The 288,358-nt window shown below is 42.0% G+C and overlaps 3 protein-coding genes across 3 annotated transcripts; 1 reads left to right on the top strand and 2 right to left on the bottom strand.

The window, feature by feature from the left end:
- Nucleotides 1-106,378: 106,378 nt before the first annotated feature.
- Nucleotides 106,379-108,830, bottom strand: CEBPA (CCAAT enhancer binding protein alpha). Its single transcript, XM_084294656.1, has one exon. It carries the CDS (start codon nt 108,584-108,586, stop codon nt 107,609-107,611), a length of 978 nt encoding a protein of 325 aa, XP_084150782.1. The 5' UTR covers nt 108,587-108,830; the 3' UTR covers nt 106,379-107,608.
- A 16,283-nt stretch (nt 108,831-125,113) lies between these two features.
- CEBPG (CCAAT enhancer binding protein gamma) lies at nt 125,114-131,759 on the top strand. Its single transcript, XM_084294760.1, has 2 exons — nt 125,114-125,174; nt 129,609-131,759. Exon 2 carries the CDS (start codon nt 129,715-129,717, stop codon nt 130,165-130,167), a length of 453 nt encoding a protein of 150 aa, XP_084150886.1. The 5' UTR covers nt 125,114-125,174; nt 129,609-129,714; the 3' UTR covers nt 130,168-131,759.
- A 3,639-nt stretch (nt 131,760-135,398) lies between these two features.
- On the bottom strand, nt 135,399-268,606 carry PEPD (peptidase D). Its single transcript, XM_084294651.1, has 15 exons — nt 268,576-268,606; nt 263,348-263,531; nt 262,023-262,150; nt 247,375-247,438; nt 245,658-245,705; nt 243,951-244,012; nt 238,105-238,149; nt 232,128-232,203; nt 230,648-230,694; nt 195,100-195,168; nt 188,117-188,194; nt 171,203-171,351; nt 155,094-155,278; nt 144,316-144,507; nt 135,399-136,081 (listed from the first exon to the last, which is right to left on the bottom strand). The coding sequence occupies exons 1-15, from the start codon at nt 268,587-268,589 to the stop codon at nt 135,932-135,934; spliced, it is 1,491 nt and encodes a 496-aa protein (XP_084150777.1). The 5' UTR covers nt 268,590-268,606; the 3' UTR covers nt 135,399-135,931.
- Nucleotides 268,607-288,358: the final 19,752 nt, after the last annotated feature.

Genomic DNA, 288,358 nt, shown 5'->3' with positions numbered 1-288,358 from the left:
GTAAGGCCTGCTGCTTTGTGTACAGCATAATATGCATAATATGTCTTGTATAGTAATTGCAGTCTGTTGTCATCTTTTTGCTTTTTGTCCAGTGCGAGGGCTGTAAGAAATAGCTGTCTCACTTGCTAGGTGACAGTTTTCCTTACTTCTCAGTAGGAGAGATGAGTTACCAGAAGTGCCCTACAGAGAGAACAGGACTTGTTGCTGGGAAGTTACACATTCAAGTGTCCAAGCCCAAAACCACAATGTACTATTTGCTCTAGACAGTCATGCGATAACGCATTTCTTTCTGTTGTAAGCTGTTAAAAATAAAACAAGGATGCAGAAAATAAATGTTAGAACAGAAGGAGCACCCTGACTTTCCACATAGCTAAGGCAGCAGGGTGGCAGCCCTTGAAGCAGAACAAAATTATGTTCCAGAGAGTTATTTCTTTTTGCTCAGAGTTAATGCAAACTGCACACAATTTCCCTACCTGTTTTTTTAAATTATTTTTAAAATCAGCCTCACTCTGAACATTGTTTTGGATGCTGACATCTGACTAAGAAGCAGCTATACAAAACTACATCTGCTTGGCTTCTGTGTCTTGTTTACCACCTGACTTTTGAAATACCCTGCCCTAGCATTAAGCTCTCCAGGGTATTCGTTTACACATCTACTTGTTTCACACATTAAAAGAAGAAGAACAAAGAAGTCTCATATCTTACCCACTTTGCAGTGTAACTCAGTGTACCCCCAGCCTTCCCCACTTTGCTCTGGTCATGCTCAAGTCGGTCAGGCTGTGGGCAGAGCTCCCAGTGGGTGCTGTGTCACCGGGCATCATCTGTCGCAGGGCAGGGGTACCAAGCTCACCGTGATTAAAGGGGAGCAGAGTGGTTAAGAGCAACTGGTGATGAGGCATGTCTTTATCTGTATGATGGCGTGCTTTATGTGACAAATGCCATCCTGGACAATTGCATCCTCAAAGCACAGATCTCATCAGCTAGAGTTAGGTGGTCCAAGCAGCTGCTATGAAAGACTTCTGCCAGCCGTGTGCTGGAAGTAGGGGAAGGAGAAATGGGCAGTGGGGAGGGACATAAAAGGTACATTTTTCCCAGGACTAAACCAGCTCCTCTTTGGGTGCTATGAAATAAATCATGTTTCTCGTGCTGTAATTAGAAAGTAGCACAGCGCATGGTTGTCACTAATCTGAAATAGGAATGATTGTCACTAATTAGCTCCTGGCCCCACCACAGAACCTGTCTCCACAGGATGATATCTTACACTGCGGGCACTTACTTTTTCCTGTTGAAAGTACACTTCCAGAAACGGGCAGGTTATCTCCGCCTTGTGGGGTTTATAAGAACACAGTTCCAAGGCAAGGGACTGAAAAGCACCTAGCTCCAAAGCAGGCTTTTAGAGACTTTTCACATTGTTTGAGCAGATGGAAACCGCCACTGCCACCACTTCTGCTCTGTGGGATGGAGCGTGTTGATCTGCACAGGGACAGAAATGACTATCTGTTATCACCATGACTTACACGTGACCAAGAGGGCGGATGCTGCCACCCAGCAGGTGCAGAAGATTCCACGATGTGTTATCTCTAGCCACGGACTGTCCTGTTTCCAGGAACACTCTTCTGATGGAGGAGATAAGAGCCTGCCAGTAACTTCTCTTGTTTGAAGGAGTCAGCAAAAGTGTCTCCATCAAAATGGCTTTGTAATTGCATTAGTTCCTCAGAAGCACAGGAGGAAATGTAGATGCAGTTGCATGTCATATCCTACTTTTCTACATGTTTTGTTAGGTAGTTGTATCATATTTGCGGTGTAGGAGATAAATTAAGTGGACTGTGAAATGGCAAACAAATAAATCAAAGTCCTGCAAACATGTATGAGCAAACGTAGTGAATACAGTGAGCTACTGCAGGTGTGAAGATAGTCACTTTTTTCTCAGGGCTGAAAGGATCAGCTGCCAGCTTTTCTGTGTGTGCATGATTTGAATCTTTTTTCAGAACAGGGTGGATGGAAAGTGCCTCACAGTGTCTAGTGACTCGTATGCATCAGGAATTCCCCCATAATCCATCCCAAATGAGCACGGATATACAGTAAGGTCCATTTATACATCATTCTTTACAATAATTGGAAATGAAGAAGTTTGTCAAAATTTCTGTCCTGAATTCCATGCCCTACTCCTTTATGGTTGGCTCTAGGTCTCTGGCATCTTTCCAGTCTGGAGATGAATTAATATTTTGGAGTTTTGCAAGCAGGCAAATGTGGCAACTTCAGGGATAAGGGCTTGATCCAAAGGCCATTTTCTCCAGTTGGCCTGGGCTTTAGCTCATTAGTCCAAACTAATTAAGGACATTGTACCACCCTTCAACGTCCAGGCAATGCTGAGATCTTACACTGTGCAACTAAGCATAAGCAGCAGTTCCCAGCAGCACATTTTGCCCTGTGTTAGCCACCTGGCGAACACTTCCATTGCTTTTGTCATTACCTAAAGCATCCTTTAGATGCTTTAGGTAACAACAGAGGAGGCAGGAGTAAAATGATAAAAAGAGAAGAAATTTGATTTGCTGGGATCTATACAGGTGGGATGAAGGTCTGTTGTTTCTGAACCACATCCCTGAGTTCCTTTTAAGCAGACTGTGTTTGGGGTTGATGGGATTCAGTGGTGAATGAGGCAGGTGATGTCCTAGTGTGTGAGGACAGGCAGCTGCAGGCAGTATAGCTCTCACACAAAAATGCTAACAAGCGATTACTGTTGCAAATTGGTGTTTGGGCTGCCTCAACTCTTCTGTTCATTCTCCTGCTTTATCTCCCTCTTCCTCTCCCAGATTTAGCTTCTGGTATTCCCTCTGGAGCACATCTCTTAGGGACAGGGACTGCCCATCAGTTTGGTTCCTGGCTGGAGAGGGAATTTGCTATCCCCATCTGCATTCAACTCTAACACTGTGCATTGGGTTATACACTGCTTCTGCTGCTCTTGTAAACAGAAATTTGTCTTGATCCTGGCAACATTGCACTTGTGGGCTAGCTCTTACAGAGGGTTCTTGCTGTCATGTGCAGTAATGGGAAGGGTTGGACGAACAGCCAAAGGTCTGAAATACACAGCTGTGAGACTTGCCCAAAAGCCCGACTGCTCTGGAGGGGCAGTCTGGTCCTGGCTTTCAATGGCTGACAGATCCCGAGTGCCCAGACTTTCACCCCATCCCAGAGTCACTGGAGGAGACCCTACGGTTGCTGCAGCCTTGACAATCAGCTGGTTCTGTGGAGAACAGCCACAACTCCCAGATCCTTTTCAGGCCACATACAAAAGCTCTGTGTGTTGCAAGAGGACTACAGACCACCCTTGGGAACCCTTGATGGACAGCTTCCCAGCCTCCTGGCCCCACAGCGTCACCCTGAACTCATCATTTCTGCTGGGCCAGAGGCCTTCTATGAGTTAGCCTGAAGTGCGTATGCTTGTTTTCCTCTTGCACTGAATAAGAGACTGACAATATCTAATTGTCAATACCCCTCCCTTGAGAGACATGCAACAGAGTTGCTCCTCAGGGCATATTCCCCACTGCTGTATTTAGAACAGTTTGAAAAGACCAAATTTTAAAAATAATAGTCTTTCCAAAAACTCCCCACCCACTAGCACTCCTCTGCCAAATTTCAGTTTGAAGGAAACGAAAAAGGACAAGTTTATACACTCTGATGAACAGGAGTTCAAAATGGAACCTGAACATCGTAATTCTTCTTAATGTACACTGATAATGGAAAGCAGGGGTGATGATGGCATAGTGCCCAGAGGGGCCCTTTGTTGTAGATGCTTGTGTTGTTGCTTCTTTTCTCGGTTTATATTTAAGGTGAAAACCTCTCTTTTCTTCAGTGTTTAAGACTCCTTTCCCCCTTTTAAATAAAGCTACACATTGTTACTTCTGCAGTGTTGTTAACTGCAAATCACTTGCAAAGTAAGTTTAGTTGTTTTCCTGTTCATGACTCTCTGTTTCTGCAGATATTGCGTGTTTAGGTTATTTGTGAACATTTGCCACAAAACACCCAGTGGACAGTTGTCAGACTTTCGCTTCTTCTGGTAAGTATTTGTAAAGGAAGGGTCACCTAAGTGGATGGCATCGTTTCTGTTCCCTGTTTTGATAAACAGTATTTGTCCTGTCTGTGCATACTAAGTCTAAAGTGAATGGCAGCATCAAGTAATTTTATTGGCCTGCAGACCCTGCTTTAGAAAACTAAGGGAGGCAAAAATGTCATGGTTAGGTGGTTCTCCAAAACTCAGGTGAACAGAACTCTTGTGCAAGCTGTGTCAAACTCCATGCAGGAGTCTTGAAACTGGATGGAAGAAGAATGACTTTGAATTAGTAAATACAGCTGTGGATGCTGGGTTCCACAGTACTTGCACTGATCAAAGTTAGTGATGTGAATTCTGCAACTTGGTTGTCTTTGTGCAAACTCTGCCGAGGTGCTCTCATACTTACCCAGCTCAGATGCAGGCAATCATTCCTAAAGGCTGTAGAACACGTTTGTGCCACTGTGAATCCACAAATAATACGTATTTTGCCAGTCTCATGGCTAACCCGTCACTGTAGATGAATTCTGACCTCACTAAACCCTCTGCGGCACCAGTGAAATGTATGCAGTTAAACGCAGAATTTAATCTTTAGATTTTTTAAGGGTATAACAATTACCTTTTACCCATGCACATGAAATACTGCATCAGGCAAATCTATAATTAGTTAAAACTAAAACAAAGTGCATTTCTATTATTAACAATATTGCATAAAAGTCTCAGTGCCATAGCTGAAAAATCAAAGCCAAGTAACAGTTCAGAGACAGTTGCTGCTATAAAACTTTTGACCTTAGTTACCGAATGTACACACAAACAAATAAACTAACCAGACAGAGATATCCCCCTAGGAACAATCATGATTTGCAAAATTCTGGGGGCTTTCAGCCAACCTGTAAAGTTGATGGAATGAAAAGTGTGCCTGTGTATGCCAGCTCATTAATCAGTGCCCTTTTTCACGAACTGAAAGGATGGTTTGTAGATTTGCTTCTACCCAAGGCATCTGTTTTTGCATCCTTTCCAATAAATACTGCTGACTCGAAGGCTTCAGGAGTCAGAAAGTGTTTTGCTGAACCATCATGGACAGCACTGTGTATCTTGTAGTGGGAGCTCGGTGGAAGGTTGTATCTTCAGTCTTGCCAGTTGTATTCTTCAGATGCAGCTATCCTCCTGGATGCCTATTGCTTCATGTTGGCTTAAAATACTGCTGTGTTATATTGCTATATCTGGGACCCCTTCGACAACTGGTTCCAAATACATTTCTTCAGTAATATTTGAGGTCTCTGATGGTCAGCATTGCTTGTTCAATGGGTCTCAAATATGGCAAGTTAGTTCTCAATATTCCTGTGTCCGTTCTGCTTATTGTTAGCCTCTGGCCTTGGCACATCTCACCCAGAGTGCTGAGGATTATCTCACTGAGGAATTGTGCTGGTCTCCATCACTCAAGTCTTCTTGCAGTCAGCTGCAATCCTTTTCCAGTGAGCAGAAGTGGTCGTTATTGAACCTTATGTATTTTTTTCTTTTTCAGTGTAAATTCTGTGTTGATGGTGTGCTCATCCCCAAAGCCCCTTAAAGTCCACTTTAAATCACATATTAGAGGCTTAAATGTATCATTCACATATCCATGAAGTTGTACATACTGGGTATGGTTCAGGGTAGCATTTTAGAAAGTGATAACTCCTTTTTAGCATCTGTGAGTACTCCTGGAACATGCTGAGCTTGTTTTCCAAAGCTCTGCTCGTGGCTGGCATTGCCTACCAACTCTGAAAACAGGGCTTTGTATCTCTTACCCTGTGTCCCCTAAGGTAGGGGAGAATCATAAATATGAGCCTCAGGTATCTGCCATGCAGCAACTGTGTGATGCAGTTGGGAGCAGAGCTGCTGTGACTCTGACATCCCTCTTCAGGATGTCTCACAGAGTGTGTGTTCAAGTAGCTATATAACACACTGATCTTACCCTGTTACAACATACTCCTACTCAAAGAATATTGCAGTTGGCTTACATAAGAACTAGACAAAACATTGCCATTTGAAGCTTATGCCCACTGTTAAAGCATGAAGAGAAGGGTCCCTTCATTCGCGTGTTGTTTCCCTTGCTGTGCCACATTGAGGCACCAGAATAAAAGAGACAAGTGGATGTTAGGAAACCAGCTCAGTAAAACCTCTTTAAAAGTTTACAGAAGACCTTGACTTGTTCTTGGGTGCATGGAGGATGGAGTAAGGATGCACAGAGAGAAGCTACGTCTGGTCACTGGGAGTGGAGAGAGGAAATGTAGTGATGTCGTGTGAAGTGGGGGTACTGTGGGAACCTGCTGTGAGCCACAGGCGTGCTGGGATATGTGTGTGCCGCCAGCACACAGGTAACATAATATACCTTTTTTTTTTTTTTTTTTTTTTGTCTTTTCTTTCAGTAAAAGGGCAGTATTTCTCTGTATTTAGGGGCAAATCCCATCATGCTCTTTGCCCAGCCCCTGGGCCTACTCTTGGGCAACTAAAGGGCTCAGAAGGCTTGGGAAAGTAGTCTCATGTCCTTGCAGCTGGTTCCTTATTCCTGTAGGCAAAGCTGAAGAAACATTGTCCGTGTTCTGGAGCAAGAGCAAAGGGCCATCTTCTGCCCTTTACCCAATAATATTTATTTCCTGAGTGCTAATCTGAATTAAGCTTTTCCATAAACTATTTTTGAAGCAAATCAGCTCGCCAGGCTTGGATATGGGAGTCCAGTGAGCCAGGCCTTGAAACATCAGGTTCCTATAACAAAAGGTTAAAGTGTCATGCATAGAAATGACCCTTTCCCTTAGAAGAACAGCCGCACAAAGCAACCTACAATTTGTCCAGCTAACAAGATACACATGGAGCTTACATTTATAAGCCTTTAATCGTATGTGTGTCTTCACTAGCTGTGCTGCGACATGTTTGGGCTGTATAAACTCTTCAGAGCCCTGTCCTTGTATATTTGTGTGAAATGTCTTACACACCTACAGAGCTGTATATAAAAAATAAATCCTAATCCTCATCAATAATCAAAGAAGGGAGCAGCTGCAGGCTGTACTTTGGCTGACCCTGGCCCAAGTGAGCTAAAGAGAAGGAAATAAAAACCTAGCATATGGCACTGAGAAGCAATAGACAGTGTCTCAGCTCCTGTCTGAAATGATCTGTGTTCCTGTAGTGCTGGAAAAACATGGAGGATTTTTCTTCCCATCAATAAGAGGGTTGCACCAAGGGGCTCCCTGGTTTTGCAGATCCCTGTGGCCCACACACCCTGCTGAGGTCTGAGGGGAGAGGGCAAATGCCAGGAGGAGAGGCACCGGGACTGTCCCTGACCTGGAGGGAATGAGGCATTGTGACTCTGGGAGCACACCCACAGCCTGACCCAGCTCCAGGGATGAGTGATACTTTTTTCATACGGGCATCACTCTGCTGAAGCCAAACTTCCTCTGTGGCCTTTTCCACAGGCTGCTCTGTGCAATGCTGGGGTCCTCGGGATGACACAAGGTGTGAATTTGCTCTACTTTGTCTTCACTGCCTGCCAATCTTCAGCTGCTTTCGGTCCTCACAGGGATAGTAGACATGCACAATTTCACATGTTCCTCCACAGCTGAATTTTCCATACAAATCCCCACTTTACAGCTCTCCTGTGCTCTCAAAGATGAGAAATTATGTTCTTGCCAGTTTAATCCATGTAAACTTCATCGTAATCTGAGTTTGGGAGAGAATTAATAAATCCCAGTGCAAGTTTCCTGGGAAGGAATTCTGGTCTGTTTTCAAGATGATGATGCAATCTCACTGATGGAGTGAGAATAGCTTTTCCTTCAGTCCACACCTTGGGATACACATTAGTTACGTAGAGTAAGTGAAGTATTCCCAGGAACACCAACAGAATGGCAGTAATTTTCTTTCTTTCCTTTTCCCACCATTCTGTAGTCTTCACTGTTCTCCCTTCAGCTTTTCAAACAGCATGGATTGCTTTATTTTAAAATCAAAATCCTTCCATCAGATCTCTTCTGCTGGCTACACGCCTGTCCTCCTTCCGCATGCTGCTCTGAAATAATACTGTGCTCATGGCAGCAGCAGCTGGTGGAAGACCAGCTTACATTCGTGGTATGGGGAGCACCGAGGTAGCATCGTTACACTGCTACCTGGGAAGTGATGCAAATGTCTCGCTCTGTTCTTTTAAAAACTTTAAACTTTGCTTTATCTCTTAACAAGTGTGCAGTTAACTTCTGTCCTGCAGAGTAGCCTTTCTAGCAAGGAGTAGTTACACCTGTAGCGAGTTTCAGAGTTTACCAAATTTTCTCTTCCCCACTCTTTACTGTATCTTTCCAAGTGCCCTTGGTTTCCGTTTTCCCTAGGTAGGAAGTAATTCACCATTGATCTTTTAAGGTTGCATCCAAAATGTCAGAGGTCTCTCAGGATGCATGGACACATTTTCAGTCAAACTGGTTGGTTTTGATGGAAATATTTATTCTCCTGCAGCTGTTTCTTAAAGGCTTAAGGCAGTGGTTATATGAGAAAGTAGGTAATTTTAAGTCACTTTGGGGAAAGAAGCAGTTCACCAGTAGCATTCTGCACTTCTTTGGAGATCATCGTATGCTCGTTAAAGTCTATATTGACTGTATCATCTCTGTAATTCACTAGTCAAGCTGGAAAACCATTTCATTCCATAAATACTACACAACATTCCTTCCAATATGCTGTGGCTTGTTATCAGTCCCTTTGTTGGTTGCTTTTGTTCTCTTTTCTTTCTTGGTCTGATCTGTGTTCTCACTTCGAGATAAATCTGAACTGTAGTTTTAAAATACAGAAGCGAATTCTGTGTTTTATTTGTTTGGCTTATTTCTTTGTTGTGAGGCAATTGGTACCTCACCCATGCTGTAAACATTATATGTTATTACAATCTATACTGACTTAACTGCTCGGAGCTCAGTGTTCACCCAGTGCTCTGTCCCTGCTTCCTGGTGGTGTTCAGTCTCTGTTCACTGACTAAAACCCATTAGGTCTGTCTTGCTCATTTGCTTTTCTTATGTCATGTCCTGGGGATGCAGGTGGTCAGTGAAGGACAGCATAAAGCCAAGTCTAGCAGAAGACTGCTTTGGCCCCAAGACAATCTTCAAATCTTTGCTGTCATTTTTCTAGAGTGGCAAAGGCTATATGGCACATTTATGATTTAGGTTTTGTGGAGGCATGGAAACAGGCTCCTGTCCTGTGGAACTTACTTTATCTAGAAAATTATAAAATTTGTGAAACTAAGTGGAAAATAAAGACTATACAGTTGAAACTGAATTGGAAATGAAATGTAACTTTATTGTTAACCTTGTATAAAAGGCTGCCTGCAGCATCTTTTGAAGCAGACTCTTTTGGGGCTAGTCTAAGTCAGTTTGGAATGAGCCTTAGCTAAAGCACAAATTCCACTTTTAAATAAAAGTTTTCACTTCTTTAACTGACCTGGTGCAAGTTTGTGTGTAGCTGAATACAATGTTAAAGTACAAGACATCTACTCCTGCCACACATGCTGTCACTGGGAGTTTAGATTACATGAGAGTAGATGTAAAAAAAAGTCTGAATTTTACTTCCAGTTCTCATGTATATTGCTTTTTCCCTTTACATGCTCATCCAAGCTAATAACCTTATGAGAAAGAGTAGAAGGCCTTTGCATGAAGTAACAAAGCTGGACAGCCAGCATGCCTTGGAGAAGCCACTGAGTTGCACTCAATAACTCATTAGAGTTCAAATAAGAAGAAATGAATTGAAATGGGAAATACGTTCCAAAATGCTGAGAAAGGAGCAGTAATTTAGACTGAGTTATGGGGACAGCTTCATCTGGTGGGCGAGCACTGCTGATAAAAATGTTCACAGCATATAGTTCTACTTGGAAGAAATTCATTTTGTTGATGGTGCCCTTTCTGTCACTGCACGTATGATTAGGCTAGCGAATAAGTGTATTTTCTTGGCATCGGAGCTTGTGAAAACTGTAACTGAATGTTGGTGATTTCTAGAAGTAGCCCCTTCAAAGAGAGCAAAATTAAACTTTGGATGACAATGGGACTTTGAATTTAACATTGTGTGTCACTTTGGATAGGGCCCTGGGAATGTATGGTGCAAAATGCATCAGTGACAGATCAGCACTACATAATCAAATTAATTTGCCCAACCTCTAAAAGTTGAAATCTGCAAATCTAATTTCCTGTAGGGGCTCTCACTATTGTTTACAGCTGTACTGTAAAGCATATATGGATGTACAACTGGAGAGTCATCTGGCCTTAAATGCAGTTGATTGTTTGGCTCAGGAGTATAATAAAACTGTCAGCCAAACTCTGCCATTGAACGCTGAGTTATCTATACTTGTGACAGGAGCTTGTCAGTGATTTCCAGTAAAAACTCCTGGAGGCCTAATAATTGTAAAAATGCTGAAAGAGATTTTTCACCCTCATTAAGAGTCAGAAATGGGTTGTATTTTTGTGGGCTACAGTCAAACTACACATATTTTGGCTGTGAAAAGCTGCCCCTCCAGCTGTGCATACTCCTTGCCTTGCTTTTCTATCGCATCCCATCCCATCCCATCCCATCCCATCCCATCCCATCCCATCCATCTCTCAGTGTGAGTGATCCACACATGCCACTACCGTCTTCCTGCTGTTTCAGCCAGGGTGTGTACCAGGAGCTGTAAGTATCCTTATTTTAGCTAGCAGAGGTGAGAGCGATAAGCAGGCCCCCACTGCAGCCATCTCATCTGGCACAGGCACGCTGACACAAAGCTTATGAAACTCTCAGCTGAAAGGGCACCCCAGAAGAAAGATGGAGAGTGAGCTGTCTGTGCTGGCTCCCCTCTGGTCTTGAACTACCTCTGGCAGCATCTCTTCTGGGGCACATGCACCCTCCTGCACCCCGAGACCACCCTGCTTTGCTCCTAAGCTTCCAGCAGGCTCTCCTGGGCTCCTTCACCTACCTGAGAGGTGGGTGATGGGAGCACCCACAGGCGCAAGTCCCAAAGGGCAGAGGAAGGAAGTGCCTCCATCTCCCACATCTCAGACATTGAGCGAGTGAAGGGACGAACAAATGCTGCCCCTGCCAGGTTTGGGGGAAAGGGCTGGTGTCGGTACAGCAGCAGCATGCAGGCTAGGATGTGGGTAGTGGGCAAAGCATCTCTGCAGTCCAGAGGAAAGCATGTAGCATGATGAGGGTCTAAGATATGTCCTTCTTCTTGGCATTTACTATAGGCAAATTTAGATGGTTGTTTTCCCTGCACACGTATCCTTCCTTGGTGTCTTTGTCTTTGGGAGCATTGTACAGGGAGCTGTACTCAGGGTCACAATTCCTGTTACATCGTTGGGCTCTTAAAAGGCAGCCTTACAATGGTCCTTTGTGGATCTAATCCTTGGGAGTGTGAGTCTTGCTTGCAATAGGGATTTAAATGACCATGTGTCACAGAATGCTCCAGACCACCAGAAGAAATTTTCCTTGCCCTGAGCCCTGTGAGTACCTGTAGCAAATTTTCATCAGGAAAGAGTGTTCTGTATTCATAGAGCTTAGTCCCATCAAAGCAGACAAGAGGTACTCAGGAGGTCGGAGAGGGAATCTGAATTTATTTTATTTATTTGTTTGTATTTTGTTTACATCAGCAATCACTGGAGCATCAGAGTGCCTCTCAAAAACATGATGGCATTATTTAGAAAGGTAACGGGGTAGTAGAAGTAGCAGTGCCATTGCAGCTGTTGCTGGTTTCATGTGTTTCCTAATTAACTCTCAAAACTCCTTTCAGACAACTATTTCAGCCTAAGAAAATACGGTTTTAAACTTGACCAAAGAGCTTATGAGGGAAGCAAAAGCCTTCAGAAGAGGCTGAGCCCCGGAAGTGTCAGCTGTGATTCATTAGTGTCGTAGAGACGCATAATTGAGCTGATGAGGACAGGGAAAGTTTCCATAACAGCAACAGTACTAAAATGAGATTGGAAGAGTCGTCATCATTGTTTGAAACAGACACAACCCTTAAGCAGATCACTATTATTTTCTAGACTCTTTGCAGTGCTTGAGGCATTGTGCGACTCACAAAGCCCTTCAGCCACCTCTTTCCCTTCAATTTCTCCATCATTGTAGAATTTAAATAGCTTGTTCTTCTCAGACAATAGATTTGTCTTTCTTCCACCAATACTGTGTTTATTATAAATGACATTTCTGCTTAAACAGAAGGGTCTTGATTCAAAAAAGGCAGTGGTTAGGTTTTCTTTACCAAAGGACAATTCCTTTTTGAAGAATTCGAGTGAGTTGATTTCAGGTATTTGCATAACAGCCAGACTTGTGTTCAGAGGAAATTCAGTAGTTTCAGGAACAAGTGGGTTTAGATTTAATTGCTGCTCATCTATCTATCTATCTATCTGTCTATCCATCTATCTGTCTGTCTGTCTGTCTTCCTACCTACCTACCTACCTATGTGACTTAATTAATTTTGAAGGGTTTTCTAAACAGCAGGGTAGCCACAGTCTTTATGATTAGTTTGGCTGCAGGAACAAGCCATGAAGTTTAGTGGCAGACTAATGAGGACCCTGTTTCTCTATATGGAAGTGTTAATCTTACTTGAGATATACTAGTGAGTCTGCTGGTTGCTACTCAGAGTTCTTTTTTATTGTGCTAATTGCATATATTCTCTTGGTGATGTTTCCAGCACGGAAACAGTTGGGAATCTTTTGTTGAGTTGGACATTGTGTTGAACTGAGTTGAAGTCAAGATCATGTTTCGATACCTCTGTTCTTACGTGTGTTGGCTGCTGCACAGTGATGGAGAAATGGGAGTATGTGCTTTACAGCCAGCAGTCTGTGGTTTACGCCCCATAAGCTCTAGATCACCCACGTTTCTGTTTGAGGCAAGCCTCAGCAAATTCAGGCTTGCAGGATTTCTTTGTGTGGTTTGCAGCTCCAACCTGCTGAGTCCTGTTTGGGTGTTCAGGCTCATGTGAACTAGGAAGTGTCCAACTGATGTCAAAAGGAAACAAAAATAATTCATTTGGAATCCGATCCAAAGTTTACCAAAGCCAGTGCTAAATCCTCCTGACTTCAAACTGCCTTTTGGTTAGACGTGTCTTCTGTAAGGAAACCAGTGACATTCACCTCCCCTGTGTGCTTGGCTGAGTGAAATCCCCTCACCTAAGACAAGCAGGAAAGCTCTTCCCCAGGCAGCCTCCTGAGTTGTGCAGAACTGCAGCAGAGTTTCCCTTTTATACTAATTTTATGGTGACCAGCATCCTAGAGGAACATGCCAGAAACAACCTGTTAAAGCACAGGTGGAGAAGAGCCTATGAAGGCCCTTGGGCACAGCTGTGAGCAAGACCTCAGCTTCTCCAGGGCTGATAGCAAAATGCTACCTAGAAATAGGACAGCATAATGAGAACTGGCATTATCACTTACAAGCACCCAGTGGAGGTTCTGGCTGAAGCTATTCCTTGTCAACCAGAGCAACTGCTGTGCATGACAGTGCGGAGGGGTGTTAGAAGAGGGGCTTAACGCTGCTCCAAGGTAGCAGGAGCAAGGACTTTGGTACTTGTGGCTAATCCCTCATTTCTTACCCACACGTGCTTGTGACTGCTCTGAATCTCCCCAGTAGGTGAGTTGCAGAGGCTGGGTTACTCTCACAGAGGTCAGTGGCCGTCCCACCTCCCCCTCCCACTGTGTAGCTCCGTACAGGCGCACTGCGGGCCTGTGGTTAAATGCTGCAATCTGGTCCTGCATGAAATACTCTGTTCTTTAGGGCTGTGGTACAGTAACTTGAGCAATCCTAGCTATGTGTGTTTTGTCATATGGCACTATAAAATAGGAACACGCTTTCCTACAGTTACTAATTTTCTCCTGCAAAATAACAAATATGCTAAATCTGCCACTAGAGTTCAGTGTTTTCAGACTCCCTGGTGCTGAGGGGCAACTGCTGAGGGGCAAATGTGATTCAGAAAAAGCTTTTGTTGCCAGGAATATTTCAAAAAGAAATTTCATGTATGTAACATACTGCCAGGATACATAGGAACATCTGCACTAAATATCAAAATGGAGGAGTCTTCTCTAGAAGTTCGATTTTTCTCTACTGTCTTCTTTAGTTTGTATCTAAGCAAAATTGTTCTTTTTGTACCTGCATAACTACTTTTGAGAGACAGTTATAATGGATTGTAGGAGAGATCCGAATGAAGCTGAGTATATTGGTTAGCTCCCTGCTGTTTAAAATTACAGAGGAATTCAACCAAATATGAAGAAGAGCAGATATTTCTGTACAATCTTTGTCGGTTGAATACAAAGTGTTAATGTTTGTTGGTTTGCTTCTCTCTGATCTGCAAAGAAGAAGGTTAGGAAATATCTTTGGTCTCATCTTTCCTGTTATGATAAATAACTGATCTGTGGTCAGAGCCGTAAAGTTCATAACCTACCCAGAAAAAACTTAGGAACAAACCACTGCTGCTGCAACATTATGTAAAGTGGAAAACCTATTTTCCTGGGGAGGGGTGCTGCTTAAAGATGATTTCACAAAAGAGGAAGCCCTTGCTGTTTATCCTGCTTGATCCAAATGTGCAACATTTCCTGTGGCCAGATCTGCAGTAAAATCAAAGGGGGTAGCCATTTTCTGTGGTCTATTGCTTCCTATAGCATGCCCATATGAGAGAGGAAGAAATTACCATTTGTTATAAAACTACCCCCTAACCTTCCTTATCTGATTAATCAATTAAAAACAATGATTCATTGGTAATAACCCCACAATGTCCAACTGATAATCTGTTTTTCACATCTGTCTGGGAGAACCACTGTCTATTTTAAGGTGACAGAAAGCCATTTTACATGTTCTGAGAGATGGAATGTATCCTTAAGACTTTGCAAACACAGAGTGTAGACGGATGATAAAATCTTTGCTTGCAGGAGGTCATTAAGTGATTGTGCAAAATAGCTAAATCTTGGGTTTTAGAAAATCAACATAAGTATTTAGAGCAATCTAGAAATGAAGACATTCATTAATAATCTACATGTATGACCCTATCTTGCAATCCTGACATGGGTAAAGTCGCTGTATGAACTTGGGGATTTTGCATGTTCAGGTAGCATCATTACATTTCTGTGTATTTCAGTTATCACAGAAGGTGCTTTGAGTCTCTATGGTAGGCAGCTTTTTAAAAACAGAACATGGACAGAATGACAGCCAGCCAGACTTCAGGCCTTCCGGCAAATGCAGACAGACACAAGTGCCAGCAAGCCACTGGTAGAAGTTGTGTCATTTGAGGCCAAAGGTTAGTGCATTGACTAACACCACGCACACTCGCAGGCCTGAGAGTCTGCTCATTCCTCATCCAGACTACAGGAAGGAGTTCATTCAGCTCTACCCGGGTATTTACAGTTACTTACAGCAAGCCTGTGGCAAATGAAGAAGGCTACACAGTCTTTCAGTGGTGCATATAGAGCTACCACACACAGAAGAATTATATTAAGAGAAAATTATTTAGGTTATATAAAGTCAAACAGAGAACAGATAGGAAATGCCATAATTTAGATTACCTGCATAATCTTGCCTCAAGTAATTGCACCCTGGGCGTTTTATCTGTGATGGCTCCTACCTGGGCTAAGCATTAATCTTCAAGTCCAGAAAATGCAGAGCTCTCTCTAAATGGGCTTAGTGGAATATCTCTTTTTTACCAAGGAAACAAGCCATGCCCAGCGTAGCACAGAGCAGACTTTCTCCTTTGCTTAGGACTGATGCTGTATTCTGGTGAGGAGGAGTTTCTTTAAAAAGTCTGTGTCTGCACAGGGTTACTGACGGCCATGTGCGGGGAATGCAGTTCTTCCCGTTTTCTTGAGCACTGAGGTAACTGTGCCTCCTGGATCCTGCAGCCTGGTGACTGGCACCCCCTAAATACTGAAATGATTGATGAAATCAGTTGCCAGCTTGAGTCCTGGGTGGGTAATGGAAGAGACAGAGGCAGGATTCCTGGATTCCACTTGTGTCTGACTCAGTGTGTGTGATCTTAAGCAGTAAATGTAAGTCATATCAGGGCATGCTCTGATCTGTCATGGAAGGCAGTTATGGGATTAATGAATGTTTGTCAAAGCTAGTTTAGTCAATACTGCAAAACACAGGCACAACTAACTCTTGGGTGTTGGATCCCATTTTATCAGGTACAGGCTGACAGACTCAGATTTAATGAGGATGCTGCAGTGCAAGGCAATGCAAGGCACTGCTCATGTTAGTCTGTTGAGAATACATCTTCTCAGTGCACGGCTTGCAACAGTGTTTTCTGCCCTCCCTTTCACTCAATCGGACACCAAGATCTGTGACCTGAATTCATTCAGTGAACCCATTTACTATTTCAGCTGCATTTGCAAGAGTTCCCCTACCTTTGCACTGGGTCTGCATTTCTGATCCATGCCTCGCACAGCAAAGGAGGGACCAGATAGTCTATGGACAGAATACATGTATATACCCACATGCACCAGCTACTTTGCACTAAGTCCAATTCTTTTGGATTGGGTCAGATTTACTTTCCATGCTCGGAATGGCTTACGGGACTCGCACCACATTTCTAACGTTTCCCTGAGGCATCAGACTAACTGCCGCTGTGCAGAACAATGGGGTAATCAATGCAGGCACAGTGGGGCTGTCTAATTCTCCTGGAATTGAGACAAAATCCATGGGAAGAATTGGACCAAAACGCACATTCCCAGAACGAGTGCCTACAGCACGCAGTCGCTCTGATTCTCCGGGAGAGCAGCAGACTCGCAGAGCAGCCCAGCACAGGGAGCTGCCCCAGCTCCTCCATCAGCTGCCCGCAACAGCTGGGGGGCAGGTGGTGGAGCTGTTAGGGCTCCCAGACTGCCAGAACTCCAGACAGGTCCCTGAGGTCCTCAGCACTTCCAGGGAGGAAAAATAGAAGAGAATGCCCTTTGCTGGACACCTCCTGCTCGATGGTACTGGGGAGAATCTGAAAGCTAAAATTCAGTAATGAAATGAGTGTGCAGAGCATCCCACATTTGACTTGTGTGCATCATTGGCTCCTAAAGTCCAGGTGCCAACTTCCTGGCCAGAAACCAATATTCTCATTTTGAAAATATCAAAATGCTGGAAGTAAGTGTCCCAATTCTGAGACAATCAAAATGTGGACATGTCTTGCAAATCATTAAAGGAAAAGGCATTTGGAGCTTCATTTAGATATGGATCCTTTATATTTTAAAATATTTCTTGTATCATATTTTTTTTTTCTTCAGTAAAATATTATCAAAAGAAAGTTAAACATTTAATTGCAAAAATGTTAGGCTGGAACTTTTAAGGCTTGAAAAATGTTAGGAATCATAGAAAATGATGCAAAGTATTCCTATAATCAAAACTAGTCCAGAACTTAGTCCTGTATCTATATGAATCACAGTACAGCATAATTATTTCTGCATGCTCCCTCTCTCTCTTTCTCACTCACTGCTTTGCTGAAAAAGAAGTTCATCAGGTTGGTTTTGTGTTACCTATTTTACTGTAGTTAACTCATCAGTTGGAAGTTAGTCAGAGATTAGGAAACATTATGAAGTTATCAAAAAACTGGCATGTTAGTATGAAATCAGTTAATCTTTAGCCTCACAGGATAGAAAGAGGAAATGTAATTGCAACACTGAACTGTGTTTTACAGTCATTATCACTTAGAAAGCCCTTCAGATAATTCTATAATTAGCATGGGACATGTAACGGAGGAAAAATACCTGACACGAGAGGAACTTAGTGAATGTTTTCATTCTCAAGTGGGATTTAGCTGCCACGCCAGTGCAATCTGCTGAAACAAAGCTCCTTTGAGTAACAAGTCATAGTTTACGGTATCTTAGGGCAGCAGACACCTGGACCTTGACTGAGTGGCATGGCTCAAACAGCTGCTTGTGCTCATCACTAAATAGCACATGCAGTCAGGAGCGAACTGCACTCACCAAATGGTGAGTGAGGCTTACTCCAGTCAGGCAACTCGTTGCATTTATCTGATTCTCAAATACCTTTCAGCACAATCATTGCTTCAGTCAGATCATTGAATTAAAACCAGCTCCGTTTATCACACATTTTGATGTTTATACAGTACCTGTCATCACTCACTTAAATGGATAAGAATATGGATAGAGATTAATTTCTGCTCTGTATTTGGTCTTGAAATATAAACTGTGTTTTTAACTACTAATTCCTGAAGTGTGACATTTTGTGAAAGATCTACCTAAATCTTAACAATAGTTACTGGCACTTAGTTCAGGAATGATTTGCAACAGTGTTATTTATATACTGAACAGAGTGTTTGAGTGATTTCATTTCTGCTGAGGAAACTCTAATAAGTTTTCAGGTAATCAGAATCCAGGTTCTAATGTTGAATTGTTAGATAAAAGGTGACAAAAGAAAAGATTGCTTTGTGGTTCTGTTAGGGAGGTAAGAGAACCACCTTAACTTTCTTCTGTCATTACAAATGAGGTCTTCAGAAATTGCCTACCTACAATTCTTGAATGGAAAACTGCTGTGTGGTTCCACTGTTGTGGAAAAAAAATCTGTAGAAAAATGTAGCTTTTATTGAAAAAAGGAAAATCTATAAATGGTATTTTGTCTAATGTATGATAACATTAATTTTCACTACTACTACTGCAATATGAACCTGGGCTAAAGGACATGCAAACAGACGTGGGCTGAAGACTGAGCAGCTCTGGGAAGGAGAGTCAGGTGTTTCCAGGGTCAGATACCTGAATAAAGCCTTCTGATCCTTTGACTGTGAGGAAGTTGTGCAAGTGCTCAGTTCAGACTCCAGATTGTCACAAAAATAAGTCACAGAGCAGGGATTCAGAGCTGCAGTTGTAATCAGGCAGCTGGAGAGCTAGAACCATCCTTCTGAGCCATGTCTAGGAAGTGTCTCTGTTTTCCATCAATTATAGGACATACGTAGGGGTGGGGAAACTTTTCAAGTCTAGTTTCCTGCTTCTGCAGGTAACTGTATTTTCTAACTCCATTACATCTGAATTGAGCTGCTTCTTCCCATTTTTCTTACTATATTCCTGTTCTGGCACTTTCCTTCTGTTTCTAGCCCAAATATACCCATGGCTATTTTATACCTCTTTTTCTCTAGTTTCATTAGCTCTTGCATTGTCTCTTGAGTACCTAAGGGTAGCAATAGTTTTAATTTAGCTGAAAAAAGTGAGCCAACGCTGCTCAGAGAAAAGATCATTGAAAACCAGGCCATTTTCTGCTTCTCTCCACCACACCCCAGCCATTTTGCAAAGTGCAGCCATTTCTGCCAGCTGCACCATCTTCTGCGCTGTGGCAGTGCTGGGGATCCACGTTGGCCGAGGAGGTGATACTTCCTGCTTGTGAAACATTTCCGGGTAAGGAGGGGGCACTCTCACACAGTCTGCTCTTTAGTGAGTTGTATCGGTAAATACCAACCAAAAAATACCAACTGCATACCATTATGACCACAATTGCTCCAGCTAAAATGCTTCACATGCTGCCAGAGCTATCAGTGGAAAGCCGATGCTCTCAGCTGCTGCGTGAGGAGCCCTTCCAGAGCAGTTCACCAGCACATCCTCTCATTCAACCACTGATGAGGCGTGTTTCAAGCGTAACAAAAACCAGATGTTCTGTGTTCATTGTATAATCACACAGCTGAAAAGAGGTTACAAAGTGGCCAGATAGCACTAAGCAGTAACCACGGGAAAGGATTCTGTGAGATCCCTGCGGACCAGGTTGAACGTGACCATTCAGTGCCGTGGATTCAGACGACTGGGAGAGGTTAACCCTCATTTTGAGTCACCTGTTACTCTCCTGAGTAATCTGTAGAATATGCCTCTACCAGACGTGACATGCCCAAGATCCAACTTTCCCGGCTGGCTGCATAGGCTCCACACCTACTTACTCAACTGGCCATGGGTGGCATAGCGCCAGCTCAGCACACGAGCATCCGCAGTGCACTGAGCACATGTTGTATGGCACGCAAAGGTGCGAGCTTTGGGCATTACTAGTTTGCAGAACAAACCTCTCCAAGTGTTTTGTTCGCATCTAACCTTTATATTTGTATTTTGGAGTCATGCATTTGTGTACATATTCAGTGGGCCAAATTTGGAAAACGTGCAAATGGTTGCAGCATTTTTATCAGATTTGCGTTTGGATGTGTATGACTACCATGCCAAAATAATAGTTTGTCACCAGTAACAATTGCTGACAGTATCATTAGTAATCTAGCATTATTGGGTAAACAGGATTTTTGATTACAAGATATTTTTTTCCCAAAGATTAGAATTTCAAGAATAGAAATAGTTATTCAGCATTTGATATTCAGCCAGACCAGTTGAATTTTCACTACAAGAAATAAATCCAGCTAACACTAAGCAGGGGTACTTTGTAAACTTAGCCAGATAACTCAAAACCTTGACCAGTCCCAAAGTGCAGATAATTTATGATTTGAAACCTCATGCTATCACCACAAGACCCAGGGAAGAAGTTCAAGGGATACAACATATTTCTTGTTAGAAGCAGTATAAAATTACTCTCTCAGCTGATGACGTTCTGATGTTTGTTACCCATCCAGATAATTCCATGAAATCTTTGCTCGAACTTGTTGACAAAGTTGCTTCAATATTTTACTGTAATACCAATTGGACAAAGTCAGGGCTTATGCTAGTGAATGGTCTTTGTTCACTGCTAGCAATTAACTCTTTAACTCTTAACTGGAAGCATTAGGGTTTCACACCCTCAAGGTATACACTCAGTGCAACTGCTAAGTTTTAAGGTGGGAATCACCAAAATTATCAGGGAAGTGTCAGCAGATTGATTTCCTTCAAATTTATCTTGGTGGGGGAGATTGGCAAATAATAGGATTATGATTGTTCCAAAAAAACAATTATGTATTGAACATGCTGCCAGTTGCTATAAATCCTGGAGCTTTTCAAGAGATGGCTCCATTATTAGCAATGTTTTTGTGGAAAAATGAGAACCACAACATTGGCATTAGGAAAATCCTGGAAATTGATAAAAGCGAGCTTTTGTTTGGAGGCAGAGTGTAGTTTTGGTTCTCACCTCCTGAAACTGAAAGAGGCCCTGTGTGGTTTTACCCAGAGGAAGCTCAAGCCCAGCCTTGTTTATTAAAAATTCAAGCTACAATGTTATCTCCCCTAAAGAATCAGGTTCCACGCTGGCATGATTCACCCCAGCTGGAGCCAAAGGGCTTGCTGCTGGCCTGACTGGGTGTAGCTCCTTTTTTGATGACATAGGCAGGGAGTAAATCTGCCCCAGTCTTCCAGAGTTTCACATCCATAAGGACATAAAGTGTGTAAAACATGCCCTGATCGCAGTGCAGTCTTGGCTGCCGGTGGCAGCTCTGGGAGGAGACTTGAATGGCAGAGGACTCCTGTGGGCACAGGGAGGCTGAGCAAAGGGCAGAGACAGGCTCTGGGTGCTGCATCTCCCACCGCCTGCTCCTCTGTTGTTGAGAAACCCCTCTTCATGTCTGCAATAGCTGCAAAAATGCTTTCTAGTAAAGTATTCTGGGGGACGTTCAGTAGTAGTAATGAGAGAAAAATGAACTGCATTCCCAGTCCCTGAAAGTGCCCTTGATACAACAGTCTTTGAAACCGGCAATCTACGGGAAGGTGCTGCAATATATTGCATTTTCCTGTTTTATCGTGAGCACAATACTTACTCTGAGCATGTCCTCCCTCAGGTGAAAATTGTCATTTACTTCAACATGTATAAAAATGTTCAGAACACAGGAAAACAGTATGCAATACATCTAACAAACCTGTTAGAACCACACAAAAAATATCTGAAATAGCAGTAGTTATACTGTACAATTCCTGGCATCTTGGGGATGACTTCATGCTTTTGCTGTGTTGGAGCGGCTTGCATAACTCACTTCTGCTCGTGTCTCTTAGGATAACCTGGTTTCATCGAAAAAAACAGCTTCAGATCACAGAATAATCTTGGCTTCATTGAAGTGAGTGGGAATTTTGCTACACACAGAATCCTATCCCCAGATTTTCAAACATGAGGAGATGAAATTTTGGCTCTTAACTCACCCTTGGGATTCTTGAATTAGTGGTTCAACTTCCAAAAGCTCTGACACCCACTGATTTCAATAGGAGCTGCTGGAGCTCTTTGAAAAAAAGGTTGCTCATTTCCAACACTAAATATGGATGGTGGAATCTTAAAATTAGGCTCCTATTTTTGAAAATCTTGGCCCAAACCTTTATTAATACCACACTACCATGTGTCCTGCATCTATTAGCAAGCATAACAGCATTCAGATTCACATCTGCTGTATTCTCTAAACGTGGGAAACAAAAATGGTCTTTTAATCAAATTTAGATTAAACGCTCTCTCTGAAATAATGATAGCCAGTTATGGATGTTCCATAATTTGCTATTAGTTAAAATATTCCCAAACAGCACAGAAGACAAGTGGTATGTGTGTATACTGTTCCCAGAGAGCTCTGGTAATTGGAGTAATTTCAGCAATTTCCAATTTTAGAGGAAGTAACTGATCCCAAGTTGTTACCTAAAGTAATTCTTACTGACAGTATTATAGGCTTGAAACATTTTCTGCTATGCCAATACCACAAACTAGCTGTGCAATTACAAATGTATTTGTCACTTCTGTATTTATGTTATTAACACTGGTAGTTTAAAAAAATGTATTACTTAGAACGGTCTCTGCCTCTGTCCAAAAAAGAGAGGCTTTGATATGTTATTAAAATCAGCATTAAGTCAGATCTCCTCTGATATAATCTCACCAGAATTAACCAGCTAAATAGGGCTGGCTCTGATCTGAATTTGAACGGGAAACCTCTTGGTGTGGTGTAAACGCTGAAGGAAGCAGTATTACTAGTTCTGTAGGTGGCTTGAGTCACTAGCCCCACACTGCTTTTATTTTGCATCGGGCTGCTGAGGGCACTGACTGTGTGCTTGATAAAAATTGTATGGGCATTTTGCAGAAGAATTAGTCCAGATGTTTTAGCTGGATTTCAATTTGGCTATCCTCTGCTTATCTCTCTAGAAACAGCAAGAGTTAGGCTTGCAAAATATTTTCCATTGCCATCCTTGCTTTTCACAGGCTCCTAATTTCCTGAACTGTGTACTTCTGTTTGCTGAAACTTTATGAGTTCAGCTTCTGTTTTGCAGTCGGTAGAGCACTCTCTCTGCTACAGTTGAGCAAGATCTCTTCAGCCACTTCTGGGTAGGGGGGGAGAGGTATTTTTTTACACATTCCCGAGTGTAAATTGGGCTACCTTGTCATGAACAGAGCTCTGATATAAATCTCCCTTCCCCCAGAATGGCTGAAGTGTGATGCTTAAAACCTGGCACAGTAAGTAGCGTCTAAGACAGTTGTGGCTAAGTGATGATTAGAGCCAGATCTTTGTGCCTCTCATTTTATATGTGCATGAACAGCAACCCCATGGACATCACGGGACCCTTTGGTAGTGCTGGGAACTGCTGAATGTGACAGGACTGATAGGATCTGTGTCTCGCCAAAGGAGGCAGGCGCTGCCTTTGGTTTCTGCTGCCTTGAAAATAGGTCCTCTTATTGCTAATATTGCAAAGCAGTACCAGGACTCTGTCTCCTACATCCCCTAGGAAGCAAGAGACAGGGGCAGCGAGAAGGAAACCACACAAAAGCTTTGTTGCATTGCTACATCAGCTTTCTGCATTTTATGACTGGAGGCAGGGTCTGGCTCCCCATCTGTTTTCCATCAAGGCTGAACCCTGTGGTACCCTTGTTTGCTTGGGCCATTTGAGGCTACCGTAATAAAAACAATAATAAATAACAAATAAGCGACTGGAGGCTAAAGCCATAGGATGAACTCGTTCTAGGTTCTACAGGGCTGAGTCGTGAAGTCCTGGTGGACCAGGAGGGCCTGGGTTAGCAGCCCAAAAGGCTGGAGGTGTCTGCAGGAACCTCTTTGCCATGGGATACATTGAAGCACACTGCACTTCTGTGTGGTTTGTGCTCAGCAACAGTGGCTTGAAGCAGGTTCAGGCCATTGCTCAACACCAGCTGCCCCACAACATCATGTGCCCATAGCTACGTGCACCCATAGCTTGGGCCCACACATTTCGGGAGATATTATCTCCTTGAGCTTTCTTTCATAAGATTCTGTTCTCTTTTGTTTTCTGCCTTGTCTCTGGCTTTGCAGGGTACTCCCAGAGTTGCTGAGGGCATCCTTTCGTATAAATAATGTATATACCTCAGTGGCTCTTAAATAGTTCTGACATTTTATTGCTGTGGTGTGATGCAGAGGGGAAACATTTGCAGCTCAGCCTATACTTCATTTCAGGGCACTGAATTTTCCTGCTGTTTTGTAGTGAAATGCATTTCATAGCGCAGTGTGGCATTTTGAAGATGAAAGTGGCAGCAGTTCTGCATTGAGCTGTTGGGTTTGTGTTTCTTCCAGCACCAAAGATCACTTCAGCTCAAAGGCTATTTTCACCAGCACTGTGGCAGGGAGCACACGAGTGCAGTCCAGCTCTTGCTGTGGTGCTGTGTTAGCATGCCCAGCTCTGCTAGCTGGAGCTGCGAGGAACCCAAATGAAAACCAAACTTAACACTTGAAAACTTATCTTTTCCCTTGCTGCTCAATAGTGGTCAACAGTGCGTAGCCTCCAAAATCCTGAAGGTACGTGGCAGGTTGAAAAACTGAAAACCAGAGGCCACACCTTTAATGCCAGTTTAGAAACATGTATAAAGCATCTGGTTACCCCCGTCTGGGAAGCTAATCCACAGAGAGCTGAAAGAATCTGGCAAAGAAACACTTTTTGCCTCAGGCTTGATTTGGGGAGAAGAAAAAAAAGTAATATTTCCAGTTTTTAAATTGGTCTTTGGCAGCCATGGGGCACTGCCTTACAGGATTACTATGATTATAGGCTACAGTATGCACTATAAATGAGGACTTTTGAATACCTACTCAATTCCTGGTTGATGTGGGGCTTATCTCAGCCCCACCACGCCTCACGGCTGCCATGGCTGCCCCTGTGCTGAGCCTGGGCAGACGTAAGGGTCTCATACGTCTCCCAGTTTTTTCATCTATGTAGCATAGACGTGTTCATATGACATTACTATGTTCCATATGGCATGCTATCCATAACAGAACATCGTATTTTAGATTGCCAAATTCCTCATTGTAATTGCAGGAGTGAATGAAGATTACAGGTTTTTAATATATCCAGGAGATAAATAGGTATGGCCTGTGTGAAATATGGCTTTTCAATTTCTTCCTCCTTTACCAAGGCTGATTCCCTCTCTTAGCTTTCTCCATGTTAGAAGTCCATTACTGCCAAGGTTTTGCTTGCAGAGTAGCAATGTATTAGAAGGTAATTCTATTATGATTCATTTGCTTATGATAAGTTTCACACAAACACTTTTAAGATTAAGTATTTAGTACGGTAAAAAGATTATCTTATTTTTAAGGTTCCTGGAAAGCCAAAGGCAGGACCTTAACACTCAGCTACTGGCTTTTAGAAGGAGCCTGCTCTTGATGCAACCCGAGCTGGTTTGTATGTTGTGCCTGTAAATCCCTATAAAGAAATCTGGGAGGCTGGACAGGCATTCTCACCAGGCTTTGAACTGATTCCCTGTTGAAAAGAGGTTGGGCACCCAGCTCCCATCAGTGCCTGAACACTGTCCCCTTCTCATGTGCTCGATGAGCAGTCAATATTAATGAAGGGCCCATTTTTCTGCAGCCCACATCAGCATCTCCCAGGAAGTCCCAAGGGGAACTTGTGCAGGGAAAGATGCAAGTGAGTAAGATGAGTCTGACATGTAAAACCAGAAAATGTTATGAAACATGGTTTAGGGCCTCTGAAAGGTTTCCTCACAGAGGAATGCAAAAGCAGCTCAGCGCGGTAGCGTAATCGTAACAGTTGATTGGCCGTAAGCCACAGCTCCGTGCTGTTGCAATGTGCATTTTCTGCTGTTGAGACACGCCATGATAGGAAGCTCTGACATAGCCACCAAGTAACAGCAGCGGACCTCTATCAGGGTCCTTCCTATTTTTGAATGGGGGGTAAAAATGACTGGAGTCAGAATTGGGAAAGAGAATTGCCATAAAATACAGAAGATCAGGGGCCTGGGTTGAGAAGGACCATGGATTAGCACAAGAGGTCTTGCAGTGCAAAGAATAATAATGGACTATGTGCAAGATTCGCCTCAGAGATCCACAGAGTATCCACAAGGCACTTGCCGATGAAGCGCACATTCGTGTGCCACATGCACAATCCATCATTATTTCAAAGCCATTTCACCATTGTTTTTATTATAGCCTATTGTAATAGGCTTAGCTGAGAATTATATACGGCATATTCATTCTTAAAATGATCTGGGTAAAGGAGGGCACCAGCATATTACAGTGAGAGTATAACGAGTGCTATGAACTCCAGGTGAGGCGGGGGTAGTATGGATTCCTATGGCAATTGCTAAGACCAACAAAGGGAGAAGCAGTGCCAAAACTTAGTTTCAGTTAATTTTTAAAGGTTCGATGATTGCTAAAAGCTAAAGTTAGTATCTCATTGAGGAAGCCAGTATTTGACCTTTAGATCGGCCCATTCTGCCTGCATGCTTTAGCACTCAGGAATTATTACTTTCTGCTGTTTGTAGGCTGTACTACCATGCACTGATGGTTGCACCTAGCCTTTGAAAAATATGTCAAAATTTTCTGTAAAATACAGTCAACTTCTTGCTTGCCCACACTCTCATTCAACTTTGTGGAAAAGCCAAATTAAATACAATTAGCTTGTATCAGAAAAGGTATGAGGGCTCCAATTTTCAACCTAGACTAAGCCAGACTTCCATTTTGTAGTCATCCTAAATTTTGGGTCCAAAAGCTTTGCAGCTAAAATGGAGATAGTGTCAGTAAAATTGCTATAAAGATGCAGAAATTAATAATCTCATCTCTAGAAATAAGGACTGAAGCATATTTAGGAACAATGTCTCTGTATGCCTTCTACATATTTGGTGAATGCTGGGCTACTAGACTGTTAATCAGGGATGGTTCTGGAGCAATTCCTTTACTTAAAGCATCATGACACTTGCTAATGCATTGCAGATCTCTTTTAAGACATGTGATGTTTTCCAGAGCTGTTGAGCTGCTGTAATTTCTCAATGAAATCAGAGAGATGCAGGGACCTACTATTAATTTTCAGCAGTATATAGAAGTATCATACTACAGGGTTTAATTAATGCTCAAATTAATCACCAAGCACTTCTTTTTTCATTAACCCATATGTATTACATTTTGATACTCCAATGGGAAGTGTTCTACTTTGTTTCTCTGCAATACTGTGTATTCAATTTTTATTGTCTGTGATAAAAGCAGCTCAGCCTCATTATTATCCCAGGATTTGGGTGACAGTACGGAATGCATCACAGCAAAGCTAAAGCCTAGCTGAGAGCAATTTTACTATTACAGGAACAATTACTGTCCATTACAAATTCCAGAAATGAGCACAACTATAACTTTTAATAGGTGACTACGTTGCAGGAGCATAAAAATTAAAATGGCATCCTTCCCTCAGTTCAGAAGAACAAAGAAATAAATAAAGACTCTTGGTTGCATTCTCTGTATTAAACCCAGGCAGTCCCGAAGGCATTTGGCTCTTCAGTGGAGAGCAGCCCTGGCTTCTCCATCTATTGCAGTTTCACTTGATTTTGAAGACTATTTAAGGCCCTTGCCCTGCCTGTTTAGAAGGAGACACCTGCACAGAAAGCTGTCAGCTGAAGTAAATCTGCTTGGGACCTCTGGGACCTGTTCCCAACAGAAGTGTTCATGTGCTGGGCTAGGGTAGGGTCTGAAGGACTTTGCTTTACGTCTTCTCTTCTTGTCCCAGAGACAGGATGGGTGCTTTTGTGAGGGCTTAGAAAGTGTTAGGCTCAGAATGGAACTGAAGTTGAATGGGATTTTCTTTTGTTGCTGTTTAAAAAGCAACACTGAAGCTTAACTAAAGTTGTTTGCATTTACTTTCTTTGCACAGTTCAATTATTAGTGCTTTAAAAGCTTTTTTTTTTTTTTTTAGTTTTAAAAATGTTTTAAAAGCATTTTTTTTTTTCACTAGAAGTGAAACTCGGACCAAGACCCTATTTCAGGAAAGCAATTCTGTATCCAGGTAGCAGTAGAAGTAAATTCCTGATGTAAGCAGTTGCCCAAGTGCCATAGACTTTCAATTTCTTAAGAGAGTTGTTTCAGCAAGTGGATGAAACAGGTCAGAAACAAATACAAAGCTGATAACAAAAACAAAAACAAAACAGTTTACATAGCCTATAACCAGAGGACAGCACAAATGCTAAGAAAGAGAATAAATGCTCAAAACTGGACTGATTTAAAAACTCTTTAATTCTGATAATCCCAAAGTTAGAATTAGTGTGAGAAGTATGGACACGATAGTGGTCACGTTCATTTGTGAGGATCTTTTCACAATACACTCGTGCATGTGAAGAGCACTGAGAGCAAGTTACTCAGAGGAGACTCTTGATGTCTCTAATACCTTACTTGATGAGGGTTCTCATTTTCTTGCAACTTGAGTAATTAATCCAGCTATTGTATGAAAAGGGAAACTGTCTATACAGGTTCTAGACAATGTGAATTTCCATGCCTACATTTTGTAACTTTTTAATTAATTTGTGTTCTTGAGGTAGCAATATTAACATAATTTGTGCCGAGAGTTAATCACATATGACACCTTAGCTACCCAGACATTTGTATTTGAATAACTGTATAGGGTTGCTCATTAGAGCAGGATCTCCAAATATAACAGACTGGTTTGCCTTCCCAGACGTCTGTCCTCCTGTCCTTAACTAGCCTTTTGTGATTGTTCAGCAGTGGGCTGAATTTATGGAATTATGACTCTATGAAATACAACAGCATTTCTGAAGGAATAATGGAGAAATTGCCTTCTGTGCCTGATTTTCCAATAGGGGACTGGGAGCTCAAACATGTCTTTTTTTCCCTACGGCATTGTGGCTGTGAGTGACCCTGGGCAGGGGTTGAGTGTGCAGCCCGGATGGGCTCAAACAAGCAGCCGTGCCAGGGCATGGCATGGGCATCAGCGCTTCGTGCTTCACACAGGGCTGTGCCCCGGCTGGGTGTTCCTGCAGACCTCCGGCCTCAGGAGCCAGCTCTGTGGCCACCCAGTACCCTTCCTGAACAAGAAGAGAGCAGGGAGCTGGTGGTCTAGATCCATATCACTGCCCCTGGCAGGCAGGGCTCTGGCCAAGTTACCTAGTCCTTCTCCAGCCCCGTTTGTAAAGCAGGGGTAACCGCAGCCCGTAGTGTTTTACTGAGCTTGGCTGGAGGACAATGATGTGCTAACGTTAGAGAATGTGGTGGATAACGCAATGAATAAAAACTGTGCAAGTGCCTGGGATCATTACGATAAGCTTTCTCTGAGTAAATTGCACAGAGACATATGTGGTGATTTTTTATTTGTTTTTAATTTAAAATACTCCTACTAAATGCATTTTATACAAATGCATTTGCAGACACTGGCTGTTGTCAGCATTTACATGCACAAATGTGAAAGTCCAGGGCATAATTCAGTGGTGTTAATTCTTATTTCATTTCATGGGAAAAAGAAACAGAACAAGGAGTTAAGTGCCTTTTTTTCTTCTTTTTTTTTTCTTTTTTTTTTTTTTTTCCTGTGTCAATGATCCAACCAGTTTAAATGTATATTTATTCTATGTTTGAAATAATGCAAACTATTCAGAATGCTATGAGAGCTATGAAAAACACAGGGCTTGGAAAACTGGCAGTTTTTGTGGTTTTGGGGTTTTGAGTAAAGTTTCACAACCAATCAGCCCAGAATAATGTCCGGTAAAGGCATTTCTGCTTGTTGGTCTATTTATTTATTTACTTTGGCATGGTAAGCAAGGCAAGGCATATTTGGAGGAAGGTCAGTGAAAATGCTCCAGATCTGTCAAAGGGTCTGATCCTGCGAAGTGCTGAGGACCTGCTGTCATCAGGGAGGTGCTCAGCGCCCTCGGGGGCAGCGGTGCTTGCTCGGGGGCAGCCTGAAGAACAACCTGGCTGCTCAGACAGCGTGGGCACTCGCAGCCTTCCCAAGGAATGTGCACAGAAAGTAAAACCAATATTGGATCCATTTGACGCTTTACTTTGGCGCCCACTGGTTTGTGTGTGTCTCCTTCTCTGCTGGTGGCCCTGATCTCATCTGCCTCGCTGGAGATCTACCCTTTGCTTGATATTGTGTGTCTTCCAGCAGCCTTCCCACCCCAGCGCCCAGCCTGCCCCAGTGGCGACGCCTGAACTATTAACCTAACGCTGGCAGAGATGTCGATGCAGTCTGTTGTTCATTGTTCCCCCTCCCCAAAATGTGCTAACATGTTTCATACAATATTTTTCTCTTGGGTTTAGGTCCCCAGGATATTAGGAAGACTTGAGGACTTGAGTTCAGGAAGGGAGATCTGCCCCTTGCCTGCTTGTAGGTTTACTCAGTCTGTTCAGGGCATTACCACGGGTGTGGGCTCCCCTTGCTCAGCCCGTGCTGGGGGCTGCCCAGGGGCTGGTTGGTGAGTGGCTCCCAAAGGACTGAGCTGCTCCCTGAGGAGCACGGGCAGGGGGCCTTGCACCCAAGGTCTGAATCAGGTATGTTGCATACCACAGCTTTTGTTTGTGTCTCTGTGAAATGGACATTTTGCAAATATCCACCACCAGGAGAGGAACAAAGTGCTGGAAAGCGAAGGCTGCTGCCCCATCCTGTGCAGCCCTTAGCCCACTTGGTCAGGTCCATGCAGGCATCCCCGCAGGCTCGGGGCCCAGGCATGGTCACACCCAGTGAAGGTCCATCTCTTTCTGGCGACAGTCACCAGCCCTTGCAGCTGCCTTGCAGGGCAGATGTGCAGCAAGAGGGACACGTGGGCATAGTGGCTGGCCGTGCTGTGGCCATGTATGGCTGTGCCATGGTGGTGGCAAGGTGACAACCATTGGCAGCCAGCCTGACTCTGGGAGATCCCAGAGGAGAAGTCAAGGCAATTTTCTGAGGGTACTGCCACCTTGTGTCAGACCGTCCCTGCACCGTGATAGTGCCACGTCCTGGCACAGACCGGCGGCTGTGCTGAGAGATCAAGAGATCATTTTATGGCCCGAGGTAGCTGTTTGACACCACTGACTGTCCTCCTCAGTCGCACCGCGCTTGCAGCTGCAGCAGCAGAGCCTGTCCGTGCAGCTGTGCCCTGCGCTCCCACGCAGCAGCCAGGGGCAACTAGGAGAAGCAACAGCTTCCCTCTGGATCCTGGATGTCCATAGCACAGACTGGATGTCCAGGCGAAAAAGGAGCCTGGAATCCCAACAGCAGTCACATCTAACTGCTGATCTTTCTGTGTGAGGTATGAAGAGAGGCCAGAGGAATTTTTTGTTGGTTTGTTTTTCTTTTTTAACCTGAAAGGTCAATTCCAGTTCTTCCCATCCTTTCCTCTGTGCCCAAACAGATTGTTCAGAGCTGCATGCCTCCATCGCGCACATTCTGTACTACATTAGTTTAATGGCACTGTCACTATGAATTGCAAACTTTCTCAGCTCCCCCCTGTGCTGGTGAAACATGGCAACATAAGGAACATCTGTTCTCTTACCCTTTGCTGGAAATGGGAAACATCATATTGCATTTTTGTTATTAGCCTTATTTGGATGCCAGTGGTTTTGTTTCTAAACACATCAAGGCAGCTGAATAACCTTAATTGAGTACTACAGAAAAAGCATGGTTTCATGCAAATACAGCTGCCAGCGTAATTATTAGGACAATACTGAACTTCTATTCCTGAGATCGGTTCCAGTTCCTTGGTTTTTATATTGCTCCCTTGCTGCTGAATTTCATTATAAACATCTCCACACAATCCGATCTATAGTTAGGCAGTAAACAAGTTAGGTCCTTAATTTTTGACATTAAAAAGCCAAACAAACCTAATGATTACAATGTGCATGTGAGCCTTTATTCATGCACAAAATTAATTACCTAATCTTCACTAGGAATATTGGCACACTGCAAGCAATGCTGGAAACTACCTACCGCAGGTAAATTTCTGTTTTATATGACTTCAGACGGTCCCCAAGATTTCTAGCTCAAGTTCATTAAAGACAGATTCCTGCAGCTCCTATGGAAGATGACAATATGTGTAAATGGAATCAATTAATAATCCCCAGATTTAATTATAATGGATTCATTGTTGTTGCATGAGGGACCACAGCATACAACGGGCAATTAAGCAAAGCACATATATGCAGCTCTCTAGTCCACCCATTATATGGAGTCGCTTCATTACTAGCTTGAAGGCAAGTCAAAGGCCAAGAATACAGCAAGGGCACAACATGGCAGCATCTATTCCAGCAAGTTTGTCGGTGTTTTTTAGGACTGCGAGATACATACGTTCTTCATGAAAGGCATACTTTTAATGAGCCTTAATGAAAATATTTCACTTTTATAATATCTCTGAGACTCTTTCGCTAGCTTACTGGAGCATTCCAGAAAACTGTTAGCAAGGTGAGGCTTGCTCAGTTTTCCATGAGTTTGCCTTGATTTGCTGAGGTCTTTGGTGAAGACTGAAAATCTTGCTTCTGGTGGGAATGATGAGGGGACTTTTCCCCCTGCAGATTTGATTAAGTTTTATTTTCTTTTAGACCCACAACAGAATTAAAGGCTGCTTTGGATCGCCCATGAAGTATGTTTGGTCGAATTCCTAGGAGAGATGTGCTCATTGTCACAGAACAATTGGATCTAGTGTCACATTAGTAACAGTTTCTCTTTAAGAAATCCAGACTGTAAGAACAGCAGAGGTTTTGCAGGTCAGGATTGTGTTGTATCAGCAGAACTTTTGTGGGGAAGCTTGCACAGCACGTGCCTGCCCTGTCTGGCTCAGTCCATCGTCTTCACAACTATTAACATTTACTCCAAATTTAAAGAGGCACAAAGGTCAGCAAGCCAAATTTAGTCTGGGGGTATCTCTACTGAAGTCAGTAGAGCTGATAAACTTGGCCTGGTATTTGCTGTTGGAAGGGTGAATATGAGAACAATTCTTAAAGTGTTTATTTTCATTTTTACAATCACAGAACAAGCAATTTGCGGCAAAACGTTGCATGCTACTTTGCTCTCAGAGCATAAGTCACAAAAGATGCCAGACCCTGGTTTTGATCTAATTGATACTGGAAGTTTCTACCAGGTTTGTGTTCGTTTCTGTCTCTGCCAGTGCTTCCTTTCAAAAATAGACTTCCTGGATAACGTAATTAGTCTGCTTGTTTGCAGTGGGAAATCTGAACTGGTGGTGGTGGTGGTGGCAGTAGTGTTATATACCTAGTTCTTGCTTCGTAGAACTCATACCCACCCAAATCTTCCTCATATCCCCTTGTTTTGCAGAGGTCTCCCACTTAGTGTGGTGTAATTCCCAACTAATCAATTAAACACATGCGTGCACCCCAGTGTGGTCTTGCATATGCCTCTAGCAACTAAAACAAAGGCAAAACTGCATGTGAATTTTTGGATGAGTTGATATAATCCAAAAGAACAGTGCAGGCAAATGAAAAGAGCCAAAGGCTGGCAAAATGAAGAATGAGCACCATCCTGCTGAGGAATGATTGGTATGGCAGAGTTTGTTTACTGCTTTGCTCAATGTCTTTTATTCTATTTTAAAAAATTTGCATGAGTAATGTTGCAGTGGTTTGTAGTTTGAGTACAGTATGTGATATGCTACATTTGTGATGTGCTATTAGTAAACAGTCCTGAATGCACAGTTTGTGGACCCTGAGTCGAGTGTTTTCCATGCAGTTCAGTTCAGTAAGTTGCTCATCACCACAGCTGGAGCTCTGATGAAGAGCACAAGGCCCCAAGTCCTGTTGACATTAAAGTCTGTGGCCTTCTGTTTTACAAATCAAAGAGGGAAACTTCAATGTGAGCAAAGCACCCATGTCCTGAGACATAAATTGTTGTAGAATCCCCATTTTTAATATCTTTCCAAGCAGATTCATGTCCTGGGGGTGGATCCAACACCCTTCTCCTCTGACCAAGGCAAGTGCTGGGAGTTTGCCTTGGCTGTGACTCATGTGCTTCCAGACCAGCGTCACCACTTTCTGTACGTGACACCCGGAGTGCCCCTGACTTCCCCATGCCGAGCAGGGGTGACGAGTGTCTCATGGAGCAGCTCCCCCACACTGTGCCAGGGCAGTACCCCGGCATCACGCAGTCCCCTTCCACCGTCACAGCCTGGAGCAGGGGTGCCCAGGCGAGCAGCTGAGTGCCCCGGCGAGGGGAGCTGGCACGGCCAACACGAGTTGCTCCATCATGGAGCGGGGAGAGAACAGGAAACGAGTGGTGACTCACAGTCAGCGCTCTCCCCACTCTGCTTTTGAGGCAACCCAGCCATGCACAGCCCCTCGGTCGGGGCAGGCTGTTCAGAGACAGTCTAGTCCTCGGTGAAATTCATTACATCTGGCGCTGTTCGTTTCCTTTCAGTTTTTATCTAGTCTTTCTGGGCTTCCTGTTAGCACCTAACGCCAGTCAGGACAGCGCAGTGCCCGCTGCATGCTGTGAGTTTGCTGTGCAGAAACCAGTAAGAGCCAGTGCTTACAACAAGGGGCTGTAATTCGGCTAGCAGAAGTTTTGGGGCATCCTCCCTGCACTTTTCTATGTCTCTGCACTCCTGTGCTTGCTATTCCATGAAGTGTGATGCTCGGAGGGAGAAGAGCTGGGGTACTGAGGGGCCTCGGCAAAGCCTTTGCAAAATCCTGTATTTCTGCCAGAAAGGGCTGTGGGAAGCAAACAGTGAAGACAAGAAAGTTACCTTTAAAATGTGGATTCTGGTTTTTCTTCTCACATATCTCCCCCTTTGATTATCTTTTACTCACTGATTTTATGACTTTCCCCATTCTCAATTTACTCACTTGAGTATTTTCAGCTTTTCTCTGGCCTCTGAACTTCTGTTTTTATAGGGTGAGCTTGTTTGCCGGGCAGGTTTTCCTCAAACTCTCCCAGTGCCAGTAATTAAGGGATTATCATAATTACCTCACTGGTGGAGATACTGGGTATTACTGCTTAGGCTGAATGTGCCCACTTTGAGTTCCCTACAGTGACGCTCGGTAGGCTGTGGCTGAACTCTGCTCCAAATGAGTGCAGTGTCATTAATGACAGCACTCCTACAATGGGCACTTTTGTGTTTAAAAAGCTTTCTGTACCTTAATCCAATCTGATGCAAGCTACACATACAAATATATTACGGGTACAATTTACTTCGTGGCATTAACAAAACTTAAAGAAAAGATTCAGACTGCACTGTGAAGTGTTTAATGAGCTGTGGGTCGGATACTTGGAGCTGGCCAAACTCCATTGGCTGCAAGTCAGGGTGCAGCGCTTTCCTCTTGCTGCCCTGTGCCTGGCACTAGCCTGAGTGCTCTGCTTCTCCCCGGCTTGAGAGCTCTCCTTGCATACGTTGGCCTCAAGGGTCCACAGAGAGGTGAAACATATTGTGGACTCTTTGTGGTCCCTTTTCTTCATGCAGCTGCAGCAGGGATGGCTTTGGCTTGCTGGTGCCACCACTGCACCATAGTCTTTGTGCAGGGGAGGCCACAGGCAAATCCTGCCAACCTGCTGCCCAGAGCAGACACAACGCACCAGCAAATGCACTCCTGTGGATCCTGAACAGAGCCCTCACCTTGGGCTGAGTGCTGGGAGGGAGCAAAGCATCTCTGCCCAAACTGCTGCTCTTGTGGTTCGGAGTACCCAGCACGCCCTCCTTTCCAGGCTGGCTCTCAGGGACTGCTGTGCCTTCCCACATCTGGCTCTTTCATGGTTGGCCTGAAACGGCCTTTCTCCTAATGGCAGCTTTTCCATTGCACGCAGGATCCTGAGGTGATGATAACGTTGTTTTCCCTGCAAGCTATGTATGAGCAGCCTTGTCTTGTTTTGTATTTCATCTGCTGTAATTAAACTGGTGATGAAAACATTCAGGACCTGAATGCCCTTCCACCATGGTCCATACAAAGCTCTGACACTCATGAAAATTAGTCCAATCCTCAGTTTCCCTTGCAGTTTGTTACACTCCATTTCACACTGTGCCCTTCTCCCTTTATAAACTGGCTATGAAAGCATTTGTGCTGTCAGCTAAACTGTGTCTGGGCTGCACCAGGAAGAGGCCATGCTCTAAGTGTGTGCTTCTCATTCACAGATGACCAGCCCAGAGCAGTAGTTACTCAGAAACAACTTCTACCATTTCTACAGCTTTTAATTTTTGTTTGTCTTTCTGCCATAGAGGCTGTATGTTATGTATGCCATCTCCGCTTGCTTCCTGTTCCCGGCCAGCTGTGGATTGATGATAGCATCTTCAAGTTGTTGGACTTCCTCTTCTTGTCTTTAATCTCTTTTGGTTTCAAAATGGCCCCCCACATTTACGGTTACCAACCACAGCAGTCAGATAGCAGCAGCTGGTAGCCAAGCAGACACACAGTAAATGTTAAAAACAAAAAGAGATCTGTTCTTTAGATGATATAAGAGGATTTAGTGCTAAGATTTAGTGAAACGGAGTCGTTTCTGAAATGCTTGGCAGTTAGTATCTTAAGTGTTTTAATTCTTGACATTTTCAGGTTCACAGAAGTTACAGTATTATTCAGCTGTAGGAATAGTGATGGCCAATAACACGTTTATGCTGCACAACAGTGTATAAATTCAAAATGTAATAACTAAAAGGGAATTGCATACTGTATGGACTTACTTGACTTGCTTGTAATAGACTGCTTCCTATCAGGCCACGCATTCCTTGCTCTAACTCTCCAGGCTACAGCTCAGAAAAGCAATACATTTTCTTTAGTTAACACCTGTGTTCAAAGCCAGGCTGAACCAAGCCTAATGCAACCATCCAGTTCTTCAGAAGCAAAGCCACAGGTGATTTTACTTCCTCTTCCTTTCCTTCTTCATTAAAGTCTGGTTTCACAGGGCACAGAGCCTGACTGAGCTGCAGAGCAGATGTTTTGAGGAAAGTCCTGGCCAGAAGCCACTTTGTGTCTGCTTCTGGTTGGTTTTGTTTTAAGATAGAGTGAGAAATGCACCTTATTACATAGAGGTGTTTTTCCAAGATGTATGGAAAGAACAAGTCAGGAAGTGCAGAATTTCTCCAGCCAGGTGCTACAGGCCTCCCCAGCCGGGAGCACAGCCAACGCCTTGCATCGCTGGAGCGTTCGCATGTGAAGATAAGAGGAATCGATCAGGGACTCGCTGCAGAAGTCATTCACTGAAACAGGCTGCTCAGAAACAGCATGGCTTTACCTGAGAAAGGCAATTAAGGGCTTGAAATATTAAAGATACAGCCAAGCGAGGAAAGCAAGGAGATGCTTATGTAGTTTGAGATGATTGGGAGGCCTATGGAAATGGTGGAGAATGTCTTCCCTGGGAAGTAGGTAAGAGTACAGGGGTCAGAGGTTATAAGGAGAGCCTCCAATTTTAAACTGACGAGATGCTTTGTCATTTGTAGATGTGATTGGTAGAGAACATAGATGGGATTCAGAGGGACATGAAAAGGGAGAAAAGGCAGGTTGTAGCAGCGAAGGTCAGGTCTCCACTTCCCTCAGCTGCGATAGCTGTTTCTGCACTGCAGACTGCTGAGGCAGGTGGCTCAGCCTGCTGTGCCCTTGCTATCATTACCGTTAAGGGCTAATGTGCTAGAGAGGTGTACTCAAATTGTCATCCTGGGTGCCTGAGCCCAGCTGAAGGTCCCCAGGAAGTTGTACTCCTTGCTTCCCCAGAGCATACTGAGGGAAATAGCTATGTCTGGATGATAGGAGAGGAGCAGATCATGAACTTCTAGTGTCTGGAACTCCTGCTTATCTCCCAACTGCACTGTAAACATGAGAAAATCTTGTTTACTGAAGTCCTGAGCACCACAGACCTTGATCACAGATTGCAGCAATGACATGTGCTCTCCTACCACTGCCTGAGCCCTGCTGTCAGCCCATTGCAGGGGGAGTCACGCAGCAATTCTGCACTTGAGGGGAAAGACTCATTTCCAAGTTGCTAGCACATGCAGGGAATGCAGTTATAATGTTACATCATTGGCATCAGAGTCTAAGCAGGGGGTGGTGGTAGCAATTTTTGCTTTTTAGTTTGCATGTGAGATTCCTTCAGCCATTACCTATTGGTGTGCCTTCAAGATGCTGCGAGTTGTTGCTTTTCTTTCTCCAGTCACAATCCCAGATTGCAAGCTGTTTTATTTAACAGCGTTTTATTGTAACAGTTTTATTTAAAGCTGTTATTATCTGCTTAGTGTTTCATTGGGAGGGAAGTTGTGTTTATCGTTCAGGAATTGTGGCCACAACCAGGAGATCTATATTCAGTTCATGATGTTTCCCCACACACTTTATCTTAGGCTTCAACCCTGCAGTGTCTGAGTGCCTTGAGCTAAAGCCTTGAGCTTGGTATGATCAGTATCATGGACTGATGGAGAACAGCAGAAGGCTTATCTTCTTTAATCTGCTATCTCCTCGTATCTCTTGCTTCATTTGTAAAATGGGGACTGTGTTGTAAAAGTTTCTTTATCAGCTTAGCTTTAGGGTTGTTCAAGAAACTCTGGTCCCAACCATCTTCTGCTGAAACCTTCATACCTTCTGGGTTTGGTCCAAAACCCAATCAAGATAAATCAGGCCAAACCCTCTCAGACTCCGGGGAAAGGCTGGGAAAGATTATTCCATGCAAGTCTGATGGCTAAGCTGTCCTTAGGCTGCCTCAGAGTGACACAGGAGCTGTAGCTGCATGTCCAGTCCCAGTGTGCTTCCAGCATAGCCAGGCTCCCGGGCTGATGATGTGAGATTCATCCTTTGCAGCTCTTACCTGTCTTCTCTTTTTGACTTTATGGGCCAGGATGCAGATTTCACATCCTACACCACATTTTGCACCTAGTCTGACACTGACTTCTGGCAAAATAGCTCCTGCATCCATTTCAGCTGGCTTTGCGGAGCCGCCCGCCTGGCAGAGAGGTCTTTCACCCAGGCCAGCATGCGAGGTGAGCCCACACCACTCCCCCAAAGCAAGGCTGACCGCTCCTCTGCAGGGCACCACAGTGGCACACACCTCTCCAGCGACTGCTGAGCGGCCTTTACTGCAGTGCCATCCGTGCTTAGACCCCTGTGCATCAGGACTGCGATCCAGGAGGCAAGAAGCCAGATCCTGCGCTGCTGTGCCTCGCAGTGGCAGCAAGGAGATCAATGCTGTATTGTTAGCACAGGTATCACAGACACTATCTCATCAGTCTAGCCTTTAGTAAACAACCTGTGTGTTACACAGTCTTTTTGTCTCCTGGCTTTACAGAACCACCCAACTGTCCAGGAAGCATCACGGCTGCCAGCCAGGAGTGGCCAGCAGCTGCCTTTGAGTGTATCTGAGTTTTGTTTTTCAAAGGGTAACTTCCCTCCCACCCCCAAACTTGGAACAGGGCGACGCCAACCAAAGGGGAAGGAGACAGTGGGCAGAGCTCAGCCTTGTCTCATTGGGCTGATACAAGCACTCCCTCTGCCCCTACCTGATCTCTGTGACCTGCTGATGCAGAAATCAAATTGTCATTGGCAACAAACCATGTTGGCCTGAAAGCCACAGATTAGCTTCTGAGAAAGACTGATGTAACTTCTCATTCTCATTGCTGAGTCTAGAGGGAAGACACCCCCCGTACGCCTCCTCCCTCCCCTTGTTTCAAGGATTTCAGTTTTCACGTAGTAGGTGGTGGCAGTGGACATGACACACGTGCTTGAACAGACACGTTTAGACTTCAGCCAGGTCTCATCTCCAGGATGCCTCTTCTTTATGGCCCCATTGAGAATGTGCGTATGACTTTTCAGAGATGCTGAACCGATGGGAGCTGTAAAACCTCAGTTTGGTTTTCAGCCCACATGTAGTTCGGTTGCCACTGAATATTGCATCAGAAAAATATTTAATGGCAGGGAAAGAATACCCCTTCTCTGATATGAGCAATGTATTCTCGAGAGCCCAAATCTGCTACCTTTGCTTACGCTAAGCAATACTGTCTTATGTTATCAAAGGCTGAATACCGATTTTTGCCAAACTGGTTTAAGTCCAACCTTTCCCTGTTGGCTTCAGGAAAGGCAATCTGGATTTGTCCCATTGGTTGAGAGTTTCAAAGCAGTCATGACTTCACACTTCCAAAGTCATTACATTTAATCTCATCAATATGGACTGAGCACGCAAGCAATGCAGGAACAGTAACGAATGGGGAAAGTCTGCCCTGAAAGCCCAGCAAGACCTGCCCCTATCAGCCCAGGACATATAAATCACTTTCTTTTCCAGCTCATTTAACCTTGGCCAGTGGCTTTATGCCTCAGTTTGCTCCATTTCCAAAAATGTGTCCAGTTCCTCTCTTGATGCATGGCTAAGGCTCTCTTCTATCGCTGACTCTGTCAACTGGGTAGTATCCCAGCTCCTCCTAATTGTGTAATTCTGCCTCAGTTTAAACATACTATTCCCCTTTTGCTTTCAAATGAGTTATCTCAGAAACTGCACTGGCACAGTGAGGTCCCTTTGGTTTTCTGGTTTCTGTGTACTTCCTAGAGGAACTCTAACTTTTTACTACTTTACAACTCCCTTACCCTCCCCACCATCACATCTGGGGCTGCCATTTAGGTCCACAAGACACATATGCAAGAAGGAAGGGGACACCCTGTTGCTCCTTAATGTGAAAAGCTCAGAGCTCAGTTCAGTGTGAGTGGTGCCAATGCAGAGCGAGGCTGTGGAGGTGCCCCTTAAATAGCCCTGTGGGGTGGCACGTGCTGTGAGAGCAGGGCACCCATGGGCTCCTTTAGCTCACGCTGGGCTGTGCTCAAGCTTTGCAATCAAAATGTGTCAGAGGCACTTCCATTGCTGTCACATTTGTTCTTCAGTGGCAGCTGAGAGCTCCAAGGTGGAGCTCAGGAGTGTCCAAAGTACATTTTATTGGAACAGCAGCAGGGTGAGCAACTGTAAAAAAGGGTCTGTGAGCAAAGGAGATTTTGAGACAGGTTGCTGGCATAAGCACACCGAAACAACAGCTCATCTGAGCTAGGCTGGTCCAGGGGTGGGAATGTTTCGATATAAAGTTCTTACGTGGACCCATTACCATTAAACCATCCGCATTGTTGATAATGAAACCCAGGCACTGTGTATAGTGACGTTACCCCATAAGGACATAACCTCTGTCACGCTGAGTCGCAGGTCTGCTGTGAGCAGGACGCGTGTGCATGGGGGGATGGCAGAGCACTTGTACATTCCTCCTGGTGCTTAATCCTGCATCCAAGTGGGAGAAGATGCAGCGATTAGTACTAATGTGTTTTAAATGGAGCCCAGCATACTGGAGGTGATTGGTGCACATATTCTGGCGCAGTGGGCTGTACCAAGTAGATGGCATCATGTAGAGTGCAATTATGCAGATGTGCAGTGTTTCTATAATGTATTGTTGTTCCTGAAGATTTTGCATAAATCTCTGGGTTTGCTGCAGAAACGTCCATTGCCGCTGTCACTGCCAGCTTGCCAGGCTGTTTTGTCGTCTGCTCAAAGCTTGTTAGGGCTTTGGAGTGCTGTGCAGGAAAATCTCTTGGTGAGATGTGTGTTGTGAATTACAGCCCTGACAACTATCAGAGGGTGCATGCTGAGGTATAGCATTAATATTTATATGGGAACAGATGTCTTGGCTATTAGCCAGGACACAACCTTGTTGTGTTAGATGTTGTAGAAAAAATATGGGCCCTGCCCCTAAGAACTTCCAGTCTTTACATAGCAAGCATTAAAAATCCTGCATTTCATTTTGAACACATGAATGATTTAAAGGAATAGGTAGAAAAAAAAAAAGTTTTTGTGAAAGTAAATACAGTAATAACATTTTGAACTCAGTGAAACTTTTTCAACCAAAGGCTGGTTTGCATGCTCATTAGCTGGACTTCAAGTATTCTTTTTTTTTCATCCAGTCTTTACACAGGTAAACCTTAGCTATAAAATCATCTCCTTTTGTTTATACACTGATAGTGATGTTAAATAAGCATCTCAAAACACTGTCCTGTTCTGTAGATACATGGGGATGTAGCAATGTGATATTTTAAAATATTCTTTTCTCTTCCTGGCAACACTTCTAATTCCAGTGGAGCATGACAACATCTCCTTCTGCTTTGATAATGTCATGCATGCAATGTGCCTGCTGTTAGTTGCAGGACAATGACTTCACAGCAGACACAAATGGGCAACAATGGGCAAAGCCAAAAATACAACACTTGTTTATGTTGATAATAGCTTTCCTCTGTGCTTTGTGTGCTCCTTCTGGTGGAGGAGCTCATTCCAGCTTTGGATGAGTTTTCAGCTGGTCATCTGCTTGGGATAGCTTTTGAAATCTTGGTGAGCTATGTCATTAGAGTATGTGCAGATTCTCCCAGTGCCATTTGCAGAGGTGAGCAGAGGTTTGATACTGCAAAAGGGCCATGATGGATGCTGTGCCAAGTCCTCATGATGAGCATCAAGCTACACTCTTTTCTGCATCCTTTCTTTTCTTTGCATGTGAAGCAAGATGAAGCTTGCCTCCCTGTTTGCTTTCCTAAATGAAAATATCTTCTGACAGGGCAACACTCAGGAGCTCATGAGAACGCCACTTGAAACACACACACTTACTGGCTGTGAGAAGCCAGCGGTTGATGGGCATTGAAACACACTCCCCACAGATGTGTAGACATGATCTCTGGTCCTTAGGATCAGCACAGGGATATATAGAGGTGCTTACAAGAACCCTGCCCAGAGTGTACCATTTCTACAAGAAAAGGACTTTAATCTTTAGAATTAGTAGCCAGACAAGGAATTAACTTTTTATGAGTATCTGTGCAGAATGTAGAGAAGGAAAATCTTTGCCCAGAGTATATGAGGCTCTGTCCTTGACTCTGGTTACTGGTAAGGAGAAAATAAGAAAAGCAATAGGACCTTCCCTGACCTCCTTGCTTTCTACCATGAATGAGATGTGAGAGGAATAGCTTTCCTTTGATTTGGTAGGGAAGCTCCACTGGTTTTGTTCCCCTGTCAGAGCAGCACTGGGGTCTGCTTGTCCATGTTGAGGATGATCCAACAGAAAGCATAGAGAGCAGAGACTTGACTCATTGCCATGGGTGCAAGAGCTGTTCTTTGAACCCACTGCACTCATGGGAACAGCTTTCTTGGAGACGTGATTCATCACTGGGGAAGTCCAGGATGAAGTATGGACACCGCCTTCCCAAAAGGGACAGCTGTGATCTCTTACGCGGACTCCTCCCCTGACTGTCGTAGCACTGAGCATGACTTGCTGCTTCTGGGAATGAGCTACGTGGTGCAGATCTCGGGGACTTGTCTCTGCACCATCAGTGCTGAATTACTAAAACTGGGCCTCTCCTTGCAGCGTCCTCTCAGATCAAGGTCTTTGCCAATGAGGGCTCACAGACAGTTTAATGAGTCCTTCTCAGGAGCCAAAAAGGATTGCACGGGGATTTCCAGAAAGACCTAATGTTTTTGTCTTTTGCATACTTTCCAGAAATCAGATGTGCATTTGATCCACGTAGTTCAGGAGTGTCACACACTTCATGGCCTAACCTTGATTACACAAGGTGACAGCACCAAAAAATTAGTTTATCACTTCTCATATAAAATTCTGAGAGATTTTGGAGGGACCACTGGTAAACCTCAAAGAGGAGCACCAGTCCTGGACAGAGAACTGCAAAAACAAAGCGTCAGAAAGAACTGGTGCAGGTGAGGAGACCCAGGACGATAGCTGTAGTGTGGGACTGAAAGGTTCCACAAAAGTTTGTAGCATGGAAGAGGCAACTTTCTAGTGATGGGCAGGCCCAGTAGGTGGCTTGAGCTTTAGGCAGGTGCAGTGAAGTTTGAGGGATGGGGAAGAGAGGAGCAGATAAAACCAAGAGTGGAAAATTCAGATGAATGGTGTGGACAATCATACGTCAAGCTATCGGGAGGGTAAAATAAATAAGCTACCAGAAAGAATAAGTCTAGTGAGAGCATGACAACTTGGGGAAACACAAGGACTGTTGAAGGATGCAACTCAGAGCAGTTTACAGGGCTCTAAGTACAGCAAAACCATACTTGGTTCCAGAAATTCCTAAGCTGGAGATGGCTGGGGGCTGGAGAGCACTCATGGGAAATGCTGTATGTGCTTACCCTGTGCTCATACTTTTCCCCAGGCATTTTGCTTTTGCCACTATTGGAGACAGGAGCTAGCTGGACCTTTGGCCTGGCCCAGTGTGGCTGCTGTCATGTTCTTGTGCCTCTCGTGTTGTGAAAGAGTTGGAGTCCTTGTGGTAAATCCCGCGGTCTTTAGCACGAGCTGCAGGACAAACCGCGCTTATCGTGGCGCCATTGCTGAGTCAGGCACAGAAGGGACCTCGCTGACATTCCTCAATGCTTTGCACACTGCATACTGAACATATTGTGAGGAGAAGACTCTGTGTTTCCCAAAAACAGCTGGGCTCTTCACCAAGATGCGTGTTCCCGTCTCCTGCCCCAGGCTCCAGAAGGGTGGCAGCGGCAACTTGCTGCCCAACAGCTTTCGTTGCTGTCTCGGTTTGACAATGGGGCTGTCGGTCTGCTGGGCTGCCTGGAGAGCCTCTCCTGGGGCAATCCCCTCACCTCCGGCCCACTGCAGCCTGGTAGCCTCCACGCTTTGGGCTGTCAACCGCAATGTACTTGTGAGGCTGCCTTTATTCTCAGGGGCGAGGAGGGGTCGGTGGATCTGGTCGTTCCTCTCTGCCGCATCTTGGCGGCTGGTGACAGGAGAGCTTGCCGAGCCCTGGCTCTGGATGTTCTGGCTGCCTCACTCTTCCCCAGCTTCTTTGGGTTTGGTCTTCATGACTCTCTTGAGGCTGTAATTATCTCCCAAAAGCAGTGCCAGAGCTATGCTGTTTTGTCTATCAGGGCTGCCATTACCCCAGGAGGGGTCTCATTTGTCCAAGAATACAGTGGCACATTTAAAAATAAATATCTCCTGAGGAGGTGATGGCACTGCTAGATCTCCCATTTTTTTCCTGGTAGCTGCACTCACCTTCTTTCTGCTTTTTTCCCAGAGAAGGGCTCTGTGTCCACCAATTAACAGGTAGGAAGAAGGGGAATCTGCTTCCAGAGTAAGTGGGAGGACAAAGAGGCCCTGAGCAATATTTATACACATATACAGTAATTTCTTGCCTGGTGTGCGCACGTGAACTACATATATCAACAGTACATTTTTTCTAAGGTCAATATTTTTCTCTGCTTGGGAGAAACAAACCGTGCCAATAACTGGATTCAATTTATAAGAAACTAGGTGGAAATAATGATGAGGAAATGAGAAAAATAAGCTTTTGATGAAATAATTAATGACTAGTTGTGACACAATCTCACAGCAGCAATCCAAGGCTCAGGGAGATCAGAGGAGCCCATCCGCTGCCAGACAATGCTTACCATGCAAAGCCAAGTAGCCTCCTGTTTGCAATTTAAAATCATAACCATATACATGAACTGCAGTTGGTGGCGGCTTGTTTGTTTTAAGTTCTCTCCTAACAAAGCAACGGGACTCCCTTTGCCTTGTACCTGAAGGAGGAACAGACTGCTGGGTTCCAAGCAGCTAAGTGCCGTGTAAGACAGGTCCAGCTCCAAAGCAGCTAAAGGCAGGAAATGAATGTTTCAACATGTGCGAATTATTCTAGTGCCACCAAACCGAACAGAGCTCTGCCACTCACAGATCTGGTCCAAAAGACTGAAAGCAGTGATCCTCGGCTGCAGATTTCTGGGGAAAGGAAGGACTTCTGGAGAGCCTGCAAAAGGTGCAAAGGAAAAGCAAACCCTGTGTCAGCAGGCTTGCGTTTGCTTTAAAGGAGTTCTCACCCCCTTAGCAATATTGTTTGGACCCGCAAATGGATGCAGTTGAAAAACACTTGGCCTAAAATATATTTTTCAGAAGGCTCAGTTCCGCCCTCAGACCCAGCGTTCCCTACAGCTGTCACACGGAGCGGTGGGTGAGCCTGTGGCAGTGTCTTAGTTCAGCTCAGGAGTCACTTTTGAAGTAAATCTCCCCATTTCTCCCCCTCTCCTGATTTTGCTGCACAGCAAGATGGCCTCAGCTGTGCCAACTGGATTGCTCTGCCTGAAACCAGGCGGGCAGAGGCACTGCAGAAGCACATCAGGCGGGCTCCAACTGCTGGTACTATTTCAGTCCACACCGCCAGGCTAGAACTGGTCGGAACCCCCTGAAATCGCTGTGATGTAGACACAGGGACATCTACACTACAGCACGATACGCTTCTTTGTGTGGCGTTACCTGCCAGAGCCAGCAGAGCCGTGCCACCACCCTTTGCCCTGCTCTGGGGTCGCAGGCAGGCAGCGGGGCGCAGAGCCGCCGTCTCCCTGCTCAGCTCTGGGCTCGCTCCTCTCCCTAGGCTGCTGCGTCCATCTACCAGCCTGAGCAGAAGATGAGATGGGGAGGCGTGATGGGAGACAGTCCACTCCTAATCACTTCCAGAGGTCCTGTTTTCAGCTTGGTCAAGGCACTGCTGAGTCATTTTCATGCAGAATGAGTTATGGTTGTGTTTAAAACCTCTTTATTACCCTTCAGTAATCCGGAGCTCAATCTTGCATTTTTAATGTTGCCCTTCTAAAGGGCAGATTTATATGTAAAACACTTTACACTTTGGTTTCCTCCTAAATAATAACTAACGTTTTTCTTCTGAGTGCTTTATAACATTAGCTAACTAGTCCTGACAACACCCTGGTTTTCCATATGCACAGCAGAAATCTTGGATGAGCTTCTTAAGTCTGGTGTTTTCAATTCTCATGATTTTATTGTGAGTCTGGGGTGGGCTTTTTCTTCAAGTCTCGGCTCCTGGAAGCACACGATCACATGACTCTCTCACTTTTCTTTCTTTTCTTTTTTTTTAACAATAAATTTCTAATTCTTCCAGTTGCAGGGAAAAGCCTGAAAATGTTATCCAAATGCACTGCAAGGCTCAGAAACCAGATGCCAAACAACAAGAAGCCAAACTGTGTTGCCATTTTTAAATCTCTGAAGTTTTAAGGCAATCTAAGCCTTCTCTGCATCTTCACCCATGTTTTCTGAGTGCAGCAGGGCTTGACATTAAATAAAATTTCACAGTACAAAGAGGCAAAGGAAAATAAAGTCTTCAGGGATGCTAATATTCTCCTTCTCCCCTCTCTTTCTTGCTTGTTTCTGATTCTCATCCTGCATGTGCTTTGCTTTCCACATTGTGACTAGTCACGTTCCTCACAGTAGTAAAGAAAGCACACAAATAAATCTTTGCTGGAAAAGAACAAATTTTAAATCAAATCAAAATTTTACAAACAGATAAGATCAAGGTTTTAAACTCTTCCATCTGTTACTGTGTGCTTGTAGGATGCAGAGTGCAGTGGGCACGGGCATACAGTTTGTGACTCTCAATGCTACTGTAACACAACAACCATTGCTGCTGCTGCTGCTACGACTAATAAAATAGACTTGTTAATGTTTCTAATTGTCTTCATCTGCTTAGAAAGGTGCAAAAAAGTTTGCAGTAGGCTTTTCTTTTACTGTGTCATTGCAAACCAGCTATCACACTGTAAAAGGAACTGGACAACAGAAAACGATGAACTTTCTGCCTCTGTGTTTCTTTCACTTCCTTATTGTTTTTACACTGACCCACTTAACTTCTCCCATTATTTCCCACTGACGGGGGATGGATCAGAGACTGACTGTCTATGGGACAGCAGTTTAGATTTTTCTCACTGGAGTTTTAGTCCTGTATAACTCTTGCTGCTGTAGAAGTGCTGTTGCTATTTCATTTATACCTTCTGCATGGGAATCTAATACTATTTTCATTACTCTATGCATGTATTTATTCCTTAGCTTTTAGAAAATCTCTGCTAGATTTTAAAGTCTAGAGCTTCCCTGAAGGAAATACTTCCCAGCTAGATCTTAGTGATACAAGATTGTCTTGATATTAATTATAGAGCATACTTTTCTTCATTTTCTTTTGTGGCTTCTAGACAAATATTTCTGTGGCTCCCTGAACAAATCCCTTGTCCCTCCAAGTTGGATAGCTGCCTCTCTCTCACTTCTGCTCAGCTGAACAATATCTTCTTCTCCTTTAAGCATTTGAATCATGCTTGCTGCTTTTTAAACCATTCTGCCCATTTGCTCGCATGTTTACATACTGAGTTGAAAAAAAGTATTTGAGGTAAAATCCAAAGCAGCAGTGGTTTCTATCTCGTGGTGCGCAGTTAATGCATTACCGCACCTTCACAGGTCAGGCTGCCAGCAGAAGCCGCGGAGGAGCTTTCCGTGCCAGCCACATGGAGCTCTGCCATAATCGGTCTGTTGTAAGAGCTGATGGGAGGGCCAATTGCTTGTTTCAAGTGTTGACCACAAACTCATTTAGACAGGTTTTGTCTAGGAATCTAGGGATTCCTGTATTGCAGTCTGTCTGGGACCAATTCTCTGCCCACTTCCCTTAGAATAAATCTACATGATTACGTTCATTTTGCAAATCTTTATTTTTGTTTCAGTTTGCTGTGTTCAAAGGTAGATGGCCCTGGTTTATGTTTGCTCTTGTCAAAGGCAGTACATGCTACAGACAGAGCAGACTGAGACCACAGCACGCTGCTGACAGCCCCCTCAGAAATACTGATGGAGAGCAAAACTATAAAGGGAATTGATAGCATCTAAAGGGAAATTTTCCAAACACAGGAGCAGAGGCATACTGGAAAGAGAAGAGCCTTAAAAAGTGTGTAAAAATTTAAAGACTGATTCTAAATTGGCTGTACTGAAATTTTTCACCGAGGAAAGTGACCAAGACTCTAGTTAATGAATTTGCTGATATAAAACAAGTGAATTACTATAAATTACATGAGAACCACATTAGGTTCCTTCCCATCAGGGAGCTTACTTCTTGAGAGACTCTTGCCTCTCCATGTCCAACAGTAACAGTGCTTTCTCCTTTCTGAAGTGGAAGAGTTGGACCAAGCCGAGGCATCGGCACATCTACCCGGTGGCAGTGTGATGGGGCACCGTGACAGTGGCATCACAAAGTCAGCCTCAGAGCAGGAAGCACGCTAACATATTTCTTGGACAATACAAGTCAAAGAGGGAATATATTTATATTGGGATTGTTTAAAATTAAAATTAGATTTCTAATCAGATGGGCAGGTTTTTTACATGCTTTCTAGCACAGAAGGAAAGAGGGGGGTATTATGTCAAAAGGCTGTGGTTACATCATAGGGGCTGATAACAAATTTATGAACTTCTGTGCATCATAATGAATTTATGTGCATCAGATGACTGATTGCTCTTGTTGATATGCGTATGTTCAGCAAGGGATATGCAGGATTTTGAAAGACAAGTGGCTGGAAATGTTCTCTGGATCCAGACAAGCATTCAGTCTTTCAAGAAGAAAATTCAAAGGGAAGTCTCAGCTAGAGACAGGGCTGCTTGCATTTTAGCAGTCAGTTAGCCCTTCTAACTTTGGGCGCCAGTTGCCTTTATAAAATGGGGAATGGCACTTCTGCACCTCACAGGGTTTCTAAAGAGAACTGGTTTAAGGGTATGAGAGGCATGGGCAGTTCAGCAAAGGAGAGGGTTTGTGTATACAAGATAAACAGCCAACACACTAGGGTGAAACACCAGAAAATGCCTTGTTGAACAGAGGCATGGGAAAGGGACAGCCATGGTACCGATCTAACCAGTTGGGCTCCTCTGTGTCATTCCTTGATAGATTTACCATGCAATTTTGGTTTGTTTTCCCCTCTCTGAGGATGAACCCTGTTGTGATTTAACACACACCTTACAATATAGCAACTCGAGACAGTGGAATGAAAGATTTATGTTGCCGATTCTGCAACAAATGCATCAAGTGCCAAATGTGCTCTCAAAAACTTCCTGCGTTATGCTGAGACAGTTGGTCAAAGGCATCGTAGTGAAAGGCAAGGCCAGCCCAGAGTCATACCTGGGCATGAGTTTGATCTACCACCTTTCGTGCACTTTTGTTTATCACAGAGGTGATGTGTTTCACTTACAACTTTACTCCTCTGACAACTATTCATGCAATTTAAATGAGCTGCCCTCCAGTATTTGGACATTGACCTGCTTTCTACTTGTTTGTTTAGTGAAACTGCCGCATAACTGACCCAGCAGAGTCAGGAGTTATAAACAAACTTTGACTGCAGAGTGTGTGTTTAGTTCAGCTTTCACCTTGACACTAAGCCTTTGCTTTCTGGAGGAGCAGAGACTCTCCAGAATACAGCAGGACGGTGTGCCATGCACACACCGAGAGCAGTGCATACAAACTCCCCAGCAGTAAAACACAACTAGAAAAAGGCAGCAAACAAAAAGATCATATGCAGGGGGTTGTTTGTTTGTTTGTTTAATAGAGCGCATGATTAACTTGTTATTTTAATTCATTTGTTTGGTTTCTTCATACCTTCGTGATACATAAAGTTGTTGTGAACAGGATGGCCAAAAATCTTTTATGTCACTGTAAATCCAAAATAATTCCCATGACAATAGCACTTGCAGTAGATATCCGTCAGCGTCCCTAATAATTAATTTGTCCTACAGTGGATTTTTGGTCTTTGCGCATCCAGCTGCAAGTCTGATTGTTTGTAATGTTTGATTTTTTATTTTATTTTGGGGCAGAAGTATTTGCTAAGACTGTAAATATTTAAATCCATCTAGATATCCCAGAGGAAAAACTCTGTTCTATTGAATATTTTAATCTGAGCAGATAGCACCTACCTTGAAAGCGTAATATAAAGCTATTCAAAGCAGTCCAGCCTTTGTTGGACAAGAAAATAGTTGTGAGATTAGTTCTGTGGTCTATGGGAAATAAGTGACAACTATAACTGAATGACTAATATCACTACCAGGAAATGGCCACCATCAACAGGGCAAAGTTAGCAATGCGTTTCAGAAATAAGTTTTTCAGGAACTTGTGGAGGCTTCTTCTGTAGTGACTTGGAGAAGTTTTCAGAGTGCCATTGTGTACTTGGAAAAATAGATAAATCCTAAAAACTATATGTTTGCACCAGTAAATTCATTCAGAGACTTTTTTCCCCTAAGGGGGTTCCCTGCAGGGGACCTATTATACATGTTCTAGCCCGAAACTTGAGCTGGCCAGAGAATGGAAATTGTGTTTCACAGACGATTTTGAGATTTTGAAATTTGTTTTCATTCCAATTCAGAACAAAACCTCAAAATGTTGAAATTCTCCACAAAGGAAAATTCCACAAAAATAAATAGTTTTGGCTTATTTAAATCATTATAACATTTAAAAATGCAAATATTATATAAAATCAAAAATCTATTTTTTCCTCAAAATTGCTGGGATTTTTTCCTCCAAAACTCTTGGTAAAAGTAATGTTTCACAAAGCATTTTGATTCTGACAGAAAGACATTTTTGAAGGAAAGCTACTCCATTAAATAATTTTCCATCTGAACTTCATTAGAGTTTCTACTGCCACGTTATCCAGATGTTTTGCTCTACAGCAGCTGTAATGCAAAAACTCTACAAATAGTTTAGCACCAGCACCATGGTCTGTAGTGCTTCTTATTACGTGCTTATGCTATGGCGAGGACTAGGGAGTCCCCACAGACATCTTTCTCCTTGTCAACGTGTGAGCAGGGAGAGGAGAAAACACTTTCTAAGGAGGGCTTTCCGGGTCTGGGACAACTGATGTGAAGTTGCTCGTGCTGCCACCAAGCCCCCTGACACAAGAAATCTTCTCCCTGGCAGCGGAGCAAGCAAACGAGCTACTAATCAGCATCAACACTGGCTCCTTCCATTGAAAGGAAATGACCCACATGAGGAACCGGGCTCCTCCTCAGTCACTAGTGGGGCAAAGTCCATGGTGAACAGATTCTAGGATCCTTTGACAAACAGCAGTGTCAATAGTTTGTATTCCAGGGCTCAAAAGAGATGTTAGTGATGTGCTTTCAATGCCTGTGCTGAATTTTGGAAGACCTGTGCTGTTTCAGGGTTATCTGAACAGAACCAAGTTTCATTTTTCATTCGTTTCCAAGTATGAACTGCTTCCTGAATTTTCATTCCATGCTGTCTTTCTTTGTGATTTATTTTTGTGCTTTAATGGTAAGTGCAGGCTTGGTGCTGCGAGGTGCTGGGCACTCACAGCATAAGAAGGATGTGCTTCTTGATGGGGGTGATCTCAGGGACTGCAGTCTCTTGTCCTACCCAGGGAAACCAGATTGCAAGTACATTCCTGTGAATAACAACTGTGATATTTGTCATGCCACCTCAATTATCCAGTATCTTTCCTCATCTTGCTGCCTTTAATTTGGTCAGGGAACCCCACAACCCATGCATTAACTCATATCTGGGCCAGGTATCCAGCCTGCACACAAGAGCCTATGCCAAACAATGTTTTATGGTTACTCCTGTGAAGTATTATGTCCATTACAGCAAACGTGCAATACACGTTTGGAAAGGATCAGGATGAGACCCCATTTATCTTTGTCTGGGTCAGTAGTGCAGATCAGCAGAAGATTCGCACCACGAACAGACAGAAGATGTGTCTCTAACTGAAGATTTCCCAGGGAGCAGCTTCAGATAATACGATAAGCATTGGCCAGAGTGTGATGCATCAGTACAGCAAGCAAGGAAGAGAGGAGCAATGAGGACCAAACTGTATTCAGTGCAAAGGCAGCAAAGGCAGGTACCCACCCATGCTGACTGCATTCCCATCCCTCACTGGGGGCCCAGGCAAAACGAATGGAGCTAAAAGACTTTACGGGTGCTGCTGCCTCTTTGCTTCTGATAAGCGAAACATATTTGGTGTGTGTCACAGGCAATGACAGTGGCAGGTGATGAAGTTATTGGATGACAAACCTGGTCACACAGGTCTAGTGAGATTCTTGCCCTGTGTGCTGCGAGCGCTGAGGAGGAACAGTGTTTGGGTTGCTATTGTATGTACACAAAGCCAGAATGTTGTCTACAAGTGGGACATTTGGGCTCGGAGTATAATTCTGGAATATGTTTTTCTCCTTGGGATATTTCTGAACTGCAGTCAGCGTGCTCCCCACTAGAAAGTGACATGTAGGAGCCACCCTCTCTTGTTGAAAACTTGGTAGAATGTCTGTACAATATTATGGTCACCAAACTATGTCTAAACCTAATTGGTTGCATGTGGGATTGATTGCTCTAATATAAAGAACTGAATGCACTGAAGACCTGCCAGAGGTTGTGGAAAAGATCAAAGGAGGTCAGATAAAAGGCCAAATGTAGCTTCAGTAGAGTAGTTGCAATCGTAGCACTTCAGTGGGAGGGCTCCTGCCAATGCAGAGCTGGGATCTTCTGTCGGGAGCACGGTGATAAGCCTTGACAGGGTCCACACGTGGCAGCCGTGTCCATCCTCGCATAGAAGCATTCTGGTCCAGGCAGCTGCAGGGTTTTATCTTCAGCCAGAGCCAATAACTCCTTGTAAGATCTCAAAATGTTTCAGTCCTCTAGAAAGTAAAAGTCTCTCTTGAGACACGTATACATTTAATGTCTTAAGCAACTGTCAGAAACTCTATAAAAGCATCCAGAAAGAGGCACCAACCCTGCTGGTGACACTGCCAGCCTCCCATTTCCCCAAAGACTAACTGCTCACAGAGCTGGGACCATCGCTTTGTGCCCTCACACAACATTTCCACTTCAAGACCAGAAATTCACTGTATTGCAAAAAGGATCCATTACAGTGCTTGCTGAAATACAAGCCCCCTGGGTGCTGAGCCCCTGGGGCCTTGCACAGGCTCTTGGTTACCCCCAGAGCCTGCTAACTTGTAATTGCACAGTGCACAGTCCTGCTCCATCAGGTGCAGGTCTGTCCGGAGAACAGGATCACAGCAGTTCTACGAGAATGTTTCATTACTGTGAGATACATTTCTAGGCCAAAAAAATGCCACGCACTGCTTTTTCCATCAGTGAATTGTGTCAGCTGTTCTTTGTTGGTTTGCTGGCATCTCAAAACATGTAAACCAGCTCTGATGATCAGTGTTTAAAAGCAGAGCAGTGCTGAGTCTGGAGCAAGGACAGTTTCAGTGCAGAACTGCAGCAGATGTCATTCAGGGAGAGCAAAGATCCTGGAGAAGCTGCCCACTCTGCATTACCTGGCTAGGGGTTTGTATGACACCCAAGAAGCATTTCCAAGGCTCAACCTGTGCGCTGAGAGATGCAAGATAGAGCTTATTAGACAACACAAGATGTTGCCATTGGGCACGCACAAGGCAAAGGATCAACTCCCACACCTGGGCTTGGTCTCTATTTAGATTTTTGCGGACATAGTTACCCTGATCAGGAAAAAGAAAGGTAGTGCACCTCTAAGCAACGTAGTTATGCTGGCAAAAAGCCTTGAGTAAGCAGCTGGGTCTCCTTCCTTGCATCCTGCACCCATGGGCAGACTGATGACTGTCTCCCCAGGGCACCCTCTGGCCTGGCAGCTGAGCCCATCTGTTCCAGGCTGGGGCCTTCAAGCTTGCCAAGGTGTCCCTAGATGGGGCAAGCAAGTAACAGGGGGGCAGGAGTGGCATTGGGCACCTTTGTGAAGGAGCTTGCCTCTGTCCCTGCCTCCAACTTGTCAGCAGGCACCCACAAGGGGTGCCGGGAAGCAAGTGTAAGGTGCAAAAGCAGAACCCTGCCAGACATCAATTTTGATCTGCAACAGATCTCCCATGGCTTTCAAGGTTCTTCCCACCTGTGCGATGGCCTCTATATGGGTTGGCCCTGGATGGTGTAGGGCTTTTATTCCCTGATGGGCTCCAGATGAATTAGCCTCTCCTATTACATGTACGAGGAACTCTTGAGATATGCCTAAACACAAGCCCTGTAATTATGGTGTGTGTGTTAGCAAATTAGACCAAACTGAGCCAAAGGGCCTTACCGAGGCATTAGGTGATGCCGTGCTACATGCTTGCTTGCTGAAGCTGCCTCGTTGGAGAGGACACTGCCATGAAGTGGAAAGCCTGGCAGTGTGCAGGGAGGGCAGCTGGCTGCCCACACCGTCCTCAGCCCTGCCCAAAGCCACTTGATGTCCAAGGGGATAAAGTGTTGATGGACTGAGGGCCCTTAGGCACAGGCACCCCTGACTGAATTCACGAGCACATTTTAAAGCCTTTTTTTTTTCCCACCTCAGACTGCAGTGTGTGTTTAGACACCTGCAAAAAGGCTTTGCCCACTTGGCACTCACCAGCCTGCAGCAGCTCATTAAGGACAGCCTGGGCTCCTGGCACAGGCCAGGCCCAGTGCTGAGCACTCCAGAAATTCCTCTCTAGCTCCAGTTCTGTTTGCTTTATCGCCTTTGCCGAGCAAGCCACCTAAAAGCCACCTTCTGAAGGGCCCCGTGCAGCTGAGGCGGTGTGGATGGAGCATCCCAGTGGCTTGTGCCCTTGTCTTTGATTTGCTCCGACCTCCTCAGTGCGAGGCAGAGACACCAGTGCCTCCTGAGTGCTGAGAGAGGAGTCCATGATGAGCAGCAGCCATGAATTACAGTCAGCCCTTTTTTTAATTAGTGTTTCATTAATTAGTACTAATTTAGCAAAGGAGTGCCCTGATTAGCTCGATTAGGCCTAGGATAGAGGGGAAGGTGTGGGATACCTGGGGTCTGGCACTGGTTTAAGTGGGGCTGGGGAGCTGCTGCCCTGCAGGGAGGGGATTTGCAGCTTGGTGGCTCCTGTGGGGCCAGGACAGGCTGCTGTTGTCCCTATGGAAAACAGCCACTCTCACCAAATCCCCAAAGGCAGTGTGTTTCAGGCTGCCAGCCCTTCCCTTCAAGCCAGGTCACCATCCTTGAGTGCTCATGTAATGCACATGGAAGAGGCTGACAGGAGCCGGGGAGCCTGTGCCACTCTCACGAAGCAGCCCCTTGCAAACGAGCAGTGCATGAGAGACAACTTCAGAGGCAATCGTGGCAGCTGCCAAGTATCCCAGTGCCATTCCTCTTTCCCCAGCTTCTCCCTGCTGCCATCACATTCCTGCACCCAGCCTGCCTGCACCCTTGGCACAAATACCAGGATCCCCCCTGCTCCCATGGAAGAAACTTAATTACAAGAAGTGATTTTCCAATGGCCTTTTCCCTCTGCAGCACTTCCTTGCTTATCATTGAGAGGGTGAAATCTGTGCACGGGCACTGGGCCACCTGCCCTCCTCGGAGACCTGCCCCGGGTGCTCTGGGCACCGAGCACAGGAGCTGAGCGCTGAGCCGGCCGCTGGTGCTGCTGCCCCTTGTGTGGGCCGGGCCCCTCCAACACGTACAGCTCCCCCAGTGCCCCTGGACCATGGCACTGCCCCTTGGGCCCTTCAGCTCTCACCTGGCCCCTTCTCCCCCTTTCATCAGTCAGCAGGATCGCGACTAAGAGCTGTTGAGCTGGCGCTATGTCTATCTTGAGGACTGCTCCCAAGTATGGTTGAACCAAGAAATTTCTAGCTGAACTAGTGGTCCCAAGGAAGCAGCAATTATGTATCTATTGTCTGCCTGCTGCTTTTTTGCAGCAGGGATGACTCCTTGACATTAGGCCTATGGAGTCTGCCCGTTAATAGTAGTTTAAAATGGTCAAGAGGTTACAGCAGTAAGGAATGTTAGTAAAAAATGTCTCTGTGGAGTTTAAACAACCAGTATTTTAGGCAGGGCTTGGTGGGTTACTGTCCCTGCACAAACAACTAGAATGTGAGAGTCTGGGCTGGGAAATACTTAAACTGTTTGGAAAAACTTGTTTTGTGCAGCTTGAGAGTGTCCCTGGAGGCTGTGGCCCAATGCCATGACTCCTGGTAAAGGCTGGGCTGCAGTAACAATGAAGCTTTTATGGGGAAGCTGGAGTACAATCAGAAACTTTTCGGTCCCGAGGGATTATGGGGAGGGGAGTTCCTGGGTTCAAGATGTCTGGCACATTATGCACATTTCCACCAGGATTTGGGGGTGTTCTATGGCATGCAAGGTATGCAAATTGCTAAATGTGTTTTCAATTTTGCTGTGTTGTGCTGTCTTTGTTGGGTGATCATTTTTTCACCAGTGTAGCCAGAAGACAGGATGGGTTCATAGCACAAGAGGAAAAGTGTAGTTGTCTCACAAGCAGTATTGACCTATGAAAAGCCAACTATATTTCCAGTTCTCCAGCAGGCTCCTAACTGGGTGGCTCCAGATTATTCACTGATTAAACTTCCTCTAGAAAGAAGTGGCCTGAACTGAAAGGCATCTTTGATCGACCACTCCTTACCGAAGTGATCAGAAGTGTGTGTACAGAAACATCTCATTCCTTGTTGCTCTTACCGAACCTTAATCATCTGCATCCTCGATAGAGCAGATGTCAGCAAGAGGTCTAGCAACCTCCTGAACTGAAGTATCCACTCAGCATTACAGCATTGGTTCAGATTTTCTTCAAAGGCATTGCACTGCTGCTATTTCATTTGGGGGTATTGTTACAGGAAGGAAGGCGTTTCCTACTAGAGAGGGGCTTCCTTTACTCGTGGTGTTAACTGCTGGAAGAAACAAGTCAGGATCAGCCCAGCAAACCAAAGGAGGAGATCAGATAACACTACCACTCTGCATCTGTTCAGGTGTCTTGTCTGGGAGTATTAAACCTTACCCAATGCCTGTTGAAATCAATGAAAAGATTCCTACAGACTCTGGAAGGGACCATCCAGAGGCTGAGGAGTAGCTAGCCCAGCACTGCATGAGCAGTTTGTTCTTCATCAGCTTGTGGTATCCTGAGCCACACACGTGCCACACACACTGGGGTAGCTCTGGGCTGGCCAGACCCTGAACTCTGTTTGTCTGGCTAAGGGAAATGGGCCTCACACGAACAGGGCCTGGGGATTGAGAGGCTGGAGGTAAATCTATTTTATTTTTTTTAGATGACAAGAGTGTAGTTACCAAGCCGAGACTGCCCGAAGATGCTCAGACTTGATGGTTGTTATTGCTGTTGTATTCATTTTCTGGACCCTCAAGGAAGTGATCCAGTGACAAGGGGGATGGCTTCCTGATGGGGTCCCCCTGCCAGGGGCTCCTTTATCCCTCATTTTGCGTGTCTTCCCCCTTTGCTTGACGGGATTTTACCTCGGGCCTGCCTTCAGTTTGGAAACACTGAATAGCCCTTAATGACAGCAGCACAAACAAAACCCTATAAAGGCAGGATTTGTGATTTACATGGGGTTAATTACCACAACAAGTATGTTTATTCACTTCTCTAATAAATCCTTAAGACAAGAACAAGTACTAGCTTGACCAGATTCATCCTGTGCATACATTTCTCTTGTAACCATTTTTGCAAATCTGTGAACGAAGGATAGAGAAAAAGAGACAAAATTTTATCTCCCATCACTTAGGCAGTAACTCATAGCTCATGATCTGTGTGCTCCCCAGCCTGCTAATGGCATCAACATTTACTTCAGATCTTCTGGAATAAAAGACCTTACCATGAATTTTCTGTATTTTTTAAAAAAGGAAGTGAGTGGATCATACATGAATATTAACTATAGCAGTGTGATCTATTGCTCTGACACCTACTTGCCACGGGAGAAATGTGAAGTCTCCATGTGTCTCTGCTAAACTAATCAGATCTGATGGTTATATTCACGAGGGTAAAAACCCGCAGTGGCAGGTGCTGGTCCTGTTCAGGCCCTGTGGTGTGAAGTTGTGCTTCTACGAGGGTACTCTGAAGTCCATCACTTGCTCAGATATTATAGATGACAGCAAATTAAAAATTCACACCATCTAATACAATAACTTGGTTTCATCAGTCTAATTTACAGGACAGGGAACTGATGTAGAGAAGTGGTCAGTGACTTTGGGATCTTCTGTTTTTTTTTTTTTTGTTTTTTTTGTGTCTGAGAGACCACTGGGTGACGTTATGGGTACCAATACTATTAAACACTGTCCCCTATTCAGTTACATCCTGATACGTGCAGGTTGCAAAAAGGTTTTCTTCAGCTGTTGATTCAGCTTTGCCTCAGCCATCTTGTAGGTTTCCAGTGGCCACGTATACATAGGGTTGGCTGCAGTGTCCCTGATATGCTAGGAAGGTGTTTGCAATGGCTCAGCACTGCACCAGGCGGGCCCCCCCGCCACTCCTGAGGAATTTGTGTCAGATAGAACATTTCGTTCAATGCAGAAGATTTTGTCGCCTTGATTTGAAGGAAGCTGTTTGTGTTAATGCTTAAAGGTAATGTGAGACAAGGCAAGCTCTTTACTTTAGAACATGCACCATGCCATTGATGTATGCAGTACATTAAATATAACAAACAAAGAGTCCACTGTGGTATTTACACCCACCGCAAATACATTTGCAAAATAGGATTATTTGCAATCCAATAAAATAGTACTGCTTTTAATGCAGAAACCCTGTGTGTTCAGTGAAGTGTGCTCCTCGACTTTTCTTACCATTTATCGACCCGACACATTCCTCCCCATTTTTTTAATGCCTTCCATTAATAGTTAAGAAAAACCTAGGGAAAACAAACACTCTTTTCCTGATTGTTTATTCACCAGTCTCTTAGGAACCATAATTACGTCTCCCAGGAATTGTGTGTTTTATCATACTGTATATCTTAAAGAGCCACTTTAGGTAAAATAACAAGGAGTGCCTTATGAAGGAAAATTGGATTCATTTTAAGACTTTTTTAACCCTCCAAAGAATGGCTCTTTGTTTACTTCTTTAGTGCATGTGGCAACTTGCCCAAGTAAATACTATGCTGCATAAATACCAGAGATTGGTATTTATGATATTACATAAACATACTCTGAATAATGACTCATTGTTGCAGTGAAGAAGAACACAAGCAATATACATTGCAGTCGATGCGTTATTTCTCGTCACAGTATGAAGTGGCACTAGAGTGCTGTAGTACAAAATGGCACCAAGACTGGAGAGGAAAAGTCCTATAGCACTGTTTAGCAGGTCTGAGCTTACAAAACAAGAGAGAAAACAGAGAAAACAGGAACACGATGAGGATAAGAAGCACGACAGATTAGTCATCAATATGCAGGGGTAAGGAGTCAGTGGTTAGGTATATTTTGGGGTTGACTGGCAAAAGGTTTATTGCTCTTTAAATTGAAAACTCATCCAGTACATTTATACTGCCGTTACAACAGGGAGCTGAGCCCTCAGGTTCATAATCCTGGCCTGTGGTGATGCTCAGGTTCTCTTCGGCAATGGTATTTCACTCATGGAGCCACACTTTCCAGTGGCTTTATTTCTCAGAGTCTTAGTCCATCCAGCTACAGTTTTGTTAAACCTTTACCTGCGCTTCAGAAAAAATGTGCATTTGCAAGGATTTGCTTGAACAGAAAATGTCACGGTACCACACTTTGTCTTACTGCCAAATGATGGCTCCCCTGCTACTTGGGTTTCAGATCTTAGAAGTCAAAATCCCAAAGGGAAGATGCATATGCCAAAATTTCTTTTTTAAAGCCAGCAGGGTATTAACAAGTTATTTATTTTTCAAATCCATGGTTGCAGTCTGTCTAGTCCAAACAGCAAAAACAAGATATACTCAAATTCTCAAAGGGCCACTGAACCATCCCTTCAAAAAGAATGATGGAAATTATCACCTATATAATTCACTAGCCTAAAAGATGATTTTTTGAAATTCTACTCTTTCCCAGAAGCAGCTACAGATCTTCAGGAACAGCAGAGATACCCTGAACGCAGAGCTTGTCTACAAAGTGGGTGGTTGATCCTCCTGAAATACAGAGGTCTGAGGGTGTCCTATTATGGGAGCACCCTACTTCATGTCTGTAGGCTTGCATGTTCTGGCAGAGAGGAGGCTTCTTGTGTGTGCTGGGGTTATTGTCAACAGTAGATATTTTCTCCCTAGGTGTGAGTAAAGGAGTGAATAAAGGAGTACTTCTATTTTCCTACTGAAGCGAACATCCCTCCCACTTGCCTACCTTAGAAAATAGCACTGGATGTGTCCTGCATGTTTTTTTGCCAGCCACTTTGCCAGCTTCTGCAAAGTTTCTGGGTTTATGTAAACCTCTGCACTACTGCATGGTCAGAAGCTGTCTATTGTGGTTATTAAACTCTACCTTATTCCTCTAATTTTAACTAGTTCCTGATTTTACTTCTTCAGTCAAAACCCACCATGTTTAAGCAGAGCTATGTTTTGATGTACTCCTGGGTGGGTGCCACGTGTTATTCCATCTCATGTGCAAGCCCTTACTGAGTAAATGGAGCATTCATTGACTTTTTCTCTCTTGTGCTTTACATATTTTGTACAGGCTAGGAGGGAACATGGGTGACAGAACAGAAGGTTATTGGTCCACAAAGAGCACTGGTTAAAGGATGTGTCCTGAGCCAGGACATGAACACATGGCATTAGTTTTTAGACGTTCTGCTAGCAAGCCTGGGAATGATAGCGATGCTCTCTGTGCCATTCTGGATGACAGAAGATTTATGCCTGAGTCATTTGTAGACGGCTGCTCAAACGGCTGCAGGTCCTAGCAGAAAGCTACAGCTTCCAGGTATGTCCCTATTTTCCTAGAAAAAAATGGAACAGTAATGTATGTTGGCAAAATTGAGAGGACAAGAACTGTAGGCAAGCATCAAATTCAGTCACAATTCTATTTTTTATTATTAGTAAATCATTGAAACTGCCCAAAGCCTTCAGTTTTTATTCCTTCTACAATGCAGAGGTTTGGGGGTGCCCTATAATGGGAGCACCCTGTAGTGAGCTTGTTGCTCTCCAGTGAGCTTGGTGCTCTTCAGACACATGGGCTATCATGCTGAGACATAACTCCTTCATTTGGATTTTGAAGCCATGCCTCGCCATCAGTTATATCTCAAGGCAATTACTGAAACCTGTGCCAGGCAGACTTTACCCAACGTCTTCCCTCACATTGTTTGGGGTCTGCTCTTCTGTCTTCCTGGGAGCCTGGGAGATGAGATGACAAGCTAAGGTCAGCACCAAAGCCAGATAGCACTCAGGCCCCTTCCAAGCCCCACAGAAATCAGTGGGAAAGCTTGGGTGGACAGCTGTGGTTTTGACTCAGGCCCAGAGATACTAGAAAATAACAAAGGGGACAGAAGGAAATAGCTTGGTCAGCTTTGGGGGTTATTCCTCATGTCTTTTAAAAGGAATAAATACATGGTTTTTGTTATGGATTTCTGTGAGAATAAGTTTGTGCTTCCAGTCAGCCATGTCTCAGTAATGTGCTTGTGTGATGATGGCACAGCAATTCTGAGCTTACAGGCTTAAACATTCTTTTTCAGTATAGTTCATTGCAAGGAAATGTGAGTTACCTATCTCCTCTCTGAAATGCTTGTCTGCTGTCATACATTCGTACACTTTGCATAATCCAGAGGATCACACTGACAAAGAATCATAGCACCGCTTATGTAGTTAATTTGGTTATTTATTCATGTAAATGTATGTGGATTGAGACATTTTCCTGTGATCTAAAGCGACTGCCAAACCTCTGTTTTGTTAGTTTGTAACTCATATTTTGTCGTCTCATTCTTTTGTTTCATACCAAAGGATGCAGACTAATTTCACTAACAATTGCTTTGAAAACAGGAGCCATCTGCAGCACCTCCCAAAGAAGAAAAGACAAGAGACCACACGTCATTACTTTAGTTCTGCATAAGTAAACTGCATGCCCATATCAGCGCTCACTGTGCCCATAGAAATGCATAAGAACAACACAATTCTAGGCAAAAATGCAATGCACGTATGTGAGCCTAGTCCACATGCAGCACTTACAAGACCAGTTAGGGTTTATGCATTTCAGAGGTTCAACTATCTAAATAAAGCAATTAGGTTTTAGCTCATTTCCCTAACCGTATTGCTGCACAAGGGGATATCCACATGATTGCAGAAGGCGGATAAAGATAGGACAAACTCAGAATATAACTTTTCTTGTAATGGCTTAGAAAGGGGTCTTACAACTTGAAGATGATATTGCAGCCATCCAGTGGTACAGCTTCCTTCTGCCACATATGCAGACATTGCAAATCCTATCTCACAATTTCACCCGTTATTGTTTGTATAATGATTGGCATTTTGCACACAGCTTTTTATGATTTTTTTTTTAATATTTTTTTCTATTATTTTGTTGATCAGAAAGCAAAAGGATAAATAAATCTGCAAACCAGACATGATCAAGTGTTATTTTAACTTGTCTGACAAACAAGGAGTTGACATTCAGTTACCAAAGCAAGAGACCCATCTCTTTCCTTGGCCAGTTCAATGTCAGAATTTTTGGGGTCCCTACCCAATATACCTTCTGTGCAGAAGACGGTATGTCTTCCCTGCATGTTAGCTCTCCTGAGGATTAAGAACGGTTCAGAATAAAGTTTCTATATTCCATAGTTAATATTTGAGAAGGGTTTTAAGATTCTCAAATTAAGGCAATGTATGGGCCACATCCACAAATGCATTATTAGACAAGATACACATAGCTATAGATGTATATAGACAGAAAAAAATGCAAATTGACTTAACTGAACTTTGTACAGTTCTGAACAATGCTAAACCTCATTAAAATTCAAAATCACATTTTAATTCTGTAGTTCAGTAAATCACCAGCACTAGAGTATCCCCAGAAGAGCTGGGAATTACCTGAGTCAGAAAGTGGTGACTGCAAAGGAAATGTTGGTAAGGGAGATAGCACTGAGACTGGAAAGCATGCACATATGACAACAAGCCCAAATATTCTCCTTACCCGAACACCCAGGAACTACGTATGTCCTTCTTGCCTCCTGCCTCAAGAGGCAGAGGACAGGAGTGTCACCTTCCTGCCACTCACTGCCTGAGAGCAAGGGGGGGCAGGTAGCACCAGAAAACATTCAGGTTTTGTATGGGCTTCATCTGGTTGTCACCTGTCCTACTCCAGCTGGGACAGGAGCCACTGAACCACACTTCTGTGCTCCTCACAACCCTGTTCTAACTGGTCCTCTCCGTCCAGCAGTGCAGGGTGCCCCATCCAACTCATTCCCACAGTTCGATGAATACATTTAGCATCTCTGTGGTCTCTTTTCTCTTTGCCACATCAGTTTCAGATGTGACTTCTTTTTATTTCAGCCAGAGACCTACTTGGATATAGGGCTCAAAGTGTCTTTGAGTGACTGCATGAAAGAAAATGCGCAAGAGAAGCTCCCTGAGAAAGGGCAGACTCATGACCATCTTGTCTGTGGTATGTAAATATATAACTTTTCCTGACATTGCTTCTAACTGCTGTGTTGTGGTAGGATTGTGCTTTTGAATTTCTAAACAGAAATAGGCTGAAAAATACTGCTTTTTCACCTGATGCTGTACACCTGATACAGATGTCTGTGAAATGACTTAAGTGTGTATTAATGTAAGACCAGATAAAGGTATGTGATTATATAACTTCACACTCCACAGAAGCTTCTGCTCTCTGCACCATTCAGGACTTGGCCAGTCTCTGTGTTGCAGTTCACCTGTCCAACTTAAATCCTCAAGAAATAATTTAGTAAAGAGTATCTGAAGAAAAGCTTAGTACACCTGGAAAAGGTGCTCAGTACCTTCATGAGAGATTTTGTGTCAGAAATGTCTGAGCGCAGTCACAGCTGGATAATAAAGTACAAAAGTGGCTTGGATTCCCCTGTAGTAAAGTACAGTTGCTACTGGTGAAAATAGCAGAACCTACAGCCTTTCAACAGCTGTACTCAGTAGTTAGATGCCATATCATGCAATATCAGAAGTATCAGTGGATCTAGAGATAATGTATTTAACATACTTACATATTACCCAGAGCATTTTCTGTAAAATCTATATTATAGAACTGTGTCTTAGGAAAAAAAATAAAAAAAGATCCCAATGATCTTGTCGGATATCTCTGAGTGAATCACCAATTGTTCCTGCTCACTGATTTTTTTGTTCTCTGCAAATACACTAAATTCAACCTGTGAAGAAAACATGCAGTGTTTTTTCATTCATTTGCATCAGTGTGTTAATACAGATTCTGCAATCGGATTTTATCAGACAGGATGATTTATGGCACTGCTGCATGATGGCAAGTGGAATTCAGGTTCATTTCTCATCCCTCTTTCAATCTTCATCTAGTAAAAAGTTTGTTTGTTTTTTAAAAAATAAGGTTGGCTTTTGTCAAGCTGCATTTCTGTCTTGAAAGTGGGTCTATTGATTGAGTTCCATTTATCAACCACTTTATTCTTGTAACCTTAACTATCTTTTTATAAGAAAACTGAGATCAGCCTCATTGATTGTATTATATGAGTCAGAGACGTGTAAGAAACTAGAAGTGTGATAGCTGTTCTCCTACAACCACAAGCATCCAGCTGGTATTATTTATGTACCATCGACAATGGGGCATGCTCAGACTTGAAGGACTAGTGCTGACCTTCCCTTGCTAATCATTTATACACTCCTTGTTTTGAGTGCTCCACCTTAAGGTTTCTCATGACTCACTTTCTCTCTGGAGTGAACAAATAAATCCTGAAGGACTCTGTACGCTTCCAAGTGTGTAACCTGTCCCCTTGTACTGGCCTTGTTCTCAGCAACAGAAGCTCTCCAAGTAGTAGTGCTATTTATTAAGGTGTGACTTCAGAGCCATAGGAGTTTAAGAGCTGAGAGGATGGTGGTGTTCAGATTGATTTACGCTTCTCCTAAGTGAATGCCAATCCAGTGCTCCCGGTCATGGGTGCTCTGAGAGTGGGTTAAGTTCCTCTGCAGTCTCTGGAGACAGGGAAGTTGGACATTTGTAGTTCCCTCACCAAAAAAGAAACCTCAGATGTTCTAACAGATACTTCAACAAGATTCAAAGGCTTATTGAAGCAAAATCAAACCTGATTGTCTCACATGGAGATGTATATGTATATAATATATATTATTGCATATAGATATATATACATTACATATCTACATTTATGTGTGGGGCTTTGAGCAACCTGGTCTGGTGTCCCTGCCCATGGCAGGGGGGTTGGACAAGATGAGCTTTGAAAGTCCCTTCCAGCCCAAACCATTCTAAGGTGACTCAGTGCTGGGCACTTTCAGACATTTGTTAATTGAAGGGAATGGTAAATTGAGGAGACCTATTTCTGTTCTGTTGCTTGGAACAGAAGACCTCATACTGGACAGCAAATGCTGAGGGTGCTACTGGTAATCCGTATCCCTCTGTACTGACTGGTCCACCTGCTAGGGGGGGCTGCTAGTGCTGACAACCCCACTTATCTTGCACTGCCTTGCGGAAAAATAAGCACTAAATGGTTGCAAATGCTTTGAATCTTCAAAGAGTGCAGAAGGGTGAATATTATGAATGGTATGAGTACATTATGGAATATTGGAATAATGGAAAAAGATATCGATATTGGCATTAATTAGCCATCCATAAGTGGGGAGTTGAGCTGAGAGGAGAGGACAATAGGCACAAGAAGGTGCAAGGAAATTCTGTCCTGCGTTTTTCCCTTCCTCACAGACCTTTTCCCCAGGAGGAGTTGCAGGGAAGTGGGGTGGGTGGGTTGTAAAGATGTCCTGACTGGAAGCTCTGCAGAGAGCTTTGGAGGGAGCTGGGCTCAGGGTTGGCTTGGTCAGAGATGGAGGGGAGGAAGGAACGTGTTTTGGCTTATGTTCCAAATTGTGGCACTTGAGCTTAGGTGCAGGGACTTGGGATAGGCTAGAGAGAGTAGTGGGACATGTCAAAATGTCATCATAAAGGAGGGAAGTTTTATCTGCCATGCTAAGAGCATTGCTGGCCTCATGGTGCCTGGTCAAGACACATCTGTTGGGACAGAGCTTCACCACAGCAGTCACAGGGGAGCAATGTTAGGCGCTACGGGTTGGTCCAGCATGAGGGAGTAACTTAAACTGCAGGGGTGTGATGCAGAGAAGGATGTGGTTCTTTTAATTCCTTCCCCTTGTCCCATTGTTTCCTTCCCAGGCGCACACAAAATCTTCCTCTGCCCCTCCCTCCCAGCTCAGCTTTTCTCCTCTCTTTGGCTGTCCCTTTGTCCTTTTCCCTCTTGTAGAGTCAAGCTCACCAGTATATACCCACACCCAGTGCAGTAGGGACTTCCCCATATTGAGTTAAACCGGCCTTCTTTTAGCTCTTTCTCACTATCTGGGACCCATATGTCAAGCAAAACAATTGTAAATGAGGTTAGTTCATTACTTTGGCACGGGGTGGCAGAAAGCATGGGCAGGAGTGGGTTCTTCAGAAAAGGTTGTATTTCACAGCCGTGCCCATTAGCTGTGCTGGAGGACTCATTGCCATGGCCTCACAGAGCCCGGTCACACCACAAAGCTGCTTGTGGGAGCCCAGGTTATGACTCCTCCATCGCAGCAGACAGAATGAGGCTGGGAAGGTCTGGGACTGTGGGCATGCAGGCAGATCTCCTGTGCCCGGGACATAAAGGACATGACCTGTCCCGCCATTAGCTTGGAGAGCCAAATTCTCCCTGGCTCCAGAGGATTCTTTACGTGTGTGTGAAGAACCACAGTAGGTCAGTGCTAGATCACATCCCCAAAATACAAATTCATACATTCATGCCATAGCAAGGCTGGTGCAACAGGACACAATGCAATAATAAAAGCTGCGAGCCAGAGCGTGCTGCATTGTCAAGGGAGAAAATACCTCGGTGTCCCATGGGAAAGCACTGGTGAACTCTGCTGTCAGATCCATCAGGGTGTTTTCTCTTTACCACAGGCATGGTCTTAAAGCTTTTCTTTGCATGCTGAAGATGCCACTTATGACACTGAGAGGTGCAGTGCAGTAGAGCTACATCTTTTAATGGAAGTTCCCAGGCTACATGCCAGTACTCTGCAAACAGATCAATTTATGGTCCTTCAGGTACAAACAAACGTGATTTGTGATCTAGAGGAGGATGTGGTTCTTTCTCCTCCTTCTCCCTGTCCCCTTCTGAGCCGTCCAAAGCGCAGAAGAACATGGCCCAGCAGGGGCCATGTTACGTCTTCCCAGGGCTGGTAAACAATATTCCTATTCTATATTGCTTGAGTATCTTTACCAAAAACTAGTAAAAGCCCAGCAAGCACAGACTATTAATCATCCCATAAAATACTAGTCTAGCTTCACTGGTGTAACTCAAAAAGTCCAGCGACTGTAAGTCTTATCTCAAAACTCTCCTGCTGAACCTGCACTCCTGTGTCACTGACTTCAATTTATAACTTTGTTAACATCAAACCTTTTGTAAATTGTGAAAAATTCCTCTCTCAAAATATGAAAAATTTTTTTTCCTTACTGATCTTGTGCCAAGATCACTGCCTTGTGATGGACTTCACACTGGAAAAGGACCTGGTTCTAAGTCCACATACTGTGCTGAAAAAATACATCTCTCCAGACAGGTGCAGACAGCCCTGAACTTGCTTTGCCCACGCTCTGCGATGTTTGGACGGGTGCCGGCTGCACAGCCGTGTTACGCAGCGCCTGAGCCTTGCCATGTGTGCTCAGTCAGACCAGGCAACTGCAGAACCACATTTTTCAGAAACCTCCTTGGGTTTGACAGTGAAGAGTATGACTGCTCTGTGGTCTTGTGGTGCATGTGACAATATGACCATGCTCACATGTACAAAGCCAGCTGCCATCTGTGTTGCAACATTAAAATAAATAAATAAATAAAGGCACGTTATGTCCAGCAACAGCCCCAAGGTGTGCTGGAACAGGTGTGCCAAATGCAGTGATTTATAATGAAGCAGCAATTTATAGCTCTGTACTTCTGACTGTTTTCTGTCAGCCAGCTCAGAGAGAAATATTTATGGCATTCTCGTTGGTCCCATAGTTCGTGGCATTATTTCTCTGGGACTGTAAACAGCAGAGCCCTTGTCGTGTGAGTGTGGGCACTGTCTTTTCTCCCTCTAATAATAAAGCCTATATGGATTACTGAAGGGGGAGCGGGAGATGCAGAAACTGCTCAGCATGCAATATTATTTAAGAAGTCTTGTGGTCAGCTATTTCTCTACCCACCTGATATACTGTTTTGTTCATCTCCTCCATCCAAGGATCTTAAAAATGCCTTGTAGACCAAACATGTGGGGACCAGTAATATTTTTATTAGGCCAACTGATTGTTTATTTGGAGGGTGAGAGGACTGTCCCTCCAGGAGGTCCTTTTCCATTCTAAAAAATGATCTTCAAGAGAATCAGCAGTCCTCAGTGGTAAATACAGCCCCAAAAGTGCCATGAGTCTGGGTAACCAGTGCGATGTCCTCTTGTTCTCCCAGGCCACCAGGGAGGCAGACAGTGCCACATCGCTGCTGCAGCAAGGCAGACTGCAGCGCCGAGAGCTGGGCTGGCTTTCTCAAGGCTATGCACCAGTTTTGTGGGATCAGGACAGCCCTGGTCCAGGACTCCCAGACTTTACCAAAAGCCTGTAAAAACACATTTTCTCCTGTTGTGGCCAGTATTGTCTCAGCAATATTTTTGATTGCTCTCATGCAAAAGATTTTTTTTTTTTTTTTTTTCTCTGGGCTGTTAATGTTGGCACATAGATGTTTTCTATCAACCTTCTCCAGAAAATGTAAGTTACTCTGAAGAGGGAATTAAGTAAGGAAGATTTACTACAGTTTATAAAAGCCAGCACTTGCAATACACATCCCCAAAGGAATGCTTTGTGATCCAAAGTATCATTTCATATCATTCCATTGGCAATAATTCCTTAGTCAAAGCCTTTCCATGTTTCTTCCTGGGATATTAACATGTATTTATTCATCAGTTAAAACATCTAGCAAGATAAAACTTGTTTCTAAAAGTGGGCTGACTGGAAGTAACATCAATTTATTTTCTATTTTTAGTGGTATTTTTGAAGCATCGATTATTATGCAGGCTATTGGTTTTGCCACCCTTCCAATAACAAAGGCTAAATTTGGAAGTGTTTCACACTTATCTTGGTAGACCAATACCAGGATGGTTTATTCCTCATGTAGGATTTCTTCTAAATTCATTGTTATTGACAGGTAATTTCAACTGTTTGTCCTGCTGCCTCCCTGGCTGTGTGTTGTTAACGCTTGCTCTGATTCTCTCAACAGGAGTGCTGTTTGCCTTTACATTGGTTGGCTGTGTCCTTGAACCACGAACCAAACCATTTCCAGAGGCTGGCATTCTTCTCTGAGATCTCCAGACAGAGCAGTGGCTGTGATGACCAGGGCTGTTGCTTGGTGGTGCCAAGATGAAAGAAAGCTACCAGCTGTTGTTGTGCTGTACAGATGCAGCATGAGTCGGCTGTGAACACAGGTGAGACCTGGCCTGTCTCCAGGAGCCCAGCAAGAAACCTGCCTGAGCCTTGTGCAGGTGTGTGCCTTGGAGACAGCCACACATCAGTCACCTGAGGTCCCCTTCCTGGTGTGGCATGGGGTGCCCTCTAAATTCAGAAGGCTCTAACAGGTCCCAGGCAGGATGAGGATTTAGAGTGGCAGGTGCATTTTAGAAATATGGTGTTCAAATTGCTGGTTCTCCCAAGCTCACTGCCTACTACAGATTGCCCTGACAGGTAAAGTCTCCTCTGTCACTGCCCTCTGTAAGCACACTGAGCACTCACCTGGCAGCAGCAAGCCTGGGTCACGCAAGGAACTGCCACTGTCACGGTGTCCAGAGCTCTCCCAGGCGGTGGAGCAGGGCTCCTCTGCCCAACGGTGCACTGAGGTCAAGGAGCAAGGTGAGCCCAAATGCCATGCCAAGAGACATTTCTATTTCTAAGCAACCTGCTGTGGTAGCAGCTGTGTTACATGCAAAGGAGGCTTTTTCCCTTATGGATTTTTTTCCCTTTCTTTCTAGTTAAGTTAAAATAAAGTAGTTGTGGATATAAGTGTACAGATGGCTTCTGCAAAGAAAACAATACACAACATTTACTGCAAGTAGGAGGCTGCTGCTCAGCTTTGCTACCCCGCATGGCCGGGGTTGACTTACCGCAGACCGGCACATCCCCATCCTCAGTCCTCAGCCTTGCAGTGGCAGAGCTGGCTAGGATGCTCTGAGCCACCCCCAACTCTTCCAGCCACTGGTAAAGCCCTCGCAGGCCCTGCGTTGTCCTGGTGTCTCGGCGAGGTGGTCCTGCGGCTCCCAGCGAGCGTCCCTGCTGAGGCAGGCATCACCTCGCCACCCGCCTTGGCCGCTGGGCGATTCCTGGCAGAGGTGACTCACAGGCAGGGAACCCTGCAAGGGCCCTGGCACATGCCTGCACTGAAACACTGCCTACAGCCTCCTGCCTCTGCCCAGCTCGCCCTTCCTGCCGCCTTTCCCCCGGGGTCCTAACTCCCGACTTTGTTGCTCTATAAACATAATAACAATAATTATTCTCTCATTGGACACATAGCCATCTTCTTTGTTTGCAGGCTTAGATAAATATCATTCAAATCATGGAGTCTGATTCATGAGTCAGGATGATGGCAGCCCTCCAAAACCTCTTTGCCCATGGAGAGTGTGTTTGTGTGAGAGAGATAGAGAGTTTCACTGTATGAAGAGTAAGAAACTGGAAGCCAAGTGAATTAAATACAAAGCAGATAATTATGTGTAATTCATTTACTGACTAATGATTGCACCTGGTACAGAGGTTTATGAATTCATTTCACTCTGCATATGTTCTCAAAAACAATCTCTCTGCTACAAGATAAAAACTAGGCTGACAATTCTTAATAGAGCAGTGTTCATATTAGTGTTAGTGTAAGGTTCTGTCTTTCTTGTTCATTCTTCATTTTTTCTCACAATGTTTCACTTTTCCTGGGTTCACCTGAAGTCTTTTTGACAACGACAACTGATCTGTGCTGGTAGAGGCTGGGTGTCACTGCAGAGTGAAGCCTTCACTCTGCTCCTGAAAGCTGTGCAGTGCAATTACACACACTGCTTATCTCCCATCTGCTGCAGCCAAACCTTGCCACCAAGGCTGTGCCTTCAGCAGGGGAGTGGCAGGTCATGGCCCCCCCTTCCCTCTCTGCTGGGATTGCCAACAACTTGCCGCTCTTTTTATGGTGTCACCCAGTTGTCACTGCACCCTGATGCCATCAGCTCCTTCCAGCTGAATGCCAGCAGACAGTGCCAACTTTCACCTGCTAACACCTGGGTTGATTACAGGTTGAAGACCAAAAGACAAAGCCTTTAATTGGGTGAAAAAGCTTGTGCAAATCCAGCAAAGCCCAGCGGTGATGTCTTAGTGTTGATGTCACCCTGAAGACTCCAGCGTGTGTGACACGACACCACTCGTGCCGTGAGCAGGTCAGGTGTGGAGATCTGAGCCATGCTGGGCAAAGCCATGGGTCCAAGGCCTCGCAGGGTGCTTGCAGCAACTACCCAAGGTGATGCTGTTGCCATGTGGTGGAAACAAAAGAGCTTTTCCGGTTGTGTTCCCAGAGCAATCCTTGGGTGCACAGTAGAGCCCTTCTCCTAGCCCCTCAGTGTGCCACAGGCAGCTCACCTTGGTAATTCCTCCCACCTGCAAACAGATCAATACACTCAGTTAATTGCTCAGGTCCTCTGATGGCTGTTGCTCAACCCAACAGGCGTTTGGCTGTTTCCTGCCAAGCGTATCAGGACCATCATATACCTGGGATCTATTTATTAATCAGCTCAAGCACAAGGTGCATGAGAGCTAAATGTGTGTTTGTGCAAGTGGGAGAGAGCTACATCTGCAGGCATGACTGAATGCAGATTTCTGTGGGATGCCCTTTAAGACTGCCTTTGGAAAGGAACAAACTTGGAATGACAGAAGGGAAGGGGGAAGTTATTTGGCAGTTTAAGTAGAGACTGTTTAATAAATCATGAAATACTCATACTGAAAAAATATGCTGATTTCACTTATATGCGCTTTCTAGCATTATTTGCCATTGAGGTTTTACCAAAATGCGGTGAAGCTGAGCTCGTGGCTGCCAATAAAATAGCTGTAGTGTCTGATGTAACTCCCACTGCTGCAAGAACACACTTGGAGGTGTCTCCTTGGAGCTGTCACCAGCATCAGAGTGTGGTGACAGGAGAGAGTCACTGCGTCTTGCTGTCAGCACATCACTGAGCTCACTGCACACCCAGCAACTCCTCTGGCCTGCATGCCCCGTCCCCAGCAGGGAGCTGGCCCTACAACTTGCAGCCCGCTTGGGAAAGCGGTGGAGGTGCTGCTATCTCCATCCGTGGCAGCCACAGGTAATGAAAACATGGGCAATTAAAAAAAAGAAAAAAAGTAACCATATGCTCTGATATTTTTCATTGGAGTGATTTGTCATTAGAAAAGCCAAAACCAGCTCATCTTGTTCACGAGTATTCCCATTGACTAAAACAGCATTCAGCATGTGCTTTAATTTTGAACCTATGCAATCCTTTTCCGATGAAGATCTGACATGCCAGAACAGATTGCAGTCTGTGAGATACTCGCAATATGATAGTATTTTACCTGTAGGTGGATCCTCATTTTAGATAGAGAGATGCAGAGCCAATGAGCCTGATTCACTGCTGTGTTACTCCAGTTTTGCACTGGAATAACACCACTGAATCATCAGCAAAGTTGAAATAACAAATGATAAAATGGGACCATTGTATTTAGGTTTGCAGCATGTATATGGAAATGACTAGCTCTTTCTTGCAGAATGATTAAACTATATGGATATTTTTTGTGTGCAGTTTTTCCCAAACGTATCAAGAATACGACAATATATCTGGGCTAGAGTTATACATGTAAAAAAAAAAAACAAACAAAACACAAACAATTAAAAATTAATGTAACAGCTAGTGCAGAACTCCCTCAGTATGTCTGATCGGATTTTTTTTTTAATTTTATTAAAAAAAAAAAAAAAAAAGAAAAAGTTTATGAGAAGAGAACTTAAACACCTCAGAAAATATTAAATTTTTGATGCAAATAATTTCTGCACATCAGGTGGGCACAGTCTAAAGCTTAGAAATACAGTAAGTTTAACACCTAGTCCTGGTTTCTATGTATGAAAATACTCACTGAGCAATTGAAAAGAACTGAGTAATTGTGATCTTTTTGCAAGTAATGCCCTGGAAAATCAACTAAAGGCAACAAGCAAGCTTGCAATTAGTAGTTCTAATTATAAAGTGTATACATAAAACAATGTAGCATCATAAGTAAAGGCCAAGTTCAAATGATGCAATAGGAATAGTAGAACATCATGTAAAGATGGACAAAACAGCCAGCAAGAGAAATACTTCTGAATTATCCATATTTTTCCAATGACAGGAAAAAAAAATAAATAATAATGGCAGTGTTTTATTTTTTGTAACTTTTATAGTAATCTTTTCTCAGTTCTACCTGATGCTCATGCTTCTGTTGTAGACCACACTTGTCCTTAGATTATGATGATCACAGTGCAAGGTGCAGTAATGAGAGACATGGTTTAGTGGGTGACATTGGCAGTAGGGTGGTGGTTGGACCAGATGATCTTGAAGGTCTTTTCCAACCTTAATGATTCTATGATTCTGCGATCATCACAAGCACAAGCTGGTGTAGGAGCCTGCGGCTCAAACAGTGGGCTCAGATTATCTATGCCATTTGTGTTTATCAGGGGACTGCTTCATGACTCACTTCCATTTCCATCACTGAAAGCAACCATCATATGCCACAGCTTTATATATATATATATATATATATGAGCTTGAGTCTGTCTGCTTTCTAGGCAAGCTAGATTTATGTCAAATACAAGCTAATGAAGTTTGAAAAAAAGAAGTAACTTCAGTACAATGTGGGGGTCTGTGCTAAACAGTTTGTGGTATGTATAGCTATGTGTGCACTCTAAGCTTCCCCGATTTATGACAACACTTGATGTACTACATGGGAAATGTGAACCTCCAATGTTATGGGGCAGCATCACTGCAGCTCTTCTCTGGACACAGTGTGTGCAATAGCAGCACAGGATTACGTGCTGCACTAGTTACAGAACATCTCTCAAAATTAAGTCCTGGATGCAACTAGAGAAGGTGAAGAGACAGAATACCTTAGGGAAATGTTTTTATTTATTCTCCTTGGATGCATATATGGCAATCACCCATGTAGCGTGATCCAGGATGTTGAAAACCATTTCATTATGTTCTATAAATAAAGGACTGATGTGGTTCAATTGTATCAATTATGCAACTCTTCTAAGTGGTGTAGTCAAGGGTAAATGCAGGCAAAGGGCACTCCCTTTGTACCCACTTCTACTCTGGGCACTTCGAGTATTTACCTGCTTCTTCTATACCACAGACAGATGAATCTACCCACTTTTATTTACCACTGTACCACTGACTCCTCTTTGGTCAAGAGCTTTTCCTACGCACTGAGAACACAATGAAATAGAAAATGGAAGTCAAGACACTGCTATGTATTAGTCTGTTGTGCAAGATGTAAGTGTGGCTGTACAGTAATTTTGAGCAAAGCATCGGTTTTAAACAATGTTTAAACTGACACTATTATTATGCAATATAATTAATTATGGCCAGAAGGGCATTTGAGGTTATTTGGCGCTACCTTTGTCCATTTCATAATTATACCAAGAAGAGAATGACTAAGTTGTGCCTAGGCTAATTGTATCCATTTGGTTTTATCCCTCCTCTCTGCCATCGTACGTCACTTGCATTCTGATCTGGAAGCTTTTTGGAGGGGTCTGGATGCGTTTGTGCTGAATACAATGGAGCCCAGTGCTGGCTGAGCAGCCTCAGGTAATATTGCAAATAGAAGCACTAACAATAGCAATAATAATTACAGCTAGTCGAAGTGATAAGTACAAAACAAATATCACTTTTTTCCTGCCGCTATTACAGTTGCCTATGAGATTTATCCATATCTGTTCCTTCTCTGTGCCTTCTAGGATGCACTTGTGTAGCTAGAAGGTAACACTTCGTGGCATGACATGACAACTACCAGATGTGCTGGGAACCCAGCAGACACCTCCTGTGAGCAGCTGAGGGTCAGCAGCAGACGGCCATGGCAGCACACCCTGTGCCAGCCCTCTTGCCAAACGTGCCAAGGGGGTTCAGCATTCCAGGGACACACAATATGGCCCAGATGCCCGGGCAGAATGTGCAGGATGCCCCAGCTAGCAGGCAGCTCCTGCTCCTCAGCCCACCCCAGCTCCGCCAGCAGTCCTCATCCCAGGCTGGCTGCCACAGTGCAACGTGCAGTTTGCTGCTGGTGTTAGGGCTGCTGTGAGGACAGCAGGTCACCTGGGCTCTGGAGCCAGGCTGGCTGCCCCGACAGCCCAGCCGCAGCGGCAGAGCACTGTGTTTGAGCTAAGCAGCTGCCCTGGACCTGAGCCGGCAGGTCGCTTACCAGCCAGATGAGCTGCCTGGAGGTAGCGGTGAGTAAACTGTCTCTTTTGAATGTTACTTGGCAGTGTCAGGATTAAAACCAACCAACCAACCAATCAAAACCAAAAATAATAAAAAACAAAAACAAAACAAAATGGTGACAATAAATGTACCCCAGAAAGGAATCTGGTAATATATGGTCTTGTTCAGCTATGACGAAAGGCTACAGTCTTCAGCTAATGGCTGGAAACTGGATTGCACTCATGTAAAATAGAACTGTCTGCAAGGGTTGAATGCTGTAATTAACAGGCATTTTTTAGAAATTACTGGCTAATGCCATTTAATAGAAATACTGCCAACTATTGTTGTTAAAACTTAGTTTGTTCCTTTGGTGGTAATATATAATGACTCAACACTGCTTCACTGGGAAGAGATACCTTTGTCTGTTATATATCACTACAATGATACTCATTTTTACAATGGCTTATATAGCAAATAACTCAAATTTTGAAACTTAAATATAGCTTCAGAAAGTAAGAGGGTCACCAGTCTCCTGAGCAATCACAATATTTGTGATACAACACAGCTGATTTATCATAACATGCCATTACTGACCCAGTCCCACTGCCACAGCCCGCAATGTAGCTTTTGCCACTAATGGTGCTTAAGCAGAACCAAGTGTAAAGGTTTCTAGAACAGGCAAATATGCCAATGTAAGTTTGAGCAGCTCCATCTGGAGCATTTCTCTTGCAGTATATACACTACCACCCAGAGAAGTAATGTACATTTTTGGTAGCGAACTCTCTGAACCATACCAGGGAACACAGGTTGCGCTGCTATAATGAGCTCTACTCATGGGATGCAGCTGTCTTATCACCTAAGAATATTTTCACAATGCTGCAATAGTGACCGAAAGGTTATTTCTCAAACCTTGTCACCCAGAAGGTACCAGCTGAAAAGTTTCTGTTTGATTGCTAAAGAGTAGAAAGCAACAAATGAACATTGGCAAATCTTAGATCAGGCATGATGTTGATGTTGCACACCTCAGACTAACGCCTACCTTCACTTCAGGGAAAGGAGAAACCAGACCTGCAGACACACTAATCGCTGCTGCTTTCAGAGTTCCCACTCACCTGTTTGGAAATGAACTACAGAACCTTACTGCTTTCTATTTACTGCACCAAGAGCCAGTAATCTCTGAATGCTTCTAAAGAGTCATTAATTGCATTGCTATTACAGCATTTTATGATGTAAAATCCTTTTAATGGCTTTAAAAGAAAAGGCAGTCTGTGCTGGGATTGACCTTTCTGATACAAGAAGGGGAGGTGAAGTCCTCTCTCTGTTCAGCTGGGAGTAGCACAAAGGTGATGATGCACTGCATACGTTTGGGAGGGTTTGATGGTGTGGGTGTGTGACCCACCAAGCCAGGGTCACCTCACCTCCAGGAGGGCAAGTGGCAGCTCTGGGCTGTCAAGAGCAGGACTCAGATCATCAGACGGTGTTGGAGGCAAAATCAGAGTTCCCAAGGCCTGGCTTCGCGCTGTACCCATTGGTGAGTTTAAGCACAGAGACTCTGTGCGTGTTTTCCAGCACAGGAGGCAATGCCCTTCACTTGTTTCTAAAGGAAGGCACTTAGAGCACATGGGCACAGACACCCAGCAATGCTGGTGGTGGACAAGTTCCAGGCATGGCCGAGGAAAGCTGGATTGGGATGGTAACAGCACCAAAGGGATTTGGGTATCCCATTCCCCAGGCTTTCGGTAGTGCTGAACATGATAAGCTCTTGGACAAGCCTGCAAATATCCCAGTCCACCATCTGATGTAGGTTACAGCCCTCCCCAAAGTCAAAATGCTGGCTAACATGCATGTAACCTGCAGTGCACTCAGAACAACTGTTAGACAGTACCCCTGGTCAGCAGAGCACAGTAACATCACCGATTGCCTTTTGCAGAGCACAGACTTGGCTACGTACAGCCTAGGTGGGGAGCAGAGCCTCAGAAGAGGAAGGCAGGCGCCAAAATAAACACACATGGGGCTGGAGGCTGTGTAGTCCCAGTGCCTGGGTCACAAATGAACCTGTGTCTGCAGTAAACATTTCAGTATTGGTCTGGCTGTTGCTAACCTTGTCCGAGAGCCTCCCCAGCAGCAGTGTCCCCATTAGTTGACGTGTTGTGTGCCTGCATTGGATGACAGAACTACTGCAGTGCATATAAAGGCGGAGAAGTTGGTATGTTAACAAATAATATTGAGTGAATTAATTTCTCATTCCTGCATTGCTGTCTCTGCTCTATTTTCTCAATTAAACCAGGTTTTTAAAGACAATTTATTCATTTTTCCAGACCCCATATATAATTGTAGCAGGAGTATTAGTGTACACCAGCTAGAAACAGAGTTGTGATTTGACCTTCTCTTTTGAAAGAACTCCATCCTCCCACACCTCTTTCTTCTTTGCTAACTCCAGTCACCCATCCCCAGGACCTACACCCACTCTGATCCCAACTCATCGATGAACATACATGAAAACAGACCTTGCTAAATAGATTGCAGCTCCTGTTCCATAGCTGTGTTTATAGGATCATTTGGATACTAAATCTGATCCCTAAATGAGAGCCCACTGTTTGAGTAAGGACTCCAGGGTTTAGTGCTCGTGCCATGGAAGAGGTTACTCAGCACAGCAGCTCTGAGGTGCTCCAGGAGGGGATGCAGCCGAGTGGAGGCCTGACCCCAGTGAGGCTACGGCTGGTCCTGATGCAGTGTTTGGGAGCTTCCCCCTGTGCAGATGGGACCCACAGAACCTGAGTGAGGAGACACGTGAACTGCTCAGGGGGGCACCACTAATTCCACCCAAAATGGCCCCTGTGGGAGCCCCCTCCCTTCATTTCTCCATCCTTCTCTTCCAGTGAAAGCCCTGCCTGCTGGGGCCCTTAAGGCTTGGGCTCACTTCTGTGAAAAGTTTTCCACTTTGAGCCAACAACATCCCAAAAAGATGGAAGGTGAAGAGCAAACAACAGAAAACTCAGCATGGGACACTGATACAAAAAAGGTTTCAAAAGGTAAAGGCAGGGAGAAGTTACCTAACTCTGGCTTTATAAGAGTTCAGCATTGATGCCACAAACAAAAGGAAGTGTGCTGGATGTTTTATTTTGTGTGTGAGGTAAACTGTACAGTTAGAGTCTGAATAAACCTCTTTTGTCAATTTTACTACCTTTCTGATATAAAAATAAATAAACTTAAACAAAGAAGGAGTGGAGACCTGCCAAGCCAGCTTGGTTCGGTAAGAACTGCACTGACAAGGGAGTAATTGTATCTTAAAGCTGAGGGGCTAAAACGATCAGCTTTCAGGGGCGGGCAAAGCCCCTCTGGAAGGAGCTCTATTGTATGCATGAGGATCTAGAATAAAAGGAGGGAGGAAAAAGAAAAAAAGGACTCTCCTAAAAGGCAAATAAAAATAATAAAATAAAATAAAATAAAATAAAATAAAATAAAATAAAATAAAATAAAATAAAATAAAATAAAATAAAATAAAATAAAATAAAAAAGCAAAACAGCAAAAAAAAACCACCAGCTCTTCTGCTACCAGAACTGCTCTCTTGTTTGATGGGGAGGCTGCATGCAAATAGCTGCTGAGAAGTATGAGTACATCAGGGTAACAGCAATTAGGCATATTTTAATGATTATATAATATCACAAGTAAATGATATAATGCACTAAGCAACTTTTACTAGGCTGAATATAAAACAGAGGCATCAAGAAATCATGGTTTTACATTGCAGTTAATCTCAGCAGTGAGTTCTAGGCTTACCACTCCAATGCCAAACATGGGAACTTCCAGCAGACAGCAACAGGTAATTACCGCTGGGTGGAGGTGAATCAACCACTTTCCGTCACGAAGCCAATGAGGGACCCTCAGACGATCTGCCAAAGGTGGGAGGGTGCATGAGTGTTACTTTCTTGCTAGACTCCCATCAGGGCACCACACCTTGTGATATTATCTCTGTAATAAGCAAACAACTTTAAATGATATTGTGTCACTGCAAATGAAGCAGGAGGGTGACCCAGCAAGTCAGATTTCATTAGTGCGTGAGGGACTGCAGTCCAGTGTGCAGGTACTCACATGTACCTTGGGACCCTGGAAACCTCAGTCTGCTGTGCAGAGAAATCCAAACTTCAGCTGCATGTGCCTGAGATTGTGTCTCCTCCGTTAGAGACGCACATGGAGCCACAGCAGGGTTGTCACTACACCAGTGTCCTATTTGCTTTTCTGTGCATCACTGTTGAAAGTCTTCTCATATGTTAGGTAAGAAGATTACAAAGGTAAGGCCATCACAGGAATACAGCTGCTCAGTCACATTAACATGGGCACAGTGAAAGACAATAGGATTATGTATGTTTCTGCTAATTAGCAAGCCATGCCCAATGCTGCCTGTCCAAGTGCTCATGCAGAGTTGTCACCTCCCACCACTGCACCTTCCTGCCTCTTTCCTTCATTCCAATTACACAGGCTAGTTTCACGCACAGGGGATGTATCTGGTCTGCCAAGCCTTTCCAGCTGAGAATGCCCCAGTGTCTCCCACAAAGACCACCAATGTTCTGACCAGCATTTCCAGGAGTTTTGTTTTCCACAGAAACGGAGGAATTCAGGGGACTTCATGGATGCCTCCCTGTCCAGAAGCAGGTGCTGTATCTGCAGCCAGGCCCTGCAGCAAAAGAGAGCTTCTGAGGGCATGGCAGATTAATTCACAGAGGCCTGAAGTACAATAGTGTGACTATAGAAAGTAAGAAAGAAAATGGTTGGAAATCCACCAGGTCTGACTGTGGGGCCAGACCAGGCCAACTGCTTTGCCAATGTCTTACCTAGTGAAACTCAACCGCCTTCTGTGAATTCAACCCACTATATGCCATTGTGTTAATGTGTGTTTTGGCAAGTGCCTGACCCCTCCTGTTGACTGAACTACTCATGCTCTCTAGAAATGACCATGCCTGTACCTAGCACTCCATGCAGATAACCTTACCCCTTCTTCTTCCTTATTTCTTCCTCCTACTCAAACTAGTCAAAGCCTTTCCTGGTGCCAGCTCTGACATTATCATACTCCACTGTCTGTTGGTCTGGTAGCCTCATTCCTCCTCTTTTATCATTTCCTCTCTTTAGGATTCCTGCCCTGTGGTAACACAAAAGCCATGACAACAAAGGTAGGCAGGTCATCCTTGGTGGCTAGGCTGGGAAAAAAGGGATTCCCAGCAGGAGTATCCTGGTTAGCTTGCTTCTGAGTTTGACCTGCTCAGCCACTCTCTACCAAAAATTCCCTCAACCAACACAGCTCATGCTGGAGGACTCACAAACCCCACATATGTAATCACCTGGCTTCTTCTGAAAGGCATTACTCAAAGCGTTAGCAAATAAAAAGATGTCAGTTGTAAAGTATCGGCACATTTCCTGGGAATATTACAGAGCAAGTCCACGTAAAATCCACTTCCAGATAGAAGAAAGACAAGAAAGGGACTAAGAACAGGCAACGTGAATTTACTAAGCTCAAATTGTACCTGGCCAACCTGGTTGTCTTCTGTGCTGTGATTATGGGCTGGATGGACAAGGTTGAGGAAGCAGTGGATGTCACTTACTTTGGCTTTAGTATGACCTGTAACATTGTCTCCCACACTTACCAAACGGGTGGTATGGACTGTAGGGGCAGACCACATCATGGCTGGAAAAAGCACATAGCTGGACTATGAAGGTCAAAAGGCAATAATGGTCAACAACTAGACTTCTAATTGGCATTAACAAATGGCATTCCTCAGGGGACAACACTAGGGCCAGTCTTGATCAGCAACCTGGATGATAGGGCGAATGCATCCTCGGCATGTTTGTGCCTAACACTGAGCTCACTGAACAGAGGACCGGGGTCCTGGTGGACAAAGTGCTGACCATGAGTCAGCAGCGTGCCTGTGAGTAATGATGGCCAACTGCACCCTGGGCTGCATGCAGATAACGGAACCAGACTCTCATCAGCGGCATGCAGCACAAGGGCAATGGCCACAAGTTGTAGCAGGAGAAATTCCATTGAATATAATAGAAGAATTTTTTCAAAATGAGAATAGGCATGCAGTGAAACAGGTGCTGGGAGAGATTTGTGAAATCCCCATCCTTGGAGATATCCAAAATGTAATGACAAAGCCCTGAGCAACCTAAGCTCATATACAAGTTAGTCAGGTTGGAGTGTAGCCCTCCAGATGTCCCCTCCAACCATCAAAATTATTATTACTATTTTTTTAATAGCTGTTGATCTGGGAGACCTGGCTGGAGTTAATGATTCCTCGAAAAGAATGAAGCTGTTATCTCCATAGCATCACCTGCCAGTTATTACTTATTTATAATATGAATGAATTTGGTGTATGCATCACAAGTCCAGACAGTAAAGAGACTTCACTTCAGAGATTTTATCTTTAAGGATCAAAGAACTGAACTTTCTCTCTCAGATCTTCAACCTGAGTAGAAAAGAGGTCCTGCCTTTAATGTACAGGCATCAAAGTTGCAAAAACTCCTTAGTTCATGAGCAAGTCTATTTCTTGACTTTATTTTGGATATATGCAGCACTCGTACATTCTTGTGGTGACAGTTTAGCATTTGAGAGGCTTTCTGATGAAACTATTGTTTTGTACTAAAATGTTGTAGAAGCCATGCCTGAGATACAGCCTCCAAATGCAACCCCAGCCTCAGTATTTGCCTCCTACCAGGATCTGTTTGGTTCTCATAGAAAACCATGACCGATCTTTAGACTCACATCTACCCTAGCACAGCTGTATGAAGCAGTGTGTACACTCAGGTATGCAGGGGCAACCTTACAGGATCCGATACAACACTGTGAGGGGACCCTATAGAGCAGGACAGATAAACAGTGTATATGTGCACATTTATCTGCAGCCATCTGTTCAGCAGTCCAGGCTGCCAAAGGCTCATTAAAAATTGCTAGCTGCTGTGAAAAGTCCTCAGGACTGGTTTCTGGCTCTTAGTGAACTACAGTGCAGATGTGGGGTGTGGATCTGTGAGAGCACAACTACCAACAGCACGGGCGGCACCGCCAGGTCTGCCGGCACACCATGAGAAGCTAAGGACACTGCTCCCTGAGATGGGACGGTGTGTAAGGGGCGACACAGGCCAGTCCTGTGAGTCACAGCCCCAAATTCCCACCCAAAAAACACAGATGACCCAGCCATTCTGCAACTTTTTGTCAGAACAACAATGAATGCTCGGCAAAGGCACCAGATTTAGCCCTTGTCTCTGCACCAGTTAGGGTCTATGACACCAACACAAAACCTGGGCCAAGAAGCAATAAATAAATAAATAAAGGCAAAAACCCATATGTATTTGAAAGTATGTCCAGAAACAAACAAGCAAAACCTCTTATCCAAACAAATCATAGTTAGATCTTGGGTGAGACCGTGTTTATGAAGGTTTAGCCAAGATGCTTGCTTGGAGATACTTCTCCAGCCTTAGCATAACACAACCAGCCTGGACAAGTGCTACTAGAAAACACCTCATTAAAATGCTGTTGTGGTATTTATTTATAGGTAGTAATTTATATCACACCCATCATACACACCGATCTGGCAGCTGTGATTGGCAAATCAGACTGCTTCTCCAGCAATACTGCCTGCCCCAAACCCACCCTCCATGTTCTCCTCTCCCTTACCAGCACAACTGCTGCCCACTTGACACTGCTGTCACTCTGAATAAGACTTTGTCTGCATTTATCAAGCCCTACAGCACTCTCCAAAATGCAGGTGGGGTATCAAAGATACAACAGCCCCATCAAGAGCTGGGCACACATCTGTGGTGTTTTGTAGCCAGGTATTCTTGGGTACAACCGTCAACAACGGCAGAGCTCAACCCTGGGGCAGGCTGGCAGCCGGATTTTGCATCAGGTAGAGAAACCAAATGGCTGTGCAAAGTACCAAGGATAATACCAGAGACACTCTGCATGTTGGGGACAGTGGTACAAAAGACAGCATGATAAAACACCTTGTAAGAAAGCATAGGGTGTGTCTTCAGCAGAAGAAAAAAAAAAAAAAAAAAAAGGAAAGGAAAGAAAGAAAAAATAACTGGCAAAAAAAAGAGGTTAGATGAGGTAGCTGGGACTGCCGGGGGCAATCTGAAATCAGTTTACATTAGAGCAGGTTGCTCTTGATTTTGCTACAGCAGTTGTCACGCTTGGTAAGAATAACAAGCTATTCATACGGCAGCCACCATTGTGCAGCTCAGCACATGCTGCCTAGTAGAAAGAAATCCAAGCAAATGAAGTGGCTGGAATGGGACATTAAAAACAAACAAACAAACAAACAAAAGAAACAAAAAACAAGACATAAAATTGTTATGTAAAGAAGTTTCCACTTCAGGAATCTGTGAGAACAATTATTTCCCTGTAAGAAGACTTCACTACTGAAGCACCGGAGGTTTTACCCTAAATCTGCACGTTGGTTTGAAATGCCAGCATATACGTCCTGCTGCAGCTTCTAGGTCCTTGCCACTATCTGGCCCTTTCAATCTCCAACTTTTTTAATACTCCCAAGTTCCTCAGCTATCTAGAGTTCCACCTTTTTGCATGCCCAGAACTGCCCCAGTCTTGACAGGACCAAGCAGCTCAGCCCATTTCACACCTAACTCTGATGAAGATCCAGAAACTGGGCGTTGCTTTGCCTAAAGCCCCTGAGGGCTTTGATCAGGGATTATATGTTACCTGGTGACTGTTTCACGTAAAATGCATAAACAGTTCTGGGAGTAGAGACCAGATTCTCAAACTCCCATGTGAATGCTCAAACAGGTAGGAAAGACAGCCACGCTCCCTCGCGTGCACTTGCTTTCTGGCCCAATGATTCAACAGTGCCGTGCTGTAGAGCAGCAGATCCTCAGTGGAGGGCAGATGAGCAGTGTTTAGCTCACTACCTTGTGGTTTGGGTGCTCTGCAAGAGGTGGAAGATGGGAACAATGACCCTGAGGAGAACAGTGACCCTGTTTGTCACTTCCTGGCTGATGGTAATAAGTGTTTCAGCTTAAACAGGTGTGCTGTGACAGAAAGGCTGTCTGTACTCACCTTCAAGAGGATCCACTGGACTGGGTCACTGCAGACTTAAAGCCTTAAAATCCCCCTATTAGTCTCTCTGGCCACGATGCTGAAGGTTTCGGACCTCGCAAGGAAATTCCAGGCTTGCTTTGGGCACACGGTGCAGAGTACTGGCTCTGCAGTCAGCAGGTGGGCACTACAAATCAAGAAGCACAGAGCTTAATACTGAGACATCAAACTGCTCTTGGGTATAACTTCAAAAATTTATAATTGCATTTGCAAATGGCTACACCAAATGGTTACTCAGGCTGGGCACTCAGGTCTTGGTCCATAAAATGAGGAGTTTCGTGAATTAGCATCCACTAAAGGGGGAAAGCCATTGGAAAATTCTGTATTGCTTCTATTGCTACAGAAGCAACATCCTACCCCAGCACCACGCTAAATCCTTCCCTGTTACAGCTCTCTGCGTGACACGCAGTGGTGCATTCGTCTCTTCATTTGTGGGAGGAGGGAAAAACCTTTTTGTTTCTTCTAAAAAAGGGAAAAATTGTATTTAGACAGCCAGTAAATAGCAAAACACTTTCGGCATCTGTTTGCATTGCTCATAGATATTAGAAACATTTTTTTCTTCCAGAATTATTTACCATAAAAATGCACAAATGATGACGTTTCTTTGAGGAAACATTCAACTACATCAGTTTCCATCGGGACCAAATCCATGACAGTTTGCAGCTTGAGCTGGTTGCTTTCTGTTTTCACTGCACAAATTTATATTTGCAATGGTAGAAATTGATAATTCTGCTCAGAAACAAATAAATAAAAATGCTTTAAAAATGCCGTATTTTGCTCACAAATGAAAAGCAAAAGTTGTTTCAAAGTTTCACTTACTGCAACAACTGTTCCTTGGTGAGTTTCCCCATTTGCTGCAATGCTCAGTAAGTTCCTTTGGAAACCACTGAGCACTCCCAGTACACACACAACACATCAGGATGAAGCCACAGCCCGAGTCACTTATAATAAATGCTCTCAGGTGCCAGGATAAAGAGCAAAGCTGTTTGTATTGCCCCCAAGCCATGATCTGCCTTCCAACACCTTCTTCTGGTATCTCAGAAGACTGTAAAAAGAAAGAGAAAGCTGGGAAAGCTCTTCTGAACTGTGTACTCCAGCCCAAGCTAACCCCACTAAGTTCCCACCATCACTGCCCCATAGCTCACCTTTGGAGTTTCACTGCGTTCACCATCACAGGCAACATCAGGGACTTCCAGCCCAAAGCAGGGGCAGCTGGCAACCACGCTGTAACGCCGTACAGCTGCTGCCCCAACAAACTCATGTCATCCAAAGCTTGGCACAAGGCAGAAGCACAGAGCTAATCCGTGGTGGGTCCATCCCCAAGACCACCATTAGCTACAGGGGCTATGGATACTGCAAGGCACGTACAAAAGGCTGACATTTGTTGTCACCAAGGTGGGTGGTTATTTTTATTGTGTTGCACGTGTCCATGCAGTGGTCAAAATATAAGTGCAAAGGGGACTGCAGACAATGAGCAGTCTTAGCACTTGATCCCTAAGGTAGCACAAAATAGTAGCGTGATCTCGGGCTGAAGCACAGCTAGGTGTCTGAGCAAGGCCTCTGTTACAATAGGATGGGCTACAGAAACTATATGGAAGGAGGCAGGTGAGTAGAAAAAGGAAGCCCACCGCTGTCACAAGCTGAGGTGCAGCAAAGCCCAGGATCTGCGGGAAAGCAGAAGACTTGTCTCCAAGGCTGATGACTGCCAGGCACATGAAGCACTGAGGTACAAATCGAGGAAGCATGCCAGCGTGCTAATTCCAGTTGGGGAAGCTTGCATGGTCCAGCAACAGCAGTGCAGTGCTCTGATTCACAACAGTGTGCGCAGGGCATTAGCATAAGAAAATCAATAGTGGCTTCAGGAGAAAATTAACAGATGGTCATAGGGGAAACCTCCCTAAGGTTTTTTCCCCCCCCCTTCTCTGTGATAATAGACTACCTACGAGTTTCTGAAACCACCTGCACATTTTCCCAGTATCGTGGCTACTGGTTAGAACAGGGTGTGCGTCTCCACAGTGCTGTTTGCGGCACTGGGTTTGCTTTTCAGTACATGCCTCTCATGTTCCCATGAACGACTGCATAATCCACAAGTTGGCTGTCATGATGCCATTGAGGGGTGACGTGGGGGTGATGACTAACGCTCAGGAGTAGGTTTGGGGAATACTTAGCATTTTCTAGCTAGTCTCACTGCTTCAGGAGAATCACCTGACATCCAGGAACCCCTGTTTTCCCATTGCTGCAAGGGGAAGAAGTAAAACCTCACTGGACTTTGGAGGAAGAGCAAAATGTATCAGTGTTTTTAAAGGCTCCTGCAAGTCACTACAACAGACGTTACCCAGGACAAAGTGCAGGAAAAGGAAATAGCACAACATCCAGGGACAGGCACAGAAAGCTCCACCACCCTGGGTGTATAATACTGCAAAAAGGCGGGGATGGGCAGAAAATGTGTATCTCATGAGTAATGAACACGTGCATTTTCATGTGGCATCACCATTCTGCCAAGGCTGCCAGCTAGCGATGCTTACTACTCTCCCTGCCAGGACGTGTGACGTATGGCACAGCCACATGCTCCTTCAGAGCAGCATGGTGGCATGGGATCTAGGACCTCATGCTACCCTCCTCTTAGCCTCACTTTAGCTAGAAGGTATTTGTCCAGATCCCAGATGAAATCAGCCCAAATTTCATAGAACCAGGCATCAGTTCCACCACAATCCCAGGTGTTCTGGGATAAACATCCTGTGCACATCAGATCAATTCAAGAATCTCTGTGAACTGCACTGCTTGCCAACCACCCAGCTGCAGCCAATCGTGCAGGTACAGACACAAAGGGCAGTGCCAGCCATGCCAGCTTCCCCCAGACAACAAGAGGGCTCCAGGGCATCCAAAACACTCCGCTCCTGGCAGCTAGGAGCCACTGACGCTGTCTCCTGACGTGTGTGAATGCTCAGTTGCAAGAATCCTCTTTCCATCCCACCACAAAGACCCTGCAATTGCTGCCACGCATGTTCTTCCCTGTCTGCTGTGAGTTCTCTTCACCTGCATATCTGCTGCTCAGCCTCACTGTTTTCTGTGTGGTGCCAGAGGGGCAGCTGCAGAAAGCCATTCCTACTTCTCATCACTCGCATGCTGCTGCCCTGGGTGGTGGCAGGCTCTGGTGGCCTCGAGGACTACAGAGCTCTGGGAGACTTTAGTAAGGCTCTGGCACCAGAAAGATGCTCTGCACTCACAGCCAAATGTGACCTGTTCTGCAGGGAAAATCTTCCCTCACCGAGCTCATTCCCTCCCCCTCAGTTAACAGGCAGTCAGGACTAGGTTGTTGACTTGTTAAAGGATCATTGCCTCTTGAAATTGCATTTCAGGAAGCTAGAAATCACAGTTTGCTATCCACATGGTTTCTGTTTCCAAAGGTGACCTCATGCATGTGTGTGCAGCTACCTTCCTCCAAGAAATACCTGTGCATACGGCAAAACACCCTCACAAACCCGTGCTGGGGTGCCTGCTGAGAGTGCCACGCTCTGTGCTAGGGCTGCGTCTGCTCCGGCAGGGTGTACCTCACAATCCCTATTTTAAGGAACAGATGTGTGACATCTGAAGTGCCCCAGGCCAGTACAGTTGAAGGACATGAACATTAAGGGTTACAGAAGAGAATCTGTGGTTAGCTGGCAGCTGGCACAAGTATTGCTTTGTCTCATTAATAAGAAAACCTTTTCTAATGAATCCTACCTGCAGCCAATAGATGAACCACAAAGGCTCGTCATTATTCCAGCCCTTTTCCAAAATACTGCTGTGTGACTAAAGACAACTGTTGCTTGGACAATGACCATCTTTCTGGCAAAAGACAATGACAGGGCAGGGGTTGCAATGCATGAAGTGCACGTATGCTCAATACTTGGAAGAAAGATATTCTCTAACGTCCATGTTTGAATTTTAACTGTTGACTGTGGGCCAGGTGCAGAGATGACGTAGGTGGATTTGTAAGTTACATCAGTAACTTAGAGGGCTGGCTGTACGCAGGCTAGCTACACCACGGCTCTGGACTGGCACGCTTCCACAGGGAAGATGCATGGGTCTGACTAAGTCTACAGGAGAATTTCTGAGGAGTTAAATAATGCTCTATCTGACATTTCAGCCTTTGCCGCCAACAGTGTCCTGAGACAAGCACTGGCAAAAATATGGAAGAGGTTTTTTGATGTTACTGTTGCTGTGGATCCCCAGCTACAAATCCTCTGCGTGGCTTTGGAGATGTTGAAAATAATCTATGAGAATGTGGATTATTTTTGAACTGGCATTTTAATCAAGAATTGTGTTGGAAATAATGGTGATGGAAGGACAGCTAAGCTAGGCCGATTTGTTACAGTAAAGCTGTGTTGTACTTCAGATTACTTATTAACAAACAGCAAATGGGCCTCTGCCTTGACCTTTTTCATTTGAGCAAATATACTCTTCCTGCCCCTTGTAAACAGCAGGTACTGGTAACTGAGTCACGTACCCCCTCACATCACTGAAGCACTGAAGTTAGTTTTTTTTTTTCATTTGTGGCAAGAATTTTAGTCAAATTGAATTTTGCCAGGCTTACTAAGGGTATTAGCAGTATTATTAGTCTTAATAATACCAGCAGTAATAATAATTCTCTGGATCACCATAGACTTGAGAACAGCTAAGTAGTTCAAAAATATTAATTAGCAAAACTCAATAGGAGGTCTGAGAAACCAGCAAAAATTGTCAGCCTTACTTCAGAGCTGAAGAGCTCAAAACAGAGCCACAGCAAGCAGAAGTGGCTGTTTGCCTGATGAGTTTCAATTAATGGGTGTTTCTTAGGTGTCATGAAATGCCAGGTGCCCAGTGCCTCTGGCAACACTACCAGGTTAAAAGCAGCAGCCCACAGCACATATCTGGAGCAGCATAAGTCAGTAGTAGGTTTGGGAACTGGAGTCAAAAGGATAGGTCCTTCCACTGAGGGCTGGGCTTTCAGTAGCTGCCCTGCTTAGAGTGGGACGTGCCCCAGGTGTGCTGTGCATTGGGAACAATGGTCTCCTGGGCTCTTTGGAAAATAACAATCCTGATGATCTTTGGTGTAGCTGAAAACCAAGAACATGCCTAGAAGCCACATGTGCTCTTGTGTCAACAGACTACTGATACCCATTCCTTTGTCAGCTGTAATACGTGTATTAAACCTTTTGGAGTGGTGGAGATGAATGCTGACAAACACAATGAACCCTTCTACAATAGCTGATGACTACTTCTCCAGTCTAATTTTTACCTGACTTCTCTCTAGGTGCATTAAAGCTCCAGTGGTGGCCAAGTCATGTCAATGGCACCAAGGAGTTTGCAGTGTTCATCTTGGTTATAAGTTAATTTTTCCTGCAGATATCACCCCAATCCACTCTGAATCACACAACATAAAGCACTTGGTAAACAAGGTGAAAGTTTCATCTAGATTCTTAACCAGTGATGTCTCAGTCTTTGCAGCAAGGGGTAATTAGTTGTATTAATTACAGACTCCTCTAGGGTACATTATGCTACTGCCTAGATAGGATTGGACATACAAATTGGAGGAGTGACTATTTTTGCTTTCTTTGATTTGTTCAAAAACCTTACCGTTGGTAGCCATAGGAAGGACACAGGCAAAGTCAATCCCGGTGTTGTGTTTGCAGTCAGGATGACGCAGTGCCAGAGCAGCAGCCTCACAACTGAGAGATCCAGGTGCAGTTTCTCACTCTGACACAGTCTGCTCATGTGATCCTGAGCATGTCACGTAACCTGTCTGTCCCCATCTGTAAAACTAGGATAATGGTAGTTAGTTCATGTTAGAGCCTGAAAGATGTCAAAACAGTAAGAAAAAGGAAGCTTCTCTTCCCTGAGTCTTCATCCATCAGTGTCTTCTAAGAGTTGCAAAAAGCACTGTGACCAGCCTGACTCCATTTCCCTGTCTATGATATGATCACTGGTATTTGCCTGGTGGGCAACTTTTTGCCCTGTGGCTATGCTCACTCGCTAAAGCAGGTTTTCCTTCAAGCACTTCATTGCTCTGTACTGCTCATTTCCATCCCAAGCTCTTCTACCCCCTCTCTAATCCCAGTGCCATATGACGCTTCACACTTTCTGAGCTTTGTCAGCAGGCTGCTTTTTCTTGGCTGCTGCCTTCTACCACTGACAGTCAAAGCTGGTTAAGACAACCCCAATACAGTTTGGACACCATCACAGGAAACCCTCAAAAAAGTAACAAAAAAGATTTTGCTTTTCTTGGATCTTTCTAAAGAAAAATCCAGGCTTTCAAGCTTATCAACTTGTAGCCATTTGGTGACTATGTTTTTTATGTTTAGCTGCTTTCTTGACTATTTATCACTGTAGGAGGCAGTTACTTTTCAGGGTAATGCTTTGTGATGGCTTTCTCTGAGAACCTTCTCTGGGAACATGGATGAGAACCTGATGCTCTGACTTCATCATATTCACTCAATTCCCTTCATTTAACTCCATCAACTTCTTTACAGAGTTAGATGTTCTCCAACTTTGCAATGAATGTGAAGCATCTCATTTGCTGACAATAGATCCCAATGTCTCAAATGTTCTGCACATCTCTGGTGATATCCTCTGTTATAGCTATTATCCACTATTACTGATATCCACTATTATTACAAGAAACGCGCAAGCCCTAGGGTTGAAATTTAGTGAGGTGTTGCTCTTGGGGAGCAAGTTGGTGGAGTCCATTTTCCTCCACGTTCCTTTGTCTCAGCAGCCTCAGCAGCAGCTATTTCCCAGCAGAAACACACTGGTGTCACAGGAGTTTTTGGTTGTGTGATGCCTAGTAACTTTAATAGGAGTCCCACAGCTGCCATCCCACACAGTGCTTTGAAGATTCAGACTGTGTTTCAGCCCAGAGAGATTGTCTATAAAAGTCTCACAAACAATTTAGGCACACTTACTGGCTTGGCCAGTCCTCGTCACTTACATGTCACCCTTCAGGAGCAGCACTCCCTAGGCCAACATTTGGGCAGGCATGGAAGTGACACCGTGGCTCTTGGGAACCTCTTAACCAGCGGGTCCTAGAACACACAACACAACTCCAGCAAAGGCACAGCCCTCTGGTGTTGCCTTCTCCTGGTGTAACATTTAACAAACACCAAACAGTGCAGGAAGAATCTCCCCGCTTCACATCAGCAGTAGCTGGGGGGGGGTTCTGAGGCCCTGGGCTAATGGGCACGTGGACCCAACGCGGGTGTCAAAGAGCAGGATCACACCAGGGGCAGGCCCACCTCACGGAGCCCAAATGCACAGGAGCTGTTCGTCACCTGCAGCCGTGCAGTGGTGCAACAGCTCGTGTCCTCGCCTCACCCTTCCTTACCTCCATTTCAGATAAACCCCGAGTGCCTGCCAGTCAGCAGCTGCCTCCCTGCCTGAAGAGCACACCTGGGTGTGCTGTGGGGTGAACAGGGGACAGCCCCAGGCCATCACCCCGGCCTCTGGCTCTCGCATAGCCGAAGCACGGGGTGTAGGGTGACCAGCCTGGGACCAGCTCAGCGCCCGGTGTGGCAGCCCTCTCCTCTGTGGTTGCTCCCAGGACAGCCCCCTTGGTGGTGCAGAGGGAACAGGAAGGATCTGGAAAGCTCTGTGGCTCCGTGCCGTTTTCATGTTTGTTTACACACACTGCTCTCTGAATGGGCAGAGGTCTGTGAAAGTGCTGATTCATGAACATCCCTGCCATCTGTGGCCTCTTCAAATGAGAGCTCACCCGGACACAAGGATGATTTACTTGTCTTGGCTCTTCATCTCAAACTGATTCTGTCTCCATTCCCTCAGACTTCGAGGGATTTGGGCAAAAACAAATATTATTGAATCCCTTGAAGCTGCTGAGTTATCTCTGAGCCATTGAACATTCAAGGTTCTGACAGGGAAAATGGCAAGAGTTAGTGCTGGGGACGCCGTCTCACAAACCTCACAGCCCTCCATTTTCTTCAAACCTACTGGTCTTGGCACACTCGCAAAGTCACAGTTTGGAGACTAGAGAAGGAAGAATGGAGAAGCTCTGCCATCCCAGGAGCTGGAGCTGGATCTGAGCAGGGATTAGAAATGGGCTAGGATGCTGGATACCACACACATCCACCCCAGACAGAATACAGCCACCTCATGTCCCATCACCAGAAAAGCTTAAAGTCTTTCTTCCTCACACCAGCGACCAGCATGATGTACTGGCTTTGTGCAGATGACTTCAGCATTAGTCCTACTGCACTGCCCTCCTATCTTTCTGCACTGTGCTCTAAAAATCTGTTGCTGCCAATCCACTTTCCCATTAATGGCCACGGCCTCACCAAGCAGGGCAAAGCTGTGGTCAGTGAGCTCTCCTGTCAGGGCACGTTGTACACCACCACTGCAGCTGAGCAGCTGCCCCCTTCCTCCCCCCGAGCTACGTCTTCCCACTTGTGAAACTATCCCCTCAGAACCAGAAGAACCCGCTCCAGGGGAAGGTGCCTGAGTGGGGCTCACAGGAATCGGCTCAGAAATTTTGTTATTGGAGCTGACACTGGAGTCCAGCGAAGTGCTCAGCTGCACCTCCCGCTAACGTCACGCGAGTGGAAGGTACTTTGCATGCCTCAGTACTAGCCCCAGCGTTATCGCAGGCCAAATCATAACCACCATAATAAAAGTTTGCAATAACGTCAGTTTAATTAATGGTGAGAAGAAAAAAGTCTTGCCAGGCCAGATGGCAAATCCTGAGTTTCTCACATGATGACTGTCAAATTACTGTCTCCACAAAAGAACGTCATCGAGCACATTTAATAAACCTTGGAAATGTTTATCGAAGCAGCGGCAGAGATCCTGGCTGATCTGCCAGGGTCTGTGCCCAGAAGGGATCCAAATGCAGAGCTGAGCTTTAAGGAGCTGCCACCAATAAACGCCCTGAGTGCTTAAAACCAGACTTGGCTTTTAGACTTAACTGAGCTCAGGCACTGAAGTCCAGATTCACAGAGGTCCCTGTCTCTCAGCCACCTGCACTCTGTGGTCTCTCCTTGGCTCACATTCACATTTTCTGCTGGCACACCTGCCCAGAACAGCATCTCCAAGGAGCTGCATTTTACACTGGCCTCCATGGGCATACAGAGACACAGACACCCCTTTCCTGAGCCCCGAGGTGGGGGTCTTGCAAACCAGCTCCAAGCAAGCCAAATGCATCCTGAGGCTCCTCTCAGCACAGAGCTCCAATTGTTTAACCCAGGAGCTGCCCACCACCAACAGGACAGAGAGAGCAAACATCCGTTTAGTGGAGGTTTCATGCAGGTTTCACTCTGAGGAGCTTCACCCGGAATAGCTGATCGGCTGGCAGTTAGACACTCTCATGGGAAGTGAGAGACAAGCGCTCGCAGATTGAGGAACGCATTGAACCCAGGTCTCCCACTTCCTCAGCGAATGCTCTAAAATAAAAGACAGTGACTTAGAAGACAGACACCAGCCAGAAGGAAGGAGCACTGCTCTCTCACTTCAGTGGTATTGCTGGCACTGCCCCTGGGGAGAAGACTCTGGGCTTGGAGTCCTCAGAGGACTTGAGCATGAAGCCCTGAGTGGGGTTTCTATGCTCTGATGGGATGGCAAGGGAGGCAAGAGTGGGAAAAAAAAATCAGAAACACACGTATTTTCAGGCTGACCTCTGGATATCAAACATGCTTTGTGCTTGGGAAGCCTGAGCACATCAGCTCTGCTTTTGGTTTTAGGGTCTGGCTTTATGGTGAGACAGCGCCGCACTCACTGTTCATAGCCCCGTGCCCTGCAGTGAGCCTGGCATCCGCGGGCCAGCAGCCACTTAGCACCTCCCTGAGGGCTCGGCGATGGGGTGCCCGAGGGCCATGACCAGAACAAGGGTCTGCCACTCCATCTGTGCGCTTTGGGTGAACGGATGTGGTTTGCTGAAGCTTAGTGGGTCCTTTGGCTAGTGAATGGCAATGTTCTGTGGGAACTGGTTTTGACTTCTCAAAGCTTTTACCTTTGAGACAGTGGGACAGGACACTGAAAACTGCTTCTTCCCCCTTTGTAGAAAATGGGAGAAAAAATGACTTGATATTTTCATACTGCAGTAAAACCCTCTTTAAAGTGTAATAAATAAATTCTGCATTAAAGTGTAATAAATAAATTCTGGATGAAAATGCATTGTACTTTTGCAGCCTTATGTGTTATCTTTCAATACCAACAACAAGCAAACAAGCCTTCCACACAAAACAAAGCAATAAAAGAACACGTTTCAAGTGTTGGCCGGTAATTCCATGTAACATATTTTCAGGCCTGTCATGAAAAACAAGCAACGTAATGCAATTTTTGTAAGCTGTTTCTCTTGGCAGATGGCATTTCCATTTTCAGTCTAACTTGGAGGGCTGAAGTGACCACCACCACTCCACTAAAGCTAAACCCCCAGCATAGCTGCTGCAGCCACTGCAGAGTTCTGCTTTCACGTCGCTGTTAGCACGGGGAGTTTCAGAAGAATTTTGGATTGGCTTGGAAACAAGTCTAGCAGGGTGCTACAAATAGAATAGCAGAAGAAGGTAGCAGAGTAAAAATATGCAGCGTTAGATCACGGGTATGGAAGTAGCACAGACAGGAAGCCAATGAAAGGGATAGGCACGCTGTTGCTCTCTGCTATTTGCCACAATTTTGAACACACTCCATTTCCAAATCTCTGACAAAATTCCCACTTGTTTAACCTCACCTCCCTCCTTCACATTGACGCTCACAGCCAATCAAGAAAAAAAGACCAGCGCACTAGGAAGGAGATGGGTTGCTTTTAAGCCTGCCCCTTCAAAGCATCCTGCACAGCACAAAACAGCTCACACAGTCACTGGCGGTAAAGTTTCATCTCACAACAGGCACAGCAGGGCTGAACACAGAACCTGCACTTGAACCTTTCTGACCTTTGGGGATACATCCTCGTAGTTTGGGCTCAGTCAATTCATATGGTGTCCCACATCTGAAAGCCTGGGTGCCTACAGCAAGGCTTTGCTCATGCATCTAATGGCCTGGGTTATTTTCCAAGGTGCACACCACGTCCAGTTCCTACTGACTCCTGCGGGATTCATCAGCCTCATTTAGGAATTTGAATATGGATTTAGGAGCCTAACTTTTGGCACTTGGGGTGGAAAACTTTAGCCAATAAGACTGCACAATCCTATTACCATGACAGCTTGGGAATGTGAGAACTCAGCAGTTTGGAATAAGGCGCCACATTAAAAATAGATTAAACCGAGAACAGCCCTCACGGCCTGCGGCGCCTAGGACAAGTGTCTGCCAGCTGAAATGCCTCGTAGGTAACTGTTCACTAGTGAATCAGGTGCTGGCTGGAGGTGCCCGCAGTTGCCTCAAGACACAGACAGATTTTTTTTCCAGAGACACTGTATTTTTTTTTTTCTAGCACTGTATGAAACTCGGCAGCTCTAACCCTAAGGGGATCCATGCAAACCTCCGGTTTGCTCTGGTTCCCATGGCACTCACATCCACCGAGTTTCACTTTGAATTTCAGGCTCACAAATCTCCAGACTCAGCCCAGAGCGATAAGCTCTGCCAAGCTGGGGCTCTAGCAATCGAGCAGGACTCTTCCCCTTTCTCTGAACACTAATGCATCAAACGGTGGAGGAACCAAGCCGCCTTGTTGTGACACAGGGCAAACATGATCAGCATCCAGCGCAAGGTGCTGGAAGGGCTGATTTCCTGGTCCGTTTGCAGCCTGAGGGTGAAACAAAGAGTGAGCTTGTTCCCCTGGCTGGCGGCTCCCTGCTAGCCAAGGACAAGAGTCACTTGTCCCTTTGGCTCCCTTAGATCTGCCCAGCAATGACCGCAGAGATTTGCTGACCTGCCGGCAGCACTTAGGCCAGCTGGTGGGGTTGCATTTCAGTGGCTCTGTGTTTGCTTCTCCGACAGCTCCCAGAGGACAGTAATGCTTTTATGCTTAATATATGCTGTCATTTTGTATTACATCTTTTCTTTGGAAGTTACTTCATAAAAGACCAAACCAAAACAAAGACCCAAACCCCAAAATCCAAACCCCACAGAAAGCTGAGGACTGCTGCAGACATCGCGAGTGAATTACTGCTCCTTCAGCTGACACAGAGTCAAAAGAAGCCATAGCCCTGCTGGCTTCACAAGAGTGATCTGCCATAGAGTGGTGGTTACTGGTCACTAACATCACTTCTCCAGACTTCTGCTCTTTCTCTTCTCCAGTCCCATCATGTGGTGAAGCCCTTGATAGTGGCTTTTGCTGCTGTATCAGCATTTGTGGCATAAAACAATTGTGACAAACCTTTGGATTTGACAAACCAGCTGGATTGCCCAAACACATACACGACCAAGCACAACCCCAGCTCCTAACTGTCCTCCTCCAAAATCGGTCCTCCCATGCCTGATCCACACAGCACCCACAGACAGCGAGGGTCACGGTCTTACACAAAGGACTGACAAACGACTGGCTCAGAGCAGGCTGGATCTATTTGCATGTAGGGGCTCAATGTGCTGGAAAAATATCACAAGTACACTCCATCCAGTTTCATCTTCAGCTGAGTACAGTAACTCACTGAACACTGCAATACACTTGACAGGTTAAGAAACCTTCTGCATTTTATTTGTTTTAATTCCCTGTATATCTCTCTACACTTTATTTTCCCTGCAGGATTGTTTGGGAATGCCTTACAATAACAGGATCAAGAAAGGAACAGTATATACCAGGTGTGTGAGTGACTAACTCTGCCCCACAATGAAAGCACTGCCAAAACTTGGGGGGATTTCAACGTAGTTCTATTTCTGTAGATACAGGTGGGCTGAGAACATCATTGACTAGGTTCCAGTGGAATAAATAAAAATAGGTAAATGATAGACGGGAACATATCTCCCCCAAGCCTTGGGATTTACAAAGAATTCCCCTGCTCCCCCACTCCATACACAAACCTGCACATTGCAAGATCCAGAAGGCACCTTTTTCATACGTAATGCTAAAAATTTACTCTAGACTTTATAATCCTAAAATACCTCTATGGCACGAAGCCACATTTGCAATACGTGGGTGGAAAAGCTGTCAGCATAGCGGAAAAAATATTCTGCTGAAACTCAAAACTTTGCAGAAACAGCTGAGTCACTCTTTCGCAGTTAAGGTAGTCCAGGCTTGTTACCCTCTGTGCCTCTGGATGGAGCCTGGCACACGCACCCGTCCCCTGGCTGCCAGGACCCCAACCCCACCTCTGAACAAGAACCGTGCTGGAAGCATCGAGCAGGCTTTCCTCACACAGGTGCTTTGTAGCACCCACCTGTGTAGCTGAATGAACGCTGGGCATCCCGCAGGCTCAAAGCCTTCAGGTATCTGCAGCAGTGCAGCCAGATGTGCGCTGGCCAAGTCATATGCATCAGCTCAGCTCTGGTAAGCAAGACGATACGCAGCTGTACGCACAGCCTATGACCTGATCGCAGCTCTCAAGGCAAATGATGTTTCCCTGACCTCATAGGAATTAATGCTTTTTTTTATTAAAAAACATGAACGTAATGAAAAAGCTTGAAAATCTATCTCAAGTGCTCTAAACTAAAAGGGTATAAGATCAAAACACCGAACAAAAACATCTCCACATTTTGTTCTCTCTTTTTTTTTCTTTTTCTTTTTTTTTTTTTTTTAAAAAAAAAAAAACCTCTCCCGATTCAGTCAGTATTATTGTTTTGGCTGGTAAGAGGGAGCTGCCTACGAGCCATTTATTAGCACATAAAATTACTGAAATTGCAAAGGTCTAGAAGTCGTAAGTGCCAACAGATTATAGACTCTAATGCAGTCACATATGAAATCTAGAAAGCTCATTTTAAAGGAACTTTATATAGCCTATACATTTTGATTTCTTCAAAATACAATTTGGCTTGAAAAATCCTGTAATCCTTTGACCTGCACTTTACGTAGAATGCAAGATTTTAAAGAAAAATTAGATTTACCTATCCAAATCAGAAGAGTGTACATACAGGTAAATAACAGCTTCCTTCACATGCATAACAATGCACCAGATTTTCAGTGTGTAAAAATAATTTTCATACGAACTACAGTAACAATATAAACTCATTAGCTGTGCTGTGCACACACAGCCATGCAAGTGCTGTCACTGGGATTCATGGGTGCTAACAGGGCAAGTTTGTTGCTCTAAAATGGCAATATCAGAAGGTAATTTTGCATTTTAAACCCTAACTAAGGAATTGCCTATAAAAGCTGATGTCCCATGTCTGTGTTACATGCTAATATCTGCTAGCCAGTCTCACTTGCATCTATGTGTTTCCTTCCCCAGTGAGAAGACCAATTTCATGTTGTACATCACAGAAACGTGCCCAGGACATGCACATACTCAAGACATGAACTGTTGTTCCCTTGCCCCACACTCCCATCGCACTGGAATTCTGGGTGGGACTCCTGTGATGGAAGAAATGCAGCGAAGGATTCCCCTACGTTTCAAACTTTTCTCGTTGTTCTCATATTTCACAAAACCCAGCAGTCCTCCAGCAAGAGCACTTTTGCTTTTCATGGGAATGACTCTGACTGGGGCAAAAAATATGCTTTTCTAAATAAACACATTATATTGTATAGCATGAAAGCTACAAAAATAATGGTCTCAGCACGCCTACTCCCTGTCTGCCATCACCAAGTGCACACACCACAGGCTTCAGCTGGGTACCTTTTCAAGCACTAGGCCCTCTTACAGCAGTCGGACAGCTGGCTCCCCCTCAGACCTTCCTTCCTTTGAATATTTCCCCCCAGCCCTGAATGATGATGTGACTTTTGTAAAGATGATGTGACTTTTGTCACCAGCAGAAGCAAACTCCAAATGTCCTCAGCTCTGCACCCCAACAGCAGCTGTCTGTCTTCTCTCTTCTCTACCTTCCCCTCCGTATCACATTTTCCTACCAAAATACATACTGTTCCTTTGAGCCCTAAAACACTTTCATTATTTTAGGTCTTCTCCTACAGGGCTACAGAAAGAACAAATTTCATTCACTACAACAAATACAAGAGCACTCTCTCAATGCTGCTCGTGAGCTCTTGCAGGGATAATTCAGGTCACTGACGTAACACTGAGAAATGCACCCAGCTACTGAACAAAAGTACGAACACCAGCAGTGTCAAGAAACATCTGCCACTGTTTATAATTCTAAGGAAATCATCCATATACAAATTAGCTTCAAAAATTTACAGTTGTATTACTGACAGCTAAAGAATCACATTTCCAACACCACTTGGCCATGACATTACAAAATAAGTTACGTGAAATAACTCAAAATGTGAACGTCATTCTTTACCTATTATATAATGTCCTATGTGTTGTTACAGGTCTCATGAAATACCCACTTGGAATTTGCCTTAGCAAAGGCTGCTTTTAAATTGGTTTTATCAACTCAGAATTCTTGATGGGATATTTGCAAATGTTATTGCTCACAATGTAAACATTAAACAGTATGCCTAGAGCTTTATTTATTTACATTACCTACATGTTCACTTACAATCAAAACTTGATGCTTTCATGTGGTAATCATATATTGACTTTTTAAAATAAATGTTGCCAATACTTTTTATATACATTCTTCACTCAGCGAGCCAAATAATACAGTGCTGTTCTTAAAACTGCAGACTAGAGAATCAAACCTTAGCTTTATTGCACGAACAGCAATCCCTCCTTTACCCCTGCCTTCAGCTACAATGGGAATAAGCCAATTCTGTAACCAATAATAAGATAGGTCAAGAAAATGTTGGTATGAAAACATTGCTAGTCCCATTCTTTTGGAATTTAGTCTGAGTTCCAGTCAACACGGGAGGGCTGCTGACTGGAATGAAGCAAGCAGCACTTGCACACAGACTTCCAGATTTTATACTATTTTACGAGAAGTCTAAATGCTAATTTTCACAATTATGAGTCAACAACAAATACTTGTTTCAGCCTGACTCTGTCAACAGTGTTTTAACTGAACTGGCACGTCAATAAAAATGTGAAAATAATTTTTTTTTAAGTTCATGAATATACATTCCTAGTCCACCAATCCCCGCATGAAACTGAATTCTGTTCCACCAAAGAGAAACCTGAAGTATAAATGACAACATAATGAAAATGACATATATCTGACAGAGATGACTGTACAGTTGCATATGATGAAAGCTAGAATAAGTGAGACTCAGTGACCAACAGCAGGTTTGACAGTCAGCCCTGATCTCCCAGTTACCAGTTGGGGTGTATTTACTGGTATTTGGTTGTGTTATCTCCTCTCCCTGAGGAACACTAGTACAAATCACGTGGTGGATCCAATATGTATTAGTAGCCCGAGTTTTATTTGGTTCTTGAGGCAGATCTACAGCCAGATGCATTAGGCACTGCGGAGGGAATATCTAGAGTATGAAAACTGAGGTACAGAAGTCCCACCGTATGCAAAACGTTCTGAAACATTTTGAGGTATTTGTTCAGTCAAGACCTTCCCTAACTCCAGTGGGATTTTGCCAAGGGAAGTGGTTTGAATGCCTAAAGCAGGGTTAATTCCTAACTGTGGCTCTTTTTTAATGTAAATAATTAGAAATCACAAAAACCCTGCTCATAACAGGAGATGTACTAACCCCTCTCCTCAGTCACTTGCTCCTGACTCCCAGTGAAGCTGCACCCAGAAAAGCTTCCATTGCTGCCTCCTACCAAGCATCCTCATATTTCAAAGGAGAAACCGATGCGTCCAGTAAAGGAGGGAATAATGTCTTAAACTAGGGCAAGTCTTGAATCTCCTGTTGACTAGGAACGGTTGTTAAAATGTAAGTTGCCCCTGCTGCACAAAAAATACAGTCAGTGCAGGTAACCAGAGCCAGTGCCTGCTGCATGGGCCCAATCCTGTTCTCACTGCAGTCAGTGGCAGGACTCCAACCTGTTTAATGGGAACAGCAACAAGCTTTCTATCTCCTTAATATAAATGAAGATACGCATCTCATCTTTGACATATTTTGGGCTCAAAGCCATTGGCTGACACTTGTTTGGTTCTCTGTACGTACATGACTCATGGGATAATATAATGCCTGATTTCCATTCTGCCAGACCTGTCTTTCTCAGTGGTTAACTATTAATTCTGGAGGCAAGATGCAATAGTGCAGTAGAATACGATGTTAAACTACGAAAATTGCACTTAAATATTTAGAGTAAATGAATTGGATTCCCTTTGTGAGGATTCCCTTCCAGTTAAGGAGTTACAGCCACATACTCCTTGGAACGTCAGCCCACTGCTCCCGCACAGAGGGAGCGTTTATGGAAGTCCCCAGCACAGTACCCAGCAGGCAGCAGGGTGACCATGCTGCCTTTACCAGCTCAAGGAGAAGCCTGATAATGGAACTGACATAAATATTTCTATATATGTATACCAAAAGCTGATTTTTATTTCAGGCTACCTACACAGAACTGGGTTACTCTGGATATATGAGTGCTGATTTTCCACCAAAACCGTTAACTCTTTGGGATAAGGTCTGACTTTTTCTCTTCAGATCCAGTCTACGTTTGAGACTCTTAGTATTACCTTAAAAAATATTAATAATATAATACAGACTGGAAGGAATTATCTGAACTGACTTTCTGATTCTTCTGAAGTTTCTTGTGGTATACCTTTTCCGACTCAGTGTTGTGTTGGCTTTAAAATGCTGGACCTCAGATAAGGTGCAGCAAATCATACTTACACATGGATATTTCCACGCAAGCTGTGTGTTTGTATGGAATTTCACTTGTATAAATGAGGATTTCATTATAGGGGACCAAAGAGAAGGCCAGAACCACAGATGTCAATGTATAAAACATTATTTTTGGCTTAGCCAAGAGAAGGCAGTGGGCCTGTTCCTCCACCCTTTACTCAATTAGACATTCGTCATTGTTTTCACCACCAAATTGGGTCAAACCCAGCCAGCACATAGCATGGAGAAACACCTGCTTTCTCCTAACAGCAAGGATCTTCCACTGCCCCCTTTTCAGTGTGGGAATTGTTGTGGAGTACTCCAGAAACTGTCTCCTAACCTCTAAAAACTTGAAACAGGTGGAGAAGACAATCTCCTTTGGGGTAATTCCCCCACTGCAGTGGAAAAAAAAAAATCACTGAGAAATCTTGATGTTCCTCCCCCACCCTGAGCCACTCCAGACTGCAGGACTTTGTTATGATCATGAGCAACCTCTCAACTCTGTACACAGTGCTAGCAGACAACTACTCCCTTCCTCCCCGCACCCTCCTAGCATGTGATCGCTGCCCACCCCCACATCTCGCCCCCTCCGTGTCCCCAGCCCCAGGCCTGGGGCTGACGAGGGCATGGGGTGGAGGAGGAAGGGCTGCACCGCCGCCGTGGAACTGTGTGTTGGGACGGGCAGGGGCTGGCAGCATCATAGCAGGACTGCACACAGGAACAGGCTCGGGAGGAAACTTTCAACAAGCCCCCCCCCAAGCTGTAAAGATGAACGCGTCCAAGTGTGCACCCATCCACAGCACCCAGCCAGTGCCAGAACTGCTCAAGCCCTTGGCCAAGTCAGGATAACTGGTCCTGGTGCAGCGGATGTGTGTGCAGAGAGGTGAGCGGGACAACTGCGTACGAGGCCAGCTGCTGCCCATAGCCATACAGGCTCACCATGCTGCTTACAGCACCCTGCTGCAGGGCAGTCCTTGCTGCCACTGCATCCGGAGCAGCACAGCCTGGTGCCTGTTGGCACTTAATCCACTGGTCAAGATGATCCCCAGACGTCTCCAGCTATCCCTTCCAACTATTCTGTGATCTTTGGACCAGACAGTGGATAAAAACCCTTTCCATTGCCTATTGCCCCTAACGCACACCCAAATGCTACCGAGAACAGTTTGGTTCATATGCCACTACGAGGGCAAGGCATGGGGTCACACACAGCATTCCTCCATTCAAGGAAACAGCTCTGACAAATGTTCTTGCGTTACTCGTCAAGTCACCTTTACGACAGAGACAGACACCGTACCCGAGTTAACGCCAGCCCATACCTGTGTCCCCTTGCCCAGGCTGGCAGGATGCTGTTGCTGGAGCCAACGTGTCCTAGCAGGGTGACCACCTGCCCTCGTGGCTGGCACACTGCAGAAGCTGATGGTGTGACCACGGCCCGCCATGCTGGTGGAATAATTCATAATGCTCTCCAGGGTGAGGCTCAGCCTTTGCTCTCCAGATTTGCCGACCCCTGCCACTTCCCCCCAGAGGAGGAAATCTGACAGCTCAATCTGCGGTAGCAGGGGCCTGCTCTCCCACTCCCAGCTGGGAGGCAGGATGGCTGTAAAGTCCTCTGTCCTTTCAGAGAGATGGAGCACTGCTTTCTGTGATTGTGCTGTGTGAGTGCAAACATCCCTGCACACACTGCTGTGAGACCTTCCTCATCTGGGCAATGACTTGCGGCCCTGTCAAAAGCTCAGCCTCTTGCTGGAGAGCAAGAGAAAACACAAAATTGCAGTGGGAAGGGGCTGCCAGCACAGACCCAGGCTGCAGAGAGCACCATGCTGTGAGAGCCTTTTGTCAGGGCTCAGCCCATGGTTTGGGTTAGGACTGGGGCACGCTGCTAACTCTGGCACTGTGTTTAAGGCAAGCATCTCTAAACACTTTTCTGCTATCAATAATTTACTCTTCCTAATATTCCGTGGCACGCTATGTTTATATAACTATTGAAACACCTATGTGGTAGATAGGTGATCTTAATTTTGAATCACAACATGGTTGATTCTTCTGCCGCTGAAGACCTGCCTAATCTATAGTTCATTTAAATTAATGGAAAAATCTGCTTTGTCTGAGGCCGTAAGTGATTTGCTGAAACCACACACACACACAGAGTGAGTCACAGTTCAGAACATAACTCAAACGATCAGGACTGTATTCCCATGCTCTAACCACCAGATTACAGTCCCTCCCACATATACCCTGCAATAATCTTTGCTCAGATGATAACAGCGTTTCCCCACTTTACACGTTGGACAGCATTACTTAGGGAGGCGCATCACTCGTGATGGGAGCCCAGCTCTGAAGGGCTGGGGGAAGGAGGAAACACAAGTAAAAAACATTGGTTTTGCCCAGTGCAAGTAGAACTTGATTCTCCCCTTGGAAAAGTACGCACTATCAATCCCTTGGTTTGAACCTAACTGGAAAGTGAAATCCTTGATTCTGGTCCACATTCATGTCCCTCTGATACATCCTCACGGACTGCCACGGTGTGTTCCGCAGAGCCTTCTTTTCCCCTTCCCTTTCCTCTTTCCTTTTCCTTTTCCTTTTCCTTTTCCCCTTCCCTTTCCCCTTCTCCTTCTCCTTCCCTTCGTGCCCCGGAGTCCCGGCTCCGCGGGGCAGGGACAAGCCCCCGACTCTCGGTGCCCAGCACGGCGAGCATGCCGCCCCTTACCTTCCCGCCCGCCGCCCCTCTCGGCCTCCCCCCCCTCTACACCCGGTGCCTGGCGCGGGCGGCGCGGCCCCGCAGCCCGGCCCGGCCCCGCCGCTGGCAGCCGCCGGGGCGGAGCCCTCGCGCCCTATCGCCGCCGGGCCTCCCACCACCTCCCCTCACGGCCCGGCCCCGGCCCCGGCCCCGGCCCCGGCCCCGGCCGCGGCGAGGCGGAGCGGAGCGGAGCGGGGCGGGGACCCGCGGCGGTGCCGCCCGCCCGTGTTCGGCGGCCGGGGCTGGCCCCGCGGCCGGCCGGGAGCCCCGGAGCGGTGTCTGTGGGCCCGGGCCGGCTGGGGCGAAACTCCCCGGGGGAGGGGAGGGAAAGGGAGGAGAGCGGCCGGGCCGGGAGCCGGGAGCGCTGCGGGGCCCTGCCCGCCCCGGCCCGAGCGAGGCGGCCGGCTCCGCGGCACCCAGCGGCGGCGTGCGGGGAGCTGCCGTGCGTTCGTGGCTCGGGGCAGGAGAGCCGGCAGCTGGCGGAGCCGGCCGGCACGGCTCAGCCCGCGGGGAAGAAGTGGCACCACACGGAGAGGCGGGCGGTTATGGTCGAATATATGCTGTTTATTTATGAGTGTAACCAGGACTTCGGACAAACTTTATATGCAGCCCTCCCTCCCCCCCAACAATCCCCAACCCCACCGCTGGGTACCCACCCGCGGCGCACACGCCCCCCGCACACGCACGCCCCGGCGCTGCCCTCCCGCTGCCCCGGCCCCGGGCCGACTTGCTGCCCTGCTCCAGCTACGAGCGCTCCGGCGAAGGGGGTTTGTTTGGGCTGGTTTGTTTGTGTGTTGTTTCTTTTCTTTTCTTTCTTTCTTTCTTTCTTTTTTTTCTTTCTTTTTTTTTTTTTTTTCCGCTCTCTGCCGGGGATAAGCTCCGGAGTCCAAAGGTGCTGCGGCGGGGAGGCAGCGGCCGGCCCGGGCCCGCGCTGGAGGCAGCGCAGCGCACACTCGCACTCACCCACCCACACAAATAATAAAATAACGTTGCAGCACAAGGGCATAGTCTCTGTCACCAGATAAGAAAGTCATGTGATGGCAAAGATCTAAGTAATGCAATAAAAATAAAGTGTAGCTAGTATACACGGAAAGGCTTTCACATTACATGAGGCACAGCTTGGACAGACAGAGACTTGGAGAAGAGCTGAATGTCCTGGAATAAAGCAAAATACACTGACAGTTCATAGTAAATACCCGCATCGATAGGTATTTATTCACTTGTGCTTCGCCATGTCGTGACATACAGTACAAGACGCTGCCGCTCTTCCTTTTGAGACAGGGAGCTCACCGTGCTCCCTCGCAAGCTGCTGCTCTGGCAGTCCAGGCTGTGTCCATCGGTCCCGGGGTGGCCTGAAGGCACTGGGGCCAGGATGGGGCCCCCCAGCTGTCCCCCGCTGCTCCAAGGGGCGTCGGGCCCTGCTGCCTGTGCTCCCTGCTGCCTGCTCCTCCTCAGCGCCAGCCCCTCTGGCCCTCACCCTGCTTCCTTGCACCCTGCCAGGCTGGGGCACAGAAAGCCCCAGAGCTCCTGCAGCCAGCTTTTAAGGCACATCTGGGATACTATATGTGCTTTATTACTATTATTATTATTGTTATTTACCCTGTGTAGACACGTGGGCTTTTTATTTCTTCCTTCCCCTCGCCTCTCTCCTTATAAAACCCACCATGTTTTCAGCTTATTCATGTGTCATCCCTAAGGCACAAACCTTTTTAATACTACAGCTGCCTGGCTTCTTTTATTGGTCGTTAATTGTTCAAAAAAAAAAAAAAAAAAAGAACTGAACAAAAACAAAAACAAAAAACAACCCCCCAACAATCTGAGATCGCTGCGCTCCAGTATATATAATATATATATATATATGTATATGTATGTGAGCGTGGCAGCTCGGCGGCGCCCCGCAGTCCCGGCGCTAGGCGCAGCTGCCCATGGCCTTCACCAGGGAGCTCTCGGGCAGCTGCCTGAAGATGCCCCGCAGAGTCTCCAGCTCCCGGGTGAGCTGCTCCACCCGCTTCCGCAGCCGCTCGTTGTCGGTGGTGAGCTCCAGCACCTTCTGCTGCGTCTCCACGTTGCGCTGCTTGGCCTTGTCCCGGCTCTTGCGCACCGCGATGTTGTTGCGCTCCCGGCGCACCCGGTACTCGTTGCTGTTCTTGTCCACTGTCTTTTTCGATTTGCTCCGGTGGTCCGCGGGCATCATCTTGAGCGCGCCGGCGGCGGGCAGGCCGCCCGGGGGGTGCGGATGGTGCGGGTGGTGCGGGCTGGGCACGGGCGTGGGGGGCGGCGTGGGGTGCCCGGGCTGGAGGTGCATGGTGGTCTGGGCGCAGTGGGCGATCTGGTACTGCAGGTGTGAGGGGTGCTGCTGCGCGGCGTGGTGGGGGTAGAGGGCCGACAGGGCCGCCGACTTGACCTCCTCCTCCTCGCGGGGCTCCTGCTTGATCACCAGCGGCCGCAAGCCCGGCGCGGCGATGCGCTCGTAGAGCGGGTCGAGCTTGCCGTCCATGTAGCTGGCCATGCAGCCGAAGAGCGGCTGCTGGTGGTGCTGCTGCTGGTGCCCCGGCGCCGAGGCGGCGGCGCCGGCCCCATGCATGCTGTGGAAGTCGAAATCCCCGGCCAGGATGGCCTTGGCTTTCTCCTGCTGCTTGCTGTGCTGGAAGAGGTCGGCCAGGAACTCGTCGTTGAAGGCGGCGGGGTCGATGTAGGCGCTGATGTCGATGGAGTTCTCGTTCTCGCAGATGTCGCCGAGCTCCGCGCCGCCCGCAGCAGGTGCCGCCGCCGAGGGAGCCTCTCTGTAGCTGTAGGCGCTGCCGGGCAGGGGAGTCTGGAGCTGGTGGTGCTGGCCGCTGCTCATCGGGGGCCGGGAATCGACCTCGTAGAAGTTGGCTTGCTCCATGAAGCACCTACAGTCTGCCGGGCATGGTGAAGGGCTCCTGCAATCCAGGTTTCGGACGGGGCGGCGGCGGCGGCTCTGCCAAGCCCGCGGCACTCCGCGGTCCCCCGGCGGCGAGCGGCACGGCTCGGCTCGGCACGACTCAGCTCAGCTCAGCTCAGCTCAGCTCGGCACGGCACGGCGCGGCGCGGCTCGGCTCGGCGCGCCCGGAGCCCGTCCCCCGCCCCAGCCCGGCCGAGCCCCGCTCGCTGCCTGCCTGCCCTGTTGCTAGTGGCTTGCCTGCGTCCTGTGAGCCGTATATATACACCCCTGCAGCAGGGCCGGGGATCGCCCTCTAGTGTCCACCTCCTGCCGGGAACCTTTGACCACCGCGCAGCCGGGTCTTAGCGCCCCGGCCGGGCACAGCCGCCCGCCCGCCCCCGGCAGCCGCCCCGAGCTCGGCGGGCTCCCGGCGCTGGGCTGCGCCCTCGGGGGGGGGAGTCCCGAGCTGCCCGAAGCCTCCCGGGGATGTGCGGGGAGCGGGGCCGTCGCCCCTGCGTGCCCGGGGCCAGTCGGCGCCCTCCCACCGGCGGCGCTGCGGGGAAAGTCTCAAAGTTCAGCACAGCCCGCGAGTGCTCGCAAATATTTGGTCAGACGGGGGTAGACGGGAGGGGAGCCCCGCCGGGTTTGCCGCAGGACCGACGGCGCTTTTCCAGCCGATGGGCTCTTGCCCGGAGAGCCCCATCCCGCCGCACCTGCGGAGCGCGACTGGCCTGGCCCGGCCCGGCCCGGCTCGGCAGAAGCGGGGACTCGCGGAGCCCGGCCCCGAGCGGCGCTAGGACCCGGCCGACCCGGCCGGGGAGCGCTCGGGGCGAGGAGCGGCGGGGGCTGCCCGGCTCGGCTCGGCACGACTCGACCCGGGCCGCTGGGGCCGCTCCGGCGGCTGCCCCTGGCCGCAGGCCGGCACAATGCGGGGTGGGCGCGTTGCTCTGTCCCACTCCCGGTCCCGCAGCGCGAACGGAGCAGCTCCGTGTAGCTGCAGCCTGCCCGCAGCGCGGCACGGCTCCCGGCGCTTACCCGAGATAAACCCGGGGCACAGCGCGGCGGCAGCAGCCAGGTGGCCCGGGAGCAGGCGATGCTCCGGCGGGCTGCGGCGCCCCGAGGCTCCCGGCCGCCCACCCTCCCTCCAGGGCCGCACGGACCCACCTGCTCCTGGGCGCAGCCTTCCGAGGAGCCCGGTGTGCAGCCTCAGCTCGGCAGGGGTGTGGATGCCCGGGATTTCCTCTCGTCGCCATCCTGCAGCCCGCAGACGAGGCGTATCGGGGCTCCCTCGCCTACCTCCTCGCGTCGGGAAGCCCCCCGGCACTTAGCTCTGGTGGTCCGGGTCACCTGGAAAGAGGCAGAGAGAAAAGACGTGTCAAGGCTGCTAGAGCAGCTGCAGGCAACTGCTAGAGGAAGATCTGCAGAGAAGAGTTCAAACGTAGCGGTGGCTGGAAAAAAAATGCTGTATTTTTTAGTCCTAGGAGTCCTAATAACCCAGAAACTTGTGACAGCAAGTTGCTTGCTCAGAAAGGGTTTGACAGATTCCTCACAACTAACAGTAATTGACAAAATTTTAATCTGGAAACAATATTACAATGTACCAAGAACCCATTTTTTTGTATCACACAGTACACCTGTGACCCTCTGTTTCATGAGCAGAAGGAAGGCAGCAGTCAGCTGGCTTTCTGACCACAGAATGTACCTTTCAGTAACCACAGAAAACAATTAAAATCCTAAATTCATTTTACATATGGTGAGTATCTTCTGAAATTACATTTCAACACATAAGCAGTGGCTAGAAAGGCCACTGTCTGAACAAGCAAAACACCCGTAAGAACTCCGAGGAAAGTCATGATACAGAGGAAAAGCCTCAAGTCGGTGACAGAAACAAGTTTTGGATGCTTCAGCGTGGAGAGTGACACATCCCTAGCTGCATCTGGCTGGCTGAATTCTGCGGGTGCTACCCCATTAAACCCCTTCACAGGAAAGGGACAAATCCAGAGCTTGACTTTTTGCCTACTGGGAGGAATGTCGCTGGGAGCAGCAGTGGTGACTAGTTCATACTTCCAGCTTTCTGGAGGCCTCAGCGGGCTCTGCAGGAATAGGCCAGGCACATTTAAAATAAAAGGTCAGTGCTGCGTGAAACAGCAGAAGCGTGTAACTAAGTTTGCCATTTAATAACAATACCTATGCCTCTGTAGTCTTAAAAAGATCTCATATTTTATAATCATTCTGAATTTCAGGCCTAACCACATATTAAAAGAAATTCAAAGTAAATCAGAAAGTTTAGGATCAGATTCCATTCCTAATTACTGTAATTAACGAACAAGTCCCCACAATTTAAGGACTGGTTTGCTCAGTACTTTTTATGTAGACCCCTTTTATCTAAGTTAAGAACTTTTAAATAATCTCTTTTTACACAAAGACATTAATTCCTGCTCTTTTTTTTTTTTTTTTTTTTTAATATGGTATAAAATGAAGTTCCCAGATTTAGATAAATAAGACATTTCTTATTCTTTTTATTGTCTCTCCTTTTTTTGAAGGCAAATAAAATGTTCAGAAGCTGGTCATCCTTCAGACAAACACAAATGCAGATTTCCTCACTCCTATCAGCAGTGACCGATACCAAATATTTCAAATGCAATGGCAAAAGAAAATTTTCTGTCGCATTGCTTCAGCTGCGTGTGCCTGTGAGTTAATTTAACTTAAAGGGGAAGGACGTCTGTTGCATGCTATGGATCGCTGAAGCAGCACTGCTGTCAACTCTTGAGGGTGCTATTCTTCCATCTCAAAGCAGATCTCACCAGAGAAGGACTGGAAAATGCTCCAAAACCCTAAACGACACTGGAAGTCATTTATACAAAGTCAGCTGTACTAGCTTCTGCTAGTAAAGATGGAAACCAAAGACAATCACAATCATGGGGGAAATGTAAATACCCCTGCTGAATTTTGAAGTTAATTTTGTGACAGTTTTTAATCGCACCAGAGAGCTGGACTCTCTTCCTGTTGGCTGAACTCGGCTCCTGTGCTGTTCACAGGCCGTTGGCTCCCACGGGTTGCCTTGCTCCAGGATCTCAGCTGGCTGCAGGGGCAGCACAGCAACGCTCTGCTTTCTGATCCACCAGTCTGGGAGTACGGAACCTGGCATGTAGCAGCCCAGTGACGAACCAAAGTGCCATTACAAGTTTATTTTTACTACCTTGTTAAACTAGAGCATCTCACTGCTATTGACAAAGCTCCAGAATGTCCTGTCTGCATGCAAAACTCGGGCATGAGTGCCAGCAGAGCCCAACCCCTCCTCTTTCCTACCTGCAAAAGGGGTGAGGGAAAAGGAGACAGATCTGGCTAGGGACAGGGACTCCACTACAGAGCAGAAAGGGCAGTACGGCTGTCCTGGGAGTGACGAGGGGGAGAGGACGTTAGCCTCAGCTGGGGACAGAGCTGTGCCATGGGTGCACCAGAGAAGTAGGCAGGGAAGGAACAGAAGTTTTATACATGAATAAGGAGCTGGCAACATACCGTCTTATTTCTTCTGGTGCAATGAAACACGAACTTCTCCCCTCTCCTGTGTTTTCTGCCCCAGGGAGGGAAAACATCATACTGTACATGTAAAAACTGCCACACATGACAATTTTCAAAAGAAAAGGCTACATGTGCCAACGCCTTGGAGGCTGGTAGATCAGTATGCAGCATGGTATGACAAGTCAACCAGGACCTTCCCTTCAGCTGGGAAAGGCAGCTGGTGACTGATCACCATTTTTGATGTGCAAAGTTTGGTCTAATGACAGATGATTTAATTACTTATCGTTACAGCTTTTTTCCTTTGCAGAAACAGTGTTCACAACTCTAAGGTGAATGAAAGCAAATCCATGCTATATTCCTTTTCCCTTTTCATGCAATTCCCTTTGTCTTCAGGGTCTCTGCAACTGTGCCCTCGACCCTTGCTGTCCTTGTGCTCAACTAACTGCTGACTCCTCTGAGAGCTCGGAACCTTTGCAATTACCATGCTACTGACTGGGAACACCTTTCCACTTCCATCAGCTGCCTGAATACTAGCTTGCATCCATTCACACAGGACTCATAACTCAATCTTTCCTAATTGTCACCTGTAATCACATACAACCGGGGTGTGAAACTGTAAGCAGTTTACCCATTCACAAGTTTTACACTGTTAATGAGCCATTAAATAGATAGTTCCTCTTCTGTAGTTAGGATTGTACTTTAGTGACCGTAAGCATGGTGCCCAGAATATTCTGAATACTTTTCATTGCTCAATATTTGGCCTATCCACAAATCATACATTCTCTCTCTAGACTTTTACTTCAGACTAAACAAAGACTTTCCTTCTTTCCTTCCCGAATCACTTTTCAATCCTCTGTCTACCTTACAGACCAATGGTTTCTATCACCACAAATGGCTCACAGTCTTTCATTCATTCAGTTAAGTCTCCCTGGGAGGTGAAAAGTGATGTTACTCCTCCTCTAGAGCTTACTCCTACTCTGCTGAATCGCAGGCTTATCCATCTAAGTGGGAACTGACACAGACCTTAGCTAACAGACAAATTATGCAGCAGAACAGTAATAGGGCAGTTAGCACCATACTCCGAACCCAGATCCAACTCCCCTTTTAGGGGCAGAATGTTCTCAAAAGCCTCTCTGGGGATTTTAACTCTTAGTAGATGGCTAGCTACTTCTCACGGTGTCATCCAAGATATAATCCAAGAAAGGAGATTCAGTTTCTTGGTAAATCTAGAAAACTGGACCATGGCTTCTTATGCCTGTTTGAACATGTGTGACACCAACTTTAGGCATTTAATTTAGATGGCATCCAAGTGTCTACATGAGGAAAGAAGGGAACATGCAGGGAACTGAGGCTCGCAAATCTGAATGTCCCGAACCATACCTAAAAAAAAAAAACGGATTCTGAAATAACACAGAGAGAGTCTTGATAGTCTTGTCATGCATAAAGCCAGCTGGACGGTACACCTGGGTTAGCATCACTATTTAACAAAATCTTACTAGTTACAGAAAGAGCCCCTCTCACTTGTACAAGTACTTCACTCTGATACCCAAAGTGTGTTGTGATTACCAGCTGCTCTTAAAATACTCACTTGCAACTCTGAAGTGTAAAGCTGAACACATATATTGCTAACTGTTGCACACTTACAAGAACCCTGCAATGTAACAGAATCACAGGAAGAAAATACTCATTTGTCTATTACACCTGTGTTCTGACCACACCAATCCTTTGAAAACATTCAGTCATCCTGTAACATGATTCACACCTGTTATTTTAATGCAAAAGGTGGTTTATTAGGGTAAGCATAGCCTTGGCAATGTGTACAGACACCATGTAAAGTCAGCCACAAATCATCTAGTTTTCAGAAGGTACATTAGAAAAGATGGACAAATACATTCTGTGAAGGCCACCTAGGTAATAACAAACCTTGCCACTAACCTAGGTGCCACTTTTTCCTGACCTCAAAGGACTTTCAGAAAGACAATGGTACAGCATGGCTCAGGCTTTACCACTTTTTCTAAGTAGTTCTTGTCTGAGCTGTGGACATTATTCTAAGGGTATCTGCAAAAACTAAAATTTCAGAATTATGTAAATACCAAAATAGTTTAGGCACTTTCCATAAGTATAGCAAAAGACTTTGCTATACAAAAAATTTACAATCAGAAGAACAAGATATAAAAAGTGAGAGCAATGGAACAGGAAAAGAAGAGGAAGACCAGCTTATAAAAATAAAGTAACGCTGTTTCTTAATTAGGTATTTCAGTATGTGAAACAATATGTAACAAAACTGAGTCCCTGAGATAGACTAATTTGTCCGTGTTGTCTCTAAATCAACTTTATCTCTAAATCAACTTTACTCCTCTATAGGTGAGACTGACAAGGCTATAAATTAGAGTGAAAATGTGGCAAAAAGTTACATTCTGTAACATGGATAGGAAAGCCTCCCGCTGTCCTTCCACAGGTGAACACATTGCTGACTCTGTGGCAGACTTCAGCTGTATGAGAAGGGAATGAGGCTTCCCAGAGAACTCAAGGATCCAATGGGCTTTTTATGTTTCTCTTTTGCTTAAGTTACTGCGTGACTCACAAGTCAGACAATGGTATAGCCTCACTACCCAGCTCATAGCTTTTGATTCTCAGCCTGGAAACATTCGATGCTCTAAGTATCTATGGAATTAAGGACTAAGACATGGAAATATAAGAACTATTCACCTTTGGTACAACCCTTCTAGTATGAATATCATGAAGCAACTGACTTCAGTGGCAGAAAGGTTTGGGGCTACATTTGACTAGCGTTGTGAAACTTCAGGTTTAAAAAAATATTGACTCTATACTAACAGAAAACAGTCTCACTGCTCAGTGTAGATGCTGAGCAGTATCTGAAAGTTTGACCTCTCTGTTGAGCCAAACTCAGCTTTCTCTAATTATACCACTGCCAGCCCAGGGATTACTGGCATGAGTAATCTAAGCAGGAGTTGGCCTACTAAATAAAAAATGTCAAAGGCACCGAGAGGGAAGGGAGTCACGAGGAAGCTTTGCAAAGTTCTTAGAGTTGCCCAGTGACATCACAAATGAATCCTAACCATGATCAAAGAAGCAGCCAGCACATGGGAAACGCAGACACATGGAGGAAGGAAACAAGTCAGAGGCAATCTCAGCTTGAAAATCATTGGTTTTGTTATCAGTTCCAAGCTAATAACAGAGATACTTCTGGCGTCAGATTTTAGGCTCTCCTAAGAATAACATCTGCACAAAGACTTAAGAAGCAGCTTACACTTACAAGCTGAAATACAGCACTGAAGTCCCCGTCTGCAGCATGTTGACCCTGTTACAGTGTGGTTTCACCTGAAGACTGCCCATGTAGCACAGTGATGGGCAGCAGAGGCTCTCTCATGTAACCAGGGGCAGGTGATGTGAGACATGGCCCTTCATTCCCTGCAGAGATTCAAAGCTTGCTTGAAAACACCCAGTGAAAGGACCTGGCACTCCTACTTGCTGAGATAACATCTATTCTGCCTTCTAAGCCTTCGTAGAAAGACAGATTACACACAGTAACATTCAGCATAGCAGTCTTGTTAATAAAAATGAGGCATTATTCACCCATGCACGACTTCTGTGAGACCTTTTTACAATTTTTCTGTTCAAATGGGAATGTCATGCTTTGCGTAAAACAAGTCTTTATCTTATGTGCAAGAAAGGGGAATCACAAACCAGTTCAGTCTAATGATCAGTAGACTTTTCCTGAGTGGATCACAGTCCCATAAAAACCTAGAAACTAAAGTCAGGAGGTAGCAAGGACATTTTAAAGTTTTAGATGAAAACTGGACTGTCTACCTCAAAATATGATGTTTGGAACAAATCATTCCTTATGCTTAGTTTCTAAGGGTGACTGACAGTAGAGCTACTGAGTGCTTTTAATAAATATTATCAGAATTCATATGAATAAAAACAGAGGGCTTCTTCTGATGGACACCATCATATTTTTCATTCATTTCACAGAAGCAAAAAAATGTTTTTTTTTGTTTGCAAAAATATTTCAGAAAGTAAAAATCCAATGACAGTGCTAGCCTATTTGCAAGAAGTTTTCATATCTAAATGCTCATAAAGCCATGCTGAAAAGTCACTGTCCCTCAACTTGGAGTATCAACAATGTCATGTACAACTGGTCCATACAGTTAATAGTGGAACTAAGTCTTACCAAAGCTAATCACTCAGCAAAAACTCAGGGCTGAGGCTGAGAGGTTTCTAGTCCCAAAACAAAAAGCCCTTGCAAACTACTTGTGTTTAAGTAAAAAAAGGAACCAGCTCTCCAATCAGGTCCTCATAATACAAAAAAAAATTCCAACATTCTATTAACAGGGAAAGTGAGCAGTACAAATTGCTGATATCTATGACATAAATGTGGTAAACATGACATACAGTAAAATTTAACACAGAAAAGTCAAAATTCATTTTAGAAAAATAAGTCTTATTTTTTAAAAACTGGCAAGCACTTCAGATCTTTAATAATAGGAATTGCACGGTTCTAAAAAGAATTATGAGATGTTCTAGTGTTCAGTGCTACAGTACTGGATTTTATTTTAATAAAATACATGATTTTAAAAAGAAGACGATGATTTAAAAACCTGCACACCACAGAACTCATATCATGAGAAGGCTGAATCATTTAAAATGCAATGTAGGATTGGATCCATACTTGTTATCTGCTATTTTACACTCAGCAGCCAAAAAAGAAGGACAGAAAAGTCTAACTTAGCACAGAAATATGTATTTCTCTATTAGAGAAACAACTCCTGACAGTTACCGTAGCCAACACAGCTAGTATTTGGGTTGGATAAGACAGTACAGTTGGTAGTGGGTCAGTATTTTCCATGAAATTGGAAGGGCTGTCCCACAATACCATGAATGTTCTGGGACCTTTAGAAAGGTTTAGTAGATGCAAATATTTATATAGCTAAGTGCAGGGCTTATGAATTATTTACATTTAACTTAAGCCATCAAGAGATCATTTGCATCTTTAGTAGTGCCTCTAGATCCCTCACCACAAGGGAATGACTTTTCTCCTTTATTAATTAACTGAAAGAAACTTTGGTTGCCCAGCTCAGCATGCCATTGACAAAAGTTAAAGGCCTCTTTCCTTCTTTTTTATGGAAGTGGAAAGCACCATGCGTCTCCTTGCACATAGCTGTGCAAGCTCAGCTGCTGAGTCCACTGGTTACACAAAAAAATATGCCCTTATGGAAAACAAATATATGTCTCTTTTATAAGAAAAGGCTAACTGTGCAAACTGTAGGTAATCCCTGAGGTAGAGCTCCTATCTCCTGACACATCAACTGAAAACTCAATATTCAGGACATCACACTTTGCCCCAGTACCCCTTGGCCTATTTGTAGGTCAGAGCTATTCAGTCAACTTCCCTTGCAGAACTGGAAAACTTGTGAGTCCTTGGGTCTACATGTTTTGGTTAAGGCTAAAAAATACATCTGGTGGTGGATTAGCAGAATACGTGCCATGTATCAAATTTTAAGCTGACTGAAAATCTTTCTAGAAATCAATTTAAAAGCACTCAAATACTAAGTAAAAGCATGCATGCTCTTCAGCTTCCCATAGCTCAGCTACCAGTGCTGCTATAGCATGAAGTGTCAGAGCTATCTGTGAACTCCCATTAAGCTTACAGCCACAGCTAGTGTCCCTTCACCTGATGAAATCCAAAGACATATGGATGGCTTTGGGAATATGCTGCAGTGTTCTCTGTTGGTGCTACAGAGTATGGTTTAATAAGTGTCCCCACATTAGGATGGTGTTTATGTAACTGAAATGTTTTGTTATAAACTTTTTGTGCTCAAGGCATTGGCATTTGTACCCAAGGCTTTCCAGTTATTTCTGGCATCAGCATAGCACAACATCCCACATTAGCTTGTTAGAAGTAAGGCAGTCGCTTAGAGCTGGAGTTCTCTGGGACTGGCTGCCCATGCGCATATTGTTGCCAGGAGTACACATACACACACCTGTGTGCACTCATCCTGCCTTTTTTTTTTTTTTACAGGAAGGAAAACACCAGAAGACACTTTGCAAGCCTCAATTTTGTCCCATCTGCAGGGTCCCTTAATGTCAAAGGGCTTTAGAAAGGAGGAAAAACATGATGTGAGGTAAAAGTACACATAAACAATGCACCTCCAGTAATTTCATTTCCTGGTAAGCAAAGTCCTTTTCTCCAACTGCCAAACCACATTTCCACTGGAACTGTAGGTGACTTCAAAGCAATACCTGTACTCCCTGAAGGAGGGCCTCAAAAGCCTGCACAAATGATTTTAACTGTTACCACACTCACTGCGGATCTTTGAAGGTTTCTAGGATTGTGTACACCTTGGTAAAATCTGCTTTGCAATGTGTATGTTCAGCAAATATTGGGTATGTGGAGAAAGTCTTCAGGGACGCTTTAGGAGAGTAAGTCTCAGTTTCTGCTAAGTGACTATTGGCATTTACATTGACTGCAAGTGCATGTGCACCACTGAGAATCTGCACCACATGGTTCATAGCATTTTGAAGTGTTCTGTGCCTGCATCAACTTTTCTTTACATGTTACTCTTTTTTGTTTCCGTATTTTCAAAGACAGGCTCTTCCCCTATGACTCACCAACATAAACTTTATTGTAATATTACTGATCCTGAATTCTTTCCTCAGGCAAAATTCCTGATAATCTTCTGACCAAAAAAAAAAATAAAAAATAAATGTGCAGGAGAACCCTGGCACAACAAATCAGATCAAGAACAGTTTCCTATACGGAGATTTGCTGATTATTTTTTTTAAGACTGGTGAGCTACAGAAACATGACCTCAGTGGGCAGACTAGAGAGGAAGAGACACGGGGACATAAAGCTTTTACTGCCTATCAGAGGGAAATTCTGATCTACTTACTGTCAAGAGGAAAGAAAATCAGATGAGCCCTTCTCCAGTGATACTCTTGTCCTGGGACATGTTACCAAAGTGTTGTTTTTGCTTTTTTTTTTTTTCTCCCACAAATTTGGCTGCAGCATTTATATTCAATAGAAACCTAATGCTAGATTGTATCTGGTAAATTTGCTGTGACAGAGATATTCAGGTGCCTGCATGTGTAAATGTAATTGCTTTGTTCCTCTGGGAGTCTATAATATGTTAAGAGAGTATGCAGAGCCAAAGAGCAGAGAGCTGTGCCACACTGTTTCTGTTACTTTTGCTTCCATTTCAGGATGCAGGGAAAGAAAAGGCCTTTCTGCCAGTTAACTCACCAAACTGGGATGATCAGCCTTCTGGAAGAATGATGGCACCGAGTACTTCCCTTTACTTTCTCTTGGGGAGGAGACACTGTACCTGCCTGACAAAAATACCACCATCACTGATTATCTAGCACAAAATTATCCTAGATATTATTAGCAGCATCTCAACAACAGACATTCTGTAATTGCCAGTACACTTTCTCAAATGTCCCTCCTGCATATTTTGTATCATCCAGGCATAAATAACTAACTTTCTGTTCATTTGTATGAACAGAAGTGACACAGGGTAAACAAGCAGGTGGACCATACTCCCTCCACCCCCCACCCTCCGAGGTGACAAGCTCTTGTCTTCTTTTTTCACATAGTTGTTCATTGTGCTTTTTATGGTATTTCAGAGACCATATATAGGTTGCATGGAATAATGAAGACATTGATAAAAAAGAAGTTTGGCTCCTTGTTCTCCCAATACCATGGGACTGAAGATGAAAGTTATGCCTTTCCAACTTCAGTGCTTTTCTGGAAGGGTACTCTAAGGTTCTGTCGTGAAGAACCATTTCAAAGTCAGGGTAAAATTCATCCCTCAAACTATTTACTCTTCTTGATATCATATGAATAAGGTGAAGTTCTTCATTAGAGTATACCCCGTGACAAATAATGCCCTAGTAATTATGGGTGGGGATTTTCATGCGGTGACTGATGATGCCTTGGAAAAGAGCCATGGCACTGTGCATTCAGAAGCTAAGCTATCTAAATCCTTGCAGACCTCATTTATTCTTTTGGGAATACAGGACAGGTGTGGCAGTTACTAAACCTGGATACTTGAGAATTCACCTCTTATTCCCAGGTGTGGGCCATTAATTCTCGCTCAGACTTGTTCAGTTCTAACAAGCCTCTTTTGAACAAGATTTTATATATACACAGATGATACACATTTTCCTTTCAATCCATTTATCTACTTTGTTTTTACTCATATTTAACTATACAGTTTCACCCTGCCTAACATTTTACATGCACATGAAAATAAAAAACAATATTGATCAGTGGCAGTCTAAAAACCACTGTTGCATTCTATAGATATCAGAAAAAAAATGCAGTTTGTATTAAGCTTAGCACAATTGTTAATGAAGTTCAGCTAAAACGCAAGTCAGGCCCCAGTGATATTCACAACAATGGGTACACAAATTTTAACTGCAGCACTAGGTTTCAGAGCAAAGCCAGAGAATGTTCAAACACAGGTTAGCAAAGCTGTACAATCCTTGTTAGAATGTGGCACCTTTTTTTTTTTTTTTTTTTTTTTTTTTGTTAGATCCTCTCCCAGAGACCTGAACTGTTTGGGATAATCATAAAATCAAAGAATATACTGAGTTGGAATGGTCACACAAGGACCATCAAGTCCAACTCCTGGCTCCACAAAGGCTACCTAAAAATCAAACCATAGTCTGAGAGTGTTGTCCAAATGCCTCTTCAACTCCGGCAGGGTCAGTGCTGTGACCACTGTCCTGGGGAGCCTGTGCCAGTGCCCAACCACCCACCTGGTGAAGAAACTTTTCCTAACATCTAACCTGACACTCCCCTGTCGCAGCTCTGTGCTGCTCCCTCTGGTCCTATCACTAACTTGACACACTTAGAGCTTCGCCACGGAGCAGGCATTCTTCAGGGACATGCTTGCTTTTTCCAAACTCAAATACCTACAAGAAAGCTTCCAATTCCATATTCAGATATTTGAATGCAAGGTCACAAATAGTAAGTCCAGCAGCTTCACTGACTTGGAAGGGACTTGCAGCTACTGAACACTAATCAATATCTAGTCGCTGATACAGTTAGAATAGTTTGGTCATCTTCTTAGAAGTCCTCTGGAATACTCTAAAGACAGGGGATGATATGGATATATGCTAAAATAAAATAAAATAAAATAAAATAAAATAAAATAAAATAAAATAAAATAAAATAAAATAAAATAAAATAAAATAAAATAAAATATAAAATAAAATGTAGGTGGAGAGAAAAGCATGGCATGTAGCACTTATGATAGCAACAGTTTGGGTTTCTAGTAAAAAAGATCATTAATGCATTAGTTTTCTCTAATGCACTGTATGATTTCTGTGTTAGTCTGACTCATTTTGCTATCACACAATAGCCTACTGAAGTTGTGGGAGAAGTAACAGCTGTTGGCTTTTTTTTTTTTTTTTTATGTCCTCCTCCACTGGCGAAACACTTCTTTTACTCTGCACATGTAATTGAGTTGATCTCTTTTCAGAAACCAGTGGAAGTAATTCTAGATATTTGTGTGGCTTTGATATTTTGATAATAAGGAAAGTAGTACTGGAAGATGCTGAACTAGAAACTGGAAATACTTTCTTGCAAAAATTATTAGCTGCATAGAGAGAAAGAACAAAAGCATTGGATTTTTCCTCTAAATGAACTCCAGGCAGCGTTACAATAAAATGGATGTTTGCTATTTGAATAGAATGGCTCCTTTCTTTACTTAGTATTTGCTAGAACAAAAGCACTGTAACTTTCCAAGGCTGTAGTGAGTCAGTGCTAGAATTAGAAGTGCAGTCCTGAAATAGCGATCACCAGTAAGCAATGTTTCCTCTCCTTTCTCTTCACCTATTCAAAAAGGCTACCTCTGACAAATCAACTATTAATAGAAAAATTTCTACCATTTAAATTATCGAATCAGATTGAAAGACATTTCTAACAGTAGGATTTTCATCTTGGTGCAGGTCAGTCCTGAATGCAAAATATAAGTCTTGTAACACCACAACACAATGGTTATTAAGTGAAGAGAGTTTTGCAATAATAAGATTAGGGAAAAACTCTACTACAGACTTTGTATTGCTAGGATATTTCTAAACGAATGCTTGATGATCGTAAGGAATGTGATCATATCCCACAGTGTTTTTCTGTCTAGTTTCAAGCAAATCTAGTTCAACAGAACAGGGGTAGCAGTTACTAAGAAAAACTTTTATAACAAGACTGACAATAGGAAGGTTAGTAACTTTTTTTCTTCATGTCAAAACAGACAAGAAGAGACTGCTACTGTTGCTTTCTAACCATTTGTTTACTATTCTATCATGACTTTGCACTCTCTGAATGATTAAAACTGGATCACTAACAGGCTGCTGGGGGTGGATTACAGATCTGTCTCTTCAGCTTCTGGATAATCTCTATAAATAGGACAGAAAGTGTTGGTATCATTCAGTGCATTTGCCCACAAACACACTAACACACTTTATATCACAACCTGAAATAGTACCTAAGGAGGGTATTTATTTCTACTTGTAAAATACATATATATATATACGTATGTGTATATATATATATTTAATTTTCTCTCTTCTAAATCACAAGAAAGTAAATGACTAAATTCTCAGCTAGAAGAATTCAAAAGACATGATATTACACCAAAGGGAAAAACTATACAGTTAAATCATGTGTGAAAGGTAAATGTTTAACTGAAATGTTCAAGTCTGAATTAAAAAGTCCAGTAAAGGCTATCCATGAGGGAAATGCAGGCAAATAATTGAATGCTTGCAGAAGAAGAAGAAGAAAAAAAAAAAGTATAGGTTGTAGTCCAGTCTGTTTGTATATTGTTGTTGTTTTTTTATTATTATTATTTATTTTAGGACAAAGAAATAATTGCCCATGAACAGAGATGTAACAACCATAAACATTATAAAAAGACAATAAAAATGATTCAGAGACATAACAGTTCTCACACTGAGTTCTACTGCAGAAAACTGCTTAAATGTAAGCACTAAGTAAACAAGCAATAAACAAGGATATTTCCCTCAAAGTTCCTCTCCCCTCTAAAACTTTTGCCTCTGACTCCCATAGATAGCTTCTGTTTCCTCAATAGTTTTTCTGCCTTGAATTGTGATTTGCTAGATACTATTTGAAGATGCGGATTTTTTTTTTAATTTTTATTTTTCAGGAACTGGGGTCTTTAAAGAACCATAAAACTGGACTATGCATGTGAAAATAAGTTACTATTACAATATTATCTATAGTCTTATAGGCAGACTGCTGCTACAGCGATACATCCAGAATCAGACCGAGGACTCCATCCCAGCAGGGACAGTCCAGCTCATGACACAGCTCGTGTAACTTGTATGTGGCAGTAAGCAGATAAGGTGTGTATTTCAATGCCATGCCTCAAGAGCAGTAGTCCATATATTCTGTGATTACTTTTTAAATTGCTTCCACCATAATCCATTTTTACTGTGGGAAAGAAAAATATTATCTTGCAAACACTTAAGTACACTGTGTGATGATTTTCCTGTAATAGGATACAATGCCAACCAAGCATTGGAGCTCCTTATATGCATGGAATTACGTATGGGCTTTAATGTTTAAAATAATCAGACCGAATGAGAATGAGTTTGTCTACATTTTATTTTCTTCATCTTTCTTTGATGAGGATTAATGAATAAACGGTGATAAAGTACTCTAAAATCCTAGGAAAGCACTCTAAGAGCATACACCTACTTAACTATTTTAAGTAGAGGATAATGTTTAATGCTTACCTGGAATTTTTGCTCTAGTTACAGATGGATGAGTCATTGCCAGAGAAAACATAACAGTTTCAACTGAGAAACAGAAAAACATTTGAGATATTAAAGCAAATACTTGATGACTGACAAGGAAACAGTATCTTCACGGTAATGAGCTAAGTAAAACTGTTTACCCAGACTAATCCTCAGAATTCTTTGCAAATGTGGTTTATTTTCCACAGGGCTTTATAAAAACAACAAAAACACTCAACATCAGACGGCCATAGAAATGGCAAATACAAATATCTATGTTACCAAGCTCTGCAACCGTGTTCACAAATCTGATCATTCTCACTTCTTTTGCATAGGAAAAGTTTCCCCAGGTAGGTCTACGTCCTAAACTGGAGTACATCACAGACCGGAACTCTCTGTGTTTAAACAGTAACTATTTTTTCCACACTGTTCTTTTCACTATGCGTGCCCATAAACTTGCTCGCAACTTCCTTACTTTACAAACTGATGACTTTTGGAGCTGCCCGCTTCAAGCACGTACACCTCCTTGTTCAAGTACACGTTTCCCCTTCAAAGAGCTACCAGATGCATTTTATGCACCTACAGCTTAGATGCAAACATGCATTTTTTTTATTGTAATCTTGTTTAGGCAGAGCTCAGGAGATGTGAACCGAAGCCTCTGAACAGCATTAAGGGCCCAAACTGTCCTCCACGAGACGTGAGGCGTTTTATGACGAGACACAGCTGCGCCTAACCTTCCTATGGCATTTAGCTACCGCACAGGTGTTTCCTAACCTGTTTTAAACCTTTAGCCGTTGGTTTTTTTATTTGTTTTGAGGTGTTCACAGGGGGAAAAACGAGCGAAGAGCCAACGCAATTTCAGAATGCGCCACAACCTCGGCTCGCCCCCCGCCTCGCGCGGGCCCCCCGCGGCGGCTGAGGTGAGAAGATGGCGCCCGCGGGCCGGGCCGGGGCCTCGCGCAGCGCCTCAGGGCGCCGAGGTGGGGCCGCCCCGCAGCGCCCTCGCGGCCCGCCGGCCTCGCCCTTTAAAGCCGAGGAGGGGTCGGATTGGCCGCTCGGGCTGCCAATCGCGGCGGGCATTGCGTCACCCCGCCGGGCAGCCGGGCGCCGATTGGCTGGCGCGGGGGCTGGGGGGCGGGCGGGCGCGGGGCGGGTTTCGCAATCGCCGCTCGGGCCGCGCTGGGCGCTTTAACGACGAGGCTCGGGCCCGGCCGCGCCCCCCCCCCCTCTCCCCTCCCCGCCGCCGCCGCCGCCGCCGTTGCCGCAGGTAAGGGGCGGCCGCGCGGGGGGCGCCGCCGCGGGGCGCGGGGCCGGGCCGGGCCGTGCCCGCTGCCGTTGCCGCGGCGGGTGGCGGCGGCGGCGGCGGCGGCCATGGGGAGCGGCGCGCATGATGCAATCGGCGGGCGGGCGGCCCCGGCCCCGCGCCTCTCCTCTCCTCTCCTCCCCCCGGTGAAGTCACGGCTTGGCGCTGCCGCACGGCCGCGGGGGGGGGAGGAGGAGGAGGAGGAGGAGCAGCGCGGCCCCCGGGCTGCGGGCCCGGCGGGGAGGCGGCGGTCGGGCCCCGGGGGTGTCCCGGGGGTGCTTCCACACCCTCCCCCCGCCCCTTCCCCGGGCCAGGTGCGGGCGGAGGCTCCCGGAGCCGCCCCGAGGGCAGCGGCCGCCCGGGCGGGGCTCCGGGTGGGACGGCCCGGCGGGGTGCGGCATGTCGCGACAGCGCGAGGCTTATCGCGACAGGGGCTGTCGCCTTCAGCGGGAGGGGAGCGCTGCGGGACCGGGCCGGGTCTGGGGGCAGCCGGGGGGGCTCAGCGGGTCCCTGTGCCCCCTGTCCCTTTTTCCTTTTCTTTCAAAGGATGTCGGGCTGTGCAGGGTGAGGAAGGGTTTTCCCTTCACGAGGAGTAATTGGAGGTTAGGAGGAAAATGCAGGCAAAATGTTGGCAGCGGGTGGCAGATGGAGGCCACCTCGGCCAGGACACCTCCCCTGAGCACGGCGAGCAGCAAGCCCTGCAGGACGGGGCTCCCCCAGCGCTCAGCAAACTGCCCGCAGGGTTGCGCCGTTCCTTGTGCAGCAGCAGTTGGGTTTAGGCAGGTCCTACTGGGATATTTGTACGGAAGTCAAGGAGAAGGGAGGCTACCTCTTGCTGTTCAGGCTTGCGCTGATTCTGCACTGGGTAGAGGCATCTGGGTGACTTTGTGCAGTGAAGCCGTCCTGACTAACAGAGTCCACGGAGTCACATCTCAGAGAAGGAGTAGAGAGAAATGCTTTGTAGTTTTTGCTGCTAAGTAAAAAAACAACAAACAAACAAACAAACCACTAATTTAATTAACAATTTAAAATAGTGGTTTTTTTTTTTTCCCGCCAAGGCAAACATTTGGAAGTTTAAAGTTTTTTTTGGGGGGGGGGGGTAAAGCAAAGATAATAAAGATCTTGATTTGCTTGGGAGCCTGCAGTCCCTGCGGAGTGCTGTCAGACTGTGGCTGCCTGTGAGGACACCCCTGAGCTACCAGCTATTATGCTGTAGTGGGTGGCCAGCTGGTGTCCTGGGTGGCCAGTTGGTGGCCCAAGGAGAGAACAAGGCAGTTCTAACTGGCCACTGGAAACACTAACATGTGCTGGGTGGAACCAGCCTAGGGCTGGCACTGAGCTCTGGCTGATGAGCTGCTTTATGGGAACAAGATGCTGGGAAACTCGAGCTGGCTCTCCAAGGAGCTGCCTCCTGTTGTGTCGGGGCTAACAGCGAGCCAACCTGTTTGTGTGGCACGATACCTGAGCCCTGGGCCCCAGCTGCCTCCTGGCCTTCCCCAGGTACTATGTGCCCCACAGAACCTGCTGCCAACCAGGGTGTCCTTCCCTCTCACTGCCCAACTGAGTAGCTGACAGCTGGCGATGTGGATCCAGCCTCCAGATAACCAGGGGAGATTAGCTTCAAGCCTTAATTGTTGTGACTCCAGGGTTATCTGTGATACAGCACAGTTGGTAATACTTGCTCTGCATAAATAGTAGTTGGAGCAGAACAGGAGTCCAGGTGTCACATCTCCCAGGCAAGTGTTCTGTTGATCGTCAGGCCAAATTAGAGCTTGTCTCACTGAAGAAATAGTTATTGGATACAAAGTGGGTCAGCTGCAGTAAGAAAGAACTGAGGAAAATCTAGTCCAAAGTACCCTGTAAGTCAGGGCTAGAAGAGTAGCTTGAGCAATGGGACGCTTTGGTTCTTCATCTTGGGGGGCAGGAGCTGCCCCTTCCTCTGCAGTATCCACAAGCACAAAAAGCAGTTGGTGAAAATGTTTCTGACTTGTTACTAAACTGGGTTGTCCAGATGAAGTTAGTTAGCACTGTTGTGTTGAAATAGAGGGGACAGGAGACCATGCTGTGTGACTTTGAAAACATGCCAAAAATCAGGGGGAAAGCTCAGGTACAGGAGGCGATCTAACAGCTCTGTACTATTTGAGGGCTGCAGAAATCCTGTTTTCAAAATTGCAGCTGAGACAAAGCCAGAAGAGAATATACACTTGTGTCTTGACTTTAAAAATATCTGGGCAATCACGCATGCAGCTACTGTAAGTGGCCTTGCAATGCCGCTATTTGTGCACAGTGACATCTTGTTAGCTGTGTGTTCGGCTCAACCACCGATCTGCATTGCTTAGTCGGCTGGAATCTAAGACTTAAATGTGGTTTGCAAAAGTTGCTCTAACAGCCAAAATCAGGAAAATATTAAATACAAATGTTAAGCATGTATGTACATAGATTTAGCTATGTCAGAGCTGACATCTACTCTGGTATCCTTCTACCCTGAAATGAAAATGAAACGATTTCTTTAGGAGGGGTGCAGGTATTCACTTCTTCGCTTGTACTAAGTGAGAAGACTTCTTCGTGGCAATGTAATTTTAAGTAACATTCAAGCCAGACTTAACAGGCTTTTCTGTGCATTTTACTGAACCACACTGCAACTGCATCTAGCTCTGGCTCCCTCCTATTATGGGAGACAAACTGGAACTGATCTACACAGTAACATTTTAACCTCGTTAATGATAACCTAGCAGAAGGTAAAGTGGCAACTCGGGCTGCTGAGGAAAACAAACAAACAAGAGCAGCGAGCAGCTGACGAACCCGAGTGCAGGACAAGGAGTGACACACGGAGGAGTGACACACCACAGCTCGTTTACAGCCACTCACCGTGTTCGGCAGCCGGACGCAGGGCTGCAGTCACCCCGTGCTGTTAGGACGTAAAGCTGTGAGCCCTGCGCTGGGCGCTGCGGATGCTGGGCAGCTCGTGGTGCCCCCACCAGCTGCAGCTGCTTTCATCCCCCTGGTTCCTCCCTGCACCAGGCAGGAAGGAGGTAGCTGAATACCTGTTGTGTGCTTGCACGTACACACGTGGCAGAGCGTGGGGCTGCACCTTTGCAACACAAAAAGATCTCGGAGTAGGATTGTTTTATGCCAGTTAGATGCTTTTGTTTAATGTAACAAGAAATCAAATAGTCATTTGAGCAGTCTGGAAGTACTTTTCACTGGAGCCACAGGCAGGGATTTCAGAAGCTTAGCACGACCCTATTGCCCCCTCCCCTCTTCTCTCCCAAGCTTTTCTCTCAGACATTTAGGAGGTCACATCCCGTGAGATGGGAAGAGAAGGGGAGCAGCTTTTAGCCTTGACAGGGCCGTGTTCCTGCAGCAGCTGTGGTGGAGTCCTGCTTGTACCACCAGCAGGTCAGGAGCAGGCTGAACCTCAGCGGGAGGACATGAGTCAGGTGAGAGGGCATCCTGCTCATCAGGCCAGGCTGCCTGCCGGACAGGAGAGCGGGCAGTGACTGGGGCGAGAGCTACAGCCGAGGAAGGTGGCTTGTAGGTATGTCAGCCGTGGCCCCCGTCTCCCTGTGGGTGGCAACAGTCCTCTGGCTTTCAAGCGTAGTGATGCTCACGTGGTCATCACTGTTTTCCTGTGCCACCTGCTCATTGCAGTGCTGTTACAGTACTTGTCCTAGTGGCTGAAGGGGTTCCTTTCATGGCACCCGGTTACAGCAATCACAGCACCTTCTCCCATACGCTATTTTTTTTCCACTGGGTACTAGCTAGACCTTGAAACAATCATCAGTTTGGACACCATCTTCAAAAAACAAGTAAAGTAGTCCTAGAGCTGGTAAAAGCACTAGAAGATGCTGAAGGAAAGGTGGATAGTTTGAGCACACTCACTCCAGAGAAAAGACAGGCCAACAATGAATGTGTCTGTGCACATACCCAGAGGGATGGTCTGAAGAGGACAAGGATCAAGTACTCCTGTTGGTCAAGAGTCAGGCTGTTAATAGGTTTAAGCTGCAGAAGGAAAAAATCAGTCTAAAAATTAAGAAAATTATATAACTGGAGGAAAAGTTAGACAGTGGAACCAGTTGCCAAGGCAGAGGTTGTGAAACTGGAGATATTCGAGGCTAGGCTAGACACCCATCCATCAGGGATGGCTTTGGAATAACTGAGTAAATCCAGTGAACAATGCAAACAGCTTGACTAGATGACCCAGTAACAGTCCCTTCCAATCCAAATATGTTCGAGAGGCTTCTGAAATGTCCCAGCAGTTGGCAGCTTTTCTACTTCCAGAATAGTTTTGGTGTGTTACTGCCAGATGTACCATCAGTACCTTATGCTAAAGCCAGCGATGTATAAGACTGTAGCTAAACCCGGCAAAACTTTAACAGCATTTTTTTTTCCTACTAGGTTCACCTTGCCCTTAATCCATGTGAAGACCTGCTGGAAACAAGTTCTAGAAAACAGTTTTCAGTCTCCTGATATATTCTGTCGTGTCAAAGAAGAGCCTGTCCAAATGAGCAAGACATCCCAACAGAACACCGCTACAGATGCGAACGGAGTAAGTGTGATTCACACCCAGGCGCACACCAGTGGTTTGCAGCAGGTTCCCCAGCTGGTTCCCGTTAGTCCTGGTGGTGGAGGCAAAGCTGTGCCTCCAAGCAAACAGGGAAAGAAAAATTCCTTTGTGGATAGAAACAGTGATGAGTATCGTCAGCGCAGAGAGCGGAACAACATGGCAGTGAAAAAGAGCCGGTTAAAAAGCAAGCAGAAAGCACAAGACACGCTGCAGAGGGTCACCCAGCTCAAAGAAGAAAATGAACGTTTGGAGGCAAAAATTAAGCTCCTAACCAAGGAGCTGAGCGTACTGAAAGACTTGTTCCTTGAGCACGCACACAACCTCGCAGACAATGTGCAACCTGTTGGCACTGAAACCACCACAACAAACCCAGAGAACAGCGGACAGTAGGCACCGTCGCAACCTCATGAAATGAACTGTCGAGGTACAGCTTGTCTGCGCCACCCATGCAGTAACTGAGGAAAAGATGTGTTCTTTTAACCGTCATTTCTTGGAGATCTTTTTAGGTTTAACACTGAAGATTTGATACGATTAAACCAGAAACTGCTTAGGCTATTTGTTTAAAAGCGTTAAATATTTTTCTCCTCTGGAATATTTGTCTAATAAATGCAGATCTAAATTCATAGACAACAAGGAGCTTAGCATTAGGAAAATAACATGTTCACGGAAGTGTACTTACCTTCTTATATTTTGCGTAATGGGAGGAATCCATTGGGATGGTTCACTGTAGTATCAGTAAATCGTAACTGGGTGAATTGTCTTTTAAATACTTTTTAGTGTATTTAAGCTCGTTGTTTTCTCCATTATGTATTACAAACTGCAAAGGCCGTGGAGAGAGTTTGCTGTCCTGTCAACTACTTTAAACCTGTAGAGCAAGTCCTATAAAGCACCACTTAGGTCTTTCATATCTGGCTATAGTTAATGGGGAGGGTGTAGTATTAGTGAGCTAGGATGCTTACTGATGTTTTCTAGAAAAACAGCAATATACTATAATAATATATACAGGCAGTTGGCTTCCAAAAGGTAAATGATAGTCTGAAGCAAGTATAAGAGGTAAAGCAGCACACTGACAAAGTCTTTTAAGCCTGTGTTCACGTTAACATTGCTCACACAGTGACTCTGGGGCCTTAAAAGAAAAAGATTTTGGTTTTCAGAAAATGGCAAAATACTACCAAAAACCTCTGCTCTGCAAAACTGCATTCTTGCTGGGGTGCAGGTATCAGGGAGAACAAAATGCGCAGCTTGGCTAAGCAATGAAAGGATTAAGGCAGCATCTGTACAGCCAGAATGTATGGACCACTGCTTGCTGACACTCATTTCCATTTTCATGGGCGTTCAGATTTGTAGCTGAGTTTGTATAGAAAGTGGTTTTAAAAATAAATGGCCCTAGTTTGAGTACCTGATTCAGCAGAATTTCTATTGCCATCATAGAGTTGCGTGAAGGAGTATCTTCAGTCTTGTTTTATTTCCATCAAAGTTTTGCTATAGCAATTTTTAAAATGCTAGTGATAAGTCTTTGCCATGATCCATAATGCAGTGGTATGTACTATATTGAGGATTTAAACAACAAAAGTAAAGCAGGAACTTTGATGTAACCTTAATTTATTTTCATTTTTAAATATTTCATTGACTGTATGGTTGTGTTACATTTAACCCGTGTGTCTGGCTAGTGGATTATTACACTGTCTTAATTTCCCTCCTACACTACCTTTTTCCATAGATTATTTTGTAGGATGCTTGTTTGCCTTGTATCTGTACTTAGGAAAAGAACTTGGATATTATCTCTATGAGGATGCTGTTAGAAAATAAAGCCTTTAAAAGTTCTTTTTGAATTTAAATTTTTAATACAAAGGTAATTAGATGCAGTCTTTTATGGATTGTTTTGGACTATGGTAGTCTTTTTACAGAGATATGTTTTTTTGGTTCTAGCTGCAGCTTGAATAGGTAGGGTTGAAATATCAGAATCTAATAAAAACATTTTGCCTCTAGTGCTGGCCTTCTTTTTCCTGTCCCTGTTCTCTTTTGCTCAAATACAGAGGTGGCCACTTTGAACAGCTGTTGTCTTTGAGAAATCCATGCAACAGTCTCCATTACTGTCTTCTACTTAGGTTTTTATTCAGGGGAAGGAGACTTGGAAACTAATTACATTTTAGCTAAATTCCAAATTTCACCAAACAAAACAAACAAAAACAAAACAACAACAACCCCCCCCCTCAAAAAAAAAAAAAAGCTACCTTTCCTGAACCTGTATTGCAATTAAAAGGTTATGATAGGTTGTGGGAATGTGGGCAGGGAAAACAATTGTAGAAGGATAAAGATGACCTGACTGCACCCTGTTTGTTAGAGGAGCAGAAACTCTGGTGCAAAACGCAGGAGCTAGTCTCTTCTCTTTGCTCTGCGAGTTGAGACTACATCGCCCTGTTACCCTGCCATTGGTCTGACAGGTTAATGTGGGCTTCTCTCCAGACAACCTAACCAGAAGCTCCAAATCTCTCTCACTTTTCTGATTTTGGTGAAAATGGGCTACCTCTAGATGAATGATTTCTTAAAGCTCTTGAGTAGGAATAAAACTTTTGATGGAGACCTAGAATGCTCAGGTAGGTCACTTCAACATCTTGACATCACCAGTTCCACTTCCTTCTTTAAAACAAAACCACCGAGTTACGAAAAGCTGTTAGTTTGCACAATGACTTTTCCGGCTTAGCAGTCCATGCACTTGCTGTGTTTGCCTAGGGAAGCATCCAGACTGCAGCATGTCACTTTCAACATGCGAGGCCACAGACCAGAGATTTTACTTTAAAAAAAATTAATATCTACTCACAGTGTGAACTTGGTTGCAAGAGAGGCAGGAGCCTGTTATTTTAAACCCCTTCCTGCCACAACAGCTATCTCAGCCCCCTGCGGATCAAAGGCAGAGGTGAGGCTTTCCTGGTCACTGGCAGCAAAGCGCCTCAGCCCCATCCAGCCGAGCATCTTCAGTAAGGCACAGGAGAGCTCTCACAGTGAAGCGACTCAGAAGAACCTCTTTTCTTCCTAAGGAAAATTTGTAATAAATACATACCTACACAAGAAAATTTTAGTATAGCCCTATAAAAACTAGTATTTTCCTTTTGATACAATTTTTAATAGCAGTTATAGTCTGTGACAGAACATAGTGCCTCTCACAACAAGAAAAAGTGCTACAATGCTCTACATTTCACCTGTAAACCTGATTGCTGTTTTCTTACTGTAAGAGAACTTCCCTACTCTAACTTCCACGAGCACTAGGAGGCTCTACCACGTTAATTATACTGCGTCGCTGCAGCAGCATGATTTGCATGGCAGATAAACCCAGAGTGGCTCCAACCCCAGGCAGCTGAAGCAATTTAAATATATCAGCTCACTACTTGGACCTTTTAAACAGCCAACTTGCTCAACACAATGCACTCTGCTATTTTGGTGCGACTCTACTTGAGTCTGCACCAGGGGGGAAAGGCATTTGGGAAAACACAGCTAACAGCCTAACAAATCCTAATGTAGCCAAAAAGAAAATTTGTCATAACCTGCTTTCTCTCCTCCCCATACATTTAAAATGTATTAAATATCATTTTGCGTTTTTTAAAGGCCTTCTTCCCTGCCTCCTCTCCCCCAACAGATGCTAATATAAAAATATAATTCCAATTCACTTTTTGCTTAAGTGGATAAAAATTATCATAATTACAGAACAGAGCTCTGGAAGGAAGGGTGAAATTTCTAGTGACCGAGTTCACGGGCCTGATTAGGAAGGAAAATGGAGGACAGTGCACATCCCGACTACAACGCTTCCCCATCCTGGGCAAGCACAACAAAAGAGCAGCCGGTTACGTGAGCGAGCGCCTTCCCCGCAGAGCTCCTGTTCGCTGGTACATGTCGAAGCAAAACCAGTTCTGCCTCCTGCACAACACCAGATTGCTCGACCTGTTCTGCAGCAGCAGAGACCAGTATTTGCCAAGATTAATCACAGGCAGGGAAAGGCCTATTAACTACACTGGGGTTACAGCTTACTTGAAACAATTCCAAATTATTATTTTTTTTTTTGAAAATCTGTGAAGTGTTACTTTAAAATAGTAACTGCTATTGAACCAAAGCAACTGCAGGTTTCAGAGTGCCCAAAGCAGTGAGTGAGCTCCTGGGTGTGTGCAGAGCACACCACAGAAACGTACTTTGACTCAGAGGGAAGCAGGCTGAGGCCGTGAGCACGGTCTCGCACTGAAAAAACCTCCCGAGGTTTAAGGGGAGACGTGCCTGGAGCAGTGTCAGCAGGTTTCTGTGCTTGTGTATCTGCACAAACTAAATCTATTCTCACCAAAGCAAAGATTGAGACTTTTGCATGAGTACTGCATTTCAGGCCATGAGCCTGCCAGTCACTGCAAGAGAAAGCAGTTAGCACAGTTGCATGTAAAGCTGCTGATCATACGTCCTTCCCTCCTCATCCCTTCCCCTTCTTGCTCAAGACCTCCTGTACTTACCTCTTACAGACCATGGCCAAACCACCTATGAAAAAATGTAAATATGTTTAACGTCACTCTACTAAAAAATGAGCCTATAACGTCCCCTGGATTATTTCAGAATGTGATTCTTTAGCCTCTAACACATCAAGTTTCCTATTTGGCAATGGGTCACCAAGTATTTAGAAATGAAGAGCAGGTCCTTGTCACTCTGATCAACCCAATTAGCAGAAAGAGTGTGATGTGTTTAACAATTTTGAAAGAACTTATTTCAGATCTAACAGCAACACAGTTCTTTTCCACACTCTCCAAGCCCATGCTGCATTGCACAGCCCATATAAGACAGGAGCTTGCAGGCCCCCAGATCCTGTTGCCCATGTACCATCTACAGGACAGGAGATGCAGAGATGATTGAGATCTCTTCGCAGGGGAAAATCTTCCCTTGGTAAATGATAAGACATGGAAGGGCTCTGACACGCTGCTGTGACTCCAGAGCCCCAGGTACAGTGGAGAGAATGCTCTGAAGCTGCTTTGTAGTCCAACTGTGCAAAAGAGCCTGAAGACTAAACAGGAGTTTTCACATATTCATAAGCAATGAACGTAAGCATGATGTGTTCAGTAAGGAAGATTATTTTTATGTAGTTAGAACAACCAGGACTATTTTATGATGCAAGAAGAGCATTTATTCTCCCGCAGGCTTCACCTACAGTAAAGAAAGGACTCTCTGGGTAATTTAAATCTTGCATGAATGGAAAATCATTTTATGATGATTATTAATATGTTTGTGGTCTATCCAAATAAAATTTACATTATTTAATTCTGAACCTACTAGCACTGGGCAGTTAAGAAGAACTATCATTTCACAGAGCACATGCTGCTGAAATGACCCCGATCCCTGTAACAAAGATACTTCCTTCTTGAAATTTTTAAGGCTCACGAACACCACAGCGGTCTACATTTTTAAGGAACAAATAGATGGACAAATCTAATAAGCACTGAGCTGTGTGTGAAGGATCAATACACCCATTATCCAGAGCAGAAAAATCTGTCTAATGATGGGTCAAAGTTTCCAGAGCACAAATTGGTAGAAAGGTCAGATAAAGAAGAGGAAATGGCAACAGAAGAACATAATGAACACAAAGTTGTGAACACAAATGATGCCATGGATGAATTTTAATAAAAATTTCATTCTGTTTACTCCATTTTCATTGAAATAAGATCCATAAGAAAAATATACGTGTCATTGTGTCCACTAAGAATAGCTGATTTTTTCTTTTTCGCAATACTTGTACTGAAGTTTAATAAATGACTTAGATCGTTATAACTGCTGACAGCATTTATATAATCCACTTCTTACTTTAAAGAGTCTATATCATCAAAATTCAGATTTCATTGGAAGAAAGATATGTCAGAGCTAAGCTCCAATAGAAGTGTAAGCCCCACCGATTATGCAGCAGGGTTATTCAGGTGGCACTTGTCATTTAAACTGCTGACTGCAAGCAGCAACATTTGGTTTACCTGGATATCCAGTGCTGAAGCCTTCTACCTTCAGTTTTAATTAGCGAATCATTCCAGCTAATAGCCAGCCTGCTTCTCTTGCTATTAAGAATTAGATGCATTTTATATGCCACAGCATTAAATCAGAATGATGACTGATTAGCGTGAGACATTAAGTATCCCACTGCAGTTTACTGCTTTTGGCTGGACAAGGAGTCAAATGACTTGACACTGCTTTGGCCTTCTGCCATGAAAGCCTCTATTTCTTCAACAGTACGTGGGACGCACGTTAGCAGCTCCATTCCACTGGCTGTCACTGCAATGTCGTCTTCGATCCGGACCTGTTACAGAGAAGATGCAGTTATCAAGGTATTCCAGCTGGAGATGAGAGGCACATCAGGAAGCGATGGCAGTGGGAACAAGAGGAGCATTTCGGTCTGAGCTGTTGACAGAACAGAGGCAGACCATAAAGCAAGCAGCACCATTTCCCCTCAGCACCATAGCGGCACAGAGCACCGTAGGACGACATCCCCCTCGGGCTGCAGGCTCCTGCCACCCGCCCCGGCACCACAGAGGCTCCCCTCCCCTGCGGTGGCTCTGCAGGTGACGCAGGTGGTGCCTCTGCTGCTTCGGATGCCCCAGGGACAGGCTGAGTGAGATGCTGCATCAGTGAGCTCATGCTGCATAATTACATGGGGCCAACAAACCTCCACCCTCTGACATCAGGAGCAGAAAAAGGTACATTTCCCCCTGAATTTGCCTCCAAACTTGCTAGTGCACAGCTCGCTAGGGACAGGTTGAAGAGCAGTGCCTGCTAACATCTGAAGTGCTTATTCTTGAAGCAGTTCTGTTGCTGAGCTGCAGTTAACTACTCTGCACTTACAAACCACATTCCCTTCTCTCTAAATACAACCAACTTTCAAAGGAGGAGCTGCAATACGAAGTAGCTTGTAGCTGATACTCAAAACACTGAATTTGGAGCCAACGAGAAAACCCTAAACAGGTCAGACATTCCTTTTAAAATACAATTATTGCACTTCAAATCACGCAAGGGAAAAACAGATCCTCTCAGTTTTCCAGCTCTTGTTCTGTTAAAATGAAAAGTATGTTCCATTTCTGTTTGACTCTAATCTCTCCTTACCAGTAAATATGCCTACATAGTCATTTCCCGTTATCTTATCAGAAAAATGTTACTAAGTCGCTAAGCTGCAATAAAAGCAATTTTAGTAAGGTGTAAATCCAAGAGAACACAAACTCAGGGGACTCCCACCTTACAGTTGCTTTAATTGTTTCTGACCTCTTGACATTTTCAACTAAAAATAAAGCTGGTTAACATTTGTACTTCTGATTGCAAAATAATCCATTTGTTCAAACAAAATGAGTCATCCAGCCCTTATTAAACTGTTTAATGATGTCTTTGCCAGATTATTTCTTTTAGTTGGTATCAAGTTAAGCGTATTATAAAGCAGAATTAAATAAACAAACTCCACTGAGTTCACACTTTTGATTTGGACAGCTGTAAATTTGAAAGCTGCGAGTCCCTCTCCCCTTGGTGTGTCTGAAAGGCCCGTACTAGGCTGCAGAAGGGGAAATCAGCAACACAATGAACAAGTCTGTGCACTTCAACAGATTTTACCAGGGTTGCTTTCTTGATTCATTGCTTCAAATTTTGCCAGCTGAGTGAAAAATAAGCCAAGGATTCAGCCCCCAGCATCCATCCTGCTGCCTCTGATAGCAGCGCATTGCAAGGGCTGGGTTCTCCAGGCCCTGCCAAAAACCTGCTGGTATCCCGTCAGTGTGCAGAAGTGCTAGAATCCATGGGATAGGGCTGTCTGGTGACATTGTAAAAGCCCAAACACCCCATTTCACCAGTGAAAATTGATCTGGGCACAGTTTTGATGTGGAAAACAAAAATATAAGTGCCAAAGTAACTCAGCTGAGGTAAGGCTGAACTAGAACTAAGGCTAGAACTGCCCGTGGGACAGCCCCTTCCCAAGCACTTCCAGCTGCACAGTGTCACCTCTTTGAGCTAAAAGTCGCCAGTGAATCTGCTACAGAGACATTTCAGTCACAATTCATCTGCTTAGCAAGTAAGATCAGAAAACAAACAAACAAACAAACAAAAAAAAATCACACACACCAAAACTGATCTTATTTTCCAGTTCAGCATCGCACGCTTTCTCCACAACTTGGGCACTCCTTGAGAGGACTGACAGACTTGAAAACAGAGCAGAAGATGCCAGCCTAACATGGGGAAGTGCAGGTAGGGCAACGTGTCTGTCAATACTGCACCCTATATGTGCCTCAAGAGAAAATCAGGATGGGGAATGAGCTGGAAAATGGAGCTAGAGTGAGGAAAGGAGCCACGGAAAGCGAGATACAGAGAGGCCAGACAGGACTGACAAACAGTGGATGCAGAGGTAAAGTCTGGAATGGTGGGAGCCAGGAAATAGGCAATTCTGTAAGAGGATAAAGGGACAAAAAGATGGGGGCTGGCTTAGGACTACAAAAAGGGAGGTTCTGGCAGAGGTGGAAAGCAAAAGACCCTGAACAAGCAAAGCACAAGGGGAGGCTGGAGCCATCTATGTCTGAACACTGGGAGTTACCAAGCATAGGAGGACAGGGGAGACCCACAAGTTTGGAGTACCACACACAGTGACTGGGCATATAGGAGGAAGATTGTTAGGAGGCTGCTGTGGATTGCTGCAGTCCCGTGTCTCCCGCTGCTCCCCACCAGCTGCTCAGCGGGTCAACAGGATGCAGCTGGAGGCACGAACGTGCCGCTCCCCTAGTGCCTCACCTATCACTCCTAGGAAAGCTCCAGCTCCTTCTCCAGGATCCAACCACCCCTCTGCCTGGATGAATCTAACCTGAAGTGTGCACCTGCCATAACAGAGAATACTTCCCACTCTTGGTGCATACAATCCCCTTACCTAAAAAGAACAAGTGCAGAGGAACACAAGTTCTCAAGAGGGGATTTTTTTTTTTTGCATTTGCTTTTCTGTTCACATCCTCAGTGCTTCACACTGAACTTAAACTCAGCAGCAGCAAGAAGCAGCTTCAGAGGACCTGCAAAACCTTCCCTCCAGGAGAGCCCGGCACTTGGTCTTGTCTCCTGTCCAAATGGACAAAAGATGCTGGATCTGGCTGGCAAGGCTTACTAGCTTGGGACTGCCTTTCCCCGTGGGGGACAGTTGTTATGAAACTTGCTCTTAGAGCTGTCCCTGTTTGCAGGCTCTTTGTTCCACAGTGCTGCTCGTTTCAGGGCTACAACGTGGTTTGGAATCAAACGTGGCTTAAAGGAACAGCAAAGGGAGGTGCGGGGCCGTCGCTGCACCAGCGGCTCTCAGGGGCTCCCTGCAAACACCCCAGGGGGGACTTTGCTTTTTCAGCATGAGATGGCATGTTTCAGGAAGCACTCCTGCAAAGGAACGTCAGGAGTCTAAAATGCCTTCTTCTTATCATGGGTAGTGGCATGATCTATTTAGATACATTTGATTGCACAACTGCCTAACGCCAGCAACAGACCATCATGTGGCTTGATTCAACGAACCTAAGCCTGTCCCAAAGCAAGGCTGTGCGGGCACAGCCAAGGACAGCACAGGAGTTAAACACCATGCTGCTGTCAGCTATATATACAGCCTCGCACTTTGTCCTGACTAACTAATACAGTCATGCTCCCCAGAGCCTCTTGTGTTATCTTCCAAGCGAAGGGGGTTGTAGCACTCATTCATTTCTTTTGGATGATGATATATATAAAAGGCTTTTGAGAGTCAAGAAACAATTTTAGCCAATTAAATAGTCCAGATCTGCAGGATGACAGATCCCAGATGTGATTAAAAAAGACCACTGGTGACACGTCTCAATTTTTTTAATCTATTGAGCATTAGTTTATGGCTGTGGAAGGCAGCAATACTATCGCTACAAGATCCTAGAGCAGGAGACCTGCCTGGGAAAGGATTAGAGGGCATGTGCCACATGCGCTGCCACACAGAGTAAATTAGCACACGTGCTTCTGGCCAGCTTTAGAAGCTACGCATCTGCTATTATAGCTGGTTTCCTGCAGAAGCAGATGCATGTAGACAAGGGGACTCAGCCATCGACTCACCAATAATTTTTAATACAGCAAACTTATCACAAGCAGAGTTCAACTTCGATACTTCACAGGGATATATGAGGATTGAATAGAAAATAGACCCACCCCTATGTCAAAGTTAGGGAGAGGTGGGTATGGTGCACGACTAGGGAAACACCTGGCACTCTCCTGTTCCAACATTCTATGGAGAGGTAACATCAAGACATCTCCTCCGGAGGCTAACAGTCTCTCTGCTATGCAGGGACTCTTTCTTATCCACTGCTGCCAGTCTCCCTTCTCTTACTCAAAAGCAAGTTCTCGTGTCAGGCACAATTTATTTTAAAGGCCTACATATAAAGATTTCATAAAAAAGGATTGAGATTTGTAGGGTGAGGCCATGCATTTTATTAGATCAACTGATATGGCTGGAAAAAGAAGCTTTAGGCACACATTCCCTTCATCAAGCCTCAAAAAGAAGCAATAAACTATAAGCTAAATACAGGTTAATAGCAACTGCTCTTAGTTTAACCTAATTACATTAATTAGACAACTTAAGAGAAAAGGGTAAATGTTTGTAAGCAACTACTCACTGATTTTGGGCTGCCTATAATTATCACTTCTCAAAACTTTAAAGAAAGCTATATATTTCATGAAGACAACCGCTTTTCTGTGAAAACTTTTCCAAAATATGTTGAGTAGCATTATTACTGCTGCATAACGTGAAATGTTAAAAAGCAGATGAGCATTATAATGTTTATTGTGTAGTAAGCTACTTCATTCCACAACACACATTTGCCACAAGCTCAGGAACAGAGCTCAGCCTTATGCAAAATAGAAATCATGACAAAGACAACCGCATGGCTTTGTGAGCTAAAGGTAGAAGCAATTAAATACCTTTTCAGAGATGCAAAACAGAGAAATATTTTCTGCTTTTTATCTGATTTAACATTCCTTCCTGAATAAGGGAAGTCCTATTGTTTCAAAAAATATAACAATTTTTGCAGATCTTCAAGAGCTGGTTATTGAACTTTAAAGTGAGAAAAATCTGCAAATGAAAGGAAGTGATACATTCAACCTTCAGCTGTGATGGAGCGTTTTCTCTAAGTTACATACAGTTTTCACATACTAAGTGCAGTGCTGGTTCTACAAATCTTAGGGAAAAATATAGCCTGAACAGAGACTGAATACTTAAGGCAAAAAAAAAAAAAAAAGAAAGACTGAATGGTTTTACTGCGTCTTTGAGAAAACATCATATGAACTGCATGAATCAGAAATCGGCTTATGAAGAATGGAAATGTCAAACCCTAAAGGGCAGCATTTGGAGTTGGTATTTCCCCTTCCCTCAGGAACCAAATGCTTTTCCTGAGCAAAACATACAACCACATATACATACCTCTATGTGCTCTACTTGCACCTCTCTGTTTATTCAAGAGAACAACGCTTGCAGAGCCTGGGCAGAGCAGAGGTGCCCTGGGACAGGCGCTGTGGCACCGCCTGACGGCAGTCCGTGCCCCACAGCATTTATGACCTCAGTAAACTGGGCCTTCATTTCACAGAACTAAAGTACATGTGACCGAGTGACTTCCCAAAATTGGCTGAGGAAGCTTGTAATGGACCCGAAAATGGACTTCACGTCTGTCAAGTACGAGTTTAGGGCTTCAGACAGGGCAACGTGAGCTCTCAGAAGCAGCTCCCTTAGCAAAAACTCTTGCCTCGCTCCAGAGGGATCCGTATTTGATCAAGAACAACTCCTGATTGGGAAGAGGCCAAATTACGAGGTTTCCGAGCAGCAGTTACAGCCATACAGCCCGGGTGTGTTTGCGTTACACGTAGGCAGAAAGGCTGGACTGCCTTGCACCCGGTCTGAATGTGTGCAGCTGTGCTGCTGCACCAGCACCGATGGTGGATACCAGCAGATATTCACAGTTAGAGAAGGAAAAACTCTCATTTTCTCTATTCTTCCTTGCTCTGAAGCTTTTATAATCTCTTACAGCTAACACTAGGCAGCATGAATTACAGTAAATGGCTATGGTCTTTCTGGCACAGCAAGAGGGCTTCTGTTCTCAGTGCAGAGACTTGTCACATTCAAGAAAATTATCTAAAACCAAAAAAGACATGAATTCAAGGTGAATTCATTAAACTCCACAAATCCCTGTGTGGATCATCTTACTCAGAATTGCACTGGTATTACTTTGATTAATGTAAGTTCATTTTTGAAGTGAATTAAACCATACCAAATTAAGAATACTTTAATTAGTGCTGAGCTCTGCAGAGGAAAATAAGCTAGTTATTTCCTTTTTCAGTATGTATTTTTCTTACAAACTTAAAGAAACATTGGACATGACTGTAGTGAGCTCCTTGGCTAGAACTGCCATCAGTACTAATCCCCATACTTCTATGACTACATATGACTACACATCAATAACAACACTGGGCTTCATAAGATCTTTAAATCATGTAGAGAGAAAGTTTTCTGACATATGTTTGAGACAAATACTCATTCATTCTGGAAACGCTAAAATGAACCAGCACGCAGATAACTAAGCACTCTCAACAACACAAATTGCATTTTGATTGCATTACTGTTCAGCTTTTGTGCAGAATTCAGAAATATTCGGATGCATTTCTGTCTGAGATTTTATTTCCATTCTTCTCCTGGACAAAATCAAGTGACAACATCTGGCTCAGGGTGTGTGTGTATTATTTTTTTGCTCTAAGTAAAATGTATTGTTCACAGGGGGATCGGAGATTTAGATTTTTGCTCAATCGTTTTTGGGCAGCTCCCCCTTTTCGCAAAGTTTGTTGGCTGGCTCTCCTTACAAGTCATCATTACAGGAAGCTAAGCAAAAAACAGGGGAGAAAGTTAGACTTTGTTTGGAATCTCTGGAACAGAAGTGACTGATTCAGCAAGTCATACCAAGGTAGAGATGCTGTGCTGCCATTCCTGTTGCATGCAAACACACACCGCAGGTGAGCCACATGCATGCCTCAAGCCAGCAGAGCTGGAGAGAGCATTCACAGCAAACCATGGAAAAACGTGGGCTTCACTGAATGCTTCCAAAGAAAGCTCACCAGGAATCAATTCAACTGCCCAAAACCTCCCACAGCATGTTTGCAAGAAAAATGAAAATAGTTAAAACTGTTTTCATTGTGGTATTAAGTTACATGAGTGCACTACAGTGTTTCTTTAGAATACGTTTCAGCGCGTGGTACCATATATAACGTGTTCAAAATTAGAAAATGGAGAGTTAACTGCCTTTCATTCATCTGTATCTCAGTTGGCTGGCTGGCAAGTCTTGATAAAGAAACAACACAGAGACAGATAACGTTCCAAACCTCAGCAGTGAATTAAATAGCAGAGAGGGTAAAGTCCCACGTCTTTTGATAAGATTGCTCACACCGGATAGCGAGCTTCCAGAGGCAGCTGCCCAGGAGCCTGAGTGACTCACACAGCTGGTAATGGCACACACCACTTTTTGGTCTGGGTTGGTGGTTCAAAGCCAGCTCAGACCAAGAACGTTACAGTAATTACCCTCTCATGGCTGGTGTACAGTGATAAATTAGTTGATGGCAGCAACAGACAATTCCTAATGAGTGACTTCTCATACCAAAAAATCACCGCCGTTGCCAGCGATTGTTAGCTGTGTTGAGATTTAGCAGAAAAGCCAAGAGAAGGATGGGGCATTACAGCTGCCTGCTTTATCTTCTCTGTGCATGAATACGGAAGCCCAGAGAACAATGCAGCACCCTTCAAATGCTTGCTCTGCTAAAATGAAAACCTACTGGAAGCCACTGCAACTGCTACACATTCTGCTAGGGTGGTGGTTTTGAATGGGAAATGCCCTGGAGAGCATGGAGAAACAAGGCCCTTCTATTTACACAGCAGCTCTGAGTGGAAACGATCATTCGGACCACTGCTAACTCCCCAGTCAGCCAACCTTTTCTGCACACACGCTACTACATAAGCCCTGCAATGTGATACCTTAAGCACAAGAGCTCATGAAGACCACTGGCCATTCCTCAGGAAAACAGGGGAAGGTTTTACATTAATCAGTTTCAGGCCATTCTGGCATTAAGGCAGTAAGAGTAATTATTACTGTTTTTCTGTAATGCCTGACTTGAACAGCGTAAGACTCTCCTGCCCTGGGACAGAGCACCCGACTGCTGCTGCTGTAACTCTGGAATGTGAATCTCAGTCTCTTATTTCATAACATATACACGTCTTGGATTGGACAGAACTCCTACCTGGCACGTAACTGTACAGTGTTGACAGAAGGTATTTCAATCAATGGAAAAATACAGGTCCCTTGTTAATTAGGTATCACAAGTATAAAAGTACATTTAAAAACAACAAGAAAAGACCATTTTGTCTGCAGGGCAAAATGGCCTGAGGTACTGTTTCAGGAACAGACCCCCATACAAGACATTAAAACTTCTCAAGTATATAGCAAAGAAACAGAAAAGGGGTTTCAGAAAGCCATCCAGCCAAAAATTACTCACCCCACCAAATCCCCTGAAACGCTGCAGGACATCGTTGTTGATGAAACAGGACTGTGCAGGATCACAGAGGGCTTGGTCCAAGAGGTGGTCGATGAAGTAGATACCTGGTTCAATGGTCAGCACCATGCCCTGCTCCAGGTTCCGAGCAGTGCGCAGGCTTCGGAGCCCTGGCAGGTCAATGCGGTCCACTCCCTGGGGAAAAAACACCAGTTCTGATGGACAGAAACACCACCTGTGGCAAACCTCTTATCAAGACCATCCAATGCTGACCGTTCCATAAGACATCCAAAACACATAAAATAATTGGGAATTAGAGGACTGAAATTGTGCTATAAAATTCTCTCTCATCATTCTCTCATTTAGCTTTCAAGCACAGTGATTACCAGGTTTCAACTCAATAGCCAAACTGTTTTTTAGGCTGCAGAAGTTCTGGCTTTAGGATGTGCTCAGTACTGTCACACTCTACCTTGGGAGATGTACTATTTTTGGAGAACAAATAATTTCTTGCACTATTTCTTTCTATACCTTCTCTTGAAGTATATAGTATCTTAAGCAACATGAAAATCTTGAAATGCACCCTCCACATCATGGCTGAAATAGCTGAACTATGCAACAGAGAACAATTTCTCCAAGGATATGCAAATGTTTATTCTCACTGTATGTTATTAAGCTTATATATTTATGATCTTGATTCATGAGCAATGAGTCTACACATGACCTCATAAAAGCAGCCCATTTAAAACTAAACTTTTGTCAGATTCAGACTTTCAGGCAACATAGTTTTTAATAATATCAGTCAGCACCAAGTCAAAACAAGTTCTGACTAGCAAAATGTTCTCTTCTTCTCAAAAGCTGGTAAAGTAAAATGATATATGAGGACGTGCTTAGTCAAGGAATTAGAAACACTGCAAAGACTAGTTCAGGATATTAATTTTCTTCCCCCAAATGTGCCAGGTATTGCAACATCTGAATAAATATATCTCGATCCCACTAGTTTTTTGAAAATCCTTTGCAACTGTAGCAAAATTTCATCAACAAATATCGTGATGACCAGCAAACAGATCACAGGCCAGCCAGCTTACAAACATGTACACACTTCACTCATGAAAACTTTTCTGAACTATACAGCCAAAGGTTAGTGGGTTTGCAAGACAAAGGCTTTATTTATCTGGTCTCCAGGTTGCTTTCCCAAGGCCTTCTCATGGCCAAAGTCATCATAGTTTTCCCGTTGGTAGCAGGCTGACTCTTCTCAAAAGCACCAGCACTGTAACTGGTAGCAGTTGAATCAAACATCCCCTTCTGGAAGGGGAAGCTTGTTGCCAGGATGCTACCCTCTGCTTCTGGCAGCCAGGGCTGCACGTCCTGGCACAGCTGTGCTCCTGCATTTCTTCCACACCTCTGGAAGAAGTGCCATGACGCCGGGGGGAGGCAGGGGCATACCCTGCATATTAGCCATGTTTTAATCTCACCGAATCGCTCCCTCTTCAAAGTGTGTCTAACCCCACAGCACTGTTTGCTCTTGAGCTCCACTTTCAGTTCAGAGAAAGCCTATCTCACAGGAGCAGAGCCTGCAGTAGCCACTCAGCACTGTTTGTTTTGTTCTCACCGGTCACCCAAGCAATAATGGGGTTGCTTTTTTTTTTTTTTTTTTTCCTTTGCAGAGCTTATTCTGTCCCAATGCAAAACACCTTACAGTAGCCAAGGTTTTCAGAGCTAACTAGCTTGGGCATCTGCATGTGCCCATTTTTTCAGAAACGCTGAGCATATGCAGCTCTTGGTGCCCTTGTAAGCCAGGCCAATAGGATGCAGCAAACATACTCTGACTGTTTTCACTGTATAATTGCTACCTTTCATTCCAAACATTCAATCCATGCTTTGCATGTTACATTAAAATAAGAAGGCACAATTTTGATGTAATGAGGCTAGGAAACATGAATAGTGTGATATTAAGCACAGCACTTTGCATTTAAATTCTTATCAAAAATCAAAGAGAATCAATGTATTTCTAAACTTGAAACAATAACTGTGCAGAAATGGAGCCATTTTTCTTTTTGCTGTTGCCCCATGGGGTTTGGCATCTCACACATTCATTGTAATGCGTAAAGGAAATGAGGGCATCCAATCTTGTGGATTAATCTTTCCATGAGCTGTAAACAATTAGATTAGTGTCTGGACCTTTTGGTGTGTTGCCAAGTATCTATCGGCTGCTTTACAACAAACAACCCATATTTGGCTTTTAAGTGTACTTCCCTTCAATTCTGTTTGTAAATGACTTTTCTAAGGCAGTCAATCCAAGACAGATGCTAGAAAGATGAATGCACAGTGAGAAAAACAATGGCAAACATCCTCTGAAGGCAGCGCTGGCACTGCATGTGCATTTTTTGCCTTTTCTTAAAGCAAAGGAGATTTAATACCAGGTGTGATGACCAAGCCTGGATGCACACCTCAGGTCTTTCCATACAAGCACTAAAGCAACACTCAGATGCTTTGTCTGGACAGTCTGCAGTCCGATTCTGCTTTTAGCATTCCCTCCAGGAAGCTAACAACATGCTTACAGCCAACAAGCAAGAGCCAGGGACACACAAGAGGATGCCTTCGGAGGTGGAAGCTCCCTGGATGGTCACCAACAAAGGAAACAGCCCCCAGTCCTGCTCCTACAGAAGCAGAAGGAATTCACAAACTTTCTGATATTCCCTCAATCCTAGCAACTCCACGTTGTGTTAGCTCCTGGTTTCATCTCCATATCCTTGGATTTTGTGAGTACTGAAGCCACTGGGTAAATGGCAGCAGCTGCATTTATTCCACAAAAGCGTCTTTTATGGGCCTTTGGAGAAAGGGTAACTGCTCAGCTTATCAAGGACAGAAAGCAGGACACCAGTGGGTGGGAACATGGCAGGGAAGCCCTACCTGCCCCTTTAGTAGAGTCTGGCAAGGTGTTCACTAAGAGATGCATGAAATGGAAGAGGAGAAGGGAGTTTCTGGCTGTCACCTGTATGTGGCCATGCATACTCAGTCTGTCTAATGTGAAGCTGGAGGAAAAGTTGTGCTGAGGAAGGGCAAGAGCATGGCACAGAAGATGATCATGTAGGGGTGATGACAACATTCCTTCTTTTGAGAGCAGCACTGGATTAAAACATATGTAAAGCTATGGCCTCAGCATCCCAAGTGACATCTGAGGCACTTGTAACTATCTCGGTAGGTACCATGTCCACCAGCTCCACTTTGGTGGTTTACAGAACCAGGACAACTGAGGACTCTTGTAATGACCGAGACACCTCCCTCCTCAAATGGAAGGTGAGAGGTCTGAAACAAGGACATTGCCATTTCCCATCATCATGTCAAATCCTGTTGAGAGTAAAGCCTGCTGAGGAAACCTTGCTCCATTGGTATGAATCCTCTGCCACTAACAGATTTCCTTCTGTGTAAGGAGGAAGCTTCCATGTATTTTGCAACTAGACAGCTAATGTCTTGTTTTCAACAATAACCATGATGTTGTTTTGGAGTTAGATGAAATGAAGAGTAAAAGTCTGAATGCCGGCGCAGCAGTTGTGGATATTTGTTTCTATTATTGTTATATCCTGGAGGCCTGGCCATGGATCAGGACCCTGTCACACTCAGTGCTGTATGTACAATTGTAAAGCGTAAGATGGTACAAAAAAAAAAAAAAAAAAAAAGAGAGAATAATCTAGAAAATATTAACACCTAGGCATCCAAAAAGAGACTCCTAGTGATATTTTGGGAATATTACTTTTCAAAGAACTGTTTATTTTCCTGTATACTGCTACAACAAACTATATCCAAAACCATTTTCTAAGACTGATTTTATTTGGAGGTTCTGCTCACATTTTAAAATTGAGACACTCCCACAGTAAGCACAGATGTATGACACTGTCATTTGTGACTGTACTCCTGCCAAGAACATCGGATTCCAATTAATGGTTCATGTAAGGTAACAAAAAACAGCATGTCTAGGCAATAAGGACTGTCAAGGGAACAAGAGAATTATTATGTAAACTGATTTCATTACTATGTAAGCAAAATAAAAGTTCAAATTAAGTTAAGTGGAGAGTAATATAAAATATAGATCTATTTTTGGAATAAGGAGGGAATTAGGAAGTATGCAAATATGCCTATCGCTCAGGAAAGTAGGAAGACTTACAGAAGACTAGAAGTTGCAATATCCCAGAATACCTCAATGTAAGGATGAATAGCGATCTGCTTTTAAGCAGCTCAGTGATTAATGGTACATGTTACTTCTTCTATGGAAGAACTGCAATGTGCATCAGGATGGATCTTGTCCCACAGCCACCAGCTACCAGGCACAATGATGGAAAGCACAAAGAGCTCTTGGAACCCTTGGGTGAGACTGATCTTGGGTGTGTCTTTAGATCAGGTCAGAAGAAAAACACATAGGTGATGTCTGCTGGCTGCTCATCTCCTGCAAAGCCAATGCACCAGCTGGCGATGCACAAACACAGAAACCAGGGCTGCAAAAGGCTTAGTTGGCATCACCCACAAGTTTTCTCAAGCCAGCAAGAGCAGCAAAACACGGCCACAGCAGAGATCACCAAAGCTATTCATAACTGCAAATACTGAGAGACACAAAACTAGTTTCTGGTGCTTTTTTCCAGTTAAATCATCACAGAACTTCTCTGAGCCTGACAAATAAGACTGTCCCATTTGGACCACATCCGATACAGTGAAGTCCTAACCGTTTTACCAAATTGAGTTCAATCAAATATTTAATTCAACAGAATACCAACGCTGTATTGAGATTATACAAAATTAACACTGAAGTGAAATCTCAGCTCTTTCCCTCTTCCCCATTCTCCCACTGTGTATACCCAACATCTAATTAGCTCATTTATTGTAAAAAGAATGGAGCCCTATGTGGCTAGTAAAATAAAAGGCCTGAATTCCATTTCACTTGTCTCCTGGTCCCTTCCCTCTCAGCCCTTGTTTCTCTAGCTGAGTGCTGCTAATGAAGATTACTTTATTCAGTCTGTCCCGCTTTTCCCCAGCAGCCTGAGCTGCCTATAGTCACCTGAAGGTACTGCTACTCCTGCCTTTGAAATCAGCAGCAGGTTACCCGAGAACATGCCCCAAGCATCACATGCCACTTGTGGCATTTGCAAGTCAAAGCTTCCACTTCTGCAGGAGAATCTAATTACTAGCTGGAGCTTTTGGGACACAGCTCTAAGTTAATATTGGGGGAATGAAGGGCAAATGATATTATCTGGCTATTTTTATTTGGAACATTTTTGCTCTTTTCCTAGGTGGTATCAGGTTTAAACTGCCTGGTAAGTTTTCTGCTATTGCAGGGAGTGAGGAAGAATCACCTGTCACTTACTCGAGGTAACTGCCTGCTCTGAGTCAGATACAGCTGAATTTCAATCCATCGCTTAAATGCGGTTCTGTCCATAACTTCACCTGTCATTTTTACTGCCTGATCCCCAGATGTCACCAACCTCCATTGCTATCATAATGGAAACAATGCAATGTACAGTTGTTTTTTTTTTTTCTTTTCTTCTTAAAACCTAAGGGTGAGAATAACCAAAAGCAAATAGTAAAAATCACTAACTTGCCAACTACAGCATAAATCTGGAAGATGAGGAAAATATTATTTAGATAGATAGGTTATTTAAATAGATAATTCAAAAGAATTGTGACAAAAAGTTGTTACTAAGTTGTAACTCTGTTATCTTGGTTTTAGATTCCTCCTGCATGTAGAATGACTTACTCAGAACCACAAGTTCTGTTAGTCTCTGCTAAACTTTCAGAAAGATTTGGACAACAAATATTCAGATAAAAGCTCTCTTAGCACACAAAGTGTTTTGCAACAAACTTCAGCAAGTAAAACAAACATAAGCAAGTATCTACTTCAAAAAAAAAAATAATAATGAAACCCAATCCAAGCAATAAAAAACCCAAGTCCATAACACTTTCTTTCTCAGAGGAAGAGGGGAATCCTGTGGGGAGATGGTGCATGGTCTGCACCAGGCACTGCACTGACACACCACCTGGACCTTCCCTTCTGTTCTGCCTTTGCCCAAGTCCTGTTTCCAAGAACACCCACACTCCAGCATCAGTCCCTGCAGGGAAAGGCTGCTGGGACCTGATCACAACTTTTCTGAGCATATGAAAGATGTGACAGCTATGGTAAGAAGATCTATTAACCTAACTCTGGGAGGGGTTTCAAATCCCACAGAAGAATCTTTAGTGCTGTAGGAAACTTTACTGGTGTTAGACCCAACACAGACACTCTGGATTTCAGTGCTATTCTGCATGGAAATGCTGCAGAATTGAAAGCCATTACCAGTTTGTCTTTTGCCTGCACTCTGCCTGCTCAGTGGCCCACCCAACCACACAGCTCTGCTACTGCTGTAAAAGAATGCAAAGAATCAAAAGAAAAGTGATTCAAGGGGACCCCATGAGGCATAAGAAGCAAATTTCTTGTATCTTCTCAAGGCAAAAAAAAACTGACTACAAGAAAAAAAAAAAAAAAAAAAAAAAAAAAAAAAAAAGCTAAAACTGGTAAAAAGCCCTTTTTCTCCTTGCTCATTTAAGTGCCTACCATACAGGTTGTTTCATGTTTGCAGGTCCTGGGTACACAAAGCTGCAGCAAGGCTTTGCAAGGTTATGACCAAGTGAAGCAATTTGCATCACTGGGACTCCACATAACAGCTTTAGGCTCCTTGGTAAATTCACCTCATCCTCTGCTTCTTAAAGGAAAAACCATTAATGCATGATTTGCAATGCTAACCACAAAAAATGAAATTTTCTGCTTCAGCATAAACTAGGATACAAAAGGAAAATAATTTTTGTCAGAACAAGAAAGGGAACAAGATTATTCCTGCATTCTCTAGTAGGTTTGGCGACCTAAATCCCCAGACAGTCATCTGGGACCTGGTGGAAAGCTTTCTGTTTGAGCCAGACGGAGCCTGCACACCTCTCCGAACAGCAGAGATGTTCCCCGAACACGCACAGTCACGGAGGACATGGATAACTCCAGGATCAAAACAAACCGCTAACCTTAATTTGCCGATGCAGAATAGCAATGAAAGGATCAGCTTTTCGTGAGAATAGAGAACTGAATTAAAACTTTAAACTAAGGTAAATCTTGTAATTTTAAAAGACAAAACAAAATGAAACTCTTAATTCACAAGATGTTAAAATCGCAGTAGTTATTAACTTAACTTAAATTAACTGGCTTATTATTACAGAAAGTCATCAAATGTACTTAGCATTCTTCAGAGCCTTACAGTCAATTAATATAACATGAAATTGAATCAACTCAAGCATCTAGAGACACAGAACCTAGATTTAAATGAAAACTTCAGCCCCATCTACCTCAGGGTCTGAAAATTTGGGATCACCTACCACATTTGCTCAATTGCAACAGGCACAAACCCTCATTTATATCCCATATCGAATTTACCCAGAAACAAATGAAAGAGTGTGGGAAAACCACCTCCATGATTAAATTTTACAGCTGAAGCTAAGCCCAGTGGAGTTTTCACCCTTTGAAGCTAGCTCTTTCTGACTGAAGGCCAGATTTTCTGAAGTGATTAGTACCACTGGGGCTGGATTTTCAGAGCTGCTCAAGTTTTAGTTAGACCCTTAAAAGAAGCAGACAGATTTTCAAAGTAGTATTCAACGCTCAGCTTCCCCAGTAGGAATAAAGTGGCACACTACAGGAGGCCACATTCTCAAAGGAGCTCTTGACTGTGGAGCACTTCTGAAAATCAGGACATTTACTTGCATGCTTAAAAGGGGAACACCAGTGGTTACGTTCTTTTAGAAACCTTGTCTTAAACATAGCTGCTAAGCCACGTTTATTGCTGGCCAACACTCATTACTCTTTATTATGGCAATAAAGGATGGGAAATGTTATATTTTCTAATATTCAAGAGTATCCTTTACAGAAAACGTGCAAACTTTTTAGTGTTTGTCAAAAAGGAAGAAAGTACTTGTTCAGTGCTACATGTGAAAGCAGCTTACTGGAAAAGATGAAAACCTATTATTGCCAATTCTGAAAAAAAAAAAAAGCAAACCAAAAAACTTTGGCTACTAATGAATAACTAATCTAAGCTAACAATGTCTGGAAATAGTTTTTTTGGAACACACAAAACTTTGTGACGGGTAAAAATTAGGAAATTAAAGCTTATTGTATTATTCCAAATGTAACTGTTTACACTTGAGGAAAAATAATGGAATAATATCCACTTGGAAAAAGTTTTTATTTTTAAAAATCCTTTGTAATACTCCCAGAAATTCCCTCGGCCAAAATAAAATAACTTGCTTCTTAACCAGTTAGAAAAAAAGAGCATGATACATGGCATAGGCTCAGCGTACAATAAACACACAAATAGCTTTATAAAGTTCCTTGTGAAAATCTTGCTAGGTAGTAATGTTTAAAACACACCAAAAATCACTCCCCAGTCCATTTGTTGCTTTCAAAACACATCATCTCATGAAACAAGCCATAGATAAAAAAGCCTTCTCCTATTTAATACAGACATTTATCAGACTCATGAGAAGAGTCCAATTGCTCACGTTTAGATTTGCCTGGGGAAAACCTCGTCCCCTGAAGCCTTCCAGTGCCACCTGGGAGCAGCAGCCCCATGGCTTCCTGCTGCCACAGGCAGGAACTGTGCCTCGCATTAGAGGCTCAAGCCCAGAAGCACCTAATGCAGTTCACACCATCGACAGGCTTCTGATGTGGGTTTTCCACCATCAGGTGCTCTGACGCTCACCTTAGCCAAATGACCCAATGCAAGGAATCTCATGCTTAGGGTCAGAAGAGACGTGTCAGGTCTAACAGAGGTGGAATCAATGCTGCAGAGAGACTTCAAAGGGGCTGCCCTTCTACAGAAGCCCAAATGCATTGTTTTTCAAACTTAAGCTGATGCCATGCTACATGCACGTTTATATGCCAACACAGGTCTTCAGCTACTTGTTCATGAGTTCACATACATGCTTGCCCTATATTCAGGAAATTTGTTATTTAGGATCAGATTCTGAAAGGGAATTAGCCATGCAAATATTTTTAATTTAATAATGTAGTTGCATGTCTACACAAACAAATTTAACATTTGCAAGTATAAAATTTTCTATCTGCATAGAGCTCTGGTATGTTTTACAGACCTTCAATATAAAAGTGGAGAGTTTAACTTGTATGAAAATTGCATCCCTAAATCTAGTTTTATCTATACGGTTGCTCTTACAGATCTCTGGATATATCAATATGCTCCCAGAAAAAATGTCTCTTAAATTATATAAAAACTTAAAAAGCAAACACAATACTTTTCACTTTCTTAATTCTTCTCACTTGTTCCTAAAATTTAGTTCTCTCTCTACCATACTAAGTCTTGAACATATGCTTAAGTTTCAGCAGCTCCACCAAATCCAGCAAGGCTATTCCCAACACAAGCAAAAACGATCTAAGCAAAGGCATGCAACACTGGGGTCCTGGATTTCAAAGTCCATGAATTCTCCCAAGTCACCACATCCCCTGTGCTTTGCTGAATGCCTTCCATTTATACACGGAGAGAATGCACTTGGGAGAGAGAGAGGAGGAGAAATATCCATCCTGTCTGTATTAGCTAGTGAAGAAACCTTAAAATCAGCATAGGGTTGCTTTTGATTTTTGTTTAATTTTTATTACATGTAAGTATAATAGCTGATGCCAATACATTGTCATCACAGTACTGTGTGTCAACAACAATCATCTTGTAGTGTTTAAAAATAACAAGTACCCTCAAATATTATATCCTGTTTCTTCCCTCTGCAAAAGCAAAATCAGTGAGAGCAGCTGTTATGCAGCCCATGCACCCAACATGAACAAGCTTTTAAACATGCTTAAACCTTACCTAAGAAAACCCTTAAACAGTCAGCCTCATGTAACCAAAATGTAATACAGAAAATCCTTCTGAAATCTTTCTGAAGCTACTGTAGACTTCCTTTTTGTATTCAAACACTATATTCAATTTCCTTAGAGAAGGTTTTCTTTTTTTTTTTCCAGTATCATTGCAAGCATCTTATCATTGGGTACAGAATTTTACCTATTCTGTTTTCAAATTGCAGTCACAAACCATTGTGTTAATTCAAGGGAAAAGGTAATCACTTTGTGATTTCTGCAGAAACTCAGAATACAAGAGATCATGCTTTCACATTTGCAAAGACTGGGAGACTTTATGGACACTTCCCTTCTATTTCTGTTCCAGAACAACACATCTACATCGATGCCTGTGTGGACAGCAGAGATTAAAGTTCAAGACAGGAATATAAACCAGATTGTTTCCATATGCCAAGCCATCAGGATTTACTAGCCCAGTTAGAACAGTAGGTTCCCACAGCTGTCTCACATCTGGAACACAGCAAGTGAGTCCTCTCACTACAGGTTTCATGTGGCTCAGGTACACTACATAGCTTTCTGTCATGGTGTAGTTATGCCTGAGTGATATATGTTACAGTGGTGAATCTAGGAGGTACACCACAATGTATATAGAAATTGAACAGATGAAGAATGTCCAGAGGGCAGCATCAGTTGATTTCTTCCTACAAGCAATAGATATTTCAATGAAGTAATAAATTCCCCTTAAGTGAACTGCATAAGATATCACTAGATACACCAAATATCAAAGGGATACACTTAAATGCACCTCTGTTCCACCTCTGAGAAGATGTAACCGACTAATCACGCATTAGCTAAGAGAAATGCTGATCGAATCAAAGGGGTTAATCTACGAGGCCGTTGAGAATGGACTAACACTAACCTCTGGGTAGCCTCCAACGTCATGCACATCGATTCCAAGTAGATGTCCAAGTCCGTGTGGCATAAATATTGCACCCAGATGAACCTTCACCATGTCATCTACATTGCCTTTCAGAATGCCAATTTTTGTCAACTCCTCCAGATGGACTCTGTCAGCCAGACGGTGCATATCAGGCCAGGCGACCCCTTAGAGAGCAGAAACAAGCAGCTGAGTTAACTATTGCTAAAAGTTTTTAAAGACAACTTTCAAAAAGCAGATGCAACACGTCTTTATATAAAAAACAAAGGTGGCAAGAGAAACTACATTAGCAGAAAAATACTTTAAACAAGACAAAATTATCTTAAAATGCATGCAAAGCACAGAAAACTACAAGCAAGAGGAACAGCAGCATCCTATAATTCAGCTCCACATGAAAAAAATTAAGAAGCTGCATCTATGTCTATGCAAATGCATACGTATCAGTGACGTTTTCAAAAGAATATGAACTGTACAATGCAGTTACTTAAAACACAAAACATAAAATATTACTATACCTATTATTTTCAATAATTATTATATCCATTTAGAGCATTTGAGATGGACAGTACTTTTCTATGTATGTAGGAGATTTAAAGCCCACATCGTTTGGCAAAGGCACTCTCCAGAAATTAATGATTCCCTTGTGTTGATGGGCTGCGTAAAACACAAGTCCTCTAATACACGTACTAACACAGCATTACAAAATACTGTTGGTTGACTAGAGACAGCGTGCCAGGATGCATTAGATTTCTATTATTTTGGTATAGGATACAATTTTGTTTGACAAACTGCTGGGGGGAGGAGAGAGGAAGAAAGCAGCTCTTTTGTTAGTAACACAGTACTGTCTTAATTAGTTCACCATGGCTTTGAGTCATCAACAGAGCAGTTGCAGAGTCAAGACAACTAGGGCTAAGGTACAGTAAAAGAATATTTTCCTTGTTCAATTTTGGCATGATTAAATAAATAAAACCCCAGCAATTTTTAAGGCCAAAGCCCCATCAAATTCCATTTGCTTTAATCCCATTAAACACACAGCTTTAGGGTCTTGTGAACATTAATGTCATATCAAAATTACATTAAAACTTATTGTTAAAAGTACTGAGGCTTCAAAAGCTGAAATAAAACCAACCTATGGGAGGGTTTCAATAAAATTCAGTTCTCTTACACAGCTCTGATATAAAGGTCAGACAAGTGGCTGCTGCATACTGCATGCCGTCCACCCCACCAGTGCTGTACCTTCAAGCTCCCCCCAGCACTGCCTAGAATCGGTTCAGCGTGCAAATTACCACGCCGGCTCCTTTTCTCCCTCAGATGTCTGAGCTATCACCTCTTCAGCCTGCTGTCTGCAGGCAGCTGAAGAAGCACCTTCTCAAGCAGTACCACAAGGCTGAGGTGTGCCGCACAGCACACTGTACAAATCCTGCTTTCTCCCAAAAGCCAACAACACCCAAGTGAGTGATGCTCATCCATAAAACTTGTGCAGTTTTCCCCTTCAAAATGTGCTGTCTTGTGTTTGTTTAGAAATGAATTTAGATTTTTCCTTCAGTAAGTATAAATACAGCTATAACCATCTGTTCTTTGCTGTGATCAATGTAATTATATTTTAAAAGCGTTTCAATGTTATCTTTTTTGGACATTGACTGTATTGCAATTTTCACTTCTTTACATTCACCCGAAGTTATTTCACAACGATCTTACAATAGATTCCAACCCATATGATAAATTGAAACCACTACAATCTACCACATAGATGTTACTGATATCAAACTGGCAGTATTACTGAATCACGGCTGTTTTCCTGTTTATTCTGTAGCTGTAGGAATACTGGATTTCTGTATGTACCTCCCGGTTCAGCTTCCACACCTTGTGATCAACTCAGACTGCTCTAAAAAATTTCAGTATTCTTTCTGGGGGAAATCAGACTTTTTTTTGAGATCTCTCCCATGATTTCTTAGCTGAGTATTACTATAAGCCTTCTATTTTCGCCTCCACGGCTGCAAAGCTACGTATCTTATCTGACCCTGGTCAACTATTTGAAGCCTCCAACCTCTTTTGATGTAAACAAAGGTCACAATTCTGCAGCTGTAAGACAAAGCACAACTGTGTCCCGGATGCTCTGCATAAACATGAAATGAGGTGCCTGGGAGAAGAACTGAAGATGAGGTGTCTGCTGCTCACAATAAAGCTTCCCTCCACAGCTGTGCTGGTGCTATTTGTCTCAATCCAAACCCAAGGACTCCACTTAAAGAGATACAGAGACCTTTTACCAAGCTCAGGAAGAGATGCAACTAATAAGAGAGAGGATTAAACTGATCATAATGTTAAAAACAAACAAACAAATTAAAAAACAAATACAAAACACCAAGAATACATATCCATTTTTCTGCAGAAATTTAATAGAGCAGATCAACAATACTACTCCCCAACTGGAAAGACTACCGTGTTTGTAAATCCTGAATAATAAATCTGACCAATAAATCCAATACAGCCCGTTTATCTCCTCCCCTCTACTTTTTTCTGTTTGCCTTCATGGAGAACACATGGCTATTTGCCCTCTTCTCCTCTCACTGGCGCTTTGTCTTCTCCATGCTTTTATCTTTTCATTAGAGACTAAGGACAACAGAAAGCTGCACTGCAAAATAAATTACGAAGCCGGATGGAAATCTTGCGGCTTCAGGCTCTCTGTTGGAATAAGGGCAGCAATACTTTTATCTTCTAGCCAGTGCCATCAGCTTTACTAGCTGGGGGAAGCGCTGCAGCTCTGGCTCTGAGATGCACACTGCAGGAGCTGTGCAGAGCGCTGGGACAGCACGGCCAGAGGGACATCAGACTGCTGGAATCGCCCCGCTAACTACAGCTAATCCTGCTCTACAAGTAAATAGAAATTGGTGGTAAAGGCATCTTATTGAAAGACAAAAAATTGAGATGCACTGCACTGTCTGTTTTACTGCCTGGCTTTGTTTCATTCTATCATGACTCTGAGTGTGGTGGGATTTTGCATTATTGGGCCACTCTCCTCCAAACCACTTAACCTACGATAGTCATCCATATGTAGGCTATTATTAGTGTTATAAGACAAAATGTGAGGGCATTTTTGAGCTAAGTAGAGATAGTGAACCAAGTGGAGTGACCTTACTGCACTTCAATTAAAAAATGGTGATATCCTTGTCTTGTTTGCTATGAACTGACTCCCATCACGCTAGGAATAAACTTTGATAATTAAGTGCAAACAGATCCTCCCACCCCCCACACACCCCAGCTTTTTAAACAGGGGATTTGACAGGCAAGGAGGATCTGAACATTTTTTCTTCAAACATTTCCTAGTACCCTTATAGCCTCAAAAGCATTAAAAGAAACAATTACTTTTCAGTTATATGGGAACTTCTTAGAAGCACTGAACAGTCTATTGAAAGAAGGAAGCTGTCCTAATTCTATAAGGATCTTACAATTTTTTTTTTTTTGCATAAAGTATATTCACATGATGCATACATTTAATATACATCTCTTCAGATTTATTTTAAACTTAAAATACTGTTAGGTTTACCTAATAATTAGAATCTTTACAATACAATAACCTATCCAAACCTGTCTCTGGAACTGGTTTTAGCATGTCTTAACTGTATTTTAAGTTAACTAGTACATATACCTGAAGTACAAAATCAAATTTTCGTATGTCAATACTGAACTTCCAATAGCTGTGAGAAGCACAGAAAGGATTAAATATCATGGCTGCCTTTGCTAGGAAAGCCATAGACAGGATTTCTTCAGTACGCTTCTCACCAGTTTTTTGGATTAACCATGCTCAGAGCATAGAGAGCTCTGTCACCTGCTGCAAGCTGAAACAGCAGAAGTCAAACACTGTATTAACATTCTTGTAGCAAGATGAAAAAGTTAAAAAACAACTAAAAACCACAAAGAACTTCCACACAAGTGGATCTAATATCAGTTGTATGTGTTACTGCAACAGCTTGATGGTGTTGCAACACCAATCTGCATTAGCCTCACACCACCAATCACCCATGAGGATGTTTTACTGATTTATTATTCAGGATTATTATTTTTAAGCTTTGGAGAAGATTATCATAGTTGCAGACACGTTTTTTGTGTAAAAAAGGTTAGTTCCATTATTATCTTTAAGCCATTTTATAAACCAATTATACTTACTGACAGATGGGGTTTAGAAAGCTAGATTGGAGGGTCCTTGGACTTTGAAAGCTTGTACCAAAATGAGTCTGCACTCAGGAAAATCTGCTGATGATGTGTCTGCTCCATTCTTAATTCTCTGCCAAACGAGATACTGGGTAATACAGGTCACTGAACCAACGGCTGGCTCCCCAGGAAAGCTCAGCTACCAAGGCTCGTTAGGCTGCAATTCGTTACCTGCCATGTAGCATATGCTTGGGCAAGAGGCCAGGGCAAAAAGCACCTTTTACGGCACCACACGCAACCTAAGCATTAGAGATCCCTTGAGTTATAAAGTGAACTACACAGCAATGACCAGAGGCGCATATGTCCAATACTGAAATGCGACAGACCACAGATTAATTAAAAAATATATTAACTATAAAGGCTATTAATTTTCAGAGGCAGGTACCAACTAATATATTACTGTACTAACAGTGTAACAGAGCTTCACAGAAGCGTGAGGTACTGTGTTTAAAAATGGCAAACCATACATTAAGTCTATTAAGCTTTTTTTTCTGATTTGGTCCTATCAACCTGAATGTTTTCCAATATTCTTAGATAATTACTGTGTCAGAAAAGAAAAAGATAAAATAGGTATTGTTTTACTTCCCTGAAAGTATTTCCTCTCTGATTTTCTGTTTGACAAAACCACCAAATTTCAGATATACCACTATGTTTTCAGGACTCAGAAAGATCTCATAAGGACATCTTTTTGAGCATTCTACTGAAGGGGAAGACTTTTGTTACAAAAGAAGAAAAATAAAATGCTTCTAATGAAACCTGCAATTAAAAACATACCTATCTTTCAATGAACATGCCATAACTTTCTAAATAGTAGAATTAAAAATGAGTGTTATATCACACCACAACCTGTTCCTCAGTTGCTGTTACCTCACTGGTATTTTCATTCAAGGGATTATTTTCTGATGCTTTATTAGAAGCCATTCTAGAATGTAAAGCAGAAGCAGCATACAGAAGTAATTTGGAATAGCTGCATACTATTTAGCTACTTTGGTCAGAAAGTGCTCTGGAAAGGCCTAACAGGATTTTTTTGGCCGCTACTTAGGGTACTTTGTGGTTGTAATGTGACAATGATTAAACCACAAATGATTTAGCAGGGTTTTTTTGTTGTTGTTGTAGGGTGGCTTTTTTTTTTTTTTTTTTTTTTTTTTTGCCAGCACAGATGTCACAATCCTACTAAAAAAAATAGTATGGCAAGGTTATAGGAACTTCTCCCCAAATTGAGCTAAGGTTAAGCTCCATTTTATTTCTGAGAGTCCACAGACAAGGGCAAAAGGCCTGATGTCCCCTGGCAGTGCCACTGAAACGCAGACACAACATGCAATCCCTGTCCAGCCAACAAACCGCTGGAACAGCTTAAAACCTGCCAACAGGCAGTAACCATATCAGACAAAACAATAGGTCCTTAAAAAATTCTAATCAAGCCCAGTTTAAAAAACAAACCAAAACATTGTTTAAATCATAGAAATGATTATTTCTTTCCTCTTCACTTGGGTGCTAGAAGATGAATTTGTTGTCTTTCTGATTTTCACGCTTTCCTTTTGGCACACTAGATCGGAGAGCAAACAGTTGCTTGGGTTTCCAGCCAGGTAAGGCAACTCTGGGCCACAGGGCACAGAAATCAAGAGTAAGAAACCAGAAGTCTGTACTCAAGCACTGACAGCATTTGGGCAACAGTGAAGCTGTTCTCAGCTTCATACCGTGTGTAGATAATTGCCTGTACAAGTCACAGCCAGCATTAGACAAAAAACTCATCCTGAAACCCCCCAGTGAGATGTACCTGGCTGACAGGAGCAGGAGCTGCAACGGGGAAACAGTGATGGCCCCACTGACTCCAAAATACTGACCACCTCCTCAAAAGGCTGAATAGCCTTGTGTTCCCTGGTTGTATCATGGTATTTCTTCTGCATCAGTATCACAGCAGTTTTAAGGGGGGTAAAACCCATCCTCCCCATTGTAAAATCTACATATGATACTCTAAAACACATCGCAGGGATCACCAAGATCTTAAAAAAAGCAATTTCAACAGATGCAGATGTGGAGCAAGTGGAAGGATTTTTACCATGTCTGGAAAGCTGCAATATTCAGATTGAGCAGCACTGTCAGACACTACAAATTTTACTGCATGCTTCTTCCACATAGGTTTATGTTGAAAAGAGGAAAAAGCTTGGGGGAAGGCGGGAAGTGCCCAGAGGGAGTGATTGCGGTGTGGAAACTTATCAATCTTTGAAGCTTAGAAAAGACTCTGTTTAGATAAGATTCAGGGCAAACAGAATAATCTGTCTAGGAGGTTTGCACTCTGACAGCTACAGCTGATATAGTGTCAAGATTGAAAGACTCACGAACTTTGTACTCCAACTCAAATTACAACGTATAAAGTACATTTCCTGAATCCTGCACTGGAAGAAAATTAGTGCATGTCAGACCACGTAACAGGTTATTCCCCCAGTGCCACTGCTAAAATCAGGATTGTACGATGTTACACTTATACTACCTGTTACCAAATTTAGACAACAGAATTTATTTATTTTTAGTCATTCTTAAAACATTATTCAGTTCAGAAAGGCTAGAAAACTGCCACCAATGCAGGCTCTAAGACTTCTCTCTGCTTTGTACAAGTGGGATTTTTGAAGAACCACTGAAAGTAGTGGAAAAATCCATTTGCACTGCATAGCTGGAAAGCTGCAAGTTGGCCCCTGTCTCATGGAGAAACTGCCCCCAGGACTGGTCAGAGAGCTGCACACCAGGGTGACTTCAGGGCAGAAGGGCCCAACTGTCTGGAAGTGCCTGGTTTTATACACTTGGAAATAACTCAGTGTTATTTTTGTCTTACTAACGTTGCAGTGGTCACTGTATGCATGGGTCAGCTCCTGTGTATTAGTCACAAACAGCAAAGAACGGCTCCCAGAAGGTTTGCAGTGAGACTCACAGTCTGAAATCTTGCATTTCAACAGATCGTTGCTTGCACAGAGGGACTGGAGGATCTGCTGAATTTGACAGAAAGAAAAAAAAAGCCTATTTCTTTCACCCCTTGCTGTAGGTTAATGCTATTCTGGGCAAGGGTAGGTTACATGTCTAACAATGAGCTCTCTGCTAAGCAATGACACCATATTTATGTAATATCTTGCAAGAATCAAGGATTGCTACTTGACTGTCAGCATGTTTGTGCATCCTTTACTTCCTTCAACTTCTATTTCCTAGGTGGTGACTGATGCTTTAGGCATTTATACTGACAATAACTGAATTAATTTACCACAGAAAGCTACATTACCTTTTTGGGTCAAACTCAGAAAGCCAGTAGTCAAAGGGAAACTTATTTATGAACCTTGATGTTAGCTAGAAAAATACAGCAAAATCCACTGAATAGAAAAGATAGAGAGCAGACTACAAATATTTTTTTATAGCATAGATTGACAAGATTTATTCTCCAATCTGTCTTTAACACAATAACACATTCTTAGCTGCAAGGGGAAAAAAAAACACTGCAGTGTCATTCAGTAGGACTTGCAAATATCAAGTACTGGTTATAACATGCCCTGAAAGCATTTGTTCTTCAGGAGAATTGGTATGAAATCTTCAACTTCTGTTATTAATGTTTTATGCCTGATAATAATTTTTTTTTGCTTCAGATATTACAGCACATTAATAATTATCAGCAACGTTTTCCCTAAAATATGACCGTCTGAATGGGAATAATTCATATGGGCATTTTGAAACTATACAAACTATAAACTAGACTGTGTTTCCACACCCTTCCCTGTTGTCCTATTGTCAGAAGGTCCAATTTACAGCCCAATTTCTTCCTAAAAGTTCATCTAAATAAGCTACTGGTTTTATACAGCAAAACAGACAAGTGTGCCTACATGGTATTCTACTAAGTACAACTCTGGACTACAAAAAAATAAAAATCCATTGACTTTCATGCAAAAAAACACCCACTGCATGTGAATGAGAACCTTATTTGGGGGGGAATAAACGTTAATAACTGTTTCAATTTTCTTTAGAGATAATAAATTTTAATCCTAGTTGAACACAGTGACAACTACTCTAAAACACTATTCAAAATAGTAGCAAACAAAAATCAATCAGAGCTTTTAAGAAGTTACAGAACTGAAATACAGAAGTGCTAAAGAAGTGATCTGTATATTCACCATTTTTAATTTGCAGATGTTTCTAAGCACAGTTCTGCTTAATTTAATAACAGAAACAACTGCCTGTAATATCTGTTATGTCAAATACCCTAGCTATTAGTTTCCAATTAAATAGTTCTTTAATTAATTGGGTTATTCTAATCCCTCGTCTTAGTACTATCCTGCCCAAACTAAATTTGAGTACTGTCTTCAAAAAAGAGTAGTGGAGAAGATAGAACAGGGAATCATACTAGTGCTTTGAACTCAAATCACAGCTCCTTCTGTTGTATAAAGTAGGTTACTTATGAAAGTGACACGTGTTCACTAAACACTACCTCCTCCTGACAGTCACTCTGAAAAAGCCATGCCTCAAATATTTACAGATTAAAAAGCTTTCAAGAATACATATCATCCAAGCTTTCACATTTGGCTGTACAAAATAACATAGACCATTCACCTTCTAAATTCCCTAGGTTTATATCTACCTCCATGAATCATTTAGGAGCGGTCAAACAGGAAGGAGGCAAAACACTGGAAAATAAAGAGGCTGCTTTGATTTGTCCTAACTTACAACATTCCTTGGAGGGATGCATTTGGGGAAATCAGCTAATAAAGGCCTCTCTACTACAACGTGTATAAAAAGCTATATGAATGAGCAAAAATGTAAGAAATCATTAGAAAAGGAATTAAAATTGGGCACAGTTTCACACAGTAGCACAGCATATTACAGCTGCCCAGGAGCAGATCAAGGGGGATTAATTTGCTTAGCATCCTGCTCCTGCAAATACACAGGGCTTTCTTAGCTCCTATGCCACCAAGGGGAAACCAGGAGGAGCAGCCAAATGCTCACGCTCTAGGAATGACCGCAGCAGCATCCTGAATAGTAACATGCTGAACATCATTTTAAGGGAGCCTATGGCAGGTGGCACACCATGAGTGTCCATGAACTTCTTCCTAGTGAATTCTCATGGATCTTTTTTTCTCTTCATCTTTAAAGGAAGGCCTCATTTAGACTCACAGAAGGGTTTAATGCCTTCCTCTGCACCATATTGCACCTTACACAGTTTGGCTCTAAATCTACTGAACACAACAAAGAAATGACAGCAGAAGGGTTATTGCTAACTTGAGAGAACAATCTTAAAAAAATTGATTCTCAACTGCAAAATGCAAAACTTAGCTTGGCGAGGCAGCTGCAGCAGGGACTGTCAGCTACAGAGAACTTCTAAAATCCAAGCCAAGCAGTTGCTGACCTGCACTCCTGGCTGCTTGCCCCAAACGTCTCCCCTAGGTCTCAACTTCACACCATTCATACAGCCCCTACCTCTCCATCTTTCTTACCTTCTCTCTTCTCAGTTAGCTGATTTCTTCTAAACTAATCCCTCCTTCAAGTAGGGTGCTATCACAACATTGCACACTCTCATTAGTAAAAGGACATCTTATTTACTTAGGTGTTGCTTTACCTTTTTTTTGCCTGAATTTTTTTTTTGATGGTCACTTGACTGGACTTTCTTGCCGAAAGATTATGTGGCAATCCTGGTACCTGAAGCAATGAAGTCTGCAATGGCTGATCTTTGATCCTTTAAGAAAAGACTTAAAGAAATGAGGTCTTCAAGCCCTTATGTAAAACTTGTGTTCTGAGAAAGTTATAAACAGGCAAGATTACTAAGGGATCTTCCAGCCTTAGTGTGGAGAAATCTGCATCTTATCAGAGATGTTAGCTCTGACATGGAGATTCCTTTTAAGACATTCCCCAACAGCATTTATCAGAAAAGCAGAGCCTGAAAGCCAGACACAATATGATACTCATTCCCTTGAATCGTAAAATGCAGGACTTGGGGATAAACATATACAAGAATGAGCTCCAACTTGAAAAAAAAAATCAGATACAAATCCTATAGGCCCTATAGGGGTCATCCTACTGGGAGGCCCTATAGCAATGTCAGCGTCCCAGGGAGGAAAGCTTTCACACTGCATATAAACTGGCTTGGTGAACAACAACTTCTGTGCATATTTGGAACAATTTTTTATTTTTCATTTTATTGAAACAAACAAACATCAATCAGCAAATATTCCCAGCTGCCCTGCTAATGTCTGAATGCAATTTGAGTTCAATGGGGACTTGGATATACAAGCTTTTTAAATCATATAAATGTAGAGATAGGGAATTGAGTGGTTGCCAACCTGGCCTTACTCAACTTGTTCCTTGGGAACAGTTCGCTAGACAAAGAAGTCTTTTTTTAACTGGAATTCAGGACAATAGAACTTACTGACTGAGGTGTTTTAATTCATTCTCTTTCTCCCCAAAAACACTAACACGTATAACATATTGGTAAAAGTTTTTTTTAAACATACACAAAATTTACGGTAGTACTAGGAATGTTAAGCACAACAAGCTCCCTTCCTTCCCATTCTCCTGGGACTTTTCATTACAGAAAAGGGAGGAATGTTCAGTGATCCCAGTGTGCAACTGCAAAGGGATAAAAATGGGAAGTTCCAAATTACTCCAATACTTAGCTCATCGATCTTAAATACACTATCTGTTTACTTTCTAGTGCATTAAACCAAAATATCTTCAATTGCAAAATTTGAAGATAAGCATGCTTCCTTTTTATTTCTTCTAGGCACAGCAGGTAATTAAATGTATTTGAGTAACTAATGCTACCACTACACTGTCCTCACCAACTCGGAATTACGGAACTCCAATTCTCAACAGTCTCTAAAAGCTCAAGATAATATTCAAAATAATAACCTTCAGAAGTCACCTGAGTGGCTGGGCACAGTACAAAAACACAGCCATTTGTTACAGAACAAAGAAGAAGCTATTCCACAGCAACTTCCCAAACACCACTGGACCCATATGTGTAACTAACTGCAAAGTATCCACTGGAGAACAGAGTGATAGTCAAAGCGGGGTTACATACGAATTTGGTTCATGCACACGAACTGAAGCATGCCACCATCCTTTGCTTGACTTGCAAATATTACCTCCCCTATTAAGAGCAAGAGTTGGGAACAGTCACTGATTCTCATCGACACTGATGACTGACATTTTCTTTTGCATATTTTAGAATGTATTAAGAGTCATGGAATGATTTAGGTTAGGAGGGATGCCAGAAGGCATCTGGTTCAAGCCCTGGCTCCACATAGGGCTAACTTCAAAGCTACATCATATTTCTTCAAGAGGTTTTCTAGAAGTTTCAGAGAGGAACTCACAGCAAAGCTAATTATTTTACAATTTTCTACACACAGATTTATATTAATGACAAAGAGCAAACAATACTGTTCTCTCAGGTGTAACTTGCGACAAATGATTTTTTAAAAAAATTAAGCTATTACATTGACATTGGATCTAAGGTATGTAACTGGGACAAACAGAACTAGACAGGAGACAGGATTTGGTAGAATGGACAGAGAGGAAAGGTTATAGCTAACTTACGAGAAAAAAACTCAGATACCTATTCTCAATGGCAGATTGAAGATTGGGCAACGTTGCCACTGAGAATTCACAATCCCCCTTGCCCCAGTCAGGTTCCCAGCAGGATGCTAGGCAACTTGCTTCAGACACGTGTGGTTTCTTTTTTAATTTATTTTACGTATGTTCAATACTTGTTTTCCTTCTTTTTTTCAGTGCTTGGCTTGACAGTCTGGAGTCTGACTTGCAGAAACACTAGGTACAGCTGTAACTGAGGTCAAAACAGCCGGGTTTTGAGCAGGAGCATTATGGTAAATACTTGAAAGAAAAATCTCACATGTGAGGTTTCAATCTTGGAATCCAAACCAATTCTATATCTTTTACACTAGCTTTTCCAGCCTGTCTGCCACCGCCTACAGAAGGGGAACTGCTGCACACTTCCACATAACTAAGACGAAGTGCAAGCGAACTGACTGCCTGTCAAACACGTGCACACACAATGAGCACTCTGAGGAAAAACTGGTGAGGACGTTAATAATTCTGGATTCAGAGCAGGTTTTGAACAGTAGACAATAAACAGACTGTGGGCCATGCACGGAACAGCAGGTTAAAATAAATTACAGAATAGCTGCTCATTAGCTGAGTTTTTTTCTGTTACATGCATTGCATGAAGATAGCAATGGGGGAAACAATGGGTATCTCTGCAGTGGTACTACAGTTTTCATCATCCTAGGATGTGGAACCTCTTGATAGTCTCCACTTACTGTATTTTGGCTTACACAGTGGAGTTTTGAAGGGCATGAGCTGAATTCTTTTCAGATGAAACCACACAGGGCAATGTGCTCCAGGAGTGCACCTAGTGTGCCTCAAACGATTTAGCAAATCCAATGAGATTGAAAAACAATACCCAAATTAGACAAATCAAGGCACTAACTTCTGGAATACTCCGAGACACTTGGCTTTTCAATTTCACCATTTAAAATCCTTTACAGTATCTACATAAAGAAATTGTTTCCGAAATCGCTGTTCTGAGGAACAAGTAGATGATGCCTCAGCCACTGAAGCCGTGGAAGTGTCAGTATTTTGCGCATACGCCCCTGTATTTCAGTTCTGTGGAAGAGCAAATTTAACCCAGATGGACTTGACGCATTAAGAATATCCCCTAAGCAGAAATGCTGCATTCCTCTCTGACATTTTGGATCACGAGTCTGACTTTGTAGGAAAGAGACAATTACCCACTGCCACACAAGCACGCCTTTTTGACTCTTTCGCTTCAGAGACTTAGCATTGCTGCCCTTGTAAGAGATCCACGTTCAGTAGTTTCAAAATTGCTGCTTATGCAATAGAACCAAGTATGTCTTCCCCCCCTTTTATTTTAAATAGATTTGGTTTGTGGCAGGAATTGTGACGGCTGCACTGAACATGGCTATAATCCCACAAAGAGCATTTAACTTTCAGAATACATTATCTGGCTTGCAGAAGGCACTCTGTTCTTTCAGTTGAAAGACCCATATCTATGAAGACCCATAGATACGATTTCAGCTGCTTGTATTTTTGGACCACACACAGGACTTAGATGAATATTTTTTCTACAACAAAATGTGATGTTTTCAAGTATTTTTAAAATTATGATTGCTGTTTATATATAACAAGTATTAAAAATATGGTAGGAAGTCTACTGTCTCTCTGAAAGCAACTTCACTTGATAGTCAATCAGGTTCACACGAACACCAAATAATCCCTGAACTATACACATCTCTGTAAGATGTTTAAGGTTGCTAGCAAATGTGTGTCCTTCCAAAGCCACAGTTATGTAACACAGTATTTAGTTAGTGACTCTCTCTATAGCACTTGCTTCCTATCTTGCAACAAGAAAGACTCTGGGAATCATTAACCTTCAGAAGACAACAACTACATGTCCCCTGTGACCCTTTGCCACAAGGCACAACTAAGGCCCCAGTTCTGCAGCTGGAGAGAAATAACATTTTCTACAGTTGCTGACTTTGCTGTGTAACTTCTTTTTACTCAGCCTGCCACACTAATGGTTACTGTCATGTGAGCCAAGTCACTTGACTGTCTTTTTCACTCCTTTGATCTTAGGAACCCTGGAAAATGAAGACAAACAAAAATAATAGCAAAATAAGTCAGGGCTCCATAATTCAGAAAATCTGACTAAAACATGATGGGGCTGGGTTTTACATTTACTGCCTCTAAACCCACAAACTTCTTTGCCTCCTTATTAGGAGACCTAAACTATTTACTTTCTGTTAGATGGGGAGAAGAGATACTTGAAAGCTGAATTCACATCACCCCTTGCTGCTCCCCTTTGTGACAGTAACAGACCCCCCCAGGACTGATTCTGCTGCTTCAGTCAATGAGCTAACAAGTGAGGTTTGTTCAACCAGGGTAAGGAAGCTGCAGCCTCTCCCACAGAAACTGCTTTCCCTGTACAGCAGTAGCAACACATCAAGTTTGCATACACCCCTTCGAGGGGCTTGGGGCTTTCTCAACAGCCCAAGCAGTTTGTCACACTGGAAAGTCATTGCAGACATTGTGCATACTTTCCTGCCAGCTACCTATTTTAAATACTTTATGTCATTTTCAGTAGTAAAGAGTCTTGGTCTTTAGGGTGTTTCCTCCTCATAGGAGAAAAATAATTTTTAAAGCTTTCTTTTTTTTTTTTTTTTTTTCCCCCCAGTGGACAGAAGGGTTAAAGCCTGCAAAAAGAACACATGCTCAAGTCATATGGACCTGAAAAGCAGACTTTTCCAGAATATTTTTGCACATTGCAGGACTCTATTCAGAACTGTAATTCAACACAATACAAAAGGGACAGGTTGCATTTCACCACACAGTAGTACCAGATGAACCAAATCAATGAACCAGTCCACAGAATGTGCATTTAATCTGCTTTCTGTGGCCAGAAAATTCATGATTACTAGCCTCATGAGCAGAATAAATGCATTTGCACCATTCTTCTAAACAGGCAAGAAAACTAAAGCACAGCAAGAGAACAGAAAGTTCAGTCCTGTCCCAACATTCTTCTTCATTCAGTCTTCTCCCCAACATTAAGAATTATTTCTCTTGAAAACTGTCTATAAATCTCAAGCTCTCAAGGCTAGTAAATAATCCTTGCAACCAATTTGAAGAATTATTAAACTTAGTATGTCCTTATTTTCTGATACTGTAAATAAATCGGTAAGTTAACTGAGGAATTCTCCACAACATTCTGAATACAGAATCATATTAGCTCTTAAGTTCTGAAGATAGTCCACAATTTATTAGTGCAAAATACTGATAAATACCGCACGAGAGGTGACACTGAAATGTGAGCAAAATGTGAAGATGAATGGGAACAGGATTATTCAGGGGAGAAACAGCAGATGATGGAATATGCACATTGCTATTAAAATGGCAAAATATCTGGTCTCCGTTTGCAGATAAGCTTCAAGTATTATTGCTCTGTTCCAACCTACTCAAATGAACAGTGCTGCTGCCAGCTTGTAAAACAGGAAAATTACGTATGCTCTGACTGGCAATCCAGAAAGCCCATGCAGTCAGGGTCTGAAGACTGAAAGCTAATGTGGTAAATATAATGGACAAGTGTGCTTTGTGCATTAAGTACATTTTCCTCAAAGCTGTTTTGTTAGTAATACTGAGAAATGCTCAAGTACCTTCACCAGTGAAATACTCAAGATCACAGAAGCTGCTGGCTCTAAAAGCATTTATTTGCTGCCTGAAAGCAGGATTGGAAAAAATAAGATTTTCATGAAGCCAGGCAGTTGTTTCAACTATGAAAATGTATACTTGAACAAATTTGCCTGCAACTTAAAGGCATAAGTGAAATATCCAATAGCCAGTGCTTTCTAAAGTTTTTAAAGGCTAATTAAGTGTCCTTCCCAAAAGTACACACTCCATCCTCCCTTCATTAGAAGATTTCTATTGAGTTTGTGTGTAAAATACAGAAAATGCTTGAAACAAACTGAAGCATGACACATGTTCACTCAAACTCTTACTTCATTCTTTGGCATAAGCTTCCTGAAAAGATATCTGCCAGTGTAAACACCAGAGTAACTGTCACCACAGTATTTAAGGAATTAAAAAAAGTAGGAGATTAAAATACCTTTTAAATACTATTAATAGTTGCTTATGTGTTATTTCTTTAAATATTATATGGAGAATGTTGGGTATCATTCACCTACTAAGAGCTGTTTAAATACAGAAATGAGTTTTGTCATCTTGTTCCTTTCCAGCACTTTCTGATATCCAGACATAATTGCCTTGACAGCCTGAACGCTGCCATCAAGCTTGTCAATTCCTGCTGACATGTACTGATCTTTTACCTGGCTTGACTGCTTTCATTACAGCACGTGATGACTTCAGCACCGCTTCGTAGATAGCCCTCTGGTCAGGAGTGAACTTTCCATTTGCAGGGAAGGTGCAGGTGATGTCAGAACCATAGCAGTAATACTCTCCTCCCATATCGAACAGGCTAAAAAGGAAACAAAAGAGAAAGAGATGTAAATTTTAATTCCAAGGAAACTGTAGAAGTGAAGGTATTTCTCTTGATCTGCACTTAAAAACCACCTGCATTTTGATAGTTGGCCACATAATCACCACTTCAATGCTGTTTTTAAGTAAAATGAGACAACAGTCTCTTGCCTTCTCTCCTGGCAGAAGGGCATTTGCTATATTACATACAGCTTAAATGGACACCTTCACCAGCTGTTCTGGTCCTGGATGGAAACACTGCAAGAACACATGAAGGAAGATAAAAAGCACATGAGGAATCTACTTCCAGGTCTTCAGTTTCAGTTCCTAAGACCTTTTCTCAGAAGAAACGACTTCTTTTTCTTTCCTGAGAAATGCCAGCACCACATAAAGGGTCTAACCTCAAAACTTAACTGAGAAATGTTAATTATGGTCTTTTGTATGTAAGTGTGTCAAAACACATCTGATAGTTTAAATAAAATGTCTCCTATAAAGGCTGACTGCCACCGCTCACAATAAACTTTCCGTTACAACAACCATGCCAAACAGGGCTTAAAGAAACAAGCATTATGGAAAGATCCAAACAGAAAAAAAAAAATCAGTAAACTTTTCTGTATCAGAGGAAGAAAAATATTATAAAGTGCTTTCTTTTATGGGGAAAAAATGTTTTACCCTTTAAGAATCATATTTATCCTACACATATATCCATGACTCCCCACTGATTGCTCAGCCGCCAGAAATCAATCTACAAGAGCAGCAAAGAGGGTCTCTGTGCCCTTGTGACAACCTGGTTAGACATTTGCAATACTATGCTTCTTGAGTCTACCTGATAAGGCACTGCACTGGTTTCAGCAGGCTCAAAAATTAGCAAATAACCAAATAACCATTCGGACCAACCATTACTTAAGCAAATAAGCCCCCAGCTCATCATATATTGATTGCAAGAAGGCACATTTTACATATAAGACTTTGGTCTTGACACAGTATGTGTGTGACCTCCTGATTTCCTAGGTAATGAATCACAGTTGGAATCTGCTAATTTGTCTTCCTACAACCAGCTCGAACAACTGTATGTGACTGTCATCATACAAAGAAATATAATATTTTTCCTTTGCTGCATTTGAAAAGCTTGGTGTTTTCTTCCTCATGTTTCTGCTTCACAGCAGGGTCTCTCAGACACCGCGAGCAGAATGAAGGGCACTTTACTGCAGCACACTCTCTGTTACTGAGTCCTAATCACAGTAGTAATGAGCAAAACTGCGTTGCATACCTCTGCTCTCAGCCAGCATACATGATGAGGTAAGGATAAGTATAAGCTACCCCCAAAAGTGCTACAACACTCAGCTGTAAATGTGCACCATTTCCAATGTAACTGCTATTGAAATTAACGGACAAAAATTAGACGAAGGCAATCATGGTAAAACTAAATAGTATTTTAGCAGCATCGAGACTCTTCTTGCTTCATTGCATACACAGATGCACACATACTCAATATTTACTCAATATTGAATATTTACTCAAATTTTAAAATCCACCCTGCAGTTTCCTCTGTGAATGAATCTTTGCACTTAGTGCAAGCCCTGCTGAAGTCATCCCCAGCCTCTCCACAAGGCAAGGTTCACCTACAGAGCCACTTGCAGGACTGGAACTTCAGGAATCAAAGCTATGTTTCACAGATGCAGAACTGCTTGAGGTTTAAAGCTACAGGAACAAACTCTCCAGGAGAACGTTACAAGGACAACTGCAAAGTTATGCATGTACACAAAGAGCTAATGCAAATGCTCTATATATTCACTTAAATAGGAAATACAGTACTTTGAAACAGAAAGTTGCTAATTGAAAAAAGATACACAGTAGACAGCAAATGTCAGACCCATGGGGTGAAAAAGCAGGATTTGACACCACTATAGCAACTGTAAACAAGCCTAGCCAAACCTCAAAATCAGAAACCCCATCAACACTGTGTAAGTTTTGATTTTATGGTTAGACTCGCTTCTAAAAATAACTAATGGTACATACAGAAAATCTACGGATGCAAAAAACTACTTGCAGCAACTAAGACTTATGCAAGAAGCTGCTAGTTCTCTAACAGGCCAACCATACACATTTTTTAGTATAGCTATGAATCTTTCAACCTACCCCAAATCGAACCCTTTCCAAATCACAAGTGAAGTTTCATGGTACTTGATGGGATTTACAGCAGTTTTGTGGCCTAACTCTGTCCTATTTACAAATGTGTCAATGCAGCACGGTCACAGTAAAGCTGTGACCAGCAACTTTTAAAAGCCCTGGTCCAGGTCTACTGGAAGTTACCATGCCTTCTATATTTTACCTGGAGAATAGTTCATTTGAACTTCGCATAAGCAACACACTTCAGCAATTCCTTCTGTACAATTATCAGTGTTTTCTCAAACCCATTCATCATTTGGTGGTTGTTAAATCGTTGTTAGAGTTACTGGAGCACTAAGTAATGGAAAAAAGCTATTACAAAGCTGATGGTACACCAAAATAAGGCTTGCAAGCCAGGAAGCACCATTTGTTCAGGTTTCTTGGCTTCCAGACAAGAGTAGAAATGAGGGAAGATGATCTTTCAAATTCCACCACAGAGCAATAACACACCATCTAGTCTGTATGCTTCAGTGAAAAAGCATCCAAAACAAACTGTACATCTGGGATATGTTTTGGCTCTTACTGGGAATTCTCTTCCATTTAACTTCAGTTGGGAACATATCCATTAGTTAAAATGTTTCCCAAGACATGGAAATAGCCCAAATATTGTAGTTATCCTGAGGAAATAATGGGAGCTTGAGAAGATCCCAGTTTCATATCTTTGCTTGCCAGGCAAAATAAGTGGTGAAGCACATTTAAGTCTAATAAAATGCATGTGAGCTACTATCTTCTCCTGTGGACTAACTGAAAAAAGTTTCTACAAGCAGGTTACTTATATCCTCATTCCTTGGATAAAATATGCTATTTTAATCTGGAGTTAGAAGGTAACTGTTAGGTAGCAAGAGAGGCATTAATAATGTATTTTAGTACATTTTCAATTGTGCATTCAAAATTAACTGTCTGATGATGCAGTCTTACAAGGGTCACATAGAAACAACTCCTACATGTTATTTGGACTACTATCAAATATAGCAGCACTATAAACAAATTAACTGCACAAATGAAAATAGGCCTTATAGGCATCTTGATCTGTGGCTTACCTTTTAAGGACTATTTAATGTCAGCTAATATACGCAATAATAGAACTAAGTATCTCCAAACACTATTATTTTATCTAAAAGGGAAATACAAATGTTAGATGTCTAGCAGATTACATATGTTGTCTATTATAAAATTTGTGAGTACAGTTCTTGGTAGAATGAAGACAAATTTCAGCACAGAAAAACCCTTCTCCCTTTTGCAGGAAGGGTGCAATTGTTAATTGCAGGTTCAAATGCATCCAGAGATGAGGAGCATGAGGTCGTCAGGTTTCTGAGGAGCCTCAGATGGGAAGGTGGCCAGAGAAGGAGTATCGCTGGTCAGAGAGAGGCGTGCCGCTATGTGTCAAAGTCTTCACTGATGTAGGCTGAACCTGACGAAGTCTTTTATTGCACAGCTGAATTTCTTTCAAAACCTTTACAGAGAAAAGCTAATCTTGCTTTGCATCGCTTTGTTGGGAGCAAAGGCAATGAAAACTTACCTGGCTTCATTTCAGGGTGAAAAGTGCAGCGTATAAAAGAATATTAAACAGTCAGGAGACCTGAGCACACACTAAAAATTCCATGTTACTGTTACAATTTGTTGTCTAGAATTAATAAGAAGCTATACCGTATGTAAGAGACCCAGCACATAATATTCTAAATTTCTCCTTTTAAACATGGGCAGAGACCTCCTAAGGGAGGCTTCAGTTATATATATATATTTGTAATCTTTCCTCCCAAACATATTGCAAAATACTTAGATAAAACTAAACAATGCAAAGTATTACAAAAATCAGATAACCTGTCAGTTACTGTACCAACAGAATTACTTGTTTACGTATCATTAATACAATGTTAGCCAACAGGGTCAAAAAAAAGTTGCCTTCTGCATCTGTTTTAGGATTAACTTTCAAAAATGACTAATTGCGTCTCATTCCTCTCACAGGCAAAAAGCCTGACACCACAACTTAAAATCATTTTGTACATAAACCAGTACGAAGTCAAGAAGCAGCAGGAACACACATCCCATGCCACAACCCTGCAACTTGACAGGCACTGACGATAAAAAGAAGCGGCCGATCCTGCTTCCTCTGTCAGGAGCATTTCAGCCTGGCCCAGGAGGGCCTGGGGCCACCAGCAGTGGCTCCTCCTCGCCCCAGGAACCTGGGTTCTGCTCCCCACTGCATCTACCCAGGCCGGCAGAGAGAGGATAATATTTCAAGGCTGCTTAAGTCCTGTTGATTTTTAAGGAGAATACAGGCTTGTAAGTCACCGCTGTACTATAAATGCTACATGACACTATGCACAACAGCTCTCTGCACATTCCCCTTGAAGTCACTCTGAAACAACACAGATGAGCTTCACAGAACATTGGCACCACAAAATGCAAATTTATAGTTACTTTTTTGGCTGTAAAGCCCAGAAAAATAATAGGTGTTTTGATACTACTTTCAGCTTTCCAAACCTCTGATTGTGAAGCATCACAAAACACTCTGTGTAACACTTTAGATTGGAAAACTGTGGTTCTTTTCTTTATAAAGTCACTGTATACATATTTTTTTTTTCCAAAGTAAAGCATCATCTTCTTCTAAGCATGTTTTTAACTTTTATAGGCTTGCTGACATTTTTATTGTCAAATAATTTGAAACTGCCAGGCAATGAAGCAAATTATGGCCAATATCACAATGGGAAGGAATACTTTATTTGGGGTATCTGAGCCATGTGCATGAATCGCTAGTGATCCAACCACCAATCCAACCCAACGACAAGCTCTCGCAGGCATTTCTTGGGAAGCCTACAGCTACTTTAACCTAATCTGCAAAACGGTCACCTTGCTGCTCTAGAGAGATGCTCTGCGTGCACAGTCAGAATTGGGTCTCCTCAGGAGAGTTATAAAAACAAATTAATCTCCCTCGGTTAATGCCGCAGAGCCACCACTGCCTGAGACCCCCGGGGACTCCGCCCATGCAGCGGGGTGTGCGGACCCCCACCGCCTGCTCTCAGAACAACCCCCCCCTTCCCCCAGGCAGGCTCCTGGACCAGCAATTAGAAAGCTGATACCACCACGTCGTACTATGCCCTCCTCGTCCCTCAGGTTAAAGGTGCACAGCAATGATTCCCGATGCACTTTACTCAGCTACGTTTACTGAGGTTTTAGGGTTCTGAGCCATTATCAACCAAGACGCTGATGAGCACCATGCAGATGAACTGGTGCCAGCCCTGTTCCAGGACAACAGGAACAAATGTACGCACAATCTTTTCCTCCTCTTACTGCAATACGAGCAAGTTATCCCCAGCTGGAGATTTTATTCTGTATGAACTCATCACACTCTGCTCCGAGTTCGCAGAGAGCACGCTTTGTGCTTTAGACTTCATGAGCAATTAAATCTTGAAGTAGTCACACACTAACAAAATCTGACTGTTTGGTTAAACACTTCAAGGCAATTTCAAGCTTGAGGGAAATAGGTATCAGTATTTCTATGAGATACATCTTTGGAAATGCGCCAGGTGATTTGGAAATAGGGTGGCTTAATAGCCAACCACAAGAATAAATTATAGTAAATGATAGCAGAAGTAAGAAAATGGAGAGTTTAAGTGACACACACTTTTTCATCCACTTGTATCATGACTAGCCAAGTATTACCAATTTAAAAAAAAACAACCCTGTGTAAGATAACATCACAAAACTCAGTACAGAGCTGGAACAGAATAGGGTAAAGTCCTACCATGCTTGGGAAGCTTTTTTGGAAGAGGTGCTCTGCTCTGTCCAGATTCCATCTGACATGGTACAGAGAGAGCCTGTACTGGCTCTGTCCCGAAGCCAGACTTGGCTTGCTGATTGTAAGGCCAGCTTTTTGTTGGCAACACCCCTGCAGCTTAGAGCAACCTTGGAAAAATGTTAGAGAATATTTTGTGTGTAGGAAATTGGGCTCTGGATAGTCACAAGAAAACATCACTCTTTGTGCAAGTCTCGTGTTCAAGAGAAGATCATGGAGCCCACACAGGTAATACAATTAGAGACACAAAATGCCAGTGCAACTATTCTGTTACACACATTTTGCTGTGATTTATATACGGCTCATATTTTCACTTGTCCTCAACTGTCTCTTCGTGTCCACCTTCGCCATGGGTTCCCCATATTTGTTCCTTTTGTAGCACTGTCTCACTAAAGGCTTTCCCAGACTATTACAGCAAATGGGAGGCTTGTCTCAACCTTCTCTCAGAGAGATGACAAGATACGCAATTAAGCTTTGCTCCAAAAAGGAAAGGCTAAAACAAAAAGATCTGTCTTCACTGAATTTTGAAGGAGAGGAGGCTGTACGCCCATGATGCCAACTTCAGGATCCTCAGTAGCTGTGGCAAGAACAAATGCAAGTTTGGGTTATCAAAAAGAACAAGAAAAACAGCAATCAAACAGAAAACCTCCGGGTGTTCGTGCCCTGACTAGGGCTTCCTCTCACTACAACAGACAGAAACGGCAGCTCACAGAAGCGGTGCAGCAGCTTGATGCAGAGATGTGCAGCTGCACGTGGGTGTGCCATGGTTATGCCCTGAGGTCGCTGGGGAAGGTGCGCCCTTCTGCTCTGCTGCTCCATCTGTATTGCAGAGAAAAAATGGTTTCCTAAACCAACAACAACACCACGTGGGAGTGTCATCTCACTCAGTAATATGAGCCAAGCAGAAGAATTTCAGATCCATTTATCTCAGAGGATATGAAATCTAAATGTCATTGAATTCACTGAATGAGCTGGATGTAGGAGTTGGCTCAGTAAACACCCACATTGTAAGATTTTCTGTACTACTTCTGATTCTTTTCATAAGCAGGTTGAGAAGGAATTCCTTGTTTGCAATATTTGTCTGTGGAAGAAACTGAAGACAACTGCCTTATGCTTCTGCACTAAATAAACCAATTTCCATGATCAAGGATCGTCCCTCTTTCACCCCCATGCAGTTTGCATCAATGTCGCTTTAAAAATGTTTGCCAGAGCAAAGAGCCAAAAACCAACCAAACAAACAAAACCCTTTTGATTACCTTGGTCATGGCTAAATTCACCCCTGAGAGCCATCTCCCATTGTTTCTGGTAAGCAGACGGATGTCCCCAGTATAGAAAGAAGCATACAAAAAGGGGATTGGGAACCCAAGCTAGTATTGCCACGTTAGGAGAAGGGTGAGGCAGCACTCAAGGCTTTGTAAGACACAGCAGGCACAGTGTCTCTACTGCCTGCTTCACACTTCTGCTAGACCCATGCAGGCAATATGCCGATGATCAGGCAAACTGACAGGTAAAGTTCTGACAACTGGATCGCCTTTTTGCTGAATGAATGTCTTTTCCTGGTTTCCTTATCGTAACTATTATCCGTTTTTAATTGGCATATTTAATAAGTGACAGTACTCTCTTTAGCAGAGAATTCTTTGCTGAAAAGTCAACCTAACACAGAGATGGCTGCAAACGTGACACTTTGGCCAACTGCCACGAGCTCCATACTGGGAACGCAGTATCTGGCTGACTTGCTCAAACAAGGAGCAAGGATGTCAGAGCTGCAGGGAAGAGAAGGAAACGTGCAAGGAGAAACCTGTACTGGCAGCTGCACACTTCCCAGTCACACTGACGAGAACAAACCTCATCAGCTCCTCACCAGAGTATGAGATACCAGCACAGGATAGGAACAAGGCAGCTGCTTTTTCAAGTTACCAAAATTTTGCAATTAACTCATACATTCAATTTCTAGATGTCTAGAAGTGAAAAGTACCTACTGAAGCTGAATGGCAGAAGTTTGATGTTTCTGATTCAGGCCACCATTCTTAGGTGCTAACATTTGGACTTAGGAGCCTTAGCTTTCAGCAGCCGTTTTTGGACACTCTGACCTGGGCAAACAACCACTGGAGATTACAGGAGTAGGTGAAGTGTCAGACCTCTACTCATTGATTTTCACTGTAAATACTATCAAATTCTCTTATGTGTGCATGCTTACACACACACAGTCCTGCCAGCAAAAGGTTAAAGCTTCCAAATTTTTCCACAATGAAAACTGAGACAATGACTAATGGTACCAGTTCATGTAGGATTTTATTTTTTTTGGGGGGTGGGACTTTTTGTTTGTTTGTTTTTGTTTTGACTTCCTGTAGTTGTTCTTGGGATTGTTCAAGCAACCTCTAAATTACCACTTTTCAAAAGACAGGGGGTTCAGAATGCTGTACAGAAGATGCCAACCGAAGGCAAAAGAAGAGTTCCTAGCCCTTTCCCGGAGAGACGGTCCAAATGTTCAAGCCAAGTGTGCAGTAATGAAGGCAGCAACTAGTTCTTCAGAAAAGGAAGCTGATGCTGCCCATCCCTAGATGAGTCTGCTGTTTTGCCAGTAAGAACATATTTTTTTCTATTCAGAAAAACAACAACAAAACAAAACCACTACTGTTCTTAGCAGCACCTCAAGCTGGAAGTACAGTATATGGCAATGTACAATTTAAATTAGAAATATTCTTGCTTTAAAGACTTAAATTGGCTCAGCCGAAAAGTGGAGCAGTACTATACCAGAAAGACTCCTTGCGAGGCCTTGGCTCAGAGTCATGCCTCCACCACAGGAATAACAAGGGGCTCCCTGACCAGACACAAGGGAGGAGACCCAACGTTGCCCAGAATGCAGGGTCTGGGAATTACACCTGGTTCATGGGGGAAACACAAAGGGTGTGCTGGAGATTAATGGCACCTTCACTTGGAGCCATATATTAGTTTAAGACTCCCTCTACAATTGTATTCTGACCTATATGATTGAGTTCCCCACACCAAGAACAGTAAGAAAGACTTTGCTACTGAAATCTGTCCAAGACAAGCAACATCTGTAGGAGTATTTTCTAAATCCTATATGTGTATCTGTGTTAACAAAGACCACCACAAAAGATGGATTAAACTAAATGGCAGTTGTGAATGATCAATATTAAATCAACAGCTATTTAAAAATACTAAACTGTACCCCACTTGTTTTATTTAAGCAACCCTAGCCAAGTCAGTCCAGCAACAGCCAAAGCAACTTCATGCCCTCAGGTTTCTTGAGGCTCTGTTGAGAATGTTAATCTAAAAATATGAAAGATTAATCTCATTTGCAGGTGATAATTAAAAAAATATCATATGCACTACAACGTATGAAGACCATCAAACTAATAAGCAGGCCATAACATGGTGTTTAAAAGAAAGCTAAAATTTGTTATAGCAAACATGTTATTACTTAGTGATCTCTCCTTTGGCTAAAAGGCTTATACATCTGTAACAGCAGGCAATCCCAAAGCCCTGAATTATCCAGAACACACAATCTATTAGAGGAATACTATTGACAATTCTAGCAAATATACTTTTCTATATTTAAACAAATCAATTTTTGTAGATTAGCATTAAATTAATATAGTCTATAAGCACAACAGGAAGAAAAATACCTACACTTGATGAAAATAGTAAATGCTACGCAAACCAGAGGAATCAGGCCAAAGGAATTATTTCAGAAATGGATAGCCAGTTGATTTTGCAATCAACCAGTAAGTAGTAGCAATGTACTTTGTATTATTATTAGAAACAAAACCATAACTAACAAGTTGTTTCAAAACTGCAGACTGAAAGGTTAAAGCTAACCATAATTTTTGCATATTATTATATTACCAAACTTCAAAATGCATAAAAAATGTACAAGGGCAAATGAAAATACTAGCCTCACCCACATAAAATAGATGAGCATTTACATCTGACACATTAATATCCTGGGATCTTAAAAGCAGTGCTTTCAAGAAGTAATAAATACAATATTTTGTTCCGTAGGATAAATTGTTTTAATAGCAGACAATGAAGTACATGGGGGTGGAAAAGGGAGGACTTCTATTATCTGATGCAAAAAGATTGGTCAGTTCCTGCTTTTTAATGCAACATTGCCCCCACCTGGACAAATGCAGTTTGGTTTATAGGTTGGCATTAATACCATAAAACTTTGTAAAACAATGTAAATTCAATTTGGAAAAGAGTCGCAACAAACTTCTCTGTGTGCAGTATACCTTTTTTTAAGCTAACCTGTCTTTTAATCGAGTAGTTGAAAGTCTTCTTGATATTTTCCTAAAACATAGCTCCAGCACTCACAAAAAGTCCTTTCACGTTACACGCTTACTCATTACTGCAGAAAGATGAACAATGATTTTTCTACAAATAAAACTCTATAATACTAAGGGAAATATACTGATAGTTTCAAGGAAATATATATACTGCGTATGCATATTGTGTGCATATGTAAAAGATGTATGCACACAGCTTATATAGAAAATGACAGCTCTTAATTCTAGAAACCTCTGTACTATGCTTTCAGATGAAAAAGAGGTAAAATTAGAAAAGTAGCATATTTTAGTGAATAGAAGACCTTGCCTCTATGAATAAACATGGACAACTGGATTTGACCAGTTCTTGTAACAAGCAACTCTTTTACAATGTTCTTTGTACACCTCAGAGTGATCAACAACTCCAGAAGATCTAAAAATGGTCCTTCATATCTTTAGAGTAATTAAACAATAAAGACCCCTGAAAACTTAGTAACTTTCCTGTTTCACCCAGAAAAATCTGTCTTAAATGCTTATACATGCAGTCAAGCTCCCTATAACAAAGCTTCTGAAATGACAAGAGGAGGAGCACTAGAAGTTAAAACAGGATCTTCTGAGAGCACCAGAAATTATAATATTAACATATTTATAAAAAGGCACGTATAAGTGTCAAATAGAAGGAAGCAAACACAAATTTAGCACAACATAAGTGGAATGTACATTACATGCAGAGACAATGCTCCTGGTTGGTGCTGAGCCTTTGCTCTGGTATGATATCAAAACATTGCCAGCATCAAACCATAGGTCAATACTTAATTCCTTCCAGAGAGCATCTATTTTAGTGCCCCCTGGTGTCAATATTATCCCTTTTATTATTTAACTGGCATTACCAAGGAAAGAAATATACCTCAGAGTTAAATTATTCCAATAAAATCTTTTTGCAATACTAGGTTGCCTTCCACGTGCCCAGCTCCACTATTTGACTAAGCAAATAAAAATACCTGTCAATACAGCCAAGACACATTTGAAACATCTCACATAGATGCATTAGGCTACGATTGCACTTCTGTAACAGAATGTAAAACAGGTTTTGTGGCATTAATAAAACTTTTCTAGTGCTTAAATTCTGGTACTGAAATGCAATAAAACTACTTGCAAGTAAAACTTGTTTTCCTGACATCACTGGTGGGTCACCTAAACAGCTGTGAACCTTTGCAGCAGGAAATATTCTGCTCCACCAAAGATACCCTATTCTTTCCAATGCTTCATTACAATCAGTGAGCTTAAATCTGAGAGCATTCAAAGAAACAGTCAAATAAATTGAAAGACACAATTTGACAATCCAACCTGTTTCTGCTGAAACTTTTAAAGGTAGTTTTATTTTATAAACAGATGTGAATACACACTGTGAATACAAGGTTAATGGTGTCTCTCTCTCAGGTCTGCTGTACTTCATGAGCAGTACTTCATGAGCTGGGGACCTGCTGACGCAGCCCAGGGCCTGCGTGGACAGGACTGTGCCAGGCAGCAGGGAGATCTTCCTTAAGATCCTGACTTAGGAGGGTATTTCAAAGTGGTAAACATGCCAAGTGCTTCAGAATATACAATTATATTCAGCATTTTGCAAAGAATGGACCAACTAATCAACAAAAAATGTCATCAAGTGCTAAAAGGTCAGTAAACTTGCCAACAAAAGTTGGTTTAATAAGTGCTGAATTTTCCCTGAGAGAAATTTGTCAGAAGCCATGAAAGACAAAGACCTGCAACTCAGGACACGTGCAGAAAGCCATCTCAGGTAATAGCCATGTCTATTTCAGTGACATCTGGGGTCAGGCTTATTTTCTCACATTTCTGTTATTTAAGCGAGAGCTTCATCATGAAGGATCAATCTTTATTTTAAGATCATAGAAGCATTTTGTATTTGTCAAACGTTGCAGGAGCCCTGCTGATCAATCGCAGTAACACAATCAACTCCTGACATGCCTTCAGCACCGCGGCAATGCCAGGAATCAACAAAGGCAGGTGGCACGAACCGCAAGGCAGCGAAATGAATGCAATAAACTATCATTTTCCTGAATGCGTTCTCAGAATCAAAATGTAATGTAGACACTTTCATCTGAGGGTTCCTACAACAAAGCAATGAACCGCAAAGGTGAGGACAGACGTTTGTCTGGCCCCACACTTCCCAGGCCGCACCCCACCTGTCCCGATGGCCGGTTTTCTCCTTTCCCCACAGCTATGGTGTGGCTCCACACGGCAACATCTGGCAGGGCAGAAGGAAGGACCCAATGGGCTTTGTTTCCTTCTTCTTTAAGGAAGCAGATTTTCAGATGCTGATTTGTTGAGACCGAAGCTTTTCGCAGAAACGCTGTGGCTTCTACTGAATTTTTCATGAAAGGTACTTCCCAGGGTCAAGTCCTAACTTCCAGCTGCTCTCTGAGATCAGTCTGAGAAGAGCTGAGACCAGAGACTCCTGCATCCCATGAGGGCTCTCCAACCACTGAACCAATCCCTTCCTCTAGTCTGAACGAACGCAGAATAGCTGCAAAAGGAGAGCTTGAGAGAAACTGGCCCAGGAAGCAGGTGTAACACCAGGGACACCACATGACAGGACCCTAGGTGCTTATTTGCACCAGATTTGTGCATGGCAAGGAGTCAAATCTTCCCACTAAACTTTGAAAGACCTTTCGTTATCCAAACTGTGTTGGTATGGGCGGTGGGGCTCCGAAAAACACTGAAAAATAGGTTGTGGTTACTTCCCAACTCTGACCCTGATGGAGGCCTCTCATGAACAGGACAGGAGATTGTAAACTAGAACTGCTTATGGCTCCACTTTCCAAATTACAAAACATAGCCACAGTCTCACCACTGAAACAGCAAGCGTCTTAGCACGCAATGAATAATGCAACACCTTGAGATAATGCAGTAAACCTCAGTCTTGGGCTCAGTTTCTATCTGAGCTGTCACAGGTTTAAGATGACAGAAAAAAATCAGTATTTGTATCTTAGCCTGGCCATGACAGCACTGTAGACATCTGTAATAGTGATTTTTAACATTTTGAGCAGAAGAGTTTATTTAAATGTAATACCAAGTGAACGGGCAGAGTGCACAGCACTGTGATTCACAAGGGTGCTCAGCCTAGCAATTTATCTGCATGACCTCTGACCATGGAGATAATAGATGCTTGCTTAGGAAAAGTGTTTGTTTTAGATCACATTGACCATATTCATTTACATGTCCACTACATAAATGTTATACAACATGAATTATTTATGTAAAACACTGACTTGCCATAATTGCAATATTTACATTTAATATCAGTTCAGTGCTTTGCACATGCCTATTGAATATTGAAACTCTAAAATACTGATTTCTATGTCAATTGTAATTCTTCGTGTTAGCTACTTCATTTTTAATATTTAATAGGCTGAAAATGACAGCCCTGCTTAGCAAGACAGTCCACATTAAAAAGTGCCAGAAATTCTCTTTACAGTCCCTGTCTTGTACTGAGGTCTTCTAGCACAGAAGCTGCACCTATAAAAATGTGGATTATTATGCAATGTTGGCAATTTAATTCTATACCAGTTTCTTACAGAAATAAACCCACTTCATGTAGATTAATTATCAAAAATGAAAGTAATAAAAACAGTGTTCTAGATGTGACATTTTTTAAATGAGAGGTCTGAGTAACAGTCTAAAAATATATTTTTTAAAATTGCAATACACCAAGTATTCTTGCCTATGATCTCTTGTTGATACCAGCAAATCCTTGTAACTAATATTCTTCAAAGAGCAAACAAAGCATGCAGTCAAGGGTTTGAAAGAAGCAAAACATTAGTCTTACAAATCTATTTTTTCTAATATTCAGGTGCTTTGTTGATGTATTTACTGACAGCTACTGCATTGTAATACTTAGCATATAAGAAACCCAAGCTGCACATTTCTGCAAAACTCTTGAATGTTTTTCATATCAACTAAATCATTTCAAGAAAAAGACTTGAAATTCTACTGAATAATTTAATAAAAACCACACCGAGTACCCAATCTTCTGATTCTATTATTCCATTATTCTATGGAGTTGTTACATTAGATTTATACCCAAATTACTGGCAGCAGCAGAAATAACCCTTTAAACGCTTCTTTTTCACCAAAAGAGAAATTGCTTTTCTTTATGTTCAGGGAAGAGACTAAAACTATCCAACAGAGGGCTCCCAGTAGCTGTTCAAAAGCTTAATTGAGAGTCAAACACATGAACTCTTAACATACACATGCAAATCAGCATGCTGTCATTTTAACAATCTATTCTGTACGCACTATAGGCACGCCTACACCCAAACTGTAAATTTGTAAAAGCACACAGTATAATCACCCAGGAAGTTCCTTGTGATAATTTGTATTCTACTGAAGTAAGTTAGCATGGCTTCTTTAAACTGTGGAAAATCAGTATATTTTTAAATAGTCTTCATACAAATGCAATTATTTCTTTTTTTTTTTTTTTTCCAACTTCTTTACATGCACTTGAGAAAAATGCTAATAAAACCATGTGTGGAGCACAGTTTGGCTTCCACATGCCTCTGAGGCAAGGCAAGAGGTAGGGGCAGAGACACAGCCTGGGCAGGCGCTTGTGCACTCAGAGAAAGCGCTCCTGAAAGGGGCTAGTGGGAAGGGAACAAAACTTACTCAAGACACTTGCTAAGAGCTGGGTCCCAAACTACTCACGATATCAGCAGCTGCTCAGACAGAGCTAGACCAAGCCAGGGTTAACACAGCACAGTGCTGGAGACCAGCTAGTGAGCACGAGGCTTATCTTGTACCCCAGTGAGCACAACCAGGCTAACCTTGTCATCCTGTTCTTCCACTAGGAAAGAGATGATTAGGTCAAGCTGATCTGAGCACCTATTCACTAAGATCCAATCTACACCTAACAAACTTGATCTGATCAAGACGTGAGGCTGGACCATTTCAGGAAGAGGGTATTTCAAACTGGGTTAATCCTTGCTTTCTTTGTTGAGATGGCTACTATGTAGAGCTGCTGCCTGCAAGAGCTTCTATTTATATACTTCAGCCCTGAGTTCTCCCAGCAATATTATCCCCCTCACTGTTAAATGTCTTAATTTTAAGTACAGGACATTGTAATACATTGTGGTGTATCTTCTCTCAGTAACATAAGCTGTGATTTCCTTTAGGCTACATGTTGTCTTTTTTTTTGCAAACATAATCAAATGCCACAGTCAATACAGAAGCACGTTGGTGTGCCCTACCTGTTCAAAAGAAACCTCATAGATTATTACCTATCCAAACACAATGTGATCAATAAGTCAAAGCTATTATACTGCAATAAATTAGTATTAGTATTTGATTGATTGAGTAAACTATTCACCACAGATGAATATAATACATAAACTATTGTACATTAAGCTTTTAAAGATTTTTTACAGTATTAAAAAGAAACGTATCTGTAATTAAGTGCACTCTGCAGTCTGTAGATGTACCAGCTTTTTTAAAAAACTTTTGAGAACCCTGAGAACCAATTTATTTCCCACAACAGCTTCTGAGCCTATGATAATACTCATTTGCTTTCCTCCACATCTTTACATCCAACTGTGAAAATACATACCTGCAGTCTCTTTGCACATGCTACAAAAGTAATCTAATACATATCCTCCACTAAATATCTGTGATTAACTCCTCCGGAACTAGTTTTGTCCTTTTACAAATGTAGGTTTTTTGATCAAAGTCCTCAGAGGTGAAGTACAAAAGCTATATTCTGCTCTGCTACACACCACACAATTAGGTTTGTCTTGAAATTTATAGTAACGTCTTTGGTGATTTTATTCACACTGCTTTTATCTGCAGCGATACTACAAAGCATGTGGAATGTAATACAAGTGCAGAGAAATGTGCGGTACTTGCAGTCATATTCTTGCGATGTTAAATTCTAAGGATTTATTTTTTTATTTTATTTTATTTTTTTGGGCACAATCCAGGACTAGAAGCACCCTGACCTAACCTGAACTGAGCTGAGTTTGATCACCTCTCATGTTCAAAAAGTCCACTTTCAGGCTAGGGTGTCTGGGTGCATGAAGGCACTTGGAATATATCATCTACATTACAATTTTATACCATTTTTCTTAAAAGTAGGGAACTCCCTCTCAACCCCCGACCATCAGAGCTGAGGTTTGGATCTGAATTTCAAAAGCAAAATTAGATTCCAATTTTTACAAGTGTCCTTATTTAAATTACAGTCACTTCTTAAACTATAGTCTCATGTGCCGTTGGAACAGAGCAGTTTGAAAACAATATCCCATTCCCCTTCTACTGGGGATAAAGGTATACAGAACCTTTGGAAGAAACCAGAATAGCCTGGCATGCAAAATTACATGTTGTTTTAAAGATTAGACCTTTTCTCCTTATGCAGCCATCATTTTACTAATTAAGTCCAGGAGTACATATATTGAAAAAAAGCCAGCAGTGTAACAAAAACATCAGACAAGCTCTAAACCTTTACTTACCACAAGTCTCCATCTTCAATAGTCTTATCATTTGGGGCTCCAGCGTGCCCATAGTGTAGAACAGATGAGTTCTCCCCACTAGGTAAAAAGAAAATGCAGCATAATTAATGCAAGAAGAAACATTAAAACACACAACATGAGAAGGAACATTGTAAATGTGACATTGTAAACATGTAAACATCAGTGCCTTTGTATATTAAGCATGAAATGTTGCAGTCTGTGAATACTGTCATAGAATCTGCCAAGTCATGGGCTAAGATAACATTCTGCATCTCACTCAGCTGAAATAGGTACAGAACGGGCGTTTTACTATTCTGGCTGCAAGACATGACCTTTCTGCAGAAGGAACTCGGCACAGTTCATAGAAATACTTTGCAAATCCATGAAAGTGTCAAGAAAGCAATTATGTAAGTGTAATTTTTCAAGCTGTACCTATTTATTTCATTCTGGATTTTTTTTTAATTATTGATACATTTCCCTATTTAAGGTTAAATATTCTGAGGCATAAAAGACAAGTTTCCTCCGGAGAAAAATCTGAAGTATTTGAAATGCTTTACAAGTTACTGGGGCTGGAAAAAATCAGCTGTCCAAGTAAACAGTTCCAGTTCACCTCTGGCATGGCTATGTGTGATCTCTGCTGGAATGAATTCACTGCACACTGCTAGAGGAACATTTGTGATATGTAATGTCAGCAGTAATATCTGGCACAAAACCCATCACTCTATTTTTATCTCTTATTAAAATCACCTTATAAAGAAAAGATTTTTATTCTTGAAAACCCTTTAGACTAAACTGCTGATTCACAGGAATAAAATATCTCCAGAGAAGGACGGACCTTTGTTCTGCACTTCTAAAGCTCCGTGATCCACTCAGTGACCTATATTTGGTCTTGGCATCCCTCTCTTGTCTACTGTTATTCCTCCAGGTCTAACAAACGTCAGTTAAAAGACGGGTAAAGATCTCAAGCTCTACCTTTTACTATTCTCCTCAGACAGATGTTCTCTCTCTTCACAAAGGTAGAAAAATTATATCATAGCCAAAAATACATATGTTGGAACAGGGTTGCTGTGGCATCACTCTGACCCCTCAAGATGACTTGCCAGTCTATCTCACTCTATCAAAGCTGTATTGGTCATCCTGCTCAAATTTAATTCTTTCAGTTATGATGGCAGAATAGCTTCCTATTTTAGGTAGAAGGAATCAGAGGCTCAATTTCAGTGAATCTTGTAGTACCTGACGTCAATGTGCCATCTGACATACATCTCATATTAGACTTCTGATACGTGCAATTACAAACCCAGTAAATATGCACTGTATCCAGAAAGAGCTTACTTTCAAGATACCTTCACAGTACTTGTGATCATTTAGATACATAACTGAGCGTTAATTCATTCAAATATAACAATTCCATAAGCAAGGATTATGGAGGAGAAAGCAGATGCCTTCTTAAATCTCCAAAGGCTCTCAATCCAAAGGGCTGGATCATGTCAGTAATTTCAAAGTAGTAACATTTTATTGTTGTCGACGGAAGGAAGACACAGACGCTCAATATGAGTGAACAATGAACTTCAACTTTAATGGATAGCTCAGTCGCCTTTTATCTAGTTTGAACATAATCAACTCATACATATTGCAAAAACTAAGCTCAGGATTGGCTAACATTTCCCGCTCTTTTCAGGTAGTTCCTCCTTCTTTTAGCCACCGTCCCGCCTTAGGGACTGTCCCCATCGCTCAAGGGCATCGTGTCCTTGAGCCTGATTGGCTCTCAGCCAGCTGTGTACGTGCCAGACTCATGTGAGTTGAGTACGGTACTTCACTAGCCCATTGCCTCTTAACTGCCCAACATCCACGTGTCCTATTTCACTTAACCATTCCTCCACATTTTATCTCTATTTTTTAGCAAGTAGGAAATCAGTACATGCTAAGGCAGTGAGGGACAACATTTTAGAATTGTAGGAATGATTGTCTGATAGGAAGTGTATTTCTTATACAACATTGAAAGGAAAAATTAAAATTGCTAAATAAAGAGTTAAAAAAAAAAAAACCACACACAGAATTAAGGCTGTGACAGATTTGCTTTGTAATGTTAGTCCAGTGGCATAAGCACATTTTTACAACTGGCTAGTAGCTGGCTGCTTTTTGCTTCCTGGCCGCCTGAGCTGAGAACCTACTCTGTCATGCAGATAACTGAAAACAGCCCCGTAAAACCTGCATACAAGATGAAGACACAAGTGAGCCTCCTTCTGAGATTTCCTGTCTCCTGGGCATTTGTGGAATAGTTTCTTTTGGCCACGATTGCAGCTTTCCATGCCAGGATGCTTTCAAATTTAGTTTGCTCTGCATGAAAACAATTATAACTGGACAACAGAGTGAAATCCATGGAAAGGCCTTCTGTGTCAGGCTACACGTATGGCAAGAACTGGGTTTCCAGCCTTAGCCTTCTGCTTCCACAGGCAGCTGACAGCATCACAGACAGCTCCTGCCTCTGCTTTAGTCCATCAGCACTGACAAGAGGATGCAGCATCATGTGCTGCCCGAGGAACTGCTTCCTAGGTAGAGAGCTATGATTCACGGGAGACAGGGAGGGAGCACTTGGAAGCAACTGGAACGACCTTGGTGCTATGCATGACACTGTGAATCCACATGCTTGGTTTTTAAGGAAAAACACAAAAATAAAACATTCCCCTAAGTGGCATCCACACACATGCTCCACAGCAGTTTGTCAGGATTTTAGCTAGATATACTATTCCTTATCTCTTTCTAAAAATAGGGATAAAGGAATAGAAGCAGATAGCATATGCATGCATTTATGATCAACTTAAAAAAAATTATCATGAGGCTTAAGGGCATGACTTCATGCTAACATATTTGCAGATAACTTGTTTACTTATCATCATATGCTGGCACTCTCAGTGTTATATATCATACCAGCTGCATAAACAAGTCATATATTCAAATATGAGTACAGCACGAATGTTTTCAACAATAGGCATTCCAAATACAACGATGAGGGATTTCCTTTGCACAGTTTAACGTAAAGGTTTTAGTTTACAAAATATTTCTGTAAGGTTCGGCACCAACTGTTACAGAAGATGCATGAAAATCTGTTTTTCTCCACCGTTACTTAAGCATTAAGCAGCACAATCTTTCTTGGCATTGGAAACTCCCTATCTTTCATGCAAATCTTGGCTCTGTAGCATAAATGGGATTGTACCACAGAGAGAAGCAGCTGGTGTGGAAGACCAGATACCCACACCATATGCATTCCACTGTTTTTGTCTGAGGCAAGCGGGGTGAGAGATCTGTTTACTTCAGGCTGGCTCTAGGCAGGTCCCACGGACTGGACGCCCGTTAGCAACTGAGGCACGAGAGATCTGCTCCCGAAAGTTCCCCCAGTTGTTTGTCAACCGAAAGAAACCCACAGTGTAAACTCCAGGACTGGTTCCTAGCTCAAACTGAAGCCCCGTAGGAGGGCAGGGGGGAGCTCTCACCTCAGAAGGGCAGGGTTGGCCTGGGTTACTGCACCTGTGTGGCCACCTCCGGCCTGCTGCTGCCGGGCGGTGCACTCAGACCTCCCTCAGGGGAAGCACCTTCACCTCCGCCTCAAGATGGAGGCAGGGAAGATGCCTTAGGAGCAAGGCCACAGAAACTTCACTGCAGTGAAGTGTACCCACAAGGTAAACGTTACAGCTAACCAGGAATTGCTTGTAATGATTGTCTGACTTTCCAGGTGGCTTCAGAACAATTAAAACACCCTCCCTACCCCCGGCACTGGCAAAGCCAACAAGCCTTCCTGTAAAAAATATTTATTTTCTTTCCAAAGAGTAACAGTTGAAAGGCCTCGTGTCAGAGTGCCAAAGCTGGGGTTTCAAAGGAGGTGCTGTGGGGAGGTGCTGACCACCGGGAGCTCTGCTGCCTTCCTGGAGGCCAGCACACCTCCAAAAACCACCACGTGTGGGGATGTCAGTGCCTGCCTTCAGGCAGCCCAACTGAAAAATACTACAAGAGTTTTCTACATATCTATTTTTATTCCTTTAATAATTTGCCTCTAACTGGTGCCAGACATGTTTGTTGCAGAAAGAATTATGTGAAGCAGCAGAAAAGCTGCAAATTAACACCACTGAGAATGCGAACAGGAGGAAGAGATTCAGATTACCAGAGAAGGAAAAAACAGGCCCCAAAAAACACTTTAAATCAGAAAGCTCTCAAAATGAGGGAGCGGAAGAAAGAAAGAAGAAAAATGTCAGCAACATTTTAAGAACAGGATTAAACTGAGTATCAAACATAAGAAAAAGTGCAGCTATTATCTCTACATTAAGATCTAAAGAAAAACCAATAGACCATGAACTAAACAAGCAAACTATTTCCATCAGGCTTTAAATAATAGAGTCAATCTAGTGGGAAGTGTTAACAGCCTTCTCTCCACTTTTTCACCTAAGAGATTAATTTTTTTAAAGTTGGATTGAAAAAGAAGGAAAAACGGATTCAGTAAGTACCCTAACCTTATCTAAAAAGCTTTATTTATGATGATCCTCAGACAGAGAAACATGTTTTATTGGACTGCATCATTTGTAATCACTGGTATCATCTGGTGAGAGCTGTAATCTGCCTAGAGGCATCTATCTAGAAGATCTGAACCTACACCTAAGATGGCACAACACCAGATAGCAGCTGACCACAGCCTCCATGGTGGTTGCAGAGATACTGGTGCCTTGTCACCAGAGGGTGCCATCCATTGTAGGGTCACAGGATGCACTGTGCGTGTAACTTAACCTTTCTTTTCCTCTCTAAAAATGGCTACTTGGTACACTAAGGAACTGCAATAAGAAGTTCATTAGCATTTAAATGCTACTTTGAAGTCAACACTTTGGAAATTAATGTTAAATATAATCCAATTACATTTATCAGTACTATTCTTATTTAATTGCACTTATGCAACATCTGTTTGCACTTCAAACTGCTTACAAGTTAACAATGTTAGAAAGCATTACTAACTAACTGCAGGACTAACCCAGCTAGGTTATGACCAGTAATAACACTAACACATTTGTTGTTATTCTCAACTGATTGGAGAGTGAATATATAGAAGTGAATACATGAAGCACACTTGGTCACACTGAATATTCAGTAACTGTCTCCTGCAGAGTGCAAACACTAGACCAAGACTGCAATAAATGCATGCACCCAAAGCATACCAAGTGATTTCTACCTGAAATACAGTATTGATTACTCTTGTTTTCTGGTTTAGTGAGCATCTTTCTTAAAACCTGAATAGCAAACATATTTTAATTAAAAACATGATTGTCTTCTATGGAAATTATTATCAGGCCTGTAACTAGAAAGAAAGATCCTGTCAAAATATCACACTTTTAAGTGCTGGGAAAACAACAGAACTCAGCATGAATAGAATAATACATAACTATTCAAAAACCCTAATTGCAAAAGCTATTTTTAATCTCAAATGTAGTTAAGTGTAGTATTTACAATGACATTTTCATAGTAATTAAAAACGTCCATTACTTCTGCCATTATTATGCTAATTGAATTAATCAAATAGATCTACTTTTGTTTCATTAAGTCCTAGCTTAAAATGGTTAATTTTATTCATTCTTACTGCATCATTCAGAATATAGCAATTTATTGACAAAGGCCTATTTATTTATTTATTTATTTTGAAATCCAGCCTGTCTCTACTTTTGATAGTAGCGGTAGGATACAACACCATCTCCCAGCTAAATAACAATAACACGCCATATCCCAGCAAATCAGGATACTGTTTGGATTTCAAGGCATTTTCAAGGTCACTAGGGATTTCTATAGGTTTAGCAATGCCATCCCTGTTTCTAGCTTCCACACCCAAATCAGATCCTGCAGCACAGGTTCTGGTTTGCTCTAAGTAAATGTGAAACCTGTATGGCTGTGGAAAACCATACACTGAGACAACTTGATTTTACCATCTCAGCCTGTAACAATACCACTGAGGTGAAGTCTCACTGCAGTGTCACATTAATTTTCAAGTTATATGATGGTACTTAAAACAGAAAACTTTTCCAACAATTTAGATGCACAATTTGCCATAAAACTACTCATACTGCAATTTTGCATATAAATTGAAAAAATTGCATTTACAAATAACCAGTTGAGTAAACCACAGAAAGAAGCAGAGATGCTAATTGTCCTCATTACCCCCAAAGCAATATAATACTATAGTCATCGTCTTAGAAATTATTTTTTACAATAAACCTATGTGAATTCAGGCAAATGATTGTGCATAGCAGTAGATCCACATGTAGAGCATATATACCAACAGGTATGCCTCATCTGTCATAAATTTCTGATCAGATTTATTCCAGTGACTACACAAGATTAATCTCTGCATACAGTAAATAGCTGTCCTTGACACATACCCTACACTAATCTCTTGAAATTCTTTGAAGTAAAAGCGTGTATTTTTACAATTGCAGGGAGAATTTTTATATTGTTTTCTCAAATATAATAGCTTCAACTCCAGCTCTTCAGCAAGAAGAGAGAGAACAGAAAAAACTTCAAAAATTCACCCCTGAAAATTAGTTTTAGTGCATCCTAACATTCTCAAAGAAGTTTGAAAGCCATATGAAATACTTAAGGTCTAATACTTTTCAAAGAAAGTATTTGTGAACAATGGAGAATAGCTCTAAAGCCCTTCTTCATAACGCTGTTTAATAAAAAAGCCAATTGTAGCACAGATGTGAGCATAAATGGAATCTTGGCAGCAACAGCGCTCATTGTGGAATCTCTTGAGTGTAGCAGAATCTGTAACGGGGTTATTTCTTTAAGACACAACACTTGCCACCTTTCTCTTGCTTCTGCAGAGGAAACAGTTCAAAACTCACTCTGTTGGCACTCACAAACACATCACATGCCAAAAAGGAACAATTTTACAAATATCCAGTGGGAAACAGACAATAAACATTGCAATAGCTCAGTATAAACCATCGACTTACCTGCCACAGATGCAAGTGTAGGAAGTATGGCGCATGCCACCTCGAGTATAGCAATAGTGTTGGAAAAGGCTGCAAAGAAAGAAAGATGGTAATTAACAATATATTCAATATATTCAAAACTACCACAAGACAGAGAGGACAAGTCTTGCTTCAGTACAGCTGTGTTGTGCAAATCTGTGATCTTCCCCTGCCCAAACAAGGGAAATAAAAAATTCAATACAGATCCCACTCCACAAGATAACATTAGCCGAAGTCCCTGACAACCTACAAAGAACACTGCAATACACAAGGGATGGAGAAGGGAAGCAGAGCAGTTGCATGCTCTTGAACATTACTCCTGTTGAAATGACATCCTGTTGGAGGAGCTGTTTGGCCTCAAAAGCACTGAAATATTTTCATCCTTACTGTCTAAGTCCCCTTCACATAAGGGCAGATGTGCCCAGAGCACAATTAATATAGGATTAGGTGCTTTAAGAGCTAAGAGCATATCATGGATCCTTTTATTCTATTTGAAATATGCTCTAATTACAATCCAATTCCCTTTAATACTGAATGGATTTCAAAAACTCATTTGTTGTAATACTGAAATCATTTCATTAACACAGAGTGATAATGGTGCTATTCAAAGAATAGAGATGTTGTGATTTTGTCCTTCTGCAGAAGCAATCCGCAGAACACAATTCAAGTTCTTTGAAGGATATTAAAGACATTATATGCTTGCAAATCCAAACCAGATTTTAGAATTACACAAAATTACAGTATTTAAAGAGAAACGAAACAAAACATACAAATAAATCACACAGAAAAAGAAAAGCCTGCATTTAAGGACATATGTATAGGCAGACGCGTTTTAGAAGATTCTTTTCTGCTAAAAATGTTTTGGTTTTACAAGTCAAAACCACTGATTTTTCATTGCCCCAGAAACCAGTAATTGCAAAGAGTATGTCAAATGACTGAGGACCTAAGGAGAAACTCTGACACAGTGAGAGCATAGCACAGAGAACTAAATTTGGCTCATGAAACGTATCATCTAAAACATCATTTGCTCTGGTGCAGACAGTTCACCAAACAGACACGTCACATAGAGGTGAAGTTACAGGTTTGCTCCTTCCTAGCACACTTGCAGACAAGGTTTACTCTACACAACGTGATACTATGCACAAACATTTTGCAAAACAACATATTATACTGTTATATGTGTATAGTTATGTTCTAGGAAGCAACTTCTAGCGTATTTATAGACCTTTCACACTAAATGATTGCATTAACTATCTCCTCTAGACAGCAACTTTCAGTAACATTCTAAAGAGCTTTAAAAATGAAATAATGAAGGTTGTAAACATCCTTCCATCATCGCTGATGCTGGGATAGGAGGGTTTATTTTTCCATATGACAACTGATCACATATTCATGGTTGGAATTTATATGAAGCTGTGCAGCAGAGTAACGGTAGTCACCTTTTGCAGTACTCCCAAATTAGCAGTAAAAAGTAGTAAATAAATTAAGACAGGCTTCATATAATCCAGCTGTTGCCTGAGCTTTATTTCCGTTTTCTAAAAAAAGTAAACCTGGCTGTTTCATCAAACATTATGGACTTTCTTTTAAGAGTGAGTAGTTGTTTATGTGACTGAGCTGAAGACAGCGTAACTTTGCCAGGTAACGAGTCTTCTGCTACAAGAAGTAAAACTACTCACACTGCCGTGAATTTACTTTTTCAGGCTATGACTCATCAGACACATGTTCAAGCAGCTGGCAAGAAATTCATCAGTGCTATCAGAGACAGCTAACATCCTTGTATAACATGTCCAAGGTAAGTGAAGGATCACATATCCCTTTGATGGTAAACGTTGGCTTTTCAAAGCTAAAAAAAGAACAGATGCAGAATTATAGAAGCTGCCAGTACTTCGTAGTTAAAATCCTCATTCCACTGAAGTCAGTGCAGATCCTGCCGCTAAACTTCATTACACCAGGATTTCACTGTCTACACGCTACAAGAATCTTTATCAAAGAATCCAATACAAAAGTGGAAGTCTGAAATAGCTGTACAGAATATCATTTCATCTGGTGCTCCACATATATTGCAAACACTGTATCTTGAACTTTGCTTGGTCTATCTGATTGGAGGATACATGTATGTTTAGGCAGTTTTATGTTGGTGCTGGATGCTTTGCCATGAGTTTTTAATGCAGCCAACGCAGATACAAGTGTTAAGGACCTCTTTCTTTTCTCCTTCTTTCATGTGTTTCAAAGCTTTTCTGTCATGTTTTATACAGTATTTCCCTGGAGGCTGTACATATTACTTATCATACACATACTATCTCACTCGTGTATACCGATCAGCCATTGGTGTACTTACATGTCAGATGTTACCTTTTGAACGCATATCGATTTGTTTGAGATGGCATGTTCTTTCCATTGCTTTGAAACAATATTTTTTCCCCTTTTCTTTTTAAATATAGGAGTACATCCTGGTTTTGGTACCAAAAATACCATCATCTTTAACTGACTGACAATATTTTAATGGAGTTTAAAGTTTTAATAAAACTGTGTTTTTTTTTCTTCCCATTAACTTAAAAAAGAGCAAACTACCCCCCATTTATTCAAGCGTATCTCACATGAGTGCTCTTGCCCCCCACCCTTGCAAATTTGCTGAAGTATGTTTTCATTTTATCCCCACTGCTCTGACAAGTCTTGACAACACGGGTCCATCACCATTAGAAGTAACAGAAAAGTACATAGTTGGCATTTTTGAGATGTTAAGGAGTATTGCATACATCCAAACAAACCTCCAAAATGCTTGAAAAATCACTTTCACAGATCCTCCTAAAAAGCCATTGAAGTAAAATCTGCTACAATCTTTCTGACAAATTACACAAACCACTCTGACAATGATGCTTGTGTGTCTTAAGATCATCTACAGTCCAGTTTCTGCTTCTGTCTAATGCGTTCTGACAACTTCAACCAGACCTGCACCAGGAATGCAAACTGAATCCAATAACGAAGTTTAATTTTAACAGTTTTCCTAACTTAAATGGATTCATGGAACAAAGGCATTTAGGGCAGGAGGGGCAGTAACAATCTGTAATGACTTCCCTCACACTTCTTATTTCCAGATATTCCTCATCACTAAAATAAAACATATTCACATATACTCTGCCAAGTGTGAATTTTATTTCCCAAAAGAAGTAAATAAGTAATGTCTAATTTGAATTCTTGTCGTTGGCTCTTCTCTAGTCATAATAAATATTCAGAAGACCACCACGTTTTATACTTCTCAACTATATACTTCCAAAACCAAGATAATTCTAGATCAGAAAGCTTCGACTTCTAAATAAAAATCCAATTAAGTAACGTGGTCTGTGTGCTGCAAAAGAGGTAACAACTGTAATTGCAGGGAATGCATTAAGTATGAAGAAAAAGAACGACAAAGAAGGAACAGATAGTGGTGAGAATATCCAACAAAATACCCAAATTGCTCAACACATGCCTCAGTGGCATGTCCCGATGCTCCTGCTTCCCAAGCCTTGCATCCCTGGTAACTACAGAGAGGTGCTGCAGAACAAGGTGTGCACTTTGGAGTGGAGGAACAGTTACTCCTTTGAACATTTCCTACAACAGATGACCAAAACCACTAAATAATCCTGCTCATTATTTCCAGACACTGGAGCCACTTCAAGAACACCTGCTGGATACTGGTAGCTCAGAAACTATTTTTTTTTTTTTTCTCTTTTTTTTCAGACTATCAGGGAGATCAGCTGTCATAAACTTAACTTTTCTTGTGAAGCATACAATACACAGAAGAGTCAAGGACACTCTTGGGTCAGTACCTCATTAAGATGTTTGTACTGAAAATACATTTATTTATATTTTTTTTCCACAAGTGATCACTCACTGGCTTGAGGATGTTTCAGATCCACAATAATTTCCTCAGTGAACCTTTGAGAAAGTTGCTTCCTAATAAAAAGAAACCTTTACACACTTCAGAAATATTATTCTTTCAACACAGCCCTTGAGACTTGCCTTGAAATGCAAGCAGGTGGTTTTGAACTATGAATTGGAAACCAAAGCAGCTTATGGGAATTTGGTACAGAACTCAGAGGATTTTCTGTATTTTTTTAATATGAGTACAGTTGCAAGACACAGGTGAATATCTATTAGTTATCTGTGAACTGAATTACTTTTGAATTACAACTATATTGTGCCCTTATGCTTTTGTACAGTGTCAATATCAAGAATAGCCATGAGACAGGCTAAAAAAACAAAGCTTTTTTAAAGAATTCGCGAAAGGCCAAATCTTCTAAAGCTGTTCTAATTACACCAGGACTGACAGCCATTCTTTTGATCATTGAGACATGTAAGTACCTTCACATGAAGGAGCTGTAAAGGCCAAATAACATGCAACTGCTAAGCCACACTTGAAACAATTTGTCCACGATACCTGAAGTATTTCTACCTAGCACCAAACTAGGTTGGAAGAATTAACTGCACACACAGAAAGAGGAAGTGTCCATTATAGGGGGTAGCAGCTGATCAGTGGGTATGTGCTCAAGGTGAGCAATGCTTTGTTTAGTCCCACACTAGACACAGTGAGGTTCTCAAACACAGGGCACTTCCCTTTGTTATACTACTTTTCTAACGTCACTCATTTTCCATGGGCAAAAAGATGCTTTAAGGTTTAGTTTATCTAATCCTAATTGCATAGAGTTCACAACACAACACTGCACTATTGCAAAATGTGTCCAAGGTTGTTTCAATACAAAAAAGTCAGAACTCCATTGTGAGAGAATGAAGAAGGGACGTGAAGAAGAAATCCAGGTTACTATTTGTGAGCAAAAGGCGGATTAAAGACTTTCATCTGACCAAGGAGAATTAGTGCTCTGAGCTTTCTTCTACATCTCAGAGACAATATCGTTAAAGATTTTACAAAAGGCAATATTGTTAATCTAAGTGGTCTACATGACTGAAAATTGCTTAGAACTGAACTTACTGTCCATAAATAACAGGAAAAAAAAATACTTCTCTGCACTGACTTCTAAAACCTAACTATTTATACTACTTCTGATTTTCTTTTTTTAAATTCAAATCGTTGGTTGGGCTGTTTTGCCATGGAGTGGAGCTGTTGAAGCTTATTGTTAGCCAGAAATACAGAAAGCAGCTATACTTTGAAGCATTACAATTTACCATTGCCCTAATTTGCACCATACACAAGCAGAAATAATGTGACTTTTTTTGAAAAATGTTGATTGTTCCGAATTCCAACATCTAGACTCCGTTGTCATTTTTTGTATGTTTACTTCAACTAAGTTATTTTTATTTATTTGCAGCAAACTCAAGATAATAATAGGTGCTTAGAAGAGAAAAATGTTATTTGAGTTCAGTGGGGATGGAAGAACTTTAACTTTAGTAAGCAGGTATGACATGAAATTGGTAGAATATTAATGTAACTACAGTGCAGAACATCTATTATGAAATAAGGAAAAGCTGTGTAGAAGCAGCATAGAAGTGAATGGTCTCACCTTGGTAATCAAAAATTCATGTTGGTATTTCTAAATGTGCTACTTCTTTCTACTGAAATGGATGACAAGCCAGAACTCGGTGTAAGAACGGAGGGCAAGATTACCCCCAAATGCAGATATATTTTAAGCATACAAAATGACACAGATCAGAAGGGATGGCATTCCTTCAGGAAATGAAGCCCACTAAGGCACAGCCATTTCACCAGGCATTAGTGCTACCTGGAAACCAGAGACACATTAAACAGGAAGTCCATAAATAATACAAGCCCCAGCACTGTCACAAATGTCATATACGATTTGCAATGATTGAAGGTAATTGATAATCTCAGTTCAAGAACAGAGAGTTTAGGTGAGGGGTAATTAGCATTTTAATTGTATAATTGGGAATTACAAATTACCTGTCTTACTTAGAGAATAATTGAGGAAATTATATGACATTAATTGATACTTCAGCTTTTTTGAAGAAAATACACAGGTTGGTGATTTTAGAAAAACTGGACTTGCATTTTCTCTCTCAGACCTTTTCTTTGTTTTTAACTTTCACAGCCATCCTTTTATTACAAAAGCTAACTGTTCCATATGAAGCAAGCTTTCTCCCATCACTTTGCAAACCTAAAATTTATGATTTTGGTCAGGAAGCAAAGAAACAACATGATACTATGATACAGCAGCAGTTTAATAATGTCTGTGGAATTATCTCCCTTTTGCCACCCCAGAGAGATTGATAAGAGTTTCTTCTAAGAGCTCTGTTTGAGTATAAATCCAACTTTTTTTTTTTTCCTAATATGAGGAAAGGGCAAACATTTTAACAAATGCAGTTTTAAAGAGATTCATATACCTACCTCTCTCTGCTTCCTTTGTATTTCATCTAATTCCACACAGATGCAACATTTCTCCACCCCACTCCAGAAATTCATCAAATTATGTACTATCACAGAAGTTTTGCTAAACCATTTCATTACCAACACTCAAATGAAAACATTAGTTATGTAAATGTTTAACTCCATACCCAACTACTTATTTTGCAGAAGCATGGCAAGACAACTGAACAGGTACACTTAGAGATAGGACAGCTACCAGAGTGTGCTGTAAACACACCTTTCAATGAGTCAGACTTGAAAATTACATTCAGGAAGCATTTTAAGAAAGTCTTCAATATGGTTGTCAAATTATTATTTTCACAAAACTCTTTCAACTCTACTTGGAAAATGCATCTGTCAATTGTCAGAATAGATTTGTCTGCATAAAAAATGGTTGACTTATAGATTGAAATATTATGACAACTAATGAAATCCTTACAGTTACTGCTTGATAGAAATTCAGCTGATTAGGGTATTCATAGTATCAACCTGCACAAATTTTAATGTTAATTCTGAAAAACTTGCAAGTCAAGGTGTACGTGCCTTTGTTTTTTTCACCTGTACAAACTGAAACTGCTCCAACTTTGTACTACACAGGTCTCTTCCACAGTGGGTAAGTCTGCAATAGGACTGTTACAGAGATAATACAAGTTATTATTACAAAGGATTTCATTAGAGCTTTAGTGAGTCAAAGAACTACCATTAGGTAACCAACAGAGTAAGTCTATGTAGTACAGGACTCTGCTATCACTGAGACTGTCTGTGATTAGACCATTGCAAGTAATGAAATTAAATTGATTAAAGTAATTGTCCCTGCAGCTGATAGAGGTAACAGACCGTGTGAACAATTCTGGAGTCCACTACAACACCAAGTGTAACAGGCAGTCTTCAACAGCCATTCAGTTGGGTGGTTCAATATTGGTATCAAGGGAGATCACAGTAACAGAGCACAAGGTGAGAACCTTCTCATTCTACACTGTGTTAACACCACGTTCTGTACGTTGACTCCTGCTCCTGCCGGCAAGTCTGAAACTCCCCATCCATTGTAGTTAGGTATCTAACACAGAAGTGTGATCTCTATACAGCAGAAGGGAATTTTAAATGAGTTTTGAACCTTCACCATTCATAAATGGAGAACAGATCCCCACCACCATGCTGCAAAGCAATGATCATTAAGAAGGGTCTCCTTTTCATTTCTTCAACAACTCTGAAGTCCGTGTGTAGCCATGCACATCAGTAAAAATGCAAAGCCAAGTTCTGCAGTGGTCTGAATTTCATACTTAATCTAATATTACAGAAAGAGATGGCATGAAAATTTCTTAGACTCTTTGCTCCGTTTCCAACTCTAATAATTCTAGATCTCAACTGGCATATTTTAAATTAATTTTTTGTAGTTTAAACCTATTTATCAACAGCTAATTAATGAGGTCTAAATCCTTTGATGACAGAATGATTAAACTGCATTTTAACTAATCCATCTTTAATTAAAATGCTGCCAGCAAACCATTTCTGGATGTGTAAAAAGGACACATTTATAGATGCTCACTCTTTAACTATGCATTATGTAAAGCCAATAATTAGAAGAACTCATGATTTCAATTATATTTTAATTACTGTTACATATAAAACATGCTTTAATAGATGTAATGCAATACATTTTCTTTCTTTACAACCCACTAATCATTCCTATTGGGGTGACAACCAAATAAAAGGAAGTTTAATATATGCACTAGTGCAGGAATCTTGTTTTAGCTTTGAGCCAATTCTCTCCATTTCTTTGCAGAAGAAAGGTACTTAATTATCTCCAATCCTAAAACTCAAATGAATCCCTATAAATCCCTGTTAAAACTCTAAAAGGAGATTAGCCGTAACTGACCATAATAAAGATAAATACTTCATCCTTATTATTAAACTTGTATGTCTTCACGATTTGTGGACTCAAAACACAAGGCTACTTAAAACCTGCTAGATAAGGAAAAAAATATAAGGTGACATCTGTACAGATCTTCCTACTTCTCTCCTCTTCTGGTTTTAGGAAACAACCTGAGCCAAGAGATTCTCTAATTACTGCAGGTGCCACCAGCTTCATTTACTTAGAGTACCCCTTTTCCACCATCTGGGAGGGAAGCACGGTATATCACAATGTGATCATGACAGCCAGTTCCTTCTTGTCTGCATTAATGGGAGGCTGAGATGTGACAAAGATGGAAGTTAAACTGTTCTTTGCTATGACTAATTCAGTTTTTAATGCAAATATGGAACAAATTATTTCTTTCTGAATAATGGAGTGTACAGATAGCTGGTCAGGAACACTCAATATCCTGTAGTAATCCAGCCTTTAAAATTGCATGTTATTACAATAGATATTTTTTGCTGAGACAACCTAACATTCAATAAATTACAGCTATTAAATACGTTTCTAAACTCTGCATGTTCCAAGTAGTAGTTTCACAGAGTAAATTCAGCCTTAGGGTTTCACTGCTTTCAGTGATCTGAATCTGGCATGAGGAAACGTAATAAGCTTATAGAAGAAACCTGGTTAATTTACCCATTAAATTGTATTTTACAAATAATCCAAAAATATACATTAGGTTATTTTTACTGGCTCAGACATATTAAATTTAATTTTCATAAGCTGATTTCTACTGTTTGGGTAGGTTAATGAAATTGTTGGGTTTTCTTCAAGTTTTCTACATTAACGAATGTTGATAGTACAATGTTTTCACATCACAGGCACCTATGACGAAGTCACTGAATATAAGGATATTAAAATGCACAAGACTTAAGCTGGTGCATAGTTTGATTTATATGTATCCTCTCATTTCCCTTTTTGTCTATTCCTGCTTATAGATCAAACTCTTGGCAGCAGGGACTACATTTTACTTCTTTAAAAAGTGCACTGTACATTTATATCCCGATAAATAACAGAAACAACAGATTACTGTGAAGAATATATAACTATCTCTTCAAAAGAACATGCCTGGAAAGGTCATTTTGAATATTTAAGTATTCATACTTAGCAGATGTGAGGAATAAATGCTGTTGCGGCAATGTGCTCTACCAAGGTTTATCAAAAACACTCCTTACTTTTTAAAAGATGACTATAGATATACCCTGAAGAAAAAACACTCCCAATTTTATTATGTATAACATACAATTGCTGTTGCACCACGTCATATCACTTGTCATCCTAACCAGGACGCTGTTCGTACTGTTTCTTACTGTGCCTCCCAGTATGCAGCCATGAACGTATATATTTAATGACAGCATGTACAATCATATTAAATGAGAAATATTCTAGAAGAAATATTCTAGCTGTTAGAGAAGTGCTCAGGAAGGACAGCAATAAGGCCAATACCAGAAATAGAAATAACATTATGATAGATATAGATATATAGAGAGCAGAAAGCAACTCCTTGTCTTATTTACAATTTAGTTTCCTGGTGTATTTAAATGCTAACTATAGTAACCACTGTTGCTTGAAGATGCAGTTCTGGACAGTAAGCGCTGACTTCCTTCTCTAAACAGCTTTCTACTAAAGTAAGGACAGAGCACACAAATGCCAGCTGCATACCTGCTTTCACTCTGGGTAAGCCTAGCACACCGGTAACGTAGAAAGGGAGAAGATTCTCATTTGCTCCAGAGGATACTTTGCAAGACTCATGCCAGTTAGTTTCACTTCCCAGAACACAGAACCCTGAAACACCTCCAGGCTGTCCCATACACTTTCTGGAGTAGCACACCACCTTACTGCTTCACTAGCAGAAACAATGCAACTAAACATTGAGAACCTGTATTCTATCTAACTCCAGAGTATTACTGAACTTTTCTTCAAATTGCAGTTTCCTTTGTAGACCAAGAAATCAACAGCCTCCTAGAGTAAGATGACGTGTTTGGTTGGGTCTGTTCTCAGATACTACGTCGTCAAAGAAAATCAAAGTTTTCCTGACTTGTGCAGATAAATGACAGATCAGAGATGTCCTTCTCTAATCTTTCTGTCCATGTTTCAAGGGTCCTGGTCATATAAAATGAGTGAATAGCTGCCCAGAGGACTACACCATTTACCACAAATTACTTCTTTATGGAAGAATCAATTTTATAGTCTCCTGAATTTCAAACACTTGCCTCTTCAATCCAGTGGAATTACTCTTTTGAGAGCCAAGCCTGAGATAGATGACTCCAAGGATCTACTCTTGGGGCTATGAAATATCTGTTATAAAAATCTAGAGAGGACTTATAAGTCTTTGAAAAAGACTCAGCGTAAAGAAAACATGTATCAACACTTTAACATTATATGACTAGAAGTGTCCAGATTAATCTGTTGAGCCTCCAACAACCTTCTGTCCCAACAGACTAGGAAGCTAAATTCAAGTTGGTCTGATGGAACAGAAGCAGAAAGCTTTTTCAAGGGACAGAGGAGACTACGCTCCCCTGCAAACTCCCCTGGAAACTCCAACATACCTCTTTTTCTGCTCATTCAGGGAGAATTTTACAAAGCTGAATTCATGAAAATAGTTTCAAAACCACATTAACTAATTCCAGCTCCTGTGAACTCTTGGCCTATATACCACTTTCAAAGCAACTACTGTTACCAGGTATGGGGAATAAAATGGAATGCATTCAGTAGAGGTAATTCTAAAAGAGCTGTGAAGTGCTTGCTTCCCTCCATACTGAGTCTCAAACACAAATCCATAATACTGATCATGGTTCCCTTGGCCCACACTGCCAAGTAGGAATCATCATTCAGGTGAAAGCATGAGAAACTACAGCCTCAACAGAACTTTCAGCAATTTAAGCTGTCACGCAAGGCTTGACAAATCCACTTGCCTGCTCATAAGCAAGACAGAGAAAATTGCCCAGCTCACTGCTCATCAGTTTCCGCAGATCTACTGCTTTTATTAGAAAGAATTAAAACCATACAGATTAGGAAGATGACATCAACCAACTATAAACAAGTGTTAGCATTTTACTGCATGTCTAAAACTCTGAGGATGTTTCAGTTACTCCACTCCTGGCATTGCAGAGCCTCCACTAGCAGTAAATAAAACAAATTCCACTACTTGGCCAACAGTGCAATTTTTGGATCTGTCCGAAATAAAAAAATAAAGAAAACGTTTTGTCCTCCTGCTGCATATATATGTTGGGCTTGAAACTGCTTGTGTCAAGATGTGAAACTGCACAGCAAGGCTGTATCTGCTGGGAGGCACAGTCATGCTTTTGGACCAAAATGGCATCATCTGTTCTCCTTCTATAGAAGATTTATTACCCACCAAACGCGTCTCCTTCTCCCTGAAGAAAGATGAAGGCAAGAAAGAAAACAGGGCAACATGGAGGCAGTACGTGCAGGACAACAGCTCCAAGACTAGCCCCACAAGGTCTGCTGTACTCCCTGATGGTATAAAACTAACAAGCAGCCACAGCCCTGAAGACAGCAGAAAAAATCTACATAGTCACACTGCCTTAAAGCACGCCCCAGAGTGCAATGTCATGTCCAAGCAGCTATGGTTTGATCTATAGAAATTCTCAACACTTATTTCTTGCCTCGCAAATCTCTGCAACAGGGATTTGAGCAGCTCCAATAGACAGCCCTAAGTGCCTACCAGCTATGGGCACTGGTTCTGACAGTAATATAAGAAGTGTTTTAAATCCTTCCTCATTCAGATGGCAATTATCCTTTTACTAATATATTATACTCTTTACCTCCCTCTGGAGAGAGGTAACCCTTTTCCACTAAGCTTATGAGATATAAACAGAAACACAGGTTTTATCCACCATTCCTTGCTGACAGGATCAGATGAGACGAGCGCCAAAACCCCCACATACAGGTTACAGGAACAGCCCCGCTTACCATCAGATTCAAAAACAGTCTCCACAAACACAAAGCAAAACAATCCAGTGCATACCTTGAGTGCCAGACAGCCAAGACCAGGGAGGATGTTAGGACATGTTGCTGAAGATGAAGGCGCGGCAGGGAGCATTGAGGCCTGGCCCAGGAGAGCTGGGAGCTGAGCACGACAGCGCAGCCATCTTGCCAGTATGGGCACCCCAATCCCACGCACACATGGGATGCCAGCAAGGCCTGGGGAGGATGACTAGGGACAGACACAGCTCAGAGATCACCAACAAGGAGAAGCAGCTACATCTTTCCCAAATCACAAGCAGAAGATTGAGCAAGAGGCAAGAAGCAGACAGCACGGCTCTGAGTTCTCCTCACAAGAGGAGTAAGCACACGTGGGCACTGGAGTTTCTCTGAACTTATGCTTAACTTCCATAGGCACTTACTTAGAAAAGTTTTTGCCAAAATAAGCTGGTTTTCCACTTAAAAAATGGAAAAAGGTTTTGTCAAAATAAGGTGGCTTTCCACTGATTTTCTGAACAGGTAGAATTCACCATTTCCCTTGTTTCTTACCACAGCTTCTCTGTGAATTTGTCCAGCTTCACCATACAGCCAACAAGCACATAGGGGCTTCTTGTTTAGGTGCACAAGTAGCCCCCAGCAGTACCTGTACATTTAGATCACTTAAACCTTGCTGATGTTAAACACAAAACACACTTTAAAGGATTGACTTTAAAGGAGGCTTTTACCAAAGTATTTACCAAATTGACTATACTTGCATAACTGTGTGTATAGGCACTCTTATTTCTCAAGAAAAAAATATTCACTTTGCATCCTTTTCAAACTGAAGCTGACATTACAATACTACTTTCTACGTAGACATCAGACACAGAGGTAGTATATAGAGAGAATTTAAAAAGTTATCTTGGACTAGATTCATTCCCTGAGGTAATAAAGCCTTTGTTCTGATGCATATGTAAAAATCTCATTAGCTCTTTGTGAGAATTTCACTATACAGAGGACATGTTCAGTTGTTTGCAAGCTCTGATTTCTAAATTATTTCCAGATCACAAGTCCAGTATTCTGTAGCTTTCATCTAAATTCTTTCTTCTTTAACTTAATGACCTCTCTCTTGTCTGTAATTAAAAACATTTTGTATTAATAAGCTCAGCTGATCAAATGATCCAGATCTTACAGCTTTAACCTTCCCATCATTTTGATGGCCTACATCTATATGATTTACTGGGATCTAGAAATTACTTCTGATAATTCAAACACCATCAGATTTAAAATCAACTCCCCTGTAACCCTATTTGTTGGACAAAAAAGCAAAAGCCCATGCATTAGAAAATGACTTGTTCCTGACAACTTCTGTCAGTTAGCCAGTTTTTAATCCACTTGATGTGTACCTTATTAATATTGTATGCAACTAATCAGAATGTCAGGTGATAGTAAGTCATATGCATTACAGAAGGCTAAGTATATTACAGCCACAGAGTTAACTATCAACTAAATGTAATCTAATTAAAAAAATTAAATCCAGGGTTCTTTAATAGGATGTCCTCCATAAAATCACATTAACTCAAATGAGATAGACACTTCTCCTCCACTACTGGAACTTGTATCAGTATTACTGGTGTTGTCAAATAAGCTTCCTTCATCAGGAACTCAACTGGGAACCTTCCGTAGCCACACTTTGCGCTTAACGGTTGCTCTCCTTACCCCTGCCCCAAATGGAAATTAGAACAGGATGATCAGATTTAAATGTTAAATTAATATTTAATATATTAAATATTAAATATCTTCTATATTGCATACATATATTGATTTTAAAATATCTAGGAAACAGCAACAGCAAACAAAGATCATTCATTTTCTTACAAAACCAGAGAAGTGGCTGAGTCACCATCCCTGGAGGTATTCAAAAGACGTGTAGATGTGGTGCGTAGGGACATGGCTTTGTGGTACACTTGGCAGTGCAACATTAACTTGGACTTGATGATCTTAGAGGTCTTTTCCAACCTAATGATTCTATGATTCTAACTGTGCAGTTTTTTAAATTTGCAGTTTTTCTACTTTTAACACTTCTATTTCTTCCCTGGTGGATGTAGTATTAGTATTTAGTGAGATTTGCCTGCATCGTGGATTCATTTAATAAAGTGAATCACTACATGATTTTTATATTCAAGAACATAAATGTGATATATTAAAGCAACTGATAATTAAAAAGCTCATTTTAATTCCTCATTTTTCAAATAAAAATTGTACTTTTAAAGGATTGCTTGTTTAACTACAGCTGTCAGTTGGCTGGTAATTCCACCAAACAAATGACCTTTCCCCTTCTTTTTGAGTTCAGTTACTTTTATTTGTCCCCAAGTATTCAGCAGACACCAGTCACATCAATAAAAAAAAATGTCAATTTTGATCTGCCTCACGAGATGTAACAGCTCCAGATAGATTTTCAGTCAGAAGGGTGACTAGAACAGCTATTATTAACAGCCATTAGAGAGAGTGGCAGAACCAGAAGACAGCTCCCTAGATTTAGACCCGATTAGTGGACACTGACGCAGACAGGCCTTCCAGCACTGTACATAATTTTAAAACTATACCTTGCAGTTGAACTCTCTCTGCTGTCAGAATTGGTTAGGCCGCATCACATATGAGATGATCAAAAGCAAAGTGAAAAGCACTCTGCTGAACTGCTAAGTGCATATAGCTTATAATAAATTAAAATTACTTAACATGGGTATTTGAGCAAAGGTCTACAAGAATGAGTGAGGTAAAGGAGACTGTTTGACATAGAACTAATCAGAAAATCACTACAGGAAAGGAGGAAACAAAGAAGCTTTGCTAGAGATAGCACTGGCTTTTAAATAGCATTTGCTGCTTCACCTTTGTCCTATCAAATTGTTCTTCAGTTTTATCTGTGCATAAAATGGCCTAGTAGAAGAGGTAATTTTTAACTAGGCTGACACCCCAGCTTCATGATAGATAAAGCATCATAGACAAAGCCCAGTTTTCATGAACCAATGATATCATGCATATTAAGAACCAAAGCAAAACTTTACAATTAAGACATTGTGCATCACCTCCTGATTTTGTGTAACAGAAACATGTAGCAATCATGACAGAATTTATCTTTTGTTTTCATTTCATGTTTCTTTCACATTGTTTCTACACATTTGCCACCAGCTATCTCTAAACAACAACATATTTAAACCCCATACAATGTACAGCAATATAAAACTGAAAAGGTCTCCTCCAAACCCAAGTAAACTTAACCCAAATAACTATTGGAGAAGTGCTGAAGCAAACACAGAAATACTGCCATTTACTCTTAAGCTCTGAACATATTAAAACAACATTTGCTATGTTCCCTTTGCTGTTCTATGAAATTTGAGGTTTGTATTTTGCAATACCATAGCATTCATAAGGAGGAAGCTTATGTACACTTGTTTCTATGGAGCCGTACAACTGAGCTACGCAGAACCAGGACTGATCATGATCATGAACAGCTGCCATCATCAACTCAAGAACCCACATACAGCAGTGCCGTAAGTCACACAGGAAAAGCATGCCATTTCTTCTGTGTTGCACTGTAAATCTTGAATGCAACAACCCCCAGCACGATTCTGCTGTGGGGCAACAACCTGTTTTCCTTTCCCATTGTACAAACAATGGGAAAAGCACTTTTTCTCAAGCATTTCATTCATTTATGTTAATTACTACTATGAACTTCAACAGATGTACAACTTCATGCAACTTTCTTCTAGATGCAAAATTCTGTTTAGAACAGGAGGCAGAAACAGAAAACCTGCATAGTGAACCTATACTGCTGGACACTGGTTTCTTCAATGTGGGATTATTAGACAGGCTTTTAAATCAAGACTGGATTAGAAGATTTAACATCATTTCAGAAAGCATCTAAGTATCTTGGAAATATAAGTCCCCATTCCCAAAATGCTAAAGCATTGATTCATACTGTATCCAATAGGATAGAGCTGCCCTTAAAAATCTGGCCTTTAAAAGTTTAAATTCAACTGAAAAGGCACTATAGAAGCGTGACTACAGCACTCTTGAAAATTGAAACCACTGTCCTTACTTACATTAGCAGCAGCACCGTGATAATTTAAGCTGAAAGAAATCCAATACATTTTTTGCTATCTAGCCTTACTTTTCCTTCCCTGTTAGCTTGGACAATGAAAACAGATGAGTCCATTTCACTCGCAGCTTCTCATGCACCAGGTGAACTTGCAACCACCAGCCCCTAACAGCCCACACTTGCCTTTGGGAAAGCTAAGGTCCTCCCTGTTTCTTCAAGCAATTGAATTATTTCTACCAGTCTCCATTAGAAAAACTGGGAACAGAGAAGCTTATGGATAACATTTTAAAATTAGGACGACTCTGTGGTAAGACAACATTTAATTTCTCTGTTTAAATTTCTAGTAATTGCAACTGAAAAGACACATTTGTTAAAATACACATAAATATCGAAATAAATTGCAGATCCACAAACTATTTTACTTTCCTACAAAATAATCAATGAAATCAAATCTCCTCAAATTGCTACAAGTTCTTTTCCAAGCATACAAATATTCAATTTGCATCTTCATAATCTTTGCTAGTCAAAACAAGAGTAAGACATACAAAGCTGCTTAAAAGTGATATTTTCCCCCAATACTAGTATTTATAGAATGCATTTTACCATGTTTCTCTTCACTAAGTTTTCTATATGGTCTTGCAACGTTCATTTACAAATACTTGTCTTCTTGATGTAAAATAATTTTCCCCTGTTTATTCCAGCTGCTTTCAGTACCTACAGCAATTACCACGTTAGGGTGAACTGTAATTTCGAGACTAGCCAGACTAGTTAGTCTTCCTACTTTCTCATTTACCAAATATTACATTTTGTTCTCCTTATATTCTCTGTTAAGAATCTTTAAGAACAAGTCTACTGCTCCTTTCATTAGTAATTTCCTGAGCTGGATTCTGTTTTTTGTTGTTTGTTTTACCTCATAATGACTAACAACAACAAAAGCTTACAAGAAAAGCAAGCCTGACTAGTTTAACAGAAAACTGGAATTCAACCTTAATTTACTGAACAAGTAGAACTGTGGAAGCTGTATATTGCATTTGAAAGGAAAGCACGTCTTAGGGGTGGCTTCTGAAGCACATTTGAGTATTATCTCAGAGCAGCAACACATCTAGCCAAGTCCAGCAATTTGTTGCTCTAGGTACTGTATGGAGAATTAGAGCTTCTGTTCCATCTACACAGAGAAAAGAAACAACAAAAAGAGACATTTTGGCATCTCCTGGCAGAGTTCAGCACAGAAACACTTTTTTAACTTCTAGCCCAGGCCGTAGCCCCTGGATATGCTGATCCCAGCCCGAGCAGGTCATGTTGGCAGTGTCTCAACTGGTAGCTTTCTTGATTTATTAGATGAGCACTTATAATCTGGTTTTCTATTCTATTCTATTCTCTATTCTATTTTCATTTAGCAACAGCTGTGCAGCACAAGTTCATCTACCCCCATTAATAAATTATCTGTTTTAGTAGTATTAAATACATATTTTCACACCACAGGATGTATAAGGGGCATTGCCTTCACAATGCTGATGCTTTCATGCACTCACACATAGAACAACACTCCTTAGCCTCAGAGAAAGCCATATGTTTGGGCCAAAAAGTAATCCATTTACTAAGGATTCTCAAGTGCAATAAATCCTTGAATAGGGAATACAACTACACTCTAAAAAAAATAAATCACATACAGTTTCCTAGTTGGAAGAAGATAAAGCATACAATATTCTACAAGCTACCTACTTTTATTGAGAATATAATCCTATCTGTGAAATCTGGCACATATAGCTCCTGAGTTTGCTTTCTACAACTACCGAACTATTTCTCTGTGAATGTTCTTTGACTAAAGAAGAATAAGCAAACATGCAAACAAGTAACTGCTTACACACCTGATGAAATCTTAGCAACTTCTCACACTGCCTGAAGTAAAATGTCATCCTTGAGCTTCCCATTCCCCACTCTCCTTTCCCCAAAGCCCTGTTAACTAGTTTTGGTTTTAATCCGGTTTTGTTTTTACATCATCTTGATTTACCCTCCATTGAACTTTTCCAGTAACACAGTTCACGCAGAGCCTTTGTGGATTCTTTGTTTACTAAAGAACATGTCTGCATTTTCTTGTATTTGCTACTAGGTTTAGTAGCCTTATAAGCACCTATCTTCCCTAATACCTCTGATCTTCTGTATCTTTCAGCTAAGTCTCTTCTTAATCGTTCATTCTGACTCAGAGCAGCATTCACTTTCTCTAATCACTCTGAAAATCAAGACCTCTGAATGTGATTATAGACACTGGTTTTTATTCCCCAGATTTTTAAGAAAACAGATGAGAACAACACCCCAAATCCCCACTAAAACTCTGCATGCTGCCAAGGCATTTTCCTGCAATATACTGTTCCCATTTGTATTTACTTATTCCGAAACCTGAGATGTGCTGTTCTGTATTCCTCCTTCCAGGGGCCCTAACCACTGTGGTACAAGAAGAAAAAACAAAAACTAACAAAAACAGTGATCCCAGGTTGGGTATGACAAACAGACATTTTTTGGCAGAACAAATCCTAGGATAGGAGTGATGTACTATGGCAAAGGCTTCCTACTATCTCATCTAATTCTCAGTATACCTAAAAATAATGTAGTTAGCCAACATCCGGGGACACACTTTTAAAACACCCATGTCACCATTTCCACTGCACTGGTTTCTACCTCTCTGCTGCAGCAGCGTGCATTTAGCAGCCATGGCCTGCCTTCTCCTAGTTACTGACATGCAATTTAAAACAACAAGAGCAACCTTAATAATGTCACTTTTGGCACTTCTTTTTCCTATCTTTAAACAAACTATCAGGAATCAACATTGCTCTGTTTCACATAACAAATTGAAACTTCACAGGGAGCAATTCAGCCTGATTATCTAAACCTTGTGGGGAGCATTAAAAATAATTGAGGCATCAGGAAATCAAGGTACTTTTCAATGCAACTAGTAATCCCTGGAAAATTGTGAATATCAGATATTCTACATTCTTACAATGCTATTTTGCCCCATAACCCTAAAATCTATTATAGAATACATTCCTCATCCACTATCCAGTGAGACAGGTAAATCCCATAATACTGGGAAGAGTCCAGAGGTGCAAAGCAGAGCATCTTCAAGGGATTTTTGTTCATTTTAGAGAGTAGTGGAAGAAAAATGGACTTTTACCAGGAAGACAAGCCTCCTCTCTCCTCTCAGATGAGGATGTTCAGTTAAGAAGGACGAAGGTGCTGGTTAGACACTGCTCTAAGTCAAAAAAAATCACTCTAACAGAGAGGAAAAACCAGTGTAACTCCTAGAGTAAGCAGGCAGAGCTGAACTTTAGTAACCGATCATAAAAGGCAAAACGTAGTGAGATCTTCCTTCTCACCTCTGCAGATACATATGTTTAAGATTTTTCTTAACAATTTTCTGCCAGCTTGCATGTAGATCAGGAGATAAATAAGAACAATGGATCTTCTTGAGAAAAATTTGACAAAGTTCTGGTGTTCTCTTCTCAAAACTGCAACTGTACGACTAGGATGGCAAGGACCTTCAGAAGCCACTTATATCCCCACAGGACACTGCTCACTCCAGCAGCCTTTTAATAGAGACTGATTTCATACCTGTAATTGTAGGTCCCGAGGCTGCTAAATCCCCTAAAACATAGTGCTCCACTAAAGCAAAAAGTGTGTGCATGTGTGCATAAGTATATACAAACTCCATAAACTGAAATACAAATAATATTTTAAATATACATCAAACTTGACTAGAGTATTCAAACTTCATTCTTCTTTCATCTACATAGCCCGTCTGATTCAATCACACCTTTCAGACTTTGCATGATCTGTATTTGCAATAACTTCATCAATGATAATTTTGCATTTTGGAGGCTAACTAGTGGCCTTTTAAAAATAACAGTATTTCTTTAAAAAATAACAGTAAATGTATTTTGAAATAACATTGTATGTTAAATTTTCCCTGCAATGGCATATATTTAAAACAAAAAATATAACAAAATATATTCAGTCCAGCATCCAATATTATTTAAAATTTTTAGAGCAAACGTCTTGCAAGATAATAATTTGAAGTTTTTGTGCAAGAAAACTTCATTCCTTTCAAAATAATTCTTCGGACAGTCACATCAGACCATTCTTTCACAGCATGAGCGTGTCAAGGCCAACATTTTTTGCCAAGTCTTTCGCATAAGATCAATTCTGTATGTAAAAAATACATTTTTCCCTCAGTTCTTAACAGCTTTCTTTTTATGTTATTACGTATAAATATTCCTCAGCACAGATCGGAAACTTACATTGTTTAAAAAAAATACAAAACAAAATAAAACTTAAACCACCATTACCATGCTGGGTTTCTAAGTATATAGTGGAGAGGCACACTTCTGGGGAGTTTTAACAGATACTTTGTTATAACAATACAAATCAGCAAGACCAGTGGCTTTAAAAAAGTATTCTTATTAGCGGTATATTGTAGGAATATTACTTTCATCAAAACCACACGCCAATTCACCCTACAAGTAAATTTCAACCTCGTAAAATTGTCAAAATTATATCCCTTAGGAACAACAAAAAAGTTTGATTCACATGCAGTTTCTGTATTGTAAAATATTTCATATTTTATTTCTCCTATGTAAAGCGTAATAGGCTACGTAATTTGATTTACACTTTGGGAATCTGATACATCTATTAACTATGTAAAAGAGTGCACCAAATATTTCACAGTTTATGCTCCAAGTTTCAAGTATTCTTGATGGTAAAATAACAAATGGGTGCAGGCAAGTAAGCATTGAAAACAAACACAACAACAAAGAATTGTCTGCTGACAATTGCCTGCCTAAATCATAAAAGAGAAAATCAGGAACCATGCTGTGGAAACATTAATAGCTGACAGACCAAAAAAAAATAGACAGCTTCCTAATGAAGCAGTAGCTTTCTAGTATTGGGAGTGAGAAACAGATTCATTCATGCCTATGCTATCTTCTACATTAAAATTAATATTGCTATGTATATTGAGAAACAAAACTGAGAAATGCTGTTTTTTTAACAAATTGTAATTAATTTGAAATATGAAAAGCAAATAAGACTAGCTAGGTTGTTACTATGAATGAAAACCTTATCTGAGTTTGCAAGTTACTAGTTTTGGAAATGAACATCATACATGCAGTTAGTTAGTAGCCACTTTTTAAAAAATCCCCCACAAATCCTATTCAAAAGTCACGTCTGTTTCTTATCAGAAGTCTGTCACATGCACTAAAGGCCCTGAAATTATGTGCACATTAATACAGCAACAATGCCAGTGACAGCACTCTGTACACACTACAAGAATGAAACCCATACTTTTGACCAATTCTTTCAACTTTTCAGATCATTAAAATACACGTTCTCTGGATTTTAGTAGTAAACAAACTGTTTTGAATAATGGAAAAAACTTCCATGAAGCACATTTAAACTTTAAGATTGAAAAAATCCACTCTTCATTACGTCCAAGTTGTTACTAATGCACAAAAAAAAGCCTGTGCATGTGAATAGCAAACCTCCAGATCCCCAAACAATAGTATTGCCCCACTAGCTATAAAAATGACAAACTACATCCACAGTCACAGTACACCCAAACTCTGTAACAGATTAGATTTAAAATTGAGCAATGCCCAGAGGTAGCTATTAGTCTTTCAACTCAAGTGTCAACTTCACACAAATTAATGACCAAGCAGTCTCAACCAAATACTGTCTTGACAATTATAAACTGCATTCCCAAATCCAAATTCCAGTGCAATACTCCTAAGTTTTCTGAACTGTATTGATTTACTTGGGGAAAAAAAAATACTCTTGCATGTGATTCGGAAAATGTTCTGCAAGCTATCACATCCACTTCACCGGCCAATTCTTTAATGAAAGACACATAGTGGAGATGAAAGAAAAGGAGATCAGAGCAGGAATTTGATGTACAAGAGCTGAAAGTAACATCACAGATGCAACCCTTGTCAAATTCTTCCAACTACACCAGTCTACACATAATCTATAGTTAAGATGAAACTGAATTTTCTCCAAGAACCAGCATGATGTGAACCATATCTCAGCTTGAATCTACAAAGGAATTGGCCAATAGTTTAGATTTTGCACACTATCACTCATTTTCAGCACACATACTTGGAATTAGAGAAGACAAGTAAGCAGACTAGCAACTAATTGTATGGCCCTTCCCTTTCCCTGGAAGGTTTATTTTTTTTCTCTTCAAAGCTTTATAGATTGATAGCAAAGCCATGCTGTAAATCAAAAGAAAGCCACTACTCATTACCTACTTAGAATTTCCTGGGCCCTTACTGTGAAGCTATTTCTCTGCTGTTTGATCTCTAAGCCACTGGCAAGGTCTACAAGCACACCACCTATCATGGCAGCTGATACTTATTTTTTTCCCAGATCCTTTTTCAGCAGCTATATGAACTTCCACTTCTTCCAGTTCTACAGAGAACTGCCAAGATAAATGATCCATGGACACAAAATACTTGTTCAAGAAGGAGAGGAAAAAAAAAAAAAAAAAAAAGGAAGAAAACAAGATATGTAAAACCAGCTAAGAGTAAGTAACTCAAAAGAAAATGGAGTGCAAGGTTTGCTGCTGTAGGCTAATGTACAGTTGTGATTGGCTTCTGTGCCACCTAAAACAATAAGTAATGTTGTTTTTTTATTTTATTTTATTTCAGGAAATAAAGATTCTAAACTCATGTTGGCAATTCATCTCCAAGCAAGGAAAAATACATACAAAGACACATCCTTCCTGCTCATCCCTATCAGCTTCTGCATTTCTTCAAGATAAATGAAAGATGGTACGGAAAGTTTTTGTTTGTTTGTTTTTTGAGTCTCTGAAATACCACTGAATCAAGTTCAAGCCTTTTCTTTCCAGTTTTGCCGGCAGGCACTGCTCAAACAAGCCACTTCTCTTTCCCAGTCACCCTTTCACCCAGGTTCTTTCTAGAGAAAAGCAAATACCTTAAAAGCGAAGTTTTCATTGCTGCCAGGTAGGAGAGACCTTGTGCAGAGAGCGCACAGAGCTACAAACAGCAGGTCATCAACGTCAGTGCCCAAGCCTGCTGCTGCACAAGCTCTAGCATTCCCCAGATAAAGACAGATAAAGACTTTGCTGTTGAGAACAGCATCTTCTCAGCTGCAGTCTTTGATACAGCCTTGCTGCAGTGAAGAGGAAAAAAAAAAAAAAAGGCAAAAAAAAAAAGCAGCAGCTATCACTGTGGCTTAACTGCAGAGCTGATGAAGCCCCTATCAAAATGAGTAACATTTTTGGTCATAGATGCCTGCATCCCTGTGCTCCAAATAGCATGGGAAGAATAAAAACCATCATGACTGCATGATATATACCGCAGCATAAGGCAGATTAAGAACAAATTCAATGATGGAGCAGGAAAACGCCTCCGAATCATCTCCTCCGCCTGCAGAAGATCTAACCCATATCCTGAAGGAACAAACACACAGGCTAGCAACAACTTACAGAGTTGATCTCTCTGTTCTGGTATTAATCAAGTCAGCTTTTTGTTTGTGGCATTATCAGAAATCTCATTGAACATCTGGATCCAAGTCTCTTTTCAATTTTTGACAGGTTAGAGATGACGGAACCAAACCTGAGTATGTCAGCAGACCACCTGCACATCAAAAAGCAAAAAGGGGATCTTTCAGGGCTACCTTTGGAGGCTGATCAGAACCTTAAGCTGGTACAGAAAGCAGTTCACATCCCCTTAAGCAAGTCTGTTAGCATTAACATTTCTGAACAAAACACCTCAACTTCCTATGCACTTATAAGTACAAATTAGGGTGACCCTTCCTGTCCTAGGGCTGGTATGTTTGGGACTGGTTTTTCTCTTACACCTCACTGCAGTAATTATGGGGAGTGAAAGATCCTTCTGCTCACTTCATACTTGAACTTCAGGTAGGTTCTGTAACACCCCTCTGAGCACCTCACAACTATTTTCACTTTGCAAAAGCCCTTGACCACATGATGCAAATTCTATACCTTTCACCACAGCTTTAGCACAGTTAATGACCAAACCATGCCCCGCACTGAAGATAACATGAGAAAACAGGGATAGGGGCAGGAAACGTACTGGGTTTGGATCTGCTATTTTAAGTAATAGAGAAGTATTATCTTAATCTGTGTTAGGAGTAACATATACTTTGACTGATGAAATTTAAATAAACACACAAAAGAAAACCAAAATTAAGCGAGTAAAATGCACACACTGCTTCTATTCAAAAGGAAGCAGATTCTGCTGAAGGCAAGCATTGTCTCCTGGGATTTTACCCTTGATTCCACCCATTGCCTTCCACAGACTGATGGCTGCAAGATGAACACATTCCTCTTGTTATACAAAACACCTCACTCATCCATACTGAATATCAGATGCTAACCCATGTTCCTAAGCAACCCCATGCTCATTCCACATTCTCCCCCCTCTGCCACCAGTAGCAAGAGGTTTTGATCATCACTTCGCACTGCACCCAACATGCAAGAATCCCGTCACGGGAGCCTCAGGTGCAGCACTGCACTAAGCAGCATCAGGCAGCTTCAGCCCTGTTTTGTCTTCACTGAGACATGCAGAGTATAACTCAGAGATAGCACTGTTACTTTTGAGTTGTTTATAAAGACAAGTTTTTTTTAAAAAAATCCTGACCTAGACATAAATTGCTTGCAAATACAAGCAAAAAAATTGATATTCTTGCCAGCAGGTATGGAAACATTCTTTTAGAGGTACTGGGGGTTAAACTTTTTTCTGACATTTATAATATTCAGTGCTGGAAAAAAAATCTCTGCAAAGAATAATTGCTCCCACAGGGACCAATCCACGGGTCACAGTTTTTTGCACTTGACGGCAACGGAGCCTTGAATGAGATTTTCTATAAAACCTAGACTTAAGCTTGCAGCATAATCACAATGTTTGCCCTAGCTCTAGAAGCTGAACTATAGTACCACTTCTACAGTGTAATTATTCCACATATGTTTCAAAAACCCATGGGGAAATTTTATTATTCAGAAGAATAAATAGGGTAAAAATAAATGGTTTTTAATTTTAGCCAATTTTTACACTCCTTATGAATTTTCATTTTTCTTATGCAAGTTTAAGTCCATGGGAGAGAGGATTTGCCTTGAAGAAATAATTAAACTTTCATCTTCAGTTATGCTTCTTAGCAAATACACAGCCACCCACATCGCACATAACACACAAGTGCTATTCAGTGGCAGAGAATGCCAACATAATCACCAATGCTTCACAATCTTCCTTTCAGTTTCAAATTGAATATTTGAAGTTTGAACTTCTGTTCAACAACACAGTGTAAGCAGAAGCATGGCAAGGGCTGAGATTAGAAGTAGGTTGGGGTCCCAATATAGAGCTGTATTTGCCCTCAATACTTTTTTGAATACTCAAGCTATTCTTAGAGAATAATGCAGTAATTTGTCACATGGGATATGTAAACCTACTGCCTTGAGGACACTAGAAGATTATAACACTCAATTTGTGATGACAATGTCTGGAGCAGATTTAGGAAGCTACAGAAATCAGAATTTTTCTGGGGAAGCAATCTGAAGAAGCACGACTGCATGCACTTGGTGAAGATGCTGGAACATTCTGCCACTGCTAAGCCTACTTATAACACCTTCCATAATGACTGAGAACATTTTGACCCTTCTTTAACAGAGAGAGACACAAACAACTACACAGGTGCTCTGAAAGCCAGTCACCACACCTGCCTGTTCCCAAGCCCATTCACAAACAAGACGCAACCTGTCCGCAGCGTCCCGCCGATCTGTTCACTGGCCTCAACAACACTCAAACACCAGCTCTGCAAATGCTGCTCCTTTTTCCCTGAGCTCAGGCTTTTCTGCCAGCACCTGAGCTGGCTGAAGTGAAGAGAAGGGCAGAAAGACCAAACACCACCAGCAGAAATCAGAGGTTAACGGCGGACTGATGGGCTGAAATATAAGAACTGATTAACTTTCAATATATATCCTGAAGTGCACTAGGGTCCCAGAGAGCAGCAGTTTAGCAGTCTTCCTAAAGCAGCCAAATCTAGTTCCAAGGTCATAAAATCACTACACTGATCCCAGTGCAAGAACCAACATGAAAATTAAGCACAAAGTGAAAAGTACCAGAAAATACCAGAAAGTTACAAGGCCCACGCAGGAACTCTTCCAAGTAAGAGACCTTCCTGCCCAACCAGCACCTAATAACCAAGCTAATCCACATTCTTAGATTCCAGGAATTCCTGACCAAATAAATCCTGGATGCCCTGTGAAGGTCTCACATACAGCAGCCTCTCTGACCTGCAAAAGAGGATGAACCAGTGCTGGTCAGGTCTCTCACTTAAATGTTTCCTGCCATGTAATGCTACCTGTCTTCTTGCAAAAACAGAATTTCTGATCAAAACCAGGTGACTCCTCTCTCACCTACCAGCAGCTCACTCCAAGGCTCAAGAAATCTCAGGCCTGAACCACACACACAGAGACTTCAATCATCCTCCCCAGCACTGCAACACATAAACGCTCAAACCACTGGGCTCATGTTGTTTTGAAGAGGAATCTTTTACTTGGAGAAATTTGATTTGTCACATTAAAGAACACAAACATCTCAGAAATCCACCCAAACTCATGAAGGACAGGAAATATTCTAAGAGGATTGCACCAAGTGAGAATTGATGACAACTGTACCTCACACTAAAGGATTAACTTAAATGATAACAGAGACTTCAAATAACCCACATCTCATTGGTTCTTTAAAATACACAGGTTTCCCTAGATGAACCAGAAGACAGTCTGTTTTCAGCAAAGCTTTTCATATCCTTCACTTCCCAAAACTGCCTAGAGGCTCAACTTCATGTACTTGGGAAAAGCTGGTGAAAGCAAAATTTAACCAACCCAGAAATAATGTTGCATTTTGAGGAGTTCTCAGCATGGGCATATTCCTTTTAGCAGAAAACTAGCCTCTACTTAGCCTCTACTGTCTAAAACAAATCAGGTTCCACCCCAGTCCCAGAGCCCACTTTCCATCACTTCTAGCTAGCAATTCAACTCTGTTCTGTCCTGTACAACTCAAGTTCAGTTACACGGGCCATCATCAGCTCTGCCTGGGTAGCAGAAATGCAGCACACCTGGGCACAAAGACTTCAGCACTAAGCAAACTCCAGTATCGTTGCATTTCTCACTATGGGCAGCCACCAGCAGCTCTGTCCTGTCCTGCTGTCACTGACTTCCCATACATGTATTTTTCAATTCCTGTTAGGGATCTCAGACCCTTAAAAGCACTGGGTGACCTAAGCCTGCCATCTCTGAACAATACTTGAAGCCCTATGACCAAGGCCTAGGTCAAAAAAATTACAACATTCAAGCTCAGATGCACAAGGAACCAAACAAAAGCCGCCTTTCATGTATAATACAGTAATTATAACCTTGATCTTCTTTTTCAATGCTGTTCATAATAGCTACACTAAAAAAACATCACCTGCCAAAACAGGACACAGATCTGTTCAGTTCTTCCTCTACAGAGTTGTCGGGGGACCCATGAGCAAATAAAAAGCAAACAAAAAAAAACCACAAACACTGTGATAGAGGCAAGCAATGCTGCTTACCATGCTAGAAGGCGGCACTTGTACGCTGCAGTGATGAGGATGCTCTAGGAAACTATTTGGAGAAGAATTTATGCGGGGGTATGCTGGCAGCAAGGAACAGAATTTTCTCATTTTCTTTTGATCTGTCTAAAATGCTTTTGATTCTCAGAAGGTCAGTGTGCAACACCCTGTTATTAATGGGCAATCTTGGTATTTTACACATTCCCTTCAAGTTGTAGGGCTTCCAGGCTTGGAGCACAATTACACAGTAGTACTGGTTATCATAAGATGAGGGCAAGCAAACACGAAATTCTGATCTCTCCGCTTCCACAGCAATTAGCAAAAATTATTGAACTAAAGTTCACAATGCAGATAAAGCCTCACATATGGTAGAAGCTTTACTTTCAACTTGTCTGAACAAGCATGAACAAAATCCACAGCAAATAATAATCAGTTCAGCCTGCTGTCTTCTACAAAGACTTCCATGTCACATATCTGCGATCTGAGCTTGTCATTAGTAATGCTAATTAGCTCACTATATCCCAATGCCACGCTAGACTCAGTAAAAACTGAAACCATGGCTAATTTGAAAAGAAAATGCATTCTTTCCCTAATATAAATAAGAGTAGCACTCCTACAGAACACCCACAGAAATTAATATTGCTTGTAATTTTCAATCAGACTGAAAATGTAAATAAAAATTATGACTACTTTTTGATTTCCAAAAAGATATTAAAAAGAGTACTTGTGAGTTATCACAGCACAAACAATATTAACAACCTTGTAAGGACATACAATGACAGAGCACTGAAAATTGGGTTATATTTTGCTATACAAGCAAACCTAGTTCTGTCTGCATGCACGTTGCATACAACCTTCTACTGCTCCCCTTCTGAAGGGAGGGAGCCAATTTCTAACACCAGCATGGTAATTGTTCTTTGTCATCTGCAGTCTGACAGAAGATTTTATTTTAAAGTTCTCACATGGTCCGACTCCACATTTTTTTCCTATAAGATAAAACCCAATTACGTGGAACTTCAGTCACAAGTCACAGAAGAGACCTGTGCAATTAAAAAGCTCTCCTCTACACAAAGAGCTAATTAAACTGATGTCCAGGAGGTGAACCAAGCTGTCCTCTACTGAAAGAGTGAACGTATGAGCTTTCCGCAAGACCTCCTGCAAAGGGAAACCACTGAGAGGCTATTGTTAACATGCTGCAACTGCTGCGCTCCCTGCCAGCAGTGCAGGATTCCTCCAGCACCCCACAGCCTGGCACCTGAGGTAAACCCAGTCTTGGAGGCGCCGCTGCCCCCTCTCTTTCCTCCCCAGGGGGTTTCTGCCCCCTGCATGTTTCCATCAGCTGGGGAGAGGAGAAGAATAGGACATCTGGAAATGGGCGTGCGCTTGCCAGGGCTGGGGCAGCTGGACACTTTCAAGGTGGATTTACCACAAAGACAAACCGCTCCTAAAGCAGCTGAGGTACTGACAGAAGGTTTCCATGCTCAGCAGGTAATCCTCACCAGCTGAGTCAAGTGCAGTGTGTGCACATGCATTTGTGCCTGTGTCACAGAAGAGAAGCAATGCTCAGTTTTTTTTAAACCAATTTTAAAATTCAGATTTAGTTTAAGACTATTTACAACCTTAATTCAGATGGATTAGGAAATTGGCTGGGTCTGCCTAATTTAAAACATGAACAGACCAGCTGTACCTGTCGACACATCCCAGCTCATCCTGCTGAGTTCAGCCAAAGTTCGAGGTTGGTCTGGGTCAGAACCAAACCTTTGTTTAATGCTTTACAAAATGTTCACATCCCTTTTCTTACACATTTCACTGACTGCAAAGTCAAGACCTGAAAACATAACAAGCTGCAAGCAGAACAACTGAAAAATCTGTGAATTTAAACTGAAGTAAGAAAAGTGTCTGGAGCTGAATTTCCAGTGCAACTGCAGTATGGGAACTAAAACCCAGGATACTGCAGCTGAGCTAAGCTTGTCCACAGAGCCAGTTAGCAGATCCACGCTATGTGCTCCTGCAGAGGAAAGAGAGGCAGGAGAGGAAAGACTGTAGGAAAGTGTCTCTCTGAATCCAGCTGCTCCTCCCAGGAAGGTATTATACCTGACTCCTGTCTGGGCACTGGGCTCCAGAAATGCAATGGCTAACGCACCTAAGCCACTAGTAGCTACCTGTCAGAGCTCCACTAAGCTGCAGACACTTGTGTTTCCTGTGTGCTTCCTGGCTCTGACAGTGAAAGCAAGTAATTCCCCCAGACAACTATGTATCCTTTAAAGGTACTTTAAGCAATAGCTATATACATCTAGAAAAAACACCTTGCTTTGGTTCCCCTTCCATTCAAAATAATCTAAAATACAGATTCTATAATATCAATATATAATAAAACAAACATCACCTTTAATTGTGAGGCAGCTTTGGGAAACAAGGCAGTCAAGCCACTTTCAGGCTCCACAATGCTAACAACTGTTTAAAATGTATTTATTCTTACAGGAAAAAAAATATCATTTTTCAGTAACTAAGCAGATTGGCAGGCTGCTCGAGATTAATACTAGTCTCTTGCTTAATAAAAATAAATCCTCCGCACAAATACCAGTGAGGGTCACAGAACAAGACAACATCATTCCTACGTCAGAAAGCCAACTGTGAATAATTCATTTATGTGTTTTTGCCAATCGCAATGGTCACTTTTGTTTACTCTCCACATATACTTATGCAAAGAATTTACAAAGACTATGCTTGAGCTGAAATTCTTAGTGCAAGAAGTAGATCAAGCATGATTTTTTTTTTTTTTAAAGATGATTTTGCTGCAGTAGTCAGTAGCTCTCTCAAGGACATTTAAAGAGCAAAATCTATCAGGAGATGGGAAGTGGCAAATCCAGATTAGCTAAAATAATATGCATTTCACTAAAAGGAAATACACAATGGAAAATGAAATGATTCTAGCTATTTTCTATTGAAATAACATGTATGTTTTATTCTCAGTTTGTTCCACTGGAGGAGAGCAGAGAGAGATAAATGAAAGATGAGAGCCATAATCCATGAGAGCACTCTCGGACTTCCACAGATAGTGAAATTTAACATTGACAGATGTGACAGCAACTCATCTCAGTCTAAGCTCTGCTTTAGAATCAGGGACCTTATTCTTTCTTTAGAAAAAAAGAGTAAGGATAAAGAATTCATATCACTCTCAGCTGGTAGGAGAGGTGAATTGTAAAAATAGTCTGAAAGCATTGTAAACCAAGAAGGAAAAAATACTGTAGTGGTTTTCCACTTCTTGCCATTTTATTCTTTAGATTGTCTCTGTTATATTACAGTGGAGTTAAAGAGTACCATTAACCACTGCAAAATCACTGCAATTATTTGTATCGTTACATGGACCTAAAAGATCCACTGGGCTACAGGCAGCACAGAGGGGACATGGGTACAATTGGGCAAGTTCCTGACCGGGTTGGCATGCTCTGAATCAACTCCAGCGCCCCCTCTACAACTCCATCTGAAACCAGTATTACACCCAGGAATTTCTCCAGTGGACTGGTGGTAACCAGCCACTGCAAGATCAAATGGAGCATTTATTATGGCCCTCCATCACTTGTACCAGCCTTAGCACTAAGCACTGAGGTCAAACCAACAAAATGCCGGCAAACCTTTCAGAGGAAAGCAGACACACCAAGATGAATTGGTGAATTTGGCAAGTCAAAAAAAAAAAAAAAAAAAGCAGGCTTTTGTGGTGCCAGACCAGTGCCTGAGAGCTACAGGATCACACCTCCTCTGAGCAGGTATGGTCAGATCCTTCTCTTCTGCTTTTACTGATGGAATCACTGAAGTATTTCAGGGTTGCTTCTTTTAAGAGAGCCACATAAAGAAATCCCCCCCAAACTCTCTCAGCACCGGTAGCTTGCAGTTACACCACCAATCACACGACCTGCCCTTTACACTAGTTCTCATTTGCATTAAGAGCCCACTCTACAGGATCCGGATCCAAGTTTTTGGATGCCAGGCACTGCTATCACAGTTATCCGCATGGTAACACTAAGATGTTCCCGTGTTCAGCAGCTGCAGAGGGTTCAGAGATCCTTCAATAACCTAGGCAGATCTTGGACAAGGGAAGGAGCGTTTTGGCAGCTTTGTGCTGCCCAGTATCATCAAGGCAGTGAAGAAGGCATTATAAACTAAATGAACCCAGGAATGTGCACATAGTCCTATCATAGGGCCTTCAGTGCTATTAAGTACAGGGTAACCAACCACAAAAAGGGGCGATGCACAGACTAACTAAGCATCCTATACCATATGCATAACATGTTGCTCTTCTCTTACTACTTACTGTTGTTGCTCTAATGTACACTTTTGTATCATTTTCCAAGCAAATCAACAATTACATGTAACCATCCCAACCTTTAAATTGTTCTACCTAATAAAAAAGGGAACAAATGAGAAAATGCACAGAGGATTCAAAACTTGATTAGGTAAATAACAAGCAGGTGAAAGGCACTACTCTAAAAATCAGCAAACACTGACCTAAAAGAGGTGTCTCCAGCATCATGGAGCACCCTGAAACAGGTAATGGTAGGTTTTAACGGTTACTTTCACTGAATATTTGTACATATATACATATACAAAATGTGTTCATGAAAATATATATACAAATATGTGTACATACATAAAGTATTTTTGCTCATATATACACTAAAATTTAGCTGAAAGCAGATTTTTTTACGTAACTCAAGCTACAGTGATTTAGCACTGCTGTATTTTTAACAACATTCACTAAAGAGCAATTTCATAATTAAAAGCCTTTAATTAAACAGAAAATTAATTAAACATGAGATAAGCACAAATTACATCAGAGAAAATCCAGAATCTGACCTACCAAATGGCTTTACGTGAAATTACATGTGCTGTGAATTACTGTTTGTAGATAATTGGCTTGGCTGTCTCCTTAAAGTCAACTGACCACATATTAAAGTTAAACAACATCAAACAAAAAAAAGTCAGGGCTGATTGGAGTTGTAGTTAAATAACATTCATTTTTTATATACCTCAGTATTAATTTATTACTGGTTCAAAATCATCTACCAGTGGACCTTAATCATACAAAATACTTTCAACACATTTTTGAAGCTAACTTTCAACCCTCAGAAATAAAAGATTGTTATCAAGAGATTTCTCCATAATTTCCTACCAATTAGTTCTCAGAAAGCTAGAAATAAAACTAGCTTTACACATTGTTGACTCTTAGATAATATTCTTAGAGTTTTAAGATGTTTTTGCTATACTGTACAGCAGAAGTAACATGACATTTTTTGTAGGAAGGCTGCTTGCCCAAGCGAAAAAAGAAAAGGCAACTGTTAGGTTTTAAATGCAGTAATAGAAATTTTTAGTTGCTTTTGAGATCCCTGGCACTATTCTTCCTAGCAGACAGGATCAGACTAGCTTTCTACTCAAAAACACGTGCTATGTTCCAGAATGTCAGAGAATGAAATAAAGCAATATGAAGGGAGATTTATTGGCCATGTTTCAAAAGATATCTATATTCATTTCAAAATGTCCTGATTTCACAGCAGAGGGAACTCCAAATACACCTGGGAAAGAGGGCTGCACAATTCAGAAAGCTTTCCCAAGAGTGGAAGCTCTAGAAACACTGGAAAGCGAAAAGCATCACTAACTTTTCATTGATCTCTTAAAAGACAAGTGTGAATATTTTTGATAAAACTATAAAAACAAAAAATTTCAGTTCTCCGCATCCCTAGATTCTAGATGTGCCAAATCTGCTGAATGCAAACTAACAAGCCTGTTGACAAGGAAAAAAACTGAAAAAATATCTACAGTTTCAAAAGAAGTTGTCTATTTTTGGATGTTACCTATTTTTAGGTCTTTGAAAATTTCCTTCTTAGACTACATAAATGGATCTACCTGTATACAGAACACAGATTTCCCAGACTGATTCTAAATTTATAAATTTATTTTTAAACATTGCAGCCATGCATTTATTTGTCAGAAAGGTGGGGAAATTGCAGTTTTGCATTTTTAGGACTCTTCTTCCCTAAGCAATAAGGTAACAGAAACTGGTGCAAGGATGAATTCCGTGCAGCAACAGAAACTTAAATTCTATTTATAGTCTCAAAGGCAGACGCTGCATAGATAGTCTGCCAAGACCTCTTTCATTAGTGAAATAACCTCAAACTCTTTCAAGAAGTGTAACCTGTCAAGGCATATGGAAGAACAGAAGGCAATTTTAAGTAGGTTTAATAGACAGTTGCCTGATTTTTATTTTTTTATTCTATTTTGAAAGGCACAAATAATCTTTTCAAAAGGTTCACATATATTGAAGAACCTAGACAAAGAAGAATGGAAGTCCTGGAGTGAAAATGCAATATACCTCATAGACTTAGAGAAGAGTATATATATTTGTTGTGTGACATTTAAACCGAACTGCCAGGCTCCTGACATTTAAAAGCATTTGAGAGCAAACTCTGCTCCGTGGATTCTCTTTTTATTACCGTTGACTTCCAGAGCCAAAATTTCACTATCAGCATGTGTAACATGGGCAGTAAGTAAAATGAACACAAATACAAGGAGCATTAATAAAGTTAATGTGGGAATGTATGCAATGTATTTTTTCCCAGTTGCCTGGTAGTATCTATAACTGCAATTTGAAGCAGTCTACAGAGTACAAGCCTACAGAGTCCATTTAAATGTAACATTAGAACATATAGAATACAGAAAAACTATAGGTATTATTTGTTTTATGAGCTAACTTAAAAATCTGGTAATAAACACTGAGGTCACTTTATTCTTCCCCTCACAGGACATCCAATTAGCCAGCTTGCTAACATTTGAAAAATGATTGTCAAGAAATAACAGCAATTGAGATATTATCACTATTTTATAATTCTCCATTACATAATACCTTCAAAATTAAGATTACTGTACGTGAGCTAAAAACAAGTGGACTCGGTGATCAAAGCCATGTTTTGTAAGATGATGATCCAATGTAAATATTGATTTAAAAGCGGAAGCAATGTTTACGCTGTATCTAGACACACCACTTACCGTCACAGATGCAAGGAGCCAAACCCTCCTATACATGCTTGTACAACGTATTTTCTTCAACACAGAGAAATATCCTGTACTCTTGTTGACTTCTTAACAGCCCTAATAATATCCACCACACTTGTGAGCTCCTTGTACAGGCAATACCAACTTGTAATTGTAAGCAAAATGTAATTGAATACAGCCTTTTATAAGGTTCTTAAACACTCATACTGTAGTCTTCTAAGCATAACTAGCATAAGGGCAATGTTTATCCATAAACACCGTTTTATTGGATGCCTTCAAACAATAACAACAGCTATTTCCTAAAGCTTCTGTAAATTACTAAAACTCCAGGAAGAAAATTATACTATGCTAAACCATGACAAAAACGTAATCAACCATCATCAAATACATCTCTAAAACTGATGAGGTGCCACCTCAAAATAATAATTCTTAAAACAGTCTTCAAGCAGAAATGAGCTCTCAGTCTCTACTGAATCAACGCTACTGCTTTGCTTCAGATATTGCATCAAGCCCTGCTACAAACAGAGCTTTTCCTTCTTATCACACTTATTAAAAGACCTCTTACCTCTCCAGCTCATATTCTTTCATACCAGCTTTTACTGCCTTCATTACCTGTAAGATACATATTAACACGGGACATTCTTAACAGGAGGGAATTACATATTTATAAATTTATGACTTATGACTATTTCCAGAGGAACCTATATTACAAAAATATCATCTGTACTTCATTTAAATTTACATTAGTAAATGCATTTTAAAACTACATTAGAAATCAAACTCATTTTAATCTTTATAAATGCCTACAGTCTCCAGCAATAAAGCAAGTTTAATTGCCAAAGTATATCCTAATGAAGTGCAGCTCATCAAAATACCAAAGCTTAATTCTGAAAGCTCTGGTGAACTTGGCAGCAAGTCCTTTTGTTTTACGCACATGAAACACCAGCAAAACAAAACTGAGCTGGAATATGCTACAAAGGAAGATTCGCTTTTGTACTTTGAATCAACAGAAATCTACTAGAGTCAACACTGCTAACACCTCATAAGTCTGAATTTTGCTCTCAGATTTGCTGAAAACATGCACCAGTGTTATTCCTTTGCCTGGTTCTGTATTACGAAAGTTCTAGGCAGCTTCTTTAGGGAAGGAATTATCTCAGATGGGATGAGATTATTCAAGGATTAGGAAGGACCACAGAGAACAAATGCAAATGACTTTATTCAAACTGCAACTTTACAATTTCTCTTTAAAATATTTTCATGCTTCACAGTTCAGAAGTTTGTGGAGCCAGGGCAAAGACAACTGTTTAATCAGTAACCACATCAGCTGCTTTTCCCTAAGCTCCCTGTGGTCGTTGTGCAGAACTCACGGCACCCCTGTGTCACTATACAGAGAAGGACGGATACTCAGATCAATGTCACCATCAATACCAGTAGAGCAATATGACTACCGACAGTGTGCCAGGTCCAACCTGAGCAGCCTTGCTCAGCCTGGCTTTATCTTTGCCATGCTGTTATGTTGACAGAACAGCATGTTGAAGCACTGTACTGGGGGCGTAGGGGAGTGGGAGCACATACAGAGCAGATTGCTCTGAGGAGCAATCTAAGGAAACTTGCACTCTCCTCCACTGTGCATGCAAACACTCCCTCAGTTTATAAGGGCTGAGCAAACTGCTGGAGTAAAACTTTTCAGAGCTGCACACACTTACATGGGCCAGAATAAAAATCATCCTAATCTCTTCTTTCTCCATCACTATACAAGTATTTGTGCATACAGGACAGATAGACTGCAAGCAGGTCACCTTCTGCTGAGGCTCCAGCTCTTAACCAAAACCACACTTCATTTCTCACACATTGCAAATGCACCAGTGAGTTCAAGGACAATGCAAGGTATATTACTGGGCTGTAATAGGAGGGATATTACCCTCTTATTTCTATCCAGCCTTTCCATTATTTTATTACTAAGCAATTCAGGGCTGCTGGGAACATTTTCTGAGTACTACTGTTACACTAAGAGCAAAAATTATTAACAGTAAAGCATCTATTACCTCTTTATGAGCTTCACTGGAGATTTTATTGGTGTAGCGCAGAACTTCCAATTCCATGTCTGTCTTAATCACACGACTTAAAGAAAAGTAGAACACATATCAGGTTAGGTTGCAACTTTTCAGCTTAAGAATACAAAATAACCTGAAAATAATATTCATCACCTACAGTAAAATTAGATCAAGTACACCTCAAGAGCGAAGAGCTATTATAGTATTCATGACAGTGAAGTTTTGTTGGCATTGGTTCACCATTAGCAAAACAATCTTACAAAGGAAAATCATAGCATTCCAAACACCACCCTGTATTATTTCAATATGAATAAACAAGTGGTCCAATCAACATTTTTTCAACTCATTCTACAATACATTTGGAACAAAAGCAATGGATTTCTTTGTCATCACTCAAACACTACTTCAAGTGGAACATTTCTACAAGCATACTTGATTTACTTTTTTAAACACAATTTGAAACTACTTTACATAATGAAATTTCCAGAGCTACAGAATTTCTATTCAGCACAATCCCAACTCCCACCTACTTGCAGTACCTCAAGGGGAAGTGGAGGGAATAAATTTTATGTCTGTTTAGTATTTAAAAAGACCCAAACCATGAAATTCAGAAACCACAGAGGCAGAACCTGCAGCCACAATGCCCGCTCTTTTTCAAATATTTCCAGAAAAACAAAACAGAAAAGCCCTGTTCTTCATGCCTTATGTGATGCTGAATGCACCTATATACACGAGCCTTGATATTAAGTTCTGAACTCATCTAAAAAAAATTAACATTGAACCATTAAACTCTTATCTACTTGCACTGCTTTTTATCATTTCATTTACTATTTGAAATAAAAGCAGCTATCTTGTGTGATACTAACAGGGCAGCAGAGACAGCTCCATACCTTCTACTGAAAATTGCCTACTCTGCTACTGCTATACATAGTGATTTAATATTTCTCATGTCTGTCTCTAAGGCAGCCATGAAGTATTTACTTGCTGTTTACAAAGAACAGAACTACATCTATCGAAGCGGGTGAAAATATTTAAATTGTATTTTCCAATTCCATTCCAGAGCTTGGAGCAGCTACAAAGTACCATAACTGCTATATTTTGAAACTGTCACCAAGACACCTCTTTTTTTATTAGAACTTGCTTCAACTTATACTGCTATAGAAAACTGTTTACTATACTTCTGCTCCTGTAGTTTGTTTTAATGAGTCCAGAAACAGATTACTGAGCCATCAGGGCCTCCAATGTGTGATAAGAGCATTTCCCACAGGCAGCGATTGCACTGCTATGTGGCACAGTCACTCCCATTCAAATACAACTTTTCTGGCAAGAATCAAGATACCTTTTTTTTTTTTTTTTTTTTTTCAAATGTTGATCAATCATAATGTTCTTACAAACAGGAAAACAGCAGAGGGGAATGGATTAGACCACCTTATTAAACTGGAATATAACACAGTAAGATCATTATGCACAATGAGAATGAGAAGTACTACGTTTTAAAACGTGCACCAAGGTGAAAAAAAACACACTGGAACAATATAAGCTCCTCACCATGGATGAGGAAACAAACTTCTGCTTTTTAGCTGAGACAAAAAATAGTAGCTCAAATATATTCGTGTTAGAATGAGGTAGCAAAAGGCTTAGAGATTCTATTTTTTTTTTAAATTCTGTTCTTCGGAAGACTGCATGTGCTAGCAGGGTAATTTAATACTTGTTTGATGTGCCTTTATATTACTTTCAATACACAGTACATATTCCTGCTCTGCAAGTGCTTGAAAAATAGGCTGTTTCATAATTCAGATGTCTCATCTCTTTATTGGGATCTGGTAGTAATACAGCTTAGTAACTGCTTAGCTGCAAGTGCAAACACTATTAAAATCTATTTTACTTGACTTGATCATAAGGCTTCATTCAGGGTTAAGGTATTTATTTGAAATCACAACTGCTCTGGTATCTTTTTGCATATACAAATTCATATTTAGCCTTAGAGTTCAACTTTGTATAGAATTCACCACCTTCTATCACCCAAGGTCAAGCACTGAAACATTTTACAGAAAACATTTAGTCATTCTGAGACCACCAAAAATCACTACCCAACTGTTAGTAGGGGAGACAGAGGGTGTACAATCATGCAGAAAACAACATCAACTTTATTCACAAGCAGATCCCCTAAGAAGAAGTCACTGGGCTCCTATGCTGACTCCAACTGTTGATGGAGCTCCCACCAGAATATTTGGGTGGCAGAAGGGTATTTTAGCACCTTCTGAGGGACTGTGATAAAAAGCAGCACTCACCCAAGCCAGGTTTGAAGTGTTGCCAATTCTGCACTTTTTGTTAGCACGGCAGCATAATTTCATGGGTGATGAATGATCCAGGGTTTTCTTTACTTTTTTCCCTCCCACTTCGAAGATAATGCTAGAAAGCCCTACCTCTGCGTACTAATGTGAACTTCAATGTTCTACTAAGAGCAGCTTTCAGACCAGTTACACACTGAATACATTCATTAATATTTTAGCAGGAACAAATCATTTCCAGGCTCCAGCTAATGCAACTGCAAAAATGTACAAATTTAGCACGCAATGCAGTTCTTAAATCAACAGGCAAACCACTCAATGAAATCAAGACAAAGTAGAAGCACAAGTTTAACACACTCAGAATTAACCTACAATTTTTTAATTTTTTTTTTAGTAGTGTAAAGACACTTCTTTCTCACTTTCCTCTTCTGCACATACTTTGGACTTTTATTTGCACTTGCCATATGAGGTCATCTTTTCACACATGCCAGTCATCCAACAGAAAAGCTTTAGTACAAGCAAGTATCATTCCTATTCTGAAATTACTTTGGTCATTTTAAGGGGCTAGACACCAAATTTCATGCACAAACTATTTCTGACTAATCAAGAGCATGCAAAATTCTAGGCAATTATGAGCCTAGAACTTGGAGAATTCAACTGCATTTTCCTAAAGCAGTGCTTTCCTCAAAGATGCACAAATATTTGCCTCTCCATGTGCACTCAATATTCCTGAATATGCCCTTAGAAGTATTTGTTGCTAGTTATCAGTTCGGTGTTCATCAGTCATCTTGCTTTGTTGTTTTTACTATATGCATGCAATGTTAATGACTACTTTCCATGACACACATGGAACACAGCCGGGTACATCCTCCACCTCTTGTCCTTCTAAAAACTGTGCTTACAGACCACCTAGAAAGCATAGATGCTGTCCAAGCAACAGACTCTGCACTCCTGCCTTGTCTTCACCCTTTTTTCTTTTTTGCTGTTATATTTCTACATTTTATTTATGCAAATTTCTGCCACAGTTGATACATTTATGCTCTTTTGCAAGCTTCAGCATAAAAAAACTTTCTAACTGAAGTAGTATAAAATCCAACAACAGCATGTGGGCAAAGGAGAAGCATTATGGTAACGTTCTGGAAGACAGCTGCACAAACACCAAATGCAGGAGTTTATCTTGGACAAGTCAAAAAGCACATTAGAGCTTTGAAAGATAAATAAAAACTTCTGATAACACAAAACGCTTGTGCTCAGCAACACCAACAATTATGATATACAATATTGCTGTACAGTTAAAAAAAAAAAGTTTTAAAAAAAAAGTTAAAAAAAAAAGCCCATTTCATTAACTGCTAGTGTATTAAAATTTCTTTCTCATCAGTAGAAAGAAAAATTGGACTAATTTGGAATTTGTCTTCTCAGATGCTGTTTTCTTTTCAAAACAGTAGAATCAATAGATTGTTTTCTTTTCAAAACAATGGAATAAATAATTCTGTATACATTCAGCATCAGATTTAAAAGACAACCCTAAAAAAGTGTTTAAATGTCTAAATTCATACTTTAAAAAAAAAGTAAAAAACACCCTTTTGCTGAACTTAAAATACTCAGTCTAAAGTGAAATTCTTTTCTGGTTTATTCTGAAGTTGCATAGTAAGTCAGAAAAAAATATGAGATCTTGAAAAAGAACGGAATAAAAAAAAGGGAGGCAACAGATCCTTAACCACAAACACTTTGCCCCTTGTCAGTATTGAACCATTTTTTCTACATTTTATTAGAAGACAAGAGAATACTAGAGATGTCTTTTGCAGCTCACAGTTCTTCCTGGCTGGTTTGGAAAGCTCAGCCCTTTTACTTCGTTGGCAGTTTTGACATAACGGCGTTTTTCTGACAAGTACCACATAAAACAGAACAGTCCAGAGCTGCTGAATTTGAAATGTGTGCATCAATGCAAGCATATGATTCAAATGAAGCGATACCCTGCCCTAGCATATATCAAATAGCCACCAAAAATTCACCTTTCCAAAATAAAAATGTTCTTAATTCTAAAAATGTTACTGTTTTCCAAAGAAAGCTTCTTGGGCAGTAACTTGAGATTCCAAGGACATTTCTAATTTAGGAAATTTTAATATATGGAGCCTGTCATTCACATACTGATTTCACCAGATATTTAAAACCTAACAATGGTCTTTAACATAACTTTAACTTAAAATAAAAGCCCCCAAAATTGATAAAATCTTTTCAAAACACTCTTGAATGCAAATAAGAACTCTGGTTTCACTTAAAACTCCATTTTCTTCAAAGCCAAGTACAGAGAGTGTACATATGAGTGTTCAAGTATTTCTCCCCAAATAAGATCACAGTGAGGGCAACCATCAGAGTTCTGCACTAGCATTCACCATTTGCAGAAGAAACTCTCTCCATACCAAGACAAACATCTCCAAGTTTTGCCTTTGTATTGCCTTACTGCTATGTCCTTACGGTCACCTTAAGGCACAGACCTCACCTGTGTCCATCCCTGAGGTTCCTGAAGATTTAACCCTCTCTCCTATACCAATCCACAGAGACATCACCATCAGGTGACACTTTGGTACGGTGAATGGTTCCAGGAAAGCTGACCTGGGAACAAGCTTGTAGCCATAATCCAAAACCCTTTGCAGCATGAATTCTCTGTCTCCCTGCAGTGCGCTCGTACCTACAGATCAAAGCTTGGAAATCTGACCAGGCCTCTCCATGTTCCCTTTCCTGTCCCTCATCCTTCTCTGTTAACAAGAGTACACACGAATGCAGACAAGAAACAGGGCACAAAAAGATGTAGCTCCACTCCTCCACAGCTTGCCAGGTCACTTGGAGAACCTGGTTATGGTATTATGCAAGAAGGAGGAGCAGTGGTAGCCAGAGTGCACACTTTCCTGTTTGTATTTCAAGATTCTCAGCTTATCTCTCTTAACCAAGGATTTGCTTCCTCATTTCCAGATAAATACACTCAAAACACTTATATAAAAATCTAATTCATTTACAAAAATCCTCTGTGTTATGTCTTCAGTTAATTTCCTAAATGGAAAACTAAAAAGCCCTACTTATGAAGCAATTCTGAGGACAAAGTCAACAACACTGACCAAAAGAGGAAAGCTGGTAAAATGCAGTGCGCTGTAAGTTACTAATACACTTAGTCACACACACTAATTTTTCTATTCAAGATAAGCTGTAGTAGAATTCCCCTAAAATTACCAAGTATAGCTACATGAGTAATAATTCAACAAAATTAATGCTGTTAAAATAGATCCTAGAGAAGTAATAACACCTTATTAAATATTACCTGTTCGGACATAGTTTTCATCTGCCTTTGATTTTCATTGCTAGAATATGAATTATCCTCAGTTCCATTCTTATTCATACAAATTCACATCCACACAAATGTGACTTAGTTCCAAACACATTCTATGAAAATTTATATCCAGACTCGAGGCTTAAGGAATGTTACATAAATTTTTCACTTCTCAATGCTGTTACCTAAGCATATTTTTACTTTTGTACCTCATTTCCAGCCCACGATGTGAAACCTGACTAAACTTAAAACATATAGTAAACTAAGAGCTTCTGCTTAAGGAACGTCTCTGAAGCAATGGTCCACAATATAAGCATGCTCAACTACTCAAACGGAAAGATTTTACACTACTCACCATTCTGCAATCTCAGGATGAAGGATTTTGTTGTTCACATTGAATCTAGAAACAGAAAAAAAAAAAAAAACATAAAAAACAACTACGCAAACAAAGGCAGAGATGGCATAGTTACTAGTCTGTTGATTTTTTTTAAATGTGTCTTCTCTGAGGATATGAAAACTTGCAAAGGCTAACATTAGATCTGAATTTAGTACTGATCAGAGTAACTCACACTGAGAAGAAAGCACACGCTCATCTTCACTGCGCAAGTATTTCATGTTGAAATACGTAAGACTAAACCAGATACATGCTTCTAAGAACACGCAGAAACCAGAGTAACAGCATGTTCAGGAAGTATTTGGAGAATTTCTTTTGACAAAGGTAAAATTTTAAGTTACCAATTCACTGCTACGAGTGCAACCAGATCAACCTCCAGAGGTCCTTTCCAATCAAAACTCTTCTGTGATTTTAACTTCACTCCCCAAATGCCCTTCAGTGAATTTAAGTACAGTAAATTGCTAATTTCACCCTTTGTTTTACACATTCCAATTTTTGCTTGTGCAAAACATGGCATGTGATAAACATGTTTGCTCAGACGAAGACTGTGAAAAGGCAGATAACCTCTCCTCTTCTTTTGTCATCTGCAGAAGAGGCAAAGTGAAAGCTTCTGCCTCCAAAACTTTTTTTTTTTTTTTCTGTTTATTTTCTGCATTACCTATTCATGCTTTCTTGGAACTATTTTAAGACTCTCTAAACAATAACATTACAGTGGCCAATGGAGTAAGAAGTTAAGTAATTAAGTGGAACACAAACGAATTTTCAAGCATTGTTTGAGGGTTTTTTATGCTAACAATTTAAATGCTTAAGGAATGTTCTGCATCAAAGATACTTTTGTCTGACTCTGGACTGCTGGCTCTTCAATTAGGGCATTTAAGAGAATTAAAATGCTCCAAAGCTCCCAACAGATCTTCAGAAGAACGTTATAAGGCAACAATTCATTTTCTCACAATTTTGAAGGAAAAAATAAATCTACTTCAGGTTATTGGCTACTCATAATACCTCAAAAAGGGATCAACTAAAGCACAAATCCAATTAAAAAATATTTAGAAGTCAATTCTAATTGTACCAGGGTCTTTCTGCATCCTTAGATAGCAAAGTCACTGGTTCGTCATCTTTCTGGCAGCATGAAGTTATCTTTATGCTGCCAGAAATGCAAGTTTTACTTGCTTGCTGGGACCACCTACCATGCAGCAGCTCCTTAAAAACTAGTTGGTGGCAATTTGGAAAACTAATTGAACAAAAAGAAAGGCAACAGGATTAAAACAAAAGGGTGCGGAGGGGAGGAGGTGGAGAGGATGCAGGAGGTCACGAAAAGAACTGCAGCTCTCCCTCGTGAAAGAGAGACTGATATATTGTACATATAAAACAAGATCTTAGATCTGCAGGACAAATCATCAATTCAGATTTAGAAGAGAATCTGATGTATTGTATGTAGCTTTTTCAAAGAAGCCAACGATTAAGGACTGAACCATCTCAATTCTGTTTAGTTTGTGGTAACCATGTGTACTCTTTAAGTGGTCACAGGATCACCTGATTATGATTGCTAAACATCTAAAGCTTATTACTCAAATTATGCTTTGTTTTCATTAGGAACAAGGCAGCTAAAGAAGCCACATTCCAGAAGTTACTTGTTAAATGATATGCTCAAGGGGAAGAGCATGTCATCATTAACAGGAGTGCACAAATAGTGATTAATTCATGTCATTTGTGCACAAAGTTCTGTATAAAATAATCCTACCCAGAAGTTTAGATCCTGCTAGACAATAATCAATTTACTTTTAAAAACCACGGTCTGCCCTAGTGCTAAGAGGATCATGTAGAGCAATCCAATTCTACATTTTACTGCAATTTGCAAATTGACAATATTTGATGATGAAAGATGTGGTCTTGAGGAAGAAAAAATGACATTTGCTACTGTTGTAATCTGTAATGTGTCAATACTCCCATTTAATCAACACAGAACTAATAAATATTACATTGAATGGCATGTTTAAATTGATTTCATACTCACTTGTCCTTTAACATGCAAGACAATTTCATTAGTTTTTAAAAAAAAGATTAGAAATCAATGCCTCCTGTACAAAAGAGACTGTATGAGTCTTTTTTTGTCAGTTTAGAAAGTATATATGGTGACAAAAAAAAATAAAAACACTTTATTCTAATGTGTTACTATAACATGTTGGAAATTCCTACTCGTCTTCAATATGGAGAATCTTTCCTCTAATGATTGACCCTGCTACCAGCAATAGTGAATTAGCCTTGGCCAAGCAGTTAGCTAGTCTTCATCATACCCAACAGGTGCAGTTTTGAGACAAATAAATTAATCGAAAAACATTAAACATTAAGTATAATTGTTTGAACTGTCTATCATTTACATTAATAGATTCTGAGGATAAAGAAAAGCACCTAACATGGTGAGTAAAGCTTTGTTAACAGTATTTTGGAGTTTGTGGCATATTACTGTTTAGGCATACAAGTTCAAAATCTATTTTCTATGTGGTAAGACAAATCTCAGAACATTTTTACAAGTGTTACGTAACAGCCACATGATTAGATTTTAAAAATTCCTGTATATTTTTCCAGACTGAAAAAATGGTTCCATGAATTAGAAAAAGAAAATAAAAAAGGAGCTAGCCTTTACTGGCAGACAAAAGTTCATATTTCTGGAAAATAATACATTAGAACTGCTTTGGAAATCTGCCTTCTACATTTACACTACCTGGAGTAAGTGAGGACAAGTAATTTTGGTAGGATTCATAGCAGTTGCAAATGGAGCCGTCTTCAGGGGAGTTAGCAGCAAGAACATTAGCAAATGGTCCAGGTATTAGGTCACTGTCCCACACTTCTGCCTCCGCTGAACCACAGGACTATCTACTACTGAGCAGGACAATTTTCCAAGTATAGCAAGTCTTCATTTCTACAGACTGCAGCAACATACCAGCCCTACTCCCCTTTAAATAAATAAATAAATAAAAGCTCTTAAATATAAAGCATACTTTGCTACAGAAGACAGCTATAACATAAAATAATAGAAGTTCTGATATGATTCACTATTATGGGCTCTGTTATCTGCATAGAATCAAGTTTGATAATTGCTAGCAGAACAAAAATAACTTAGGGGTGATCATCAGGGTGAGCATAGAAATAACCCGTGACCACAGTAGTCACTTTGCTCCAAGTGACTATTTAGTACACTGCAAAAAATAATCTAGTAATTTAGATAATTATGTTCCAGAAGAAGTTCAAAAGGTTGAAAAAATAAGGCAGGGAAGCGACATCATTAGGGCAAGAAAGAAATAGCTTCTGACAGGAGCAGATGAACAGCCTGCAAGGAGAGCAAGATTCTGCTTTTTAGGAAGTGATACATTACTTCCACAATTATCCATAGGAAAAAAAAAAAAAAAAAAAAAAACACAAAACACTACACACCACTGGAGCATAGTCAGTCTAGGAGAATATAAGACAAATGGGACTAGGAGAAACACAAAAGAGCCCTAGCAAGCAAATACATCTTGAGCAGGTAGCCAGAAAACAGAAACAAACAAGAACACAGGAATAAAGTACAACCCCACAGCTAAACCAGAGCCTCGCCAAGCAAAGGACAGTGGGAGGGGAAAATGTGCAATCACCGGTAGGCATGGGGGAGCATGGTGTGAAAGAATGTATTGTTTGGTACAAGCTCAACAGTTTTAGTACTCTTAGAAGAGATCAATACCTTAGAAATACACAAGTTTCAGTAAAGGAATGTGATATACGAGAGGGAGGAGAAACCCAAAAGCAGCAATGCTGAATTTGGTTTAGGTCTGTGTCAAAAAGAAATGCAGAACTGGTTGGTTTACATATGGTTACAAAAATCTGAGCGCAGACTTTAAAAGGAAGTTCACCCCTCGTGCACACCCTCGGTTTGCAGCGTTCAATCTCCCTGCTGTGCACCGCGGGCACAGAAGCTGAGCGCGCTGTAATGACAGAACTGACAGCCCCCCGAGACGACAGGAGTAGGAGTTAGGGAGATCAAGGAAAGACTTGGGTGAGAAGTGGTTTGAGGGCACTGTATCTGTCAGAAGAGGTGAGATGGAGTGGATCTCCAGAATATTCAACAACAAAATCAATGAGCACTCTCCCATACTGCAAGTATGGGAGTAGAGAGGAAGACACTAACCAGATCTGTCAAAGGCAGCAAAATGAACAGTTCAGTGCCTAGGGGTGGAGAGGGGGAGCACATCTCAAAAGAATTATCTGCTAAACTGCCAGAAAGCTCCCCTAAAGACTGAAGTACTCTAATTGGAGCAAACAAAGAGCATGTTTACCACAAACTGGGAAGCCAGAGAGAAAATACCATTAATCCATTGAAGTGCTTCAGAGCACACGCTATCAAAATCTCAAGTCAAGTGTCAAGTGGCTTCCTACATTAATGTTGACTAGTAATAGAACATGTTACTAATTACACTCCAGTGTCTCAGTGAAATTCAGGAGGAAAAAGGAATTTTGATACTTCAAATGGACCTTTGTACATGTTTCCCAAAAAGAATTACTGCTGGAGTTAGTAACTGCTTATATTTCATGTGGAGGTGTCTCAGATAAAACTGAAGGCATCTCTCTGCACAGATTTTGGAGTCCATCTGTACCTGCACAGCATAAGGTAACTAAATATCTCCTTGGTAAAAGCAACAGAAAGGACACAAATATTCATTCAGAATGGTTTGATTATGTTCTGAAATAGTTATATTTTATTCATTGGCCAGCAAAATATGTCTAAATGTCTGCCAGCAGGGTCCCCAATAATCCTGACATTCATTAAGTTTCCATTTAGGTTGTGGAAGAGAGAACAAAGTAATTATGGGATCAGATTCCAGACTTCAGTTCACATAACATGGAAAAAAGACTGTCCCAGGAGAACACGTGCTATCTGACTATACAAATGATTGCCCAGAATTGTAGTAAATTCTGTGCACTGCAATCATCACTTCAGAGTTAATATGTTGCGGACAGAGGTGGATGGAGGAAAAATACAGCAGGGTGACCAGGAGTCAAGGATCACAAAAGAGGCCACCTACTCAACATCTCAGCACAAGTGTTTATTTTAACAGGCTTTTTAATGGGAAGTTTTGTTTCTTTTCTGCCATACATTTGAGATAAAATGAAAAATGATCTCATTTTAGGATATCAAAAAAAATATTTGCATTTAATTCAAAATTGAGGTCATCATCCGCACTTCCAAAAGCAGTCTCTGATGTATTTTTATTAACTGCCTTTTCAAAATACTTCATGTAGGATGACATTTTCAGTCTACTAGTAGCCAAACTCCATAAAAATACAATATAAGGGGACAGTAAAAGGTCATTTCTAAGCAGAAAGGTGATCTCTTATTTTGGACATATAATTCTGTATCTTTTCAGAAAAAATGTGCATACCAGAATTCCTAATACCTGACTTAACACTGTACAAGGAAGTCAAAAACAGAAAGAAGCTACTCTTAAAAATCCATGTTTCTGAAATCTGAAAATCAAATATTCTATCCCTAAAAATGGAAACAGAAATTAGGGGTGGGTCTGTTTGGTTTTAGCTGCTTAAAGCAAACACAAAAAACATCAGATGATCTTTGATGCAAAAGATTTCCAAATCTCACCTCCCACACTTTTCAAATCATTAGAAACACGTCAAAAGTTTTATTCCAAAGAAGTATCAATACATTTGATTTGCCATTCAACATTATGTCATCAGGAAAAGAATCATTTAAATGTGAAATAAAAATGAATTAAATATAACCATAAAACAATTAATACATAAAAAGCTGTATCACTTACTGGCTGATTCCCTCAAATGAAGCTTCTTTGGAGATACTTCCGCTATCAGTATTAACACCGCGCTTGGGAGGGAAAAAAGATTAAAAGGACCATGATTCTTAGCCAAATACAAGTATTTAAAATTTAAATCATGGAGAGAACATAACTGCACTAAGTTTTTAGGAAAACTTGTACATTTCCTTGAATTGCTATTACAAAAAGGAAAAGAAAAAACAACCAAAAAAAATCACCAGACAGTTTGTTCAAACGTAAACCAATTTAAGATATCATTTGCTTCAAAGGAGACCAGCATGGAACTCAGGTTAGGATATGCTGCTTAAGAAAATGGCAGGCTTGGATTTCCAATTCCCTTAAGCCTTGAAAGGCGCTAAGAGACCTATACGATAATAAAGTGCAAACGAATAACAAACAGGCAAGGTTTCTTCTAAAGTAATTTCATTTAAAAATAAATTATTCCACACTGCCTTGGCAATGCTTACTATTTAAATCTGCATGCCGCTTCCCTACAGCTTTCCATTCAAGCAAGTAGCATAAGCATGAGGATTTTGGCTGCTTCACAGCAGACGAACACTTCTGACATGCATATGGGAAACCCTGTGGAGCAGCAGTACAGCTCTGTATTTAGAATGAGACCACAGGAGAGGACCACGTCTCCCTTCAGCCAACGCTAAGAGAAGAGCTCTGCCGTTCTCTATGAATTCCATCGTGGCAGTGGGAGGAATGTGAAAGCATCACAGCTCCATCCTCTCAACAAGAAATCTGTGTAAATTCCCAGCTACAATGGGACGCTCTCAGAGAGACAACTGATCAACAACTTGATGCGCAGAAATGCACAATAAGGAATGCAAGATGGACAAATACTCCCTTTCACTCTCATTTCTCTGAAAGAACATGAAATAAAACTATAGGTTCATCTTTTTAATACATAGTGTGGAAAAAAGACTGAAGACTGTATTTAGGACATCTTCTTAATGGATAAAAAGCTCAGATCTTATACTGTACGTCTGCCTAAGGAGGGATTTTTTGTAAGACTTGTCTGGCAACTATCATGGGAAAACAAGAAATCCAGGAGCTGCCACTGCATTTGCTGTAAGGGAAAGCTCGGAGTCAGCAAATCATTTCTTATATAGACTGAAGACAACAAATCAGATACTCATAACAGCGAGAGAGGTTTACCAAACACATCAGCGGAAAAAAGCTGGGGACAAGGTGACGGGCAAGAAGCAGTTTGCAGGCTTTACCTCCACTCATTCATCCCACTTCCAGAGCAAGCCCATTTCTGAATATTTTGCAGGCATTCCATCATGCCCTTCTTGCAGAAGTTATTATTACCAACCCAGTATATGCACAATAAGAATTCCCCGAATCCTTATGGGGTACCCAAAGAAAAGTCCAGATATGCTCATGACATAGCTTGAGCAGCATTAGAGAGGTTGGAGAATAGCACAGTCAACATTAGATAGGCTTGTCATGTTTTTTCAGAGCACAGGTAAAGCTTTTGAGAACATAGACTAGAAACCCAGAGGTTAGAAATCCTGAGGTCATAGAGGAGCCAGAAGAATACATTAATACAGACAGATGGCCTCAAATTTGGCAAGGATAGGGAGGGAAAGATAGGGAGGGAATGACAGTGTATAGAAGGATTTAATGAACTGATCTCCTTTTTGAAGGAAACTGGTAGTTACTCTTCAGAATAGTATCACTCACCAAAGTAAGAAGCACAGAAGGTTTCTTCGAAGCCAAGACATTGGATATCTAAAAAGAAGTTTTAGATTATTATTACTTCTTTTTCTTCCTCATAATTACAATGATACCTATTTCATCAAAATTTACTGTATATAGACTAAACAACTTGGAAAGACAAAATCATTCTTCTCATACCTTTCAGATATTTTACTCTTACATGACACCTGCAACAAGAATCAGCAGATCATAAAATATTTAGGGAGATGCAGTGCTTAAGTTGATGGTGCCCTTTCAATACACGAATAGCAACTGGGCTTCGAGAGCTGCTGCAGAATCATGGGCACCGAACTAAACATTTCTTGAGGCAATGAACAGACAACATAATTCCATGCGGCACAGTTCTACAAACTTTAAGATAACTTAATAGCATAGTAATAATATTAATAAAATAAAGCATATGGCAGTGAGGTATAAAAATACCATTTCCAAATTTCATTTTTTAATGAAAAATGAGGATTACATGCCTACTGAAATGGGTCATTTGTTGACATAAAACCATCCTGTGCAAAATGCCCCTAGTATCCTGATGGTAGAAAACCACTTCCTTGGCAAATCAGGCAAAAGTTATAGACAGAACCTTTGAAAGCTAAATAGTTTAATTGCAGGCTTCAGCTGCCGCTAAATTCAATCCAAGTAGTCCAGGTGGAACATGGCCTTTATGTTGGAAAAGTGTACTGCTCCACCTTATGAGCTCTTTTCCTCATCAGTGAGGTTTCTAAACAGTAAGAACAGAACTGTAATAAAGTCATTTATTGGTGGAAAGCCAGCCAAAGCAACTAAAGTGACCCAAAATAAACTTGATTTTTATTTTTTAAACAAAACATGCATTTTCCACTTGCAATTTTCACTGCCTGACAGAGGAGTGTCTGCACTCTGTGTGATTCCAACTCACGTCAAAAAGCAACCTCTGCACAGCTTCCTCCACCCCAACTACTGAAATACAGGATCAAACTTCATTTCCTAATTAGACTCATTATGAAAATGAAATGAAACATCCTCACAGCTGATTACAGAAAAGTTTTGCGTCTTGTGAGTCATAGTTAGTGTTCTGCAGGGACAGAAATATCAGAATCTTCCTTTTCAAGCTGCTCTCCATGAAAATCAACCACAGAGCTTGGCAGGAATATTGCCCTCATCCTGCTGAGCCTTCCTCAAAAAAAAAAAAAAAAGATGACTGGCCAGGTGCATAAGTATATAAACATCTGCTCAAAAACAAAATGAGAAACCTGACTAAGGAAGTCACACTTGCATTTAAAAATATGAAAATGGTTGCTTAGTCAAATATTAGAGTGATTCAACACGAACTAAGAATAAGGTAAGCAGGCAGCTATTCCTCAAAGCTCTTTGAATGCATAAAATAAGTGCAGGCTCTCAGTCAGAGTTAAAACATGCAATCTCCCTGACAGCAATCTCCTCAAATCTCCAAGGCATTGAAAAAAAGAAATGTATTTAGCAACATGTTTCTGTTGGATAAAGATACAGACTGACAGGTCTCATGATGCCCCAGACTTATTTATGAGATGGTCTTTGGATTAAGACTTTAGTGTTCAGCTCAAAGTAGCAGCCTTTTTTTTATTTTAATTTAATTTTAAAAAAAAATGCTTTATAAGGAGTAAAATCACTGCCACATGTCCATTTTGGATTCACAGAAAAATATTCATACACAAAGACAACTCACCTCAGTCACGTAGTGGACTTCATCCACGGCATATTTTTTCTTGAAGTACTCAGGGGGGTGAATCCTTTGGAAAACAGGAAAAAGAAACATTTGGATTCAGCTTTACTGCTACATTTAATAGTTTAAGGCCACAGACAAAGAAATTACATCCTCTACTATCACAGTAAAAAAGCAGATACAAGGAATGTTTTAGTAATCCTAACCTTAATTCAATTTCTCAAAATAGTAGATTACACAGAACAGTTGCCACGGCCACAAAATCATTGTGCTTCAATCCAGACCAGGCTGAATACTTGGATTTCATGGTCTCCTCCTGAACTAAAGTTATATTTTTTCCATTCACTCTACACAAGACAGGTTTTTTTTTAAATAACTTTTCCATTTTTGTACAATTTTCCAACTCACCAGATGGTGGAAGCACCTTGAAATAGCACCAGACCACTCTGCCCTGTGTTATATTTGAAGAATGAACAAGATACTCATTTTCTGCTCTGGCGCTCACTCACTGCAGGACCCTCTTCCCTGCTGTAATCCCCCTGGCACAGCACGAAGCAAGGACTGTTGGGCTGTGTTCTGCAGCCTTTATTCCTCAGGACCCCACAGCTTCACTCCTCTAACCTAACAGGGTGTGTAACTTCACGGTCCGTGCCCAAAATGAAATCATTTCTGCCTTCTTCTGCCCCAGTTGGGCAAAGGAAAAATAGTGCAGGAGTGACGTGAAAGATCTGCTTCCCGTCTGTCGCTGCAGATGCTGGCATGACCCCGCACCCCCGTACTTCCCCGGGGCCCTGGTGACACACGGTGGCTGTGCGATGGCTCAGTCCTTCCCTCACAAGATTTTACTCTCCAATTCCATAATTCCAATCTCTATCTCCCCCTGATATTGAAACAAAAATGATCAGGACTTCTGAAAACTTAATATAAAATTAAAAAAAAAAAAAAAAAAAAAAGGAAAAAAAGAAAAAAAGAAAAAAGAAAAAAAAAAAAAGAAAAAAAGAAAAAAAGAAAAAAAAGAAAAAAAGAAAAAAAGAAAAAGAAAAACACCCACCCTACACCCTTCCTCAGAGGAATGAAACAGGAGGAAAAACACAGACAACAGAAGGGGAGCTGGGAGTGCTCTGTGCGTTCTGCTTCCTGCAAGAAAGCAGGGGGGCAAGAGGTGCGATGGGACAGAAACTTCGGTTGTTTAAACATTACTCCACAGCAGCACAAGTCCAACTGGGAAAAGAGCAAATTAGGCCAGAGACTGAAAAAAGACTCTGACTTGCAGAGCAGTGGGACCAAGAACCCAATGTTTTTAGGAGGTGCTCAGTGACAAAGACGTGTGGCATAGCTGTCTGTGCTGCCAGCTGGCTGCACCTCTGATTTCAGACATCCTTTCAATCTTGTGCACTACTTCTTCGTTTTACATTCCTTTGTGGTCCAAATTATATTGGGCCGAGACACAAACAACGACATGGAAATGTTTTTAGTATTCTCATGAAGAAAGCAGGCTCCAAAGCAGCAAATTGCAGATATTTTTTTTTTTAAATCTAATTATATGTGAAATAATTATTCAAAAGTAACACAAACATTTCATTGTAAGTTCTCATTTGCAATGCTTCTTTTGTGGACTCTTCCCATCACTGCTTGAAATTGCAAAGGAATTATCATTTATCTTCCCTCCCTGGTTAATTTTGCATATAATTAAAAAAATATCTCTATCTCCTTATCTTTCTGTACCCTGTACTTTATAGTTCCCTTACCTCCAACTTCTGCATAGTCTGCTTCCAGTGTAGGTATCTCTTTTTCCCCCCTCCTTCATTCCTCACACATTAAAGTACTTTAATATTCCAGAAACATCATAAACAGATTTAGCATTTTCCATTTTTGTTCTCTTTTACAGTTTCAACCAATTCCTCTGGTATCGGAAGGATCCTCACTGTAAAACCAGTTAATTTACAACCAATGGTAATTTAGGGTATGCTTTACCCTTTACAGAAACACCTCCAAAGCACTATTTACAATTAGCTGTATTGTTTGAATCTGATAACTGTTTCTTGTAAATTAAACATTTCTTAAAAGGCAGCCCACAGACGTGCTGGATTTTATTAACTCCATTTAATGCCATTTAAGTAAGAGTAGATCTCACTTTTCAACATGCCACTAACAAAACTTACATCTTTCTACAAACTGTTTTTGATGTCCTTTTCTTGGTTTGTTAATTCATATACTTCCATGGTCTACAGCAAAGTGCCGCTAAATTAATTTGGTTACAGTTAATATTAAACCATTATCGATTCAATTCCAGCTGTAATTCATCCAGCACCTCCCCTTACGAATGCTCTCATTCATCTGAGGAACACAATTAGCTCCTCATCCTTTCAAGGCTGAGGATTTTTTTCTGTACTTGGACAGAAAGAAAACAGCAGCTTCCCATTCTGTTCTAAGCTTCTGTTTATTAAACCAGGTCATCCTTCAGCCACTTCTGACTCCATCACACCCATTGACAAGCTTCCGAGCTTCCCAGACACATCCCTCCTTCGGGTCCTGTTCTGGCCGCCTCGCGCAGAAAGCCAGCAAACTTTTAGCACAAAGTACAGAAAGACTTCTCAGCTCTTCTCCAAAGCATTCAAGGTTCTGTTTCATGTCTTTTTGTCATTCATTAGCACCTCTGACTGGTAAAATAAATTCACATACACTTCCCACAAACTACCATCCCCTACCCATCCCACGGGAGCCACAACATTTCAGTATTGAAGCCACCTCTCCCCATGGATTACTGGGAAGCTTTCTGCACAGCCCCACCCTTTGCAAAACCATACAGGCAGAAGGAAAACACGCACATGGAAGTCTGCATAAAAGCAGAAAAATTCCATACCATCACATGTAGAAAAGCAGTAAAGAGGGCAAAACAAAAGCTCAGAGAGAAAGGAAAGCAAATACGATCCTCACCGAGACCTTCCTCTATTCCCTCCAAACTTTTCCATTCTCTCTCCACTTCAGCCCACGTGCTACTTTCCGTCCCACCACTGGGACATCTCACCAGCTCTTCCCACACTTTAGATCCTAAAACCTTCTCCACCATATTTTTCCTATGCAGAGCTCCAACTACATCCAGGCATGCTGTATTCAGAGGCAATTTGTACCAGCGTAACCTCACCCTGAGCTACTGCCGGCACCAACACCAGAGCTCACAGTTTGGTGGCAAGCTATGAAAGGTCCTCATGCACCGTCATCAGTTAATGCAAGAGAGAAGCAGTGCAGTTTCTCAGCAGTGACAGGGTTCAGGATTCATTTTTACACAATTTAAATGCAAAACAGGTTAAAGTCGAGCACCAACCATCCCTGTCACAGGGAATTATACCTTGCACAGAATGCTCACTGGCCTCATGGAAACCAAAGGTTATATTCAGTTCTGATCATTTCCAGTACATTTGATGCTTTATAGAGATTAGGTGTACTTCTCTCCATAAATGACTTTCAGGCAGGTAGAATAAGTTAATTTGTTACAATTTTTAGGTTTGGCTTTGTCTTTTGTAAAACTGCTATGGGCTGCCAGTTTCAAAATTTTGATTAATCACTACAGAGACTGCAAGCAGAAAACCCCACAGCAAGTCATAAATTAATTAGAAGAATTACCCAAGTGGAAGACATGATCCCAAATATTATTGAATCATGTATTTCCTTACCTATCCAAAAAAAATTAACTTCTGTAAGCAGATGTGAACAGAAGCTACAGCCGAGTTTTTACAGGCTTTGGGGGAAAGAACTGTATAAAAACTTTTAGATTCACTGTAAACATAAATGGGCAGAAACCTACAGAGAACAATGCACTTGAGACCTCAGAAGGCTCAATCTCCTTTCCCTGTAGTTTTATAATTCAGCCTAGCAAATCCTAGCGTTCATTAGAAATGTCAGTAGTGGGCCTCTGGAATAGCAGAAGTCATCATTTTATCTCCTCATGGAAATAAGCAACTCCAGACTTCTATCAAGCCCAAGTACCCTGTCACCCAAGAGGCCTGCCAAAAACCTGGCATCTCACAGATTACAGCAGTCAGAAAGATCAGGCTGGAGCCCAAGATTTTACTTATTTACAGTAATACATTCTCCTTCTGTCACCAAAGGTTCCCTACAAGAAGAGACTGTTTCTAGTTCACCACTTAGAACTCATCACAAAAAAAAAGCTTGAGTTGTCTTGGGTTAAATACCAAATGTGCTTACAGTCTGCTGCTGCTTCCTACCTCCTCTTCCTCGTTCTAGCTCACCTACTTGGTCTCTTGCTCTGAAGCAACTGAGACATGCTAAGGATATCCTACATTTTAAAGAAAATATTCAAATTCGGATGTGCTTTTTAATTTTAAAAGCTGAAGCCTTATTAAAGGGCCAAATAGCAAAGACTCGCCTTTTGATCACAAGTGACAACTTCGATATACAAAATTTCTACTGAGGGAGCAACGTGAAGAAGAGAAGAAGGAGGAGGAGCAATATTTTCACTATAAACACACAGTGTGAAACATTAAGTCAGACACTGAAGTAATATGCCATTTCTCTTAGACATTGGCCAAACAAAAACTGCCATCAAAAGAGTAAGGGAGAGAAACATTACAAACTAGGAAGCAGGAGTTGCAGTCAGTTGAATGCCCTAACATAGCCTTCAAGTTTATTCTAAACTTTTTCATTTGGTTCAACTGAATTCACAGTGGGAATTTTTTTTTTTTTTTTTTTTCAGATTTTTAATGCTAGGAGTTATTTAATTATCACTTTGTCAAATAGGCTGCCCTATAATAAATAGCCAGCTATAAAAGCAGCTTGGCAGAAAGTGTAGATAAAGAAACCTTAAAAAATGCTATAGGTTGGGGTGCAAAGGAATATTTACTTGTAATTATGCGTTATTTTTTTCTGGCTAAAAATATTAGATTTATTCCATCACAATTAGTACGTAACACTTATTCTCATCTCCATGTACTGTTTTTTTTGTTTGTTTGTTTGTTTTTGTCTTCCTCTATATTATGTGGCAGTAGACATTAATTTATAGCATAAAAACAAATTACTTGGGAATCTGGTTATGTCTGAATATCCTATTCAGGCAGAGCAACCAGGACAGGTTGACACAAAATGCTGATTTATTTCATTCTATGTAGTCTGAACATTTAGAGCAACAATGGAGAAAGGGGATGCAGATCCAATGTCTGAGACTGCACCATAGTCAAAAAAATCTGTAAGTACAGGTAAAGCATATCCTTAAAAAAAACACCCTTGAGCACAAAAAAAAACACTTTTCATCTATGAGGTATACTTGGATTGGTTATATTGGCATGATATGTAAGGCTAACTTCACCCTGAATGCTTATTTGGTTACTAAAGGATTGTGGATACACACTCAAACATATCTGTAAATACAGGTGAATACCTCAGAAATGACCAGAGCACCTTTAGCAGTGCAAGTACCCACAACATGGATTAAGCAAAAAGCTTTAGCTTTCTGCAGTCCTGATAATAAAATAGAGAGAGAAAAACAAACACACACACACACAAAAAAAAGACCACAAGCCACTGAGTTTGCTGCTTCAGCCAGTCCTGCATTAGTCTACTGCCGGACATTTAGACTAATAAAAAGTCCACAGAATTGCAAGGGCCCTTCACAGGGCTGTTTTAATGCCACTGCTATTTTCACATACCTTATATTTCCTAACATGTCTGCAAGCGATTCACGGATTATAAAAGCCAGGAGAGATCAGAATAAGCACACGTGTTTGATCTTTAGTTTGATTTCTAGATGCTTTGATTTTCAGGCATCTAATATTGTTACATATCCTGCTGTTAGATTTTGCGAACAGGATCTACTCTCTGTTCCATATTTGAATTGCTACAGCAGGTGGTAGAGCCCTTTGGTCAGCTCTTTTAAAATATCTAGATAAATCATTATCTTTAGGAGCAATTCAACTTTCTGCAGGTTTATCACTGGAGGAGAAAAAAGTTCATCACCATCACTTTGTAATGCTTCACATATTTTTTGTTTTCCTCAAATACAGAATGAAAATACTTTATTGAACAGTTCCATCAGTAACACTGCAGAAATGGCAGCTGCACCTTTCCATCTACTAGCAGTGGTCTGACTTACAGCTGCCAGTTTTGCTTTCTTTCATGTCATTCTAACTCATTACCCTAAGCTTGTCCCCTCATCCAGAGCTCCCATTAGCTAAGTTCTCATCATCAGCTTGTCCAAACAGGCATTCTTCCAAAAAGAATTACCATAGCTGAAGCAAAAGTATAATAGGCAAATATCAAAGACATTGTTAATGATTAAAGCAAAAGGGTTTCTATACAATAGTGTTCAAGGCACAGTGCTCTCTTAAAAAGTCCTCCAGATATGATTGCCGCAACTGAATGGAAAAACTCTCAAAGCTCATACCACAAAATCAGAATGGGAAGATTGTTAAGGCAGTGAGATGGAAAAGCTAAAACTAGCAAACTCTACAGTCAATGCTTTTGGTTTTATGGGGATACAACAATATTGCCTCCTCCATTTTACCTTAAGTTTCACATTGACACTAAAGGACATAATCCACCACTCTCTTCTTAAGAAATAAGTCTCTACTCAGTAAAGCACACACATACATACGCCTGCACGTTGTGCCTTTACAAGGCATGGAGCACACACAAATTCACAACTAGAAAGCCACCGCATGAGTTACATGGCAATTTTCCTCCTATGAGAGAAAACACATGCACAAGGAGTAAATTGGATGGAGAAGCAGAGCTCTCAGCAACTCAAATTCCACCCAGTAAACAACTTCAGGCCTTACTAGAAAGAGCTTAAAGAAAAGTAAAAATTTCAGTGGGACTACATACAAAGGGTAAGAACCTAGGCAATAATAAACCCAGATAAATAAATGCATCAGCAAAGTAGAGGTGAAGGAGGGAAAGGGATACTGAAGCAATGTTTTAATACTGTCAGAATTTCACCAATAAACTCCCTCCTCATTACAATATCATCACGTTAACAGATGGCAAAACATTAACCAAACAAGGGGGTGTTGAGAACTGCTAGAAAGAGCAACACAGGAGGCTTTACAAGATACCAGCAGATGTTCCTGACTTTGTCGAAAAAAATGCAATCACCTATATATCCAAAAGGAATTTCACTACCTAACAGGAAGATTAAAAGGCATCCAGTTAGGTTTAACACGAAACAGTATTAATGGGCTCGCTGGTATCACAGGCAGCCTCCAGCATGTGTTCTGACAACCTTAACGTTAGTCCCTTTCCACACGTCTCTAGATTTCTGTTTATCCTTTGAAGGACAGAAATGCCTGTGTACATGTAAACTTCTTTTCCCTGTTCCTTTTGATATAATCCAGAAAAATATGGATACAAAAACTACAGCAGATGGATATAAAAAATATATCAGAATTTAACAGAAATTGAACTGAAGATTGAGACTCAGGCTCACAGGGCTTGCAGGGCTGCAACTGAGGTCCCATGCTGGAGAACAACAAAACAGCAGAGCCCACATGCGTGATACTGGATGCAGGACACTGGGTGTTAGATATTGACTTCCCAAGGTCACAAACAGCTTAGGCAGAAGCAGGAAAACTACGAGCAACATACAGACTGTTGGGTTTAAGAAATCAGAAATAAATTATTGAGGAGACTCTTACAGTTCTTCCTAATAAAGGCCAAACTCTCAACAAACTCGTCTATTTTATAGGCTGTCTCACGGCTCCTGCTCAGCTGTTCCCATTCATTCCCCAAAGAAAAGACCTTTAAGCTTTCTATAAATTCTATCTCAAGAGGCAGCATCTTGATTTGATATTTAAAGGATACTATCAAGAGCTACCCGAAAAAACAAAATCACAGAAAACTTGCAAGGTGATAACCTTTGGTTTATTTCTTTCAGCAAATAATGTTTTTTGCCTCGGAGAAGGACTCTGTAGTAGGCACAGAAAAAGCTATAACAAAGGAAATTTTTATATACTGAAATCCCAAAATGATTTCCCATGGCATAATACTGTTGACAAATGCTCGTAAGAAATCTCTCCTTGCAAAAAAGGACACAAGAATTACACTGGTTAAGAGGGCAAGTATAATTTCCAGGTCACCATATAGTAACAGTGTTCCACTTCATGGACGTGTTCCATTGCATCTGTCAATAGCAGACATTCTGCTTTCACTTTGGAAGCACACCTATTTTGGAAGGAAAAGCAGCAGTATTTTATGTCCCACACACAGAAGCATTGCAGCAAGGTCCGAAATGTGTGCAGCATGTCCCATATGAAATGAAAGGAAGCAGTAATGATGTTTACAGCAGTGTTATGGCGACCTGAACAGCTCCTATCCTCTAACTTGTAAAGGAAGCAAAACCAGAGAAATTAATGAAATTTACCAAAGCAACTCACTGGACACAAAGAACCTATCCATGCAAACAGTCTCTGATCCACTGCACCACACTGCCCTAAGACAAAAAAGCACCTGGCCATCTCCTAGGAGCAGGGTCGAGGAGAAGAGCTCCTACACTGAGAGCCCCAGCACGTACACAGGCAGAGGGGTACACAGCAAGTATAACACAACCTGCCTGCTTTTCACTCACATTTTGCTCTTAAGATGCATTAATATTCATTGCACTTTTCTCTACCCTATTTTACAAAAAAAAAGTTGTTGTTTTTTTCCCCTTTGTACATTTCTCCTGATATAGCACAGTGCAGACAATACTCTTCCAGAGTCCTGCCTCGAAGACTGAAAGCAAGTGTGCTGGGGCAGACACAGCAAAAGTCCTAGCAAACACAAAACCTAAAGAGAACAGTTAACAGCAGCAGCTGAGAACGCAATTTTACAAGTGCAAGAACAGAGGCCATGCTGTAGATACTTCACTTGAGGGTTTTTTGCATCCTGCAGTGCCTCCTCGAATCCTGGCTCACGAGAAGCAAAGAGCTTTGCACTCCAACCAGGCAACTGCTCAGCAGAAGACAGAGTGGAGGTGCAGAGCCTTGTTGGAGCACTGCTGGAAAATCCCCAAGGGCACTGCTTTTGCTGCAGCTTGCTTTCCTACCAGCAGCATCTGAATCCTTGGAGGAAAAACAGATGGCATGCCTGATCAAAGAAAACTTGGATTCTCTGATATTTCAAAATGTTATCAGGAATTTATACCGCTGAACTCTATACTCCTACTAGTGCATTAAATAAAGTATATATATAAAATAAGAAATGCCTGGTGCGGGTTACCAACATTTCCTCTCTTACCACAGGCATGAGATGTGCACAGGCAAGATTTAACTTTCCTCATGCTGTGGTTTAAAGCCACATCTAAAAACTCTGGTGCAACACTGTTAGGCAGATTTACTTCGTATCCATTCTATTTCTCAACACACCTAAATGAAAAAGAGGAGAGGACAAAGAAGCACTTCAACACTTCCTGAGTTGCATCCAATTGTGCATCCAGCCAAAGGTGCACACTGGTGTGACTGCAAATCCATGGACTGATATGAATTTTTTTTTTATAATCTTGTCAGCAAGAAACACAAAGAAAGTTAAGCATCTAAAAAGCAAAGATTTATACAAATAATCACTGAAGTAAACATGATAGGAACAGTACACATTTGTCCTGGATTAACGAGGCTTGTGGGCAACTGCAACACTGAGACAACTAAAGTGATAATTTGAGAAGTCAGAGCACTAGAGCAGCACTATTTAGAGAAAAACAATCATCAGTGAAGTGGCAAGCACAATTCAGACACTAATTAGTCTACAGAAGTATTTTTTTATCCACAAAGTAATACCGTAATAAATGAATGGAAGACAAGAAACAGGAATCACCACACTATGGAAAGAAACAGAATCTTGGAAAATAGGCAGCACGGGGAATTAGACGAGTCATTATCGTCAATCAAAAGCAACGAGCTTTACCGGACAGAGTTCCAAAAGGACTGAATGAAGCAACAGATGTACTACCAGAATAATAGTAAAATATTTGATAAATATCTCTCTGAAGAACCTTACTTTCCCAAATCAACTCAAATTGGCTTGGGCAGGAACACTATGATGTGACCTGGACTTGAAAGGCCTAAAGCAGAAAATAAAAAATAAATAAAAAGACGAGCTTTTCAAGGGCTGGGAAACCCTCCAACTACCACGCTGAGAAGTGCTGTATCAATTTAGACTGATGTTCTCAGAAGTTAAAGTGATAAACAGCAACAGACTGTAAGTCTTGATTAGTAGGATACTGCAAAGACTGAAATTAGTTCTGATGGTATTCAGAAGCAGAAGCAGGACTGATATGTTCATGAGATCCACAGATGGTATTTGCAGGTGGTAACAAACCTTGCAAATAAATTGCAATTGCTATTTGGTACAAAACAGTAATAAGATGACCTAAAGCAATTAAAAAACAAATTTATTTTTTTTTTTGAATAACAAAATAAAAATGTTGGGTAAGGGAATGGGGTAAATGTTGGGAAAGGATTGAACTGATACACGTGGAAAAGGAAAACATCAAGTATATTTTACCTTAAAGGAAAAACTGCCAGACAAAGTATCAAGGGATGACATGCCAGATCAGTTCAGAAAGTAAAACTAAGACCCTCCTAAGAGTATATTGTCTGGATACACAGTTCCAGAGCACATTACAGAGGAAGGGGCCTAGAAGTAGAGCATCATTAAAACGTCTAGAGAGTTTTAATCATTCCTTCATTCCTGCAAAATCTGCATCAAGAACGATTAAGGTGGTTTACAGCTTGTCCCCTACGGCACCCACATACACCCCTCTACCTGTCAGGGGTTGTCTCAAATCTGAGCTTAGTACAAACTGAGAGCGGGCTTAGTACAAACCTTGCCTTCTTGAAGCCAAACCTTGGGCCAATCAATGCACCAGCCTCAGCTGCCAAGACACAGCCGGATAAGCATACCATGCTGTACACAACACTCAGTTATTCAAAATACAAATGCCACAAAAATTCATGTATCCTCATAAAGAAGAACGAGAAAATTACTTCTTCGCATCTAAGCTTCTAATTTTCATGACCACTTATAGTCTATAGGAAAAAACTAAAACATGGAGCCTTAAAACTTTTTTTATATAAATTCTTGGGAAAAAGTAAATACATAATTTTGCACTATTTTCAAAGGGCAGTACAATTTGATAGCTTTGCTGAACTCAGGCAAGTTAAATAACCAAAACCAAGGTTTGATTTTAGTTATAATCTGCTTTGAAAATGTTGACAATGTTTGAGAAGCTTCCTCATTAGGTCACTGCGAAATCTGGACATTTGTAAGGCATTTCATTGTGTTTTACTGTAGCTCCAAAGTGCCACACCAAGGTTATACTTGACAAATACAGATAGCTCCCAATCAGCTTCATGGGAAAATATTACTTACATCAGATGCAATGTTAATGTTGTTACACTTACCAATTAGCCATCAGGGCTTGAAAGAAAACAAAGGAAATTGCTTATAAATATTGCTCTGTCCCATTTAATATGTATTTCTAAAGTTAGAGAATGAAAGTGTTAAATATTTTTGTTTTCCATTAAAAACATTCTTTAGGTGGCAAGGCAATTAAGTTATTTTGGCATCCACTCCACATAAAGCAGCTGCTGTACAGTATGTTTTACTTTATAAAATATCTTTAATCAGCACACTGACTAGTTCTGTCATTTATAATTAAGGAGGTAAATGGCAGGTGCAGCAATAATTAGTGAAATTGAAGTCTCTGTGCAAGACATACAGTCATACCAGCTTAATGCTTCCTAGGAATAAAAACAATTGCGAACAGCTTTGCACCACAAACTTGACTGTGTAAGACTGTGCAGAAAAAGAGGGGCATTCACAACACAGTTACGCTTCTGAAGCCTTTGCAATTTTCTCTTCTTCCAAAAGTAAAAATAGAAAAAAAAAATCAGAAGAGCAAAACCTTATACTCAGCCATCCCATGAAAGTCGTGGTTTCTGTCTTACAAATAATTGGAGGGGTAGTGGGCAGAGTTAAAAAAAATAAAAATCAGTAGATATACAAAATGGTTCTTTTAGTTGTCATCTGGAAAAAATCTTTTCAACTAAAAAATGGACTAGCCTAACATCAGGAGAATTACCCATGCTCAAAATTTAAAAAGAGACTGACTGTTGTTATTCCTTCTCAACAGGGAAGTAGGACAACCAGTCCAACAAATACCCTCATAACAATTCTGCAATTACCACTTTTTTTTTTTTTTTGAGAACATTCATTGTCTAAACTGTGAGTTTAGTTAAATCTCTCCTCCCTTTTAAATCTGCAGGTTATTTCTAGCCTGAAGGACTTCTAAAAATAGCCCTACAGCTATTTACAAATCTTTAGAGCATACACATTCAGACAGAAGCCCTACAAGATGAGTAACATTCCCAAACAAGTGCTAGTTCTGGCACCACTGGTACTACAGGATACTGGCAGATAGCAGCCCAGGATGGTGCAGTCATCTCCTCTCTGTTCACCAGCAGGTGAGCTGGTGAGAGTTCCTACACTCATCAGCATGCAAAATTACCCCTTACTTACAGAAGCAAGTGCAACTGGCAAGTTAAAAATAATTCTAGTGTTCATGGTCTCTGTTATAAAGTAATAATCCATTCATCTCCAACCAAATGCTCTCATTGGCGCTTCACTCGTTTTGGCCAACCTAACACTGCAATTTGAAAGAAGCAAAGTAGTCCCACTTTTGCAGTATTTAATGGCAAAAAGGTTAACCTTTCTGACTGCCATATTACCTAAATGATGTCTCTGATGGAGCCCAAAGGTATGTCCTTCAAAAGTGGAAGCACATTGGAACATTACACAAGACTTTTCGTAATGCAGTAGGAGCAAAGAGCCTTCTGCACTTATTTTAACAGAATCTGTGTATTTCTGACTAACTCAAGTAGCAGATTCCCACATCTGTATTAAATAAAGGGCAGTATAAATAGCAGACAAATCAACCTCATGCTGTACTATGAACTAGAAGACCAGCTATAGACCTCACTACAATACCAACCTTGCAAATATCATACAAGGGATTGCATAGATCTGTGCTTTATCAACGTCAAAGGAATGTTTCTTCGATGGGCAGATCGTACCTTCCACATGCACAGAAAAATGCACTTCCAAGGGAAACTATAGTAGGTAAATAGGATGGAAGGCAAATTGTTTTTCATTCAGTGCTACTTTTGACTTAAAATTGACTCTTCTGGGAAGGAACACAATCCCTAGCTGTGTGCAGTACCCCCCGCCAACTAACTTATGAAGCAGAACTGCTGCTGCCTCACAAATGAGTTATTCATCCGTCCTTCTGACAAGCAGAAGTACATGGCCATGGCTGACAGAAAAGAAAACAAGATCCAAACAGAAAGATGCAGGAACGGTAAGGAGGAGAATTTAGAAAACAAAGACACTGCAATAAAGGCAATTGCTTCATTATATTCCACAAAAAAAGTCACAATGGCAATAAACCATTTTTACCCAGACCTGTAATTCTGTAAATGAACCAATAACAAGTGTTGCACAACAAATCAAAAAGGCTACCATATATAAACAACACCATTTTGTTTAAAAATATAAAATGACACTGTGGAATTTCAGTAATATTATAAAGACTTTCCAGATTAGGTATGATTTGCATGGGTATGAAACAGCTGATTTGAACTAGCAGAAAAGAAACCAGGAGGAGGAAAAAGCTTTGTCTGTAAATGCGAACAACATCCACTAGGGAACAGTTTACAGGACATGTGGGAGTTAAACAGCAGCTACCCTCCCATACAGGTGCAGCACTCAGCTGAAGTATTTCAGAGAGCAGTATTTGCATTTTAAAGTGATCATAAACAATTTAAGTTCCAAGGCAGGTCTAAGGGAGTGATATTCAATATAAACGCTCTGAGAAGGCAGCAGCCATGCCCTACCATATGGTCTAACAGTTCAGCATATGGGATTGGTTGCAATTGTTTTCCTTTTCCCAAAATTAGCATTAAAATATAAGTGATAGCTTCAATTAGAAACTAAGCAACCTGGGCTTAAAAGATTAAATTAGAAGTAATCCAATATTCTGAGACCATGTAGACACCAAAAAAAAATTTACAGCTTGTTAAACAGTATAAATACTATTAAGATTGAAAAAGGAAATGTGCACATAAATAAATTAATCCCTTCACTACTATAGCACTGAGCAATATTTACTACCTATGTGGATAGAAAAAGAGATGTTTATGGCATACTCACATAATAGAATTAAAATCACATTCCCCAGTCAGATGGTTCATAAAAAAATAAAAAATAAATAAAAATATCAAAAGCTAAACTACCTCCTCCCACTTCTCATTAGCTGAGAAGGCTGCAACCTGGCAAAGCAGCTTGAAAAAGTCTACTTTACTAAATAGCTTGTTCTGTTTTAACAGAAGACTTCTACTTTTCTTTATTGTTCAGCTTCCTTTCATAGATACCAGGAAATTCATGGGTTTCAATTGGACACGTATTATCTCCAGAATGGTGGTGGATCATTGGATGTCACCTGATCAATACCAACTGATCATATTTTGCATCATTGCACAGACGAATCACTACAATTCACACCAAATGATTTGGAGGCATCTGATTAGAATCAGGTAACATTTCAGCTCTTCAGACAATTGCATTAAATACCCAGATACATCTTAACACAGTTAAAAGGTATGTCTTACTTTCCCATCCAAACTGCATAACTTTCAGGGAGTTGTGGAACAAAAATCATGGATCTTCCAGTATCAACATCTACTGTTCCAAAGCAGCCTGCTTCAGTTACGCCAAAAGTCCAGTGAAAGTAAGATTCCTAGGTTAAGACAAAATATATTCTTAAAAGTAAACCCTCATTTCTACCAACTCTAAAAATACACTACACTACATACTGAAAGAGATCTATTTTGCTTCTGAAAGTAAAGGAAGTGGTTTAGGTTTAAAGCTTTTCAGACTGATTAGTGTTAGGTTTTAATAAATTCTTCTGCTGGCAACTGGAAATAACCAGAGATTAATAAGCTACTATAGGAAATAAACAACAGTCAACTCAGCATAATAATACACTTTCTTCCAGTCTAGAATTAGGGAATGTAGTATCAGGAAGAAATAATCATGTCACATGGGACAAGGCAAAAGCAGAGTGCAGATTCACTGGGTTGGTCCTGAAGTGAAGACTCAATCTCCCGCAGAGAAAAAGGAAGCTTCAACAGCTCTTAGCCAAGAATTATTTTAAAAACAAACATGCAATAACAAAATACCAAACAATACAAAGATGAATATTGGTACGGACAGGCATACATTCTGATACCCTGAAACATGCATCTCTAAAAGCAGACCAATAACTACACCAAGATGCACACTATATAGACAGGAATTTATTGTTTTTGTTTCTTCAAAACACAGAACTGCTCAATTAAATTCATAAAACAAAATGAATCTGTACTAAGAATGTGTTCATCATGAAATTAACAAGTCATTAAGTCCTCTCTGTGACAGGAGAACGTATTTAAGGAAGAGTCTAATCCAAGAAGACACGTTGTAAATTCTGAGATACATCCTGGTATGTGGAATACGCTATCTATAAAACAGTGAATATACTTTAAATACATTTTTCTATGAATTAATTTGGTTTAGGTCATTGTAACATGTTTCATTACAGAAAGAAGGTGGTTTTTTTTGGTGACAAACAAGACTGAAAAAAATAAGACATATTCAGTTGCTGCCTTTAATATTATGTTAAATGATTATGTTCATTTTGTTAAATGTTGTTGTTAAACAACTGGTAAGAACTGCTTTAGGCCCTTTAAGCCACATGAGCCCACATAGGAAAGCATTGAGAGGATAAGAGTAACCAGAGCTGAAGAGGCAATGTAACAAAGAAGCCAATTTATTTCAGCAAAGCAAAGCAAGGCACACATCTGAGATAAAGGAAGAATAATTAAAAATGGTTTAAAAATTCATGCAGTTAAAGGCAGTTACTTAATTTGATTTGAAGCTCTGATTCAACCCTTACCTGGCGAAACACGATACCAGTATCAGTGCAATATCTCTGGGTTTCTTCTCCACCCTGCAGCAGAACAATTGAGTTCTTCTGGACATCCTTATTCTGTCTCAGGCGATCACACAGCCGTCTTCTGTTCAAGGCAAAGAGTGCTACAGGCACTTTCAAGGTGTCATTCCCCAGCCAAAAAGAAGGTCTAGAAGAGATTTTTTTTTTAATTAACAGTTAATGGAAGACAGACAGTGGTTAGCACAATTCAGACACGCAGTTTTTGTTACTTTAGTAGAAAAGATGAAGTTTAATGCAACTCAACAAACAAGACACTAATCACTCGAGGGGAAGAGATGCTGCATACAACCAGTGCTCTCTGGCTACAATTAGACATTGCTCACACGAGTACCAAAGGAAAAAGATGGCAACAAAGGATACGACTGGCTGGAGCTATGGCCCACAGCATACCACATTACCTTTCTCTATGTAAAGTAACATGAAAAGTAGACACAGACAGTAGCGACAGCCTAATTCTGCTGAATAAAGGCAAAAGAAGAGGGAAGAAAGTGAGTTCTGCATTACTGAAAACAGAAGTGAAAGGCTACGCTGTCTGGCAAAACTTCATCGAGGCCCTCTGGGAAGCAAGCGCTGAAGTAGCTGACACAGGAACCGCAGGGAGAAGACGACAGTCAGCAGGCGTGGGGCGAGTTCCCCACGCTCGTGCAGTATCTGTGAACCCCCTGTATCTGTACCTACGTTTACTCTTGCACGCACAGAAGCAGCTTCAGTGAGCGAGTGAGCTCATACATATGGCCAACAGGAGCGTGCCCCAGGTATCAGTGACCTCCTGCTGTACAGTGCTACCTCGCTCGGGCAGCACAACACGGCCCAGAGCCTACAAAGTTCCTCAAAGACTGTACTCAACAGAGGCTGTCTGGAGAACGCAGTTTAAAGGGAGACAGCTTGCTTTTAAAATAAAAGAGTTATTAAGTAATTAAGGTGTTTAAAATACTACAAAAATATATTACTGATTAATTCGCATTTGTTATAGGTACACACTTGCACGTTTTGGAGCTTAACTATAGAAGCACTGTAGAGCTTGGTGCAGGATGTTTTTTTTAATTGGACAAGGTGAAAATCTAAGAGTATCCCCGTTTTTTTTTTTTTTCCCTTCCTTCATGTTTAACGTAACAAGGTTGTACTTTGGAGCTTCAGTGTTACAGATGAACACTATTTTATCAATAAAACCTATGCCTTAAGTCCAATTTGCCCTTCCATCTCCGCTTCTCTCAGTTTATTGAAGACATTCTTCTGAATGGCTGGACAGTCATTTTTTTTTATCAGATAATGCTTCTGGATGAGATGATAGAAAGCTACAATTAAACTGTTAGTGTGCTAAAATGACAGACCGGACTTAACCTTAGAGATGCAGAGCTCCATACCTTAATTACTATATAGTTTTCAGAGGCAATCTGAAAAGTAACCTTTGATTTATATCTGCATGAAATAATCTCCTGAAAGGCTTTATCAGCATCAGAAATGTAAACCTTATAATTTCATACTGCAGACACAGCATAAAAGAGCTAATAAAATATTTTATTTTACTTGTTTATAACTACTTTATATAACAGTGTAAGTAATTTTAGAAGGTGAAAGATTGCTCTTACTAATCCAATTTTCAAACTGTCTGCCTGGGAGTTCAGCTGATGGTGCACAAAACCCAAATGTATTTATTTTTATTACTTCCCCCACACACCTGATAACCCAGCAACATGGCAGGTGATAATTACAAGGGCTGCAGACTACCTATTGAGGCACATTAGCATAGCATGGAAGCACAGCATAAGCTTTCATCTTGGAATACCCTGGTCTCTTGGAAGAATGAAGCGAGTTCAAATAATCCTAGCAAAAACTACTGAAAATTCAAAATCAGACAGCAAACCTTACACAAATTAAGGGGAAGACTTTTCAGGTGCAAAGCAGTGGCTCAGCAACTTGGCACTGCAGAAGATGTTGAAAACTGTTATCCAAGCAAGATCACCCCTGGAGTATTTCCATACAGGGGATTGGAGATCAGATGCTCATCTTATTGCAAGTATAAAAGGCATGAGAGAACATAATCTGATACCTTATGCCGTAGGTTACTCTCAGATCTTTGTATCTGCTAATAAGAAAACAAACCCAAAAAAAAGGGCAGAGGTTATAGCACAATCTTTTTTATGTTTTGCTTCAGAGGACAGAACAAAAGACACTTCCACTGTAATTTTACTATCTTCACATGTTTTTTTTTTTCTCTGGAAAAAAAAACAGGCTCTGACCTCCCTCCTCCGCTAGGCCTACAACTACAACCCAGAGCTGATAAAACACTGCTACAAATGCATTTTCATCTCTGATAAGTTTAGCATTAATGCTTTTACTGCACTTAAAACTTTTGACAACCAAAGTGAGACTAAAGGAGAAATAATGATGTCAGGCAGGAATTCTTACTGGTAGTCTCCTTGAACTGCTTCAAAACCATCTTTTAGTGTGGTCTTAACACTCAGGCTGAAATGCTTTACGATATAAAATTATTGCTCTTCTGCACATTTTAGCTAACCCCATGACAAAAGAGGGGTTTTCCTTTTATGTACATACCTGATCCTACCCTCCCTGCTTGAGTCTGATGCCACAACATTAAACATTTGATCATATACAGTTGTTTTAGATTTGCACAGTTTTGTCACAGGCACGGCCTTGGTCTCTATTTTAAGGGTGCAGTAACAATCACGATAGCTGCACATGCCAGATCCCACAGCAAGGTTTGAAGGACACAGGAGGGCTGGGCTGAACATCCTTGCAAACACTGCTTAGCAGCTGGGGTTCTCTGCTCATACTTGAATTAATGCCTTGGATTGTACAGACTTGCTATGCAGCAGGTCTGCTTTCACAGCTGGGAATCTGCAGAGAAAAGCATGTGGCTTTCAGGGAAGAACAGGCTAAGACATTTGCTTCTTCCAAGTCTTCCTTCCTGCACCCACTTGGACACCAAACCCATGGCAACCTCACCAAATAGGGTCGAAGAAACACCACAGCAAGACACCCAAAGGTGCTACTTCGCTCTGCCTGCAGAGGTTGACTCATTCTGTACGCGTAGCCCTAGCACCAGCTTTCCACAATTTCTGCAGAGTTTTGTCAGAGACTAGCACCTACACAGGTGTTTAAGGCTAAAGAAAAAGAGCCCAGCTACACGGGTGCTTTTCTATTGCAAGCAGCGATTTGGTAAGAGAACTCTGTCAATACTCAAGATCACAGTAAATGTCTTCAAACACAGGACTGGCTGTGTAACCACTCTGTTGTGACCATTGCTCTATCGGCAAGACATACACGACAGGTAAGTAGGTTACTACCAGCCTGGTCTTTTTTTTTCCCCCGATATTTCTTCCAACCCAACTGATTCAAAATGCTGTGTCTATGCAGTATAGCCATGCTCATTATTTAGCACTTCCGTTTCAACTATAATTCACTGCAGTGTCACATACAGTAAGTTGGGTGAGTGCACATATATGACTGCCTCGTGTATCAACCCTGGAAATACACGTGCAATTGGATCAAAACAAATCTCTCTGTGAATTCACCACCTAACAATACTATCACAAAGTTTCTTCTCAAGAAGGAGCTGGAAGCATTCAGTTTTGGTCTGTGATCTCTGATCAGTCACCCACTTTACATCTCACAAGACATAAAAATACCAGAACTTAGGTATGATACCCTGGCTGCTCCTTCAAGGTCTGATTTTTCTATTAGCACAGGGAGCCTGGTGTCTACAGCCACAAACTCAACTCAGAATTGTACAGCAGAACTATATATACGATAATTTGCAATGACGAGTATTAGAAGTAAGCACTGGTTTGTAGCACATTCATCTTTGAACCTATGCAAACTTCCGCAAATAAGCAATTGTCAGTGTTAGAAACGGCTACTTGCAAGACCAGGAGAGGACACTTGAAGTTCAGCTTCCTCATTTTACTAGCCTGGTACCAGAACTCGGCCATTACTCAGTCTGGAAAGGCCTCTCACAGCAGCTGGCAGTTTCCCTGCTGCCTGTCACATACAATTTTTATGATCACTTAGGCCTAAGCCCACACAAGAGCTCTTTTATTTTACTATACTCAAAGTAAAGTGTAGCTAAGAACTGCATCTGTTTCTTTAAAGGATATTTTTCTTTTGCCTGGAACTGTTGATTTTCAAAGCTTATTTCAGAAGTTTTATATTTTCAGAGAGATATTTTGTTATGGTATGATCCATCTAATGTTTTGGTTTTGTTTTGATGCAACAACCAGAACACACTGGCAACCAGGAATTCCATTTTTCAGTTAGCGTTTTGCACCCCTGGTTTTCAGAAGAAAATTCCTGGTTTGCCATGCTGTTCCACTGAGGCCATGATGACAGGTTCCAGGTTTTAATAAAGCTAAGAAACCCGTGAAACTATTCTTCCAGAAGTTATCTATCTGTTAGCTGGGCTTTATTTATTTGTTTTGAGTAACAGACCGAATCATCAACATCAGCTTGAGTTCTAGCCAATTTCTGATGCTGTTTCCACATCCAATATGTGCAGTGCAAGGGGCCTACCAGCAGCACTGGCTTTGTAAGGGAACTAAGCTTTGCAAGGGAAACAGTACAAGCAACCGCTGCCTTATGGCGCAAACTGGCCGTGTCCCTCACTGCCAGCTAAGCACTTCTTGTAACTACCTCAGCAGTTCTGAGCCGCTGTCCCGTCCCATGTCCCATCCGCTCCCTGCCTTGTGGCATAGCTCCCCTGTCAGCTGGACCGGGCAAGGACTGTTGGCGCCGGGCCCTGTCCCAAATCTCCGAGCAGGGGCACACCGGCTCCGTTCAGCCGTAAAAAAGCAGCGAGCCCCCGTGCTACCTGCGTGTGCCTCCCGCCAGCATCACCTCCCAGCAGAGGGGCAGGGAGGCTCTGTGAGCGCAGCCGGCACGGACCGGGCACCGCCGCGACCCGCGGCCCCCCCCGACTGCTCCACCGCGACACACGGGCTGCTGTCACCACAGGGCTGTCGCGACAGGCTGCACCGCGAGCCGCCCGGAGCCGCCGCCGCCACCATCCCTCCGCCACCCCCGACCCCCCAGGGGTCCCCCGCGGCTCCTCCCCGCCGCCCTCGCCTCGGCAGGGCCGGGCCACCACAGGGGGTGCGGGCGGGCGGCCGGGGCACGGCGCCGGTACCGCGGCCGAGGAGCGGAGCGGAGCTTACCCCGCCGCGGCCATGTTGCCTCGCCGCCCTCCGCCCGTCACGTGGCGGCGGGGCCGGGCCGCGGGCCGGGCGGGCTGCTCGGCGCAGGGGCGGGGAACGGGCAGCCGGGGAGGGACGGGGTCGGAGGTAGCTTGCAGGGGAGCGACAGAAACTGGAAAATAAATATTAAATAAAATAAAAGTGCAGGTTGTGCGGGCCTCTCTAGTCTCTGCGTGCTGCTGCCTGGGACACAAGTCCTGTGAGGAGCGGCTGTGTTGAGAAGGCTGAGGGGAGACCTCGTTGCTCTCTGCAGCTACCTGACAGGAACGTGCGGGGAGCTGGGGGTCGGCCTCTTGTCACAGAGAACTAGCGATAGGACAAGAGGGAATGGCCTCAAGTTGTGCCAGGGGAGGTTTAGGCTGGAAGTGAGGAGACATTTCTACTCAGAAAGAGCAGTCAGGTGTTGGGACGGGTTGCCCAGGGAGGTGGTGGAGTCACTGTCCCTGGGGGTGTTCAAGGAGAGGTTGGAGGTGGCGCTTAGGGACATGGCTTAGTGGGTGTATGGACTGCTGCAGGGAAAGTTAACTACATCCCAAACAGACCCAGTACACATCGGTGATGGTTGGACCAGATGGTTGGTCTTTTCCAACCTTAGTGATTCTGTGATTCTATGATAAACAATTGCTGACCAGTGAACAGGCAAAGAACTGTGACATTCCTGAATCCCTTAACACAATGTGATTCATTTACTTTTCTTCAAATTAGCTGTTTCATTTTTTTCATATTAATGGAAAAAGATGCATACTATTTTACATATTTTTCATATTCAATATCAAAATACGTGAGAAGTTTCATGTATTATCTGTGTATAGTCCCAAACCTGTTTTGCTTAGGTACAGCCATTGGTTGGAGTGAGTCCCAGCACTGGCAGTGGACATGGCCCTGAGTACCTGCTCATCTGAGCAGGACCCCATATAGCAGCAGCACTGGGATCTGTGCTAGCCTATGTCTCTGCACGGGAAGAAATCCATCACTATCAGCTCTTTCCCTGCCATTTCACTGTGCATCTATAAAATGGATCCATATCTGTGGATGCCAGGGTACTATTGCAATGCTGAATGTATTATTGACCAAATCATGCCCAATGTTCACAAAGATTAGCAACACTTCTACGACACCAGCCTGGCTCTGCAGCAGCACGGCTGCCTAGTCAGGCTCTGCACTTCTCTCTGTCTCTTTGCAAAGCACTCGATGTGGAAACAGTCCTTCCAAAGTGCTTTACCCAAATACTTTGCTATATCACAATACTTTCTTCTGATATCAATGTCAGAACTATAGTGAAAAGGCATTGGTCATCAGCAGTAGAGCGGTAACTCAAAATTGTGTTTCTCAGTTGTGTTTCAAAACTGTGAAGGGCAGTGGTATGCAAGAAAAGCTGCCAGCTCAGACTGGTACTTATTACTATTTTACTGAGGCACAGTGCAGCTATGGCAAGTATTCAGGTCACACAGCAGAACCCTTCTCTCTTGTTCTTTATCCAGAAGCATAAAATACTGGGTATTTTCTTTAGCTGTTGCACAGCAGTTATTGGCCATGTAACAGCCCTAGCATTGGCCCTAGCATATGAATTGTTAGTTCCTTGTTGAAGCAAGAACAAACCAACTCAGGTTCTGAAGAAATCAGTGTGGATAGGAGCAAAAGCCAGTGCAGTGTACCAGATACCAAAGGACTGGTATTGGCTGCAGTGGGCCATGTTGATGGCTGTTGTTAAACAGCTTGAATGCAAGTCAAAACACCTTCAAAACACTTCCAAAAAGCAAGTAGAAAGCATCTCTTGCAGGGATTAGAGCAACATGGCATGATAAATTAACTTTTTGAGCAACTGTAAACTCATTTGTGAAAACAAGCAATTCCATTAAAAGGTCCTATTTCCAGCTTTTACCTCTGGAATCTGATTGTTTTAACTGGTGCTTTTTATAAAAGAAAATAGTACATGAGGTGACGCTTACAAAACCACCTCAGCATTTTCAGACACAACTGCAACTTGAGGCCATTTCCTCTAGTCCTACCACTAGTTATCTGCGAAAAGAGGCTGACAAAAGACAAGAAGTATGAAGGTGCAGATGAAGTTAATGTTTGTTATAACAAAATTATGCAGTATTATTAAGAAATGTGTATAATTAAACACCTTTTTGATGGCCAAATTTGGGGAGAAAACTGCAACTACTCCACAGCTGGTTCTGAAGTGGTGTGTGAAAGCTGCAGGGCAATTAAAGGGAAAGACTTGATTTCAGAAAGTCTGGAGAGGAGCATGTATATTAAGAAAACTGGAAGTCACCTAGTCATCCTCTAGCTCTTTATGTTTTTTTACCCAAAGGTCACATTTACTACAAAATACATAGTTCAAGAATCTGAAATTTCTTCCCTGGACTGCCCATTTGACAATAAAAAAATACTTTTTGGGGGCCCAGATTAACAGACCAATACCCTCTTTTAGACATTCTTATTGATTAGCTGTTGAGCTGCATGGGACTTCCTCCTGTTCACTCAAAGAATGAAAAAGTTTTTTAATGTAAACTAGAGTAAAATATTGCAGTGCTTTGTGTCCCTAGTGGTGATGCTTTCTGCTTAGACCTGAGCAGAGTTAGTGGGAGGAGGAAGGGAAGCTCACTTTGCCTTTCTTTCTTTTCCTGTCACAAGTATATAGAAAAAAAATCTTCAGTATACTCTTCCGAATACTGTTATTAATGGCTCCTGACATTCTTGCCCTCCTTAGAGAAAAGGTCTCCTGCCTTGTAGTGTCTGTTCTCTAAAACAGGCTTTCTGGGTCTCTTACTCCAGTTTATTTTAATTTCCTCATCTCTTACCCTTGTCATTTTAACCTCTTTCCAAAAACAACTGATGAGAGTTAGAAGAATTACCTGTGTTGTATTAAATCTCAGAAGAAACTAAGACTCTATTTCTTCATTCCATAGGGAAGAAACAAAAACAAAACAAAACAAACAAACAAAAAAAAAACCATTACTTTACATTGTTTATTACCTAAGACATCCTGTTCTTGTGTCTCAGGACTTGAAAGAGTGAAATTCCTGCAATATACACAAATTAAACATTTGCAATGTGGCTATACAGGTAGCCAGTTGAAATCCCAACCACAGAAATTATACTGGTAGGCACCACCAGCTCTATGGCACGCACAGGTAATTCTGATTTTCCCTTTGCACTGCATTTGACTCTGCAACTGAGATAATGCAACCTTAATATCTTAGAGACTAGTTTAGAGCATTTCCCTCTATAACAAGATTCAGTCATTACTGTCACTTACCTCTCAGTAGCATTTACCTCCATGGTAAAGATCATCCTCTTTCAAGTTGAAGGCCTGATTTTGCATTTTTGGTGTCTTCAAAATTGCCATTGCAGCAGTTAGGGTGTACAAGAGCTCCAACGCTGGAACATGTAGTTGGATTTGGCACTAGCCAGATTTTTGAGGTAATTCTGCCTGGTAGATACATCAAAGGCATGGTGAGGGCTCTCATCTTCAACTGTTATTCAAACACTGAGTAGAAAAATGTATTTCTTAAATAGGGAAAATTCAAATCTGTGGAATTAGACGAAGCAAAACAAAAAAAATTTGAACATGAGCATGGCCTGGCTGGTTGTCTCTTTGCATAGGTGATGGGGGAGGAACAGCTGCTCTGCTGTCCAGGCAGCATCTTTCTGAATTACATCAAGCTGCTGAGTCCCCAGGGATCACTAAGAAAATTTCCTCACCTCTGAGACTCAGCTGTGTGTCTCTTCCCAGCTCCTGAGCAGTTTGCACTCCACGCTGCTCCTCTCTCTCCTCTGCACACTCTGCACTCCTGAATCTGCCACTCTGAAACCAGCACTGATAAATTGGTACCAGGATTTTTCATTTTTCTGTGAATTGTTCTTCATCCCTGTGTATTTTAAGTTTTTATTCTGCTGTCCAGGCAAAATAAATCTTAGAGTTCACCTTATTGTCTCAGCAGTGTCAATGAGTGCATTCATAGGTTCAGTTACCCTATATGAAAAGGGTAACTGAAGCTTTGTCCCTTCAAAGTAAGACTGAAGAAATGCATCTGCCTTTGGCATTTTCATCATAAAACAATGCTGAGTAGATTTTCCCTCAAGCACTAAATGTATACTACTGTATTGATTTTTTTTTTGGATCTTGAAATAAGTGTGATTTTCCCAAAGCCTGCTTGAACTAAATTATTATAAAAGACAAGAAAGGTAAAGCATTATACTGCCTCATTACTCTCCCCATTGACTTTCACTTCATTGTAAGAAAATCTACTATGATCAAAATGCACCCATCAAGGTTTGGAGACTCTAAAGTAACTTCGCAGTCTGTTAACTGCTTTTTGTAAATTTTCGTAATTTTATTTTTGGGTAGGGTGGGCAGATCTTAGTACAGACTGCCAATGTTCCACTTAAATCAATCTCTCCTCTGTATTTGTAAGGTGCTGCCACAGGAAACCTTCTCTCATAAAACATGTATTACAACAGCACTAGCAAAAACGCTTGGAAGAGTTCTTTTTAGTGGGGGGGCTCGGTTGTTTTTTGTTGTTATTTGTTTGTTTTCGTAGGAATTGGTGGCCAATGTGATGATCTCTGTAATGTTTCTCTAAATCTCTGACAGCTTTAAAGAATCAGTTTTTGTGTATTGCCACATATTGTTTTGCTTCAATAAAAGGAGACTTCTCAATGATTTTCAGTCTGTTCATATATTGGCTTTTTTGCTAACCCATAGCCATGGACACATAGATTACACTCATCTCTGCGCCCTTTGCGAAGTGCACAGATTCATGTTTCCTGAGCTGTCAGCTTTGTTTTCCTAAGCTGCGTTCCCTTATCCTACATAAAAAATGTGCTACGTGATGTCAGCACAGGTCAGTAATGGTCAGTTGCCAGGTGTAAGAGGTAAGCCCATGTAATTTCTTTTTTAAATTGTTGCTAATTAGTATGGACATTTTTGTTTATTCTAAGTATATATTTTACAGAAAGGGATGTAGTGACATTTTACAAAACTGTTTTTTAGACATGTAGTATTACTGCAGCTGTTACCCCAACAGCATTACAAATGTTAGCGTGGAAACAACTGAGAAAAAAAAAGTTACTTCACATTCCTCATGATTTATTCCCTCAGCATTTGTCATTTTCAAATGCACAGCCTTTTCTGCAGAGAAGTGGTAAATTGGCTATATTGCGAATGGCAAACCCAAAGTGGCACTAATGGCAGGCAGAAGGGATTTGCACCACCTCCTGCAGTGTTAGTGGGGGAAGAAACTGATGAAGTTAAAGCACCGTGTGACAGAAAATTTGCTCTAGCCTGCATTTGTGAGCATCTGACCAATTGTACAATGGCAAAGTATCATTTCCCACACAAGTTCCTTTTGATACTACAAATTTACTTGAACCCTAGCAATAGATTGTACAGTCATAATACAGAACATGTTTACTAATTTTAATTTTTCTTTCATTAGTCTGCATAATATACTCTCCACCTAGTGCACAACAAATCCCCAAACAAGCTTATAAGATGCTTATGTAAATATTTTCTCAAAAGATTAATGCCTTCAGGCTTTTGTACGTTATGATTCATATCTTCACACTGATTTCAAGTCAGATTTTCCACATTTTTGTCAGAAAATCCTCTTTAATTATTTACTGTTTATATGGAAAGTATTTTCCACTCTGAGGTCTTGCATTAAAATTTTAAGCTACTGGTTTATCAAGATTTACATTTGTTGATGATGAAGAAATTGCTTTCTCTTGCACAAATTACAGCCAACTATGAAGAGAGGAAGCTAGTCTGAATGAGTGAATACGTTCATCCAGGCTTTGCACAGATGACATTTCCTTTTTCTACATGAATCACCCCTACCCTCCTTGCTAGGAAAGAAAGACCTGCTTCTTCTGATACTGCCCTCTAATGATTGAAACAGCCCTTTCTTCAGCTCTGCCCATTTTACGCTGTTCCACCGTGTAGCAACAGCGGGGCTGCAACAGCAGACGGACGGCAGTGCTGCTGGGGACGCGTCTGCCACAGCGCACATCCTTTGTGCAGCCGTTTCTGGCCAAAAGTCACCAGTGCTCCTGCCCCAAAGTGAAAACAAGGGTTCGCCTTCAGCACCAACCACAGAAGATGAGATCTACGACTTCCTATTCATACAAATGGCTCATCTGATCTCCTCTTCATTGGACTGAAAATTCAACCCAGCTGGCTCTTGGATTCAATTTAAAAATAAAGTGCTAAGCAATTGGCCTATCGGATTATCTAATCATATTTTATGCCCTGTGACTACAGCAATGTTTCAGTTTGGTCAGCCCAATTACGCTCTCCATTTTCCAAAGCCCATTCCCATGAGAAAGCTCTAACATGGCAGCTGAGGTGGGAATGGAGGAGATTGGGCAAGAATATGCTAGAGGACAGAGAAGATAAAAAACATGAATCAGAGAATTCAATTATCTTTTGAACTGTAAAAAATGGTATTTCAGACAATTGCTCTTCCCCCCCCCAAAAGACAAAATACAGCCTTTCTCCCCGGCAGTGGGAGCTGTACCAAATCTACAAAGCAGCCTCCTATCTGTACTGAGGATATGATATGTCTCTTTGCCTTTTAATGAATCAACTGACTAGCATTTATTTTAAAAACAGATCATATTTAGAGACATTTTTCAAAGAGCACCAGTTTGATCAGAGTGCAAGACTGGGTTTATTTCAGAGACACAGCCTTCCTTCCCAGAAACGGACCTGCTAGGTTCTGGGCACAGCTGCTGCTCTCCCTGGCAGCCTCCCTGCACGACGTCTGGGCACAAATATTTACAAATATCTGCATGAAAATTAGGCTCAATGAGATTCAACTTGGGCATCAAACATAATAACCACAATCACCTTCCTTTGCTAGCTAGCCTCTAATTTAAGGTATAATTGTCTGATTTTAACTTTACAGTCACAAACATAAAAGTAATTTCTGAAAGAAGGTTATTTGCTGTCTGAAAAACTGCCTTGCTAAACTATCGTTTAGTTCTGTACAAGTTTAAGCTATTGTGAGAACAGTTTCACTTGGTTTCCATCAGCATTTGCAGTGTTAAAGCAATCTGTGCTAAGGAGAGTCAGAAAGGAAGCTCAAAGAACGTGTGTGGTTTAATCGTGTGCATGTGTGTATGTGTGTGTGTGGTACTTCCAAGCATCCTGTATTTCAGGTGGCATCTGTCTGCATCCTTGAAAATAAAAAGGCTCATACAATTTCGCTAATGTGGTGCTACAGCTGTGCCATTTTTTTCCCCTTAAGCCCTGACAGGCATCTTTGTTTGTTTGTATGCAGGGGCTCTGTTTGAACTGTTGCCTGGTGTCCTTGCTTTTTACACTGGCAGGAGAGGTGATTTTTTTTTTTGTTTTGTTTTCATTTTCAGAAGATGTAGTAATTTTTTTGCTACCATTACTGTTGACAGCAACGACTCTTGTAGTCCAGGCTGGCATCACACTAGGGTCAGAGATAAATAATTTGGCTTCAGAAAATAATGTGGGTTCTTACTGAGTTTCAGAACCGGGGAGATGCCAGGGAGCAGCAAGCAGAGTGTAGGCCTCACCCCGCATGCGGCCTGCGCTCCCCGCAGCCAGCTCCCCATCCTGTGGAACTACCTGGGGGCTTACAGAGGACCAGGGCATATAAAGCATGTGTAAACCAGAACAGCTCCACCACTAAATGTGACACAGCAGTGTTAATTTAGGACCTGATTTTATGCATTGTTTTACTTGTTACTACTTGCACACTGTGTGGCAGCCCTTTCTTCCCACTGCTCTGCCCCTTTGTGTTCTGTTGAGTAGGGGCAGAAAAGCAACAGCATTCGCTGCTGTCCCAAAACCGAAAAGAGGTGATTTTAACCTGTTTCCAGATAAAAAAAAAAAAAAAAAAAAAAAAAAAGGGGGGGGGGAGAAGGAGAAACCTCTCCAGGCTCAGGCCTCTTTCTGTAATCACACCCCTGGGCACTCCGGCAGCGTCCCCCACCTCAGCAAGGCTCGAGCCCTGCGGGAGGTTTTCCCAGCGTGGCATTTCCGCACTGACTATGGCAATGCAAATCCCTGAGTCACACCCGCAACGCCTGCCCGATGACAGGCTGACTAATGCTGCTTTGACAACACCCAATAGATTTTGCAGAGAGTAAGGTCTCGTCAGAAATTTGTCAGCAGTAGTTTAGGAAATACTTACTGAAGATTTGCAGAGCTAACAGCTCTGTGGGTGTTTGCTGTTTGGCTATCTACATAAACAAACAGCTGGTGCAGCTGGAATAAAATCAGCGAAGTTGTTACTAATTTAGACTCTTTGGGCACGTCTCTGCTTCAGGCACAGAAATGACTGCGGTGGAGCGTATTGACACCCCAGCTAATTTGAAACCACCTAGCTTTGTACCAGAGGAAGTCAGCTACAGCAGCACCAAGCTCATCATGGATTCATTTACCCAGCTTTTTGGCTTGAATATTTGTGCCAACAGGATTAGTGAAACCCTTTTAAAACCAGAATAAGGAGATACAAAGGACTTGATTCAGCAGCATTTTGCTTCACAGAGAAAACTCACAGTAGCTCACAATAAGAGCTGTGACAGTCTACAGAGATGGAGACAAGGAGCTTAAATCTGCAGTGGTGGACAACAGGGAGGCAGTGAGCCAAAAAACGCAGTGGCTGTGGGGAGGGGTCCAGCCCTCACTGTGCATCCTTTATGTCACTGCAAATGGAAAATGTCACATAGAAAAAAAGGAGACTCCTATTAATAAAGAGTCACTGGGGTAATGTGCAGCAGAAGAGAAGGAGGGATTATGTCTAGACTTGTTTATCTGCAGAGAACTTTATGTGCTGTGAGAGCTCTGACTGACTGCTTCTGGAAGACTTTCTTAACTTTAGAGTCAAAGTTCAGGGACCTTTCCCACATCACTCGGACTAGCTGGCAGGAAAAAAAAAAAAAAAACACCCTTTCTTTGTAATAATTCTGTATCAACAATGACTTGTTTTATACATGTCACTTTTGCTTGTTAGGAGCTGGTCAGACAAACAGGATAGGCAATTAATTGCCCAAGGCAGTCAAAAGCTCATTGTATGGTAACTTCTGGCTATGAGGAAGGACACAGTCTCACTTATTGACCTAACCCTAATCTCAAATTTATTCTTAGATTTATTCTTCTCACTAGTGTGAGAGTCAGCACATTTAAAAAGTGCAATAAACAAAAATGTAAAATATAAAATGAAAACATCTAGTACACTTTAAACATCCACCACAAGCAGCACTGCTGAGACAGCAGTCTGTGAGAACAATACTTGCTGATAAAAGCAGTTTCTTGTAAAAGACTGCCTCGTTCAAAGTATTCAGGACCATGGGTCATTACTAAGGCATGGATTAGGGCTAGGTCTTCAAGTAAGTACAGTGAAGGCTAAAGATCTGGACATTAAGAAGCCTCCTAAAGCTATGCCAACCAAGCCCAAAGGGGATGACAGTAGAAAATATTATCCAAATATCAATTGGAAAGCAGTCACAGTAGTACACCAAAGAAAGAGTGAGGAATACCATTGCTACAGGCACCCTGCAAGCCTGCCAGACTCTAATGAGACAGCCTGACTAACAAGGGAAAGATATGGGAGATGTTCAGCAGGAGCAGACCTCGACCTTGGAACTGAGCCCAAATTCTGTAGCAGAGGCAATAATGAGAAAGGCAAGATCAAAGGAGACAGCTCTAACAAAGAGGCAAAAGGGATAGGTAAAGACATGAGCACTTACCGACTACGTGGCTTCTTAGTCCTTTGCTTTGGGCTTGACCTCTTCTTCTCCTGACTCTCCTCTTCTCCCTTCACCATTGAAAGCCCAAGCCTGGTGACAGGGACATCCTGTAGCTGAGTTGATGCAGCACATTGTTTACAGCACGCCTGCTTGATACATTCACAGCCATTATGCATGGGTAATTTTTATTACCCAGGGGCTTTTCTCTTTTACATATCCCCAGCTACAATTTTACTGAAATCATTTTCTTTTTTATTGGCCTCTTACATTGTTAGAGTGCCCGTGATTTCCCCAAGGTTAGATGATGAATGACAACATATCATACAAAGACAAAATACAGGCATTTGCCAACTATAAAACTGATTTTTTTTCATTTGATATGTTTCTTTTTCTTGTGCAACAATGATAAGTTACCTTGATGGTATGAACAGTACAAAGAAAAGTATAACAAGGACTCTTTTGAGCCCAGGATCATACAAAGAATAGATTTGATAAAGATTAACAGATTTCTCCTCACATGATCAACATTCAAAAATGTTTTAACCATTTTAAAGACAATTTCAGATACAATTATCTGGGTTCAATTCTGCAATCAGTTGTGCCTAGGCAGCCAGCTGGGTCCTTGAGAGGTTCCAGTAACTTCAGCAAAACCAGAGGGAATGTAGAGACATAGCCTTAAATCTGTACCATACCAAATCTAGTCTCAGTTTCTCAGCAGCTTAGGGGTCTCTTTTCCACCCTTCCTTTTCCCCAGACCTCTCCCTCAAACAAGGCAGCTCTTATGCCAGCTGGTCAGCCAAAAGCCAGCAGCGTGCCTCTCCTCCTCCCTCTTCCCCTCTTGCTGCAGGCATTTAATAGCTGCAATAGCTCCCAGCCAACCCCATGCAGGAGGTGGCTTTTGCACAGACAGTATTTTCTGTTCAAACAGGCATTCCCAGCTGCTCCCAGGAAGTGGAACATGAATATCATCGCTTTTCTGGCTGAAGTTATGTGATCTTAGCCAAGCTTTAATCTGACCAATTGGTCTTTCTTTACAAAGCTGGGAAGAAGTAACAAGCAATGTGTAAGCATCCACAGGCCTCCGGTCAAGCACCTGGTGTGAGACTGCTGCAGTACCTGCAGATGAAAGGGGCTCAGGGATGTCCATGGAAACACAGTATTGATCCAGACGTATGAACAGACGTTTCCTCCCAAGCACGTGTAGACTCTCTATGGGCAGCAGCGAGTTGGCCTTAGAAAAAGAAACTTAATTTCAGATGAAGAAACTAAAGTAAAAGATAGACAACAGACTCTATTTAATTATGTTAAATTCTTCAAAAAATCTAATAACTATAAAAATCTCCAAGTGAACATTTTTAGGTTCACAGACCTGAAGGTTAATATTCTGGTGACAGAATGGCGGGATATAAGAATACCACATGCTCTGAACACTACAGAAATACTTTAAATCAAATACATCTGCCTATCCATACAACATTGGAGGGAGAAGAAGATAGACAATTTTGTCTTGCTTGGTTCTGTCCTGGCTTGTTGCCCAGATAAGACTAGTGACCATAATGACCTGATACCTCAGTTACTTCTATCCACCTTTTCCTTGACTTGATCCAAAACTGAGAGAAGTTTATGGAAAGGTTCCAACTGACCCAAGTCTTTGGTTGACCTATGTACTGGAATTTCTTGTTTCCAAGATGTCTTGAAATACATTTATGACAATTTTAATGCTAATGCTGCTGTGGATTTCAGAAGCTGTAATCACAAAAATTTTCAGACTTGGTGCTTTAAAACGTGGCTATTTTTCTATCAGCTCAGTAGTAAAATCAGTATCAGTTGTGCTCCACAGGGTTGTATCTATGGTTGAGCTGGTTTCGATCCACTCCGACACACCTGTAAGACCTTCTCCCAGTCCTTCTCTAAAGCAGGAAGTCAAACCATACTGCAGATCAATTTGGAAGCAACCAGACACCATCCCTAGGAAGAAATAATGATGTGGTATGTCATGTTATTCCCAAATAAGAGATTATATTTCTGAGAATTGAATCTGTGTTATTTTTCTGGAGAAAAACAAAACAAACAACAATAAAAATAATAATCAAACACACAAACCACCAAAAACCATGGCTAAAAAAAAAAATATCTTTTTTACAAAAAAGAAAAAAAAAGGTAGGACAGAATTTCAAGGCATCTAATGTAACTCACAGGGTTTTAAAGAGAAGGCCTAAACAGAAAGGATAAATAACCTGTAACCCAACAAGAACTTAGAAAAAAGTTATGTGCCTGAACTTTTGAACTCAATCTTTCCACTGTACTATCATATATACAAATGACATGACTGATGGAGTTGAAAGCTACATTTCAAATTTTTCAGATGAGATTAAATTAGAAAAAACATCAAAACCATTTCTAATACAATGGAGGTGTTAGATTGATTACACTGTTGGATTAATAGATGGTAATTGCAGATATATGAAGACTTTTAAAGTCTTCAAGCAAAGAACCTGAAGGAGAAATAGCTATTATTTGGAAAGGCACTAGAGCAATCTGCCTCACAAAATAGATAAAACTTACAGTTGTAATATTGTTAAGGTTTTCAGCCAATGTACATATGAAATGAAAAATACAGAATCAGATTGCTTAAGGAATAATGGAAAGATAAAAGGACCAGCGGTTTTATTGTCTGAGTCACTGGTTAGATGTCACATAGGCTTCAATCATTGAAATGAAAAAATATTTTCATTATACCAGTAGCAAGCAGAGGAAGAGTAATATAATTAAGGGTGCTCTCAGACGCACAGTGTCAAACCTCTGCTAGCACTTGGAAGAGTCAAGACTAAATCAGGATATTCCACCCAGGGAGTTAAGGCTACCATGTACGATTCCCCCCCCAGGAGCGCACAGGAGCAGGTAGCACAGCTCATACACTGAGCGGTGCTAATTCAGCTGTTTGCACCCATCTTGCAAATACAGGATTCATGACTGTACATCTGGCAGTATTTGTGCTCCTCAGGAAGACCATATGTGGAGTCAGGTTAACACAAAATGTATAGCAAAGTATCCAAAAATGGTATAGCTCTTTATGTAAGTTATTTTTAGACACCATGGTAGCAGAGCAAGTTGCAAGTGGGAATCCTCAGCATTTCAGCATTCGGCAGCAAAGTGAAATGGATCCAGATGCAGTAGCTATAAAATCTCATGATTGAGCCTAATGTTTCTGTGCTTGAAGGAGGCTTTTATATCCAAAGTTCTGCCAATCATATATAAATTGCTGACAAAACTATGAAAATCAAAACTAAGGGTTTTAAAATGCAGAGCTTTTCTTGAGTGATCATAATATTGATAAACAGATGGGCTGGGTGATACGAATGCACAAGCCTTCCCATACCAGGTGCAAAACTTCTGTTCTCACCCACACATAGATATAACCATGGTTGACTTTCTCACCCATGTTCCTTTGATTAAAACTATTTATACTGGATTTTCTAAAGCCTTCGTAAAAGCTGTGTATATGCTGTGGAGAAGTGAAATGATCAAAGTATTTGCAACAGCTCCTACTTTGTGTAGTCCTGGAACAATCGATCTTGGTCATAGTATGACTGGGCATTACTGTGACAGACCTGTGCTGTGAAAGCTTAATGAAAGGCAATGTTAAATCTGTTCTCGCAGCCAACGAGAAAGAGGTGCCATTCACCACACTTTTATCTACAAAATGCTGTCCTTTTGTTCACTTACAGAGATGATTAAGAAGTATTAAATGTTGATCTGTTCTTCACAAAAATGCTATGTGATTTCCAAACCCCTACTGACCCAGGGCGTTTGCAAACAATGGGAGTTTTACACTACTCAATAGCATCCTCTGAAACTGGGAATTCTACTGACAAACTGGTGGAGGGGTCCACCGAGCCCCCCCGCTCTGTGGTGCCAGAGCACAGACCGAGTGTTTGTGTGCAAGGAAGAATGGCTTTTCTCCCCCAGACAGGCTTTGGAAGCTTGAACTCGAGCACGGCATTTATTTGTTCACAAATGGACAAACGTAGAACCTGCTGAGACAAAGCTATCTGGAAAATACCAGCATACAAGACCCTAGAGAAACGTCCGGAAGGTGGGAGGGATGAGCTCACACTCGTTTTGGGATGAAGCAATCCTTTGCCTTCTGGCCAACACCACTTCACAAGAAGAAAATTCAAGTGGATGGCATTTTCCTGCAGACACCTTGAGATGGCAAGGGAGACCCTTGCAGACCTCACCTCCTGCTCTGAGCCCAGCCTGTCCTGCCAGTAAGTAAATGGGGCCCATGTTGAGCCAATCTGTCCAAAAACCCTGCCTAATGTCCTGAAATCACTGTAATTTGGCACAAATATTTCAGCTGCATCTCAGCTGGTAGTGACTTTTTCTTGTGTTGTTCTCTGAGCACCAAGGTGACACACCTGTGTTAAGGTGAATCGGGAAAACCTCCTGGCAACGTAAGGGTGTTTGGTCCACCGGGCCTTACACTGACACCGGGCACTTCTCTGCACAAGCAAACGGAGAGGTGAGGGGTGCACAGTGAGCAGATGTCATTGCCTTGTTTACTTCCAAGATCCAGTAGCTGTGGCTTTGTGAGGCACTGACCAGAAGAGAGAGCTCAATACCATAGCCTGGAAGGATCAGGAAGCTATCAGCCATTCAGTGCACATGACCGGCACCACAACTACTCAGGGAAGTCATCATCCTCCCAGTGCTGAGCCCACCTATCATGCTGATTGTCATGACATCCTGCTCCGAACGATAAAAATAGGAATCAAAGAGCCTCCCGCTTACAATGAATGGTCTCAACTCACTCCAGGGACTGAAAGCACTTTAGAGATTGAATTAAAAAAATAGAGCCTGTTTTTATGAAAACTGCACATTCTCAGTCCTAGCAGATTTACCACCAAGTCTCATTAAAAATAAAATAAAATAAATTAAAAAGTTATAAAAGTCTTAGCTGATTGAAAATGATGCTTATTTTCAGTGCTTTCTTCCTGCTGAGTTTCCGTTTGAATGTAGGCTTAATACAATTTTCCCCCACAAAACTCCAAGTCTGGAAAAGAGGGAACCTTCTCATCCTGCTTTATTGCCTAAACCAGACCTTCTGGAGACAGTTCTTCCTTTTTAAGAAAGACCGCATTAGAGGTGACAAATAAGACTACGATCGATGCTTTATTAAGGATAGATTCTCCTCATAGAATTGGCTCAGATTATTTTAAATCATAGCTGTTGTGCCTAAGCTGCAATTTTCATTTGAATAGTGTTTTTGGATAGAAAAAGGAATTTGTTCTTAATGCCTAGAGTCCTTGTCAGGTACCAAAAATAAAGCAGGAGCTGTTGAGAAAGCACGCATTCTCATATTAAAGCTATTATTCTGACCAGACCATCTGCAGCACAGTACCACACTTGTAACTATCTCTATTTCCATTTAGATATGTTCTGTAGCAAAAGCAGCTTTGCCCTTGTAGCCACTGCAATAGCACTGAAGAACTTTTAAAATAGAAACAGACATAAAGGATTTAATTATTCTTACCTAGGCTGCACGTTTGCACATTTCTCTCTTGAGAAAACAAAAATTCTGCACATAGATTTGCTTGCAAAACATTGCTTTAGATACATTCCTGAGCAGACATTAATCTGCTTGCAAGTTTACAGTAAATGCCATTATACCCAAACCAAAGTTTGGATGTCTCTGAACAAAGAAGCATGTTTGAGACATCTGTATCTGAAACAAAGCAAATATTGAATTATGTGCATTTATGTTGTATTACAGGGCAAGTTGTTATGGCAGCCTTCTCATTAGGAAGCCATTGAAAATAAAATTACACTGAAAAACTGCATAGATTTCAGAATGTAAAACCAGTGGATAGTTAGATTTTGATTTATTTATCAAAAGCATCTAGATCACATCCAAAATATTAAGCATAGTTAATTGTTCATACAATTCATAAAAAAGGACCTGCAGGGTTAAGGGATGACTGCGTTGAGGTACAACTGAGGCAACTCCAGGGGGCTGCAGGACCACTAATCCTCTCTGGGCTGCAGCAGGATGGCTGATGCCTGGGCTGCAGATTGCCCTGGAGCTGAACTCCTCTTTCTGCCAGTGACACAGAGGACTGCTCAGAACTCACACACAATGCTGGGGACCAAAGCTGTTTTAGTAAGCTGGTTTCTCCATATGCTGGTGATAGATCCACACAATCCTGCTAAATAAGTTATTGCAGGCACAAACCTAGATTTGAACTTGGAAATGCTGAAACAGCACTTCAAATTTTAGGACTATAATTTTACAAGCCTGGTTGAGAATTTTATCAGAATATGTAAATCACATGCATAAACTGAGCTTCTATGCAAAAGTAACACATGGTCTAAAAGCCTACCATTGACATATTTTCTGTGCTGAAATTGCTCTTGAACTTGGCAAAATTAGAGCTCCCAACTACAAATTTCTAACTCCCATTCTGCTACACGTACTATATTTGTGCAGATTATCATACAAGAAAATTAACATTTCCATAAACCAGGAAGCTTGTACTAGGGCATGAAATGGGTACTTAAAGTCTTATTACTGTTTAGTCCTTGAGATGAGTATGGTACAACAACAACAAAAAATAGTATAATACGACATTATCCCATGCCTAATAGTTATGTGGAAAGCGAATAACAACATGGTTACAATCTTCTCTGTGGAATCTCTGAAGAGATGCTATAAGGAGGACAGAGGAGGATGATGAAGCACAGATCTGAAAGCACAGCACATCCTGCTGTCTCTCTGCGTGAGGATTAGTGGCCCACCATGCCCCAGTAGAATTGCTTCATAGTTTTACACTGCAATAGGAGGAAGAGAGCAAAGAACATTAGGAAAGAAAGCATCGTTTAAATTTTTATTTTAGTAAACAATATACCTCAAAAAGTTCGTGAATTCTGGCTATAATTCCGCCTTGGATGATGATCATGAGAAGAAATAGTTCCTTCTTGTTTCTCATGGATTTAAGACACCTCCAGGCAGACTCTCAGAGGAATGAGATGCTCACTGTGGGTAGTGAGGGGGTGTTTCCAGATCTGCTGCTTATATTCTTTATGAGCTTCTTTGCTTTCTTCCACAACACCCCCACCCCTATTTTCTTTCCTCCTTTGCACATATGCATACAGGAAAGACAAACTCTCTTCATTCTCCCTTCAATGTTACTGCATCATTTTGTTAGTTCTGTGGAAAGATGGGGCCAAGAGGCCAAAAGTTTAACTTCATTCCATGCCACAAGGATGGGGGAGAATGATAAATTTATGGCAAATAAAGAAGTGTTATCCTGCAAACTGAAGTAGGTGCAAAGCAGAGCCATCTGGTAGTCTCTCCTTCCTCCCTCTGAATTATCACATTTCAAGATCAGCCTGTGTTTTCCACCAAAAATTGGGAATCTATAGGCCACAGGCTGGGAAACATCTATAGAGTAGGTGGAGCTGGGGGCAGGAAGCTCGAATCCTCTTCTATTTTGTATTGATTTACTTCCAATCTGCTGCTTCTACTTCTCTGAGGAGAAGGAGAGTAGCTGGCAGCCAGCTGGTAGACAGTCACTCAGCTATTTTTTGGCCACTATCACGAATGCTGGAGCAGTCGAGAGGCAGGACCAAATCCTGAAATTGCCTGGGGGTCCTTAATTTCCTCCATTGACCAAGGCTACTGCAAGAGACTCCTCCTCTGCAAGAACGCATCCTTTCACCCCCAACTTGTAAGCTGCAGCTCTTTTGGCATTTGACTCCATATTGCTGTGTTTGAACAAACAAGCTTCTGCAGAGACAGTGTGAGCATAAATTCGGCTCTTGTGATGAAAAGAGAATTCTGCTGTCTGTGTGTGATTGTTTAGGCTCTGCTGGAGCAGAGTTCATGGGTAAGCAGGGGTGCCCATGACAACATGGCACACACAGGCCTGGATTCGCTGCGTGGGGATGGTGGGTTAGGACATCCACAGCGAGGAGGATCTTCCAAATGAAGGATGACAGCAAATCACTTCCATCTGTGATGCAAAAGAAAACCTTGCCACCTCATTCTACATACTTGAACTCCTTTAAGTACCTTTCCCATTTGTCCTATAAATAAATAATAGTTTTACCTGTGAGAACAGCATGCTCAAAGTGAGTGAAAAGGCTTGCTATCTTACCAAGCAGGAAAAACGTATTGGCTGCAGTAATGACAACAAGGCAACATTTGTACAGCCCAGTGAACCTCAGAAAAGAAAATAAAATAGAAAAATGATTCATAGAGTGGGCCCAGGTTTACTGTGCTTGCCATTCTTATTCTGTTTATTTCAGTTACGAGTCCAAAATTCTTGAATTTTGGGGGCAAAACACTGGCTTAACTAGCAAAGCAGAACTTCACTGTAATCACAGTCCTGACCAAATTATTTCAATCTGCTTGACAATCATTCTCTTAGGTAGGAGAGGGCTGCAATGTGAAAAAGCAGTAGTTTGGAATGAAAAAAAACTGCATAAGGATAGGATTATGCCCTATTCTTCTGTTCCTATACATGCAACAACCACAAGAACTGCTGTGATGCATCCTTTGGATAGTTCCTTTGGAGGATACAATACATGGAGGCTTGTACTTCCATGCAGTTGTCTGAGTCATGGAGGACTTTATATTTTAGCTCCACATATCTTCCATAGAAAGACCACTTTTTTTTTCTTCCTTTTTTTTTTTTTTTGTTTTTAACACAAGCCATAAATTCTTGATCTGAGTATGATGCTTAAGTGGGACTTACTCATGTGTCAGAAACTGCATCACAATACAAAAAGAGGTTTTTAAGTGCTGCAGAAATATTGTCCCTTAAAAAGGCACAGAAAAATGCCACAGAATGCAGAATACATTTATGTCTCTTTTACTCATACTGAGTTCTTTGAATAGTTCTACTGAGTATTCCTGTTTATTTGATTGGGGCAATATTTACTGCAACATATTATGCTAATTTTCAAGCAACTGCCTCAATCAAATTCACGATGTAAGTTGTTTTTGTTTAAGCCATTCACCCAGGTTTTCATTAAAGTAGAAGAGAATCTATAATGTATTCAATGTGTAATGGAAAGATTAGCTTTAAAATAGACTTATTTCTGCTTAAATCATCAAATATTATATATACATGGGTCTAAGTCAAGTGAAATAAGAAGCTGCCTCTGAAAATGATACCATGGGTACAGGGTATTACACAGATTTTTCTACTTGCTCAGTTTCCTTTCTACTTCTGTACTCCGGTCTTCCTTCCCAAATCTGCACATCTTCCCTTTCCACATCCTGCAGCCCTTTTGCCACTTCTGCTCCCTGACACTCCCCGACACCTCGATCTCACGTCCTCCTTCATGCTTGTCTAAGGCTCTGGAGATAAGGTACATGGTCTTCCAGTAGTTCTGCAGCACCAGAACTGGTAACCAGCCAAAACTGTCCATCCTCATTTGGCAAAGCTTCCGCCAAATTTAATAATTAAGGAGCCAATGAGTGATTTTGCATGGTTTGGCTTTAAACACTGTGTATATTAAAATGGAAAGGAAAGAAAAGAGATGCTGTCAGTTAGCATTCCCGTATTTGGGTACAAAATTAAGAATCAAAGTCTTTTCTCAAATTAGAGCAGACATGAACTCTTAAAAACAGGGCAGAACATACCAGCAAAACATACAAATGAGTTCTGAAAAGCTATTTCTATTAATAATGAGCCATCAATCCACCTGGACAAGATTTTTTAACTTCTCAGGGACATTTACAAGCTAATAACTACATCAAATGTGGTAACAAGGCAGTAAAAGAACAGAAATCTTCAAGGCATCAGCTACAGTACATGGAAGCAATGGGAAAATATCCACAGAAATTATTTTTCAGCAGTTTGCTATGAAGGACCTGCCAAGGGCATAAGGTTAAACTAAGCCCTTCAGGAATAAAACCAGCAATGACATCCATCTGTTTGGATGTCTAGCATATAGATACAAAATGAGCAAAGAAATTCCTGAAGAATCTGAGCAGCTT

Source organism: Netta rufina, assembly GCF_964035555.1.
Source record: "Netta rufina genome assembly, chromosome: 13".
Classification (NCBI taxonomy): Eukaryota; Metazoa; Chordata; class Aves; order Anseriformes; family Anatidae; genus Netta; species Netta rufina.
The sequence above is the reverse complement of the archived record's forward strand: the minus strand, read 5'-3'. Positions and strand labels throughout refer to the sequence as shown.

Bases quoted from the DNA above. Each gene is read 5' to 3' on its own strand.
- CEBPA (XM_084294656.1), bottom strand. From the start codon at position 108,586: ATGGAGCAAGCCAACTTCTACGAGGTCGATTCCCGGCCCCCGATGAGC.
- CEBPG (XM_084294760.1), top strand. From the start codon at position 129,715: ATGAGCAAGACATCCCAACAGAACACCGCTACAGATGCGAACGGAGTA.
- PEPD (XM_084294651.1), bottom strand. The intron at 171,352-188,116 runs GTAAGTAAAGGT...TTTCCTTTTTAG, and splicing joins ATTGAAGATGGAGACTTGTG to CCTGTTCGATATGGGAGGAG. The intron at 155,279-171,202 runs GTAAAAGATCAG...CTGCTCTCTAAG, and splicing joins AATGAAAGCAGTCAAGCCAG to GGGTCGCCTGGCCTGATATG.